The following is a 288,358-nucleotide window of genomic DNA, read 5'->3' as shown; positions in this document are numbered from 1 at the left end:
GGTGCAAGACTGCCATCCTTCTGTCAGCACTTTTGATTGAATTTTGGAGCTAGGTAATTGGTGTCAAGCTGTGAAGGCCAGGGTACATAGTCTTAGCGAAGTCTGAGGTAGGTTGTTTTTTTTTTTTTTTTTTGTGAAGTGACTGTCTTCCTGGACAAATCCTAATCTGCATTACACATCTCCATCTTGGACAGCCACAGAGGTCTAATTCTCTGTACTAAAGCTGTTCAGTACCCTTTCTTTTTTGATGAAGGGGAAGGAAAATGGGATGCTAAAATAAATAATCTGGAGAAAAGACTTCAGGGTTCACATAAATGTGGTACTGAAAGTGCCCTAGCGACTTAAAGTAGTTATATTTCACTAGGCAGCTCAGATTAGTCAGAATGATTGCAAGGAACTCATAAAGAGGGCAGTGCACTATTTTTTTTTTTATATTGCCATAGCTAGTATGGAGAAGTTCTGAAGTTTGCTCTCTGTGTAGTACTACAGTGTTTATTAGAAACAGTCTGGTAACATATATTGGGACATCCACCATGACAGTGTGTAGCTCATCTCGAAGAAAAAGTAGTAAGGGAATATTAATATGTTTTTCTAATTTAACAGAGAGATGGTTTAACAAAGTGAACTGCCTTACTGTCCACGTGAACCTTTCTATGTTCACTGATCAAGAATCTTAAAATTGTCTTTCTGTTGGTGGCTTCATGAAAAGTTAGTGCTCTCTTAAGCAGATAACTGGTTTGAAGTAGCCACTTCATTTACCTTTATTAAAAGATATGTTATTGCATAAACATTGAGGAATGATGCTGAACTTGGTAAAGAAAAAGAAATAGTAACCATCTGTTGTGTGCTAGAAGACTAAGACTTATCTCTAGATTATCTGTAAACATCAAAGAACTGATTTGCTGATTTGTAACAAACATAATGACAGCCTTTCAAAGACAGGGTCAATATTGTCATACTGAGTTATAAGTGATGGGTTAGCCACACTTTGATTCCATCCATTAGTGTCTGATTGCTTGCTGTTCTGTAACTCAGAAGAGGAAACCATGGTGTTTAAGGCAGGCATGCTTGAGTGAAGGAAGAAAATGAGCATTCTGTGTTAGGCAAAAAATTTCTTAAGCTTAAGTATTTGCAAGACGTGCATGATCAGTGAGAATTCACCTGTAAGTAATCCAAGTTCAGTTGTTTTTTAATAACATCCTTTGTTGTCTTATATCTCATAATGTGAAAGTATTAATAATGTAGATTCTGGAATTTGGATTCATATTATAAAGTTTAACGAAATGTAAATTTGGAGGAGGTTGTAGTTTTTGAAATTGGGATGAGGGGGGCCTGCATGTTTGATTTGTGAGTGAAATGTGCTTTCACAAATGAGTGTTGAAATACAACTTACATTTTATGACGTAATCACAGGGTGGTTGAGGTTGGAAGGAATCTCTGGAGGTCATCTGGTCCGACCCCCTGCACAAGCACAGTCATTTAGAGCTGGTTGCCCACAACCAGTCCAGAAGCTTTTTGAATATCTCCAAGGAGAGAGACTCCACAACATTCGTGGCCAGCCTGTGCCAGTGCTCAGTTACCCTCACAGTAAACGTGTTTCCTCCTCTGGTCCTGTCACTGGGCACTACTGAGAAGAGCCTGGTTCCCTCTTCTTTGCATGCTCCCTTTAGGCATTTATGTACATTGATGAGATCTCCCTAAGGCTTCCCTCTTGCAGGTGGAACAGTCCCAGCTTTCTCAGCCTTTCCTCATATGTTCCAGTCCCTGAATCATATTTGTGGCTTTTGTTGGACTCTCTCCAGTATGTTCATGTCTCTCATGTATGTGGGAGATCAGAACAGGACAAAAAATGAAAAATGAAACTGGTATTGGAGATAACATCCTTTGAAAAGTTTTAAGCCCACATGTAGTGCGTAAAAGCAAAAACTATTAGTGAGTACCTGTAAGAGGCGTATTTAACAAGGACAAATTTACATAAATGTTCCTAGTGAAAATTAATACTGTAAAAACTGTGTTTTGTAAGTAACAGCTAGATGTAGTTGATGAGGCCTGTAACTTAATAAAACACAACATAAACAGAGATTTCTAACAAAGACGTATCCAGATTTTATGACTTCAAGTGTTTTGAAGTCCCAACTTTGACACAGATTTGCCTTCATAAGATGCTGTACAATCTGTAGTTGAGTCAGAATGCTTTGCTTTCAGGCAGTTGTTTTGATAATCTCAGTTTGGCTGCATTATCTTTACTCTTTGGAGAGGTAGCAAGTGAAGAACAGTTTCTTCCTGCATTTTTCACTCCCCTTCCTTTTCCTTTTTCTGCTACTTTCCCGCTCCCTCCCTCGCAGCTGAAGAAAAAAAAGAACAGAGACATTGAATAGCTTTAGATTGGCTGATGGGGGACTAGGAATTTCTGACATTTTTCTTTGTTTACACTTTTTATTACACTATATTTCTTTAGGATAACAGATACTGGAAAAGATAAATCAAAGAGCAACAATAATTGTGTCGAAAGAAAGTGGAGTCATGAAAAGTTCATTATTATATGGTTTTGTCTCAAGTTAATATTTCAAGTTAATATTGAACAAAATGAGGCCTTATAACTATTTTGAATTTAGACTTTTACCCCAAAAACCAGTCACAGTATATGTATTTTAAGAAATACAGTTTAATAATATGCTGTTGGACTGTTTAATTTTTATGCCTCAGGGTAGCACAGAGCACTGTTTCTACTTTTAGAAGCTTCCTCTTATTAGGGTAGTCTCTTATATAGCACCTGTTTTTAAACTCCAGATCTGAATCTACAAATGTAAAACCTGACTTTTGAAATATTTGCTTTTTTGAACACTCTTCTTTAAAGGACCTATCAGGATCTCTCCCCAAAATGCTAGAAGCTTGAAGGATAAGGGAGGAACAATGTTGCATGGCCCAAACACATGTCCTTTCGTCATTAGCAAGGTACAGCATGACCTCATGTTGACCTCAAAGGTAAATCACTAACAGGGAACAATTATACATGCCTGTGAAAGCAGCTTAGTTTTGAACATAATCAAGAAAATAATTCAGTGCATAGAATAAAATTAAATTTACAACTCTGTCTGCCTTTCTCTTTCTCTCTCTTGTCTCTCTCCCAATCTCTTCTTGAGAGAATGTTGTGTTTTATATATGTGTGTGTTGTGAAAAAAATGACTTTTCTAGAGGTCATAAAGAATTCCTAAATATGGGGAACCCACAGGATCTTGTATCCAGTTTAGTCAAATTGTACATCTTAAAATGAAATTCTCTTTTTAATGGAAAGCTTTCATTTGTTATCTAGAGTATTGATATTGCAGCCTTCAGAATCTGTATGTATATCACTTTGGGGAATTTTATGTAGTTCTGAAATGTATAAATGATTTAGACTTATGGGAAAGTTTTTTTAATATCAATACATTAATTTTTATGTACTTAGACTTCAACACAAACCTATGACATTTTATTTTTTTGTAGAAGACTAAGTATTCTGTAGCATTATGTGATACATCTCTACATATGATGGAATATTATTTAGCTAGCAGTTCTGAGCTATTTGGAGAAGAATTGCTGCCAGCATCTTGGAACTGTTAGCCGTATCTGTCCCATATGATTTGTATAATAATTGTTTGTAAATTTGGGGTTTTTTCTTTCTTTTTTTTTTTTTTTTTTGCTAGAATGAGAGAGCATATTCCTTCTGTGGAACAATAGAATACATGGCTCCGGATATTGTAAGAGGAGGAGACACAGGACATGATAAGGTATGTTCTAATTTTATTACTGAAAATAAACTAATTCTTTAGGCAACATTGTTGTTCAGCTTGAGGATTTCTTGTAAAATGTGACAGTGTCTTATTTAAGCATGCATTTTCAGGTTCTCCTAAAGTAGATTATTGCCTGTATCTTTAACTGTCTGTTGGTGTATTTTCTTCTTTTAATCTTAAGTAAAAGACATATTTATAAAGGTATTGAGGCTTATTTGCGTTCTGTTCAAAATTTGTTCTAAATGTGCAGTGGAACAATAAACTTAGCTGACACTTCCATTTACATAAATACTAGTTCAGAGTGGAAAAATGACTGGTTTGTGGTTAATTCTGATATATGTTTTAAGTTGGACATCAGAGAAATCTGTTATCTTTATTGAAGTATGGAATGGATTATTAATGTTATAAATGTTCTCATATTGTAAAAATTAATTGTTTGGCTTGTGGCTCAGGTTTTATTATTTTATGAAAGTGTCAATAATTGATAGGAAAGATCAAGACAACAATAATTCACAGATGGTATTTGAAACAAACAAAAAACCCTACCCCCCAAAATAATTCTACAATATTCATAGATAAATTATTTGGATTACTCACTATACTGGGAAGTTTTGAAGATTATTTAATCTCTGTGGTTCTTTTGCTGTAGACTGAGTTGACTTGTCTTTCTGTTGGGGACCATGTAGTTGATCACAATTCCTCTTATCGCAGCCTGTTTAAGAACTGGAAAAGTCTTACTTTTGCCGAGAAGGTTCTTTCTTTTCCTTCTCTGTGAATTCTACAATTCTTTTGGTCTGAGTTTGCATTCAGGTAGGGAGCACTGTAGTGGGCACAGTGTTTGAGCTGGGAGTTGGCAATTTGAAGTACAGCAGGATGATTACCTCCCTGATTCTTCTACTAAACATAAAATAGAATGTGCTTTGTCTTTTCATGTAGTCATTGTCTCACACCTACTTTGGATTCCACTATAACCTCTGCATCTTTTTCTACTGTTCTGCTTGCCCAGTTGTTATTAAAAATGTAATTTTAAAACCATATGAATTGAAGCTCTTTCTTGTACTCTCTTTCCTAGTTTATTCTTGCCACTTTCAGAGCATCTCTCCAATGTGTCAGTCACCTTGAATTATGATTCCAGCTTTTTCAAGTGCTTATAAATTCAATCTTGTTACTGATTGAAAGTAGAATCTCTGTTCTGTTATCTTTGTTTCTATCTGATACTTTCATTAGATGTAGTGCAGAATCATACAGTATTCTATAAGGAATAGCTTCACAGTTTAATACTGAATGTTAGCTGATATGTAAGGGTGATTTTGCAGTTAGATATGTGATGTTAGTTCTTTGCACCACACACTCATTACTTTACCATTGGCAATGTCATGTGTTGTAGTGTTAGAAGGTTTTTAGTGTATTTTATACTTACTGCATATCTAGCAACTCAAAAACCTTACCAAAAGAGAAAATTAAATTGATTAATGAGAGCATAGCATACTAAAGCAATGTTTATGATTTGTAATCTTTTCTAGATTATTGCATTGTTTGTCTAAAAGACTTGTCTAACATTTCAGTATTTTTTTAAAATTTGATTTCTGATTCCACAGATCCTCCTTTTCTTTTGGAAAAACACATACCAAGAAAAATTGTTGGGATTTTCTCTGAGAATCATGTATTTGCAAAGATAATTAGTAACAGTACAGAGACTTCTTCAGCTAGTTCTTTTAGATACTCTTGGCTGAATATATGAAGCATCAGATCTTGTGTGTATCGAGGCAAAAAAACTAAAATAAGAGGCCTAATTGTCATCATTTCTCTATTGTTTTGCTGTATTGTATTAATGTTGTCAACATAAGTAGAGCAGAACTTCAGTTTCATTGATTTGCAAATTTCATGGCCATAAAACTGAAAAGTTCAAACACCTGTAGTTAAATTAATTTTGTTGAAAGGACTAAACTGCTTCCTGTATTATTCATAGTAGTATCTTTTCTTTTGAAAGAGAGAAATACTTTGTAAGTTACGAGGTATCAGGATATGAATAATATGATTAATATATGGGAAGCCAAATATCCCATGTGTTCTCAAGGTCCATCTCTCTAAGGCCCGTGAGGTGCAGCGCTGGCACTGGATGACCATAACTAATCAGTGTCTGTACCTGTGAGGAGCTGCCCATGCAGAATGGATAGTAGGGAAAGTAACAGGAACCAAAATGAAGAAAACTGCCAAAGTTTTGTGCTGGATCCTTACTTACTGGCCTGAGTGAAGGAGCAAACAGGTGAAATGTGAACTGGTGCAAGGTTCTGCACCTGGGTTGGGGCAACCCCTGGTATCAATCCAGCCTGGGGCTGAACAGATCAAGAGCAGCCCTGCTGAGAAGGACTTGGGGGTGCTGGTGGATGAGAGGCTGGACATGAGCTGGCATTGTGTGCTCACAGCCCAGAAAGCCAAACGTGTCCTGGGCTGCATCAAAAGCAGTGTGGCCAGCAGGTCAAGGGAGAGGATTCTTCCATCTGTCTGGTCCCCACCTGGAGTTCCCTCAGACCCCACTTACAGTGCTGCATCCAGGTCTGGGGTCTCCAGCACAGGAAGGACATGGACATGTTGGAGCAAGTCCAGAGGAGGGACACCAAGGTGCTAGAGGGATGGAGCACCTCTCCTGTGAGGAAAGGCTGAGAGAGTTGGGATTGTTTAGCCTGGAGAAGGCTCCAGGGTTACCTAATTGTGAATCTGCAATACCTGAAGGGAGCCTACAGGAAAGATGGAGAGAGACTTTTTATAAAAGCATGTAGTGATGACACAAGGGGGAATGGCTTTAAACTAAAAGAGGAGAGATTTAAATTAGATATTAGGAAGAAATCCTTTATTGTGAGGGTGATCAGGCACTGGAATAGGTTGCCCAGAGAAGTTATGGATGCCTCATCTCTGGAAGTGTTCAAAGACCAGACTGGATGGGGCTCTGAGCAACCTGGTCTAGTGACAGATGTTCCTGTCCATGGCAGATGGGTTGAAACGAAATGATCTTTAAGATCCTTTCCAACCCAAACCATTCTATGATTTTATGAATGAGATAAAACTGAATAGCATTTTCAGGTGCCTGGATTAACTGTGGCCTGCAATCTTTAATTGTGCTTTTTGGACATTCCTTAATTTCATTCTGAAACTTGTAAAAGCTCAGGTTCAACTACTTCTTAGCAAGGCTTAGCTTCCTCTGAATGTTTTAGAATTCTTATCACTTCATAATGGCAAAAATAAAAATTAAATTTGGGAGGTGGAGCAAAAGGAACTTTAGTAGTCAGTGGAGAGAGTTCAGCTTGAGAAACTAGTTGAAGAAGCTAAGTGGAGAGATTTTAACATAAAATTAATTTATTGTAGAAAATACCTCTAATCGGTACTGCAGTTATTTATGCTTTACTGTATCCAGGTTTGCCTTTGATAGGTAGGTTCTTCCTATGGTAGTTCTTTTCCAAGTGTATTGTTTTGTTCCTTCTATTGTTAAAAATGTTACTTCAGTGTATCATAACATACATAATTACTGTTGTTCTATAGGCTGTTGATTGGTGGAGTGTTGGTGTTCTTATGTATGAATTATTAACTGGAGCATCACCATTTACAGTCGATGGAGAGAAGAATTCCCAAGCAGAGATTTCTAGGTAAGATTCAAAGTAGTAAAGTATATATGCTTGCTCACAGATGATCCTTGTGCCATAATACGTGGTTTTTGAGGGTTTAAATCTACAATTTAGAAAGCAAGTGCTGCCAAGGTAACATTTTTTGTGCTCCAGTTCTGTTTAACAGAATGACATTGGAAGTAGATAGTTTTTATTAACTAATAGAACTGACCTTTACAAAAGACCTGTTTTGTTTAAACTACGAGGTAACCACAGCTTTGTAGATACTTAATCTTGCCGTGTGTTTACCGTTGAAAAGGAAGTCATATGAAATATCAAATTATATGTAACTAGAATTATCACATTCAAAATCTTAGTACATGAAGTATATCTTTAGCTAGAGATATTTTTCATCAGCTCTTACTAGATCACTCTGGCAGACTGCTGGTTTAAAGTGTCAGAATGTGCCCTACTCCCACCTTTTTGTTACAGGTAATGTTTATTTTATTAGTTTATAACATGAAACAAACAACGTGATCTTTTCTAGCCCTACTCGTATATCTGAGAAGAAATGAATATGATACAGAAATGAAATAACCTATACTATTCTTATCTGTTACATGGAAAACTTTTTGTTATGATCATTAATCTCTACACTTCAAAGGTTTGTGTTCATGTAAAAGCACTGGAGCATTTTCAAAAGACAAAGCAATAACCTTCCCCAAAAAACATTACTGAAATCTCTCCCAAAGCAAGCATTTCCTCTTACTGGATTTCTTTTGGAGCAGGGAGTTGAAGGCTTAGATTGTTCAAATTAGTAACTGCTGTCAAGGTGAGCTTGTAAGTCCTGTCCCCAAACTAAGAACAGTTTTGCTTCTATTGGAAGATATTACCATGGTTCTTATCCTCACCTAAAGTCACTTGATGTTTAAGCTTGTAATAGATGACAGAACAAACCTCAATTATGTAGATAATTTATTTTATTTATATTAAAAATTCAGGCAATTTCTTGAAAGTTTGAGACCTGTTTCTTGGTTTTTAGTTCTCTACCAGAGCAGGAAACTTAGAGGGTCACTAGAAAAAACTGAGGGAAGAGGGGAGTCCATTAATAAAACAAAATTCAGTACTTCACCCTCTTGGTCATTATATTACAGTTATAACTTAAATTATGTCTTTCTGGCCTATTTAAGGTTAGAAATTTTGTTGATTGCTTACTTACTGTGTTTGAATTTGATAATTTTGATTCCCAAGATTTATTAAATGGAACTCTGAAGGTGTTACAATTTCTTTTTAGAGAGAACCTTGACCTGAATTTTATAGATATAGTTTCCCAAAAACTGGGCAAATTTTTAGTTATGTATTCTAGAGGATTTGACTTTCTTTTGGTAGGCCCTTATGTGCTCTTTAAGATATTAACATTTCTGATAATTTCAGATTAAATTCAATGGTGAGAAACCACAAGGTTGCTAACATCTGTCCTCTGATGGTTAATAACCTAATTTCTGATATTAATTGTGGCAAGTTTACTGTATTGTTGCTCAGTCTGTTTTTGTTCTGGTGGGTGTTTATGCTACAGATTTATAGATAGCAGTCCTGTAGTGTTTCAACTTTTATTCTGATAAATTTAGAAGTTAAATTCTTACCATTTCCTTTAATAAAGATGTTCCCCAGTCTTCCTGTTTCTTGAAAAAGCCTTTTCTTAACTCAGCTTATGTTGGTCTTTCTTACATATGGACAATTTATTCCTGTTGATGTTTCAAGAGGATCTTGTTTAAGGGAAAGAATAATGCACCATCTGAACAAAAAAATATTCCTTCCTTTGTTCTTTGGCTCCTCCTGTTGATGCCAACTGTGGTCTGATAGATCTAATTCCTTCTCCTTTTCTATCACTTTCAACTGATAAACTACTATTTTATAGCTGAAATCTTATTAGTCCCAGCTATGTGTCTGCATTTCAGACTTGATTTCATCTGTCTTGTGTTACTTAAGTACTCATAAGACTCATTGCTTTCTGAATCCTCTCCACAGATAGCAATTTCTGCGTCAGATGACATCAGTTTTGTGTGTTTGCAGTTTATTATGTCATGAATGTTATGTTCCTTTTAAGAACATATGAGAATGTTGCTGCTGTCCTGGCTGCTGCACCGGGTCGTGTGGAAACTTCTGGGGAATAGCGGCTGCCATTCAGACACAGCGGGAGTGTGGCAGGGGCTTTCCTCAAGGGTACGGTAGAGCAGGCAGAACAGAAATCAAGTACTTACAGTTGCCAGTGGTAAGGAAATTACTGGCACAGAGATACGAGTTGGTACAAACTTCTTTCTTGGTAGCAAAGTTGTTCTAACCAGAATTTATATTGTTTAACTTAAATATGCTTAAACTTGCCAATTGCAGCAGACTTGAGAATTCAGTTTTTTACTTGGTCACAAACTCTGAAAGCATAGTTTCCATGGGCTTTGATTTTTCTGAGTTTAAGGAAAAAAGTCTTCTAAATGAATCCAGATCCTTCTTTTATTTTACCTAGGTGGTATCATGGTTTAACCCCAGCCAACAGCCAAGCCCCACACAGCCGCTCGCTCGCTCCCACACCAGCAGAATTGGGGAGAGAATCGGAAGGGTAAAAGCCAGAAAACTCATGGATTGAGATAACGACAGTTTAACAGGGAAAGCAAGAGCCATTCATACAAGCAAAGAAAAACAAGGAATTAATTTAACACTTCCCATGGGCAGGCAGGTATTCAGGCATCTCCAGGAGAGCAGGGCCCATCACATGTAACAGTTATTTGGGAAGACAAATGTCATCACTCCAAATGTCCTCCCTTCTTCCCTCTTCTCCCCATTTTATATACTGAGCATGATGTCATATGGTCTGGAATAACCTCTTGGTCAGTTTGGGTCACCTCCCAACTGGTTGTCTCCTCCCAACCTGCCATGTGCCCCCAACTTCTTGCCAGCGTGGCAGTACGAAAAGCATAAAAGGCCTTGGCTCTCTTTAAGCTGTGCTCAGCAAGAACAAAAACAGCTCTATGTTACCAACCCTGTGTCCAGCACAAACCCAAAACACAATCCTGTACTAGCCACTGTGAAGAAAATTAACTCTACCCCAGCTGAAATCAGCACAGGTGGGAAGTTATCTCAGATATTTTTAGATAATTTTATTTTCTTGTGTGGCACAATGGCTGGCTGGTGCTAAATTTGACCAAATTTTGTTCCAAAATCTCTCTCTAATGGACTTGCAGTTCTTGTGTCAGAAATAGTTATTATTGGGTTTCTAATTTTATTTTTACTCTTTCTGATGAGAGATTATGTTGTTCTTTTGTCATAATCTTTTTGGCAACACTGTGGACTTGGCTTCTGTGGAAAATGCAACTTAAGAAAGTGCCTACTATCCCTTATGTCTCTGTCTCTGAAGACTTTTTGTTCATATGCTTGGTGTTATGGATTATTAAACTTCATTAAAAAAATAAATCACAGAACTATTCAAGTATCTCTCCTTTTCTAGTATGCCGTCTCCCCTTTCTTTTCCCTTCTTCCTAAATCTTCCTTTAATTTTTGAGAATTCTGATTGTCCATTGCTGCAGAGCCAGGGATAGGACCCATCCTGCAAAATCACAAGCAAGTGCTGGGTTTGATAACACACCCAGTATTTTCCATTTTACTGTGAGTGATTCATAGTGCTGAATTCAAAGACAGACAAATACATGAATACTGTATGAGCCATTGTTAGAGCCTTGAGTGACTTACCTTCAGTACAGCACTTCAGTAATGTTGTACTAGTGAAACCAGACTCTCTTCCCTTGATTAAGCTACTTCACCAGTTTCTGCTCTTTCACATGTTGATCCAATCTGGTCTTTCTCTTCTGGCAGCTTGCTTTCTATCCTTCAATCCCATGGTAATTGTAAATAGTTCTTGGAACTTTTAAAGAATGTAGCTTCAGTCTTCACTACATCTCTAATGTCATTCCATGAACCGGTCCAGAGCATCATCAGTATTTTCTAGTATCAGTCAACCTCAAAAGTATTTCTGAATGAAAGCTACTGCCATCTATTAATGCAGCTTACATGGAATCTGCTTGTACAGCATAGCAAAATGCTGCTTTCTCTGCAGTGGGCTCTAAGAGAATCAACAGATGGACAAATAACCCTCAATATAAAACTTACCACATCTCTGCTGGAAATACAATACAGCAAAGAGGAAACAGTTCAGGAGGTTCCTGGAATGTGTGGAATATAACTTCCTGACACAGCTGGTGAGCAAACCAGCTAGGGAAGGTACCCCACTGAGCCTGTTGATTGTGAAGAGAGAAGCACTGGGGGTGATGTGATGGCTGTAGGTTCTCTTGGGCAAAGTGATCACAAAATCTTTTTTATTCTTGGAGAAGTAAAGGGGGGGATCAGAAAAATCTCTAAATTGTAATTCTAGAGGGCAGGCTTTTGCCGATTTAGGACACTGTTTGAGAGAGTCCCTTGGAAGGCAGTCCTGAAGAGCAGAGGAGTCCAGGAAGGCTGGACTTTCTTTCTTCAAGAAAGAAATCTTAAAGGTGCAGGAATAGGTCATCCCCATGGGCCAACAGACCAGTTGGTGGGAAAGAAGTTTGGCCTGGTTGAACTGAGCTTTGGCTGGAACTCAGGAAAAAAAGGGGAGTTTATGACCTGTGGAAGAAGGGGCAAGGCAACTCAGGAAGGCTACAGGGATGTTGTGAGGTTATGCAGGGAGAACATTAGAAGGACCAAAGCCCAACTAGAATTTAAGCTGGCTAGTGCTATAAAAGATAATAAAAAAATGTTTCTATAAATACATTAGCAACAAAAGGCTAAGGAGATGAGGAAAAGGTGAGGTATTTCATGACTTCTTTGTCTCTGTCTTTAACAGTAAGACCTGTTGTTCTCCAGAGGTGCCCAGCCTCCTGAGCTGGAAAACAGGGACAGGTAGCCTAATCAAACCCCCATAATCCAAGGGGAAATGATCAGTGACCTGATACACTGCTGAGGTGTTCAAAGTCTATGGTCCTAGATGTAATCCATCCAAGGGTACTGAGTGCTCACTGAGCCACTTTCCATCATTTATCAGCAGTCCTGGCTAACAGGGAGGTGCCAGTTGACCAGAGGTTGGCAAAATGTTCAAATTACAGGAAGTGGCAGAAGAAGGATCTGGGGAACTACAGGCTTGTCAACCTGACCTTGGTGCCAGAGAAGGTCACGGAGCAGATCATTTAGGGTACCATCACATGGCATGTGCAGGACAACCAGGGCATTAGGCCCAGCCAGCATGGATTTATGAAAGGCAGATCTTGCTTGACTGACCTGATTTCCTTCTATGATAAGGTGACCCACATAGTGGATGACAGAAAGGCTGTGGGTGTTTTCAACCTGGACTTTAGCAAAGCCTTTGACACTGTCTCCCACAGCATTCTTCTGGAGAAACTGGCTGCTCCTGGCTTGGATGGGTGCTCTCATCTCTGGGTAAAAATGGCTGCGTGGTGGAGCCCAGAGTGTGGTGGTGAATGGACTTACATTGAGTTGGCAGCTGGTCACAGTATTGGGACCAGTTCTGTTAATATATTTATTGATGACCCAAACAAGGCGATTGAGTGCACCCTCAGTCACTTTGCAGATGACACCGAATTGGGTGGGAGTGTTGATCTGCTGGAGAGTAAGAAGGCTCTGCGGTGGGATCTGGACAGGTTGGATTGATGGACCAAGGCCAATGGTACGAGGCTCAACAAGGCCAAGTCCAGGTCTCACACTTGAGTCACAACAACCCCATGCAGTGCTACGGGCTTGGAGCAGAGTGGCTGGAAAGCAGCCTAATGGAGAAAGGATCTGGGGGTGCTGATCGACAACAGCTGAACATGAACCAGCAGTGTGCCCACGTGACCAGAAGGCCAGTGGCATCCTGGCCTGGATCAGAAATAGTGTGGCCACAGAATCAGGGCAGTGATTGTCTCCTTGTACTTGGCACTTTGTAAGGGCACATCTTGAATCCTGTGCTCAGATTTGGGCCCCTCACTACAAGACAGACATTGAGGTGCTGGAGTGTGTCCAGAGAAGAGGAACGGAGCTGGTGAAGGGTCTGGCACACAAGTCTTGTGTGGAGCAGCTGAGGGAGCTGGAGGTGTTTTGTCAGGAGAAAAGGAGGCTCTTGGGGGGACCTTATCGCTCTCTACAACTACCTGAAAGGAGGTTGTAGTGAGGTGCATGTTGGTCTCTTCTCCCAGATAACAGGTGACAGGATGAGAGGGAATGACCTCAGATTTCACCCAGGGATGTTTAGATTGGCTGTTAGGGAAACTTTCTTCACTGGAAGGGTGGTCAGACATTGGAACAGGCTGCCCAGGGAAGAGGTAGAGGCACCATCCCTGGAGGTATTTAAAAGAGGTGCAGATGTGGTACTTAAGGACATGGTTTAGTGGTGGGTTTGGCAGTGCTGGGTAAATGGCTGCACTCGATGGTCTTTTCCAACCTAAACAGTTCTGTGATTCTATAATCACAGCTTGCTTTTCACATAGCTAAATACCACTTCATTGTTAATTCTGCCTATAAAAAGAAATTATTTAAAACAATAATCTTGGTAAAAGGCAGGAGTTACTGATTCTGTTGCCAGAGAATTTTCCATGAGGTAAAATGAGGCATGTCTGGGTCTGGAGCATCTCTTATGAGGAGAGACTGTGGGAGCTGGGCCTGTTTAGTCTAAAGAGAAGACTGAGAGGGGATCTCATTCATGCATATAAATATCTCGAAGGTGGGTGCCAGGAGGGTGGTGCCAGACTCTTTCCAGTGGTGCCCAGTGACAGGTCGAGGAGTAATGTCCGTAAACTGAAACACAAGAAGTTTCACCTCAACATGAGGAAGAACTTCTGTATGTTGAGGATGGCAGAGCACTGGAACAGGCTACCGAGGAGGTTGTGGAGTTTCCGTCTCTGGAGACATTCAAAACCCACCTGGACATGTTTCTATGTCACCTGCTCTAGGTAACCCTGCCGTGGTTGGACTAGATGATTTCCAGAGATCCCTTCCAACCCTAACAATTCTGTTAAAACACAGTGTTATACAAAACTATTATTGGCAAAATATGTGTGCTAAATTGTTCTAATAGATATAATCTTTATAGGGGATTCCTTCCCCCATGAATTTAAGGAGTGGTTTCTACACAAAGAGCAGAATGTCAAATAATATGAAAAGTTATTTTATAAATTTGTCTCAGCTTCAGCTGAGACTTTCTGTGCAATTACCACCTCCATGATATGACCAATTACATATTTGCATTAGCAGCCTGGGACACTGGCAAAAATCTTACTGCTTACACTTTTCAGCATCACTACTGTAGAGACTGATCTCCTAAGGCTGCACAGAGAAATCGTACTCATTTATTCTCTTTGTTACTGATTTTACCAATCATCCCAATTCAGCATCTTTTTTCAGTGAAATTTAAATTTTTTTATCTGACTTGTCCATCTTTAATCTCTGACATGTTTTAGATGGAAAATGCTCTAGAATGTCTCTTTTGATTTCTGAGGACATCACAGAGCCTCAATCTTATTGCTTTAGAAATCAGTTTTAAAAAATATTGACTGAAGTAATTTTTCCTCCTTCTGAGAGCTCAAAGGGAACTTGCCTCTTTCCAAGATCTTTGTTGCATACCTTTCTGATTCTTTCATCAGACAGATTGATAAATAGATTTCCTCAGACTTCTCTAACTGAAGTGATTTTCAAGCTACAAAGACACTGTAGATTTAATTGGCCCTCCTGTAAATGAAGTAACTTTTTATTATCAAGGTGTCCTGTCTTCTGTCTCACAACAGGAAGGTTTTCTTACTTCCTTACCTCCTCCCCCTTTCTGAAACTGGGTGATTTCTGAAGAGACTGAATCTTTACTTCTCCACCACTCCTGCAGTGTAAGAATCCTCTTGTTTAGTGATGTTTAAATTTGGTATTAATATCCCTAATTAAGAAATCATTTGACAATGTTGTGTTTTCTTCTCCTTTTCTGTAAAGTGAAATGTGTCCAGAAGTTGAAGAGAAGGCTTATGGTTGCAGCTACTTCTGCTAGCAGAATGGCTGAGATTTAGATTCTTAGTGGCAGATAATCCATACATCATTCAAAGAAACAATCCTGGACCTCTGCACCACCTTAAAATTCACACTGTATTTTCCTAACTCATTTCAGTGTTACTTAAACCAAGAGATTAGCTTGCTTTGTCTTTGTGTTTGCTTGAAATTGGATACTAAGTCAGTAGAGGCTACCCCTGGGATATGTGCATTTTGAACACTGCCAGGACAGGATTATTTAGGAAACAATCTGCTTGCATCTATTTTTGGACTAATCCAAGAAGCTACATGTTTCAAGACAAAAATTTTCCCATGGGATAACTGACTCTAAGGATATGTCATGTAGTAACTTTAAACAAAAGTTAGAAGTGTCCTGCAGTGATCAACTTAAGCTCTGTAAGAAGCTATGTCTCTCATTGCTTCAAAAATCTTTCAGTCTGTGTTTAGTGGAGGTGCTCCAAGTCCTTCTCTGTATTGTGCTTCCTGAAGTCACCACAGTGAAAGTATGCATAGAGCTATGTAGACACCAAGCTGAACATGAGCCAGCAATGTGCCCTTGTGGCAAAAGCAGCAAATGGTATCCTGGGATGCATTAGACAGAGTATCATAAGGTTGAGGGACATGATCCTTCCTCTCAGCACTGGTGAGGCCACACCTGGGTTTCTGGTCTCCCCAGTACACAAGAGTGATGGACATATTGAAAGGAGTCCAGCAAAGGGCCACTGAGAAGATTGAAGGTACTGAAGCATAGGAGGGAATGCTGAGAAAGCTGGGACTCTTCCACCTGGAGAGGGCTAGGGAGATCTCATCAATGTACATAAATACCTGAAGGGAGCATGTAGAGAAGAAGGACCCAGGCTGCTTTCAGTGGTGCTCAGTGACAGGACCTGAGATAGAGGTCCTGTTGAAACAAATTAAAACACAGGAGGTTCCCTTTGAGCATCAGGAAACACTTTTTTACTGTGAGCGTGACTGAGCACTGACATAGGCTGCCCAAGCAAGGTGGTGAAGTCTCTCTCCTTGGAGATACTCAAAAGGTTTCTGGACATGGCTGTGAACTACTGGCTCTAGATGACTCTGGAGCATGGGGGGTTTGACCAGATGACCTCCAGAGGTCCCTTCTAACCACTCCTCTGTGGTTCTGTATGATAAATGGGATTTGTGTGTGTTTGTTTTAACCCTTTTGATGTATCTTTGGATGTGTTATCTGTGTGTGCGTTCTCAATTTTCCTTCAGAGTCCTTAGCTTCAGTATTTCCACTTGGAGTAACTGAAAGAAAACTTGCCTTCCTCTTTATATAAAACTGTGGGAACTACCCATATAAAAGAGGTGCTGAAATGTGATTCTGCTTAGGCTTGCAAGATTTTGAACTTTTGAACTAGCATTATTTGATGGCTTCTAGTTCTTATATTGAAAAAGACAGTGAGGTCCTTGTCCCAGGCCCCTTGAGTCATCTTTTCACTAAGCTGGGTAGTCCTAGCCTTTTATAAAACTTCCTATAAAACACATTCTGTATTTCTGACTAGTCTTATTACTATTCTCTAAAACTTTTCCAGTTATAGTGCCTCCTTTTGAGACTAGGATATGAGCACTGTGTGCAAGATAGAGGGTGCAGGCAAGCTTCCAATGCCCCAAATGTGAGGGGTTTTTTCTTTTTTTTCTAATAATTTTTAATATTGGAATTATTTTTGTTTTGACTGCTGTTAGGCATCAGGTTGAATTCTTTATTAAACTATCTGTTGTAGTTATGAGATTTCTTTTAAATAGTAATAGTAAGCCCAGTATGTGAAATAGGAAGGTTTTTCTTTTGCGGATTGAGTTACACAATTTATCTTTTACAGATGTTGTGTTTCATGTCCACAATTCCTTGAACCTTTCTTTATTTAAAAAATGGTTTGTTTCACATTTGCGATCCTCCTGCCTTTGGATAAAATAGAAGTTTAAGTGAACTTTTAAACGCTACCATTAGTATGGCAACTCTTTCATTTAACACTCAACATATTAAGTAATTACCAAATTGTTATTTTGTTTGTTTTACAGGAGAATATTAAAAAGTGAGCCTCCTTATCCACAAGAAATGAGCGCTCTATCTAAGGATATAATTCAGCGGCTTCTGATGAAAGACCCCAAGAAGAGGCTAGGTTGTGGTCCCACTGATGCTAATGAAATCAAGCAGCATCCCTTTTTCCAGGTAAAGCAAACAACAGAACTCACCAGATACCACTTACTCTATATTAGTGACTGTGAAATCCAACTCTAAGGAAATTCTGCTGTTTTGTTAACAGAATAGCTTAGAGACATGTTAATTGCATGAATAATTATATCGAAGTTAGAAAGAATATCCATGTGTTTATGTATATGGATTTTGTGTGTATTAGAAGGGCATGATAGACATTTAATATGTTCTCTCTGTATCTAAGTTACTTGCAACAACCAAAAGTCACACTACTTAAACTAGAAGGTTTAATGCAAAGCACTGAAATTATGTGTTGTGTTGTCTCATGGTTTTTGGTTTTGTTTTGTTTTTGTTTTTTTTTTTTTAAGGAAGTTTGCCACTAGCATTATTTGTAAAATCTGAATATTGATAAAATTCACTAAACTCCTCTATTTTCCTTGGCCTAATTAAATCTTTAGTCTTGTTTAGTAAATTTTAATTCTGTTCAGCTTTCAGAGTATTAACATTTGCTTTCAGACAATGACAAAGATTGGATTTGCATACAGCATCTGGTACTGTTCCATCCATTGTGGTTAAAATTGTGTGCTTTCTTTGAAAAAACTAAGTATATATTTATGGTGCTTCTGAAGTTAAGGAAAGTTACACAGAGTAAAACTTCCCTTATTCACTGTTTGCTTTGGAAGATACATTTTGTCCTCATACAACACTTTTTAATCTTGACTTAATTTCAGTTCCACTCCTTTACAGTATCAGGGCAATTTTCTCATAACTGCTATACCAAAGCTTCCTCTTTCTAGCCATGCATTTAAGGAAGAATTCAGAGGCTTATGCTCTCAGGGCTCTGGAAGCTGACATTAGTAATTAAGCACAGAAATTGGCAGTGAAAAGTTGAAGATACTGAATGTGTGCACTGTGGCTTACAAAAATATAAATGTTGTTTATTCTGAAATAGAGGAAGAAATTCAAGGGCCATCACAATAATTGTTTGGCTCATCTCCACTGTTAAATTTAATTATATTGATTTTTTTTAATTGAATTCTGTCTACATACAAATAACTATGATACTTCTTGGCTCTACCTAAGCAAATTAGTAGGGCATAATTTGAATGCTTTTCATCTGCCTGTGGAAAATAGCAAATGGAGTTAGGATTGTGTTTCTGGACAAATCTGTCTCTCCAATATCTCTTTCTGTTTAATTTTAATTTGATTCAAACTTATTTTCCTGGTTTTTGTTTAGAATATGAATTGGGATGATTTAGCTGCCAAAAAAATACCAGCTCCATTTAAACCAGTAATCAGAGATGAATTGGATGTCAGTAATTTTGCAGAAGAGTTTACAGAAATGGATCCAACATATTCTCCTGCAGCAACCCCTCAGACTTCAGAAAGAATATTTCAGGTATTTTAAGAACTCACATTAATTTAAAAAAAAATTATTGAACAATTCCATATAGCTAGCTTTTTTTTCCTCCTACCTTTTAAGTTCTTGGAATTAACTGTGTAATTTCCAGTCTCAGTTCCCAGAGCTTTTTGTTCAACAAATGCAAAATGAGAAAGGTGGGAACAGTCCTACTGCAAATATAAAATTCCTTGTTTCTCCATTCCCAGCTGAATGTCCTGCATGCTGGACTAAAGTCTGTCTGTTCTTTATTGATTCTTCATACCTTATGAGTCTTGTCATCTTGACTCCATCAGCCTGGGCTACGAGCTTCAACAACAGTCATGTAGTTCACCCATTTCCACATAATGCACTAGTTGAAGTATTCCTTTGGAAAGTGGGAGCTACCTGCAGAGTTGAAAGTAGGTCTTCCACGTTTTGTAGGAGTGCTCTAATTACTAGACTGCTATATACAGATGAGTAACAAAGCTTTCCTTATCATCTCCTCCGTGCTGCTAAAGAATGATCCCTTCTTAGACTGTACAGTCTAGATGTCAAATGGGTGGGTAGAAACAGCTCATATCAGTCAACTTGTTGCCAGAGCTGCAGAGGTGAAGAACAGTTTGGATTGCTTTCTCTTCTCCCCCTCCTTGTGCTTTGTTGTTTTTTATTGTCTGTGTTTGAACAGCTTAATTCTTAGTGTACAGGAATGTAGCATCATATTTTGGAAGTTGTTAGATTTGTAGTGACTGTAGTAAGCAATTTATGCATGTCACCACTCTATGGTGGTAGTCACAGCTGTTCTTGTTATACTCAAACTAGGCACATCATTAATATGAAGCTTATATCGTTTAGCCATTTAAAATGGTTTGATGCTTACATCACAACATAAAAACTATTTCATGCCTTAACTTTAGGGTGTCCTGGGAAGCTGGCTAATTTGAAGTATGAGCCTTTATCACTATTGCAAAACAATTGAAACTGAACCAGATTAGCATTAATTATGAGAGTTCTTGTAGTATTATTGTTTTATCTTCAACTATGTAAAAACATGTAACTGATTCCAGGAACATACCTGTTCAGGTTGAACAGAGTAGTATCTAACCATAATGAGCCAGTTATAGTTTCTGTACTATGGTATGAAAATTCTGATTTCTTTGAAAAATTCTTCTGAAACTTCTAATGTTTTATATGTATTATGATAGTTAACGTGCAGCAATATCAAGCCATGCCCTTTTCTGATGTTTTAATTTCATAGGGATATTCTTTCGTTGCACCTTCTATTTTGTTTAAACGCAATGCAGCTACAGTAGATCCTCTTCAGTTTTATATGGGGGATGAACGACCTGGAACTACAACTATTGCCAGAAGTGCTATGATGAAGGTAATAATAATATCAAGAACTAAATTAATTAGGTGTACCTTGGAACTATGTATAACTTCCCAAGCAGCAATCACGAGCTAGGCTACAGATTACAAAATAGTCATTGTTTATTTATCAGTTCTCTGTAATGGCTCCTCCGATGATCCAAGCATCTAACTTGCATGTGATACTATTAAGTGGTTGACGTTTAATCTGAAAAATGAGATGATTATCTAGTTTCCCAGAAGAATGAAGTATAGAATAATTGTATGATTCCTGATAGCTCTTATTCAGCCAATCATTGTAGATATTTTTGAAACTGTTAATTATATCAGAATTCCTTGTATGATATGTTTACCCAAAAGAGTGTATAGTTGTGTGAAGCCTTTTAAGAACACATGCTATCATGATGTCTTCAAACAAGTGCATAGTTTTGTGGATAAATGTATGTATGGCCATCTTTGATCCTGTTTGTCTGAATATTTTGTATCTTCAGCTATTGTAGTAGTAATGATTTATTTAGTGATTTTGTTTGTTTAATGTAACATGAGCCTTACTCTTTGATTGTTAGAATAATGTTTATGCATTTTATTAAATAGAAGTTAAGATTATATATTTTATTAAAAAGAGAGCTCTTTTACAATTTTAAATATAGATGAAAAATTCTCACGAAATTTTACTCTTTGTCTTTGACTGTGTATACTACAAGTATTCTGCAAAACTAAATACAGACAGTTTCCTAACAGGACTCTCCATTTTATCATCATTATGAACTGGATCTGAAAGAGAAACCATTGGGAGAAGGAAGTTTTTCCATTTGTCGAAAGTGCTTACACAAGAAAACTAGCCAAGAGTATGCAGTAAAAATAATTAGCAAAAGGTATAAATATTCTATAAGACAATAAAAATATTTTCTTTGCTTACTGTCACCCATGGATTAGAATAATGTTCACTACATTTTTGGAAGTAGAAAAATAACTTTAAAATTATTTTCTGTTCTATGAATCTACAGAAACTTACTGTATCCTTATGACCTTTAAAAAAAATCCGAGAGTCTTTTGAAACAAAATGTTATTCTTGTTGGGGAGGACACAGGAAGAAACCTAAAAAGTACCTTTCTGATTCCTAGTTGTATTCTACCCTTCCCCTAATTGTGCTCCTAACAAAGTAAGGTATAAGGCTTTTCTATCTTTAGACTTAAGTGAACTGAACGTAGGCTTACGCTAGCTCCCTCTCCTCAACAGCCCATTTGATTGCCTAGGATACTGCTTTTAAGAAGGATCTGTAGTGTGGGTTGCCTCAGATCTATCTAACTGTGTGTGTGTATAAAATGGAATTAGACTTTGGAGTTGTAAGTTGCATTTTGTTTCCTGGGTGTTCTGAAGAGAACATCCAAATGAAGACAGCTGACTTGCTTTGTACATGGGTATCAACTGGTCTTCTTCCAGACCGGATACCTCAGTTTCTGCCTAGAGAAAAATAAAGATGAAGGATTCTTTGAGAAGCAGATGGAATTTTTAGTGTTCATTAGTAAATATGTCCCTAGTGTGTTGTAGAATGCTGGCAGGAAGGGGAAAGTATAAATGTTCCACTATTGGAATGATAGTTCACAGTGATCTCTTCTCCAAGACATTTGGCTGTACCTCTGTTTTTCCAGACCCTAGAAGAAGCTGTCCACCAGACTTAAGTGTTTCATCACATGCTGTTTGAATAGGATAAGTTCAAGAATAAGAAACCTAAGTGTAGGTGTCTGAGTCACTTTTCTGAAGTCTGCTAATTTAATAGAGGCCTGCCTAAAACTGTTAGTGGAGTCTACAGAGAGACTTGAATAACCTGGCACTAGAAGTGGGATTCAGTAACTTAAACATAGACATCTACGTAGTGCCATTTTAGCATCTGTTGGTGTCTTCTCTGTTCTCCAGTTCCCATCAGTCTTGTGACTACTACCTTTTTGTAGATGTCTTCATGGCTGATGTCATCTCCCAGGCTCTCCTATGCTTAGGCCACTGAATCCTACTCTAGGTATGTATGTTATGGTGAATTAGTTCACCCTGTAAGATTGGTTAACTAGAATTTCAGTCATTATAATGAGACCTTGAACAGTAGTATGTAGTAGACACCTACACTGGACATTTTAATGTGAAAATCTCTGCCTTGTGTCTACACTCAAAATTTTTTTCTGTGGTACATGCGGAGCTGTAGGTTAGTAACTCGCATCTCGTCTTAATGTAATGGATATTTTGTCTTGGGATAACAGTGGGCATAGTGGTATTGACTTTTCCCCTAGAACTAAACTTTAAGGAATTATGTCCCTAGATGATATTACTCATGGATTCCTTTGCTCTTTCTCCTTCATCTTGGTAGATCAGGCTAAATGAAGGTAAGAAGTGTTCTGTATACAGAGATTTTTTTTTTTTTTAGGAATGTAGGCTGTGAGCAGAGTCAGAGCATGTTTGTGCAGTGTTTAGGGGTAGCAGTAAACCCACACTCTCAATAGTTGGACAAAACCCAGCTTGAATAAGAAACTGTAAATAATATTGCTCTGAGGATCACACTGGTAAATCTTGCTAAAAGGAAAAGTGTGATGGGTTTCTAGCGTCTTCTTTGCCTCAAAGTCAGTCTTTCACTCCTAGCGACCAAATGTGCCCGAAAAGGGAATCTTACACCCAAGGAAACCCTTTCATGATACTTGAGGTGAAAGCTCAGATGAAGAGTTCCTCTGTGGTGTTGCTTTGTTTTGTTAGTAGTGCTGGACCTGCTTCCAGCCAACAATTTGAGGTTTATCTGTGTGTCTGAAGACCACTGAAACAGTGGGCCCCTGTAAACTTGCTTGAGTTATTGTTTTAGAACTTCCTGTTTGTTTTTCATGAGATGGTAACTATTTATGGAGGGGAAATACTCAGAAAAGTCCATGTACAAATTTCGAAGGTTTATGTTCATGATACTGAACCTTTTTCATCTGTTTTCAAGGTTCACTTCCTTCTGATAGTAGTTTAGGGGGAAAGACTGTGTGAGTCAGGTTTTTTAATTTCTTAAGGACCTGAAGCCACTTTCAATTTAAACAACTTCAGCAGCAGGTGAAACAGCTTAGTTTATTCGTTGATTATATGAAGCCTGCAGAAAAACAGAATTCTCTCGCACAGAATTCTCATTGTAGTTCTCATCCTAATTAGCGGGGGAAAAAGGCAACCAAAAGTTAAGAACGTGTAGTAAGAGAGATTCTGTGTTATCCATAAGGCCATTCTCTTAAGTCAGCACAGGGTTAGACTTTCTTGGAGAGAGTTTTGGCAAAAATTTTCAGGGATTATTTACCAAAAATAAATCAACATATCTAAATAGTGGGAAAAAGTGTTCTGGTCTGTCACCATTCACATAGTTTTTATAATGATCACCATGTTCATTTTTTTTGGCTATAGATTTCAGTACTTGAAAGAGAATTTATGCCATGAGTTTTGCTCTGGAGACAGTCTCTTCTTATCTCTTCCTTTTCAGATTTTTGCAATGGCCTGTTTAGGGGTTCATTTGTATAACACAATTCATATATAGACAATGTTACTCTTTTTTCCTAGTAGAGCTTATAGTTTCCATACCACTTTGGAAATACTTGTCTCCTTTAAGACTGGAAAATGATTTGGCCAAGATAAAGGTGAACTAACTAACTTTGTAGCAACATAAGTGATGTCAGATTTCCCTGGACAAAGGGAAAGGTTAGTTTTAGATAGAAAATATTCTATAACATCACATCAGCTTTTGCTGTAGCAAGTTGCAATTGCATTAAAAACTTTGTTTGATTTCGCTGTGGTTTTTTAATAATCTAAATTGCAGAGTTATGTGGCAAGTTTTCTCAGCTTTGAATATACTTTTAATTGTACTAAAGCAATTAAAAAATAGGTCTAACACTTTGAATGTGCAATTTGCTTAATAAAATGGGTACAAAATGATTGCTCAATTTTTCTAGAATGGAAGCCAACACCCAGAGAGAAATAACAGCCCTGAAACTCTGCGAAGGACATCCGAATGTAGTGAAGTTACATGAAGTTTTTCATGACCAGGTATTTTGAAGAAACTGTAATCAGCACCTACCAAACACATTGCCATGTGTTTTTCCAAGAACTTTTAGGAGTTAAGCATACTATAACTGTGAAGGCAACATTTTTCCTAGGGCTTTTGTCTAGTCAGTATAGAAGATGAAGCAGAAGTTCTACATTCAAGCAATCTTGCAGTTACTCTAGCAAATCAAAAGTATGTATAAAAATTAGTCTTGGATTCTGTTTGTGGTTCTAGCCTTGGTTGTCTTTGTGAATCATCATACAGTATATTCATTGCACAGTTTCACATCTATGATACTGAGGTGTCTAGTCACTTTTCCCCTCGGGTTGTCATAAATTTTAAACAGTATTGGTGATTTGATTTGGAAATCATGCATATGAAGATTATATAGCTAGCATTTTTTTTTACATATTAGTAACTCAATGGAGATAACTAAATAGCTTGCCAAATTACCAAATGTGAAAGTAGAGCCTCTATTTGAAAATATATTAAGATCAGTTTATTTATGTACCATAATTATCTTTTTCCTTAATGTGATGCAGAGTCCACAGCATGTAATAAACCATAATTTGATCTGAATTGGAAGTTGGCCCTGGTCTGAGCTGGGGTTTTGGACCAGATGTCCTGTAGAGCTCCCTTCTAACATAAACTACTTTGTGATTCTAGTCTATGATTCTGTAATGGAATGTGAGGTCTCTTGCCTGTCCACCTGTCCCAGTCTGTCCTCCTCATGCGGTTTATACAAGGACCAGCAGAGAGGTCATGTGGAGCACTTCGAAAATGAGCTGAGAGGATTTCCTAGTGAAGTTTCAGGGTACTTTTAAAGGATTTAATTAACATTAAGTGGTTAGCTCCTTATGCATATTAATAGATATGTATCCCTGCATCAGAACAGGCTTAAGGGCAAAAGTCTAGCTTTTTCCAGCTTTATTTGTTAGCCTAAGTAAAGACATTTCGTCTCTCTACAAATGTAGCTGATGGTATTGTGTTTTTTTAAATAAATATGGGTGGACATGGCAAAGACATTATCATTCTTCAATCTCAATGAGATTGATGGGGAAAGTGCATCTGAGATGCAAGTCAGTGCTTGATTTTGGCCTTCCAAATACCTACAAGTAGTAGTGTTATTTCTTCAAATGTGGAGAACCTGTCAGATTAGCACCTACATCTTGAATGAACATTGGTTTGTAATGTTAAATTTCTAACATGCTGTATTTTTCTTTATTGTTTCAGCTTCACACATTTCTAGTAATGGAATTGCTGAAGGGTGGAGAATTGCTTGAGCGTATTCAGAAAAAGAAACATTTCAGTGAGACTGAAGCCAGTCACATTATGCGCAGACTTGTTTCAGCAGTGAGCCACATGCACGATGTAGGAGTAGTCCACAGAGATCTGAAACCTGAGGTATAGTGACTTGCATATATATGTTAAGACAATAAGTTATTAAATATCTGGAATGTGATGTGTCTCTGTTTCTTCAGCTTTTATTACAGAGTTTTCTACTTCTGTATTTTTAATACAATGTTACTGCTTTTACTTGGTAAATTCTGTAGATGTTTTTCTGTTCACAGGTAAAAGTAACTGTTAGGAAACATGTTTAGTTCTGTAAGCAATCTGTACTCTTAACTTGTTCAAAAACATTCTTCACCTATTTGGGGACAATTTTTACTAGTGTGTATTTATTGTATGAAACAGTTCATAAGCAGAGAGCTAGGTTGCTTGGATACTTTCCCTGTACGTTTTCACCCTTGGTTTGACCTTAATTCCCTCAGCAGGGCTTCTTTTGGATGTAATTGTGACACCCTTGTACTGTCTTCTGTTCCAGTTAAGCACAAAATGAACCACAAACTAATGCAGTCAGCTAATAAAGATGTGTGATTTGAGTTCAGTGAGTTCAGTAGTTTCCCAAAAGAAACATTTTTTAATATCTGTTTTTCAGTAATTACTTGTTCTGATATTTTTATTGTGCAGCAATATCTTGCCTTCTGGACAATTCTGTTTACTATGGTGATGTTGACCACTGGCTTTGTTCTGCTTCCTGGACCCAGTTTTTTCTTGGGTTTTTTTGCCAGCAATGGCCTTGGATATGTGTTAGTTTTCTCAAGCCTGAGAGTAGTGAAAATTGATGTTAGTTCATCCAGTAAGGATGTTATATTGTAAAGGTAATTACAATCATCATACCTCAGGAAATAGCTACTCCTTTTGTAGCTGAAGTTAAAAAATAATCCACCATACCTACTGATGTTATCATTTTGTAATGTACCTTCTGCTATATGACTTAGTATTTTGTAGTAATTCCAATTCAACAGATAAAGAAGTCTGCTAGGTGTTGGTATTTAAACTATTTTTGAAAATCAATCCAAAATATATGAGTTTGAAAGAAGCTCCTGTTTTAAGTAAACAGTTAAACAAAGAGGAGCTATTGTGAAATTCTAATGTGTGCATTGAAAAAGTCATCAGATAAACGTTTTTTGAGAGTCATATCATCAGGGAAAGAAACTAGCTTTTGAAACGAGTAATTATTAAAAAGTCAAAACCCAAAAACCCTTTCTCTCTTCTATTCTCATCATTTTAGTCTTACTACCATCTTGAATATAAAGACAGAATAAAGCAGAGCTTCAGTTGCATGGTAAATTAGGCAGTCTTCAGTTCTACATTATGTTCAAGAACAGAAGTCTAGGAAGTCCAAGTAATGAAGAGTTAGCAAACAGCTTGCAGAATCCATGGCCTCCACAAAGCTGGACTTAACCTGCTGCCTCCTTCCTGCTTGTTGTTTTGAAAGTTACTATTTTAGGTTCCAACATGAACTTAGTAGGAGATAGGCAGACTTCTCAATATAGATGTGGTTAGTGCACCTTTCTGTAAAAAGCTATACAGGAATTTCTGTTGCTTTTCTAAGAATTCCAGTCAGATTTGTTTGATGTTCAACTTTGACATCTAATGTGCTACTGATAAATCTATTTTTAAAAATATGACTGGTTAAATGCCTAAGGATGAGACTTTTTTAATTGCGTGAACTGGGAAAGTCTTCTGTTTAGCAGTAGTAATTTGATCATATATTGGGAAAAGTAGTACTGGATATATATATATATGGCCAGTCTTCACGAATGAAGATCTGGGGAAAGGTCTTTTTACCTTTCCAGCCTGCGCAATGGATTTTTTAGGTGAGACACAGCCTGCGCTGAACTGAGCCCACCCTTTAATCCTAAGGTTCATCTGCCGGGGCCAAGCAAGCTTGGACAATGGCAGTGAGGTCCTCAGGACGTAGGTTTGTTTAGAGTGACCTTCTCATAGATGGATGGCCTCACAGGGCTAACAGGTTCCATCTACCCGGGAGACCGAGGAATTGAACCCGGGTTGCAGCAGTGAGAGTCCTGCATGCTAACCACTAGGCCACCAGGGGTCTCAGTACTGGATAGAAAGTAGAGAATTCATAGGAATAAAGAATTTGTGTAGCATATATGACCATTTTAAGCCTCTCAGTAGAGGATTTGAGAACTGTTTCTGTGAAGTGACCATTAATATGTAAAGTGAGTTCTAGAGGTATTAGAACAAAACCTACCAAGACAGAGATAGTGTTGTTTACATATCCTTAAACTATATGTGGAATATAGCTGTAAATACGGAAGCAGGGGGGTTGTGAAAAATAGTTTATTTACCCAATCAACAGGGAAATCTGAACCCAACTTAAGACACTTGGACTGTACCTTTCTCTCTGTGCATAGCCAATTTCATTTTTGTCTTAAGAAGGTCTTTTTAACCTGATGTTACTCGTTCTTCATTTACGTGTTGACTATATAACAGCACCATAGAAAAAAGACAATTATATTAATCACTCATCCTTGTTGTATTAATACTTTTGCTGAAACTAGGCTTCCTTCAGATCCATCTTACACATTTTAAAATTAAAAACTGATTTTTCTGAATGTGCATTAAGCTATAACAGCAGTACAGAATGGAAAAATACTAAAATGTTTTATAGAAGCTATTTTCTTTTATCCATAATGAATGCTCTCTGGTTCTCCTTATTGATCTGCTGGCAGTCTAGCAATCATTTTTTAACCCTTGTTAATGAATTTGAAATTAAATTACTTTGTATAAGTCATTCACCTCTTGTATTACAAAATTAGATAGGGCTATAGGATTTATAATACTGAGACTTTTTCTAGCATTCATAGATCAAACAGTAAAGGCAATAGCAAAATTATGCTCTTCTCTCAGAAGTTGATGGGAGGAGTAGAATTAGTTTTTAATTTGTCTTGGCCTCAGACAGTTCTTCTAAGACTTAGCTTCATTCTTGTATCTTTCTTGACAAATATAAATACTCAGGGGGAAAAAAAGAAGCTGATTCCAAACGGATAACAACCTGTCTGTCTTCAAGTCCAAGGTGCCACATTCCAGTCTGTAAAGCTGGAGTTCTCAGGGACTACTATACCAGTGTCTCTTTATCTTGGTGTAAGGAGGAGGTTTGAGGTTGGACTGTTGTGTGACTTTCAGTGCTCGAATGCTGTTGGTCCCACGTCACTTCCACAACACGTATTGACTTTGCCATCCATGCCAAAGGCACCTCTCGGTACAATTGCTGAGCTGTTGGGGCCCTTTATACCACCACTTTATCCCAAGGGGCACCTTGTTACCACCATTCTTCACTTTCAGTTTGCTCTTTTGCATTATTGTGCTCATTGCAATATGGCTTCAGTGTGTAACCACTTGAGGACCAAAGACTATTCAGTCACAAAACAAGACATGCAACAGGAGTCCCCCACACAAGAAAGCTATCATTCATAACATGCCAGAATAATGGGGAAGCATAAGAAAATTTGCTTTTGTTTGAGGAAGAAGGCAATTCTCCATCTCCAGACATTTTAATGTCTTCGCTTTTTATTCAGTGTTCCCTGAATTCTTTTCCCCACTGTTCTCTGCTACATATTGATTTTCATTAATAATCTCTGACAGAACTGCCCTGACTTGCAGGTATGCAGGATGCAGATAAACACATCACATTTTCTTACAACCCAGAGTACCATTATTTCTACTTTTCCATTTTTTTCCCCCGGTGTCTCCCACTTCCCCTTTCCTATAGGTAATGTCAAGTTTTCTGTAGTAATAAATGTAGGAAAATAATTTTAATCAGTTTTCTACCCAGTGCTGGCATTGATTTTGTCTTTGCTTTTCAGAATTTACTATTTACAGATGAAAGTGATAATTCAGAAATAAAAATAATTGATTTTGGCTTTGCTCGTTTAAAACCACCTGATAATCAGCCTCTGAAGACTCCGTGTTTTACTCTTCATTATGCTGCCCCGGAGCTCTTGAATCACAATGGTTATGACGAGTCTTGTGATCTGTGGAGTTTGGGAGTCATTTTGGTAAGTGATTGAGGTTTTTAACTATAACTTTATTGCTTGTATCTACTTTTTATTAAAATGCAAAGGATTTGACATGATTTCAGACATAAATTGGGTACATGCCAAATTCAAGTGTGGTGAAAATATTACTGCAAAAATAATAGGTTCCAAAGACAGATGTTTTCCAGGCTGGAGATTTTTTTTTCCTAAGTAGCAAATTAAATTTAACACTTCTAGGAATGGAAAAGTTACTTGATGCAGTCAGGTTCTCAAAAAGAGGTATTCTTGTTAGGAGATTTTACAGGCATCCATATAATCTTTTTACAGTTTCAGTTCAGAGAAGGAATCAACCTGCATCCTGATTTACAGAAAATTAATTACAGTAGATATGAGCAGGGTAGAAATATGTGTTGTTCATAGCTTCTTGAAACATACAAGTGTTTTTTCTAACAACGACTCCAGAGAAAGTCTTGCAAACTTAAAGTTTTCTACAGCCTTGAAGTTATGCCAGTCCAGGTTTTATTGCATGGGTCTGGAGATGCAAACAACAGCCCTCCATATTTAGTAATAGAGTTGTCCATAAATATACTGTGTTTGTTAATGCTGCTTTTGTTGTCATGACAGTACACAATGCTATCAGGACAGGTACCATTTCAGTCTCAAGACAGAAGTTTAACATGTACCAGTGCATTGGAAATTATGAAGAAAATTAAAAAGGGAGAATTTTCCTTTGAAGGAGAAGCTTGGAAAAATGTTTCTGAAGAGGCTAAAGAGCTAATTCGAGGTACGTATTCACAAGTATTTCGTGTACCTTATATTTCTGCCTCAAAATGTAAAATTAGAGAACCATACAATATTTGGATGCTGGAATCAGCAGCAGACTGTCAACCTGTCAGAGCAGTATCCGCAGCTTGAGCTGTGTACTGACCCCTAATACAAACTATGGGCTGAGGTGAACACATCAGAATGTATTACAAATTGCTTGTACACCTAGCAGAGCTTTCTAATGTGGCGAGATGCTGATAGGAAGGTTAGTGGGGTTAGAAGGAACTGGAGAGCTTCAGAAAAAGTGAACTCACTGTTTTAAAACATTTTAAAACAAAAGCAGAGTTTTTCTTTTATGTTATTTTTGCTTTTCTAAAAAACCAAAACAGCTTATGAGATAATTGTCTTAAAAGCTAAGCTTTTGCAGAAAATTATTTTATTACTATATTTTTCCCTTTGCCTATTTTTTAATCCATGTGCCAAGAGTACTTACTGAGTATTTCTGAGCTGCTTCATTCACATTTGCCATGCTTTTGGTTTCCCTTAAGCTTTTGAGCATCTAATTATGTTTTCAGCATGAGCTAGACACCAATCCTAAATCTACTTAGATGGAGTTCTGAATTTCTGTAGAAGGAATTTTTCTTGTAAGGAATTTTTCTGCCAAAAATGTGGGGATTTCCAGATTCAGACTTAAGTGGAGTGTTCAGGGAATCTGAGGCTTACTCCCTTGAACTTCATCCCAGACAGGTTTTAAGTGAAGAAATCATTTGGTAGTTCTGAGTTGATATGAAAAGAGATGCGACTTATCAAACAGTTAAATATCAATTTCTTGTGTTTAATGATTCTTCTGGAGCGGATGATAGTCTAACATTGTGTGAGCCTTATCTAGGATAAATATTGGCATACCTAGGACAAATATTGACGTTAGTTACTTATCAACACAATGTATGAGATTTTTGTAATAAATATTTGCATTTTCTATTAAATGAAGATAAATAGATCACAGTTCAAAAGAATATAATATGTTTCTATTAGGACTTCTAACAGTGGATCCAAACAAAAGAATTAAAATGTCCAGCCTGAGATACAATGAATGGCTTCAGGACGGCAGCCAGCTGTCATCCAACCCTCTGATGACACCTGATAACTTGGGCTCTTCAGGAGCTGCTGTGCACACATATGTCAAAGCCACTTTTCATGTAAGTTCTAAGAAATTTTATGTCATATGCTATATGTTGTAATGTGTAATCTGGATTCATGTATGTTTTCTTTTAATAACAAGACATATCTGTCCTTAAAATTCAGTGTTTGCTTATAGCTGGATTTTTTTTCCTTGATACATAACATCTCTGGAGTACATGAAAATATAAATGATGAAGCAAAAATAAATTTCTTGAAGATATTTATATTCATGAGCACTTGAGGATTGAGGGACAGCTGTTCATGAAAGAGCTATTAAAAATATTTTGTTTCTTAGAGGAATCTATTAAAAGGTCTTCAAACTTTTATGAAAAAAGAGAAAAAACTTTATATTTAACTTAAGAAACTGTTTAACTTTTTGTTCTTAACGTTAAAAATTTGAAGTAAAATTTCTGGAACCTGTGTAGTTGATGTTTTTTATATCATAATAATGGCCAGTCTTCGCGAACGAAGATCTGGGGAAAGGTCTTTTTACCTTTCCAGCCTGCGCAATGGATTTTTTTAGGTGAGACACAGCCTGCGCTGAACTGAGCCCACCCTTTAATCCTAAGGTTCATCTGCCGGGGCCAAGCAAGCTTGGACAATGGCAGTGAGGTCCTCAGGACGTAGGTTTGTTTAGAGTGACCTTCTCATAGATGGATGGCCTCACAGGGCTAACGGGCTCCATCTGCCCGGGAGACCGAGGAATTGAACCCGGGTTGCAGCAGTGAGAGTCCTGCATGCTAACCACTAGGCCACCAGGGGTCTCTTTTTATATCATAGATGCTTTTTAATGGACTTGCTTATCTACTATTTTATATTTACTAAAACCATTTGAACTGCTGCTGTATTATACAAACATATTGTTGATTCTCATGATCCCTTCTACAGACAATAAGCCAAAATTGAGCAGATTTATGCAGAAATGCTTGCAGACACTTAGAAGGAAGGAGACAAAAAGAAAACAATTGTTACTTGGAGAGGTCCTGATAATGCAACATAATTTGGGCTGAAAGAAAAACTGTAATTTAACAGTATTGTTTCTGAAAATGTAGTCTTAAATAGGTTAAGGCTTAATAAAAAATACTTCTAAATTAAAAAGAACAAGGAGGAGAAGATGCCAATTAATAATGTGATGTATTGGCTCTTTCATACCTGTAAAAGCTACTAAAGTTATTATTACAGCTACAATAGGAACTAGTAGTGCTCTGTCAAGAAACTGTGGTTTATCTTGTGACTTGCCATAGAACATTCATAATAAGTGACAAGGCATAAAATGTCTTAAACCTCTTGAAAAGCTTAGAGTTACCTTTTATTTTTAAACAGGCCTTTAACAAGTACAAAAGGGAAGGATTTTGTCTCCAGAATGTTGACAAGGCACCTCTTGCAAAAAGAAGGAAAATGAAAAAAACAAGTACAAGCACAGAGACACGTAGCAGCTCCAGTGAAAGTTCACATTCTTCTTCCTCTCATTCTCATGGTAAAACTACACCTACAAAGACATTGCAGCCCACAAACCCTGCAGACAGCAATAACCCGGAAACCATCTTCCAGTTCTCTGACTGAAAAGTGGAGAATATTCTCTCTTGAAGATTTAAGTGGTTATAAACTTGGTAGTACCTACTTTTTCTTCTCCCACAATTCCTCCCTGTGGCTTACAGGCTGCTACAGGAATGTCTGTTGCTTTAGAAATGTATTTCAGTCATACCTTTTTAGCTTTGTATTTCAACACATTTCTTTTTAGCATTAAGTTTGGTATCACTGGATATGGTATAATACTATTATACAAACAACATTCTATTCTCTTAGGGCTAAATTACTAGTGTGCAGTCAGGCTCAAGGTAAGGAGCTATGCTGCTTGTGGTACAGCTTGGAAGAAGACTGTTTCTCAGTGTCAGAATCTTCCTCCCAGTTTTTTCCCCACTGTTCAAAGAAAGGAAAGCTCTGTAACATATATAGAACTTTTGGATCTTCTGCTTTTACCCAGCTCTGTGAAGAATGTTATAGAATTTGATTCTTTGTGCATGTAAAGAATCATTGGTACAATGCACCAAAGGAGTATTGTACTTTAAGACCTTTTAAATTTGTGGTTACATTCTGTCCCATTTCTTTGAATTTTAAGATCAAAATGGAGTGTTATGGAACTCTTATTTTGTTTTAAAAAGTAACTCACATATCTTATTCTAAACAACTGAGAATACAAGTCTTAGATTTTTTTTTTAATTAATTTATTTTTTTAAATAAATCTAGGGTAAAGATGTCTAATATGAGATGTCTAGTACTGTGATACAAATTTTTTTGAAGTTATTAACTTCTGAAAGATTTTACAGATTCTAAAATATAATGCTATAAAAGAAAATTAAATTTCATATTCAATGCTTTGGAAAATGGTCACATGTTAAAATACCTATTTCAAGAATTAATTATAATTTATATTTTCTTTTTATATTTACACAATAACTTTAAAATACTAAGATTTTTTTAAAGATGCAAAAGCACCAGTTTCAACATCTGTTATTTTAGGGTCCATACAAAACGTATACCAAGTTATTTGAATTTTGCATTGTGCAAATACGGCAGTTTAATAGTAACTGTAAAATATTAGAATATATGTTTTATTTTTTGCACTTTATAACATCTAAAGGAGATGTTTTAGGATAAAGTGCACTCAGATCTCTCTTCCTACAAGGGTGCTGAGCACTGTTTTACTGGGTTGAATGACCTGAAATCCACCATACTTGGTGGTTATGGTCATTGTGAAGGAGAATTCTGTACTTTGCAGGAGTGAATCCCTGTATATTACCTACTGTTTTCATTCCTTACTTTAAAATGCAAAGCTATTTCTATCTTGCTTTTACATTGTATATAACAAATACTAGACCTGGGCACCTTGTGTAGTGTAGATGTTAACAACTTATGCACTGGGAATACTAAAGGGAAATTATATTGAACACTGTGCTTCACAACTTGTTCACTGTGGTGTACTACAGTGAAGTATTTCCTACTGTGATAGTATAGTATGTACATAACTGTTTGGAATCATAAATGTCACTTACAGAAACATCAGCATAAACTTTTAAATCAGTATATTTTATAAATTTATGGAGAGCTCTTTTATAGCTTGTATTCTCAATGACTAGAGGTAACTTAAGTGCTAAAGAGGACTTCAGTTTTGCAAATGCTTACATGTGTAAGTCTCCACTGAAGTCAGAGGGGCTCCTTGTCATATGCCTAAATTTCTGTGATGGAAGACTAATTGAGTAGAGGATTTTGTTAACAGCTGGCTCTATCTTAAAGTAACCTTAATCCAAACCCTATGCAAAAAAATAAGGTTATAGGAATTGTTTATATCAGTGGTTTTATTTATAGAATTGTATCAGATATCAGTATTGACAAATACAATACATCCATGTTTACAGGGATTGTGTGTATCAAAACAAGGCTTTGAAGCCCAACATGTTTGTTCTGTGTTTCTTTAATATTAATAATGGCATTCTGAGGTTTTGGAATTGCTCATGTGAAATAGTTTACTACTTTCTTGATGTGAATGTCAACAGTAATTGCAGCATTAATTTCAGGTTGATGTGAATATTGAGATTTGCACTGTTTATGTAGAAGTAGTATATTTAAAGATCAGTATATGTGCTAATAACACAACCAGTTTTAAATGGCCGATGTTAAAGTATTGAAAAATAATTGTCAATGTAATATATTCAGGTTTGCTTTCTGAATGCTCTCTTTGGAAGTAATCTCAATAGTGAACATGGCTCATTTGTAAAAGAATACTTCCCCTCTCCCCAATAAACTTGCTGTAAATACAACAAACAACCCACCATTAATGCTTGTTATGCAAACAGCACAGGTGAATCGAGAGATTGGCAAACAGGTTGCTTGTAAAGTTTGCACTTGGAGGAGTTCTTGGAATTTGTTTTCTTCAGAGTGATGATGACAAAAAGCTATCTTGGTTTTATTTCATTTAAATATAGGAAACTTTTGGATACCAAGTGGATTTGTAATATTGTGACACAGAAGTCCAGTATTGCATCAGAATGGATCGAGCCTTCAGAGTGGCTCAGCCCTTTTCCATGGCTACTTTTCTGAACCAGATAATGATCCCTGCACAGCTGTGATTCTCTGTCATCTGAGAACAGAATAATTCCTGGCAGAAAATATTCATAGAATGATGATACATGTTTATTGGTTGTAATGAAGTGTTGCACAAGCTACTTATATTTTTAATATAAACATGTAATATATGCATGCATGTACACACATGCTGTATTGCATGTCTGAGTCTCAATTTAAAGTAATATGCTTTGTTTGAGAGAACTTGTATTTAAAAATGAGTTCTGGACTCACACAGAGTTGGAAGGCCAGACAGCGAGGCTACCACAGAAGAGGAAGAATGTTATGGAAAATCAGAGGTGAGAAGCTTCTGGAAAGATTTTTCAGGAGTAAATTTCTGCCCTGGCTATCTCCATGTGCGTGTAATAATCACTGACACTGAATTGCAAGTTTTATTGCCAGTTGTCCAGCATAAACACATTTCCTAAGTCTGCAGTCACTGAGTATGTGTGCGTCCACACAAGTGTATACGTTTATAACATTAGGTCATCGTACTGAATTCTTTTGTTATTTCTCAAGTATCAGTCCAGGTATTTTTACTAAGTTGGTGGTCTTCATTCTTTGCCCCATAAATGACAGTCTTTCTTTCTCAGCATCCAGTTTTTTACATTGGAAAACATGACATTGCCTTCCTTCAGTTGAGATAGTTGATGGAATATTCTGGATTGAAAGAACAAAACATATCTGTTTCTGCTGTAAAGAGATTCTGCTTTGGTCTTTGTCTGCACTTCTCAGTTTGCTCTTTGACCCACAGGGCACTGGATTCTATAAAAATATAAGGAATGCAGAGCTGTTGACTAGCTCTCACCTGCCATCCTGCATTTTTATATATCACTCATTCAATAGATTCTGAATGTTCAGAACACCTATGTAGAAAAGAAAACTTAGACTGATTCCTGTGGTCTGCACTAGTAAATGAAGCAATGCTTTCACTTCCAGGGGCCAGCTGGAGCAGTCTTGTTTGTGGTGCCCAGAAGCTGCAAAACAGGGAAATGCAGGAGACCTGCAATAATGTAAATTTGAAGAAAACCCATATATTTTGACAGCCTTCATGTTCTCTGTGATAGAAATGGAATCTGCAACTGCCTGGGAAACAATTATAAGTATTTAGGTAGAGGAGATGTTATGGGCTGGTCTGTCTAATACTTTATTCAGTGGTAGAAAGCAATTCATACTATGCACACATAAAATTGCTTTTAAATATTGGCAACCAGTCTCTGTGTATTCACAAAATTTATGCAGAAGTCTGGAAAGAAAAACAGAACTATTTTTTAATTGCTCAGGAACTGCTAAAAAACCCAATCAGATGAAACTGCTAACCGATAGCAAATTTGTTGCCATTTTCTTAATAATACAAAGATAATTGTTGACAAATCCAGCATCAAGTCTTAAAATTGGGATCTCATTTATGTTCATCTGATTTTCCTTGGGGCTTTTTTTGGAAATATCTTGTTGCCTTAGCATGAATGTGACCAAAGGTTTATTTTCATAAGTAGGAGAAAATCTAAGGATTTAGGATTGGGCCTTGTGAATAACCAAAAGAAGTCTACTTGGAAAGGTAACCAGTTCAAAATATAAATACATATTACTGATATTTGGTGTTACATCTACATCTAATCAAGTACATTTTACGTAAGTAATGGGTATGATTTTGTGTGACACATTCAGCTATGCTAAAAAAGATTCCAGTATAGAGTCTTTGGAGTTTAGTAAAGTGAGAAGAGAGGAGGGAAGTCGTATTTAAAGGCAAAGGTGCAAAGAAGGAACACTGCCTAAGATTTGTCTCTAACTCATGCTGCCAGAGGTGACTAGGTAATAGTGTCATTGTATTGTATGTAGTAGCTGACTTGTTAGTAACAGTACACTTGCTTTTTTTCCTTTAAAATCAATATACAGTAGAGAAGAGAAACTAAATTATTTTACAAAAGCAGCAAATACCTCAAAGCTTTTCTCAGGTGTCTCCTTAATGAGTTTTCATCTTTTAAATAAATAACTCAGAGTAACATAATAGTTACTTTGTGGAAGCTATGCCTGCTTGAGGGAACAGGATCCCACTGTCTGGTGATGTGTTCATTGTAGAGGAATTGCAGAAATTAGAGCTCAAGGTGCTATATCCCTGCTGCTTCTAAGTTCAAGTGTTAATACTGTTCTACTTAATATATATTGCTATGTCAGTTCCATTGGTGTGCAGCCATGGCAGGTCGCTTAGTTCAGTGTTAAAGCTGTCAGATTAAAAGGAAAACTTGAGATCTGCTTCAATACCAAAGTGAGAACAGGCCTTTAATTTTAATCTATATCTGGATGGCAGAAATTAGTAAAAACTTGGCATTGCCTTTCAACCTTGACAGTCTTATTAAGATGCTCCTGCAGCAAATTTTGATACTTACAGATATCTTTACTGACCTCTCACCAATAGAGGAAGAAACCTGCAAAATTATTTCTTGTCAGATAAAAATTTTTGCTAAAGTCCCAGTAATATAGATCATCTCTAATTTCTACCTTTACCTTTGCAGCTGTGAAGGCAAAAATGAATTGGTGACAGATTGTGACAGCTGGTTATAAAGGAGCAGGCTGTGTTAATTTGCAGTAAGTGGAACAGGGCGTGCTATTACTTGTGTCAGTGTGGGCAGGGATTGAAGAGAGGAAAAGAAATGCAAAGAAGGGAATGCTGAGTGCTTTGCCTCGCTGTAATTTACAGGACATTCTGGTTGCACACCATTGCTTTTAAAGAAGCAATGGCCTCCACATTTAATTTAAAGTCTTTTAGAATAAAACCCCCAGAGATTACCCTGACAACTTTTTTTCTTGGAAACTGTGTCATTTTTACGTGTGAGGGTGGCAACGTGGACATTGATTTCCTTAACTCAGTGTATTCCAGTTATCAACAAATCACAGTGAAATTTGGTTTCTGACAAATACGCACATCTCTGAAATTCTTTGTCACATCAACACAGTGCAAAACCTTGTGACAGAAGTTTACGAAAAACCAAGATAAGTAATTGCAATGCTTTATTTTGCCTAATGTTCAGAAAATGAATGAGGACAGGGTTCTTTTGGAGCAAGTCTAGAGGAGAGCCATGAATTTGATAAGAGCCCTGGACCACCTCCCCTATGAAGACAGGCTGAGACAGTTGGGGCTGTTCAACATGGAAAAGAGAAGGTTATGTAGATACTCATAGCAACCTTCCAGTATCTGAAGGGTGCCTGTGGGAAGCCAGAGAGGGACTCTTTGTCAGGAACTGTATTGATAGGACAGGGAGTAAGGGGTTCAAACTGAAAGAGATGAAATTTAAGTTAGGTATTAGGAAGAAATTCTTTACTCTGAAGGTGGTGAGGCACTGGAACAGGTTGCCCAGGGAGGTTATGAATGCCCCAAGCCTGGCAGTGTTCAAGGCCAGGTTGGATAAGGCCTTGAGCAACATGGTCTAGTGAGAGGTGTCCCAGCCTATGGCAAGGGAGGTTGGGACTAGATGATCATTAAGGTCCCTTCCAACCGTTAACATTCTGTGATTCTGAATTGGACTGGAAAAGCACTAGAAGAGAGGATCCTTTTGTGAATGCAGTGGTGGAAGAAATACAAGAAAGCTTCTAAAGCTGAAAGTTCGAGAAGACTGCTCAGGACTTGTGTAAGATTTGTGGAACCAGATGTCAGCTGAATGCTCCTGTCTCTAGAGCTATTAAGGATGATAAGCCCAGCCTGTTGTTGGCCAGTCCTATCAGAACCAAGGTTTATGAAAATCTTTGCCTGGGCTTCTGTCTTGGAGGTAGTTTCCCCTCACTTGCAAGTCTTGCTAACCACCGGGGTGTGATCAGCGTTCAGCGAATCAGATGCTTTAGCTGTGTTGGAATGATAACTCTAACGAAGGTTTTGATCTTCAGCAGCCTGATTTCTTCTCCAGGCCATGGTGTTCAGAAATAGAGATTTTTTTTTGTTGTTGTTGCCCTAAATTGTGTGGTTAACCACTGCGGTGACTTCGAAGTTAATGCAAAACAATCTGGAGAAGTATATCATGTCATTATTAACAAGTCAGCCTTGGATTCCCTTAGGAGAGGTTCTTGCCAGAGCTGTGCACAGTGCAGAGCAGTAGTGTGAATATTCCACATGGTAGCTAATGGTCTGCATGTTCATTGTTCTTCTGACCCTTGAAGCTGTGCTGGGAACTTCTCTCACAGAAGAATGTAAAAAAATTAACTGAATATCTGAATGCTAGGCAGATGATACTTGGGTGAAGGCAGTTTTATAGGTAATAACCAGAGATTTTATTGGCTGTTGCATTATGTACAATTTAGCAGGTAACAGCAGGGAGAAGTGTCTGAAAAAGTCTCTCATACAGACTGATAGTATTTGAGCAATTACTGGTCTCCAGCACTGTCAGGAGCTTGGTTTTGGAGAAAAACGTGAATATGCCTATATGTTAAAGTCCTGTGGTGTAATGGGATCAGTATGCCTAAAGAATCCTACATTCTTCTAGCATACATTTGGATTAAGTAGGTTATGCAGGTTTTGTTTGGGCTTTTCAGGGTGGTGGTGGTGTGTGTTTGTTTTGAATTACTATTATTTAATTTTACTCCCCTTGTTGTATACTTAGTACAGTTCTTTTCCTGAGCATTCTGTTTATGTTTACCCTCCTGTCTCTTTGATTTCTGTAGTCTTTCTGCTTGTCCTGAAATGCAATGCATGAATATTTCTGCCCAAAAAGAAATGTAGAGTCAAATGACTAATATAGAGAGAAAATAAAAATATGAAGGAAAGCTATGCAATAAACCTTTCCTTTTATCAGAAGTGTGGAAATAACCTGGCTTAAGGTACATGGTCATGAGGGATAAGGTTAAGGTTACACTGGTCAATGAATAGGTATCTTACTCTACAGATGACATATTTGATAAACAGAATGAATAGTGTTAGAAGTATAAAAGAGCAGTTTTAAAAATTAAAAAAAAAAATATTTGGGGGAGGGATGGGGGGAGCAGAGGATATGAGTGCAACCCAAAAGGTACAAACTCAAATACCACCTTCAGACTTGGGTCTAAATATATTCTGAACAAGATGCCAGATCTGGCTGGCTGATTTGTCTTTTAGGATTTGAAGTAGGGTCAGGTCATTTCTCCAGCAGCATGCAGGAGAAATCGGCTTTGTCCTGCAGATGTGGAACTTCAGATTTTCAAGAGCCTGTACTTGGATGTGGCAGGAGCATTAAGCGGCTGAAAGCTGGGCAGTTATTCCCCAGAAGCTTTGTGAATCATGTTTGTGAACTGAGGATAGATAAAGTCCATAGAAGGATAGTTCACATCCATCCCCAACCATCTGTAGTCACAGTAACATTATTGTTTTCTACTTTAGTTTTTATCAAGCAGCTGAAAAAAGCACATGTTCTATTTTTGCCTTGTCTGTGCTGATAGGTAGAATGATCTCCAGGGCAGTGAAGTGGACTGGAAATGATCTGTTCTGTGGTTTCAGACAAATGCTAGACCTTTTGGAGGCTTCTTTGATCATGTTATTGTATTTTAAATGAACTGTATTTCTATCTTAATCTTCCCTCAAATACCAAGGTGAACTTTTCGTAGGAAAGAGTTATGACATAGCAGAGTATATGAAAAGGAAAAAAATTGATTTTTAGAGAATCTCGGAAGACACAAGCACAACAAGAGCAAGTGTTAGGCGATGGAGTTCTGAAAGGTTGAGTAGAGCCAGATAAAGTTGTAGTGTGTAAAGCCATCTGAATATTGCAAGACCATAAGAAATGTCATCCTGAGTCAAACCAATGAGACCAGAATTGCATGCAGCCCTCCACGTGCAGATGTGCCATGGTTTACAGTGTGGCAGAATGATGTTGGCTGCTTTGTCCTCAGTAGTGTTCTTGATGATGCCTGTTGTTTTGTAGGCTGCCACTGCACAATGCAGCAAGGATTTCAGGGAATTGTCTGTGATTTCCTATCTGACATCCTGTATCAAATGTAAATCAGTGAGCCATCTGAGGAGCAAATAACTTGTGTTTGACTAATTCATGTTACCTGAAAGACATCCAGTCTTGTTTTGGATACATCAAGACTTCAAGAATGCACTGCCTCTTTGGTATTTAACCAAATACTTAATTATTGTGGTAGCTGTTAAAAAGTATGATTTTTTAATATAAATTTATCTGGCACAGGTCTCAATTTTGTTTTTTTTTCTAATTTTCTCTGTTACTATATTTGTAAATGCTGTTTTCTTTTAATGATGTTTAATTTCCAAAACATAAGGCAAATATTTTGTTCATTCTGCCAGTTATTATGGCAGAGAGAAACTGGTGACTGGGCAGGTCTCTGAACTCATATTTGCTGTGCAGAAATAGCGGCTTGCACTCCTCTTACTGGGTCTACTTCTTAGTGCTTCTGACTGGGGGAGTACAGGTGTCTTGTAATTTTCCTCAGCTGATCCTTTGAAGTCTCCTTCTCCCCTCTCTGCTAAGGACCTTGCTTTTGGAACATCATAATGTAGCCTTGCATGCGAATTTCCTGGTTTTTCTATTAGGGTTACATCAGGCTGGGCACACTGTATTTTACCACTGTCCTCCACCTTCCTTCAGCACACGGGCATGAGTCCGGTGTCCTCAGGAAGCCCCTGGTATTCCATGACCTGTTCCAAGGCATGTGATGAGACTGAAGGGGGCCACCCTTTGTTTAGGACATTTTTTGTGCTAATTCTGGATCTGTTGATTTTTTTAAAGACTTCTCTCCAGTTATTAACTTCATCGAAAAATCTTTTTTAAATGTATGATTTTCATTCTTTTCAAGTTGCCGAACACTCCTTTGTCTCTCTCACCAACGTTTTTCTTGCCTCTGGACATTAATGAACTGATGATGTTGCTGGAATTTTTTCATTACCCTCAGCAACTTTCTTACCCATTTGTCGTAGTACTCACAACATAACAGTATTTTCCGTTGATGTTTTAAGCTACCTACAGTTTTAGAAACTTTCAGAAGTTATATGTAGTTTTCAACTCCCTCTGGTGGTCTGGCAGTGGAGCTGGTGAGTAGTTTAACTGCTCACATTGACAGCAACAACCAACATTGTTTGAATGCAGTATGACACTGTACGTGCTTCAGATTTAACTAATTTGTTTGTTCCAGATGCATTTAAATAGCAATGGGGAAAATACTGGTGTTTATTAATAAATACAAATATTTTTATTACTAATGAGCAGCAAGGAACATTGAGGAAAAAAAGAAGAAAAAGTGAAAATTCAAAATTTTCATTCTGTGTAACAATTGAATTTATTTAAAGAGGTTGAACTTCGGAACTGAGGAAGAGATGTAACTCTGCTGCACTCAGTAAATTTAATGTGGGAAACACTTCATCTTCTTTTAAGTGGTCACAGAAATGCAGTTTGAAACAGCAATTATGTGATTTCTGTGTACACAGAAACTGCTCTAAGTATGATTTTAGCCAATAATTTAATGAAATCAAACAATTGTTCTACAGAGAGTAGAGCTGCCACTATTGCTTTGCTAGATAAAGAGCCTATTCAGATTTACAAAGGTACATATTTACTATGATCTAGTTTTCTAATTTCCTAACATGTAATAGGTATCTTATTTTTACCCTTAAGAAATATTTAAAAATGGTACCTGGCTTACTTTCTGTGTTGAGAAGTAGAGGCCTTATTAAATTCCCTGAACTTAAAAGTAGCCAAAACATTTATCTGAAATCCTTAAATCTTTGAACAAGATTGAAAAGTTTTATGCTGGCACAGTAAACATGAGAAACAGAAAAGTATATAATTTTTCTTCCCATTTTGCTTCCTGTTCATTACACTTAATATAGGGTAGCAAATTTACTGGTATCTCACCTTTGTAAAAGTACAGTTGTGGAACATGTAGCAATTAAGATAGAAATATGTTTATTCAGCCTCTAAAACTGTCATTTGAGTGATACTCTGTTGCCCTTTCACTGGCAATGCTGGTTCCCATTTCACGTGAACGGGCTTGGAAAGGAACTCTTTTGGAGTCTGACTTTTTATCTTTTGCAATTAGTAATTAAACTTCAGATTCCACCAATCAATGACTGTTAGCCCCTGTCATTTATTAAAGACTAAGAATTAACATAAAGGGATTTCATACAGTAGTGAAAAAATAAGTATTTGCCTGATGGTGTGGCATACATTCCATTTTAAATATCAATTGCCCATTATCTCACAAGCGCAGTATAAAAACAATCACTTTAAAGGCAACAAACTACAAAATCAAAAGTCCACTGTGAAGAAAGCTTCCCAGGTTTCTAGGTTTCCTTGAACTGTTTTGTGTATGATTTTAACTTTCAAACAGCCGTAAGGGCGTAATGGTTTACACAATAATGTACATTTGCAGATGTAACAATTTTATCTCTAAGAAAATACACTCCTCTAAGTACAAAACCTTGAAATGTTGAAATATTTTGATAAAGCTTATTTCTCTTTTTATACTCACTGTATTCCTTGCTATGAGGCAGGGGTAGCAGGTTTTATAACGTGCATGTCATCAAACTGTTGATTTCGTGGATGCTGTTCAGTCTCACTTTACTTCCCTTTAAATTGCAGTTTGATACTCTCAAAAAGGAGACAAGTGCCACTGTGAAATTATTTTCTCTAACAATTTTTATATGGTTTGTTGTAAATTTCACAGAGATTACTGACTTCAGTAGGAATGGAGAACTCTACAGTTACCTCCTGTCACTAACAATGTTGTAATAACTGGGGAAAAAAAAACAACAAAGACTTAGATTCCAGTAAAATGTTTGCTTCTATAATTGCTTATGAGTTGTGCTCTTCACTGTAGAGAAATTAATTCTCACATTAATATGTTTTGACCTGAAAATTTTTGCACTTCACATTTGAGAAAATGGCAGGCAGTAGTAGGAATTGATTACGATTGCTTTAAAATACACATAGTATTTGAACTGCATCCTTCATCACTTGCAATAGAATACATTTAGATCTTAATAGACATTAAAATGTTGATTTGTATTGAAAGACAAAAAAGTTGGTAAAATACGGATTTATGCTGAGGAAAAGCTTTTAAATATTTACTTTTTTATTCTATTTTACACTGTGAATATAAAATAAGGACTTCTGTGCTGTCTTCTGTAACATTATATTTCCCTCAGAATTGTTGTCTTTCTCACAGAAATGTATGCTATAAGAAGGAAAACAGACAAACTACTTGGAAAAAAACAACAAACCACTGGTCAGGGCACCAAACTAAAACCAAAGTAGTAGTCTAAACTTGCATATTAAATTCTTTTTATGTAAATAGTGAAACAACACTGACCTTTAAGGATTGCTAGCCTTTGACACAAGTTGGATGTTAAGCTTTGCCTGGCCCATTTACCTCAAGGGCCTCCATACTAGAGAGTTGACTTCAGCAAGGCTGTCATGAAAATACTGCATTAAACTTTTTTAATAATTGTTTTAAACTTTTTTCTTTTTTTTTAGAATGAAGGAAAGCTAGAATAAAGGTGGTCTTGGCTTCCTTCCCTGCCACTTCAGCAGTGAATAGTATTTGTCTAAGAAGCCAAAGTCAGTCTAGAATAAAACCCAGTTACCTTGTAAATTTGCTTGCAGGTTTGTTTTTTTCTCTCGTCTGGGTTTTGAGCGTCGTATATTTGAATATGTTACCTTTAAAAATGCAAGTACTCTTTGAGTTGATTTTTCTGATTTCCTGTTATAGAATATTTAATATCTTAGTAGAGATTAAAATGCTACTTTATTTAAGTCAGTTTATATTTTCTATAACATTTTCATCAGTATAAACCCCCGTCATGTCTGTTCCTCATAGTTCTGTGTGGAGTTACTAGTGCAGAAAGCTGCTTTATCAGGTTTATTTTCAGGTTACGAGAAGTATGAGAGTATGAATATCATATCAGGCTATGTATTGGGTTTGTGTGGCCAGGTTTTGGTAGTGTGCGTGTGGGTGCTACAGGGGTGGCTGCTGTGAGAAGCTACCAGAAGCTTTCTCCATGTCCAACAGTGCCAATGCCAGTCATCTCCAGGATGGACCTGCTGCTGGCCAAGGCTGAGCCCTTCAGAGATGGTAGTAATAGCTTAGTAATGTTTAAGAAAGAAAAAAAAAAGTTACTGCACAGATGTAGTTGTGCTCAGGGAAGAGAGGAGTGAGAATATGTGAGAGGAACAGCTCTGCAGACACCAAGGTCAGTGAAGGAGGGGGAGGAGGTGCCACAGGTGCTGGAGCAGAGATTTCCCTGCAGCCCCAGGTGAAGACTGTGGTGAGGCAGCTGTGCCCCTGCAGCCCATGGAGGTCAATGGGGTTGCAGAGATCCACCTGCAGCCTGCAGAGGGGCCACATGCTGGAGCAGGTGGATTCCCGAAAGAAGGCTGTGAACCTGTGGGAACAGGCTCCTGGCAGGGACCTGTGGACGAATGGAGAGATGAACCCACGTTAGAGCATACTTGTTGGCAGGATTTGTGACCCTGTGGGGGACGCATGCTGGAGCAGGCTGTGCCTTAAGGACTGCATCCTGTGAAAAGGACCCACTCTGGAGCAGTTGGTGAAGAACTGCAGCCCATGGGAAGGACTTGTGCTGGAGAAGTTCATGGAGAACTGTCCCCAGTGGGAGGGACCCCATGCTGGAGCAGGGGAAGAACTCTCTCTGAGCAGTGGCAGAAACAACCTGTGATGAACTGACTGCAATTCCCATTCCCTGTCTCCTTGCATCTCTGGTGGGAAGGAAGTAGAACCTGGGAAGGAGGAAGAGGTGGAAGAAAGGTGAAGTTTTTTTAAAGATTTGTTTTATTTCTCATTATTGTGCTCTGATTTTGATTGGTTGGTAATAAATTCAGTATCCCCAAGTCAAGTCTATTTTGCCCATGACACTAAGAGTGAGTGACCTCTCCCTGTACTCATGAACCTCTCATTTTATTTTCTCTCTCCTGTCCACTTGCAGAGGGGAGTGATAGAGTGGCTTTGGTGAGTATCTGGCATCTGGCCAAGGTCAAACCACCACAGTGTGGAGCCATGTACTTTAAGTTCCTGTTTCCTCATAGCAAGTTCATGAAATTGCACTGAACAATCCATTATTTCTCTTACTGCCCTGTTTTTGGGGGAATTGGAGTGGGAGTGATGGCATAAGGCAAAATAGTTGACCAATACATGTTAGTTACTTTTCCTGCATTTTAATTTTCCATCCTTTTCAGAAACCAGGTATCTCTCTATATTTGTCAGCCTGCTGCCTCACCTTACAAGCAGACTATTTCTAGCGAAGTACATGTATGCCTCAGTCTGCCCCAACAATTTGATTAACAGGCCACTTCCAGAAAACAACACTTTGTTTAAAGTTGAAAAAATAAGGGACAATTGACAAAATATGTGGGATCCTACTTCTTTTCTCTATGACTTTTATGCTATTCGTTCAAGATCCATTATTGTATTCCAGTATGGGTCATCTATAATGGAATCCTCTCAGAGCAGTCTTAAGTATATGGAAGTTTCATTAATGTTAAAGCAGATTTTCTAAGTGTTCCAATGAATTTCAAAATGTACTAATTCCTTTTGCATAGACGTTTCACTTCATAAATAGTAGCTGTTGAGATAATAAGCCTGATGAACTGTTATGTAAATATTTTAATACTATTCTTTTGCTGGTAGCTCTTACTGAAATGATGTGATCAGTGCTAACAAAATGTGTTAAAATTGTTGTGAATAAACATGAATAATCTTCATAAGCAAATGAGCTCTTTTCAAAAGTTGAAATTTTCATTTTCATAGTCTTATGTGTAAAAGAACTAGTAGTTACAATATCAAACATTTTGAATTACCATTGTTTTCCTGCGTCATTTTTAACTTAATTGTCTTATCTCTCCAGTATAGTAATCCATGTTGTAATCAGTTTAATGTTCTGTAGATCGTCTGAAACTTCAGGTAAGCAAAAAATGCTTTTACCTTTCTCCTTTTGCTTTTGTTATATTACTAAATCCTCTTTCCAATCCTGCATTATTCCATTGTATTTTTAAACACTGTAATGTTCTGCTACCATTTCTATTTCACTTTTAAAATCTGAAGAATGTTTTGTTTGAAATGGGACTATAACCTGAAAGTGCTATAATAGCAACTTGACAAAAGGCAAATTACAATATCTGAATTTTGTGCTATTATGCTTTCAATAGAACTGGGAATGAAAAGTTAATTAGTTGAAACACTGAAAAAGACACCTGATAACTGTCATAGAGTTGCAATAGCTGTGATGGTCTAAGGGCAATAGAAGCAGAACAAGATTTGTAGGAAGTGGATATTTATTACATTGAGAATACAAGCTTTCAGTTGTATAAGCCTGGGTCCATTCCTGATCAATTAGTGATTCAATGGAAATTGTTGATCTTTGAAAAGATGCATCCCATTCCTGATGTTTCAGTGGATGATCAAAACCAAAGCAAAACTTCAGAAAGTACCTAGTGCATGTGACACACAGACATACCCAAACTAGAAAATTGTTTAGAAATTCTGTTATGTGCACAACAACTCTACCAATGCCCATAGGCAATGTCATGTTTACATTTAACTGATCTATTTATAGAACAGCACATAAAAGTGACTCATGATAGCATTGATCCACAGGAGTTTGAAGATTCACAGGGTTTGGGGAATAAGAATATGTTGCTCTTAACAGTTATGAAACAATGATTGACCTGCCTCAGGCTCGTAATGTTGCATTTGCCCAAATTTGACTTCTGAGTTTGTGAACTTCACGTCTGAAGACTAACGTGTTAGATCCAGAGGAGTGCAATGCATGTAAGAGCAAAAATAGCATCTAGCCTGTTTTTTGAATCTTCAAAACTCCAAACTATCATCATCATCTGTGACAGATAGTTATTGTCACAAATTCAACCAAATTCCTGTTGGCTTCACTGTTTTCTCATTTCTGCAGATGAAAAGAATTAATAGTACAAGTCTGCGCTGTGACCCAAGGGTGTGGAGCAAGACCTTTGAATTATTTGAATTTATGTTTTGTTTAATTACACCGTATCTCTGCAAAACCTGTTCTTTCTGTCAATGGGCTGTATCCTTATTTTGTGAAAAATAAATAATATGTGACTTTTTTTTTTAATGCAGTCTCGGTCTTTTTGGTACTTTTTCAGTGAAAATCAGTCTTGGCAGCAGTTTTCCAAGGTGTATATGAGTTTGTGGAACTGGTGTGTCATGTATGTGTGATATAACACTTGATACACGGTACCACTGGAATTGTTTCAGGTAGCATTTTTATTTCTCCCAAATGCTGGAAATGCGTTTATTTTCTCAAAACGTAGGGCACGATCTCTGCGCAGTGCGGACCTTTGTTTCACAGGCCCCGCTCTCCCCTTGACTGAGGCGCAGGTGAGCTTTGCGCCTGTGGCCCCGCTGGGCTGTGCCGTGGTGTGGGACACGGTGTGCGAGGGTCTGTCGGCTACTGGGAGTGCAGAGAGTGTGCTGTGAGGTACGAACGTGGAGGGGGCAAGGGGAGAAAGCCGTGAAATGGATTAAAAGCACCAAGCGAAGGGCGGTGAGCGGTGCCAAGGCAGGTGAAGAGGCGACCAGTGACGGGCAGGAACCAGTTTTCCGCTACATTTTGTAGAAGGGGTAAGTAAATCAGATGGGGGGGGAAGGCGGCCTGTGGTCGTCGTTCGCCGGTGGAAGGATGAAATCAGCTGAACGTGCCATTCCCACCTGTGTGTAAGTGGGTTCTGAAGGAGCAGCTCCCGCCGGTGCCCGCGGCAGCCTGGCGGTACCGGCCCCGCTACGAGCGGCGGTGGCGTTGGGCAGACTCGTCCCCTCCCTCCCTCCCTCTGTGTCTGTCCCTCCCGCAGCCCCGGGAGCAGTGGCGGGACCTTCGTCCCGCCAGGCCCGGCCCGGCCACCTCCGCCGCTGGCCCCGCCCCGCCCGGGTGGCCGCCAGGGGGCGCCGCTGGGGCGGTCGCGGTGCCGCCAGCGCGGCGCGGCCGCAGCGCTCGAGTTCCGCCGCTCCGGGGCCGCCGCCGCCCGTCCCCGCTTCCCCCCGCCCGCCACGGCCCCTGCCCCGGCGGGGCCCCGCGGCCTGGCCATGGCCACCAGGAAGGCGGGCTCGCGCCTGGAGACGGAGATCGAGCGGTGCCGCTCGGAGTGCCAGTGGGAGCGGATTCCCGAGCTCGTCAAGCAGCTCTCGGCCAAGCTCATCGCGAACGGTGCGGCGCGGGCGGGGGGCGGCGGGGGCCCGGCAGGTGCAGCCGGGCTGGCGGCCACAGGGGCCCGCGGTGCCCGGGGGAGCCGGCCCGGCCGGGCGGGAGCGGCGCGGGGGGCGGCGGGAGGCGGGAGTCGCCCAGGGCCGGCCCGGCCCGGCCCGAGAGCACAGCGCTCAGCGCCGTGGGCGCGGGGCCGGGGTCCCGCACCGCCGGGGTGCGGGGGGGCCAGCTCTCCGTGTCGGCGGCAGCGCGGCCCTGCGGAGTGACAGAGGCCCGAAGTGCTGAGCAGCCCGATACTGGTCACGAGCGCTGCAGTTCTGCAGGCACACATGCTGACAGTGTGCATAAAGCCCTAAATGTCCTTCTGTGCGCTGCCGGGGGATCTGTGCACAGCCTGTCGTAGGAAGACTTCCGTCCTTTCTCTTAAAAGCATACCTCAGCAATGTAGTGCAGCTCCATTTATTTTGTTATAAATAATATGAATAGCTTGTTTGGTCTCTTATTTATTGTATCACAAAATTCAAAATGTTTATCTAAAGGATAGTGTCTAATGAACAAGGGAAGTTTTCTTTGCCATGGATGCCTTCATTCTGTGTTTGAGGATAGTGTCAGGCTCTGTGGGCTCACTCATGGGCTTGAGGTGGACCTAGAGGTATTTTCGGAGAGCAGTCCAGTCTGCGAAGACAGAACTTGGGGTGAATTCAGAGGTGCTAAGTTAGCAGAGAGAGGACGAGGCATAGGGTTGACATCAGTGGGAGTTTGTTGTGAAGGCTGTGATAGCTTTGCATGTTTAGGCAGGAAAGAAAACTGCATCATTCAGGTGTATAGAAATACAAATAAAAGAGGAAAAACCTGACTCAAAGGAGAGAGAGAGAATTTAAGAATGAATGGATGGATAGTAGATAACCTTTCATGCACTGGCCTTAAGAACAACTGGGTGGTGATCCTGACACTGGTGTTACTAAAAATAAACATGAGTGAAAAGGTGGAAGGTTTTATATTTAGTTTCAGGACATGCATCATTGAGTGATAGACTATGAACTAGTTAGAGATCGCTTCAAGCAAAGGCAAATGTGATTTGGCTGTCCAGTTGGGAAGTATGATCTTCATAGTTTTAAGATGTACTAAGGTATTTCAGACAGGTAGGGAGAGCTAGACAGGAGATGTTATTGACAATTTGACTTAAATTTCTCCAACCTGCATACTTTTTACCGAAGTGAAGCATATCAGAAAGGATTATGCAATCTGCATAACTTTACACTTCAGTGATTTTCCTATTAAGGCATCTTCTAGATTCTATACCAGTCAAAATACAAATTATTTAAAACATGGGAAAGTATCATATGTAGATTTTATCTCTTTAACAGCACATGAATGATTAAATCAATGTCATGGCTTCCAAGTCTAGGTAACTGAGAACATCAGCAGTCAGTAAGTGATTTGCACTGGACTATTCTTTCGTAGTGGAGTAACATAGGAAGAGAGTAATTTATTTAATGAAATATCTTCACCTGCTGTTGATTGTCTAAAAATGGAAGTTTGTGTTCTAAATCCTGGTGTACCTAACAGGTTGCAGGTCAAGGTTATCAGCAAGTAAGATTACAAAGGAGAGACAATGCCTCTGTTCCATCCATGAAGAGAGATACGAACTGAAAGGCGCTCTCATGCGTATCCCTGTTGTTAGTACATCTGAAGCAATCAGCTGAAAAAAAAGTACTCCAAACATTACTCCATCCTTCTCTAGTAATGTTCAGTTTTGCAAATTGACTTGGGAATGGATGATGAAAGATCTGTGTTTTGGCTGAATGTGTAACAATATGTCATAGGAATTATTTAAAAGCTTGGGGGTTGCAGAAAGGGAAGAGGATCTTCATTCTATCCATATATTGGTGTGTAGGGAATTGGCTCCAACTCTTGAATGCTGGAGCATTTTAACTGAGGATATCAACCTTCCTAGGAACTGCATTTGTTGCTCTTTGAACACACATGGGAAGGAATCCTTTGGGGAAGCCCTCTTGTAATTTCTTCAATCTTGCACTATTGCAAAAGAATAGATTGTTACTTTACCAGTGCTTAATTACACCTGCTGTTTGTAATTGGGGATTAGAGAACTTGACAGAAATTTTAATGATATGGATTATTATTTGGACTGTCTTGCATTGATACAGAATCTCCTATTAGCAAGTTCCCATTCCTTGAAGCTCACAACCCAAATTAGATGAAGGATGAAGTAGCAGTGAAGCTCCCAGGATGAAGGTCTGTGTGGATGCATAAGGCAATAGTATATACTTCTGAAGAAATGCAGCACTTGAGAGGTGCAGTATTTTGAGTGGACTTGATTTTTGTATAATTTGTTCTGATTAGTTCTGCTGATGGATCCTATGTACTCCTTCATAGAAGTAGGAGCTCTAAGATCAAGAGAGAAGAGAAATATTAATGGATTGCTCACTGCCTTTGCTATTCTGTAGCAGTAACAATTTGGATCATAGGAAATGTGTGTCCTCTGTCAAGCCTGTGAGTGCATTGCTTTTCACAAAGGATAGATAGATGGATGGATGGGTGAAAAAAGGGTCTTTAACCCAACTCAGATTGGTTAGGCACTTAGCCAATTTGGATTATATTTCTCTACTTGAGAACCAGGACTCAGCAGCAGTAATGAGATTCATGCCATGTAACACAAATCTCGGTTTGAGCTCTTGCTTCATCAGCATTCCTGTTAAAGATTGGGTCAAAACTGTTATGTGCTGGGTGGTGAGTTGGCCTTGGCTAACAGCACATGCCCACCCAGCTGCTCAGTCTCTCCCCTTCCTTAGTGGGGCAGGGATGGAAAATAGGGTAAGATTTGTAGCTTCAAATAAAAACAGGGAGACCACTTACTAATTACTGTTCTGGGCAAAACAGGCTTGATTTGGGGTAAATGACTTTAATTTGCTGCCATTTAAAATAGAGACAGATGCTAAGAAAGAGGAAGACAGACATGAAAGTAACGTTTTTCCTCCCCACTTTCCCAGGCTGAACTTCACTCCTGTGCTCCAGACTCCTGTGCCTCGTGATGCAGGGGACAAAGGGGTTACAGTTGGTGTGAGGTGGCTTCTTTCTCCTGCTCCTGCCTTCTCACGTTTTTCCTCTGCTCTGGCATGGGCTCCCCACTGACAGCAGTTCTTCAGCAAGAAAAATCTGCTCTGGCACAGGCTGTCCATGTGCCACAGTTCCTTCAGGGTATATCCACCTGCTCTGGCTTCGGTGCTCCCTGGCACCTCCCTTGGGTTCCTCCTCTGGCACCATAGAGCACCTCCTCCTCCTCCTCTGACCTTGGTGGTGTTCCCTTTGTTGTTTCTCACTTCTTTTGTTCTCTTTTGTGGCGTTTTCTGCCTTTTCTTAAACACAGTTTCCCCGAGGTGCTGTCAGCTTTGCTGAGGAGCTCAGCTGTGTCTCAGCTTCTGTTGGAGCCAGCTGGGCCTGGGACAGAACAACCCCTTGCCTTTTCCTGCAGGAGCCATTCCTGCAGCTCCTCTACTGCCAGCACCTTGCCGTTTATACCCAGCACAACAGGATTTTCAAAAACTGGCAGCTGGCAGAGAAATAAATCATCATGCTGCCCTGAGAGTCCCAAAGATGCCAAGGTCCTTGGCTGGGCTGTAGGCTGTTTGGTTGCAAGAAAGGTGCCATCCTCAAGTGTTCACATCCTGAATATCAATTCCCAAATGGAATTGAGACAAACCCCAAGTTCCTAGGAATGAAATCTTAGATCAGTTTACACTAATGAAACTTGGTGAGTGTTCCCAGCTGGTTTAACTAACTAACCTTCTTAGGTTCTGTCCTGGTTTCAGCTAGGGTAGAGTTAATTTCTTCTCAGTAGCTGTTGCAGTGCTGTGTTTTGAATTCAAAATGAGAATAGTGTTGGTAACACACCGATATTTTGGTTTTTTGCTAAGTTGTGTTTATCCTAAGTCAAGGACTCTTTTTCTTATCTCATGCTCTGCCAGTGAGGAGGAATGCAAAAGAAACTGGGAGGAGCAAGGCTGGGACAGGTGACCCAACCTGACCAAAGGGATATTCCACACCATAGAATGTCATGCACAGTGTATGAACTGGGGGGAGTTGCCTGGAAGGCAACATCTGGGTTTGAGAAGGGGGATCTGGCATCGGTCAACAGGTGGTGAGCAGTTGCATTGTGCATCGCTTGTTTTTCCCTTTTCATTATCATTATTATTGCCATTTACCATTATTACTGTATTTTACTGTATTTGCAATTATTAAACTGTTCTTAACATACAAGTTTTTGATTCTCCTCCCCATTCCACCGGGGTGGGGGGCAGAAAGGGGGCATTGAGTGAGCGGCTGTGTGATGTTTAATTCCAGCTGGGCTTAAACCACAACAGTCCTCTTCTAAGCAAATGATCTGAAGAAATTTTGCTTGTTTGTTGAAGTGTCTCACATTGCAAATGAACACCAGGGGGATGAAGCATGGTTATGAGAGTTAGTGAAAGCTTTGAGTACAAAATTACTTGTTCACGGAATATTGGAAGAGGCAAAGTAGTAAATGTTGAATATCTGAAATTAATGAGAATGTATTTTAAAATGTGCCCACAATTGAGAAACATTCGTTATAGGATTCTTTTATATTTTAAGCCAGTCTGAATGGGCTGCTTTTATAAAGGCCTTAATCTGTAGGAGAACCATGTACAGCTTTGTCTTGGAAAACTTGGTTGGCATCAAAACCAGTTATGTATGAAACACAACATTTCGTAAGAGAGAGATTTTCTCAAAGATCACAGTTTAGTGTAGCAGTCCCCAAAATAGCTAGTGATGACTGCAGCACTTTGATTCTAATGATCACATATAATTGAAATCCCCTTTTTATTTTCATTTAAAAATTTTATTTTTTAAGAGTTCTGTAAAGTTGCTCTTCTCAAATATTGAAAATAAGACTTATGGGTTTTTTTTGTTGAGTTTACCATGACGTTGGTCATACAGATGATTCATGTATTATATTGAAGTGTTTGGGATTTTGAGGATTGTGTTTTGAAGCCTCTCTGCAACAGCTTTAATGTAAGTTTTGTGTCACTCATAGCTTTAGGAGTTGGGATTCTCGTGGTGTCTGGAATTTTATGGTACTTGAATGATAATTTTGGAAGCTAGCGATCACTTTGCAAAGCTGATTGCAAGTCATATATTTTTGATGAAACAGTAGCGTCTCAAAGGAAGCAGCTACAATGGACCTCAGTGTGAACGTTGTGTCTGTGCAGGGCATTTACAGGACATCAGTGCTCTCATGTTTTCTTTCCTTCCTTTGGGAACACAATGAGGAAATCAGAGGTTGGTTCAGTAGCAAGCTGAATGGATAAAATAAAGGATCCATGAATTTCCATGGGTGTTTCCGGCCATTCATTGTTGCTGCAGTCAGAGTGTGACCTTGTTCAAGTTCAGTGAGATATATGGCTCTGTTTGGAAAAGCACTGAGGAGGCGAATTTTTATAGTTCAAATGAGGTAGAATGATGTAGTTCTGTAGAAACCTTATCCAGTGTGAAATATTGCATTACTGTGGGGAGAGAATGTATACCCAGGAAGTTCATGGATCTGTATGCTACCAAGAGCATTGTGACATTGCCATGAAAATAGAATATTACCTACAGGTATCAAGTTTACTGATGGAAATACAATAACATTATAACACACTGCTTTCTTACCAAGTGAATTTTTGCCATCCTATTTTTGTTTGGTTTGTTTTGTGCGTGATCTCTTCTCTGACTGCCTTTCCTCTCAACACCTTGTTTCTATAATTTCCTATTATACTGTTCCTCACAATTAGCCTGGCAGAATAAGGGAACAGAGAGAAGTAGCAAAAGGATTATGAATTATTTTACATATCTAATTTTGTCACCTTCTATGCTGCTTCCTTATCTTGATATAAGTAGAACATAAAAATAGAAACATCAGTTTTCATCCGTTTCACTGCCTTGTGAAATACAAGACCTCAGATGTATGGTTAAAGCTTATCCTCAGAGTAAACAAGGGATTTCTAAACCTCTTAGGACTCATGCCCTACTTAGAAGGTGCTTACCAAATTTATTTTGGTTTTTTTTAATACATCAGTTTGTAGTGCAATTTATATATGCAAAGCTTTCCTAAGAGATCTTTGCAGACCATGTGACATGCCTTTTTGCATGTCCACTAAAGTGGAAATGAAGCACCCTCTTAATTTGTTATCTTTTTTGTTTGTCTCCTATTGCATTCACTATCATATTTACAGAACAGGTTTACTAAGGACAGACATTTTTCTGGATGAAGACCAAAGATTGCGACAGTACTAAGATGTGTTGTTTTATTTTTGACTGACAGCTTTGTTTCTTCAGATAGCCAGGGGTGTTATAACAGTATAAGTGATGATGTAGATCTGCTGCTTGTATTCCAACTGACTTGTCATCTGGAATAGAAAATGGAAGCGTAGTCAGTATGATTTCACAAGTAACCAAGCTGGTCTAACACCTTGCCCTTGTTACGTGGAGGAGATTCTTTCTGCCTGTCTTTGCTCAAGCTGCTGCTTCTCTATGCAGTTTCTCCTGCTTATGTGTTCCTGGCCTCTCCCTTATGTTGATGAACACCAGAGGTGGGAATTACTGTGCTGGGCCAACCATCAGAAAACTCTATGCTTCTTGTTCTGGGGTTAGTGTCTGCTGGCTTGCTGAGCTGATTTGCCTTCTACAGGGGTCTGAATAGTTTAACAGCTGGTGGAAAATGAGCAGTGGCAGCAGCCAGCGAAGGGCAAAGGCAAGGGGAACTTTATTCTACCACTGTGAGGAAGCATATAGTTTGTCTGAGTAGAGTGAACTAACTACTTTTCATATTTGGAGCTTATAACTGCTTATATTTATAAGAATACTTCCGTATATTATGAATGGAATTATATTAGAAATTGGACATCTTATATATTAATGTTGTCTTGGTTGAACTTTTGCTGTGTTTAAAGTTACAATAAGAAATGGTAGCCAGATTTATCAGTGAATAGATACTGGTATATGTCTGTATTGTAGCTCTTCTAGGTTCCTTTAACCTGTCTTAAAGGGTTAAAGGTTAGTTAGTATTATCTTTTTTATAGGGAAATAATTTCATTGGCATAAACTTAGGATCACTGATACCACTTTTGTTTGAGTTTGATTTGCATGGCAGTAAAGAAGGGGGAAGAAGGTCCTTAACCATACCAAATGTAAGCCATTCCTCCTCCCCTCAAGTCTGTCTTGTAAATAATAAAATTTTAGAATTTGAGGTTAAATTCTCCTTGGTTTTCCTTGCACTGAACACTGTTTAATTTGTGATCTGATAAAGAGTAATTGAAGACAATAGCTTTGTAAAAAGTGATGAGATGCTGAGATAAATTGGAGGGAGTGAAGATATCTGGCTAATAGTGTGATGTTGTGGGTAGCTAGACCTTTAATAGTTGGAGAGCATTTGATCTCTGCTCCAGGCTGTGGAGAGAGAGAGTGCTGAATTTGGATATTTCTCTGGTGTCAGCAAATGTGTGGCAGAATGCATAGTGGCAGTTTTTAGTAGCTGCTCTGATCAGTGATGTTATCAGTTGCTCTGTTGCTTCAGGAGTGTTGCATGAGTTTCTGCAAGTTCCCACTGGTGATACAGGGTTTATCACCTTTATCACCCCACTGGTGATAAAGGGTTTCTGTTCATGCTTACACATTTTGATTCCACTCAAATGTGTATGCATGAACAGAAATCCTTTACTGTAATATCATATTATCTGGGGTTGTAAACTGTGCTTCTTTAACAAAAAGTGGGTGGGAAATCCCTTTTGTCTCTAGATGAATCTTGAATGCAGCTCACCTGAGCCCAATAGCTTGGTTTATCTCCATAAAACCTTTGCAAAGGCAACCAAGATATGAAAACACCAGCAGCTTCCAGGCCCTCCCATATTTTTCTGCATTTAATTATGTGAACAAGTTATTCCTTATCTTTTAAGTGTGCCTTATCTCAAATTCAAATTTTACTGGGCTCAGCTTCCAGCCACACTCCTGTTTTCCTTTTTACTGTTTAATTACAGTTGCTTTTCCTTAATGGAAAGAAAATGCTGTGTATTAGTCAAGGCTTTAATGGGATTGCTTTAGAGCTGGGTTTAAGGCAAGGCAGAAGTTGGGGACTTTTTGCTTTTAGAACACCTGGTAGAAGTGAAAAAAAAAAAAAAACAAAACCAACCCATCCCCCCTAAAAAACCAACCAAAACCTCCCCAAAACACCAACCAACCAAGTTGCCAAAAGATGCTTTCTGTCTAACACTGGTGGTTATGTACCTGAGACAATCATCTCTGAGACTAAGAGATACAGGATACTGCCTTTCAAGAATTTACTTGAGTTTTCTCAGGTGAACCTGGAGACAGAAAAGGAGGAGGTTGGAAATGGTAGAGAACTGCAGGATCTCGTCCTCTGGGGAACAGAGGCTCATTTGTGGGTTTTCATCTGAGCTTTGGGTCATCCCATAGATGAAAAATGTCCCTCTTCCGACCTGGCAATTAATCAGTGATTTTCTTTTTTGTCAATAATTTTCTTTACCTTTTCAGGAGAACCAAAGTTAGATTCCATTGTCATCATCTTTTAAATGGCTCCCCAGGGAAGTGGTCACAGCACCAGTCCTGATAGTTCAAGAATCATTTGGATGATACTCTCAGGCACATGGTGTGACTCTTGGGGATGGTCTTGTGCAGGACTAACAGCTGGACTCTGATCCTTGTGGGTCCCTTCCAACTAAGCATATTCTGTGGTTCTGTGATTCTGTGAAATTTGCATTGTGCTGTAATGTAGCTGTTTGGTACAGAATGGAAAAGAGCCACTGTCCCCGTGGCATGGCTTGGTTTTTGCCTTCCATCTAAATAGTCTCTAGTATTTTGTTGTTGTTAGAAGCAACAAGAAAACTGGTTTGTCCTTTGAGAAATAAATCATAGCAACAAGCAAGATTGGAAAGAATTTCTAGCTATCACAGCACGTGTTTTTCCTGTTCTCCAAGGCACTCTTTGATCTTTATATCCTAAACAAACATAAATGGGAGGAACATAAATTTTGATCATTCTTCCTTAGTGTGGTTACTAGAATCCTTTCCAGTTAAACACCCGAAGATGATGATGATCCTTTTTCCCACACTTTATGCTTCCAGTGCTTCCAGGTATGACATGCATTCTTATTTCTTGGTTTTGCATTGCATTTGACTGAATGGGCCAGGTTTGATTCAATATTCTAGATGATACATTGTGACTGTCCTGGCCTGGTTATTTACTCTTCTGATGGCCTTAACATTTCACAAAATTTGGGAGCTTGAATATTAAAAAAACACCAACGTTAAAATAGCATAATTCAAAAGTTGCTGCAGTTTTCTGTTCTTCTTAATATGTGCTGTCATAAAATACGTTTCAGTAGTAGAGGTACTTTGAAAGTAAATTTGCCTATGCTTGAACAGTTTGGAAAACCTATAATATTTTTCTTTAAAGCAGGTTTTGGCTGTCAAGCAGGAAAATTGTGTAGGTGGTGTATAACTGCACAGTAAAAAGGCGCCATGCCCTCTGTGTACTTAAGAGGCAAAGGAGCAAATGGTTGTGTATAATTAAAGGTGTTGGGAAGTAGAGTTCAATTTCTTTGAACAGCTTACTCTGTATTTTGTGCTTCTGGTTCTACCTGTGTATCCTCTGCATCAGTCTGCAGCCTTTCTGCCAGTAGTGCCTGTTGGTCTGCACATGTTGTTTAGATACTCTTCTACTGTCCCCAGAGACCTGGTGGACGAGATCCTGGTCAACCTGCTCTAGTTGATCTTGCTTGGAGCAGGGACATTGGACTAGATGATCTCCGGAGGTCCCTTCCCACTTCAGTAATCCTGTGAATTCTTGCTACTTAGTAGTTAGTGATAGAATCATAAGTGACACCTGTCTATCCATATATTGTTTTTCTTGTCTTTAATGTAAACCTTGTAGAAATCTAAGATTAGTTTTAGCATTCATTTTAGTTTAAGTAACTTCTGATCAGTTACTGAGTGCTGAGCACAGAGTTGAATGAGTACTTGGAGATTTCTGCTAATATTCCTCTTTAAGCCAATGGTCTTACTCACTGTTACATGCATTGTGATCAAAGCAAATGTGTTTGCTTTAAGTGTATGGTCAATTTGTTCATGAGTTAAAAATATGTGTTTCATGCTTCTACTGGCAGTTGAATATGAAATCAGTTCTGGATCCAAGATTTCCAGATCCTCCTCTGGAAGAAAGTTCTATTTCAAAATGGCTTTCTTAATAAATGTTCTGTGTGGTGCTATAAGGTTTTTCTTGTTTTCAGCTGTTTTTACAAAAAATTCACTTTGAAATTTTTGTCTGGATACTATATGTAGCAGTTGACCCCTTTGGGATCCTTTTTACTGCATCCCATTCCTGGATAAAATTCCTTAGTTTGGCTTTTTATATTTAGGCATAATGATATTCCATTATGTTATAGGAAATCTGAGAAAAAAATCATCTCCAGTTACTGGAACATGCAGCCCTTCAGTACTCTGAGCGTTCAGTTTTACCTTTAGAGAGAGTAAGAGTTTTACGGATTGAGAAGAAATAGTTTCCTTTCTCACTTCCAAGCTAGTTTCCCTCTGGGAAGTTTTGAAGCATCAGAAGATGGATTACAAGGCAAGTCTCAACTTGCTGGAATTCTGGACATCAATATATGGTCCCATTGGGATACTGGAAATCTCATACTTGTCCTTTTTACCCCTTGGCTCTTTCCTACCCTTATTCTTTGATTTTTTTTTTTTTAATTATTTTTAGTCTTGAGTTTCTTATTCCTTTTTCTTTCTGGAATCCAGTACAGAGCAGGTGAAGCAGCAGTGTCTTCTGTTCTTACAACTCCATGCTTCATCTAATCCATCTCATCTCGTGCAGTTTCTTCATTTGAAACTAATGATAACTGTCATCTTTAGACTTCAATGCATTTGGACAATTGTGCTTTTTAAGAGTCTGAAATATGTTACCTGAGATACCGAAGATTTTGGTGGAGAGTGGGTGAAGCAATAGAACATGTGATATAACATGCTTCTAGATTAATCTGCTTGTTTACAAGGAAAGAGTAAAGTTTGTTTGTTTACAGATTCTGTAGCTAGCTTTTTCTGTATTTCCTATTCCTAAATACGTCCTATTCAAATTCAGATCCTCAGGGCTTGATTGTGAGGTTTTGAGCCTCTTTGCTTAAATCATTGTAATCGGAGATTTTATCCTAATTCTGTACTTTTTTCTTGCAGCTGTGTAATTCAGAAGAAAGTGAAATGAAATACTAAAAGTATTTCTTTTACTCAATGCCATTTGGCATATAAGGAAGAAACAGTGGTTTTCTATACACGCTTTCTTGCTCTAGATGTTGAGCTGTGGAGGAAGGCTCCATTGTAACTGTTGTTGTTAGCACAGAATCAGGTGTATTCTTGCCAGTGCACCACAGCAGCATGTCATGGATATTTCATTGCAGAGAAACCTCTGGTGCATAGAAACTTGATACCAGAGCAGGGTTGTTGATAGTTGTTGCCGTAGCAGCGGTAGCAACTATGTTGTCCAAGAGGTGTGTTTGCGTTGTACCTTTCAAGTATTTCCTTGTGATGGAAAAATACACTGAAAATAATAATTATCAGACCCTTAAAAAAGTTACTTTTTCTGCATTAATATTAGGAACACTTGAGAAACCACATAGATGGCAGTCATGATCTAGACAAACTTCAGTATTTTGCCTTGTTTTTATCTGAGACCATTGAGCCACCACAGGAAAAGTAATACTTCAGCAGAGCAGTTATTTGGTGCCCTGCAGAAGAACAGGTAGCAAGCAGGTTCATTGGTTCTATTGAGACCACATCATCATTCACTATGAATGTATTTTGGTGTACACTGGAATTGAATAACATTTTAAAGCCACCTCTTGGGGAGAGACTCTGAAGGCAAGAGGCAGAGTTTCTAACCTGTATTGAGCTATGCTTTTTTTTTTTCTTACTTTTAGAAAGGAATTTAGAGCTAGATATTCCTCTCATCTAGCCTGCTAACAACCCCTGGGTTCTTCAACAAGTGCCTGGAGGTTGTGGTACCATTCATCAGAAAGCTGACTATTTTGCATTTTAGTACGTGATTCAGTCGCGCTTGCAAGAAACGTGGGTAGAGCCCTTCCCAAATCTTCGTTCACGAAGCCTAGCCATGACGTGATTCAGTGGATGTTTCAAGATGGACTATGGTTTTAAGCTAATAGTGATAAGTATTCTTTGTCATTCTTGACCAAGGATAAATGAAGATTAATCCTCTATTTCAGTTTTGTTTTTCTGCGAGCAGCTGCTTCAGATTCTGATGATATGGTAAAGAATTTGCTTCAAAAAGCAGATGTTACAAATAATGTAGCAAAGCAGCTTTCATTATATTTTTAAAGTCTATTTTACAAAGACATGTCATCGTGTGTGGGGTTTTTTTCTACCCTGTGTTTATGCCAGCCTGTATTCTCATTTTGAAGATGTTTAGTATTGATTGATATTGCAAAGAGGGATAGTCATATCTGCACAAGGTTCTTCTCAACACATTTTGTATGAGTGTGTCTAAGCTTTCTCTAAGCTGAAAGAAAGCAGTTTGCATGTGTAGAAATGTCTGGGGTTTTTGCTTTTTCCTTCATTGCTAAGAGAGATGGGCGTTTCACCTAAAGCATCCTTCAGTTTGTCTCGCAGTTCCAAGCTGCTCAGAGTTACCTTTGATTATAGGCAGAGGGCATCCTGTTAAGTGAGGTGGATTATTTCAGTGATACTGTGATGTTGCAGAAACAGGTGGGCAAGCGAGGCTGTTCTTCTCCAGTTAGGAAATGGTTCTGCAATGCAATTGTGATAAAAGTCATCAGCCCCCTAATTCTACCAAGTAATTGCTGTTGATGAACTCTTCAGCAGAGAAATATATGAATAAGAAGGAGTCTTGCCTTTAATCAAGAGTTTTATAGTGATCCATAACTGTCTCCATTTTCTGTAAGTGGGCTACTGGTTTTCATGGTACCGAAACTGTTTTCAAACAGGTTTGCTGTTCTTCTGAAGCATCTGTTTAGACTGGCTGAAAGAACACTAGACTTCAAGATATCAACTTTACACAGTTTAATTCTGTCTGTATAAAATGTCTCATAGAAGAATGTAATCTAGTTCACTCATACTGTACTGGAAGAAAAACAGTTTCTTCTCAAACAATACTTACATTATTTCAGGATGATGAAAACCTCTGCCAGAGCTATAGTTTCATAAATGGTTTCCTTCAGAAATGTTCATGTAATTGGCATTTTGTTATAAGCACAATTGAGTCTCGTTCCTACTGCCACAGAATGGTTGACACACCTCAAGCCAATGCTTTGTTTATAAAGTACTTGCTCAGTAATAATTTGATTTAAAAGTTTGTTGCCAATACCTGGCCCTGACTGACTGACTTAGCAGATGAGTGACTCAGTAAATAAGAAAATTCTGTTTTGCAGTGGCTTTTATGGTTTGCAGTCTGTGACTTGTTGTCTTCAAGTGTTAGTCACCAGCAACTGTGTGAGTGCAGCACTTCTGTGATGAAAGCCAGTCTGAGAGTAACTCTTTCTCTTGTAGTGCTGTGTATCATGTGCAGCAGTGGTACAGGGAAAGTATGAGTTGTACTGTGGATGGATGACCTAGAAGAACAGCTTTTGTTTTGATGCTTAATTGGATCTGTAAGTTGCAGCTACTTTTTTTTTCTCCCACCTTTCCTCTGAAGGAAAGTATGTGCACTACATGTTGCTGCACTGTGACTATCTCTGGCTAGTATATGGATCCTTAGCTTCTCTAACTTGCATCAGTGATGGGAACAAAATATCTGGGTGTATAGACTACTTTGATTCTCATCTTAAGGTGTCTGGGTAGTTCCAGAGTATGTGCCAGCTTGGCCTTAACACTTTGTTCTTGCTTGTGTCCTGTCTTCAGAGACAACATCATAATTTTTCAAGTAGTTGTCAGAGGGAAAAAACTTATCTTAAGGTGAAGGGGGAGGGTGAGAGAGGGAAGAGGGAGAGAGGATAAATTAAATTTTCAAGAGGTGGCTTCATGCTTCTCTCCTCTTACTTTCCCCAGTGTGAAAAAATCTGTGTACAAGAGAGGAATAATCTTACCAACTTTATGCAGAGTGCTATATCTGTGTCTATACCTACCTTGTTCTTCTGCACAAATGGGTGAGAATTGGTCTTATAAAGCTGGTCTTCCTCTTTCTGTGGTGCAACTGAAATGGCTGCACTTTGCTCTTGCATGTGCCAGTGCTGTTGTTTGGTTATAGGGAAAGTGATTATTTCCCCTTTAGTAATAGGAATGATTTCAGCACTTTGTTTTACGAATCCTCATGCTTCAGGGCATGCATTTTCACACCTAGCAGTGCAAGGTTTGTTTTCTTTAGTGTCTGACCTGTTCTTCAGCTAATCTGGTGTAAGAATCCTGAACTAGTTGTTTCACAGGCTTCCTTGACAATTTTGCAGTTTGTGTAAACAAAACATATCTGGCAGCTGGTCTACAGTATAACTGTTCTTACCTGTCTTTCTGTAAAGAAAGATCTACTATATTTAACTTAACTAAAGAAGTGCTTGTTACAGGAGTGTGGACCAGAAGAATTTTTGAGACCTACTTGAAGGAATGCATATGTGAGGGAAAGGCACATGTGACACTTTCTTCTTTGGCACTTCCGAAGTTCTGCTATATGAAGTGTTGAAGAATGTAATTGATAGACCTCACTCTTTTAATTGTAAACAGCCTTGATGATATTGCAGCTCTCGAACCAAAGCACTTGTCTTAGAGTGTCATTTGGCTTCCTTGCTATTTTTTGACTTTTGATGTTCATGTTTCCTCAACCTTCTTTGGAAATGGAGCTTGCTCAGCAAAGCATTAAACTTAATAAAAGGAAAGAGGAATGTTACTTGTTAAATGAAATACTTTGGTTTTGATGAGTACACATCAGAGAGGATGTATCAACTTGCACATCCCTTAAAACTTGGAGTAACCAGTTTGACATATTTTCACCCTATTTTAAATTGCCACTTAGCTTTAAAAGCACAATTAGCAAAATTAATCTTCATTGTTCTCCTGTATGGGACATTACTATGCTGGCCTCAAGTATTATTTTCAAGAGGTTCATAAAAAAAAATTATGTACTCAGATCACACACACTGGAGTCTTTTGAATATTTTGAGTAAAATACCTGTCCTGAAGGGACCTGTCAGTGACTTATTCTTTGCAAGGCAAATAATTGCATACAGTGAACTGAAGTACAGTTTTGTAAATTTGGAACAGGCCTCTGATCTCTGAGAGCCTTTCACACAGCACATGTTAAACTGTGCACCAAACTAACCAGCCTTGCATTGGTGTACAAAACATCTCCCTTTTCTGTGCATGCAGCTTATACTCTTTGATTTCCAGAGAGATGGAATAGTTGCAGAAAGTGCAGTCCTATGGAGTGTTGTGCTAAAGCCATCTTTGAGAAGAGTAATTTTGGTCATAATATTTCACTTTACTATGAGTTTATAATGATACCGTGGCTATGGTAATGAAATGTGGGATTTGAAGTAAGTCTGTAACAAAGGAGGTTTGGACTGAAATATCATGTTTATATTTGGTCAGTTTAATTTCTTGTTTAGTTTGTAGCTTGAAACTGAAGCTGCACAAGCTGTTGATTTTTATCAATTATACTAAGATTTCCGTTTGAAGGAGAAGAGACAATATGCAGGAAATAGACTGCTGGGAAATAGATGCTGAATATCTTTAAAAATGAAAGAAAATCATTTTAACATATTACTTTTCTTGGAAGATTTACTTTATTGGAGCAAGTGGCACTTTTCTGTACCATTTGGGATTTTTAGTATATGTATCAATACTTGCATAAAATATGTTGATATGATGGAAAATAACTCCATTTGATTGAAAAGTGTCATGAAGTGAAGCGTTATGCCCTGACAGAGGCCTGCTGTGTCGTGCAAAGGGACATAGGCAAGTCTCTCACAACCGGGTGGGTTGTGTCAGAGTCTGAAAGAGCTGGCCCGTGTCATTGCATGGACAGTCATTTGTTTAAAGGTCCTGGTGACTGGGGTGATTCTTGGTGACTGGTAAAAGGCACAGATGACCATTTGCAAGAAGGTCGAGAAGGAGGATCCGGAGACTACAGGTCAATCAACCTAACCTTAGGCAGTGAGAGTATTAGGAAGTATGTCCTGGAAACTGGTTGGAAGGATAAGAAGGTGATTGGGATCAGTCGACATGGATTTATCAAGGACAAGCCAACCAGATAGCTTTTGATGAGAAGTGATTGACTGTAGGGATGAAGTGAAGATGGTGGGTATTATTGGCTTTGACTGTTTAGACTTTGGACACAGTTCCCCACAGTATATTTTGTAGCTCAACTGAAAAGACTGGTGGGTTAGAAGGTAGGTTGGAAGCTGGCTGGGCTCAGAGGTTTGATCACAGGTTTAAAAAAAACAATCTCATCTATGATGTATTAGAAGTGGAACTTCTCAGGCGTTGATGCAGGAAAGGATCTGAAGGTATAGTTGGATAAGGAGTGTGAGTTGTCAGCAAACCTTTGCAGAAATGAAGACCAACCTCATGCTGTGCTCAGCATTTTGAGAGAAATTATTATTCCTGTACTGTTTGTCACTTATGAGACCTCATCTGGAATGTTGTATCTAGGTTTGGGTCTAAGCTGAATATTGATATAGCAGAGTTAGCCCTATGGAGGGGCACCAAGTTGCTAAGGGGGCAAATGTGAGTGACATAAGAGAAGCAGTTAAGAAAGCTGCATTTGTTTAATCTTAGAAAGGGAAACCTAAGAGGGGATCCTACTGCAGCCAAATACAGAGGTGGCCTCTTCTCAGAAATGTGCACTGAAGGTGTTGGAAGCTATGGACAAAAACTGCAGCAAGGGAAATGTTGAGTGGATAACAAGGAAAAGATTTCCACAGTGAGAACAGTCAAGTGTTGAACAAGGCTGTCTGGAGGGGTTTTGTAATCTGTGGAAATGCTCGAAACTATGTATGATCCTGTTCCTTCCCTAATGTTGAAGTATGTTTTTTATTTCTTTTTCTTCACTTAGTACACTGAAATATCTTTTGTTTTTCATTTTTGCTGAACAGACTTCAATGAAAGAGTAACAAAACTAGTTAGTGTAAATTGCTTCAAAAATTCATGGAATTATACTGATAACATTGTGTGCATGGGAACAAACTGGGTCATTCTCTACTTTTGTTTCATCAGAGGATTTAAAATTTCAGGTGTAATATATTAAAATAGACTTCAAATGAGAGGGGCTTTGAGAGCCTATGAAATTAAAAATGGCAATTGTGCTGTTTACAGATGAATGGTGTGGTCCAGGATGATGAGCTGGATCCAATGAAAGGGAATGTTTCTAACTGGCTCTCCTACTGTTCTCCAGGGGTCAAAGTGTACTTGTTTGCCTTTGGCCAGCCTCAGCCCAGCCTTCAGACAGGTTCTGAGCCTTCCAGAATCCAGACCTGTGGCTGGGGTGGGAGGCAGTCTGGGATTTCTGGTTTGGGCCCTTTCCTAGGGGGATGCAGCTGACCATGACTGTTGAACCTGGTGGCTGTTCTTGCTACAAGGTGTTTGAGCAATGGAGGCTGTGGACAAGGAATTTCAAAGCCTGATGTTGGTCCCTCACGATGCTTATGCTGAGAGCATGTACTGCCCCTTTCCCTGCTTTTTGCTGTACTCTGATATAATGTGTGTGTGAAATTCACACTGTAGCAAGGAACTTATCCTTGCTTTCAAAACATGGGAAAGACTCTGCAAGCCATATTAAGTCATAAATGTGCTCAGCCCTGGTAGACTCACTTGTTTCCTGCTGCAGATAACAATGGGGTTTCTTGTGCATGACCAAAATATTTCTTATGTACTGTAAAATCTTCTCATTCTAGTTCTGTTCAGAAATGTTACATTCCAGAGTGCCAGATTAGCCAGCCTTCCATGCAGAATACCCTAGGCTGTACCAAAAATACTATAGTGTACAGACTTTGAGCCTTTATATTTTTGAAACTTAAGTTCTCTTATTTGTTTTTTTAAACTGTACGTCAGATGTTTAAGATGAAAACATTTCAGTCAAACTTTATAAACTGATCAACTTCATTTTTAAGGGATGTGCAAACTGTATGATGGACTTTCTGATGCGTGTCAAACTGCCATTTGCCATGTGGGCATTGAATAGCTAAATAAAAGTATTTTTTTGGTTGGCAAATAGTGAGTAATAAGGTTTCATTATTAAACTCTAGCTGTATTATTGAGTGGTAGTAGTATTTTTTTTTAACTGGGAATTGTATGCCTTTAATATGTATTTGGAAGATGTGATTGTTGTCGTTTTTTCAAATGTCTCTAAAGCAATGGTGCATCAGGGAGATAAAAAACCAAACCAGGGGTTTGTTTTCCCCTTCCTTATGTTTCAAAGAACCAGCATATTTGGCTAGCATGTATCAAAGCTATATCTAGAGTTGTGAGGATAAATTGAGCAGAAGATGCACAGTTTAGGCAAAACCAAAGGCGTATGAAGAGGCATAAAGGTGCTCTTAAGAGAAGATGCATGCAGAAAGTGACACTTCAAATTGTTTGTTGTCTGATCTGGAGATGAGTGTACCTGAAGTATCAGGAGAAGCTTTAGTGGTCTCGTTTCGGTGGACTTTGGGAATGGAACTGACACTACAAATTTAGGATTGATGAATTTGACAACTATGATCAGATGAAAATTAAGCAGACTGGTAACCAGGTGGTGTCTCTGGTGTGATTTGTCTTCATCAGGATGCTGAGAACTTTTCCAGCAGTGCTTAAACACTAAAACGTAAGTGAATGGTAGTTGAGAACAAATAAATGTCGAGCTTACCATGGATATCTCTCCCAGCACACCATATAAAAAACATAAATGGAAAAATAAGTGCTCCCTTGATGCTTCTGTTATTTTGTCTGGTCTCTGAACTTTCTCTTGAAGAAATTGTGGTTTAAGAATCAGCAGTTAACTGGAAGTTTTAAGGAAAAAAAAAGTTCTAAGTTTTTGTCTTTCTACTCGGTAGGACACGTTACAGGACAGTATTGGTCCTTATAGCTTACTGTAGAATGGCATTGTACTGAAATTTGCTATAATTAAAAGATAATGCTGATGCATTTATACTTCCTGAAATATATATATTTCCTGAGGGAAAGCTTTTCCTCTACAGTAACACTGACTTCTGCATGCCCTGGTCTTTCTGTCCCTTTTCATAACCTCTAGGGACAATGCTAAAGGTGGTGAGCGCTTTTCTGACTGTTAAATTTTGCCTTTCTCCTTTCTAAAAGTCTATTTTATTTATTGATATTACATATTTGGATTATTCAGACATTGTTTGCAAGGCATGACCAGGTCTTTTCAAGTCCAAGATTTTTACATCACTCTTCTCACTAGAGGAAGAACTAACACATTTCAGTAAAATAAGTTTAGTGGCCCTGAGTAGAGTAGAGGATGACCAGTTTCTTAGGTAAACCCTAAGAAACTGGGAGAGTGATGAAAATGGACTTTAATACTTGGGATACTTTCAGACTTGGGATGGCTGGAGCCTTAACAAGGTCTGAGTGAAATCTACAGACAAAATATAGATGGCGATCAAAGACATCATGAAGGACATGTAACTTCAAACAAACTAATCCAATATCAGTATTCATATTTGAAACCAGTTTTTTGGTAAAGTGAGTATCAGAAGTATATCTTGTCATGTTCAGAAAGCTACATAAAGCTTTGGAATCAAGTGCTGCTTTTTAAGGAGGAAGGTGAGAATACTGACTTCAGGTTAGTGTTCTAATTCTTTATATCTTAAAACACGAGACTTGATTCTACAATGAACCAGGCTGGGAAAAGATAAATTGAAAAGTAAAATGAAGTACTACATGACTTGTGATAAACCTGAGTACTGGATGCTGTGTTTGCTTTGATTAGTTTCTATTTAAAATTCAGGCAATGGCTGTCTCCACTGAAATGGTAGTGAAATAAAATGATTTCTAATATTTCCTGGTTTTGGTTTTATTTACAGATGACATGGCAGAGCTTCTCCTTGGGGAGTCCAAACTAGAACAATTTTTGAAAGAAAATACTCTTAAACAGAGTAGTAGTCCACGGGGCCCCCAGCCAAAGCTGACTGAGGTCAGGAAACATCTCACGGCAGCTCTTGATAGGGGAAATCTAAAGGTATGTAAATCGGCCTAAGCAAGAATTAGAAAAGTTGAAATTGTAGTATTGAGGAAAGGTTCCTTAAATTGTATTTGGAGGTGCAGAAATTGAGGTTAATATCTGAGAGCATTTTCTGTCAGAACCTTTTGATGCTCTTAACCATTCTGACCCTTCTTTACTTAACTGTTGTTGTAGCTGCTACATCAACTTATCTCTTCTGTACTCAACATCCATCTTTTGAGAGATTAAAAGAAGCTCGTTTTACAGTCATCTATAACATTTTGTTTCCTGTGGTTTCTGGGAGTATTAATTTCTCTTCCTTTTCTTTCTTTATTCATCCATTAATCCTCTTTTTCAAGACATTTATTCTGCCCTGATACTTTGAAATTGTGTGAATTAAATATGTAGACTGTGGAACATGTATCATTAAGTTTTGATGCCATGTTAATTTTTAACTGTGCTTGTGGTGTTAGAGAAAACATTGGAGGGGTTGTAATGATAGGCTACCTTTAAATAGTTTTTTGTGGATTCGCCCCTACCTCAAGCGTCTCAAATATTACAGGGGACAGAATTTTGTTGGTTTGTTGCTCTGTTAGAAGAAATATTGTACATGGATATATACAGAAAACACATCTAATAATTATTGGAAGGAATTAGATGTGTTTTCCGAGGAAAAACCCTTTCTTATTTCTCTTCTTTCTAGCCAGAATTCCTACAAGAAGCTAACCTAATTATGGCTAAATTAAACTATGTGGAAGGTGATTACAAAGAAGCTCTAAATACATATGCCAGAGTTGGCATTGATGACTTGCAGCTCACTGCAGTCCCACCGTACAGGCTGCGGATGATTGCTGAAGCATATTCTACAAAAGGTAAGATTGCTCTTTCCAGTGTCATAATGTGTTTTAAAACTTAATTTATATCTTGTCTGAAGTTGATTTTTTTTAGTGTGAATATCATCAACACAGTAGTGGAGTACCATATTCATAGATGAAAAAAGAAGATGGCTTGGGTCCTTTAAATTATTCAGAGTTTGTGCTAGGTTGACAGGACATGTACCTCAATTAATATTCTAACTGTGCTGTCACCTGATCAAGTTTTTTGAGTGTGTGTATTTAAAAGTCCTTCCATATATAAATGTCACAGTAACTGTTGCTAAATACTAAAAGCATTATAATTGTTGCTGAAAGTTAAGAGTTACAAAAAGCAGTGCAGTTTTGTGGTTGCTGTGGGCAGAGTGGAGAACCTTAATTCACTGTCATGCCTTTTACTGAATGTTAAAATGCTCAGCCTAAGCTATGTTGCATAACTAAATTGCCACTTAATTGAGAAAAGTAGTAATGCATGACTTGGAAGTTTTATTTTTGAAATTTTCTTACATGAATATAGTTTTTTAAAAACAGAAGTGACGTTAAAATGTATTTTGTTTTTTACTGGTCTAGTATAATTGTAATGCTGGCCTTGTGTCTTAAGGTGGCAGTGCCACTTCAATTTAGAAAACTGTAATAGACTTCAAGCTGGGTCAGTGTGTTGAGGAAAGTGTCAGTTTGTATGCCAGAGGTTTATTAAAATTTACTGAGCTAAATGTTTGCTTTGGTCTGCTGTGTTTAAGCTTGGGTTGGGTTGCACATGTGCTTTTTGTTATGGCAAGAAGAGTGTCAAAGGCAGCAAACAATTTGTGAGAGACTTCAATAGTGTTAACTGACAACTGATCAAGGATTGTTTCTAATGTTAGTCTTGGAAGAGAGCGACTGATTTTCTCCAACACAGTCCTCTAGTAAATGTTAGACAAGCATAAATCATGCTCTATAGAGGTGTCAAGGAAATAAGGGAAGTAACTGGTAGCAGAGACAAAAGGATGCTTCGTAAGTCTGGTCACTATTTGGATCAAAGTGGGAAGGGAGTATATGGGGAGTTCTTCTATATGATGTGAGTCTGCCCAGTTTTCTCACACAACATCTGTGTGGGCTTCTGAGCAATGTCTAGTTTGGGTACACTTCCACTCAGCCTTGTGGATTTTGTTTGTTTGTTAGTTTTTTTTTTTGTTTGTTTTGTTTTGTTTTGTTTTGTATTGTTTTTTAAGTGTGTGAGGATGTCTGTTGAATTTGTCACGTTCTTTCCAGGAAAATGCAGTCTTGGACTTGATCAACTTTAAGTACCTAAATTTGCTTATATCTCCAAGGAATCCCAGTAATTCAACTGAATCTTTTCCCAGAGCTCAGCTCTTCATTTTATTTGACCTCATAAGGATATAAAATGGTTGAAACATAGTGGCATAAATTTTGCAGAAAATATTAATATTAATAATTTCACTTAATTTAAATATAATGTATGCAAAAATAGAAAAATATGTATCTTTTCTACTCTGAAATGTTTTGTAGGTTCAGATTTAGAGATTAAAAAAAGAGAGAAGAAAACCAGCATATGAAGCCTTATTGATCTTGATTGGATTTTGCAGGTTTGGTCACTTCTACTGGGTGACTCGCTTCCAGTTTACCTGAGCAAACCAAGCAAACTGTTGGGGTTTTGTTGTTGTTTTGTTTGGGTTCAGAAACATCTTTTTTTGTTTCCAGTTTAAATGGAATTGAAGGGAATCTTAAAGATCATCTAGTTGCAAACCCCCTACTGTGGGTAGGGGCACCTTTCACTAGACCAAGTTGTTCAGAGCCCCATCCAACCTGGCCTTGAACACTTCAGGGATGGGACATCCACAGCTTCTCTGGGCAACCTAACCTGTTCCAGTGTCTCACCACCTCCCACAGAGAATTTCTTCCTGATATGTAACATAAACCTGCCTCCTTTCAGTTTAAAGCCATTCCCCCCTGTCCTATCCCTACCTGCCCTTATAAGAAGCCCCTCTCCAGCTTTCCTGTAGGCCAGTTTAGGTACTGGAAGGTACTCTAAGGCTCCCTTGAGCCTTCTCTTTTCCAGGCCGAGCAACACCAAATCTCTCAGAGGATTCATAAATTTTAATTTCCCTTATTCCCATGGTAGAAGATTGCAAGAATATAGTCCTTTGTATGTTCTAGAATGAGGTGGTAATCACAGAGCAGTCTTAAATTTAGTATTAAAAGTCTAGACAGGTTTAGAGTATTTAACAACTAAACATATGCTTGTACCCAGTAGTGTACATTTATTTCTCACTCTCTTTCCCCTTCTGGCTGGATTTTCTTCTTTCTCCTTGTAAGAGTGGACTATAAACTTTACAGTCTGAATTCGGAGTCTCTTCAGAGGTGATTGAGGTTTGTAGCTATTACGAGTTATTCTTACAGGGATTTTGTGCTTCACTAGGATTTGTATTTCTTCTTGTAAGTTCAAGGATAACTGGATTATATAAACATAAAACTCTTCAGGGTATGTAGATTTATTTCTTTGGCAGTCATAGCACCATGTTATTGAGCAGTGAGGGACTATCTGCAGCTGTTTGCAGTGTCCCAGCTGCACTATGGAGTGCTGTAGCCTGCAGAGACAATGAAAGATACCTGCTAGATTTGCCCCATTTCAATCCAGTTCCAGTGGATTTGGAGTCTTGTATGCTATTGTGTAGTGGTCTGATACTGCTGTTCTTACCACTGATAAAAGCATAGGGCATATAACTAATGGTAGTTTTTAATTGCCTTAAGGTTTTTTTCCTTGTTTAAGGTGGGACCACTTCCAGGTGCTTACCTTCTCACTCAGGTTTCATTCTGTAACCTCAGAGATTGAGTGGGATGCTTGAGTCGACATGTTTCCTCTTCTGCAGTTGTTACAGGGTACTTAAATGAGCACGTTGCACTGTAACAGTTGACAGTTCCATAGCTCACAACAAGCCCTTGGAAATTACCTGCTTTCCTCATCTTGCTCTTGCATGAGGAACATACAAACTATGTCTTTCTGTTGTTCACAGCACAGGAAGATTCAGCATTTGTGTATGGATGCAGTGAAGGGCAAAATTGGTTCAGGGGCAGGTTCAAGCTAAATTTTGCTGGAGTTTTATCTAGTGATGGCTAGAAAGAAGGGGAAGAGGAACAGCACTAGTGACAATGATAGGGAGAAAGAATGGAATTGGAACGTGAATGGGAAAGACAGATCCCTAAAGATATGCTCAACTCTCAGGGAGATGTGTGTGTTTATGTATGTGTATATATATGTGCACATATAAATATATGTTTGTATGTATTTATGTTGTTAGAAAGTAAGTAGTGAGAAAAATCCAAAGAAGGAAATTCTTCTTCTTCGGACTCTCCAGAGTTGAGTGTGTGTGAATGCATTACCCATCAGGGTTGTTTATATACTTTACTGCAAAATCTTCATTAAATTACAATAGTCTGCTTTACAAAAGTCTTTGTTACGATAGTCCAGGAAATTTAGTGTCATTGCACCCCTGAAGTCTTCAAATTGGAATAACTGTGAAACCAAAGAACTAAAGCTATCTGCTACCTGCAGCACGCTCACAAAGGAAGTCCTCAGATTTTTTTATTGCAAAAATGAGTTAAATGCATATATGTCTTTAAAAGAATGCTTTTAATTCGCTAATCTGCCTATAGCTTTAGTTGTGGACAGCCTAGTTATAAGACCATATGTGAGAAGAGGCATAATATGGAGTGATAATAAATTAAGCTAAGGATTCAAAGACTCTCAAACCCAGCAAGGAAGATAGTTATTATTTTCTTGGAAATGTGTAGGTAGAGAAATGCTGCTTCAAATCTTCCAAAGAAGGTTTCTCAATAGATTTGTCAAAATGCAACATTGTAGAATTTCAACAAAATTTCAAGAAAAAACTATCAAATTACCTTTGAAATATTTTCTGTTTCCTTTACATGTGACTGTTTGCCAGCCTGTGATGTGCGGGGAATCACAGTGCCTGAGCAATGCTGGAAAGTGGTTCCTGTCTGTTGCTCTTCCTAGAGAAAGTGTTCAAAATTGTTAGTGCGGTGATAAAGGCGTGGCTGCATTTTATCAGGCTGAAGAGCTTATAGATAGGTAGTTTGGTTTTAGTTTTTTCCTGGCTTCTGGCAACAAAAAATGTTGCTAGTGATGATGCGTTGTGCTTGATCCTGAATTAGAAGAAGATGTAAGATGGTCTGATGAAAAGTTATTTGCTGCTGTGTCCGTTAAAACAGCAGGGAGTAGACTTGTCATGTGAATGCATGATGAAAAGCCTCAGAAACTTGGTTAGAATAGACCAGGACAGCACTGTTTAGATATCCCTCATGTAAAAATTGTGAGGATATAGCTACCTCACGGTACACTGAATGTGATATTTTCGTGCCTTTCTTCACCATTTCGTGAAACTCACAGGTTAAAAACAGAGTTGTAGGAGAGGATAATTTTCTTTTATGTAGTTAACTTTATGGACTAACATACTTTTTTGACCTCACACTGACTTTTTATGTATATCTGTTTGTGCCCATAAAATACAGTTCTGATTAGACCTGGTGATTCCTTTACTTTAAGAAAAGAGCTAATTTTGATACTGTGCTTCTGAGTAATGGCTCTGTATGGGTATGTAGAAGGTGTTGTGTGGGATAGAATATTAATAAAATCATAGGTTTTATATTAAATACATAATTTTCAAAGATTCAAAGCCTTACTTGGAGACATTCAGGGGGACATTTAAAAAATATAATACAAAACATAAATTGAAAAGATGGAGCTTTTCAAATCAGTGGTCCACTTAGTATTTGCAAAAACATGAGAATGCTTATTTGGATCTGTTGGTGAGCTTTTCCCCCATCTGCTTGTAAATTCATTTGACACAAAAGCAAAGGAGAAGCATCTGATAAAACAATTTGCTGTAGCAAAATGCCTGTGGTTGGAGGTGCCAGCTTATTTCAAGAGTGTGTGATGAGGGAGAGAAAAATAGGCATAGAAGGATGACAGTGCTGAGGAAATGGGCAGGTTTGCATGACTTTGTTATTCCAAAGTGTTAGCCTGAGGGCAGGTGTATGAACATTGCTGGAGTTGGCTCCCTGAAGCTGTTGCCTGTTAGTCACAGGAGCACATCATGCCTTTTAGTATGAAGTTTTAAGGAGCAGTACAATAAAAAACCCAGATTTTTTTCCTTCTGCCACAAAAATAACTTGAACATCGGTACTGGTTATTAGAGCTGTGTTATGCAGTTCGAGCTAAGTTAAGAAATGAGGCTGGGCAGGGGGAGGAGAAAGGCAGGACAGTCTTGAGATTGTGGTGGCAAGTCTTGGCTCAAAGTAAAATGTGGATTTTGCACATTTCTGGCTGTATTATATACTTGATATTTGAATATCTACGTAGGAAGGACTACCTTCTGATAGATGGAGAAGGTTCCTTTGCTCAAGAGGTTAATTTTGTCTCTTTAGGGTCTATTTGTTTACTTTCTTCACTAGATCAGCTTAATTGGCAGTGCTGAATTCTGAGACTGAGGAAAATCATGAAGAATTGAAATAAGAGAAGTTATAAATCCATTAAGAAGTAATGAAAGAGTGCATTTATCTTACTTTTTTTTTTCATGTTAAGCATGTGTAAGTAGCTCCAACTTTTCCTACTTACTTTTCTTACAAGACCAATCAGAAAGAAATTCTCTATATGCTGTTACCATATGGAAGTATATATTTAGAAGCCATTTTAATGATGGCTGAAGTTAATATTCCCGTAGGGATGTGGCCTCTGGGAACAGGACAATTAAGTTTCTGCAAGTTTTCAGCAGTATATGAATGAGGTAATATACTGGAAAGCACACATAGGCATTATTCAAATACTGTACATGGCAGTGTCTCCCATGTTTCTAAGCAGTTTTGTTTGCTTGTGGAAGCAGGGATGAGATGCATACACAGTGGGATATTGAGGTGTTAATTTGGGGAGGTGCAACTTGTCAGGATCTCTTAAATAGCAAGTTTATATTTAAATAGGAAATAAGCTTATTGAAATTTTAGGTAACATAACTCTGATGCTGTTTAAGTCAAAAGACATAACATTTCTTAAAGTCTGCAACTTTGTAAACTTGATTTTGGTAAAGAGAATGTGTTTAATACAGTGTATAGATTAGTAGACTACTCCAGATATTCAAGATGGCTGTGTTGTATTACGGTAAAGAATTAAGTATATGAGGGATGTTGTCTGTAAGTTAGACTGTGTTATTACAGAATTGTAGCTTTATTGCTGCAGACTGTTTTACGTCTCATATTGCCTGTTTGAATAACTGTGTTTACATTTAGATGGTGTGTGTTGAGAAAGGTGAGACTATCTTTACTGCTGCTGACCCATATTCAAATTTAATGTTGCATTTAACAAGTTAAATGATTGGCTATTAATTAGTTCTGTTTACAGAAACATGGAAATACTCGTTAGGTTCAGTGGAAGTGTCAGGTGCATGTGAATTGCTACTCTGCAGTTAGGAAAAGATGCTGCACTTAACTTTAATCATATACAATTGTAATAGGATCTTGTGCATTGCTAGCCTGTGTCAGCAGACACCAAGCAGCTCTTCATGGAAGAATGCTAAATGAAAGCTGGTTTAGTAATTGTGCTGGGGATCTCTAGCCTCATTAGGCAATGGGTCAAGAACTCAGCTTGGGTTCCCTCCTCCTGTCTTGCTGTGCAAATGTTGCAGGCAGTTTCCAGCCCATGGCTGGGAACCCTGTGCCATGGATTCTTCAGACTTTCTCCATTAAAGCTTGTCTTTCCCCAGCCTGTGTTTATGACTTCTGCTCTGCTGGAGCAGGGACTGGGGGGAACCCAGACATTTATCTCACTTTCCTCAGTGCTGCTTTTAGCTGTGGTATTTGAAATATAAACACTGAATTAAAATAATATGCTTCTTATTAAAATAGAATTCTTTAGGACTTGAGCAGTTTGGTGGTATCTTTTTCTTATTCTTAGTTTCTTCCAAATCTTTAGAATTTCTTCAGAATCCTTCCTTTGGCAGAGTGAGGGGAGGAAAAAAAATGTTGTGCACAAATGAAAAATTAGTGATTTTTCATTTTTTTTCTCATGGCACAGGAAGAATGGGTATCACAGTGGAGCCAGAGAAGCTTGTAGGAGCAATCCTGAACATTTACAGCAAAACTGTAAATTCCGTAGTTAAATCATCTCTTTTCTCCTGAGCGAACAGCTTCCTTGATGTCCACTCTATGTACTGGTGTGCAGCAATTCTGCTTTTTTTGGGGGGGGGGGTGTCAGCAGAAAGATATTCACTCACTCCAGGATCTGCAGCAATTATCAGTCCTTATATCAGCTTTTATCTTTTGTTTGAACTTTTTCAGCCCCTCTACAAGATGCTGGTCTGTCAAAGGGCTGTACTGCAGCAAGAACTGTCTGGCACATGGTTATGAAGAAACAAATGTGTGTGTGAAAAATACTGATCTCTTTTGTTTAAAAGATATTGTAAAAGTCTGTTTTGTACTCTTAAGAAAATACAAAGATTTGAATTCATTACATTTAGAGGAAAAGAGTAACCAATTGTTTCAAAACAGTTATTTTGGATGATATTAAAAGAAATCCCAAAATATTGTTATGGTCTTATTGACTGCTTGGAGTAGTCAGTAGGTATTCAGTTCAGAAAAGGAGATGAGTATTTCTGCGCTTTTTTCTTTTCTCTTTTTTTGAGAAACTTCAAGGCACTTAGAAGCCCTAGCATAACTATGGCATTAGAAAAGCTGTGCTAATGTAATGACATTGCAGTATGAGCATGTGTGACCAAAAGCTGTGTTCAGCTCTGGAAAGTTTTGCCTATGTTGTTCTGCCTATCATCTAGAATGGAATTTAATTCTCTGTTAGTAGTCTGTGTTTAAAAGAGTGGCTAGCCAGAGGAGCTTCCCTTAAATTCAAATATGCTGGAGAAGAGGATATTGATCATTTTCCTGATGCCTTTTCTGGAAAACGTATATGGAACTAGCCATAGAGATCCTGCATTCTGACAGTTTTTGGAGACCTTCCCACCCTAGTCTTGGCATAAGGAGATGGGCAATTGAAGGTACTTGAAAAATCAGAGAAATTAATTGTTTGTATTTCCTTGGATGGTCTGTAGCAATAGGCAATTCCTACTAAGACAGTGCATCTGCAGTAATTATGAAAGTAAGAGGTAGTATATTTGCCTATTATCTATTCTTTTTCTCTTTTCCTTTATAATAATTACTTTGCAAATATCACTAGGGAATTGAAGAGGGAAAAAAACATGCTTTGCTTTCTAAAAAAATTCTCTGCAAGCAAGTCACAATCTTTGATTGAAGACTTCTAGAAATAAGTCTTTCCCTGCATTGAAATTAGCGGTGTTTGTTCTAAGTTCAGAAATAAACTGTGGGAGTTCCTTGTCAGCAATAACTCAGATTGTTCCAGTTTCTCTTTTAAAATTACTAATAAGTGTTTACCATAGTCTGTATAATTGTTTGTTCTAAATACATAGGCTAAACATGAAGTTTCTTTAAAAGGAGATGAAAGAGGTTTTTGTGTTACAGCATTTGGAACACTTACCAGTGTTGCTTTGCATATCATATGGGGAAGACTAAGTGCTGTGTACTCCAATACACTTGGATTTAACATGTCCGAGTAAGGAAACCAGGAAGCAAACCCAGAAATCTGTATCTATTGAAGCAACTCTCTCTCTTGAAAAAACATGTTTATTGACTCAAGTATAAAACAGTAGTTCACTGTTTTTCATCTGTCCTTGGACTTGCCTACTGGAAACAGTAGATAAACCATGGAGTCCATTATTACTTGTGGGCTCTAAAATTTATACAGGCAAGGTACTGGCTGGCATCATGGATAATCCTCAGATATACAATGCTATCAGTGTGATAGGCCTTAGCCTTGTGGTTTTGTTGTGTTTTTTAAATTATCTCAGTAATGGTCTGTGTGGTAAGAATCAAGATCTGAACTTTTGACCTTAGAGTAATTTTTGGTTTACTCTGTATGGTGAAATGGGAGTGTTAATTGGTTTTCCTGCAGAACTTTCTACAGAAGACTGGTTCTCTGTTTGTTTGGTTTCTAACATAAAAATGGTTGATTAACTACTTGTGTAGGACTTCTTAAGTATAGTTAGTTACCTGTTGTTACTGAGGCATCCTTTTTTTGGGCAGTGGTCAGTTTGTGCATATGTGGTGGTAGGGCCACCCTGGTCTTGTATTTGTGAAAAATGAAATAGTTTACTTGGCATAACCTTGGCCACTGATTTGAGACTATAGACACAAGAATGCCACTTGGAATAAGTGATAAAACTGTCTAGTGTTTACTTTCTCAATATTTTAAAAAATATGGGTAATTTATAAAGTTTTTGAAAATTTGAAGAAAACCTTTGCAAGTTATCATGTAATTTAAATATCAGGAATATTCTTTTCATGTCTAAATGCTGTGTGTTGCTCTTCTGCTCTTTTGACAAGCAATTTTAGAGTTACCTTGCAAAACATGTAAACTTAACTAGTATGGACTTGTATTCATTTCACTGCTTCTCACTTTCTTTTCTCTCAGGAGTCATCTTGCTTGATATCAGGACTAGATATGTATGAGATAAGTGTCCTCCCAAATTAAAACTGACCTAGTTTGTTGGAAGCTTTTATTTGAAGGTGGTTTTAACTGAAAGGGCGTAAACTTAAGTCATGAATATCCAAGTCATCTTGTGATACCAATTGTCATTATATTCTTGAATGCAGAATAAAACAAAATAATGAATAAAAACTAAATAAATCAGTAGCTATGACCTTTACAACAAATGCAATAATATTTTGTAGCAGTAATGTGTACCTATTTTCTGAATATCTCAAGGCAGTTTGTAAACAGTTAAAGAAATGCCTGCCTTTTGGGGGGAGAGTAGCAGAGATTCCTGCCTGGCAGGTGGGGGAAGAAACACAAAGGTGAGAACTGACTTGTCTGATTCTATGAGAAGTCTTCAGCAAGTAATTTAGGGCAATATGTGGAGTTTTTTTAAGTTCACGTGTTTCTCAATTCTATTATATTACCATGTGCTTTTTCTTTTTTTGGGGGGGGCCTAATGTAATGTTCCCTATTTTAATTAACTTCCATCATCTCTCAGTATTCTTATGAAGAAGTGGGCATTATTATGTGGTTGTTATTCCTGTGTTGCTGTGTATATCTGTTTAAAATAAATGGTGCTTTTATGTACTTTAATACATTATTTGTTAAATTTCATCTGTATTTAGGAAAAAAATTAAACGAGTAGTCTGGAGTGACTCAAGTTTTAACCTGTTACAGAATCAGAATTTATTCAGGATTTTTCATCTAGTTAATATGTTTTCATTTTTAATACAGTATTGAATTGCAATTATTCCTTGAGTCATCAAAAGATATACAGTGTGCAAACCATTCTGTTAAGTGGTCATTTCAGGATAGTTCGCCAAATAAAATTCCTGCTCCAAAGCATTGCATGCTTAAAATATACATACTTTCCTGGGTTGTAATAAACATACCAGAAAAATATAGTGAATAGTAATTATATGATAGAGTTTCTCTGAGAAAGAGTATTCTGTACTTCATCAAAGAACATTTAGAATTTAGTACTTCCCTGCTGCATTACTTAAAATTTCTGGCGGAGCACTGAAGTATTTTCATATCTTAAAGAAAATTCTCAGCTAAAATGAGAGAATGTCCTTCTAGTGAGTCTTTCAGATTTAAAAGATTATGGTTGTGGCCATAAAATATAAAAATAGAAAGAATAAATCTGAATCAAATCAACAAACAGTCAGTTGAATTATATGCTTCATGTAGGGGATGATACCTCTGGGGCATTGGCTCTCAGTGTCATGGGAAAGAAGGAGTGAGGAGGAGTGATCTGTGTACCAGCTATCTGGTGCTTTCGGTCATTTGATGTTTTTACTGCAGCTCATTTATTGTATTCTGTGGTCAGCTCTGAGATTGAAGGTGTTTGTGTAGACACTGCAAACTTTCTATCCAGTATCAACCTTACATTTAGATCTTTTTATCAGAGGGTCTGTTCAAGACTACTGTAGTAGCAGGATAACCGACTTTTTTCTATAGTGTAATCTTGCTGTTTTGGGAGCTCTGACTTACTGTTAGTAAAATAACCTCTCAGATATTTGTGATTTGATTGAAAAATTGAAAAAAAAAGCAGATTAGTGTTAGCTACTCTAGACTATTTGCAAATATATTAAATTTTTAGAAGTATGTTAGGTGAAAACTATGACATGTGAGAAAAATCCGGTGTCTGTTGTAAAACTCAGGTTTTGCAGGTTTTTAAGAGACAGGCTACTTGAGTATTTGCCATGCTTTAGGGATGTGTAGGTTTTTGAAAAGTATACTGGATGTTGTTTTTTCTTTAGCAGAGGGGTTAGTGCTGGAGTCAGAATTTCGTCTTAATTGGATGTATAGCTAGCAAATAGAGCTGTAGGTTATATGTTGTTTGTACTGGTAAAAGGGTGAACTGGAGAGTAAAGGTGGCCAACAAACTCTGATACAGACTTAAGGCATCCTCTCAAGCCAGAAATCTGTTTTTTTATACAAATGAGATATACTTTTACAGACCAGTATTGAAACTTAATAGATGTTCTAAAATAATCTGGAGGCAACAGATGTTGCATAGTTTTGAGTTTATCAATAAAACCCCTCCAAATTACATATCTTCTGAAGTTAGGTTTTTCTTTTGTAATTGCAATGAAACATACTGTCCCCACCTTGTATCGATTGACAGAAATCCTGTGATAAACTATTCTCTAAATTGGATTTGTGCTACCTGGCATTCTACAGACTTCTGCCCAATATATAACCATGTGTATTGTTGTTGGTTTTAGTTTCTTCAGCAATGGATTCTCAAAACTTTCAACGATGAATTGAGAATACACTCATTTAAATTGTGGATTATATTAATGTGGGAGCAGTTGAAGGCACTTTATGATCAGCATTTACTGCTGACAAGCTAAAAGAATGACCTGAAATACATCTCTTAACATGTGAAAGTGCTAGTTCAAATACAATTCATTATTCAAATAAATATAAAATGAGATAGTTGACTTGCAGATTGTGAGCGGGTGATCTGTTGCAGATCATAAACAGAAGAGAATTTTTGTTTACATGTAAGGGAAAACACCAAATTTTTTTTTTTAAAGTATCTTATATGAAAACCGGTAAATTTTTAATCTTCCCTGCTGAGTACTATTGAGGCCTCAAGTGGAGCCGTGTATCCTGTTTTGCACAGTGAGTCAAGATAGAGGTAACCAGTTGGAGAGTGTCAAGAGGAGATAAAAATTATTAACTGTCAAGGAAGCATGAAAAAAGAAATGAGTGAGAATTGACATTCTTTGTTACAAGCATGTCTCTCTCTCTAGATAAATACTGAAAAATGTTTTGTAAAGAACAGAATAATCTCTCTTTGAGGATGAATCGAAATAATAGTCTAGAGAGGGAGATCTAGACATTAGGAAAAAACACTAATTGTGAGAATAGTTGAGCTCTATAATAATTTGCATGTGAAGGTCATGGCATCCCTATTGTCAGAAGGTTTTAAGAACAGGTTAGGCAAGTATCGGAGGTTGGTTGATTCTTTGATCAGATGAATGGATTAATATTCTTGAGGTTCTTTCCAGCTCTTTAATTATCTTGAAAGTAACTGTAATAGAAGTGACTTGTGTAGGATATATGACTAATTAGTAAGAGTTGTAGGGTTTTTATTTGAGACAAGCAAAGATTATTTTTTTCCTTCAAAGCACATAATGTGTTCTTTGGATAAGGCCTGAGCAGAGAAGACATACATGGCCTTGGTGAGAGTGAGCTACCTCTTCTAAATTTAAGTACAAAAATTACACTTCCTAACACCTTGATTTCTTAAAATGTATTTGTTTTTATAGATGCTTTTGCCTTGCACAGTAACTAAGTTAATATTACCTTGAGTGCCTTTATTCACTGTGCGTTGGTTTCTATGATCATTCTGGAAAAATGAAGACAAATCCAGTGATGTAAAACTGGAATAGAAAGACAATAGGTACTTTAGTGGTCGATTGTCATAATGTCTTTTAAATAAAAATTGCTTAAAAAAATTGCTGCTTCTTGATTTATAACTATTAATTGTTATTAAATGTTATTTATATAGTTATTAGTGTCTGTATCAGGGGACCATACCTTCATTTCCTTTGTTTCTTCTCCTGGCTAAAGAGGCTTAACTTGGACTATATTTTGTGTATAATATTATATGACATTAGCTTTTAATGCTTCATTTGAATTTTTTTTTTACCTCCCAGGTCTCTGTCTTGAGAAGTTGCCAATTTCTTCCTCAGCTAGCAATCTCCATGTGGACCGTGAACAAGAAATTGTTACATGCTATGAGAAGGCTGGAGATATTGCTCTCCTGTACCTTCAGGAGATAGAAAGGGTAAGCTGGGGTGGTTTTCTTAATTGAAGAATTGTGTGGCTCATCTTTCATTGATGTGGTGTTACCAACAACTTGGTAACTCAACAAAAACATGTCTGATGTTTCTTTTCGTAGGACTTCAATGCACACCTACCATTGGGCAATAAATCAGTGTACCTTAATGGCTGTCTGGTAGCTATCCTTTGAATGTTATCTCATTCTGACCTCTTGGAAGACAGTGCCAGTAGGCTAAACAGGCACAGAGCTCCGAGTTACTGTGTATATTCAAGATGCTGATCTGAGGCCTCTTGTTACCCTGTGGTAGTTCATTCATGCACATGGGACTATGGTGTCTTTCAAACACACGTGTTGGAATATGTATATTGCATTTATATACTTACTAGATTTTCAGGTAATTCATAAAAGGAATTTAATTCAAAATGAAGCTGTGAAGATTGAAAATTAGTTTTGTTGATGCTTATTTGAAGCCAATAACATAATTGCACCTAAATTCTCTTTTATAAATTACTTGAAGGTAAAACTCAGACCTAACATTGTACCTGTCAGCAGGTACGATGACGTATGAATGTGGTGTCCAGAACAGTAACTGAAAGTGTTTGCTTCACCTAATAGGCACAATCCCAGGGCAATGGAAAAATTGTGATCTGATAGCCAGATAAACATAGGGTTTTAAAATGTAGATGAACTTCAGATAAATCTTAATAGTTCTATAAATTGAGTCAGGACAGTGTTCTTGGATTTGATAGCATATTTGTCAGTTTATCTCAGTAATATATTTCTTACTGTATGTATGTATGGCACTACAGTTACTGTCAAAATCCGAGGTACTAGATATGTAGGAGACTTGGATTTCTTTGATGAAAGCTGTTATATCTGAGCTTCTTAATGTTGTAGACAAGATATAACTTCTGGACAGTTCTGCAGAATATTAGGCAAGTTACTGCACCTCCCTTCCCTTTTATAAGTTATGGATTATGAATTATAGAAAGTTAAGCTTCATTTGGTGTTATTTTAAGTGGTTTTTTAGAGGAAAGAGAATTTGTGGTACCCTTTATTTCTAGTAGTTACACACTACTGCTTTTTATTTAGGCTTAAAGATACCTTTGAAAAAAAGCAATACACTTGGGACTCTGTTCTTTGCGTTGTGAATGCTGTTAGAATGAAGTGAGCTGGCAATATCTATCTGACCCTGTTTTTCAGACCTATTGCTTATGAGCCTCGGGCCTGTCACTTGACAGCTGTCTTTGAAGGGGTTATAGGATACAGTTAGGGTCATGCAAACAAAAGAAACGGGAAAGAAAACTTTGATGTGATGGGGAGAACAGTAATTCGCACTGTTTTTAAAATAGATACAGGTTTTTATTTTCTAAGGGGTTTTGTTTTGTTATTAGCTTTTAGTAGCTGGTAGACTGTACAGTGAATATGAAGGCAAATGAAAGCTGATAGCTCTCCATTTGGCCTAGTGGTTAGCATGCAGGACTCTCACTGCTGCGACCACGGGTTCGAATCCCAAGTCCCCCGGGCAGATGGTAGCTCGTTAGCCCTGTGAGGCCATCCATCTATGAGAAGGTCACTCTAAACAAACCTACGTCCTGAGGACCTCACTGCCATTGTCCAAGCTTGCTTGGCCCCGGCAGATGAACCTTAGGATTAAAGGGTGGGCTCAGTTCAGCGCAGGCTGTGTCTCACCTAAAAAATCCATTGCGCAGGCTGGAAAGGTAAAAGACCTTTCCCCAAAATCTTCGTTCGCGAAGACTGGCCATTATTATTTAATGCTGATGTAATACAGTTAAGTTATTGCTAAATTGTTTTTTGGAAGTCACTCTGGAGATAGCTTTTAATCTTACTGCTCTCTGCAGCAGTTTTTTTTAACCTAACAGGAGTTTTAGATTTTTGAATATCATCACCTCCTGCTAACTGAATAAGGTTGCAAATATGCTTTTCTATATTCTTCTCTTTTGTATACCATTCTTCACAAAAATTTTTGAAAAACTGTAATAAAATCTTGCTTAGCAGTATTTCTGCTTGGTGAATAAATTGGCTTTAAGGGTATATCCAGGAATGAAAAGGGTGGCAATGGAGGTAAGGATAGAAATAGTCCACTAGTCACTACCTACAGATGGCAAACATTTCTCCAACGTTAAGTATTAGCTTCTGTGTAAAAGTACACAAAGCTCGATTTTTATTTTTTTTTTCTAAATACATTTTTTCCCTTTTTCTTTTGTTTTATTAGGTAATTAATGCCAATATACAAAACAGAAGCCCTAAGCCAGGGCCCACTGCACATGAACAAGAACTTGGTTTTTTCATGGAAACAGGACTGCAAAGAGCACATGTTTTATATTTCAAGAATGGGTAAGATTTGATTCTTCTTTTATTGTGTTTGCTTTTTTTTTTAGGTTTTGTATTTGTGATTTAACTGGACATCATTGTTTGTAGCAATTATGGATTCTGTAATCATGAGGTCTCTTATTAATATAAGTAGTAACATTTTGATTGAAACAGTAAGACTGCCCATATTGTATTTATTTACATATTGTAAAATTATTTAATCAAAATGTATTCAACAGAAAACATTTTATAGTTTCACTTACTAAATATAAGAACTTAAAATACCTTAACTATTTGAAATTTATTATTGAACACTGTTAGAAAGTGATTAACAACATATTGAAACTCTTGATTTTTATAATTTTGATTTTGTAATTTTTTTCCAAATCTCTTCAGTTATGACTTATTTTAACATTATGCTGCAGGATAAATGTACATGAAGATCAACAGTATGTATATGAGTATACAATCTCCATTGTATCTGCTTTATAGATCCCTTTAGAGTCTGCATGGGAATTCCTTTATAATTTATTTTAAATAAGGCTTTCCTTAAAAGCCTAAAAATAAATGCAGTTACCGCACAAAATGAGAAACGGAATACAACTCTCCATTTTTAATAACTTCAAAACTGGGCACAAATGGTTTTTAAGTACATTTCTGACATTTGTTGAAATTACATAGTTAAAAAATTTGTTTGTGGGGCTTCTTATTCCACTAGGAAAACGTGGTTTGGTTGAAATATTGGAACTCTTGGTAGTACTGTTTTGCACCAAAAATGTTTTTTATTCTTTGAAATACATAAACCAGAGATGAAGGAAATCAAACAGTGTCTGTAAAGAGTTCGAGATTTTAATGTACTGATGGTAGGGTGAAAAAAGACTATCCAAGTTTTCAAAGTGTTCTGGGGGGCTTTCAGCATGGAAATGAAGTAGTGCTGCAATAACACATGATATGAGAGTTACACTTTAGTTCTGTTTTCATAATTTAATTGCAGGAGGAATGGAATGTTCTGAAAGCTAATTTTTTTCATTTACCAGAGCTAAAAATAAGATCTCTCTTTTCATGCCTGCACAAAAAATAAATAAAATACATGTATTGAAAAAATCCCTCTGGCAGTCACGGTTAAGAATAAGCTAAAACTTCCACAGTTTGAAGAATTTTGATGGAAGGCCAGGAATGGAAATGGTGCATTTAATCTGACATGTTGTGCGTAAAAGCAATCAGCAACAGACATAGCAGATTGCTATTAATGAGGAAAACAAAAATTAACTGCGCAAAAAAAGTCATGCAGTGGGTTGCTAAGGAACATCCAGCCCATAGGAGTGTTTTTCCTAGACCATAATCAGTTGGTCTGGTGTGAACTTTGAAAGGTGATTGTAAAGGGTGATGTGCATTTTAATCTTTCACAGTGAAGCTGCTGGTGATCTTGTTAGCTCCTACATAAGCATATAGTCTTTTTTGAAGTCTTTACTACAGTGATTCCTTGCAGTTTATAAGCTAATTACACATTATATATAAAATTTTTAATTCTTCTTCCAGATTCATTGGCCAGTGGTACTTTTTTTGTGGTACGAGACGGAGCAATGTGTTAGGAAAAATACCTCTGTGACAATCATTATTTTACATATTCCTGCCATTATATCCTTTAGTTTCCTTTTTTAATTCAGAGGCAGTCACAATTCTTTCAATATTTCCTAGTATGGTCATTACTCCAGGCTGCTTATTATGTTGCTTTTAGGGATCCCTTTTTTATTTTTTTAGTTTTAGACTTGGGTTTACCAAAACTGAAGAGAACTTTAAATATATTTTTGCTGATAAGGACAAATTTAGTTTATAGCCTACTTTTTAACACATCTATTTTAAGGACGTTTTGTTTTGTTTTTAAATGTGTCATCCCTCCTGATGTTAGATTTGTAGAAAGGAGATTCGAGATTTTCGCATTAAGCTTTGCAATGTACTTCAATTTTGATCTAAAATTGTAAAGATTATATAAACATTTTCAAGGAGAGGAAAGGTAGACATCTTTAATATAGGTGGTTTAGAAATGGAAGTGTTTCTTTTAAGTAAGCTGATTTTTGCAATTGAAGCTGGAGATGTTAAAAGGGCAGGAGGAGACAGGGAACCACTAGAATTTTGACTGCTTATGAATGATAAGGGGGAAGAAGAAAACTGTGCCAGTCTGTTTCTACAGACAGACTAAGCTTTTATTCATATTGCAATGCAGTGGAATCTCTGATTTGTGTATGTTTGTGAAGGGAACCTGACAGAGGATCTGAGTCTGAAGTAAGAACTCCTGTCACCAAACTATAACCTGGCATTGGTGTGAGTCAGTTCAGATGTTACCCTGTTACCAGCACAGTGGCTGTAGTACTTCATTCACTGGAGCATGATGAAGGATCTGAGCAGATGTTTACGGATCTTTCGCTGTTTTTTTGGACTTCGGTTCCACTCCAGTGAGCGCTAATAAATCTCTCAAAATCTGCTGGAGGATTTAATTTGTCTGAAATCCTTTTGTTATGGAGTGGGTTTTTGTTTTTGTTGCGTGTCTAGCAGTCAGTTGGCTAATCAACTCTTTTAATTACATTTCTTCCACTAGACATGGAACCATCATTTTTGTGTGGGTATGTCAGTTACACACAAGAAAAGAAAACAAGATAACTTTTTTTCCTATCTGGAAGACCATAATTTCAGCAGTAACATAGGGAGTATTGCTGCCTGCCGAGAAAGCTGGTTGAACCACTTCAAATTTCCCCTTTGTTTGCTAACTGTACAGAGATTTTATTTTAAGTCAAGTAATCAAGCTTTTTAGATGATTAAATGATTATCTTTCAGGTATGCATTATCTTGTATGAAAAACTAGGAAGTATTTGAAACTTAACTTAGCCTTACTGCTAAGTGGTGGTATTTTGAAAGTACATGGAAATGCAATTAGTTTAAAAAAAAAAGTGGAATTATTCTGAAGCATAGAGTGTTATTTTAGTGCTCTGTTAGAACACAAAACTGAAATTAATGATTTCTTCTGAAGTGTACAGAATTTTATTAAAGAATCAAACTACACACTCATTTTTCACTTGAGAGATGAGGAACATTTCTACTTGGAAATGAGAAACAAAGAAGTTCTGGAAGCTATTCTAGAACTTAAAGTAGGGTTTATGTGTTTTTAAAAAAAATTGAAATATATAAATTTACATGTCTTTCAGGCTGATTACATGACTTGTTTAGTAATTGCTTTGTAATTTCATATTGAAGGAGGTCAAAGTCGTGATGTTTTTCCCAGAAAACCTATGAGCACAGGAACTTTGACATTAGCATTTAACATAGCTATTTTCAAGTACAATGCCCCTGAGGAAGAAAGGACAGTCGTTTATGTACCCATTGATTCTTCTATCCTAGTATTTGTTTTGTATTCATGTTATGAGATTTTAAGTTTGTCTTGTTTATGGTTTTTATTTTTGAGGTAGTAATATTCACAAATGCACTGGAAGTGTATGCTCCTAAAGCAAAATTGCATTCTGTTTGAATTCTAAAATCAGGTGTCTGTTATGTGAAAACCAGACTTTCCTGGCTTTCAGAGATATTTTTCGTGGCTTCTCCTTTATTTCACACCCCCTCCAAGGATATTGCTCTGTCAGAGTCCAGGATCCAGACTGCAATTTGGTCTAGTCTCCATATATTTCACATGATGAATCAAAGGCTGGGGAACCCGGAGCAGATCTGTACTCCTCATGGTGCCGTTAACCTGTGCTGGCACAGCTGCAGTGAAGGAAGACCTTCCCAGCCTTCTCCAGGAAGTTGTTTGTCATAGATGGGCTTTTTCTCAATAGAAAATTAACCCAGGGGAAAAAAAAATCAAAAAATCAACCAATTTTTCTTCATATAATTGCTGTAATTGATTTGTATTGACTTACAAAATGTTTGACAAGCACAACAAAAAGCCCTCCTTAGAGTTTAAGACTTGTCTATGTAGAATTTTTTTATCTATTTTTCTTTTTTCACTTTAGCATATAATAGGAATAGCATAGGAATATAGCTCTCATGCTAGTAAGTGAGGAACACTGGATGGAAGGCAATCTAAAAATCCATATCATCCTATACAGTGCTCACAGCCAGGGATTTTACAGTGAAGAAATCCATGAGAAAAGGATTTATGTAAATGCTTGACATAAATGCACATCTAGACACTGGTTGATCAGCTCTCTACTGTATTAGAATACAGTGCTAGCTACCCATCACTCTCTGAATCTCTTGAGATGTTGTTGCATATCCTACATCAGTCTCAAAACAAGTTGGTGATTCAGTAAAGAATAGAAAGTAAGATGAAATTCAAAAACATTGAAATTCCATGAAGTATCACATTCCTTATATATGAGATATCGCTGCTGTATTGGAAAGCAAACAAAATTACTTCTGTTGCAGTTTATTCTGGATGTACCTGCTTTCATGTTTGTGTGGTGGTGTCAAGAGAAACAGTAAACAAAATGGTTAGTGTCCAGACATTGTAAAGTGGAGTTACCTGCTCTCATCTTCTCCATACCTACACTCCTAACATGCATTTTTCTTGTTTGACTTTTGCTGGTTCAGGTACTTGTTTGGTTCTTCTGTGGAGTCTTTTCATTCTCCAAACCAGCAGAAACCAAAGAGCAAAGAGATCATAGCCTTCGGTCATATTAGTGAGAACAATTGATTCACTGCAAGGTGTGATAATGGCTGGTGTGGCTGTCAGAAAACAGATAGGACCATGCAAGTGAGAGTAGGAAGATATCAAGAAGGAAGAATGGTGGAAAAAGGGAACACTAAGAGATGAGAATGGGGAGGATGAGATCTTTCTCTTTAGGCAGTGAACCATTAAGTCGACTAAGTACAAGTGAAACTGCAGTCTAGGCAGTGTGTGTTTTCATTTTGAATGCATGAATGCAAGACTTGCTGCTTGATTGGACTGTTTCAAGTACTTAGGCTTGTGTGGCTCTAATGGCACACTGAAGATGTTTCATTTATAAGCCTAAACGTCAACTGAGAACTTTTAAGCATCAAGCAAACATGATCTTCTGTAGTGAATTTGAGATAACTGGGATTTTTCTTTCTGCATGAGTTAACAATAAAATGAGAAGTGTGTCACAATGATTTTTTTTTTGAAGTAGGCTTTTTTTTTAAAAAAAAAGAAGAGTAGTTTAGATTCTGGCAGATAATTAGGGGTTTTCTACATTTTATTCGAAAAGTAATGTCCAGTGATAATTAATGTTTAGTTGAAATTACATGGTATTGTGGGAATATTGAAACTGTAAGTATAAAACAAAGAGAGGGAAAACAGAACTGTCTGAAATTGCAACTGTGTTGCCTCTGGGAGATGATATCTAAATGTTTACCAGGATGTTTTTCTAATTGTGGAGTAAATTATGCTTCCCCTCCACCCTCTTAAAGCTGAGGGAAACCAGACACAGACATTAGTCACAACCATCTGAAGCATCTCTATTGTGCATAGTACTTAGTCTTGTCCGTTTTGTCAGCCTTTAATAAAGTTATTGCAGAGAGCCATAGAATGTCAGTCCTTTTAGTTTTTCTTGTAGCTCATCTTTTGAGGCTGTATAAAGCAGAGGGTAAGTGACAGGCCTTGGTATTAGGATGTTCTGTTGCTACAGAGTTCATCTCTTGATTTGTCACATTTCTTGCTTTTTGAAATAACTTGTTTCAATGTGAAGTCATTTCTCCTCTTAATACTGTGTAAATTACTCTTAATTGGCTTAAAATAATTAGCTAGAGTGTATGGATTTAAATAATTTTTTTTTTTTGGTAAACATATCAGTCCTACTGAAGTTACTGAAATGCCACTGTTCTGATTGGCATGTGTACTAAGAGTTTTGTCTGGTCTTACTCCTTACCTTTAAGATAATTCCTTTCTTTTATTTCCTGTTTGAATCCTTGGAAGAAATACCCCAAATTTAAATCTTACAGTATCAATGAGTTTACAACCATTGCATTTCTTTTTCTTTATATAAATATAGAGAGGAAGGCAGAACAAAAGAGAAGGTACATTTGGAATGTGAGCTCAATTCCAAAAGGCCGTTTCCATTTTACCACTTTGATCAAGCCCTGTAGATCTCATTGTTCTTGGTTTTTCTTTTTTAAAGGATGAATATTTTAAAAATGTGATACAGTAAGCCTCAGCAATGAGGTAATAATATAATTAGCTTAGCCTATTCACTAGTGTGGCTGCATGGCTCTGGATATACTTTTCTCTCTTAAATGGGAGAAGTACTTACAATTTAGCCACCAAATTGCAGAGCAGGTGAGGGTTGGTCTAAGATCACTTACCAAAATTTATTCTAATTGCGTGTTTAATCTTTAAAAGGCAATGGTAGACTAAATATTTGGGCTTTTTGATTGATAAGCATAAGGAAAATGCCTCACAAACAAAGCCCTTCTCACAGTAATGGAGGAGATACTACCAAAATACACTGTAAGTACAGAGTAAAGTATCAACCTTTCTGAGGTTAAATTTAAAACATTTCTTTTGTAGCCTGTTTTGAGTATGTTGTGATTAGATCTCACTACCTTTGTTATAAGGAATAGTGTTTGTTTTTTTTATTCTAACATCACTCAAATGTAGATTGCTTCTTGTTAGCAGTTTCTTTCATTCTTTTCTACTTTTTGGGTGTGTGTTTAAAACTACAAAAATAAGAAGTCATTTCTGGGGGGTGAAGTTTTTCTGGACCTCTTATGCCAAACCCCTGTGTTGTCTGATGCCAGACATGCTTTTTTAAACCAATAGACTTCTTGGTGGTGATGGTGACAAGTACGTTTGTGCCTAAAGTTTTCTACTGCTGGCCTTCATGGCTATATACAAGTCTTCTGATTCTGTGTTGGAAGTTTATCCTTGGTGCCCCTTAATTTTCTTCCTGCACTTGCCTTGTGTCATATCTACAGTTACTAATTTCTGTCCCTTTTTAGGAGTGAGCACCTTTGCATGGGTGCAGTTAAAATATTTTCTTTATTCTAAACAGAAACAGTGTTTGAAATTTTCAAAGGAGCATAAAAGTTGATCTTGTATCACAGTAATTAATTAGGTTCTAACATGAATTGTTGGGTTTAGGGTGCAAATATGTAGACACAAGGATGCAAATATACCCTAAGGGCATCGATCTGCCTAGACTTTCAATAGATCTTGGTTCTCAGCCTAGCTGGCAAATTGCTACTGAAAGAGTCAAAGAAGATTTAAAGCAGCAAACATTCTAATTGTCTTTAAAACCGAGGAAGGTGCAATTCTGACTGGAGGCAGTGATATAAACCATGCGTGTAACTTGCAGTGTCCATCTGTGGATTGTCTTTGTCTTGACTGAAAACGTGTCAGCTCTGAGTGTGTGTTAATGTTAAAATTCCTTGTCTCGAGAAAGGAAAGGATCTCAAAGTCGTTTACAGACACTGTGGAACTATGTTTTCTAAGTTAATGTGCCCTTTTGCTCTGGCATTCAGTCAGCACGGCGGAACTGCTAACATGAAGGCACATCGTAGTGAAAAGCAGGTAAAAGCTGTGTGTGTCCTGGGCTAGGCAGGAAAAGTATGTGCCGGAATAGCTGCCACTCTTCTCCCCAGTGTTACAGACTGTTAACAAATACAGGAAATGTACTTTGCTAAAAGCAGCGTGGTGTGGAGACCTACCATATTTTTCATGGTATATTTTGCTTCATTTCTTGTCTCTCAAAGCATTTAACTCAATTTTGGGCTGATTTTAGATTGTAGTTTTGAAGTCTGTTTTTTAGTATATTTCACGTAGAAGATGCTTGACAAATCTGTATTGTGTTTGTGTTGACTTGTGCAGTGGATCAATGTTAAATGCTTTATGAAGCAAAAACTAATTCTGTATTTTAACTGCTTTTTTTCTTATCATTCTTACTGCTTCTTCCATGATACAGTAGAACTTCAGTCACAAATTTTAGTCCCTTGTAGATGCTTATGAAAATGTAATAGGCAACTAATAACAACCTGTCATGAAGTTTTTAAGGGCTTGTGAAAGTTGCATATTTTTTCATGAAGTATTTTTTTATTGTTCTTGTAACACATCAAAAGACATAAACTTCATATGGAAAAAAATGCCAGTTCCTAGAATTTCATAAAGGCATTGTGGTTTGAAGTTCTACTACATAGTATATGTTTCATCTGCACTGGGAAGATAAAGTTTCAAGCTGACAAGTTCTTGCTCATAACTCTTTTTTGACAATTTTACAGGGATCATTTCAGTTTTTTGGCAAGTCTATTTTTTTGTTGGTTTTTTTTTTGTTGTTGTTGTTGTTTTTTTAAATCTTGTTTTGAGGACACGTCTGTCACTTTGAAAGACGGTCTTTGAGAGAGACCTCCATTCATGGGAAATATGCACTTAAGGCAGAGGACTTAAAGCCGGGATTCCAGTGATCTGCTGTTGGCTCTCCAAAATATTTGACATGTGGTATTAGTGAATGATATGTATTTTGGCTTTCCAAAGGTGCCAAATGTATCAGGCTTTCAATGAGTTTGGAGGATTTCTTAAAATTTGGGCTACTGACTTTCTGTACTTCATTAGTATATGAAGTTGGTGTATTATACATTAGCTGTTGTGGCCTGCCCGTGTGAAATATATAAATCAACGTTATCTTTCAAACAGTCATTTCCATGCGAGGCATTTACACAAGATGAATTTTCTTTAGTATATACTGACTGGTCACTCTGTGATCAAGCTCTGCTTTAGCATGTGGGCTTTTTACAAACAGTTACTATTTCTTGTGTGACTGGTGATTATTTCTTTTTAGTCAACTGGTGGCATACTTTGACATAACTTTCAACCTGTACATTCAGTTTTTTGTTATTTGAAAATGTTACTTCTTTTTAAACGAGCTTTTATATAAAAGTATTTTAGAAGGTGAAGTTGTGCTAACGAAAGATGACATCTGTGCTAGTGAAAGATGTGGTGGAGACTAAAGTTTCTGAAATACACTGATAATTATGTAAAACAGAACAGAGATGAGTGCTGTCATGTAATATGAAAAGTAAAATAAATGAGTAGATCTCTAGGTAAAGAGATAGGAGTTCTGCAGGAGTTCGGCGATTCTATAGCAAAATCTCTTGCATCAGCACTGGTTTCATGTATTCTGCAACTAAATTTAAAGAAAGTATTTATATAAAAATGCTGTCTTTTTTGAATTTGTACAGAGTTGCAATTCAGAAGATCAGTATTTTATATATATTTATAAATAAAGACAGCAGAGTAAGGAAGGCAATTTCAACATCAAATTTATAGTGCAGTGCTGTAGAGCTTTTACTTACAGAAAGCTTACATAATATGTAATATTTCTTTTCTCATTTGAGCCTGTCTTAGGTAAATGTTATGTAGCTTGCGCGTAACATCACACCTTAAGATAATACAACTATATGACGTAACAGCAATGATTTAACACAAAATATGCTTTTGATAAAATGATTTTGTTCTGTAACTAAACTTCAAATACTGAAATTGCTGTCCTGTATTTTGTATTGAGGTGGCAGAATTCAGTTTTGGAGCTCAGCAAAAAGCCAACCCAGTTCTTCACCAGTTCAAAGACAAATGGTATTAATATAAAATAAAATATTCTCAACTGCTTTTATGTGCAATAAAAAACCCACAACTGATCTAGAGACGAGAAAAAGATAACGCTGGAAGACCATTCAAAATAATCCATTTTTTAATAAGAAAGTTCAGGTCTGCTAAAATTATTAGTATGAATGATGCCTCTGAGGGTCTTGAATCTCTGCAAAAGGTGTTTAGGCAGAAGAAGTGGAAGAAGCATAGACAAAGAAACTTGAGTTGCAGAAGCCATACCAAAAGACAGCTAGAGTCAAGAACAGAACACTGATCCCCCAGTCCTCGTCTGGCCACACAGGGCGCCTTAATGTATTTGTGCTGTTTCCCTTCTGAAAAGGCACTCAAAATCTTACATTACTTTCACTGAGAGTTGCAAGGTCTACTTGTTTTTTATCTCCCTATTTTAAGGTGTCAAGAGGTAGCTAAAATGGATTTTTTTCCCCAAAAAAGTTTATACTTTGAAACCCAATGTCATTGAAAATTAAACTATTGTAGTAGTGAGACCAACTTCAGTTTTGTTTTTTTCTCTTTTTGAGGTGGTTGCTTCTTACTTTTTTCCTTGCTTTCCCTTGAACTATCTACTGATCATGAAAATGTTTGTTTTTTCAATAAACTGGCAGGGAATGTTGTTGTAGTAATCAGTAGTGGGGTTCCCAGATGAATATGGCTATCTGTCTATCTCACAGAAAGGCAATGAGGCTATGCAGGGGAAAAAAAAAGAGAGCATGTATTTTAACAGTTTTATCAAATAATATATTATGGTGTTACTACATCCAAGTTGGAATACTGTCAAATTCTATGTTTATATACAGGAACTTGACAAGAGGAGTTGGTAGATTTAGAGAGTTACTAAGAGCTGTTGAAACAAGAACTACACAAAACCTGCGAATGGTAAGTTATAGTAAACCACATTCCTATTGCAGCATCTGAATTTTGGTAGGCAGGTAAAGCATAAGTAAATATAGTGGATGAGTTAGAGATGAATAGACAGATACATACCATATTGATAAGGACCTGTTATCCACCAGTTTGTAAGGTTACATTTCCTGGCTTAAGTGAATGCAGCCTCAGTCAGCACACAAACTATAACTGTACTGAGTTGACCTTCTCTGGCTGCCAGACCCACCCAGCTGCCCTTGGACTCCCCTTCCTTAACATGACGGGAAGAAATAAGCTAGAAAAGCTTGTAGGCCGAGGCAGAGCCAGGCCGTTTGCTTACTAGTTACTGTCACAGGCATAACAGACTGTTCTTGGGGGACATTAACTTCATTTAATTGTCAATTAAGAGAGAATGGGATGGTGAGAAACAAAGACAAAAACTAAAACGCCTTCCTCCCACCCCGTTTTCCCAGGTTCAACTTCAGTCCTTGACTCCTGACTCTTCTACCTCCTCTCCCTACCCTCCCGTTCCCTGAGTGGTGCATGGGGGGTGGAGGGTTGTGGTGAGTTCCTCTCTACTGCTCCTTAGTCCTCACACTTTTCCCATGCTCTCCAGCATGGAGTCCCTCCACTGGGCTGCAGTTCCTTCAAGGAATATCACCCTGCCCCACCATGGTCCTCTTAGCAGGCTGCAGTGTGGACTATCTGCTCCACTGTGGTCTCTCCCACGCAGACAACTGCTCCAGGCCTGGCGAGGCAGTAGAGGTTATTGAGAACAAAATGTCTGAAAATATACCTGCATGTGCTCTGCTCATAGGAGCAGCAGTTGGTGTTGTTGATACTTCAGAAGTATCTGGATTTAACTGATATTATTGAGAAGTTGTTTGTTTTTGCCATTATTTTCTTTGTGTTTAGAGAATTGAACTGGGAACTTTCACTTCTTAAATAGCAGTGTACCTGTTTTTTTGGATGTTGTAAAATAACAGAAAATATATTCTACATAACTAGTCTTCATTAGAAAAAAATCTGAGCATTTTTTAAGAGTTTGTATTCAGCATTTCTAAAGAAAATATTTATCCTTCGCTTTTACAGACGATAGCAAGACAACTTGCAGAAATTTTGTTACGAGGTATGTGTGAACAGAGTTATTGGAATCCACTGGAAGATCCTCCTCACCAATCGCCCCTAGATGATCCACTTCGAAAAGGTTCAAATACTAAGAATTATGCACTCAGTAGAAGACCACGTGTATACACTGGAGAAAAGTATGGCTGAGTTTATATCTCTTTTGTTTCTATAATTGCAGTTGTAACCCAGTGCACTGATTAATTTATTTTATCTTTTTCAAAACGTAGAAGGAATTTAGCAATATGAATGGGAATGTTTCCCATGCTGTCTGTGTGTATATATATATATATATATACATATATATTCCCTGAATAGAACTAGGGAAGGAACACGTTTCTCTAAGCAGAAGTTTGTGCTGTATACATGAGACAGTTTGTTCTCAGTTGTAAAAATTTTTAGTTCTTCTATCATGATGTATCTGGTAAAGTCATTATCTTTATTATACCTGGGCTATAAAAGAAAACATTAATTGGATGGCAAATCAGAGACTGCACAATTTAAAAGTTGTGTGCTGCTTGTAGACTCCTATTCTACTTTATCATAGAAAGGAAAGATTTAGAAATGCAAAGAGTCAAGTTGGTCCGTGAAGCATTTTGAAAAAAACAAAACATATCTAGAAATTTATCTAGCAGTTTCAAAGGTAGTTTATTTCCCAAGGCAGCTACCTTTTAATCATCTTAGATTAGTTTTGGCACTTCTTTGTGATGCCACCTTTTTGTTGAGTTTTAATCTTTCAGTGATTCAGATAAGTGATGCGTTATTTATGGATCATTTTTGTGTGGTATATCTGATGTTGTATTCTAGAGTAGCTTTGTGTATTTCTTCCTTCTTGAAAATGTAACCTTTTTTTCAAAACCTATCACCACTAGGGTTAGTATTAAATGTAGATAGCCATTTCCTTGAGTTTTAAATTTTTCTTAAAAGTTAGTGGCTCTGATCCCCAGACACACCTTCCAACCTCAACTCCTCTATGATTTTGTGAAATCATTGTGATCTAGGGATGTCTTTTGAGGACACTATTCTCTGTTCCATAGGACATTTTTGACTGTTTTTCTTCAAAGAATTTATTATTGTTACTGGTTTTATTTATATTGTTGTCCAGCTGGATTAAAAGCCAGGCATTGTGGATTTTATAATTTCAGTTTTGTCTGTCTACATCTAGGATGTGAAGTCATTAAAAGCAGTCTATTGAACTTTAGGAAAAGATGCAGGCATCGAGTTGAACAATCAATCTGCTGAAACAACTACTGTGTTTCCCTGCGAGTACATATTTAACAAACTGCACGTACAGGCAATCTTTTTGGTAAAAAGGAAATACCTATTTTTGTGAATACACCTTGATCACTGCACACAGAAAGCATGCATTTATTGCCCAAATAGGAGGAAATCTCTTTTATGCAGGATCATGTATTCTCTTTTTCAAATGGCTTGATATCACGCAGCAAAATACTAAAGAACAGTCTGTTCCTCTCTTACAATATGTATGTCTTGTTAGTTAACATGGAAGTTTTTTTCCATAAAATGATCTTGTTATGTGCAAAAGAGTTTGCTTCGGTGGCAGATTGATTAGAGAAGTCATCATCATGGCTAGGCTTTGCGAATGAAGATTTGGGAAGGGCTCTACCCACGTTTGTTGCAGGCGCGTTGGTGGCTAAAAAGACCAGTACTAATGTTTGCAGGATCTTTATATCGTAACAGAATTGCCTGCAGTATTACACTATTTTGGGTTGGTTAGCTGTATTTATTGCAGATTTCCATTAATGAATACTTAACACAGCAACAAGCTCACATAATTATGTTGCTTTTATTACTATCAGTAGAATGGCCTTTATCTTCAAAGACTTCAGGCAATTCCCCTTTCTTGATCCAGAATACTTACAGCAGGTTTCTGAGGTTCAGTCTTTCAAACTTATGATCTCCATTCTCAACTCATCCTTTGTAGCATCATGCCTCCTGGCAAAAGTGGGGCTTTGTTCAGTTTAATTTTCTCGTTCGTGGGACATGCAGGCGAGGAGTTCTGCAATTTCAACAGAGCATGTAATTAAGTCCTTTTCTTTTGTCACATCACACTGGCTAACCACCATATCATATAAAACACGTCTAGCCAAATATCTCATCTCCAGTAGTGATTGAAAGTAAGTACTAAAGACAATGAATAGTAAGACAGATATCTAGGAAGCTTCTTCCTAGGTGTTCTTCTGACCATCAGCTCTGAGTCCACGATGCGCTTTTTTTCCTAAATATGTTGCCTGATACATTAAATAACTGCCTTGTGTTCTTTTGAGGATGGCGAATGTGATTTGACTAATAGCATTTGTGGTTTTGTAGATCTCTGTGTTACTGCCTCTTCATTTTTGTTTAACCAGTTCTTCAACTGAGGATAAATTTCATGCTTTGCCTTTGGTTGATAGGCATTTCATGCTTCTGATTCCTCTTTTGTTTTGCCCCATTACATTGAAATTACTTTACTCATATACCTGCATCTGTCAAGAGACACAAAAAGTGTCCAAGTTCAGTCAACTAAACTTAGATAGGTCAAAGAAATTTCTCAGTAATTTCTTCATGGAGAGGATCTTCACTGTTTGAGACAAACAACAACTTATTTTCAAAAATATGTTTTAAAATTGTAGGTGAAAATAATGTTTGCTTTTATTTTGATAAGTCACTTTTTAGAAGTTCTCTTGGGGGCAACTTCCCTTTTTTTCTGATAAAGTAATTTCTCCAGCAGCTCTTTCCAATCATTATTCTGCTTTCTGGGAAGCACTGTCAGTCAGTTAGGTAAAATCTTCTTCCAGGTCGTTAAATTCTGCAGAGAAGACTGGATAGTTAAATGAGGAGCTCTCTGATGCCACCTCATCACTCCTCATTTCCTATCCTAGGTGGTTCTTATTCATGAGTAACTGTGTCTTTGTTATGTAAAAATAAAAATATCTTCTAAGATTTAGAATACTCTTCAAAATCTGGCAAGCAGTTGAATTGATTAAAAAATAAAAATACAACAAAAAAACTGCCCTGGGGTCTTAGCTGTTGTATACTACCACAATACGTTCACAATGTTGCTTTCAAACTGTCTGGAGTTCAGATGTCTTTTAGTTTCCATTTCCTTTCAGGCATTTAATTACTGCTTATATTTCTAGTGCTTAAAAAAAAAATAAATTAAAAGATGTTTAATGTCGGACAAGTTTTGTTTCCCTTTCATAATGTATTGTAGTTTAAACACCCTTGGGACTATAGGAATTGCTTATTAACAACAACAAATTATTTTCTACATTTAAACAGTTAATTGTGGAACTAATAGTCTGGATTAACAGGAAATAGTACTTGTGCTAATTCAGAAATAGTTTAGAGGAAGAAGTCTGAAGAGATGAACCACAATCCCTGATTTGGGTGGGTTTTTTTCTATATAAGTGAGAAAGGATGGATGAATTCCTACCAGTCATGTATCCAGTGCAGATTACTGTTGTCTGTCCACCAGCTTAGAAGAGCATTCAGAAAGCATCCAGTGTTGAGAGAAAGCAGTGAAGTTTGCAAACTAGTCCTATGCAAACCTTCAGTATTAAGTCATAAGGAAGCATACTTAATTAAAAACAAATAATTGAACTTCTTGGAAGTAACAGTGGTTATGCCAAGTGGGTGGAGATTGTCATGGCTCTATTGAAAAATATTCATAGCTGTTGAATGCATCAGGAAGAAAAATCTCAAGCATATCTGATGAAAGACCAATAGAAGTATTTCTCCACATATTGTCTAAAATACAAAAGTTATCCTGTTCTTGTATGAGAATTTTCTCTTGCTAACCTCTAAATCAGTGATGTAGATTCAGATCAGATAAATTAGGTACCAGAGGCTAATTAAAGTATGGGTTTATTTTTTACAGTTGTCAAATTATGTTCGATTTTAGGATATTTGAATGTGTTCAACTCTGACAGCTGTGGTAGTTTTATTCTTTTACTGTGTTTGGCTAACTTTTCCGAAATGCAAATTTAGAACATTGCAAAGAAATGCATTTTAACCAATTGTTTTTTCTACGCAAGTTATTTTCTCTTTGCTTTTCTGGAAGTTTTCCAGTTTTTACATTGCTTTTAATATATGTGTATGACCTACTTGTAAAAGTAATGTGTTCTGATTAAATAATTAAATTCTTGTTTTGAACAGCATCTTCTGTCCTCAAGAAAATACAGAGGAAGCCTTACTGTTGCTGCTGATTAGTGAATCTATGGTACGTAAAATAGAGAGACTGTGTGTGTTTTCCTTGGGATTTTTTTAAATGAAAATAGAACTCTTTTTTTTTTTGCCATGTCTTACTTTGCCTTGTCTTTCATTTTCTGTTAGGAAAGCAGGCAGTTACTTCTGAAACTCAGGCTTCTGTTCCTCTGAGCCAGCAAGATGAGGTCTGCAAGTGTTATGGAGCTTTTCTCCTTTGGAGTGGCTGTACTTAGCCTCCTTCTAAGCATGGGCAAGTGAACAAGCCAGGTCTTTCATTTGGCACCACTGTTACACTGGCTGGTTGCTATTCAGACAGAATCAAAATCTAAGTTATTTTTGTTGTTAAAAACAAATCAAAGACTATTAGATGAGCATAATAAACATTGTCAAAAAGTACTTTCTATTGTGCATAAAACTTCAGTCACTCAAATTTGTAAATGATTTTTAATGATAATGACATTCAGTCTTTGCTACTGGATTTTTTTTTAAGAAGTCCTCATTTCCTCAGTAAGTGATTCCTTTCAATGGCCTGCTTGTGACCTTAATCAATCTTCCATACTTTAGTGTGATTTTGCTAGTCATCAATCAACTACCACGTACTGGCATTCTCATACCATGTCAGTTTTATGTTCTCAGATAAAATTAAATGAGAAGCTGAAGCTGAAACTTTTGCTGGTTTTTTAATGGAGGTGTGAAACCTCAACAGTCTCAGGCATCATACAGTCTGTCTCACTGCACATCAATGAGATGTAGTCTTTTAAGTTCTATAGGCGATTCAAATGCCTACATGCTTTGGCATAATTTCTGATTTGCTACAGTTAAATAGGATCAGAGCATTTTGGTGAACATTGTCCTAGTTGAACTATTTTGAAGTGGCATACATTTACATTGTAGTGTTAACTACTTTCCTCATTCCTAGTGATCTGCCTTGCAATATTCATGACAGAATCTAGAAATTCTGTCTAGATTTTGATTCTCAGAGTACAGAGAAATAGACTGAGCAAACATTTCCACATATCATATGTTGGTTTTACTGCAGTATATACTTAGCACTGAGAGGTGCCTCTGTAATGTGCCTGAGCAGCGTGTGGAGATGTACAGAATTCTGATGTGAACTACGGTCATGGTGTGAAGTCGAAGCAGTCCCGGTTCTGTAAGATCTGACTGCTTATTGCTCTGTTTGAATGTGTAGTTCCTTACATATCATCATTAAGAAGCCAAAAACCAAATTAAAAGTACTGCCTTGTTAAGTTTCATTTCAGATTACTTAACAGCTTTTCCTTCGTAAATCAGATCTGCCTGATTATATCAAGTGCTGTCACTGTAGAGCATAACCCTTAGCAAGCTTTCAGGTTTGTTTTTTTTTTAAATTATTGCAGGTTATCTCAGGTAAAAGAGTTTGTTTCAGGGGAGTATAAAATCTTTGACATCACTGACTTACTTTGGCTAAGTCTTTTGTTCAAATTAGTTTTGGAGGGGGGAAAGGGGAAGATTGAGCATAAAAATATTCATCATTACAAACTTACCTTTCTGAGAGTTGAGACCTGTTACTTCAGCTTCTATGCATGCTAACTTTCTAGCTGTAGTAGTTGTGAAGTAGTATGTGATTTATGATTTTGAAACCACTACTTGGGAAAGAAATAAGAACACTTACAGAAGATTGAGTAATCGCTGGTGTTTTGAGATGCTCTTGTGTTATTAAACTAGTATGATCTCTTCCTTGCATTGTCTGTGAATTAGTGAAGAAAAAGCCCCATTCAAGGCCAGGTTGGATGGGGCTCTGAGCAACCTGGTCTGGTGGAAAGTATCCCTGGCCATGGCAGGATGATCTTTTAGGTCCCTTCCAACCCAAACCATTCTGTGATTGTGATCTGAAGGACTGATACCTTCATGTTACAGTGCATGTATGTGTTGCATGTCACCTGAGTTGTGGTAACAGAATCACAGAATGATTAAGGTTGGAAGGGACTTCTGGAGGTCATTTTATTTGAACCCCTTGCTCAAGCCAGCCCACCTGGAGCAGGCTGCATCTCTATCCAGACATCTTTTGAATATCTCCAAGGAGAGAGACTCTACAACCTCCCTGGGCAACCTGTGCCAGCGCTCATTCACCCTCACAGTAAAAAACCTGGTTCCTGATGTTCAAAGAGAACCTCCAGTGTTTCAGCTTGTGTCCACTGCCTCTGGTCCTGTCACTGGGCACCACTGGTCTTCTTTCCAGCTGGGGCACGTTGCTGGCTCCGACTCAACTTGGTGTCCACCAAGGACCCCCAGATGGTTTCCTGTCATGCTGCTTTTGAGCTGGAGAGCCCCCAGCATATACTGGTGCCTGGGGTTGTTCCTTCCCAGGTGCAGGACTTTGCACTTCCAAGTCTTTGTTGAAGCCTTTGATGAGGTTCCTATCACGTTCCTTCCTCCAGCCTGTTGAGGTCCCTCTGGATGGCAGCACAGCCCTTTGACGTATCAGTTCCTCCTCCTAGTTCTGTATTATCTGCAAACGTGCTTGAGGCTACATCCAGGTCAGGAAGAGGATCAGGCCCAGCATCAGTCTCTGGGATACATCACTAGTTACTGGCCTCCAACTAGACTTTGTGTCACTGATCGCTACGATGTGTAATTCTTAACCACTGGTAAAATGGCTGAGCATATCCTTTCTTCTGCTGTCATTGAATTGCTCAGATGTGTTACAGGCTTAAAGTGTGTGTGGTAACTGTGGCCAAGTGACTCATTGCAGTTTAACTAATTGTACCTTTATTGTGTCTGAGACCGTGGCAGTTCTGAAATACTGATCACTGAAGTTTGTATGTACATTCTGTTTTATAATTATGAAGAAAATGATTGTTCAAATATATATCTTTAATAATTACAAGACATCCTCTCCTATAATACTGCTTTGGGATTGGCAGCCATTTTTTCACAAGAAGTGCTAGTTCATAGCTTGTTCTGTGCTTGCAAGGAATTGAGTCAAATAGTAATTAAATGTGGAGTTAAAAAGAATTTCTTGAAGCTCATTAAACATTATGCAGCGTAGAAAGGAAAAGCAAAAGACTTCTTGATCAAAAGAAAGCAAAATGTCTGGTTTGGGGTGTGTGTGCAGGGGTGTGTGTTTTCAGACCAAACTCTGGATTGATTATTCAGTTGATAATTCCTGAATTGTCTGTGCATTTTACGCTCCATGTATCTCTTTAAAATTTTTTTCAGTATTTAATTATTCTGATTTTAAAGATATATTGAGGATGTTCAGAGCTTAAAATGTTATCCTCTTAAAGCAGAAAAGAATTTATTATCCCTTATTGTGTGTCATTCCGTGCATTTGGAAAAGGGGGAAATAAGACGCGTAATGTATTTAAGTAAATGTATTAAGGGGGCCATGCCCTGTGTAATTAAAAATAAAGAAAAGGTGTGATGAGGAGAGAGAAGGATCTTTAACTTCTGACTTCAAATTACCAGATATAATAACATTTGTACCAATAGGAATATTAAACACCAAGAAAACTAGAAAAAGGTAAAATAACAAGATAAGGTATTTTCAGAGGCTTGATGGTATAGTGGGAGAAGTACTGGATAGTTCAATATAGGCACTAGCTATTGGGAGACCTGAATTTTACTCTTTGCTCTTTAGCAAGATTTCTCTGTGAACATTGTCAATTCGTTTAATCCATTTCTATCTCAGCTGTCTTCCTTCACAAAAGGCACAGTTTAATTAAGGAATTAGATTTACAATGTGCCTTTCACAAAACAAGATTGAAAGTACAAAGCCTTACTGCAAACATGGCCTGATTCCAAACCTGTTTTCAGAACCAGGGTCAGTTTTCACTTCTCAGTAGTAAGCCCTGAAGGTGATTTTGGGTTATCCTGGACAGGTTATCCTTCACAAGTGAGAGGCTAGTGTCATAATGTTGTGAAGAGAAATTTATTGCCTTATTTTACAAAAGCTGGAGTACAGGATTTGAAGATCCTTCTAATATGTTTTACTAGCATACAAAAATAAAAATAAATTTTAGAAGATGGATATACATTATATTAAAACCCCCACCTTATTTTGTTTCTGAGAACTCTTCAATAATTTTAAATACATTACTTAATTTATGTAATTAGAATGAAGTAATTAAAAATGGATTCAGGTAAAAGCATCAGTCTTTCCACTAATGTATAGAATTGGTGATTCTTTCTATCTATAAATTAGTAGCAGATACTGTCTCTCTGTATCATTTATATCAACTGGTGGCTGTCAGTTTGAATAGAGTGGTAGTTACTTGAGTGAAAATATAACTTGAATTAGAGTGGCTGACTTGGTTTCTTTATTTGTGGTATGTTTAAGGCTAACCGTGATGCTGTACTAAGCAGAATACCTGAACACAAAAACGATCGTATCATCAGTTTGCAAAGTGCATCTGTCGTCTACGATTTACTTACTATAGCCTTGGGAAGAAGAGGCCAGTATGAAATGCTCTCAGAGGTTTGTCAGTAATATTCAACTTTGTCGTTGCTGTTTTCTGTTAATCATGTTAATTGTGGTAGTAATGAAGGGATAAACAAATACGGACACTGTAATTCTAACTACTCTATTAATACAGGAGGTAGTTTCAACCCCAGAATGCTTACTGTCTAAATTTACACAAGTCACTTGAGGTGGTCAAGCACAGAAGTTGTGTGGAAGGTGTGGTAAATGTTTAATGCCGCAGAAATTCGCATGATTTTTAGGTGGGGATGCATGGATCTGCTTAAAAGGGTACACATTAAATGGAGACAGCAAGAATGAACAGCAAAAAATAAAAGCTGTTGTGGATATAAAAATGATAGATATAATTACCTAGAAAAAAGATTTGTGATGTTTTATTTTGGAAAAAACCTTTCTTTTACAACTCTTTGGGGTGATCCATAGTCTTCATAGTTTATAAAATGGTTTTGAAGTTAATCAAAAGAAAATGTATTCTTTTTCAGGTATGTGGGAAATGTGTTCTCTATCTCAGATGTCTTATGTTTGATTATGTAACTCGCATGTGTTTTGTTAGATTGTGGCAACTTACTTCATCAGGGAATGGTCAAGTACTGTTAACAGTTTTATACCTGAGAAACAACTACAGCTTTTTGGGCAGAATAGATCTTTCTGCTGCTCAAACAGTGCTCACCTAGCAGCAGGGTACTGTTGCTGACCACAGTTAATTATTGGTATACAGAAAGAATACTTCAGCGTATGTGCTAGGAAGGCATATCCAGGGATTAATTTGCTGGGACATGGTTTCTCTCTACCATAATAGAGGACTTCTATTGAGATAAAAATGAAAAGAAAGTGCTCCAGTTCTTTTCTGATCTGTGTTGATAGTCACCCATTAATCTGCGTCTCCTGTGATGTTAAGCTCTCAATTTGAGTGTTCTTATTCTTGAAAGCCCATAGCTGCAAGTTGCAATACAAGTCAGTTTTAATTAGTACGATGGAAGTTTGTTTCACAAGACAAAGGAGTACTAAATCTCATACAGGACTGCAACCCTACAACATAATCTAATTAGGAATATTTCCATTTACTTGCCACAACAGACACTGTCACCTTCCGGTGATTTTAGGTGGTAGCACCAAAGCTGCAAGAGGTGACACTTCATATATTTCAGTCTAGAACTTCTGAAAGGATAGACATCAAAAAATATTATAATAAAACCCAAACTTGATAACTCTGATTTCTTTTTTCTTCAAGCAACTAGCAGCCATTCCATTTTATACAGTAGCTTAGCAACTGGGCAAGGGTAGTGCAGCCCTGGGTTCCAATTCTGATTCTTTTATTTTGTCTGGTGTCATGATGGCTTTATGTAGGGTTTTTTTGCTATGGATTTTTTGTGTTTAATTTTAGAATGTAAAACAACCATTGTATTTATGGGAACATCACAGGTTCCTGGAAGTCCTCCACTGTCTCCTTTGGGAACATTTTGGGTAGTATTTATGTCACAATAGATGCTGCTTCTTGCTGACAGTTCTTTGTACCTTTCTTAAGAGAGAGGTTTTTGGCTTCATCAGGAGAACTAGTGGTATCTCTGTTCTTAGCCATGTGTCTTGAAGTCCAGGACAATATCCTGAAGGGTAAGAAGAAAGTCTCATAGTCCCCTCACATGGAGAAAAGCACAGAGCTTGCTTCCCTCACTGCTTGTGTGATTGGTTTAGCCCCTGTTAACAGATGAGTACTGCCTGTTCCTTTTCCTTCTGTATTTTGAGCACAATTGAATGTTCTAAATAGTGGATTTAGATCTTTGATTTCAGTGCCTTTTAGGGGTTGCTTCTGCTGGTGGTGATCTTGGTTACAGACAAAAGCAGATCCACAAGTACATGGAAAATAAAAGACTCCATGTTTCACCAGCTGCTTAGTTGAGGGTTTTTAGCCATGGCTTAGGCTTTGACACCAGAAGTCTAGCAAAGGCTTGTTTTAAGGTCTTTTCTTGTTCTTTTTTTTAAATCTTTGTCTAGCATCTTTGTAGTAATATTCAATCAAAATTGTACGTATGTCCTTTTAACATGTTCTCTTTAAAAAAGAAAAAATAATTCCATTATGTTGGAAAAATACTTTCAGTTCAGTATAATTAAAACATATGTTATATGTCCATTAAGTATCTTTTCTGAACATGAAAAAAATCATCTTATGAAGATCTGGTATAATAGACAATACTTATTTTAGCATACAGATATTCTAGATATACAGCTGCAGCAGAGTCTTACCAGGAAATGGTTAGAACATCTCATTTGTTGCTTTTCTTGTCATCCAAAGAAAACATAGACTTCAAGAAGCTCTTACATTTTAGTGAGTAGAGGATATCTGCCCTCAAATCCTGCAGCCTGTAGTCTGTAACCTTTATAATCTAAAGTATTGCAATAAACACAAATTCAGAAATGTAGAACATTCTGTTCAGTTATGTAAGAGGCATTTAATTTTTTAGTGCTTGATTCTCTGTGAGCTGATTATGGTTGCTCTAGAGGAGCTGTTGTAGCTTCGAATTAGAAAGCAGGAAGTTATTCTAACTGTAGAAATGGGATTCACCCACCAGTTCCAATATCTTATTGTCATCTTCTGGTTTAGCTATAGCTGATTACTTATGGAAGTAGACAGCTGTTATATAAAAACATTAAATGATAAAAAATCTGTCCTATCCTTGTTAAACTGTTCTGATGCTGAGTTATGTTCTTAATTGAAAAGGTCTCATTTTTTTGTCGAGTTTACATACAATGGGCTTTCACTTTCTTAGGGTGGCTTCAACTAGATGAAAGAACTTTATACGGTCATAATTCTTTCCTAAACCAAAGTTCTCTGGTTGTCATCAAGTTGGTTTTTAAGCTTTGAGGGATACAGCATATTGAGCTTATAAATATCCTATTAGAAGAGATGCTTTCCAGACCAGAAATTTTCCTAGATTTTCATCCTTTCATCGTTCAACTCTCTAACTTCAAGCATATTCTTTTCAGGAGACCATAGTGCGAGGCAACAAAATTCTGTAGTGTGTTCAACGTTATCTGTTCATGGAGTGATTTGTGGTTATTTACAAGGCAATATCGACAGTTGTGTTTTCCTCAGAAGAGGGATTGTGCTGAATATATTTTCAATTAAAGTCAGTTGCTATTATCCTGAATGTTATCTTACAGTCTGCCTAGGTACTATTGCTTGATGTGGATTTCTTGATAGAGCCTTTAGCTCTTTGAAATTACTTGTTGTTTCTTTGTTCAGAAGAATCCAGTTTATGAGGTGTTCATGTTGTTGCATAGGTCACAAACATGTACATGTACATGTATCCCTTACCCCCGCACACATAACTGCCAATTCTGTCATCTTACAAAGAAAAGAAAAATCCTGTAACTTGTCACATTTCTTATTGAACAAAGCCAGGTAAATAGAACTTGAAGTTGAGCAAAAAGAATGGTAGCTAGATCATTAGTACATGAAAATCAAGCATTTTAGAATAATCTAGAGTTGTGTCCTGTGTCCTTATAAGTGCAAAATTATAAACCCCTAAACTATCAATTTCTTCAACCTTGTTGTCTTCTAGTTAGAATTGGTAATTAGTTTTTAATTAGGCAAGGCCAAGAACACAAAATTTTTATTTTTCTAATTGTGAACAAAGACTTCTGTATAATTAGTGCACAGACATGCATATAACAATGGGAGAAGAAAGTATGATTAGACAGTCTAAAAACTTTTAAGTATTAAGTTTCCATATGCCACTGTTTCGTGTGAATCTCTGGGATTATATGGCTGCTGTAGGTCAGAATTCTGGAAGCAGTACTGAAATTACTTAAGTCATATGTAGAACACTGGTATCAAAACAGGTAGAGTTGTGTTTAAAAGTGTATTTGAAAAGAAAGCCTGAATTAGTTCTCCTTGATTTAGAGACACTTGGTTTAGTACCACAGCTATTGGAGGGTGAGAGAGAGGGGTTTAGCAACTTTTTTCTTTTGCCAAGTCTGTGAAAGGGAATGTCTCAAATAACAGGAGAAGATATCACACGTAACTTATGTATTTGTTTCTTTATGTGATCCTTTTGCTTTGCATCGGATTCTGTTATAGTGTGGTACACACTGCACACCTGGTTGTGCTTTCTGTAATGTTAAGGCTGAGTTTGAATGTGAAGAATAATTCATGGTTTTATAATTTATGTACATTGTAGCTGTCAGAGCAGAAATTGGACTCTGCAGTCTAGAAAATTAATTCCTAAATCAGTTTAATCCAGAAAAGTGTTTTACCTTTCTACTCTCTGGAACTGCCCTGATTAGTAAAAATGGGGATAGCAAAATGGAATAATTCTTATTGACAACAGCAGATATAAACCATCCAAAATTAGCATATAATGCTAATTTAATGTATTTAGTCTCAGTATAGTAATAATGAATTTCCTTTTGGCATTCAGTTATTTAGTTTAAAATCTCAGCAGAATATGGAGTGTGAAGTTAAACTTTTTAAAAACAGAAATAATACTGCAAGGTCAACCTTTATACACCAGCCCTCCTTTTAAATGGTACTTATAAGTACTCATGGTGCCATTGCTTGTTAAGTATTCACAGTTTAGGAAGAGGCTGTGTACTCTTTTCCTTTTCACTTAAGGCTTATCTCCTGCCTTTTACAGATGGTATCTTTAGTAAACTATTATTTATCATTCCTTGTTTCAGACTACATAATACAGTACCAGCAGGAGTATTTAAACAAACATAATAAACAGGAAAACAGTTTTCTGTTCTTTTTTTTTACATATAGAATCTGGGAGCTGTTTTCATGTATTTGGATGATTTAAATTTTTAATTACATGTATGTTAGATATGAGTCTATAAGAAAATCTTTATACTATATCTTATTAATAATTGAAGAATGTGCCCTTAAATAACAATTTTCCCCCCATAATTAGTGTTTAGAAAGAGCCATGAAGTTTGCATTTGAGGAGTTCCATCTCTGGTATCAATTTGCATTGTCCTTGATGGCAGCAGGAAAAGTAAGTCTAAATTTTTCTATGTAATTCTTGTATTGGTGATGTTTGATAACAACATTTGACATTTCCATAATTTTCATCCATAGTGTTTTTGAAAATAATTTTAATCCTTAAATCACCTAAGTGCCCTCTACTACTGAATTTATACCTAGTGCTGTACAAAGAATGTTGTTATTTCAATAGTTTCTAACTAAAGAAGACTGAAAAGCGGTGATAACAGCTGTCTTGCCAACAATCTTAAGATTGGCTGATTGAATGGAAGCAGTGATTTATACGCGATCCTATTATACATTAAAACTTGTTTAAATATGGTTTTGATGAAAGAATTTTATACCGAGGTACAAATTAATGCTGACTGTTGATGCTCTTGCCTTTTTTTTGTCCTTTGGAAATTTCTGTCTGTCTTTTAATGTTGCTGTCTTTGAGACTGTGTATTCTGGGCAACTGATGGATATTTTTAAAATTTTATATAACCTAAGAACTTATGCTATCAGATGCAATCCTCTATTTACAGTTATTTTGCTTTTCCCTGTCATGTTAAAGAAAATAAATCACATTCATTATGTAATGTAAACAACTAATTTTCTAAAAGATCATTCTCAATGGGAATAATTTGTTTATTTTCAGTATGGGGGAATGTATTTTCCTTAGAAAATATTTTAGCAGGACATTGGTTCTGAAGAGGCTTGGTTCTTCCTCCTATTCTCTATATACTTTGAGTTATCTTCTAAATTGTGATTGGATAGAGGCAAATAAATTAAAAAAAAAAGGAGGAACAGTGCCAGTCTGTCTTATATCAGAGCTATTCCTAATTGCTGTCGTAACTCCCAAAGAACACCAAAATACTGCTTGTTCTCAGGGCTCTGTCTTGTTCCTTCTCTTTCATTTGTCTGGCTCAAAGGCTGTGAGGTTACAGGCCTAGCAAAGTTTTAAATGCATCTCAAACTGTTTCCTGAGTCGTGTACCATTGGAATTACATTCTCTGTGAATGTTTCTATGGGGATGCTTAATGATAGTTCATAGGGGTTAAATAACAAAAGCAAGTCTTGTGTTGCACTGGCATGAGGAGTTGTGACAAATTCTCAACAAAATGTGTAGTAATGTCTCCTTCAAGTGGGAAAAATAAAGTAAATTATGTTTCACAGATAGAAGATTCCTATTTATGCTTTTAGTAATTTCAATGGAAAATGTTTTTAACAGTCTGCTCGAGCTGTTAAAGTCTTGAAGGAATGTATACGTTTGAAACCAGATGATGCAACTATTCCACTCCTTGCTGCAAAACTCTGTATGGGATCTCTCCACTGGGTAAGCTTTGCCACTCTGTCTTTTCATCAAGAGCTGTACTAAAATCTTGGTTTAGCGACGTAGCAAATAGTTTCTCACAGTGACTGCATACACTTGGGCATCTCTAAAAGTACAGCACTTGTATGTATATGCACATGTACATCCCTGTTTGAATGGCTAATTTGAAATATTTGACAGCAGTGGTTATGTTTATCAAGGTAGCATATTTTGATATTGATCTATGACCTAGCTTAAAATGTATAAAAATTGAAGTGTTCTTGGAAGACAGGTTATAAATGCAACTTAGACTTCTCTTTCCTCTGTGCAAAAGGAAAATAACTTTTTGGAAGATAATGAGACAAATCTCATAATCAAGAGACTCTTCTGTTGGTACCATGTTTGCAGGTAGCTGGTGTTTATGAATTCATAGTAGGGACAGTGTCTTTAAAAAAAAAGTTACTTGAGTTGTATTTTAGATAACTTTGAAATTAGTGTATCTGTATAAAAACATTAAGGCGATTGAACATCATCATGTGGTTTTCGAGATATATATGTAATTTTTAGAAGAATATGTTTAAAATATTTAAAAAAGGAGGGAAAGGTCACAATCAGAAACTGAGAAAATAGAGTAGTAGCAGAAACATGACTTGTTGAGGCTGACAAAAATACAGTCTTAATTAAAGTGGATCCTAGTTCTGTAAATTGTTCCCTATGGATTGAGTCCATATGGAGTAGCTTACTGTACTTAGCATTTACATTTATTAGAATGGCTTCAGATGTTATTTTTTTCTTTCTAGATTGTTAAATAGTGTGCCAGGGTGGATGTGCTATTAAACCTTAATTTTTTTATGTTTCTCTGTTTATGAGTTTGCATGCATTCAGCAATACAGTATTCAAAACAGAGTTCTGCATGGATATGTTGTTTTTTACAGGAGACATAGTTCTTGTGATTGATTTTCCTAAAGAAATTGTTCATGGGCCAAGAACTCTTATTTATAAAAAATGCAAAAATGGTAGATGGCATATATGGACCAGAAATACTTTTTTTTAATTAAAAAGAAAAAAAGAAAAAAGGTAAAAACACAGTGTGTTACGTGACAGAGTTTCTCTCTACCATAAGAATGAGTGTTTCAGCTTAAAATCTGTTTTCTTTACTCACTATTGAGTAGGACAGCTAAGTCTAATGAGAAATGAAATGGTTCTTGAAAGCAATCACAGCTGAGATTTTAACAGTCTCGGTGTGCATAAAATACATTTTGTGCACTCTTCACATTCTAATGTAATATTTAGCTAGTTTTAGACTTACATGGATGTTTTATAATGTTTTCAGTTGGAAGAAGCTGAAAGATTTGCCAAGGCAGTTGTTGATCTTGGGGACAAAACATCAGAGTTCAAAGCAAAAGGCTACTTGGCACTGGGATTGACTTACAGTCTGCAGGCCACTGATGGTAAGATAAGAATAAACATTCAAAATTGGAAATTCCCATGTTCTCTAAAAAAGGTTACCTAGCAGAATGCTAGACATAAAATTGAAGCTTCTATGTGCAACCATTTTTTCAGTCAATGTATTAAAGCTTCTTCAATTAGCGTGTGGAATGAATTATCTTCATCATTCATCACTGATTCAATATATCCTTTTTAGCATCTTTGCGAGGGATGCAAGAGGTCTTGCAGAGAAAGGCTCTTCTTGCATTTCAGAGGTGAGTGGGTGTTGATCTTTTCATTTTGTTCTGCTATATGTAGTGAAAAGCTTTTGTTGTATGTTAAAAAGAGAGACTTGTAGAAGATCGTGTAATGACAACTTTACCTCTGGGAGTCTCCCTTCCTCAGTACAGAATGTATTTCTTTAGCGTTTATTTCCATCATCTTCTGTCAGAATTACCTAAATTGATTTCTAAGGATTTCCTTTTATTTAATTTTAAAGACACTTGTGTTGCTCTCTAGTATAAAATATTCACTCAAATATTCTGTTCTGATCTAGAAGGAAAAATCATGTGATGTATGGTTTCAAGTCATGGTTCAATGTTATAGTGTTTCTAAGAGCCAGCCGCTGATCAGGTTGTATAGTAGGCTTTTGCACTTACCTCCATAGTGACAGAGCAATAATTGAGGCCCTGCTGCTGTGGGTGAGGGGCAAATTGCAGGTAGTAAGGTAGTAAACTAGGGATAAACTAAAAATTCTGTCTGGACATGTAACAGTGTAGGCAGTGACAGCGCAAATGCCCTGTCTTCCAAGTGTCTTACATGGAAGTTGTGCCCTTGGGGATGACAGTAGTTCATTCTCAAGGGTTTGACTCTGCAAACGAAATGAGAATAAACAGGTGAATGAGAACTCTCTACCCTAATTATAGAAGAAACAAATCTTGATGGAAAAGCTGACAAAAGTGCTGCAGTATCTAAATATGTCTCTTTTATGTTTATATACCCTTGAAAAGCCTCCTTTGGTGTGATAAGCCTAAATGGAGGGACACAGATTTGTGCATTAATGTGAAATGAAGTCCTAGTTTTTTAGTGGTGATTTTTATCTGAAGGAATAGTTGAAAAAGTATTTTGCAGGTGACTTTAGAGCGAGGCTGGTATATATTGGTCCTTCTTTCTTCTGTCTTGTCTTAGCTATTCTTCTGTATGTAAATATGTTTTAACATGTCTTTGCTCTTCTTGTTCCTTAGTGGTTCTAATTAGTTTTTTTAGTACTTCAGCATTCTTTCTCCACGTTGAAACTGAACTTTCTACCTCCTGGTTTATACCACAGTTCCTCACCCATCCCTCTTACCAGTACTGGCTTAATCATCACTGTTTCAAAACTATCAGAATATAAATTTATACACAGAAGATCTTAGAAACATGAGGATTAGTGGCATCTGCTTTCAGTTGATACAGTATCCTAGAAACAATGTTTTGTATTTTTAATTGCATATTCCAGGGTATTGATGTTAAGTTATGCTTAGTCATCCTTTCAGTTATGTAGTCATCCTTTCAGCTGTCCTTTCTCAGAATGAACTTGTACATAGACTTCTAATTAAGTTATCTTTCAGAGGTTTTACCCATGTGCAGGATGTATGTTTTGAAATTTCTAGTGAATTGCTAATATTGCTGTTAGTGATATTGCTCATATGAATGGCTTGGACTCCATACAGAATCTTGAGTAGAATGGTTTGGTCCTCCAAAATAACAGACTTTTGGCATCTCAAAAACCCCAAAGCTACCTTCTAAGAAAATGGGAAAAAGTATGTTTTTAAAGGAGTTTGTTCTCCATATTAACATATTTCCCCACTTGTGTTTATAGAGAGACTTATATCTGATAGATCAGCTGTACTGGAAATACACTCCAATATAATTGATAATATTTCTGGTTCCTTGCTTTGATAACATAAGTATAGGATGGTACTGAAAATTTGCTACCACAGAGAGTATGTTATGTTCAACATACCAGAGTCATGCCCACTTTCTCTTCCCACATCTGAAAAATAAATGTCTTCTAGGAGATGGAAGTTCAAATTCTCCATTCATCTCCTACATAAAGTGAGCAGCCTATACTGGACTGAGTATTTTGATGTGCCGTTTGTTTTAATTTTTTTTTGTGGATTTTTTAATCACTTACCTTGAGGACCAATTCCTGAAGAAATATTTGCCCTGAAGAAATATGGTTATGTTTTGGACCCTTGTCTGAGCCAAATTTCAAGGCTTACCAGTTTGTGATAGTGGTCAGTCAAGAAGGTGCTTTTTACTATCTTTGCACAGTACTGAGTGGGTGTTTGACTGACTTTTTTTTAAATTTGGAAGTCTTTCAGTGCTTTTTCTGTGGTTGGTGTGAATTGAAGTTTCACAGAACTCACCAAATGGTAGATAGATAGTAACAGCTTTATTCCTTCACTATCTGGAGCTTGGGTGACTGAACAAGTACCCTCTAAGTTAAAATCTCTTGTTCTCTCTCAGTATTGCTTAATTTGTGAACTTAAATTTTAAAAAGGGCTGGTCCTGGACAGGCTTTACCTGTGCCTCTAATCTCCAGTTTAGTGGTGAACACAATGATGGTGCTGGCTGATGGTTGGACTTGATGATCTTAGAGGTGTTTTCCAACTTTAATGATTCTGTGATGACAAGATGTTCTACTAATTTAGTCTTAAAGCAACTTAAAGCCAAGAAGTAACTGGTGTCCTAGTAGGCTTACTGTGCTGGACTGAAAATATGTTTGAACTTTATGAGTCTGGGAATGAACAAAACTCTGACCTACTGTGCTACTACTCTTCCTCTTTGAGTTCTGTGTTTCAGAACCATCCGGCCACATTCAGTGTGATTGCTTGGGTACTTCTTGTGCAGATGATGTAATTCTTCTCTTTGAAGGCATGTTGTTTTGGGGGATTTTTGTTTGGATTTTTTGTTCCTTTTTCTGTTAGAAAACTTCATTTAATTAATTTTTGTTATAACTATATATTATTCTTAAGTAATTACATCTAGTATTTGCTTCGGAGTATAATGTATTTGAAGAATCATTTTGTATTGTTCATTTTATAGATTTGTACTGAAATTACACAATTAATTTCTATTAAAAATTACTTTTAATATCCCAAAGTGCTTCCTTTAAATCACGGATGATTAAGAAGTATGTGAAAAGTTGCTGAATGAACACTGCTTTTATCAAAATATGAGCATATGGGTAGTTAAGAGATCTGAATATGAATAAATGAATACATATGCATTTGTAGGTATGTCTAACCTGTCTGAACAGGGGCAAAACTCACTGTTGTTTGTTTTGTTTCTTTATTTGTAAGGGCTCACAGTTTGTCTCCAACAGATCATCTGGCAGCATTTTACTTGGCACTGCAGCTTGCCATATCCAGACAGGTTAGTTTTCTTTTAAAAGTGCAGCATCATACTGTCACATGAGGATTAGAATTTCTATCTGTTGATGGATACAGGTGAAAATTTCTTCAATAAAAACATGGTTTTCCTTGTGCCTATATGCACATATGAGAGAAAAACCCTGAAATACTCTCTCCAAACATCTTCAGTCTTATCTATAGATTTCTCTGGAGTTCTGCCTGTATTTCCAGCTCTAGGATCAGAAATAAGACATAAGTAAATCCACTTACTTCAGCGTTTACGTTGCTAGATGGAGAGAAAAAAATAGGTCAGTTTTTACCATGTTTTTACCTATTATGTGTAATCTCTGCTCAGATCCTGGAGAGTGGGACTCCTGAATCTAGTCTTCAATGATGTTGATAGTGCTTAAATCTTGAGTATCTGCTAAGATCTGTGCCCTTTCTGAGTACCTTTAGGAGATTTGATTATTGTGAACAAAATTACAAAAAAAGTGTTTAAGAAAACTGGAAAATATTTTAACTCTATAAAAGAGATCAGAGTTTAGTCCAATTTGTGCAGCTGTTATGTTTAAGGCATTCTACCATATATCACATGGATTTGTATATTGTATCTATAATGATAAGCCTTTTTCTATGTTGTGTTTTATTTTAGTTTTGAGCACAGTTGTTTATTTTTGAACACAATCTAGGTCAGTACTTGTCATTGCTATTGACAGAGAAGCGCAGACCTTGGTCTATGTCACATTAGTGTGGAATAGACTGTCAATTAATTAGCACAAAACATTTTTAAGTAGCAGGCTATGACTGTAATTCTGAATTCCAAAATTTTCATGCTGCTTAACTAAATTTTCTGTTTTTAACACCTAATGTACTTATTTTGAACAAAAGCACATGCTGCTGAGGAGATAATGAAATTCTATGTAAGAAAAGTTACTGTTCCTGTCTAACTATACATTTCAGTTAATGCATTACAATTAAAGTATTTTCAAAATCATTTAGAAGTACAACCAATACTTGAAAGCGAATAGTAAGTGAATATTTTAAAGGGCTGAAGGGAACTGTTTTATGTATCTTACTTAATTTTTACTGTTAACTGTAGAGCATCAGGTCCATTTTAAACTTCTCAGTAGTGTCTTACAGGAGTGTATAGAATTCTACATGTTATGTGTATTTTGAAAATTTTATGGATGTGCAGTCAAGTAATAAGCAACACTTCTAATAGTGGTGCTTTCTTTTTTTTTTTTTTTTTTCAAATCAGATACCAGAAGCTTTGGGTTATGTTCGTCAGGCTCTGCAACTACAAGGAGATGATGCCAACTCTCTTCATCTCCTTGCACTCTTACTATCAGCCCAGAAACATTATCATGATGCTTTGAATATCATTGATATGGCCTTGAGTGAATATCCAGAAAATTTTATGTGAGTGAATGTCATGTTTGCTTTCTATGCTTTCTCTCATACTTATTTTTCGTAGATTCTCATCTCATTCAAGAGGGGATGGATTTGAAGTTTAGTCTATTTTTTGTTTACAGTAGTCTTCCCTCCTCCCCATTTAATGCAACTCTCTTTATTAAAGGTTTGTTAAATAGTGATTAAGGATTTGGTTTGGAAGGGAGGATAGACCTGTATAGTTGATCTTATTATAGTTTTTTTCTACACTCTGCGTAGATAATTTCTCCCTGTTGCATGGTTTATAGTATGTTTGTGTCTTCTGTTTTTATGCAATATTCCAAGAAGGATAAACAGGATTTTACTATTAGCTTGCATAGATTTATTCCATCCTACAGATAACTCTATGCATATTGTATGGAATCTGTTCTGTAAAATACATCATAACAGAGAATCTCCTGTTTTGCCTGGATAATAACCAGTCATCTGAAGCTGGCCGATGGATAATTGAACAAGTGAACAGGGAAGAAGCATGTTTGGTAAATGTTCTCTTGTTTAAGGAAGAAATTATTCTTTCTGTTTATTTTTCATGTTGAGAACATCTTAAAATACACTTGAGTTCTGTACTTTTTTAGTTTTTTGGGGTTTTTAAATTTATTTTCTTATGAAAGTCTCATTAAATGCTTTACAGTGAAATATCTCAGGGACATCTTCCATTAACTTCCGGTCTTCCAACTTTCCAGTCTTTACCAACTGTCAGTAAGGTTGTAATCCATACTATTACAAATATCCTACATGCTTATTTAGGCAGTTTTTTTGAAGTATCTCATTATTAACTTATAAATGACTGGCCTGTATCATAAATTCTTATCATGTCAACATACAAAAAAAATAGGATTTTTTAAAGAATTATTAGTTTGAAAATAGAGATTGCAGTGGTTTTCCTTCCTGTTCCTTGACATTTCAGTTCTCCTTTTGACTGTCTGTGTAAGGTACTGTTGCCTTTTTCCTCATAAATCTGACCAGGACCTCTGTTGATATCACCTCTCCTCAGAACTTCTGTGGCTTGCAGCCAGTTCTGTGTAAATGCTTTTGTGACCTTTTGCTATTTCTCACTTCCTAGTTTATCCACACACCTATGACTTGTCTTGGTTCTTGTCAGGGGCTTCTACACATGCTTCATGATTTCAGAACTGTCTAGAAGTTCCTCTCTCAAACCTGTCTGTGCTTTCCTCAGGACCAAGGGACATGTCAGCAAGTCATGGTTTGAGATGCAATTGAAGTATCAGCAACCTAACTCTGTACCCCATTATTCTTAAAGAGATATGCTCAAAGAACTATGACTGTCATCTTCTGTCCTTGTTTCATTTTCTGTGGCTTAGTGGCAGTGTAAATAACAGACAAAGCTGCTGTATCTCTCAGAGTAATAATTGTGTAGAAGTATGTCTGAAACTGTAGTTTCAGAATTCCCAGTTGTTGTAAGAGAGCTCCCTATTACGTTAATCTCTGTTGTAATACAAAAACAAAGGTTCATTCAGTAAAATATTTTAAATTACTCTTGAGCATTCAAAAGGTATTTATGGGTTTTTCAAATGTGGTTCATGGCCTTTCCAGACTTGTTTATACTGCAGCTCTGGTTAAGCATGTTGCCCAAGTTGCTCATGACAGTACTGATCTTTGTATTAATGCATGTATGTATTATTAATCATACGAGTTATAATAGTGATTCTAAATCATTAGTCCTGTTGTATAATGCAAAACTGTGTCCGTACAGTGTACTGTGTTACTGTCTACTGGTGCAGATCAGGGAATTTGAGAGGAATATCTTGGCATTAGGAATCACCATCAGATGTGGCAGCAATTGCTGAAGAATCCAAGGTGCAACACAGCTATATATATATCTCTAGAAAGTCTTTCAGAGTCTGGTTTTTAGTGCCGTCAAGTTCCCAGAGAAGTCAAAAATATGATTGAGATTTCTTGGATGCTCTCTGCAATTGATACTGACAACTAGACAGACATATCTGGTCAATAATATAAATTTAGATTGATTGCTTCACATAACTGGGTAATTTTTGCAAGGATTTGTCAGCAAAACCTCAGGTTTACAGTCTGTTCTTGAACACTGTATTTGGTGCTCTGTGTATGTGCATATATATAAAATACAAAACACAAGTGCTTAGTGTATCACTGAGTCCATTTTCTTATTTTGCAACTTCTATTAACAATATAATCTCATGGTATTCCCTAGCAGACTGGGAAGAGATCCTCTTGTGTTCCCCTACAGCTTGCTAGTTTTTAAATACACTGAAACATTTGATTATTCACCTGTGGTGCTTTATTGGCTTTTGTAAACACTTCACTTATCTTTATGCTTTATCTTTCAGTTATGTCTGCAATCCTAATAAGTAAATACTACAAGAGTTTTCTTGGTATTCTCTGTATTTCCTGTTAGACTGCTGTGGTGGTTTAAAAGTAAACTGGTGGGAGAAACGAACCCACCTCAAGAGAGATTACAAGTCAGAGTTACAATTTATTAAAAGGATTACAATAAATACAGTGATACAGTACAGAGAAAAAACTGGTTTTAACCCCCAAAGACAAATGTATAACCCCGTACCCTCTGACAAGAACAAAATGGTGTTCATCAACCCCTGTGCTGAGCACCACATGGCCCGCTGGTAAAAGGAAAGGAAACCTGTTGGTCCAGATGATGGTCACAGTTCCGTCAAAGTAATGATCACAGTCTTGTTGAGAGTGGCAGTCGCAATCCTGTTAAAGTTCTGGTCTTCCTCAGGATCTTATGAGTGGTACCAGAAGTCCCAATATATGCTTAGGTTCAGGTGGGAATGCCCAGTACCTCCCTACAGGACAGGGAGTTTCACAGTGGGTGATTTAGCTCTGTGAGTCATGAGATAGTTTTGGAATCTTTGATGGTCTAGGTCATTGTAGCTGCGTATTACGCCAGTCCAGTATGGCCCATTAGCAGAGACGATCCCCCAGGCTGGGTGTGAACATGCTCATGCCTCCCCAGAGGGGAGTTACCACAGCTGAGTCATTAGTCTGAAGATAAGAAACACTCCCGTGCCTCAAAGGGTTTCTTTAACACCCAGCTTGTAGCCTGTTAGGTGTGCCCTGGTCAGCTGCTGCAAATGATCCATTTATTAACAGTCCATCAGAAATGACATAGAGGGTGTAGAATACACAATTTTGGTTATACTCACATAGTGATAAACTGATCCCGGCCCCTGTAACTAGGATGTCTCCATTACCTCAGCCTTATGCAAATTGATACTTTGGTGGCTTTGCAGCATAATAAACCTCTATATTTGGAAGTATTAAAGTAAAACATAGAACTTTTGATTTATGTTATTTCTTCCATTGTTATTCCTATCTGCATATCTCTATATGCTGTAATTGCATTGCTGCACTGAGTGCTGTCCTGCCCTCTTTGCAGCTTTTCGTTTTGCTTTTCTTTAAAAAGTATCTACATTTTCAGAAATTTATAATACAGCATTTCATAAAATTCCAGATGTTGAAAGGAAGTTACAGGATATGCAGTGAGTCATGCTGGGAAGTGGATGCTTTCCAGCACTCTTTTGTAATCACTTAGTAAATATTTTTATTTACTAAGTTTACTATTAGTTTTTTACATCTGAAAGCCTGATGTATTCCTAGAATTCGTGTTCAATAGTTGAGGCGTACAGCAAGCATACCTTTGTATCTTAAATTAGCCCTAACCTTCCTGCGTTATAAAGCTGATAGTTGGCCAGTCAGATAATGGTTTTGCCATAGATGCCTCAAGGTCAATAAGTAGAAAGAAACTCCTCAGAGCCAAAGAATTATGTCTTATCATTATCTAAAGGAGTGCAAGGAATGAGCAGACGCATTGGGCTGTTAGCAGGAAGGTGTAGCTTTTTCTTTGAATAGTGTTGATTGTTCTTCCTTTATTCATTAATTTGGGAACATAAATACACAGTCTACTCTGAGACCTGAAGAGGTATTGGGAAAAATATTGGTGAAAATCTAAGAAACCACTAAAAGTGAAATAGATATGTAGTAATGTTTTTCAGAGATAATAAAAATTCAAGATATTTGCTGAATATCTACAACACTATTGGTTCAAACTTTTTGTCAGCTTAAATTGCTAGGTTGTAGCTACTCTACTTACAAACAAGTTAGCTGTATTTTTCAGAGTAATACTATCAATCTCCTTTTAAATGCTACCTCTGAAGCCTCTGGAAATCTGAGCATGCTTTGATCCAGGGACAAAAAAATCTCTAAATAAAAGACTGCTGAACAGATTAAGGTACTGAAAAGATTACAAATACTGTACTTTGCTGAGATGGGTGGGAGTAAGGTGCCAGCACCAAAAATCCTGAATAGTTAGTCCTAGTCAGGTGCTACTGCGTTTGTTCACTTAAAGTTACACATTTTCCCCCGTCATTAGACAACTTGTCCCAGTAGTAGAAACGTGAAGTTCAGTTCTTCTCCAGCTTGACAAAGTTTGAACCCACAAATGGTGCTGCTCCGAGTCCTAGCCGTTAAAATATGTGGGAAGCTGGGTGAGATGATCCATTTCTCCTCCTGAAACAGAAGCAGGGACCTGCTACCCTGAATGAGAGGAGAGTAGGGAGGAAGGAGCCACGGTATATCCTAAATTACTAAAGTACTTAACTGCGAGGGGTGCTTGAGATCTTGGTTGCTTGGGATTTCCTTGAGTTTTATCTATATTATTCTACTGATTTCCTCCTCTGAATGTATAAGCATTCCCAGGGGTGTGCATTACAGTCTGAGGATGTGTTCAGGGATATGTAAGGTAATGGTGGTTGTGTTGCACTGGTTCATATTCGGCTTGTAAACCTTGTGCAATATATATAGTATATATGTGATTACCTGAGGAGCATTATTTACAAACTCCTTTGTATGATTCTTTCCTGTTTTTATCTGCTTGTTACAAGGAATTTATATCTTAGTGGTCTTTTGAATGATGTGAAATCTTGAAACAACACTTCTATCTGTTTCTAATTCGTGGTTAGTCAAAATTAGATTCTCAATCAAGGGAGAGAGAGTTAGGTTTCTGAATTAAATACTAGGGATATTGTTTTCTTCATCTTGACTGGGGTTCCCTCATTATTTCAAGTGTTGGGGCACTTAAAGATGAATATATTGCCTGAAATTAGTGTAATTAGGCAAAATAAATAGTAAATTGCTAATTTTATGCTGAAAATTGGAACTGTAATGGAGAACATCTGACAAGCTTTTAAAGTAGCAGAAGTAGGGAACAACAGATGGGTTATTTGAGAAGTGCAAGCATGTTATTTTAATGTTAAGTACACTCAAAAAGGAAAGACATATGGTAACAGGTTTGAAGACAACTGAAGACTAAGTTCACAGTTTAAACATTTACATTTCTTGAAGTGTGATGGCAGTTTTTTTTCTCTGAGAATATTTCACAGAATCATCAGGCCAATATGTCATTCCTCTGAAAACTATTAAATCCTTTCTTTCCTGACCCTCAAGGGCTCTATTGAGCTACATTAGATTTCCCAGAATCAAAGGGCCTTTTAACATCTCTCTCAGTTCATTGAGTAACAAATCTCTTTCCCTCTGGGAGCTGTTCAGGTGGGCATAAAAGAAGAGCTGATTGGTAGAGGCAATATGGGATGATACATACACTGATGTTTTGTGGGACACGAGGATATTTATTGGCTGAAGGGAATAGTGTGGTATTCTGCTTTCCCAAGGTGGGTTATAGTTGCACTGCAGTGTGTGGTGCTGGTAAAACTTAAGCTTTTGTGTTTTGGGTTTTTTTCTTGATAAATAGAGCACTGGGAATTATTTGAGGAAAGGGTGGTAATATAAGATTGGATAAGAAGTAGTGATGTGCTATGCTTGCCAAAATCGTGTCTTTCAGGTTGTGTATACAGTCTTGTCAACATTTGACAACATGCTTTTTCAAATCCATTCCATTTTGATCCTGTTTATCTTGGGAGTTATATGAATTAGATCTCAGGAATTATTTTTCTGTAAGTCATGAAAGACAGTATGGTTTGCTTATGTTTTTCCTTTTTATTCTGGGCTCTTCTAACTCCCCTTCCCCTATAGTTATTGTTATGTGCTTTTACTGAATGGTCCATTAAAAAGACATTGTTTGTTGGTAGATACTACTTTATATAACAAATTGGTCATTGGCCTCAGGGCCTTATCCCTGAATTATAGTTGCTAGGCTGTAGATTCTTCTTTGAAACTTGATTGAAAGAGTCCCAGTTTGGGTCATGAGCTGGCTGCTGCAGGGTATTCAAGGCAGGAAAACAAAAAGTTTTCAAGTATAACTAGTTTGTTCTGGCTTTAGTCAGAAACTATCTTTATTATAGTTTACAGATTTACATTTTCTTAAGGACATTGAGTTCATAATATGGAATACAGTTTACATACACTACACCAAAAGTCACAAGATTGAACTGCTTTATGAACAAATATATGGGGAATAATATTTCAAAGGGTAGAGGGAAGGCCATCAAATGCACACCAAGTATACCTATTCATGATTTTCACAAAATTGTCTTATTTTGGGGCTTGAGGGCTGGTTTCTTTTGCTTCTTTTGCTTGTTTGAGAGTCATACTTCAATTAGCAATCCGAACAGTCCATTTTTACTTCATCCATTTTCCTGTATTGTATGGGCTTCGCAGTACTTGGGATCTGTGCAGCCAAATTTGGAGAAGGTTTGGTGATTGATTGAGAAACAGTTTAGGAGGTTGTTTTTTTTTTTTAAGTTGAATGATTTTCTGGAGCTTTTACAAAAACTAGATTTGTTTGCATGACCTCTTGTTACCTGTGTTGGGCATACAGTGATTTCAAGGTACTTACAAATGATGATTTTTGATGTTTTATAATGAACTACTTGTATCTTTCCTGATAATAAAACTTTTCTTGAATGCTCAAAGTGGAGTAGTCTGTGCAGCAGTTCAGCGTTCAATTGCAGCAGACACCTCCATAAGTTTCTTTCTGTACTTTGATTAACATGGTGATAGAAGTGATGCATCTAAGATCACTGACCATGTAAATAAATCCTTTATAAAACTGTATTCTTTCATATTCTATTTGGTTTCATGTTGTTGTTTTCCCTGTAAGTTAGATTTTTGCAATTGTGTCATTTTGTGTTTTGGTGGTCAGGCAGGTGTTTGGGAGTTGAGTAATGTGAAGCTGTAAGTTTTCTACAGCAGGTGTTAAAGGGGCAGCTGTCAAAACTGAATGTTTGAATTCATAGTTTGAAGCCAGGAAGATCAATTTTTAAAACACCTGACTGTCTATGTATTGGAAGTCCCTAAATTTACTTAACTTTACTTTTTCTATTAATAAAGGTTGAGCTAAAGCGTACCTTCCAGAGGACATTCGATCTTGATAAGAAGCAAAACCTGGAGAAGCCATTGCAGCCTGTGGTAGCTTGTCTCAGTTGCACTCTTCATTAAGACTGCAATTTTGTTTTTAATTTGAATTGATCCCATATTGGTTTCCAGCCATTGATTTTTATATCTTTCTTTGCCAAGCTCTTTGTAATACTGCTAACTTCATACTCTTGATGCTGGCTTCTGTAATAAGACCACCTCCAAACGTCCTTTCTGGTAGGAACGTCACCATGCTTGCTGACTGTAAAGGCATGTGCCCTGGCCTTTCAGTTGCACTGTAGTCAGTTTTCATCACATGTGAACAAGTGCAAAAAATATTTCAATATCATTTATTGCTGCATTATACAGAGAATCGCCTGCATCGTGTCTTTTGGAAAGGATTGTGTTAATTATTTTGAGCATAATGGCTTCATTGGGGACTTATATTCAACTACCTGTTTTCTGACAGTCTTCTTTGCTTCTTGGTTAGTTATTTCTAGGATGTTTCCACATATAGATTGCAAAGGCTGTATTTGTTCCAATAGCTATATATTGTGATTTTAAAAAGAAATGTGACTTGACAGCTATTAAGCCATGCTGCTGAACAGTTTGTTTGGAAAGTTTCCTACTGTGTTTTATAAGGATCTTTTCATTAGGAGGATATATTACATGTAAATTAAGAGTCCTTTTGCATTCAATTGAAATTCCCAAGTGAAGGATCTTAAAGCAGTCAGCCCTAGCTCCTCCTTCTAAAAGAAGCTACTAACTTGCAGACAGTAAACTGTTAAAATCAGAACTGTGGATGAAATAAACACTGGGAACTTTAGGATTTTCTTCTAATTTTAACTTTTTTTTCTTCTGAGCCATTTATTTATGAGTAATTATAAGATTTTTAAAAGAGCAGTTGCTAATAGAATGTACTGACATAACGAAACTGAACTTGCCAAGGTTCGGCCTCTTCCGACTTCCTCACTTGTTTTCTCTTTCCTGTAACGGTCATCAGAGGTTTTTCCTATATATGTAATTGTTGAGTGCAAGAAATGACTTGCTAACACTTTATTTAGGAAAGGTGAATAGATTTAGATTCTTACAGATAATCACTATTGAGTAATATTTGTTCCAGCTTAATTCATTTTGTGCATTCTGTGTACTGCTTTCCCACTTCAGTTACTCTGTGGGGTCCCAGCGTTAACCTGATTTAATTTGCACAAGCAATTGACTCTATGACAATTTGTTACAGAAATGAGATTAAGCTGTATGAAATATGCATGTAAGTTTTACATCACCATAATTATTTTTTCCCTTAAATTCAGATCTTATGAAAGGAAGCCTACGTTGTCTGTTAAAAAAGGTTTATTTTCAAAGATCAATACCTTTAGTGTTATATTCTGCATCACCCTTTTTGGTTTTCTTTTTTTTTTAAGTACAGAATTATTGTCAAACTAGTTAGTCTAAGATATGACAAGTCATATGATTAGACTTGGTGAGGGTTTTTTTGGTGTGGTTTATTTTTTTTGGGGGGGGGAGTTGTTTTTGTTTGGTTTTCGTTTCCTTTTTTTTTCCCCATGAACTTATCAGCTGTATTTTAAGAAGTTAGGTTATTTGTTCCACCTCTTCTGCAGTCTATCCAAAACAAACTGTGAGGAAGCAGTCTTTTCTACAATTTTATTTGTAATCTTGAGACCTAAGGTCTGAATGGCCTTTATATACACTCATTTTTGTGGAAACATTATCCTCTATATAAATTATTCTTTTCCCTTCATGGTGCTTGTCTCATCTGTAATTATAGATAGAATTTGTACCTCTTCTTGGCTTTTTTTTTTTTGCTAGACTAACTAAATGAAATATTTTTCCTACTCTGCAGTTTCCAGTCCATAGATCACCCTTGCAGCCTTTCTCTGCAGCCGCTCTAATTTGAAATTTCTCATGTGTGTGGTTTTAACTCTTACAATAAGAATTACATGTAACATTCCAGATGTGGTCTCACTGGGGTATTCTCCAGTGACACTGTGTCTTTCTCTTTCTGATCCAATGAGTGCATTCCTGAATTGCATCTGGCCTCTTCACAGCTGTCTTACCTTGATGAACCCAACTGTTAGGCAGCTCTGGTTTGGAATAACTGTTACACAGGTTGTTGGTACAATCTCTTTATTAAACTTGAACAATAACCCTTTTTTTCATTAATGATGTTATCTAATACTCCTTTCCTCTTGAAAAAAGCATTGGCAATATAGTTGCTGTTCCCCAGTCATTACAGAAGTGGTATTTTCTTTAGAGTTTTTGCTTTAGAAAGGACAATCTTATCTGTCGTTGTTTCCATAATTCTGAGAAATGGATTATTTTTGACTGCTTTAACTTTAATCATCAATCAGTCTTTAACTTTAATAATTCTTATTCTCCATTTGTTATAGAGTTCATATCTGAGACAACATAGGTAAGGATTGTGGTGGAGGTTGGGGATTAATTCCTGAATATTCTTAATTTTCATCCCCTTGTCCCTGTTTAGTATGCACATTTTCTTTTTTTTCTTACTTAAATACAAAAAAGCCTTAAAAGACTATAACTTTTGTGTATAATAATATCAACCTGTTCAGATGTAGTTTAGCTTTGCTTTTTACTAGGTACCTAAGATGTGGCTTTCTGTGCTGATTTTTTTTCTCCCCTGCCTGCCCCCTGCTATTCTTGATAGGATCTCTGCATGTTTCTGTGTCTTACTTGCACAGTGTTAATCAGTGACTGGCTTGTCACACAGGGAGTTTTACCTCTTCAACTTGAGATACAGATCCCTAAACATTTTACCATCTTCGTGTTAAACACCAGGCTTCTGCTGTATTCTGGATATCTTTGCTAAACTTTGCTATCAAATAATTTGGGTGTATGACAGTGAAATTCAAAGACCTAGTTATAAACCCCTTTGGGATTTTTCATTCTTTATTTAAATAAATATCCAGTAATATATGGATTAGATTATCAGCAGCTGTTTTATAATGTCCTCATTAGTTAGTGAGAACAGTCTTGAAGTAATGGAGTCATTTGCTGCTTCAGTAGCTATTTCATAAATTTACCAGCTATTAGCTCCAAGAATAACTAAGCCTTTCCACTTAAGAGTTTGATTTGTTCTCCATTTTGTGTCTGGGTAATTAGTCTCCTAAAATGATACAATTCACTTTATTTTTAGCTGGTGATAAAAGTCTGCGTCCATATCAGATACTGATGCTGGCACAAATGCCCAATTAGTCTGTCTTTAAAAGAACCTGTTTTACCTAATTCCTAACCCAGAGGATTTGACTCAAACAGATTTCTGTTCTTATTTGTTATATTTATTCCAGTTTGACATGTCTCTGACACACATTGTCCTACTCTTCATTTCTTTTTTTCAGTATTGTCTTTTGCTCAATACTTGCATTCTTAGTCAACTGCTGTTCCACTATGTCAAGGTTACTCTGTCGCCATGTGCCAGTAGCTTAAACTCTGACTCTCACAAACTGACACAAACAGATAATTCATGATACTCATTAAATGTACAGCTTAATTTTCATCATCCTATCACTTTGTACATTTTATCCATTCTTCATATTTTTTAACAGTGTATCAAAACCCAGTGTGAAGAGCTCCTTGTAAAGTTTAAAATTCTTCGTGTTACTAATGCGGGCTGTATTCCAGAAGAGCTGTTTCCACAGATGCTTGAAGCTGATCTTTCAGAAAAGCTTTTTTCAAATGTTCTACCTCTTGGTTTCTAAAACCTTCCTGGTAATACTTGTCCCTGAGGTGCTCATACCTCCAGCCATGTTTCAGGGGAACTTGAAAAAATTAAGTTAATTTGGGAGACCAGTTTGTCAGATGGTATTCCTCCTTTCCATTGCTTCTTTCCCCTTCCCTTCCTTCCCCCATTTGTTAAGTTGGCAGGTTTTCATTTTGTTATTAACATCCCATTTCAGTTTTCTGAACTGGCTTAGTTCTTTTAAGATTTATAGTCCAAATATTTCTTGGATCCAGGAAAGTTTTCTGTGTGGCTTTATAAATGCAACCTTTTCTATTCAAAAGATTAATTTTGGTTTAATCCCACACCAGTGTACTTCATTTTTTCCTTACTAGATACAATTCCCTAGCATTTCTTTATTAGAATTGTGAATATTTTTTCATCATACTTTGTTTATTGCTTGCATTTTGGGAAATGTGTAACGGTCCAGTCTGTTTACTGTCATAATGCACAAGAAACAGGGATGATGTTGCATGTGTACTAAGTGGATCCGGAAGCACCAAACTCCTGTGTTGCTTTAATTCTTATAAGTATATTTGTCTTCTGCTACCTTGACATTGAATCCTGCACTAGTAGCCCAGCTTCCAACATTTTTGTTGCACAGACTCCTGCTATTTTTTACATGTGTTTTTAAGTCATTTCTCAATAATAAAATCCCCTCCCTTTCTCTCTCCTGCTCCATTTTTGCTTTTATATCTTGTGTGCTAAATCTTAGTGTATTACTGATCCTGTGCCTTCTCTCTGCTACAAGATTCCTGAACGTCTTAAATGCTTGAATACTGTTAATGTAAATTCAGTCTATCTGGAAACTATACATAATAAGGTATATATTATCATTATTGACTCTAGAATGACTTGCAGATTCAGTGCTTCTGAATTGATTGTGTTCCATAACTTTTGTAAAGTGCTTTATGATCACAGATTTTAAAAAATTAAACTTCTATAGGCTCTTCAAAATGTAACAAGTACTGTCTTTTACATACAGAGAAACGGGAGAGGGATTGTATAAGGTAGATTCCTGTGATTTTGGGTTTGGATTTTGAGGCAAAAGTCTTCTTTGGTGAGGGAGCTGTGTGCATGTGTTAAGTGTAAAATAGATGGAGGGGAGCATGAGGGAAGGAGGATGTTATTTGTCATTTTTCTTGTCTCTTCAGTAAAGTGAAGAGAGACCTTGACCTTTTTTTCTTGCAGTGATATAGTCACAGTTAAACTAATATCTAGAGAGTACATCTCTGCCAAATGAAATATGACTTTAAATTATCTATATAGCTCCCTGTATGCTCAAATCCAATTTACTGATAGGAAAAAAGCTAAACTATTCTGATTACTTTGTTCTGCATTCTTTCAAGACATCAAGTGAGACTCCATATGACTGTATTTACCTGGCTTATCTACAGCTGCTCATTTTCTTAAACTAACTCAGTGACCTGCCTTTCGTTTCCTCCCCAGTCCCACAACACACATATTGTACACTTAAGGTAATGTGATTCATTTTTAGGTTTACATGCTGGGTAGTTTCTGCAGAGGATGTTCAGTGCAAAGCTAAAGCTTTAGCTACTGTAACTTGCTGAGGCACTTGATGTAATTTCTTATACTTGAGAAAACTCTCTGGCAGTTTGCAATTACTATTAGCTGCCTCAGAGTTGGTATTTGGGATAAGAAACTTCTGAGCTTTCACACATGCCCACCCTCTACACCCTTCTCAGTCTTCCCACGCAAACCATATGAGCAATCATATAAATTTTTCACTTGGTATGATTAAGGTTGCACTGGAACAAAATGCCAAAGTACACCTGGGTTTAAAAAGGGAAAGTAGGCTAAGTTATATATCCATACTCTCCTCCGGCTTTGTGCTATTTAATCCTGCAATTTACTAAAAATTGCTTTTAAATTAGTATTTTTCTAGTGTATTCTCTGTTCCCAGATGCTGGGACTCCTATAAATGTGCATACCTATCCATGAGCTCCTTTATTATCGCATTGCATTTATATTCTTTAAATATCCAGGAAGGTGTCTAAGCCTCTGTGGAGAACCTTCAGCTGGATACATGGGACATAAGAGGAATATGCAGTTGTCATCTTATGAGGCTGTGCACTTTGTTTGTCTTGCCGCCATTAGAAACATCAACTTTGAAATCAGAATTAATTTATAGTTACTTCTGGCAAGCATGTTTGCGTCCATTATGAATGGTTTGCTGCATATTTGATGGACGCTGTGCTGTCTTCAGACTCTCACTTTTAAATGTTCAAAATTGAAATCAAATATCAGTTTTTGTGTCTGCTGATGTCAACATAATGTAGAGTGGAGCTACGTTTTCTGGTTGACTTTACCAATGCTGACTACCTCTCTTAAATCTTATCTGGTCTAGTGGTATCTTCTTCAGTATAACCTCTTCCATTTTCCTGTAAGAGAACTTGATAACATAGGGAATAACTTGCATCAGTACCAAGTTATTTTCTTATGTGGGTTATATGTTAGATTACTATCATTTGAGGCCGGTTAATGCAAAATACTGTCCTTTCTCATGAAAGTAGTAAAGATTTTTATTTTTTTTTGTAGTGAAGACATAGAATCATAGAATGGCTTGGGTTGGAAGGACTTTGAAGATCATCTAGTTCCAATCTCTCCTTCCCCACCTTCTCCTTCTCCATCCCTGGGCAGGGATGGATGTCACTGTTCAACATGTGATGTACTGTTCTTAGTGGTCTTGCTAATTTCACTAAGCTACATTGTCTTCTCAACTATTCTTTTTATCCAGTTGAAAAGGCCATCATGTAAAAAGCACTGTTACTTTGGTGACATTACATATTTGACTTTATGTAATTACTTTGTTAAACTATTACTTAAGTTATGACTATATTTGAAATTATGTTTCCTCCAGTTCAGTGTGATGTTGACTATCTTTAAAAATGTTTTGCTTGGATGGGAATCTCTTTTCTTTCTTTTTTAATTTCCTTTTCTTTTTCACTAGATTACTGTTTACAAAAGTCAAATTGGAGTCTCTGTGCAGAGGCCCAGATGAAGCACTCCTTACGTGTAAACACATGCTCCAGATTTGGAAATCCTGCTACAATCTCACTAACCCAAGGTAAGATGCTGTAGAATTCTAGGCTGCTCGCTACCCTGCTCAGCAGGGCAATATTAGGTTAGCAGTCCTGCGTTTGCTTGGTCTGGCATTTCATATGAACAAACTAATCCTCTGGGAATCTGGGGGATGAAGTGCAAAGACACCAGTTAATGGTCATGTAGAAGTACCCAGGGTTCTATGAAGTAAGGTATGCCAAAGCTGATAAATTCTGCGGAGGTGAGCACTGCTTAGAGAGATTGGGTAACTCATCCATTCTCAATGTACTTGTATGGTCTTGGTTTTTTTCCTGATTTGGGGTTTTAGACTCTTTTATATTGGTAAGTGGAGAGATTGCTGTAGTGGAAATATAGTTCAAGAATTTTCATTAAATAATATGGAAGAGGACTAGACATTAATTAAAACTAAAGCATCAGAGGTCATATAGATATGCTTGCAAAGTTAGCATGGCTTTTTTTTTTAAAGAGGTCTTGCTTATGAACCTATTTAGGTCTTCAAAGGCATTACCAATAGATAAGTTGTTATAGTCCTGTTTGGGTTTCCAAAATGCTTTTGTGAAGGTCCTTTGCCATATATATATAACAAGCTGTGAAATAAATGGAAAGGCCGCTTAGCAGAAATCTGTGCTGGTACTATTCAACATGTTTATTGAGTATCTGAAGAAGAGGACAAGCAGAATTTCATGCTATTTGGTTGTTTGAAGGGTTGACAGTTTCTGAAGAAGAGATGCTACAGCAGAAGAACTTTGTACCACGTGGCATCAGATACCTGTGTAGCAGTATGATGAACGTTAGCTGTTCAGTTTTTCCTCTAAAAAGATCTCGGTTATGTAAATACAAGCAACTCTTTAAGAAGATTGAGAAAGCTGACCTAATGGCTGAAGAGGGAAAATTGCTACTCTCCTTAGTGAGCTAGTGAGCAGTTCAGAGCAGGAAAGTTTGGAGGGTGGGGCAGGAAAAGCCTGGGAAGGGATCTGAGTCACTCGGAGCACATTAAGAGGGACTGATACTGCCTTGTGGAACAGGGAGCATCCCTCAGGGTGCAGAAAGCAAGTATGTCAGCAACCAGGAAGGTTTGAGCTGAATCGTTTTCAAGTCAAAGTCACTGAACGAGCAGCAGGGACCTGGGAGAAAGTTTTTCTTTTACCTTGGTGGGTGGTGGTTTATTTTAGTTAGCTGGTTGTGTGTGTGGGCAGTGGGGGTTAAGAGTTTAGTATCAGAGTGCTGTGCTTTGCAGAATAGTTAAAATTTCTGTATAAACTTAATTTCAGAGAGGCTTTGCATGTACTCTGGCACAACTTTTCACCTTCCTTCTCTGCTGTGACATCTACAGAGATCAGGGCTCTAATCATGGCTTGTCATTACTTTGTAGTTGTTGTCTGTGTGCTAAGAACTACTGTGCCATGTTAAAACACTTTAATGCCTCCTTCAGACATCAGCAGTGACTGTGAAAATTTACTCTTGGCTGTGTCAGCTACAAACAGCAATGGCTGCTAATTCTCATCACCATTCTTCTTCAAGAACATCTAAGTGGAAAACTTAATAAGGACTACTTTGCATCTGATAGTTTTTCTGCTTTTTTTATCTTAACATTTAAATCTTTTCTTGAAGCTCTGGTGATGCATTAAAATTAAGTTAGGAATGGAATGGACAGGAACTGTGCATAAGTGTCATGATGGAAGGAGACAGGTTTTCTAAATGACACGTTCAGAGTTATATCAAAAAGTGAATAAAGATACCAAGTTGTAATCTTTCTTTGGCTCGTCTGTGTGAAATTTACGGGCTGAATATGGTATTCATGTGGTATTACGTGATCCAGATCGGTCGGACTGGGATAACAATTCTCACTGAGACCTGAAATGTGACTGGGAAGTTCCGTTCACTCCTGATGTACTGAAGAACGATGATGCAGGATTGTTGTGAAAAGTTAAATTTTCCAAATTCTGCAATTTTAACATACACTTCATTTTGCTGCAAAGCACCATTTGAAAATGTCTCCCACTGGAAATAATTGAATTTTTTTTTTAATAGTTCTTTAAGCCAATAATAAAAGGTCTTTTAATAATTTTAAACCTTTTTGGAATGTTGTCTGTCAAAGATTTAAATATCCTTTATGCTTATTTAAAGTATCTTTTTCTATTCTGATTTGGACTGAAAACTAATTTTGATGTCTCATTTTCCCAATGAGATAAGAAGTCACTTTTTTGATAAGCTGTGGTTTATATTAAATATTTCTTCTTCAATTCATCTGATTTTGTGCAATAAACTTGAGTTCAATGCCCTCAATAATATTTCAATAATAAAAATAAATTACAAATAACTTGATGTACCACACAAAGTAAGGGCCAAATACCACATTGTGCCTAAGATTTAGAACATTTTTATTTTGTCTTCAGTTGACATACAGACTTTTTTCTCATGAGATGCTTAATATGAATTCAAAACTTATTTTGTGCTGCAGGGCTTGGAAGGTTTAAATGTGTACCTCCAGCCTGCTGCTTGAAGTGCATTAGAAAATAGTTTTCCACTTCTTAGTTTGCATTAGGAAAACACAGCAAACCACAATGACAGAGCTGGTCTTGGAAGATACTTAGGCTAAGTGTGGCTTTCCTCATCAGCAACAATGTGGCATGTTGCTGCTTGTGGATTGAAAAAATAATTTAAACAGCGATTACCAGAAAATTTATACCAACTGATGTAACAACTACAGCTGATCGTGTGTGTCCCAGAAAGTTCCCTTTTGTTTCATGTGGATTGCTATAATAATGTAATTTTGTAAGGAAATATTGCAGTACTGTTAGGTAATACAAAATTGTATTTAAACAATTTTAGTAACAGCGGTAGAAGGAGGGGATGTTGTTTCACTGACTTTTGAAGTGTGCAACTCTAAGGAATTATTGAGAGTCTTCTTGACCTTCTCTCAGTTCAAATTTGTTAAATTAAGGCAGATGAAGAGATGTGCTGAATTCCAGTCTTGCAGTTTAGATTAAAGTTTCTCAGGCTTTACTTTAAACTAGAAGTTTTGTACAGGTTTTTCTTTTCAGTGAGAATCAGACAAAAGTTTGCACTCTGCTAAGCTGGGCTGCTTTAAAACTTAATTAGTTTGTGGGGTGCTTTGTTCTCTTTTTTTTTTAAATGAGACTTTTAAAAAGATATTCATTGATAGTGAGTAGTACCAGACTTACAGTCCTAAAAATGAAATTACTTTATTAAGCATAGAATATTAAAGAAGGAATGCCCATATGTGCTTCCTCACACTTTGCTGACCATGTGTCTCAATACTCGCCTCATCTTAAGGAGAAAGAGCACTTAGTTCTTCAGTCCCTGTTCTTCTGCTGAATCTTTAATAGTAGTTCTAGGAGCTATTAGTTTTCAAGCAAGCATATCAACAAAAAACCTGAGGGGCAGATACTAAGTTACAGCTAATATAGAAATTAAGTGCATTTGTCCACAGGTGCAATGAGTGAAAATCACTGCTACTGCATAGACTGTTAGATGTTAGAAGTGTTCAAAATGTTCCTACTATGCTATTAGAATCAAATTCAACATTAGGCAGTTAATATGCAAATGTGCATATATTAAAAAAAAAATAAATTAAAAACAGGCAGCCCGCCCCACAACTCTGGAGATAATTATGATGCTTTTTTATGTGAAGTGAAGTTATGGCATCTTTATAATATCTTTACCAAAAATTAGATGTCCTGAGTTTAGTGTTTCTCTTCAGTCTGAGAGAGGTATGGATTTTCAAACTTACATCTGCCTTCTTGGCTTTCTGTGACAGCTGTACTTCATATTATGTAAATATTTAGGGCACAGTAGATCCTTTCTGTAGAGGTTTTAGTTGTGAACCAAATTAAAAGCCGTTATTTCCTTTGTGGTTGTATTAATTATGAAAACAGAATTGCTGAAGTAAATACGGATTTAGTTTTGCTCAGCTTAATTCTATTTCAGTGGAACTGGCTTAATGCACTGTGAGTGGTTAGTGGTGCTTGGTACTAAATTTGGTCATAGCCAGAACTTTTATAGCAAGAACCTTTGTGGGAGTAGGGCAGCATGCAACTTGTATATCGGTATAAAATTTTATATTTTAATAGCTCACAATTTCTGTACTTCACTACAGTGACTCTGGCCGTGGGAGCAGCCTGTTAGACAGAGCTATTGCTGACAGACGACAGCTTAATACAATTACATTACCAGATTTCAGCGATCCTGAAACAGGTAAGAACTACATTTGAACAATGAAATAGGTAAAATGGTATGACCATAGCTAGATTTTGCATTAGTTTTTTTAGTTTATTTTGCAAAATGAAGTTATATCTTCACTGTTGTCATGTAAGTAGAAATAGACATTGTGTGATATATGATTTTTTCTTTTTTTATTTATGAAGCATTTGCTGACCACGTTCTCTGTAAATATCTGTAGTATGGATCTTGCTGAGCTTAGTGGTATTTTGTTACACAAGGGCTAAAAACCAGTATTCTGAACTAGCCTATTTGATAAAGTCCTGTGCTTTTCAGCCTGTTTGGTACTTGCACATTTTTGTTTAAAAGATAAATCGAAAAATTTCAGAACTTTTAATCTCAAAAAAATTGAAGACATTGTTGCTAATTAAATTGATTAAAATCTCAAATATATGTTAAAATATAATTACATGGGTGGGTAGACTTACTGTAGACATAGTTGACATTATAAGCAAAATTTATTTATTATAAATTGTATATACTGTGTTATTTTTATATACATATAAAAATTGTAGTACACAGGTGCACTACATAAAAATTAAGATTGTTACACGTCTGTAAATACTGACAAAATGTCATTTCCTATATTAATATATTCAGTTATCATAATGCAAACCAATATACCTTAAAAGTTATACAATCGGAAAGCACGTGAGACATGCATTCTGTGAAGATTGCAGAAGGAATTGTGTAACTTTTACAGTATCTTGCTTGTGTTCTAAATTTTGAGAGTTTTCTCTTTTCTGGGTTTTATATGAAAACCATAGCATGTTTTTCCTGACACCTTTCAGGGGTGTATTTCTGTTTAATCACACTGACACAAACAGCTTATAGAAAAGTTTGCCAACCTATGAATATGAGTACATTTGACCCACAAGTTAAGATACCTTGAAATGTGTAATGTGTATCTTTGTTTAGTATCAGAATTGTGGGTTACATAAAAATCTAATTTAGATATTTAACTTCTGAAAGTTAAAATTGGATTGAATGATCACTCGGTTTTGAATTTAAAATAAAGTAAAAGTGTTCTGTGCTTGCTATAGTGTAAACAGTTATGATTACAAAGATCAGGTCACCTGATTTCAAAGAATTGCAATATGTTATGGCATAATGTAGCTTGGTGCCCCTAATGTGGAATCTTATGTCTCCTTGTATTTGTATAATTAAAATGGGGAAGATGACATTATATCATTCTGTGGTGATCATTCTATATTCTAGTCTAGCTCATTGTTTCGTTTTTAAGAACATATCTAGATTTTATACGTTTCATTTACATATATAGATAGACATAGCTATAGATAAAATTTTATGCCTTCAAAAAAGTGCTTTTTGGGGAGAAATGTTGTAAAAGGGCTTTTTGTGGTTTGTGATTTTTTGTTTGTTATTTTTCCAATGGGGACATACAGCTTTTGATCTGCACCCCCAGGGTGTCCTATTTTACATCTGCCACACTTGAGAGCATAGTGAATTGGTGCATTTTAAAGAGTGCAGATTCCACAATGCTTTTAAGTAAAGATGAACCCTCACCCAGAATGGGGAGCTTTTCAAGAAGCTTGCCCCAGATTCAAGTCCTGCAGACAATATCTTGATTGGAAAACAGAATCTCTGCATACATTCTGATTTTTCTGGCAGGTCCAAATTGTCTTTTTTCTGAATCTCAGCTGTGTTGCTAGAACTTCACTGTCAAGGAGAACAAAATGGGAAATTAAAATTATGGGGTCCCTTTTTGATTATTTATCTTATAAAAGGTAATTGTGAAGGATGGGGGGGGTCCTTTTTTTTTTTTTCTAAATTGGCAGTTGCAGTTGGTTTTGTTTGTTAGTGGGTTTTTTCAGTTGTTTGTTTTAGCAGAAGAAGCCTTGTTGCAATACCAATACTCTGGTATATTGCAATACCAGTTTCTGGCAAGGACTAGTGCTCTGTTATCTACTCTCTCTCTATAATAATATATATAAAAAAACTCCACATCCAAGATTTGTCCAGAATTCTTCATCCAGAATATTATATAAAAATTTTGCAGGAATTAAAAGGTTATATATAAGAATGAAAGAAGTGAAGCTTGTCATAATGTTTGAGAAAGCTTAAGCAGAATGTCAGTAACATATTGTTCACAATAGGTAGATGATAAAAACAATAGGTGATCAGGATGTTAGACCTTTATAGGGTTGAAAGAGCTTATCTGCAAATTCTGTGGATCCAAAGTGTTTAGAAATGCAGAAGGAATTTGACAAATAAATAAACGAATGTTAAAACGCAGAAAGTTACTGCTGAAAATCCTCTTAGAATGAAAATGTTTGCTCCCCTCCTTGTTACACAGTGTAATGCTACCTTGTGTATATGTGTGTATACACGCAAACATTTAGAAGTTTTCCCCTTCCTAACTTTGGTTGTATCTATGATGATGATGCCATTTGCCTGTCTAGCCCTGAATTCAGTCAATCTAAATACCAAGAAATGAGAGCTAAAATTCAAATCTGAACTCTTATGTACTTGAAATTTAATTTTTAAAATCCTTCAAAAAATCTAGCTTTGATGGGTGTAAATTCTTTTTCTTAGATGTATCAATTAAGCTGAAGTTGACATCCAAAAATAAAGTTATTAAAAAACTGCTTTATATAGAGGTTTTACCAATACCATAATGATTAAGTGATTCAAGTTTAAATTTGTGTAACCCTTGAATATCAAAAGAGTGTATTGTGAGTTTCTTACAAGACAAGACTCTTGATTCTAGTGCCCTGGTCAATAACTGTGCCAAATTTTCTTTAAGTTTGCCCTCTATTTCAACTGACTTGCTATGAGTGGCAGGCACCCGTGTTTGTATATGTTGATGAAGAAAATAAATATAGAGGGGGAAATAAATATAGGGGGGAAAGAGTTTTGATGAATCAATCACTGAAGTAAAATGTCATAGGGAGACAGACGCATTTCATATCCAAAAGTAGATATGCGTATGGAAATCACTAGAGACTCATTGGCTATTTGCTTAAGAGAAGTTGCATTCAATCTTTTAAAAAACAGATTATTCAATTTGGTTGGAGTCCACTGAGTTTATCATAGGAAGAAACAATATTACTTTATACTTTGGTCTTTATTTCCCCTTTAATTTATTTTTAAAATCTATGCATTAGAACATAGTGAAAAAAATCTTTACTTTTGTACTCTAGTTTAGTATGGAAGGAGAGTACATATAAGTAAAGGGGTATTTTTTGTTGTTGTTGCTCTCAGAAGCGATATTTTATGTAGAAGCCATTTCCATCTTACTGAATAGTGACACAAATGCTTTGCATTTTTGGCATCCATTAGTCCATTAAACCCTGATGAATCTTTTTTCTTTCCTGCCCTCCCCACACCCCTTTATCATTCTCTTTGTTTCGCTTTTTAGCCTCTGATACTTCCTCATCTTCTCTCTCAAGAACAGAGTCTCCTCTCCAACTGTTTGTATCTTCTCATCTTCCTCATCCTCATCCTAAACCAGATATCTTTGTCTGGCCCCATGCAGCCTCTCCATACTGTGACCAAGTTCCTGAGCCCCGTACACCTACTCGCTGTAAATTGGCTTTCTATTCCTGATGGGCATGTTTGTGCTGTATTTTTCTGATAATCTTCACAACTGATAAACTGTGTTTAAGTAGTTTATGTTTCAACAGAATGTCAATGAAATCCAGCCTTTCAACTGCTTTTCCTACAAACTTTACAGCAATGCTGCTAGAGTAGTTCAGGTGGCAGGTTAAAATCAACATAGGTTTTCAGGAATTTCTTTTTAACTCCTTTTAACTTCTGTTAAATTGTCCTTCACTGATACCCTTATAAATAGCACTTTTTTGTCACTGAATTTACTGTAATCCAATCTTAAGAATTCATTTTGACACCTAGTCTTTAAACTGATATCGTATCAAAGATATTAATTCCTAACAAAACATAGAAAATAAATCTTTGCATATTAGCAAAATTTACTTCTTAAAATAGCTGACATAAGACCAGAGTTTTGAAAACACTAGCTCACTCATATGTAAGCCTGTAACTGGAAGTTAAGGAAAGCACTTCCTTCAGACTCGAGGAAATCTGTGTCCTACAGAAGTGAAGTCTGACTTTCTTGAAGTATTTGAATAGCTGATTGACTGCTATTGCAGGTTTGGGCATCGTTGAGTTGAACTTGCTCAGAGCTACTCTATACATAAACAGTACATCCCAGTTAGCATTAATTGGCTCGTTCTTATTCTTTTGAAGCTACAAGTTAGCAAGAACCTACTCAAGAATGAAGGCAAACTGAAAGAACACTGAAGCCAAAGCACAGATTCCATTATGTGAAGCCCAAATTTTCCATTTCCAAGCTACTGTATCCTCAGGGAAAGGAGCTTCCACCATATGCATGAGAAGTAGCAGAACTATGAAAAAAAAAAAAGATATTGGAGTCCTTTGTATAGTGTCAATAATTATTGAAAGTTAAAGCTGTCTGAGTGAGGAGCGGTTTCCCTAGATGCTTATAGTATATTAGTATAGTTTCCAGGGCTGAATAATCTCATGTTCTTTATCTTGCTCAATTCTTTTTTTTTTCCTAGTGAAAGGAGCCTAAGGCATTTTCTGTCATCAACTTGACTTCCAATTTCTGTTGAACAGGAACATGATTTTAGAGGTGTAGCATCTTACCTAATTTTTTATTTCTTGAAATTCTGTAAACCTGATTTACAGTTTGAAGATTATCAGAAATCTTCTGGCTTTCTTGGAGTTTTTGGCTTATATATACATATAACATATTTTTCTTCTTACTTTGTATTTTAATTTATGGTTTGATCTGTCCAAAGGCAATCCATCAGATGCTTACTTTCATGGTTTTTACTCCCTTTTTTCAGTTTGTAAGTAGTATTCACTGTGCATTTCTATTAATTTCTCAAGGACTAAAATCACCTTTTCCTTTACCACAAAACGTACCTGGTTTGTCCATCAGTAGTGGAAGCTTGATAGTGTGTGAAACAAGGCTGATGCTCCTTGCCCATTCAGTACCCTGAGGGCTGTAATCTTATGAGATCTGAATGCACTCAACTAACACTTGCACTTAATAATTAAAGAGGCAGTATTCATTTCTAGAGGACTGCAAATAAAGATGTATTAGGAAGGTCTTGTGTACCATAATGGCCAGCTGCCAGTATGTTGTATTAGAGAAGATTTTATGCCACTGCTGTTCCTAAAGGAGTACGTTGATCCAGAATTCAACATTGCAACTACTGTCATGACTTATAATAAACTGTTACTTTATTTTGTGGTACAAATTTTACTTGTAGAATAAAGGAAGAGTACACTTTGAAATAATGAAATTATGAAAGCAAGCTCAATAAGAGAGAATGAAGAATATGGATCAATAAAAATAACTGCTGCTTTAATCAGGACATTAAATGATATTCTTTTTCTTCAACCAGTTACCTTATAAAGCTGTGTGCTTAGCCTTGAATAGTAGATTATTTTTTTTTCATTGATTGCTTTACCTTTTCATAAATTTTTATGGCATAGTACAGGACCAATTTGGTGAAGGAGAGAAAAGAAGATACATAAACCAACATGTTTGACAGTGACTAAGCACAGAAAATCTTTTTCAAAGATTGCTGAGAGGATGCTTTTTCAATGATGCTGTCTGTACCTGACTACTGTCATCTGCACGCATAACTTTGCAGCAAAACATAAGCTAGCTTTGGAATTTGTGATTGTGAAAGGTGTCTCAGACTCTTAATGAATTTAAAGGAAAAAATTTTTAATTTTGGCTAAACCTGCCAATCTGTCTTATTAAATTCATCACTTGGGTGATGTATTAGTCCTGCAGAAGGTACTGCCTCTTTGTATCAAGCAATTGCTTTTCTTAGCATAGAGTTCTCTGTGTGTCACGTCACTAATGTTCTTACTGCCAACTGTGTGCATGTAAAGTTGAAAGTCGTGGGGTTTTTCCTCTTTTATCCTGCATGAGCATTGCAGTTAAAGTATTTTTTTCTGAATGTAAATGTTGAAATGTTGAAAACATGATGAATGTAAAACTGTTGAGTAATATTCTCTTTTATGGCATAAAAAGAAAACCTGTCATAGTGCTTTTATCAGTTGGTATGAACATGTTCTGTGAAGGATGACAGTCCAGTCTTTTACTCATTTTCAGAAGGAAAATTGGATGTACATAGCAAAGTGATTTTGTTTTTGTCCAAGCTTGCATTCCAGATAGGTGCTGTTAGAGTCCATGTATTAGTTTATGTCCATCAGGCTACATTGTGAAGAATTTATGAGGAAATGACCAAGAAAAGAACTTAAGAAGTCATAACACGTTCACTTACATAGGGTGACTTATAAATGGTATTTAATAGATGGGTTCATGTAGACTCTCCTGTAATATTTAAGAAAAGCCTGAAGAGAGTAAATTGAATGCTTTATTCACAAAAGTTGTACTGTAGGTGTGACTTGGAAGAGAAAGGTTTCTGTGAGATGACTTAATTTCTTGGTTAAATTGTGTTTGTTCAAGGCTGTTGGTAGGTTTTCTATTTGAGATTTAGTTGAAACACAGAATCTGCAATGTGGTTGCTGCAGACCCTATGTTATTATGGTGAGTAGAAACTGTAAATTCTAGACCAGTGCCATTATAGGAAACCTGAGTGGGAGATTATTGGATTTTTATTTAGGAACATTTTGACATGGTTAAGACCTTCTGTCACACTTTGCAGTGTGCAATGTGATTGTGATTCTAGATGTTAACCAATAAGTTAGCTCGGTTGGTTACAGCATAGTGCTAATAACACCAAGATCATGGGATTGATCCCTGTATGGGCCATTCACTTAAGAGTTGGGCTCAATGATCCATGTGGGTCCCTTCCAACTCAGAATATTCTGTGATTTAAAGTAATTTCAGTAGTGAATTCTAGATCTTGCAAAGACAGTTGCTGTTTCACACTTGGCCTTTTGTAGTATAAACAAGCTTCAGAACAAAACGAACTAAATAAAAGTGAGTAGCCAGAATCTATTTTGGTGATATAATACTTTTCCAGGCCTCATGCTTTTCTATCACAAAATAAACACTTTTTGCTGCTTGTGGTATTTTGAGGGAATTTTTTCTTGATTCTTAAGTGTCATGCTATAACAGCAGGTATAGAAGTTGTCTAGAAGAGGAAGGATATTTGTGTGCATGAAAGATGTGGTAAAATTTTAAATCAGAAATTCCTGCTACTCTATCTGAGCATTTGAAGGAAGCTACAACAGTGTAACACTGAAAGTGAGGATATGTTTGTGTTTGGCTGTTGGGTGCTGAACTCAGACCAGTGAAAGCAAAGTGCAGATAAGACTGGGAAGAGAGAGCAGAGCTTACAATGAAACTATTAGGGAGCCACCAAATAAGTAACTGGCTGTGAAGGATCTGTGAGGCCTCAAGCAGACTTTAAGATGACTTTAGGACCTACACTGTACCCTCAGTTTCTCACAAATCACTTTGTATCTTCAGTAGTTGTAGTTGAAATTACTGTATGTTTTAGAATTGTAATGGAAATATAAAAATCTGAACCTAGGCATCCTGGGCTAGAACAAGGAACAAAGAATTCAGATAAGTTAGTTCTAGTAAGAAAAGGCAGGAATAAAATTTGAAGGAAGGCAGGAAAAAGTTTTTTAGTACAGACGATCTTTAAATGATTTTTAGTTGTCTGCAAAATGAAAGTTTACTAAATATGTTTTAACAAGAGGCAGAAATGAGTCAGATGACAGCTAATTGTGGCTATACTGAAGAAGTATTTAGGGGGTTATGAGTTAGAGCTATCAGCATGAGTGCAGTTTACTTGAAAGATGCCTGACTGGATAGTGTCAAGAAAAAAAAAAGGAAAAAAATAAAGAAAAAGGGTTGAAGCAAAGATGTAAATGTATAATAAAGTATACAATGGCTGTCCTGATTAGATATCCAAGGCTGTACTAGAGGTCATCCTTCCTTCTTTTGGAAACTGTAGCCCTGTCCTTGATATCTCTCTTAACCAATGCAAGGAGGGTTATTAAAGAAACAAAACCAAATAAAAAAAGCACAATTATCAATGGTCTTCACTGTTTTGTGACATCCTTAAGTTCACTACATTTTAAATAACACTGCAGTGTGAAGGAGTTCAAGGGCTGGAATTCCCAAACAGCCTTGCAAAAGTTTGCACCAAGTTTCTTTGTATGCTGCTTAACATTGATCTTCAAACCCGAAACCCAAGAATCCACTTGTTTACGATATTGTTTAAATTTAGTTGATTATACTGAGTAATCTACAGCCTGAGTTTCTAAAAGTGTAGAAGACTTGCTGTGTATATGTGTATCTTATCTTCAGAGAACTAATTGCTGCAATATGTTAAGGGTAACCTCTTTCCTAAGCGGGAAATATAAACAATTTGAATAATACCACTTAAAAAAAAAATTTTCTAAGAAGATATTTTACGTTTTTTTCCTTTTTTTTTGTGCCACTTAGTATAAAATCCAGGGTAGAAAGCGCTCAGTATCCACTCTGTTTTTATTTTAATATAGGTGGCACTGAAACTCATAAGAATTTTACCACAGTATAGGAGTTTTTTAGGAATAAATTGATGTACAAAAAGTTTTAATAATATATTACCATATGTGCTTTATGGTTAAGTACTAGAGGCTTAAAATCTAACAGCACATTTTCAAAATGAAATTACTTGTGGCCTGGCCAGCAGCCAGAGTCCTTGCTTTAAACAATAGAAAGTATAGGCACTTTTTAATAATAAATTGCATACTTGCTTTTCAGAAGGAAGGGACTAGATACTGAGTCAATGAATCACACCTTTTCTTTACAAATTGTTCTAGAGAGACGAGAAGCCTCTTTCACTGTTAGTCCCCTGAAGGGTAAGAAGTGACAGTCTTCAGTGAGGTGCATTTAGAGAAACGGCTGTCAGACAAGAAAAGGGTTGCTGATGACTAGTACTTATTTATGGTACCCTTGCTAGTATTTTTCTTGGAATACACTCCACGTGCTTCTTACTTAGACATTTTTATTTCTTCAGAAGTCAAGCCTTAAAATAAGATACACAAAAACTTTAGTGAATGTTCAGCTGTGAAGGCTGGAGTTTGAGTTGTTTCATCAACCAGTAAAGGAGAGCAAGCTCCACTGCCACATACTGTTAGCAAGCTCCACTGCCACATACTGTTTCAGATCTCCCAGGCAATTCCTTTTCATAATGATATGAAATGATAATTATCTCTTGTGCTATTTTTCCCTTGTTTCTGTCACTTAAAGGAAATATGATGCACACTTTCAGGCAAACTTTCTCCTAGTCTATATATTAGGAGTTTCTCATCCTTTCTGGTTGTCTGATTTATCTTGTCACACCTAAGAGTGTATGTTTTATGTGGCAGATCTCTTCTTTAAAATTCCCATGATATTGAGCGTAAAGGTTTTGTTTATTTCATAACTTCTAGTGATGAGGACAAACTTTTGGGGTGCAGTTCAACTTTTACAGGAATCGGTTCTTTCTTTTATAGTATCTGCAGAACATTTTACTGTCATTTTTTATTAATCAGGTCTAGTGAGTCTGAGATTTTGTAATTTGTAATTATAAAACAATTAGAAATATGTTGAGACTCAGATGACAAGAAAGGGTGTCACTTAAAATATTCATGTTCTTGATTTAAAAAAAAATCACTACTGGATATGCTGGCAGTAACTAGCAATCAAAAGTACAATTGCCATTAGGTATTCTCTAGTCATGGCAGCTTTTATTCTTAGTGTGCCTTGGGAATGTTCTTTAAGCAAGGGACTATTTTGCCACAAGGCATTTTAACTCAGACTTCTTGATTGGTCGAGTTTTACATTCAGTGCAGTTTAGTTGTGCATTTGTGATGGGGTATGTTGTGATTGTCTTGTGTATTTTAGTTCTCTTTTTTTTTTATTCTGTTATTAGTCTTAAAATAATCCTCTAATTGCACTCTATGGAAAGACATAGCAAATACTAACATCAAAGTGCATGCAGCAACCTGAAGACTATAGTGTACAATACCATCACAAACCTTGTTTGGATTGTACATTGCTAGAAAAGAAGTTTAATAGAGAGTATTCATAGTAGCAACCCAAAAAAGCATCAGGTATAGTTACCAATGTCCAGTGTGTTTTTTATATAGTCTTTCAGACCAGAGTAAAAGCTTTCGTAAGAAGGAAGATTAACCTGACATTTAAAAAAACTTCTCTAAAATGGTAAATGCAAATTAAATATGAGGAATTTGGGATAAAGCCTGTTATGAAAAGGGTTACTGTTAAATGCTTTATGCAATGTACATGGCCTTTGTTCTTTCTATGATGGTAAATTTTTTTTTATTGCTTCTGCAGGTTCAGTCCATGCCACATCAATAGCAGCTTCCAGAGTGGAGCAAGCATTGTCCGAGGTTGCTTCATCTCTGCAAAGCAGTGCCCCTAAACAAGGTCCCCTGCACCCTTGGATGACTCTGGCTCAAATATGGCTTCATGCAGGTATTATGAAAGTAAAATTTATTTTTCTTTGCCCTCCCCTTTCTTGCTAGCCTAAGGACTTGCAAAAATCTGTTTGTTTCATTCAGAATCTGTTATCACTAATCAGATCAAATTTTTTCCTCGTGTGTGGCACTGAAGCAAGACAAGAAATAAAAAGCACACTAGAGTTGTTCTGTATGTAAGTCAGTTTATAAAAGATAAGACAGTACTTTTAGAATGTAGTTGTTATCAATGGAGTCATATCTTCTGTAGAACAAAAGCAACATTCTCTCCCTTATCCCTGAAGAATTTAGTTTCTGAAGTACCTAGAGTATCTTAGTATTTGGAAATTTAGGTGTCCTGATTCCATTGAATGCGAAAAGATGTTTGTAAGATTATTGAATAGAGTTCCTGTAACTACAGATCTTTATAATTGGAATAAATAACTCTGCATTTGTGGGGAAAAAAACAGTAGTAGTTGAGCAACCTGTCCCTTGAAGCTGTGATAATGAGCTCTCGTTCAGTTCTCTTCCTTCTGACTTCATTAATGTAAGATACCCAGGATTGTTTGTCTAAATGTGGAGTCATCTTGAGAGGATTTAGTATTGTTATGCTGCTCCAAGCCTCAAGCTAAATGCAATATCACAAGTGACAGTTACATAAAATTTTAACCAGAAAATGATAATGCAGTGTATTTTTACACAGTTAAAAATGTATAATTTGCAATTGTTTTTAATGATATTTGCATCAGAAAGGCGTAATTTGGAAATCAACCAGCAATTGTTCTGCTTTGGTCTGCTCTCAGAGCATTTTTCAGTGATACTTTTTTTTTCCCTTCATGTTTATATTTAACAAAACCATCCTTTATTTCTTAGCATTTTAATTTACCTATTTGCGTTAACAGTTTTATTGTGTGAAAGTCATTGCAGGGCAATGGCTCCCAGTTATTAGCGGTTTAGAGGAAAAGCCCAGAAGATTGGAAAGAAAGAGCAATTACAGTGATTAATAATAGTGATCTCATTTGGGGGTGGAAAGGCTCCTTGAAAACAACACAGATTAGAACAACGTAGGGTCCAACAGGGCATAGTGTAGTCTCCTGCCCTGCATCATGGCATCATGGATTTTAAATATTTATAAACTGTCACAGGCAGCCATCCACTGTAACTCTTAGCATCTGTAATGCTGATAATTTCTCAGCCTTCCTTGGCAGCTTGTTGAACTGCTAATTTTCTGTTTGGCTTTTTTTAGTTTTTGTTGGTCGTGTCCTGTTGCTGATTTTTCGATTCATGCAAGTGACTGCTGCTGTTTTGCCCACAAAGGAGGGGTCTGGACACACTTTTCTAATTCCTTTTTAGTTCACAACTTAATCAGATTTGCATACACGGTGGTGGTTGGCTGCTGCAATCCACTACACAGGCCACTTTTCACTCTTAAAAATATCTGTCTTGGCACACGTGGTCTGTTGGCCATATTCTTGACTCCCAGCAGAAGGAAGCATGGGTGGGAAGTAGGAGAGAGCTGAGTTGGACAATGAGCTGAAGTGTTAAAAGATCCAGTAGAAGGACCCAACAGAGCATGAAGAGTGCTCCGCCTGTTTGTGTATGGGAAGCAATGAAAACAAAAAAACCCGAGAGATTAAAGAGAGCTGCTGTCTACCTTCAGAGAAGGTTCTGCAACCTGAAGTCTGCTTCCTTTCTTTTTGAAATGATCCTGTTCTTGGTACTTCTGTTGGTGATTTGTGCTGTGTTTCAGAGTCTTTAGGTATCCTGCTGTTTAGCTGCTTGTCCTGCTACAGTAAATGTGCTGAGCCTCGAGAAAGGCTCTTTACTGTAGGAACACTGAGAATAAAGTTTTTTCCCAGAAGCACAGTACAAAACAGATATTCTGGAAGCTGTCTTCATCAGTGTATATATAGGCTACTTGCATAGAAAACAGCGATAAAATTACTTAACAAATTACTTAATGCCTTACAGCACATATTCTTTAAATAAAAGTGAAGATTTACCATTGGGAAATTGCTTCCTTTTTGAGACTCAGGCCACATTTAACTGTTTGACTCTCTGTGTGGTTGTGCAGGGTTTTACTTCTTGGTGGGGGAGAGAAAAATCTTTAATAAGCTTTAAATCTTAAAATACAAAAATTAAGAATTATTCTTCATGTAAGATTATAGAGACATGGAAAAGCTATGTAAATAAGTTCTAATACATGCAAAACTTAGTGGAAGATATTTACCCAAACTAATACAGGTGGTGTAAAAAAATAAAAAAATGCATGTTCTTATGGATGGATACACAGTGTCATTTCAGCTGTCATTAGTGTAAATGAGCATGGCATTCAGTCCATAGAAGTTGATTTTGTACACGGTAACTGGCTTTTAATTTTTCATCTTGTTTTTATTAATGGACTGTTTCAGCTTTTCATTTTTGGGCATAACATGTAAAGGTGGAAAATCAGGCTTATTTTAAATGTGAAACTAAGTGACTTTTGCAATTAGTCCATTCTTCAGTAGCTCACTGTTAAAAACCTGACCTGTCCCTAAGTGATCAATGACTGTGATAGTCCTTTGAGAAATGCATCAAGACTGAACTCATTATTGCTATGCTGCTTGATTGGAAAATAGATTGATTCTTCAATAAAATGCACATGTAAGTGTTGGAAGTGTTAGAGCCAGAAGGCATTCTTGGTGTTCCCCAGGTGGAGATACTGGAAAGAGCACATCAGATTGGCACCTGGTTTCTTTTTAAACGGCTGCTCCCCTCTTGAGATGTTCCTACAAAGTCTGCTGGCACTTGCCAGTTTTCCACAACTGATTTGTTTGAATTTGTCACGTTAGTTTTTAACATTTTTATTCAGTTTGAAGTCATTATCTCAGAATGAACAGCTCTCCTTTGAATTCAGAAATTTCCTGAATGAACTTTCATGCTTAACACTTAGCTACAACTTCCATTTTCTAGTCATTCATTCATGCACAGTTTTTCAAAAAGCCTGCTGTATATTCTGTTGGGGTGGCATAACTTCTGGTAGAGGAAAGGAGAAGATTGTTTAAAGTTATTACAGAGTTACTTTAAAAACAAAAGGAATTATTTTGTTTAAATTTAATGCTTTTAGGAAGGTGTGTTAATAACTCAAATTTCTCTGCTGCAGCTCATGAGCAGGACAGCAAGATTTATTATCTCTTACATTAACAGAAGATGAATTTGTAAGCAGTATTGCAGCCTAGTGTTAAAAGCTATTACTACCATAATTGTTTCTTCTCAAGGAATACAGAATTTCAACTATATTCTGTTAAAATAGACAATCTCTGCTTATATTTCAGTCTAGAATTATTGTGATAGCAGATAATCACCAATGGAAGTAATTTTTAGTTACTGAGTATTAGTATCTAATAATTATCTTATTAATTGCTTAATTAATAATTAGCTTTACATAGTACCTTTTACAGTCTGTGTAAATTATATTTTTCTGAACTTGTCTTTTCCCCAAGCAACTTGGGAGTGTGTATTTCAAATTATGTTTCAAATCTGGTGATGCTGGAGAAGAGACAGCAAGACCTGTAGAGCTCAAATGGTTAGCATTTAAATAACGTAGAGTATTTTGTACTCACTAAAATGTTGTTTCTCACATAGTACCTTTTCAAAAAGCACTCAAGAGTAAAAGTACCCAAAGCTTTTCAAAAATATTGTAGAGTTTTTTTAAAAAAACACCTCAATAAAACACCTCAATAAAATTCACATTTTCTGCTCTATACAGCTCACAAATTAGGCTACCACTTGCTCTTTGGAGTCTACTAACAGTAAAAGTAAAATCCTAGAAAAATTATATCCTCCTAAATTTTGATTTTGATTGCAAAATTTTATCTGTTCATTGTCTTCCAGAAGAAAGAACTTTGCTGTTCTTTAGTTGTACACTACCATCTCTGACTGCATGAGATGGTTCTTTTAGGGTTAGGGGGAAAAAAGTGTGACTGGATATGCAATTTCATGTGTTAGTTCTTCATGTGGATGAGACTTTTTCCATCAAATAACATTTCGGTAGTTTCTAAAAATATACTACATTAATTAGTACATCCATATGGACACACTGTGTTTGGTAAAATGTGTTCTGTGAAATCACCGAGTCAACTTAGAAGCAAAATAATGCTCCTCTGGTAGAAAAAGATCTGTTGTCTCACCAATAGGATCAGGTCTTAGAGGAAGAAAATAATTTATTCTTATAATCCTACAAAAATTGGTTAAAAAAAATAGAAAATGAGAAAGAACTTTAAACTGTGTTTGCCTGTCTACTTCTACTGAAAGTCCATGTTTTGTTAGTCATTGTTATAAATTCATTTGGATGAAAATAATAGTTATGAATATTCATAGCAGGTATCACCTGTAAGTTACAGTTTATACACGCTACTGTACTGAAGTTGACTAGTTAGAGCTACTGTAAAGACTGTTTGATGCAATTATCTCAGAGAAAAGCTCCTTTAAAGGCACTCAAACATCAGTCTCATTCAGAGTTTTAGGCATAATCCCAAATCCACTGTTGTAGTGCGAGTTCCTGATCTGAGAGACTTTAAACCAAGATAGGCGGCCTGTACAGTACAGTGAGAGGCATATTTTGAGCAGTGATAGATCACTTTGCTGTTTCGATGTAGCACCTTGATTTAAACCTTAATCTATAAAACTCTTGTACAGTATGATAAATGGAATGCAGTTATACAATTACTTTGAGGCTTCATTTTTATTGGGTCTGTACCAACATAAAGGGAAAGATGACCCAACTCAGAATTTTTAATAGTTTTTTCTTGCATTTGGGATCTCTTTATTCCTCTCTTCTCCCACTCTTTCAGCAAGAGATTAGGATAATCCAGCAGGGTAGAGAAATAGCAGTGTTGAAGAGTGTCATAAGAGCTACTGAAGGCAAATACTTGTTCTGTTGTTAGTTGTTAATTGCTTACTGAATGAACCCTTTTTTTTTCCCCTATAGTCAATCTGATTTACAGAAGTGTATGTCTGGCTACTCAATTGTTTTAAATAGTACTGGAATACTGGCATGCTCACATCTCAAAAATAAAACTAAAATTAAAAAATCACAGACTTAAGTTATAAATAACAAACTATGAAGAGAATTCTGGAGTTTAAAAAAGCCGTTTAGAGGCTGTAACTCCTTTTATATCTAGAAAAGCAACTTTTCTCAAAGAATAATTCATTTAAAATAATTCAGGTAATAATTTCTCTGAAAATGCAAAATTTTGGGGGGAATATAGCCTTTGTTCAGAATGAAACTATTTACAAATAGAGCACATGTGACAACGTCTAGTCATGGTATGATGAAGCAGGAATCATTAATTGGTCCTCCCATTCCTTCCACAGCTGAAGTCTACATAGGGATTGGGAAGCCTGCTGAGGCCACAGCGTGTACCCAGGAAGCAGCTAATCTCTTTCCAATGTCCCATTATGTTCTCTACATGAGAGGTCAGGTGTCTGAACTTCGTGGGAATATTGATGAAGCCAAACGCTGGTATGAAGAGGCCTTATCTATTAGTCCTACCCATGTGAAAAGCATGCAGAGGCTGGTAAGTCTTGAGTCTACCTTCATAAATACTGTCATCTCAGCTGATGATATTGTATTGTGAAATCGTGACCCATAGCTTATGAGTTTTGGATCTATATTCTTATTAAGAAAATGGTTTGGAAGCAGTCTTTTCTGGAATTTATTCTGTTGGGACGTAAAAAGGATCTGCAGGCAATAAGACTATTTCAGTCCTAATAGAGACTACAGAAAAAGAAATCATTTACATCTGCCTAATTTCAGCACCATTAGGAAATAAAGATGGCTTGTGGTAAGATACTGTAGTCTACAGGAAAGACCAGTGATTCTGCTATTCCAAGCTAAAAGTTGAATTCATAAAATCATAGAATATCCTGAGTTGGAAAGGACCTACAAGGATCATCAAATCCAACTTCTGGTCCTGCACAGGACCAGCCCCAAGAATCACATCATGTGACTGAGAATGTTGACAAAATGCTTCTTGAACTCTGTCAGGCTTGGTGCTGTGACCACTTCCCTGGGGAGCCTGTTCCAGTGCCCCGCTACCGTCTGGGTGAAGAACCTTTTTCTAATATCCAGCCTAAACCTCCCCTGACACAACTTCAGGCCATTCCCTCGGGTCTTGTCACTGGTCACCACAGAGAAGAGATCAGTACCTGCTCCTCCTCTTCCCCTCACAAGGAAGTTGTAACTGCCATGAGGTCTCCCCTCAGTCTCGTCTTCTCCAGGCTGAACAAAACAAGTGCTCTCAGCCACTACTCATATGGCTTCCCCTCACCATCTTTATTGCTCTCCTTCAGACACTTTCTAATAGCTTAATATCTTTCCTATATTGTAGCACTCAAAACTGCACACAGGACTTGAGGTGAGGCCACACCAGCACAGAGTACGGCTGATCTCTACATTCTGCATGTTTATTCATTACCTTCATGCTACGTGGTTTCTTGAATTTTTGAAAGGTACAGAATCAGCCTTGCCTTCAAATGAACGTAGCTTTAAGTACAAAGGTGCCTTCCCCAGTATAAATGTATGGTTTTTTATATCCTTCATAGATACATACATGTATATATTCTGTGCTTACTATGTTAGGAAGATTACTTTCTCTCTTTTAATCCAGTTTTCTTCCAGATAGAGCAGAATATAACAGCTGAAATCAGCTTGTTACCAAATCTTTTTGTTCAGAAGTGGAAGCTGGTTTCTGCCTAGGTACTTATGAATTATTCAGAGAAATTTCTTGTGCATCCCTGAGGCAAACACATGAGACAAAAGATCAGATAGAAAGGCAGCACAAGGAAAATTTTTTGTTTCATCTTTTCAGCATTTCAGGATATTTGAGCCTGCTGACAAATGCCAAAAGGTTCCTTTTTCTGAAGGAGCAGACAGTCAACCTAAAGCAGTGCAACTCAGTGAAAATAAAACCTTATGTTTTTCTAGGTATCTTTTTGTCCCTCCTGAATCCACCTTTGAATAAATAGTGTGTAAACACACAGTGTTCTTCAGAATGACTGAGAAATTAACTGTCTTAAGAGATATGTGTGATGAAAATTACTGGGCTTCCAATCAAAGTTTCCTTTTTATGAGCTTTTCTGAGTCCAAGCTGGAAGGTAACTGTTCATTTCATCGGATTGGCCAGTCCTTTGCAAGAATTCTTATAATTTTAAATTTTGTTTCTAAAAGCTTTCTCTACTATTCTAGATGTTTTCTGTACTAAGATATTGTATTGAGTAGATTCTGAGAAATTTATGCTGTTTAAATACAAATATAAAAGATGTATGCTATAAAAATACTTGTCTATGTAATTTCATGTAGGGAAAAAGTACAAGATTCTGTTTACTTCTTGATCTTTTGACTATTGCAAGAAGTATTTTAAGGAGGAAGTTTGCAATGTTTAGTCTTTCCTGTGCATATAGATTAATATCTGCACATCCCAACACTTAGTGTGTATTTACCTATTTATTATAAAGGAATATGATCTCAGTGGCAGAGGAGCTATAGCCACAGCACTGTGGAGGTACCATCCTCTATAAAAACAGCTGAAACATTGACTTCTAATATTTGTGATCTCAATTCTAAGGTGACAGTTGGTTTATGAACAAAAGTTCTGTGTAAAAAAACCTTATTTTCTGTGATGAATTTAATATTTTAAAATTATTTGATATGGCTTTCTAGCAACGCTTGGAAGGTAATATAAAATGCTACTGTTTCCATGTAAAAATTACCTTAGAGTTTAGATTTATTTAATAAGCTCTGGTGAATTTCTTTTTAGAGGAGAAAATACCAAGTATAGATCATAATAACTTTATGTATAAAATGCAGCAAAAAGGCAATAAGATGTAAGGATGGCACAAGTTCTAGCATGTAGCATATGTACACAGCCCTGCCTCTCCAAGTAAATTTACTGGAAACAATTGAATGTGCAGTCGGTTTTAAGGATTTTTTTTCTTTTGATTAAAATTTTAGAGTGAGTGACATCTGACACTCAATAACATTTCCTGGTAATAATCTTTGATTTGAGATAGTCTTTGTAGTTGTCCAGAGAAAAACAAAAGCTAAATAAAATATTTGTTTAAATTTGTATGAACGACAGTGGCATATTGGGAATACGTAAGTTTTCTCCTTTTATAATCCATCCTTTTAATGATGTTACAAAACTCTGATAAGAAGAATGAAAAATTAAATTTTGAAGCTTTACTATTTTTCATTTTGGCCATAAGTCTTTTTAAGTACTTGTTCCTGAATATGATCTACTCTTTCTACACAGAAACAACCTTATTAATCTAAATTACTGAAGAAATGTGTGAATAAAGACCAGAAAGGTTGGTTTTATGGCTTCAGAACTGTTGTACTTCCTCCTATGACTTGCAGCATGTGCTGTGCTTTGGAGTTCCTCCATAAAGACTCTTGCATTTGTCTCTCGTGCAGACTCCACATTCTGTTAATGTGACCATGAAGACATGTTCTCTGCAGAAGTCTAATGTATTATCTGAATGAAGTCACTTCTTATTTGCTGATATCAACTGTTAAAAGATTATATTTTCCCAAAATTACAGTTTTCTAAAGAAACAAGTTCTTACTCATTTTACTGCTTTCTCTAGGGTCTTCACTGATTTACTCCTGTTCCAAGAAATTTACTAAAATGAAAAACAGGACGTCTTGGTGATGGTGTCAAAGTTGGAGCAGTTAAGAGTGATGAAAGAGATCTGTTTGCCAGCAAAATGATAATCATACATGTGAGGGCTTGGGGGGAGGTTTTTGCCTTATTAATGGAAACCTTAGGACAGTGTAACACCAAATGTTGGTGACTTGATCCACGAGTAAATGAAAAATTGTTTAGCTGCGTTCTGCTTACCTGAACTTGAGAAATTGAACTAATTGGGTCATACTTCTGCATTACCTAAGATGTGAACTATTTTAACAGAGAGCTGGCTGCAGGGGGCAGCATGTTTGTGTTCATGCTCACTGCTATCTTTGCCCCTTATAAAATGTTGGGGGGGTTATTAATTAAATCAGCTGAACAACAAAACTAGTTCTTTTAAAGAGAAATGCTGTTAAAATTCTCTTTGGTTACTTGTGCAACTGAATTATTCCTCATACAGTTAATGTTTAAATCCATACAGTTATTCACTCTGTTCTGTTGAGCAATGCTCATTTTAAGATCTGCCTTGTTCTCAGGTGCTATTTTTTACTGTTTGTCACTAAGTGAAATTTTCTCCAAGCCAGAGGTTATCCTAGCTTGCTATTTAGCTAGCTCTGACTGTTCACAAGATGTCAAGAGGGAAGCAATAACATGTCAGTATTAATTAGGTGTACTTCAGAGAGTGCAGCAGCAAGGCTTTGAACAAATGCAGTGTCCTTTCTTCTTTTTAGGAGTTATGTAGTGCACTCAGGAAGAACAACGTGAAATTGTGTTCTAAAGGTTTGAAATACATCAGTTTGTGTTCTGTATTTCAAATAATTTTTTTCCTCACACCTAATGAAATTTAAATTTTTCTTTAATTACTTAATTTTGAAATTAAGATTCACACTTCAATTCAATGTCATATACATGTGGTTGTCACCTGTCTGATTTTAACCAGAGTGGATTTATTTGAACAACTTTCTCCATTCTCCCTCCCCTTTATCAGCGCCTCCAGATTTCTGCATTACTGCTGCCTTCCTGCTTTTGTCATTGTTTTCCTCCCCTGTGAAAAAAGAATAAACACACTTTTATCTCCTGCAGTCAGAGTGCTGTTGTGGAAAGTAGCCCTTAGTGCTGACGTCCAAAAAGTCCTGAAACAGGCCATCATTCAGTAATGCCTGAAATGGCACTGAATATTTCAATCCATTGTCCAGGAAACAAATCTGTGTATTCTCTCTCAGGCTGAAAACTTCTTAGCTAAATGTAGCTTTGACATGAAATGGTTATCCAGCATTTGTATGTTGTTACAATCCCAGAAGACTGTAGCATTTTTTGAATATTAAGTAATTCATCATAGCACTTGCCAGTTAATCCTATTAGTAGCTTAGTTTCTAAGAGTAGAAAACTAAAACAGAAAGGGAGAAATTACTTAACCAAATTACTCATGTAGAAATTAGTTTTCAAAAAGCATTATCTTAGAGAGTTACATTCCCCACACCACACTTAGATATCTGTTAAAGTTTCTGTAATCATGCAGAACTAAGGCAGATCTCTTAAGGCTTAGATTAACTATGTGTGCTTTATCTCTCTGTCATAAATATGTTATTATTTATTTCTAACTGTACTGACAGAGTAGTCTTTAGAAATGTGAATTCAGACCCCGTTTGAAGGGATTGTGGGAGTTAAAGAAGAGTAAGTCTAAACACAGTCACCCCAACTAACTTTTTTTCTTTTAGTGAGGCAGTGTTCTCATCTGGAGGATATTTGTTAACTCATTTGATTTTCATTGTCAGGCCCCTGCAAGGTAAAATTGTTGGTTTAGGCCACATAGGTTTGTCCTAAGCACATTATTCTGGTTCTTGTGGATGGTTTGGGTTGTAACTGATTACCACAGAGCTAAATGCTAATGCCAAATCTCAGTCCTCATTTGACTTGCTCTCTAAGTGCATCCATGTGCACGTGGTGACTGAAGAAGAATGGAGAAATAACAGTCGTTGGGTTTGTTAGATTTGTTAGAAAAATGTTGAGGGTTTGCCCTTCAGAAACTTCAAGGTTATTTCACAGAATAGAGAAAACAAAACATGTATTCAGCCAAAAACTCACTGCACCTTACAGCAGGTGTTTTACTGTGATTTGACCACTGTCACATCTAAATGTTTCAAGTGGTTGCATTCTGTACTCTGAGGAAACAATAGCCATTCTGCTTGTATTTTAACCTGGAACCCATTGATTTCAAGTGACTCAAGGACCGTTTCAATACACTTTAAATACATCATCTGCCATGTGACACTCACAGACCATATTCTTTTCTGTCTTGAAAATATTATTTCCAGTTTTAGCCTTACAACAGAAAACCATCAGTGCTTAGTGCAATAAAAAGTACATAAAATCAACTTGCATAGTCATTAGCTTTTGAAATATAATAAAGTGAAAATCAAGGTGAAAAATCAAGAAAGTTTTTTCCCATTTGTTTCAAAGCTGTCTCCTTTTATTTTTAAAGCTGTTGATCTCAAGTACAGCAGTTAACCACTAAACACTGATTCATATCTTACAAATTACCATTAGAGGAAGATCAGTAGAATTTCTTGATTCCTGAAAGCTTTATCTGAATTTTACAGTTCTCTTTTAAAATAGATCTATTTTTGTTCAGTTTTTGACAACAATAACTGCTACAAATTTGGGTTTAAACTGTAACTTAGTTGCTCTTTTAGAAAGAAAAAGTGACTATAGGAATTTACAGCACTAATTTTGTTTATAACTTGAAGCGGTGAACTCCCATTTATTCAGGCAATTGTAGATTCCCTGAGAACTGTTGTTCTGAAAGTGGTATTTGGGGGCTGATGAAACATAGGTCCTGCTTCATAACAGACCTTCTTTTCACACTGCTCTGTATTTACACCAGATGGCTTAAAGCAGCTGTGACAGGAGCAGATCTTTCAACAAGAAAATACCCCCACTCTTAGATGCAACTTGTCTGTGCTGTCCTCAGCTGTCATCTGTTATAAGAGCTATACTGCAACTGGGTTTAAATTAGTTGCTTGGTATAGACAATCTCTGAAAATGCAAAGGTAGTCTGATGCACAGTTGCTGCATTGAATGGAACTGAACTAAGATGGAGAATCTAATTGGGAGTCTAGTAACAATGGTTAAGGCAGCTTTCGAAATACAGAGAAAAACTCTTTCAATTAGAAATCCTAGGAAAGTTAATTCAAAAGTAGATAAAAAGCCCAAAACACGTAAAAGAAAATTTCAGAAAGCTGCAGTGGTTTTTTGTTTGGGGTTTTTTTTGGGAGGTGGGGGGCTGGTATTTGGGTTTTTTGTGGGTTTCTTTGGGGTCTCTAGGGTTTTTTCTTTGTTTTGTTTTTTTTTTTTACATAAGGATTTTTGCCTGGTATGCTCAGCTTTAACTTTCTGTTTTCATCTGTTTTCATGTTATCTGTGTGGTAGATTTTTCCACAGTTTATCAATTTAGGCTCAACTTGCCAGAAACCATTTTATCACTTGTATTTGTTCCCATGTAAAAAAATGGAAAATTAATTAGTGGTAGATGCTGGCAGAAGGAAGGGATGCTTTGGCTAGAATTCTCCTCTTTATTTTGCACGTCACAAATCATTCCATGTTTTTATTGTATTGTGTGGAACTGATAAAATTCCACCCATCAGATAATTCATCACAATTTGCTGTTGCAATAGGTCATTCTGCAATGTGCAGTATTACTCCAAAGCTGCTTCTCTTTGCTTGGAAGATTTTAAGAATCTTTGTTTTAAGTTTTTGTAATACAAGTAGTGTTCATCTCAAGCTTTTCACGTTTTATAGCATAAAGTCTTTGAATTGGGTTCTGTTATCAAAACTGAGATATTATCAATTAATTCAATATACAGCAACTATGGATCAAATATCATCTCATTTGTTAAGTAGCAACCAGGTATAATTTCAAGTTCAAGGAGGAAACACCCGAAGATCACAGTGGCCCAGTCTGGAACAGGGCTTTGTTTTTGCTGGACATCGTAGCAAAGCATCTGAGGAGGGATTCCCTGCTCTGCAGTGTTTCAATTAATTTGACAGGCAAAGAACTGGGGAACAAGAGGATGATCACATACCATTTCTGCAATGGTAACAGTTTTTCAGATACACACATAAGATATATCCACTTGCCAAAGAGTTTGTGGGAGTCTCACATCATTGGAAATATTCAAAATCTGACAGGTCACAGCCCTTGGCAACTCACTGTAGGTGACTACTTCAAGTTTGGATGTAGACAATATCCAGAGTTCCCTTCCTACTTCAGTCATCCTGTGATTCTAGGAATGCAAGCAAGACAAGCTTTGTAGATAGAGGTAATGATTTCTGTTAAAAAACACAATGAAAACACTTATCTATGGGCAAAATCTTGCTACAGTTTTCCTGTTATGCAAGACTTTCTTATTTTTATGAGCGATAAAAATCCATAAAGCACAGATTTTATTCTTTCTTCTCTCATTTCCATGATACATTACCCATAGCAATCATGGAAGGAAGGTGCAAGAGATTAGTATTTTTCTCAACTGTATTGACTTGTCTTACGTATGTGCGTGTATGATATACACGTATATGTATGTATATATGTATACATATATTCTCTGCTATGAATCTGCCTTAATATTTTGAATACATGTATGTCTTTGCATACAGAAATGTCAGTGGCAAAACAGTGCAACTGAAAAGCCTCAGTTGGGATCTTCACAAATAAAGTTTTTGGGCTTCTGTCTCTCTCGATGGTTTTCTCATGGGAGGTTCAACTATACCTTGGTGATCTGCACTGAGGCTTCTATAGACAGAGATGTCTAATATTTAAAGAAAACAAAATATTTATGACTCTTTACCATTGTTTATGTGGAATCTCCTTGTTTCATAGTACTAAGTAGAGATGATGAACAAACCAACAAGCGAGTAAAAGCATCTGACCACAACATAATGAAAAATGTACTTTTTCAAGCTTTTTTTTTTGTAGGTTTAGGAATGGGCAATTCCTATTAAAAGTCCTTCCATCTTCTTATGCATTTTACCCTCTACAGGTAACATTACAGGTGACATTAAAGTCATTGACAGGTGGGTTTTGTTGATATCCCTTTTCCTCCATGCCTTTTGCCAGATAGCTGGCCACCTAAAATAGGATGGAGAGGGAAAAACATGCAGATTTATACTAATGGAAAAATACTAAAAAGGAAAACTAATTTAACAAAATCAAAATGTCAGTAGTCTTTGTCCCAGTAATTCAGGATATGACCAGGAGACCTCATGTCAGTAAAGTGCTAATAGTTGCTCTTGATATTTAAGTTCTCCTTGTTAAAAAAAACCAAAAAAACCAAAAAAAAAACCAAAAAAAGAGAACAGGCATGGAAAAAAATTGAAAATGTGTGCTCTCCCTACTATCCTCTGTAATCTCTTACATCCTTTTTCATGGATACTTGCTGGTGCTTTTTTGCATGGATCTCAAAAATGCAGTTTTTATTTTGCTCTGTGTAATTGCCTTTCAATATGAGAATTGCTTTGCAAAACACTTTTCAAATTAGGTCATTCAGCTGAAGTATGCACTGAGCTAATTATGATTATTTTGCTTCCCTGGGCATTTCTGTGCTTATTGAATTTATTGAAGTATTACTTTATAGCTGGAGCTGAAAACTTACACGGCAATAAAAACTATGTAGCACCTGGTATGCTTTTGCTTGTAGGTAACATCTGACATATAATAATTTATAATTGAATTTCATATAGTTAATGAAGAGACATTTTTAAGGATTTATTTGGGGGTAAATATAAAGAATGTGAAAAAGGCTTTGAGACAGCAGCCATCCTCAACTTTAAATGAGCAAGAGGAATTTTATTTTCCTTTTCCTGAGAAAGGTTCTGTTGTAGAATTCTGTAGGTGAGAACTCTCTATCTACAGAAAAACATTTGAAGTGTGAAGTCATCTACACATATTGTGTCCTAATTTTTCTTTTCTTATGCTGCATAGCTTTTCATACTATTGAAATGTTACTAGGTGCTATAGAATTAGGCACAAGCCATTCTATATGGCTTAGGTGAGGTGTTTAGTAAATGTATGAGCAACTTGCAGCTCTGTTGCCAAGTGTCTGAGCCCTGGCTCTTTATCGACCTGTTTTAGAATAACGTATTGTTACGAAATTGCACAGAAGTTATCAGTGCATGTATTTTGCTATAAATCTCATGCAGTTCTGAGGTACTTTTCTGGTGCTGTGGTGAAATTACCTTTTGCTTTTTGCTTTACATCTAGCACAGGGGAGCTTTACTTGCTTTGGCAAGAAGCTGTTTACCAAGACAACAGACTGCTCTTGAGAGGACTAGAAGTTACCTAATCAACTATGGTTCTTTTTTTTCTGACTAGGAACTATAAACAACTTGCTTTTTAAAATTGTGCTTCATCTTACCCTTATCAAGCAGAAAGTGGCCTACCTTAATGCAAAACTAGAGATCTGGAAGCAACTGTCCCTCAGGGAATTATTTAAATACTCGCTTTTGCCAGGGTTATGTCAAGCAGCTGCATTCCCCAGATAAGTTGTCTGCTCTGGTTCAGTGTTTTTTCTGCAAATCCCCAGTCTGGAACAGTCTTTTCATGTCTCTCTCTCACTCTTCAACTGATCTCATTTTAAATTTTATTGGAAGACCTCTTTTGCATATACTGAAGTTTAGCTTCTCTGCTAGCTGGTTTTGTACTTAGCAGTCCTTCCCCTGCTCGTGCGTCTACAGTTTAAAGATGAGTTGCACCTTGCATTTTGGAAGAATTCAACGAACTTACTGCGTGTGAATAGCATAATATATTTTCTTCAAGATTAGTTTTCTTCTAACATAGACTGTTTTCTGGTAGCTAACTTATGTTAGATGGAGTTAAAGAATTGACCTTTAAGGCTAGTGACAGGCTATTTTTGATGTCAAGTTATTTTTTTAATCTAGATGAACAAATTAATTACAGAGAAAGCAATTATTTCAGTGAGCTTTAATTCATGGGAAAATCTAAAGTGTGTTTTGTCCAACTCTGAATACTGTGTTCCTTTCTAAGGTGTGATGGTTATTTTTCCATTATTATGCCTATTAGTATATATTCTTTTCAACAAGTGGCTACAAATGGTATGAAGAAAATTATGTGGTGGTACTATTCTGCAGAAAGTTGCCATCTCATGATTTCTTAGCAGGGGAGAGGAGACATGGTGCTTGGCCACCTCGTGTACTGAATCTCACTGAAAAAGGCCAATGTTTTTCTGGAATAAAACTGACTGCTGCCTTCTGCAACTAGAGTTAGGGAATAGGAGATGAGAATGATTTTTCAAGTGAAACTATTGTGGCCCAAGCTGTGGACTGGCGGAGCTCTTTACTAAAAGCCTTTGGATGACCTGCTTCTCTACTATAACTTCATTGCAATCAAATTTCATCAGCACCCTTGATACCTATGTACTAAGGCAATAAATGAAACTAAGATATGGCCTGAGGTCAAACCTTGAATTCTGCTCACCATCATCCATCCCTATAGATGAATGGACTAGCAGAAACTAGTTCTTAACTCATTTTTGTATTCTTGTGCTGCTCTATGCCATCTCTCATTTGTTTTCCTATATCCAGCTGTATTGAAACTTTACTAAAATTCAGACAAATTAGTTGTCCAACTTTTTTGGTTTTTATTTTTTTTCCCTGAAATTAATCTCAAATACTGTAAAAACCAGCTTAATGTCTCACCAGTGATAAACACATACTGTGTTTTATTTTATTTTTCCATCTTACCATACTACTAACTATTCCTTTCTTCAACATTTGTTCCAACGCTTTGCATGTAATTTAAGAAAACTGAAATAATAAATTTCTTTCTGACATGCAAACATTATACTACTTTTAGGTAGTAAAAATGCTTCAACTATTAACTTGCGAGGTAGTCTTTGAGTTTCTTTTATCTTTCTTTTCTGTCCTTTTCTAGGATGGAGATACCCAGTTATCACAACTTGATTATCTGGATCTCTCTGGTTTAAATTTTCCATTGGCTTGGAAAATTCTTTTACTTTTACTTTGAAAGTCTGGATGCCTTTTCAATCTGATTTTCTGCTGAGCACAAAGGATCTTTTCATGCTGTTGCTATGATGTGGTGTAGTATTAACATCAACACTAAAGTTATGAGCCAGCATGTTGGTAAACTGGTATTGATGCTGTGCATTTGGCATTGAGAAACAATGGTCACAGTTTCAATTTGTGTTGCCTTACTTGGGTAATGATTGAAAAATGTGGTCAACCCTGTAGGGTTACTGCAGCCATAGTAAGCTTACCATGTTTAACCTGGGTACTAGTTACCACTGTTAGAAGCTATGTTGTACAGTTTCTTTGCTTGAGCGAAGAAACTTTCATGTGTGAAAGCACATAAAAGGTTTTCTAAAACTAGACTCTTAGCAAAACACTGTGTGTTTAATCCGAGTTCACTCTGCATGAAACATTGTGAATGCAAATTTAGAGTTGTTACTGCTTTTAATGCTACTTCTGTCATGGTAAACTACCTGGTTAAGCTGATATGGGTGGAAAAATGTATCATGAGTGAAACTAAGTAATGCTAAACTTGAAAACAGAAAGCTGTTTTGAGCTTTTGTCACTTTTTGAACCAGCAGTCTGGTGTTGATCTGTACCTTTTAAATTCTACATGGACTTTATAGAGAGCAAAAAGGTAATAGCCTTTTAGTTTCAACAGTTATTCATGACTCTAGTCTGTACATTTTGTTAAAACACTGATTTTGCAAACAACTCTTGGCGTTTGGAAAAAAAATGGCATTAGTTATAGTTATATTTTTAGGCATGAATACTTAAACATCTGAGGAAGTTCAGAAGAAGAAAAAGTAAGTTGAGTGGCTGCAGATGTTATGGAAACCAAGGGAGTTGGGATGGCAGAGAGTAAGACAATAACTCAAATATTTTTTACTCTTTTTCTAAAAATCTAGATATTTTAAAAAGGTTAAAGTATTTGTTTCCATAACAGTTTTGAGTGGTCAACATGTGAAGTTTCAAATATATTTGGCCCTGAAGTACGTATTCCCAGTCAAGAAATGGGGAAACTGAGGCATAGGTGCTGTGACATACCTAGCTTTAAATACAGTACAAGCCTCCTGATTTCTCTTTCTGAGCATCACATTCATGGGACTCACATTTCATTTGTATGCTTATTCTTTCCAGTGCCTTTGAACTCTGAAGAAATAGTTTTCCCCACAGGCATCTCCAATGTCAATGTTGTTAGGGCAGTGTCGTGGTTTATCCCCAGCCAGCAACACACGGGCCCCACACGGCCACTCGCTCACTGCCCTACCAGCAGGATCAGGGAGAGAATTGTAAGGATAAAAGCCAGAAAACTCATGGGTTGAGGCAAAGACAGGTTAATAGCGGAAGCAAAAGCTGCACACGCAAGCAAAGAAAAACAAGGGATTCATTTACAGCTTCCCACGGGCAGGCAGGTGTTCAGCCATCTCCAGGAGAGTTGGGCCCCATCACGTGTAACGGTTACTTGGGAAGACAAACACCATCACTCCAAACCCTCCCTTCCTCCTTCTTCCTCCTTCTTCCTCCCAGCTTTATATACTGAGTGTGATGTCATATGGTCTGGAATATCCCTTTGGTCATTTTGGTTCACCTGTCCTGACTGTGTGTCCTCCCTACCTCCCATGCACCCCCAGCCTCCTTGCCAGCATGGCAGTATGAAAAGCAGAAAAGGCCTTGGCTCTGTGTAAGCCCTGCTCAGCAATAACAAAAACATCTCTGTATTATGAACCCTGTGTTCAGCACAAATCCAAAGCACAGTCCCATACTAGCCACTGTGAAGAAAATTAACTCTACCCCAGCCAAAACCAGCACAGGCAGCAGTAGCATTCCCACTGCCTGCTGAAAGGAGCCTGTGGAGTGTCTTTGGGTTTTGACTTGCAAATGATTGGCAGACTCTAGAAGGGCTTTGCCTTACGATATTTAAATTAGTATGGTCACTGATGGACCTCCTATTTAAATGTAGATGATTAAATCAGTTCTATCATTTATCAGTGAAAATTACATCTTTGAGAGTTACTGCCTTTGCATGCTGTTTAAGTGAAGGGATATGTGGCATCTCCTTAATAGCCATTTCAGCTCAGCCATTGAAAATGAGACCCTTATCTCAAACTCACTGCAGAATTTTCAATACTTTTAAATAATAAATCACTTCATTTACCTACATCTCTCTTTCCCCCAGCTCTCTTCCTTTCTGAAAGATTTTGTCAATATTGCCTTGGATTTGCTCAATGAATATATTATTTCATTGCAGCTAGGCAAAGGAGATGGCTGTTTGGACAGCAGACTGGTTCAGAAGTATCTATGGCATCAGTACTTTAATTCTGTGATTACTTTTGAGAGGTCAGTTAAACTTAGGACTGTTGTATAGTAATGTACTTTTATAGGTGATAAACTGCTTCTGTAAGTCTTTGTTTCTTGTCTTATATTTGACCTTGATAATAAGTTCAAAATTCAAAAAAAGTTAACTTCAAACCAGCACTAAATATGAAGTCTATGGATATAGAGATCTGAAGGAAAAAGGATTGCTGCTTTTATATAATGGGTGGTTAGTTTTTCTCAGATCTGCTCAGGTCTATGGTTTGGTGCATCGTTCTGTCCTACAAATCAGACTGCTACCTGGGTTTGAACAAAAAAGAAATAAGTCTTGTTCTATGTCCTAGGGGGAAGTTGAAGACTATTACAGACCCTAACATGGATTGCTGAGCACATATGTAACTCTTGCATGTTTATTTGTGTGTAACCAGAGTCAGGTGTGGAGAACTAATGTCATAAATCTCCTTTTGCTTTTATGTTGTGTGCTTATGCAATTACCATTATCTGCAATAAATATAGTTTCGAATAAGACTTCTCAAACCAGATTGTTCCTGAAGAGAGTAGTATCCTCTGGGGAAGATCAGTTTGGTAAGATGTGGCAAAACAGAACTCTATGCTCCCACTGTGATTAGCGGGAGGTAAACAAAAGAGGGCAGTTTAATACCCAGAAATGTGTCAGAATTAGTATAAATATTTATTATTGTCCAGATGCTGATGTTGAATGTAGTTTTGTGCTTAGATGCACTTATCAGAGTCTTGGGAAACTAAAAAAGCTTTCTACATAACTCTGCATTACAACTTCTTTCTGCTGATCTCTGATGTGTAGTTAATACATGCGTGGCTTTTTCTCACAGATCTGAGAAATCCTGCATTATGATAGATGCTGTTGTGATGCTTCAAGAAAGCTGGCTTTCAAGAAACAGCCCTTGCATTGGATTTGAAGTTGCTTTTAGAAACAGCTTTTCTTTCTTAAGACCTGGCATAGAATTGAAGGAAAAAGAAGTATTAGCAAAACACTGAGATGTTAAAATGGAGTGCTCATACTCCAGAGCCACATATCTATACATAAAGCAGCTGACCTGGAAAAAAATCTTCAGTCTTTTAGAACTGTGCAGATGAACCAAGTGAAGCAATTCATTAGCAAAGCACTTACTTGGCAGAAATATCAAAACATGAACATTGTTCATAGTGTTAAAAGCTAAGCACTGCAAGGAAAGACACTATCCAAAACCACTTGAGCAATATAGCATGCTTTTGTAGGCCCATTAAGATGCAGACATGTGATTCTTTCAATTTTTTTTCCTAAATATTTTGATGAAAAATGCTGAAGTTTTTAAATGCTTTTGTCTTATTGCAGGAACTAAACTTTGTAAGTGAAAGTTACAAATGTTTCTTTTATGGATGTATCTGAAATTAACATGTGAGTTCCATTTTTTTTCTGGGTTCTAATTCATTAATTAGTCTTTAATCAGTGATGTTGGTGAAATGATTTGTTGCAACTCAGTGTGTTCAATCTTCCTCAGTCACTACCAATACACTGTTTATATCTCACACATCGAACTTACTCTTTAAGCTGAATATCCTTAGGAAATCAGACATACTAAATCATTATTTAATTCTTTAGCCAGTTTCATCTGGACAGAAGAGAGAATGATTCAAAAAAAGAAGAAGGCTTGTGCAAGTATTATGAAAATAGAGGCAGGGGAAAGACTAAGGCTTTTTCATTATTTCAGATTTATAATTAGGTAACATCACGTGCACATGAGAGTGAGCGTTTGTAAATTCTTGCTGCAGCAATATAAGGCACAGTCATTAGAAACCAAACCAGCCTTCACTGTGATTAGTGCTCATGGAGATAGCTCTTAAAAGTTTAACTTTTTAAAATTATTCCAGAACATAACATTGTGCTACATTAGCTTAGCTTTATTAATTGATAGCATAACATGTTTAGATGAAATAATGAATTGTGAGTGATATAAAGACCTTAGCAGTAAAGGGCTATAAAAATAATAAAAAATACATGCAGATTCAAAATTTCTTCTGTACAATACACAGTGTGAAAAATGTTTCAGAGCTCTAAATCTGCATGGGCAAAGGTCGTGTTAGGTAGCACTTAGGAAAAATACTTGCCATCTATCAAAGGTGATCTGACCTACTAAAAGAAAGGACTGCTTTTGCCTTGGTTTCTGAATTAAAATGTCTCTGCTGGTAAGTGGGTTTTGCTTAAAATAAGTAATTTAAAATAAATACATAGTTTTAAAAGTACAGTCTCTCTTTTACAAACAACACCCCTTGTTTTCTAAATGGGTGCAAGTAATAAATTAAGTCATATATTGTCCTGTGGTTACAAATTTTCAAAAGACAAGCAAGTGAACGTCTATCAGCTGCAGAGCTGTTTCAATTTCCATTTTTTTCATGGTCCTTTTTACAGTTTGTCCTGACAGCTGACAATAGCTTCTTTGGGATTCTGTCTGGTTTTTAATTTATGGCCATTTGAAGAAGTGATAGCCACAATAGCATCAGAACAGATGGTATTATGAGGGTCATAGACCCAAAGACTTACCAGAGGGCTATGAAATGCTGTGACACAAATGCAGTCAGTGATGATGCTTTGTCATATTAATTCAATGCCTAGCCACAAGTTGGTAGGTTACAGCTGCCAGAAATAACTGTTCTTGATATAAAGTCTAAAACAGTATGAAATGCTGTCAGATCTATTAAAGTAATTGATGCATCAAACTTAATTTCCTTTAAAATTGTGATATGATAGTATAAGCAGCTGGTGATCTCTTGAAAATAAATGAGGTAGCTTCAGCCTAGGCATCCAAACTCATCTCATTTGCTGCAGAATCAAACCCTAAGTTTCCTAAAATTTAAGGATGTTTTATTAGTAGGTGAAATCTTTCTGCCATGTACATTACATTCAAGTTAATGTAACATTTATGTCTGAATATTTTTGTGAAGATAAAATCCATGGATGTTTAACACAATAGCTAGTAGGAAATGTTTGTATCTCACCTCAGACTCAGCAGCTCACTTAAGTTCCAGAATCCCACCTTCCCCACCAAACCCATGCTGCTGCTGTAGTTCTTATTCCTTGAAAATTCCTTCCTTGAAAAGTGGAAGCTGCCACTCTGCATTTCAGCTCTTCGCTCAGCATTAACTTCCCAGTTTGCTTACTCTGATTAAATCCTAGCTTTGTGTGGGAGTGCCTTTTCTGCCATTCTTGTGTTCTTGCTGCCAACTGTGCTCCAGTGAACTAGAAAAGTGACTCAAATGGACAAGGTTCTGACACTTTGGGAAGCAGGGCTCAAATTTATTCCAGCTGCCTGTCAGCTGAGAATAGTAAACCAAAGGAAAGGACTGAGGGAGAAACAGCATTTGGAATTACACTTCTCTGCAGATTCCAACCTTGTGCACTAATTTATTATACAGTTTGGAAAATGGATTTCAAGAGCCATAAACCAACCACAGCATATGATTTAAAATGTCAATCAGTGTCAATCAGTGCAGTGATGGATATCCACTTATAAAAAGTCCATAACTACAGTTCATATTTTACCTCAATCTTTAACAGGAATGTTGATATTTATCATGGATGGCAAAGATAAAATTAGTAGAGGAAATGAAAGTATAGAAATTGTGGCAAGTACTTGCTGGTGGAAGAGTATGGAGGAGTTGACCAGAATTCTGGAAGAACTAGTTAGTGAAATAACCTAGGCTTCACTAAATATTATTGGATTAATCATTTGTTAACAGAAGATTTTATAATAGTTAATGTAGTACCTCTACTTGGGAAGAACAGTTGCAGGGCAAAGACGTAAGTTTGATTAAAAGTGAGACTTGGAGACCCTTTAGTTTAAGAAATATGATAACTTTCCCAAACATGCAAGAGCAAGACTGAGTATGGAAATGACTGGGGAAAACAAAGAGCTGGGTAGTAGTTGGTCAGAGCTACATCTCCATTGTTCTACAAGAGCTGCATCTTCATTGTTCATGAGTTGAACAATGAACCCAACATGAGACATCATGTTGTCCCAGTTATCGGTGTCATCATCTTGTCAACAGTGTAGTCTCACCATTAATTTTGTAAGTTTACAGATTTCTCCTTCCCTTGTAGAAGGGGGTGGTGTTCATGCTCCACTGGTTTCTTCATATTCCCAAAACAGGGAGACTGCCATGCCCAGTAAAAACAGTTGAGGCTGGTCAATAGGGCAAGTTGAACCCTCAGAGTGAACTAAAGCATAGGTTTCACATGAGTTTTCCTCACAGGTCTGTGATACTCTTGTAATCCCAAGTAACGTGGCTGGATGGCAAAACCGACCTGTAGCTTTGCGTCAGTGTTGTCCTTGTACACAGTGGGCACTGAGGTGACTGCACTGTAGCACTGGTAAGTCTCTGAAACATTTCCTGGGAAACTTTAATAATACTATATGGTCCTTGTAAACATGAGAGGAATATGCATAATCCAAGTAAGGCTAAGTGGCATTGGCACTGGAACAAATGAAAACAAACCAGCTAGTGAAAAATTTGGGAAGATGATTTGGCGAGGACTCCTTGCTGTCGAATTCCACACTGTGGAACAAGAAATCCTGTATTAAGGTTGTGTGTAACAACAGGGGATACAAATGTTTGACCTATGAGGGCTCTTCTGATCTGATGGTAACTAAGTGGAAAATACCTTATTTCAGTAAAAAATTGACAAAGATCCTCAAAAAGATTTGAGAAAATGTGATAGGCTTATGTAGACTTGAACTATAAAACACAGGTGATACTTCAGTTATATTCATCTGTTTGCTTCCAGATCAGTATTAGCAAAGGCTTATATGTTGAGGTACATTGGTGTTATTCTTAGCTTCCTCCCCCAAAAAAATACTGCTGTTTGGGTTTCTCTCTTTAGTTGTCTGAAGCTTTTTCTTTAGTTTTCAGTATGTTCAACTTATTCAGGTTTTGTGAAAGGTAAGTCAGTATATAGAGAATTGTTTGTTTTATTTTTCTGAAAGTGTTAAAAGCCCTTTCTTAGCCAATGGTTAGGCTTTGGCTCTTCTGATCTCTGCCTGATGGTGCACAGATGGGAGGGTGTACGCCTTCCCTTCGCACTGAAAATAGCCATCCCTTAAAGATGGGTCTACTGGCAGCTGTCCTGTAACACAGGCAGGTTAGCAGGCTACCTACAGCTTCTGCCTTTCCTGTCAGAATCTGAGGGGGAGAAAGGGGTGCATTCCCTGTCATGATGGGAGGTTTTTGCAAACTGCATGAAGATGGCTCTTCCAGTGTAGTGTGTTGAGCCTGACGAGCAGATGGCAGTTCACATCTGCTTGGTGGGGAAGGAAATGGTCTGTTTCCTGGGAATGCTATTAAAAAATATATTTAATAATGCTGTATTAAAAATAACCTCTTCTTCTTAGAGGTTACTGCAATGCCAGTATAGTATGTGCTGATGTGGTGTCATACACTTTTGAAATAGTGACATTGGTCATAGTTATAACATATGTATGTACATATTTTTATATGCAAAAGTCTCTGGCTGAAGGCAAAAGGAATGAAAATGTGAATAATGTGCTTTAATCTTTGAATTCCTGTTTTATTTTAGTAATGGAAGGACTGGTCATCTTTTATCTAATACTGCAGTTCTGACTTTGAATATTTAATACAGCATTTTTCAGAATATTTGAGAGAAATGCACATGCATAAATGCAAAAAGGTTCTTCAGAAGAATATCATTCACTTGTGATTCCTTTTCCATAGTCTCAAAAGTTCAGACAAGTGAGTGCTAGTTTCTGTAGTATTGAGTGTGTACAAGCATGGACTGCCAGTGCTGGCTTTCAATATAGTGGCAATCTAGCTAAAGATCTCCAAAGTGCTCGTTTTGAACTCTGACAGTTCTATTAATTATAAGTTTTACCCACAGAGCCTAGTACTGCATCTGCAGCACTGATTTTTCTTAGATACATAAACTATTTCCCTGACTTCAGATTGATTTTTCCATTAAAGTATTTCATCAGTTTTTCTAATTACTATTTCCAGAAGCCACATGTAACCAGTATGTTTAATGTGATTTTATAGAAAAACTGTCATTAATGAAAAACAGCTTCTTAAAAAGTCATTGTTTGCTCTTTCTAATTACTTATTCTTTAATTCTATCAGTGGTTGACTGATGGACAGAAAAACATGAATTTCTTGACATTATGATAGATTTGCATGGAGCACAAGCTTTCAACACCAGGAACCTTCAGATGTACTAAATTAGAGTCCAGTATTAGGCAATGGAGGTAGGACACTGAATTCCTAGTATCCTCAGTTCTAGTGAAAAATCCAGCTTTTGTTCAAATACTTGAATATTGGGCCGACTTTGAGGCTCCTAATTTGAAAAATCTTATTCTGAGGTTTTCTGTTTCTCTAGCCTGTTCTGCACTGAATAATTTTTGGAGGAGTTGCTTTTTTTTTTCCTGTTTTGCATATTGAAAGCACTTTTATGTTAGTTCTAAGTTTTGAATAACAGAAATATAGTTTTATGTGCTTCCAATCCTTTGGCTCAAAACTGAGCAAATAATGGCATCAATAACAGACAGTACTTAGGAGTCTCTGTATGAACCACAATGATCCAGTGGTAAACTTGGCCTTACTTTGAACCCAAGTAGTGTTGAAATACAGCTACAGATTAGACTGATAAAATGGTAGGATTTCTGTTGTGAATATACAGTGATGCACGCACATCTATAAATTGTCTACATATGGGAAAGGGGTGAATGTATCCATGACAATATACAAGGACATACTGAATTAAGGAAAGCACTATAGGCCCATTCATAAACAGCACTGTCTGTAGCTGTGGTCTCCAGCACCAGTTTTCATCACAGGTGTATGTACTTGAAGGATTTTATACATCTGGGAAATCCTCTTTTCTTGTTTGTGGGCACTGACGTGGCTTCAGTGCTTGGAGGGAGGGAAGGGAAGATAGAGTGCTGCCAATCTTCCACATTGAGGGAAGTGATCAGGAGACCTACATACACTTCATTGTCATCTCATGGTGTCACACCTGGGACAAAATGTAAAACTTTTGTACCAAATGACAAGTAACCAAATTTAGGACTGGCCATAATCTGAGGACTAAGGTTGTACTTAATTATTCCCTGATGCGAGTGGTGATGCAGTACCTGCCAGAGCCATAGTCATCTGACTTCTGAAGGGAGAATCCTGAGGGTTTACTGTGTTGGTAAACAGAGCATATGAAATAAGACCCTCTGTGTAATATTCAGATGGAGTTAAAAAAAAGTTAAATAATCTCTGGAGTCCTTAGCTGTTTCACTCTGTCTCTAAGATGTTTTATTTGTTTCAAGTGTGCTTGCTATAGTCAAATTAGTTCTTGCAGTGTAGCCTGGTAGTCATGCTATGTTTTTATAAACTGATAGGGCATTCACATAGAGTGTAAATCAAAAATACAGCAGCCTACTGCAAGATCATGTTGTCTTAACAGGAAAAGATGTCCCCCAAGAGCTTCCATGTCAGTGGAGGGCTGTAATCAGCAACTTTAAAAAGCAAACTTCAGTTGTAAGCTTTTCTGCATTCTGGGCTGTGAGCAGTAAGGAACTAAAAGGCAAGCACCTCCCTGCTGGAAGGGGTCAGTGATTTTCGAGGCGGTTATAAGTACACAGATGCACGACCGACCACGCACGTTCGTTATTTCATGCTGGCGATGGGAAGTTCAGTGTAACAAAGCCAAAGTTGTTGTTTTAAAAATCTGTTGCCAAGCAGTAGGTTTTCTCCTAGCAACAAGTGTTTTGCAGCAGAGGAAGCAATTGGATACCCTAGGGGGTATGTTAGCACTGGGGGAAGGGCAGAGAAATAACAAACTGGGCCTTCAGCGATGACACGGAGCACACAGAGCAGCTTCTAGGTGTGCTGGGCATGGAGGAGGGCAAGGGAGGGGGACAAGGCAGAAAAGGACACGTAGGCAATACTCTGGGATAGGCTGTGAACAAAATTTTGCCTGCAGCCACATATTTGATGAACATATTTGTTCATCAGTTGCTTTGTTTGGTTTAATGAGTGATCGACTGTAGTATTATTAGCTGGTTGTTCTCATTTAAAAAAGAAAATCAGTATTGAGCTGCTAGGAAGTTTTATTTTGAGCATATTTGAAGAAATACACTTATTTTCTTTACCTGTAAGTATTGATGGTCAATCCAGTTGGTGTTAAACCTTATGATATGGCCTCCCTTCAAAATCCCTGCATTAAAATGCATCTGTGTCTGCAGACATACAACTATGTTTATTCATTGTTTTTCTGATGGAATGGCTTATTTCAAACTGATGCAATATGTCACAATTTTTTTGCACTTGCAGAAAATAGTTACTTACAGTGACTAGACATGTATGTGCCTTCAAAAGGAGTGTATACGTGATTTCTTATGCAAAGTCATACTTCCATTAGGTGGACATGTTTCAACACAAATTCATCAGCTAGAAGGAAAATAAGAGAGGATAGTGTATAAATAATGTGCTATTTCACTCTACGTAAGTGTAAAATATTGATTATAGAATACATTTAAAATGTGTATTTTTATCACAGAGGTTGGAAAATACCAGCTGCAGAATTTTACTTATTTTTCCATGTATCATGACAAATTCTTCTCATTTTGCCTCACTAACACTTCTGTTTCATTATTTTAGCATAACACTGTCAAGTCTCTGGTAAACCTTGAAGTTTGATAGATTTGTTTAAAAAAAGCAGCCACCTTAACACTTGCAAAATAAGCTGAAAAAGCAGCATGTAACAAGGGGCAGTTTTGTGATGCTAAAATTACAGTGCATATGGATTTCCACACATTGCACAGTGCATTTTGTAACTGTTTATGGGCATAATTCCTGACTTTTAAGGTTTTTAGATAAAATGGGGATGTTACTAGCATGTCCTTCTGAAAACCACAGTGGAAAGTTGATTCTCTCTTAGACTGGGACTTGTTTAAAAACAATAAGATAGTGGACTGGGAAAATTACTGGAAAGTTAGATGTAGTGAGTTCTCTAAGTCTTTTGTAGCTTTTAAAAATCATTTTCCATGTCTGAATAGCTCTATATCTGCTTACACATTTGCAGCTGCTAGTTTACTCAGCTTCAGCAGGTCATCAGCGTAACAGGCAAGTAGTATTCCCACTGTTCTTCTGTCTCCCTGCTCTCATCATTAAAAGCAAAATCAGTCTATTTTTTTATTTTCATATGCTTGTAATGTTTTCTTATAGCTGTTGTTTTAACAAGGGAAACTTTTAGCTCGGAGGGCTATTTTTTACCTAAATAAGGTTTGTATCATACAAATTTAGAAACCTTTTAGCAAACAACTCATGTAACAGATCCACTAGAGATGAGTTAATATAAATGTCATATCTGATAGAACTCAAATCTCCATAATTGAGGCTTCCGTAGGTCAGCAGGGTGTGGTTCTTAAACATAGTGGGAATCTCTGGCACTCTTTTTCATGTTAGGTCAGCCACGTTTCTTGTTCTCGTACTGTCCATTTCTCTCAGTTACCAGTTTCTTTCTCTGCAGAGAGAGTTTAGTGCTGATACTTCAGCATCCTTCCTAAAAAAGACAAAAGTGCAGATGGACTCATGGTCAAAGCTTTTTAGTTTGTTTTTTTTTCCACTTCGAAATAAATTTCATTGCTTTTGAGAACATCTCCCACCTGTAGTCTATATTTTTCTCAGAGAAAATGAAATTGTTCTTCTTGACAGCAAATGAATAAAGGTGAAAATTTCAAGTGGTGCTTCTGTCAAGACTGAGAACTGTTTATTTTCAGACAGGGTGGAGAAATAGTCAGACATTAAACGTTAAGGAAACCTCCAGCTCTCTTGAGATGAAAATTTTAGTTACATTGAAGAAACGACAGTGATCTTTGTAGTGTTACCTTTTTATTTTTTTTTTTTTTTTCAGTTATTGCAAATATAGTTTAACATGTTATGATCGAGCTCTGGTTTGATGAGGCATATGATGAGTGATAATTATGACTAATTTTTTTTAAGTTAGTTCCATGGAAAAAATTTGAATGTTATTAGACTAGACTAGTTACTAGACTGTTCTAAATGGCTAGTTTTAATCATGTTTCCAAAATCATAAATTAGTTATTTAATTATTTTTCCATTTCTGTCCTGTGTTTATTTTTCTAGGTGTGTTTTCCATTGACTGTTTGGTTAATCATTATGACAGTTTAATTTGCAAGAGAGAAAGCCTGTTTGCAGAAAAAAATGTAGTCTTTGCAGTGAAGACTACACTACATGCTTATTTAAGTAATTATGACTTTATACATTTGCTTATTATATCGTGTTGTCAGATTCTGAGGGATGATATTTTATTAATAAGTAATAGTAATGCATTTTCTAACTGAAGACTTGGAGACTGTAACACTCCGTTTGGAAAATCAGATTCATTTGAATGTCTTCCTTTTAAAAATCCTTATATTTAGCTAATGAAAAATAACCTTAATATGTTGAACTGCAAGGAGAAAAATAACTATGCCAAAATATAACTTTGACATGTCCAGTATATATCGAAGTATAATTCTGGCTTATTGAAGAATTGTAATTATTTGTTTTATAGTGCCATCACCAGAGACCAGTTTTTAAAAGTATCTTGTTTATCTAGGATATAGATAGATATCTAATGACAAACAGAAAGTTATCTAGGTGGAGTAAGGATTTAGGTCCTGTTAAAGTGAATGCTCATTAAACATGCATTTGTAATTCCCATTATGCATCTTTTTGTGCCCAAAAGATTGTGTTGTGGTGTAGGATCCATGATTGCTTTAAAAAAAAAAAGCCTCATGGATTTGAAGATTTGAGAGTCAAATAATTTTGTCATACTAGGTTTCTTCTTTTTTTAACTTTAGCATTCATTAGTTGGACATTTCTCTGCACCTACTTCTTCAGTGTTACCCAAAGAATGAAGAGAAAGTTGTTCTTGCAACAGAAGCATCATGTACTAATATTATATAGGCATGACAATGTTATCACTCTCCTTCCTGACAGTGCAGGAGAGGGAGAACCTGATAGCAGAACAGGAGTAGTGGAAGCTCCCTAGGCCCTCTAGACAAGTCTCCTCTCATAACCTTCAGAGCATGCAAGCTTTTTCTGTGGGACTGTAGGACTTAAAACTGGTTTGCACCCTACGACTGCAAGTAGAATGCTGTTCCAAAACCTCTCTGCTCCAATTGCCAGTAATGTTTTGGTAAACTTACAGCAATTTTATACACATGTATTCTTGTGCCAACTTTATTCTCTAACTAAAAAGGTTTTTCTCTATTCTGTTCTTTCTACTGTTTTTATAACAAGTTCCTTCATTTCCTCTCAGGTTTTGATTTTCTAGGTTAGTCAAACCAAGTCTGTTAGTCTCCTCTTGTAAATTCAGATTTTTATTGATCATTTCAATAGTCATTTTTCTGTGTCTGTTCCAGTTTGAATGACCTTTGTTGAATAAAAGAGACTGCACAAGGTGCCAGAGGAGGCCCTAGTGTAGCTGTGTGTTGCACAGCTGCTGAAGTCTTATTCTCTTTCTAGTGGAAACCTTTCCTGATGTCACTTGAGTTTTTTTTCCTTTTGAACCAGCACATTTTCACACTGTCATCCTGTGGTTGCCTGATAAAACCAGGTCCATCTCCCAAGCTGTTTGATTGACAGGCTTCCACCATGTTGCAGAACTTGTGTTACTGTTGTGTTATTTTTGCTGCTTTGTTTTACTGACTCTTGCCGTATTCCTGTTATCCTAGTTCTCATGATCAGCCTGTTCCTTTCTATATTGTATCCTCTTAGCTTTTGCTTATCTAATTATATCATGATTCCTGTGATGTGTCATTAATTAAAACACAAAACATTAGTCCCAAGAGAGTATCCAGAATACAGAAGATATAATCCCCGTTCCTTAATGCAAGTAAGATAAGTATAAATGAAGGTTATTCAGCCAAATGTTTTGGATGATACATTAAGATATTTCTGTCTATTCAGATTCAATAGCTGTTTTTCTGGGCTGTATCTGTGTAGGTGTCTAGGAGATATTGAGTGATAAATAACAAATTACTCCTGTTTTGCCAACAGTGTCAAGGGCCTTCAGTCAGGGGTTGGGCCTTGTTTGACTGAGCATTGTAAAAACAGTCCTTGAACAGATGCTTGGGTGAAAGAAGCAAAGAGTGGCAGTTTTGTATGTGGGGCAATGTAAAATGAAGCGCAAAGGGGATGACTGGGGGAGGAAAGACACGTAAAATCATTGACCAACAAGAGGGAGACTTTGTGACTCCAAACTTGGTGAGGAAACAATTGGTAAGATTTTGAAAATAACCTGTGGCAGAAATTGGAAGCACTTTCCCCCCATTTTGATTAATTCCTGAGGGATTTTGTTCTGTTGGGATGTGAAATTTGTGTAGAACCTTGTTAATAGTGACTGCAGTACCTCCCTGTCGCAGGCAGCACACAGTGATACTCTTTTAGAAAGCCCCTTCCTGGAGCCCCTGGAGGCTCTTGGAGTTGCAAAGTCCCTGTTACTTCCAGCTCTAATCCCCAGTGGTGGCCTGGGCATTGTAAAGGGCTGTTGACCTTTCCTTGAGCAGAGAGCATCTGAACTCCACAAATCTTTGAGTACTGCTGATTATTCAAAGTGACTGGTATAAATATCAGCAGACTGGAGACATGAAGCACTTCTTTCACTTCTTGTGATGATGGCACAAAAAAGTCTCTTCGTCTCTTCAGAGATTCCCTTCACTTTCTGCCTGTGCCATTTCTGATTAGACTTTTCTCTTGGAGTTTTTTTTGAGTTATGAAATCAACCTCTACAATGTAGAACTGGCTTAGAGAGTTTACAACATAAAGACAGAGAGAAAGTGGAGGCCTTAACACACTAAAAGATCAGTGATTTGACAAAACAAAACAAAGAACCCCAAAATTCTCAGCAAACCAAACATGGAGTAAAGTAATAAGCAACATTTGTACTGAGCTGCAAAATGAAGAAACTCACACACATTAGAGGCTTTTATAACTGTGTTAGAAGCAAATGTCATAAATTTCTTTTCTTCCACCTGAAAGAGATGCAATAGTAGGAAAGATCCTGCTTTCTCTTAGCAGGATGCCAACAGATGTCTTAAACACATCTGTCAAATACTGCAGCATTCTAAAATGTAGAAAGAACTAGATTACCTTAGATTTCTGTAATACCTTAGGAAATTATTGGGCTTAGCATATTTTGTAGAATGGATGTTTCTTACTATTTATGTCTTATTATTTACACAAATTATTGTATAGCACTTTTTCTAATTGATTCAAGTTCCAAAATCTCTATCATATTATTTTTTCAAAGATTATGTCTCTGTTTTTAAAGAGGATGTAGGGAGATGGCATTCTGCTTAGGTTTTAAACTAACCTGCCAAGGCTGAAGGTGTGAGCCATATGTCACTTAGGTATCCCTCTGTGTTTCTGCAGACCTGATGTGTTGCTTAAGCCCATCTCCAGCCATAAAGCAAGAGACCTAACATTAGTCTGCAGATAAATGTTGTCTGTACATCTGCTGCTAAATAGGTAAAGGCCAGAACTGGTAACTTGGAGATTTTGTTTCCAGTTGGAAAGCAGAGGAAAATACACAGTGAAGGACTAGGATAATTTGTATTGATTGTTGGGAAGTCTCCTCTAAGAGAGGAGTTTGGTTTTGGGGGGAAGGAGAGGGAGGGTTAGTTGGGTGGTGGTGTTATTTTTAGTGGTTTGTTTTTTTCCTGAAGGGTTTGTTACCAAAAGCAAGGATATGCTGACAGCTGGTAAACTGGAAGTCTGTTTTCTTGCATGGGTGATGGTGTGGGGTCACTAAAGGATATTGCTGTGTGATAGACATACCTCTCCTTCTCCCTGTGATCTGTACTGTAATGCTTATTACAGCAAAGTCAGGCAAGGACTGCAAACAATTTGAAATGTTCTGTGCCCTCAGTATTTTTAATGAAGTCATCCAGGAGGGGGGGATTTACAAGCTGGACACTTTAACAATATATGACATCTGACCATCATTCTGAGAGAGAGTTAATGAATCAGAGAGTATTTTGCATTCTTTCTCTAGATCGCTTCTTTGAGCTTAGCCACAGCTACAGTGACCAAATGTCACTGTCCCTTTGCTGCTCTGCATGGAACAAGTCTAAATTTCTCTCTACTGATTCTTTGGAAGCAAAGCTCATTGTCCCAGGGCTGCTACCTGAGGCAGGAATCTTCATACCATCCCACCCTGAGACACCAGTGAAAGACTGACTTTCGGGAGTTGCTCCCTTGAGAAAGCTGTGCCCTCAAAACATGAGGGTATAGGATGCAACCCGATTGCCCATGCAAGAGTGGTTCCTTCATTAATGCTAATTTGCTAATTTCAACACTAATGCTTATATTCTTAGAAAAGTGTAACAGCAGGCAAACAGCTAGTATTTGCCCTAGTTCTGTCACCTGGAAAAGCTCAGCTATACTTTTTGCTGTACAGAATAGGGCAGATGTGATGTAACGTGTCTCTTCCTATGAACAGGCTTATATCTGTAAAATTTGCTTGCTTTCTTTGGTCTTGAAAAGAGCAACTTGTATCCTTAGCAAGGAGGGAAACTAGTCTGGCATATTTAAGAAAAAAAGTATTACCAATATTCAAAGATCTCACATGTTTAATTAGTATAAAATATACATATCTGCACACAAAAAATCAAGATTTTTGAAAACAGAGAATCTTGAAGAACACTTAAATTTTATTCAGGTTAGGTGTATTGCAGCCAAAGCAGCTTTATATATTCTATCTCTTTGCTTCACTTTTTGTACTTCACATCTGATACCTGACAGCCACTGAGAGTCACTTCACTGACCCTGAGAGTTATCTGATTTTTGAATTGGAAGTACTGTTTACTTCCTCTGTAAATGCTGACTCAATTGACAGCTCAAAAAATTCCAAAACCAGAAAATCCCTCTAGCTCCTTCATGTGAGAACATCTGCCAGGCTGATAGAAATTAGCCTGCATTGCATTTATTTGTTTAGTTACCGATACTATACAGCACTCTTTGTATTGTTCTTCAGAGCACAGCCTGCTCGGATGTTCTCTAGGATGGAGTTAGCAGTCTTAAAGTCAGCCTAGTGGGCACAATTCCAAAAATGTATGGTGGATAATTCAGAGGCTGCATAGAATGTCAGTACTTTCTAATCATCAGTGCTTGGGTTAATAAGGATTTGAGGGACAGATGTATAGAGAGAGATAAAAGAAATTGTGGTCCAGGGAGTAGGGGCTTGGAGGGGAGAAGTCACAAGGACTCTGTAAGCACGTAATCAGGATGCCTCTCTGGAAAACAAAGATTTGTGTTCCATATGCATTTTGCAATACAGAATCACAATGTAAAAATGCGTAATATCTTTAGGATTATTATAATCCCAGAACAAAGCTCTCTTACTGGGTCATTCCATGACTTTCTGGCACAGTAACATAGCTGAATGTGATGGATGGAGATTTCCACTGCCTCACTCAGCACATATCCTAGTGGGTTTGGACATGCTCTGGGATCATGTGCTGGTGAGTTCGATTCCATCTCACAGAGAAAGATGAAGAATCTGTGACAGGGAAGCTCCTGAGGAAGTTATATGCCTGCTGGTCCTTTGTACATTACTGGCGCAATATTCGTCCAAGAACACTTCCCGTTTCACAGGTACCAAGTGCATTCCAAGTACCGTGGCTGTTGCTCGTTGGGCTAAACTGAGTCCTGTTACTGCCATCCCTGAGGGCCGATGGTGCTGTGTGTGTGGTCAGAGATGTTATCAGACATGAGTTGGTTGCTGAGATGCACAGGTAGTATAGGAACATTTCAGGGCACACACCTTAGTAGGACTTTAGATAACAGGAGCTTGCTGCAAAAGCTCTGGTTCTTACTGATTTTTTGCAGTTGGTGGAGTTTTTTTTATTCAGTTTTGTTTCCTGTCTAAAGCCACTTGACTCCTTGTTGGTGTGGAGTAGCTTGCTCCAGTCCTGCATCAAGTAATTTCTTTTCTTTAATATAAATAAATAAATAAATAAATAAATAAATAATGTAGTCTCTAACACTTTGAGCCAGAGAGCTCCTTACTCTTGTTTCACTGTTGTGATAAATCATTTGAGCTTCATGAAAGCCCTACTGGCCAATCTCAACTCTTTTCCCTCTGTTTTCTTACAGGCTCTGATACTTCACCAGCTCGGGCGCTATAGCTTGGCGGAGAAGATTCTCAGAGATGCCGTCCAGGTCAACTCTACAGCCCACGAGGTCTGGAACAGCCTGGGAGAGGTGCTACAGGCTCAAGGCAATGATGATGCTGCAACCGAATGCTTCCTGACGGCACTGGAGCTTGAAGCGAGCAGTCCTGTGGTTCCTTTTACCATCATTCCCAGAGTCCTTTGACAGGGCATCCTGATCAACCGATTTTTGGTCTGACTTCTGGATGAGGAGCCCCAGTGTATCAGACTGCCTGGTAACTGGTGTAGTTTGAGAAACTTTGAGCTACAGGTCTTTGGTGGGCAAGCGGCCAAAACAGTGAGGTGACACAACACGTTAATGTTGGACTGAGAGGACGGAATGGTGAAGCCAGAGCCAAATCACTCATATCACCTGCGGTTTTGCCCTGGTAGTTTTAAAACATCATTATATTGTTCATGGATGATGTGCCATATTTTGTTAGTGATACTTGAGTGTTACATAAAATTATAATGGAATCAACTACCAATTGTAGAATAAGTTAAAATTCAGTGGCAGAGCAGACTATTTTTAAAAAGGCTGTTAATAAAACTGTTCTCTTCCTGCCTCTCAACCTCTTTTGGCCCAAAGTCAAAATGTGAATTTTCTGTTTCCATCTCTATTTTAGTCCAGGCCAGAAAATCAGTTGAGTTCTTGGTTTTAGTTGTTAATAACTGTGATGTGTGGCTAACTGTTATCTAGAGCAAAGGCTGAGTACAAGAATATTTATATTTTACCGATGTATGCCTGTTACAAAAAAATATATTAGTTATTTAAGTTTAACTTTTTTATGTGAATTCAGAGTTTATTTATCAATGGAAATATGTAAAAAGAAGCCTCAAATGGAATATTTACCGACATTCCTTATACATGACCCACACTTGGCTAAATGGGAAGATTATGTTAATAATAAAATGATTTTTAAATGGAACCTTCCTCATGTCCTGGTTAAGACTCAGGGGGAAAAGATGGCTTGTGAACATATTATTATGATGTGGCTGGCTGGTCTTGAAGATGAACAACACCAAAATTAAATGTATGAGGCTGGTCTAGAGAAGAGAAGCTGCTATACTCTTTGCCAATGGTATTGTTGTCTTAGATTTCAGGTTTCCTTAAATCCTCACTACTCCATTTTTATTCCTTCCCCTCCAGCTCTCAATGAAGGCAGATTACCCTGCCTCTACATAATACAAGGACATTTACATATACCTTGGTAGTGCTTGAGAAGAGCATGTTAAATATTTACACAATATTGTTTGGTTTTCCTTATTGTCTTCATAGTTCTTTCTCAACATCTCCTGTACTTTGTTTCCCTTGAAGGGAAAGTTGGCTGGTTTAGTAGACAAATACTTGCCAGAGATTCTCTGGGATGTGTGTGGAGAAGAATCACTGTTGCAATGAATTTTCAGAGTGTGTGAGCTGTGGTTTTCTAGTGTCTGCCCATTTACAGCATTGGGCACACTTGGACTGGGAAGAGTTCCAGGTTCCCCATTAGACTGGGTGTTCCTTGATACTTGCCTGATTTGTCACAAGAAGTGGTTTTAAAGTGCTTAGTACAAGATAGCAGATGATTCAGAGGATAACAGCAAATGTTTTTCTTTGTCACTGACCTGAGAGCTTACTCACATCAAATGCATGGAGGATCCTCACTGCGACACGGACTCCATGTGCTCCAGTGAGCATCTTCAAATGGCAGAAGACTTAAACCTGGGGGAGCTCTTCCGTTTTTCCCCTTGGCATTTCATGTGCCTGTTAGGCTGAGGCTACTTTCAAATTGTATCTACATAGTGCTTGGACCGTGTGTTCTCTGTAAAATGGATCAAACCCTGTAATAGGTAGTGTTTTCAAATCTATTTAAAAGCCAGTAGAAATTGTGTCATCTTGCTCACTGCGAAAAACATCAGTTTTGTTTCCCGTTTTCGAGTCCCTGTTTGGCATGTTTTATACCTACTGTCTTTGGCTTTCTTTTTCACTTTTCTATTTGCCCAGTGTTCTTGCTTTTCTAATCCCAGCTTGTAATTTGTGCTCTGGCCCTGCTGTCTTTTAGCACTCACTACACGATACCAGAAGATAGTGCAAACCTCTATTTGTTTAATTCAGTTCCTCCTGAACCTTTTTCCTGTCCCACTTCAGTTAGTTACATTTGTGATACCTTTCACAGGTGTGCTCCTTCACATTATTCACTCACCTTTTATTATAATAACAAAGCTTTTCTAACAAGGCAACTTGCACCTAGGTCTGAGGTGGGTGGTCTTTCTCAAGAGAGCTTCAGACAAAAGTAGAGATAGGAGAATTCTGTAATAGAATTTAGCTCTGATTCCTCTCATTTAATTTCAAGTCCTGGCCTCTTGATAAACTCCCAAAATGGAAAGGTTAGCAATCTAATTGCGTCATGTCTTTTATTAGTGGAGAAATTGTCACTGCTGTTGTGCATATCAGGTGAACCTGAATATCTGTTTCCTTTTTCTTGCACTGGAATCAGTTTCACTGTAAATCCACAAGCTTCTGCCTCTGGGGAATAGCCTCAGCTACCTATTTTTAAAAATGGATTATCACTGTAAGACTGTACATTTAGGAATTTTCAGGCAGAAGTGGAAATCCTTGCAGCATATGAATTAAACAGCAATGCTTGTTTAAACACGGGTTTCAAGTTAAAAAAACAAGTTGCTAGGTTTTACAGCTGCATTTTTCCTTTTTTTTTTAAATCAAGTAAGAAGGCCAAGAATATTTTTGTATCTGTTTTAGTTGCTATACAGAAAGATTTGTCTTTTGCAATCTGTTCTCAGACCACCACGGTTTCTCAGTCACAAGAGTGAAGGAAGAAATGCTGAGGTGCACAGCCAGTCCCAGGAAGTGTTCCCTTGGTGCCAGTGGGTCATCCACATGAGGGTTGTTCCTGGACTTTGTGGCTGACAAAACCTCTATGTGGATACACAATCTATGTGTGCTTTTGCTCCCCCAGCCTGTGTCAGGAATAAGAGCTGTTCAGATGAACGGTGAGAGAAATCAGGGGCTGATCCTGCTGAAAACTACACCAACCCCTTGCTCCCTTGCCCCAGGGTTTTACTAAGCTTTGGGTAGGAGCCTTGTAAAGGCTTCAGGCAGTTCTTTGGTCTGATTTGCTGCACCAGTAGTAACACACACAGAAGAGGACTTCCCCTCCACAGGGCAGCCCCTACTTAGACCAGTTTAAAACAGGTATTAAGTTGCATTGTCAAGCACTCTAACTGTATCTCTATAGTGACAAGCTGTACAAGCCTGAGATCTCCAACCTTTCAACAGGGATTAAAAGCACTTTTCTCTCATCCATAAGACTGGAATAGCAGGTTGCAGAGGAGAATTCCCTTACTCTGCAGTGTGCTTGTGCTACTCAAAATGATTAACATTTGGTATACCAAGCATGTGTGTAAGTGCAATGTCTGTTGCACTTGATAAAAGGTCTGACTCCACAGTGCCTGCAATAAGAAAACTGATCATTCAAGTAATTGGTAAAAGTTCATCTCTAATTTTGGTGCAGATAACCATTTTTACTCTATGAAATATTTAATTTCTTCTTTTGCTTTCATGATTGATGGAGAATCACAGGAATAAGAGAACCAATCCAAGCAGAACTAATCCAACTGTATCTTTGAAAACTTTTGTCATTAATTATATGCATTTTAAACATCAAAGGCTATTTTAAAAATTGTTTTAATTTTCCTTGAAAACCTGTTTTTTTTCTGAGTAACCTGTTCTATTCTGGAATGATAGCATAAGCCTGGGTATATCAGAGTTCCAGATTTACCTTGCTAATTTTTTGTTTGTTCAGTTGTCAGTTATAATGATATTTTTCTTAACTGTCAATCTGGCAATCATCCTTTCTCTAGCATCGAGTTAAAAAACTTATATGCTAAAATATGCTTTCAGTAAGTACACTTCTCTAGCATTTCATCTATTTAACCTCATAATTTCCAAACTACCTTTTCCAGTCCCACTGGAGGGCTACACTGGAATGTGTGGTGCTCCCACATGGGTCTCTATTATCACAAAAACTAGCTGGTAAGGATCCTACTCATGGACAACAGGAAAGAAAGAGTATTCAGCTTTTGTCATGTGTGGCTGTCATAACTGATTGTGTGAAATTTGCTGGGAATCTTTCAGACTTGCAAATCCATCAAGTGGGCTAAAAGAAATGGGACAGTGAAATTAAACCTAAAGAAAATGGGAAAGAAATGCATCCCCAAGCTTTTTTTTGGAAAGAGGAATGTGTGTGGGGTGGATGTTGGTCAGACTTTGTTCTTTGCCATTGCGGGGACGCATGGTCCTGATTGCCACCACCTTGGTCACCTGGCCTTTCTAGTTCCCAGTTTAAAGCACCTTTGTAGCCCAGGTGTCTGGGCTCCCCAGTTTTTATTTCAAAGAGAGAAAACTCTACCTATTAATTTCTGAATCCTTTGAAAAGATGTGACCACTTCTGTCCAGCTCCTGTTCCATACCAGGTCATGGGGCAGACAAGCACTAGATGCCACTGCACTGTCATTTCTGCTCGGACATTTCTGGAGTACAGCAGCTGACCGATGTGATCTTTTGGATGCAGTCCATAAAGCATGGCAGGAGCACACAGCAAAGCTTCTGAAGGGAGGAGAGAGGGTGCTTTAGCCTTTCTAAATCTGCCTTCACTTAGAAAACTTACTTGGAGGAACTCAGTGAAAAAACCTATTTTGGACACTAAAGGGTCAATGAAATGTGTCATTGCTGTACTGAGTTCTTTTCCTTTGTGTCCTTACATGAGGCAGACATCTCTATGGGAGAGATTACCCTTGTCTGCTTCATCCAGGGATAAATCTCTACAGCCTGCTCCCCTTGCCCAAATTGGGAGTAGCATGACTAGCTCTTGGCTCCCTCTCTGCCTCTAGAACTCCTCCCCAAGGAAGTGACGCTCTTCAATATGAAATTACTGAAGGTACCCTGTCTGACTTGAAAAAATATTCAGTAGACAATTAAATAAGGTAATTATAGTATTTGTTGGTTATTACCACAGTGACATGGCTTTAAAAACATGCAGGTTTAGTGCTTTTCTGTTTGTTTCTATAGCTGAGCCCACTCCTCCACGAGGACTGTCTCTCTGATGGGTACAACTAAAGAACAAACATCTGATCAGCATGTGTGCCCCTGGGTTTTCTACCAAAGAGAAAAAAGGACTTGCTTACCAATTCTTAAGTATAATTTTTTTCTACACACATGCATGTTACAGGTTACAGGTGCATTTTATACTTAAAGCAGAAAGTTCTGAAAGAAAGTTCCTGTGCGAGTTCACTCTAGCTCCTGTAAAGCAAACTCCTCTTATAAACAGGCTTTGCTTTTTTGATAGAAAGTTGGTTGTACCAGAAAAGGAAATTCTGGCCCCAATTTTCACTTCCAATGCATGTCAGATGTATATCAAATGATGACACTGAGATATTGTTATTATTAAAGTGCAGGTTTTCCTAGGATTGTTGTTTTCCAAACAGCACCAACTACTAATGTAGGACTGGAGGGGGCAACAGAGGCCATAAAACATGACAAGTTGCTTTCCTTTTGACCGCCTTGCAAAAATAGCTCTTTATCTGAAGTGAAACAGCAGTCTTCTGACTGAAAAATTATCGTTTTAGGTGTCCCTTCAGGAAGGGTTTTTCCTTTTCTTTCTTCTTAATCTTGCAAGCATTTAGGGTAACTAACTCCTGGGTGCTGAAATGAGAACCTGCAAACTTCAGGGCAGGTCCTGTGGCCACAGCACGAAGCAACTGCCTTCACTGACACAGGATCTACACGCTCTTAGGCTAAAATCACTTCTTCCCACACGTGTGCTTCAGGAATAAGTGGGGATGATCCCATTGCTCTGCTTCTGCGGAAGTTGCCCATGCTGGTGGTCAGCCTGTAGGAAGCCAGGTTTCTAGGACAGGTGCTCCTGCCCACCAACCCTGCCTTGCCACACAGGAGCTGCATGGGGTGGCAGCACTACATGAAGCAGTAAATCACCACAGAGTTGTTTGGGAGCAATTGCTTCGCAGTGTGTGCTGAGTCAGCCAGCTTTGGCATCTGAGAGATTAAAAATAAAAAAGCAGGAGCAGGCACGAGTTCCTCTGGTTATGAAAAGCACCCAAGAGGGCCCACCAGCAGATGCAAACAAACCTTTGTACTGTGTCCATCTTGTACTGTCAGAGAACTCTGGCGTGTTCTTCATCGTCTGTTTTGGTTTAGAGGCTTCACCCAAAGGATCACGTACCATAAGGCTGAGCTTCAGCAAGAGAAAGGGTTAACCAAAACATGTATCAGATGCCAGGTTACAGTGCAACTTCATTTTATGCCTCACCCAAACCAACAGGTAGCTGCTGTTGAACTGGAGACTTTGTCCCTGCCTTTGCTTTGCTCCTGTTATATCTAGTGAGTGTGAGGCTACAGGATGAGTCAGAGCAGCTCACTGTGCTCAAGGCCTTTACTTTTGGGATTGTTTTTTCACTGCAGAGGAGGCAGTGGAAGTGAGGAGGCTTTCAGAAATAAACAGCAGTTAGGTAGGTTGGATTATGCCTATTGAGAACCTGCACTGTTTTTTCCCTCACTGTTTTCATCACAGCAAAGGCTGAGGTAGGGTGGCAGAGCACAAGTTTGTTGGTCTGGCATTTCCCAGCTGGGTCTCACCCACATGTAAGGTAGTTTTCCCATCCTGGCCACAGAGCACCACACTTGCCCTAAGAAACACAATAGAAAAGAGCATGGTAGGTTTCTGTTCCTAGCTGAGATGCCTTTGCTGTGAGTAGAAGCCTGAGGTATTATGCTAATGATGTCTCTTGTTACATTGCATTTTGAAAAATAGAGACTGGGTGATAATAGAGATGCTCAGGAAAGTTAAATTGCATTCATTACAACTGTGATGTTGATAATCTGTAAGATAAAAATATACTACATGCTAATGTGGATGATTCTAGTTCAGAAATAATGTGGACTTTGCTCACTGTAGCTTACAAATGTACCACGAGAATTCATAAATAGGTGTCTAACAGTAGCCTGGACCAATAGCTCCCAGCCTTCCCATAAGGGTCGGAGGAAAGGAGGCACATATCCTATAGGTCACAACTGAGAAGACTCAAAACAACTCTCATGGCCAGCATACCTCAGAGTGTATATCAGCCTCACCCTGTGATTCTTATCTTGGACCTTGATTCCATCTCTGTAGAGAATTTGAATAGGAAGTGATGCTATTGCACAACTATTTCCTTTCCTGGACTCAAAATGGACCTAATTTGTAATTCTTGGCCATTATCACAACCAAACATTCAGTGCTGCATGTAGTGGGTTGCAGTTTTTGAATCATTCTCTTGCCATAGGCCCAAATTAGGCCAATATTAACAAAGAGCTCTGGCACATGATGGAGGGACTGTCCCAGCAGTCTGGCCGTGCTTGTGAGATAGCACTGTCAGCATCCAGCCTTCACAGACATTTCTAACATTTTCACTGGGTGTAATGCACTGTGATATTGGGGATGCAGCCTTAGCTACATTTAGAGCGCAAGGCCACCCATGGTTCTTACTCTTCCTTAAAAGAGCCTTGCCTACACCAGAGGTGTTCTGCAGGTGATAATCCTGGTGCACAAGCCTGCACTGTAGTAACATCCATACATCCAACAGCATTGAGATGGCCTTGCGGCACAGCTATAGGAACACATGGCAAACAAAGCTTTGCCCGAACAGCCTCACACTATCTGGAAAATGAGGCACCAAATATACTTACCCACCCAGCAGCTGAATGCCTAAAAGGCTCTAGCCAAAGGTGAGAAGATAATATATTTTCATAAGTATTCAGTGTCAACTCAGATCTGTTTCCACTAATTCAGCAGGGACAATCAAAAGACAGCTAATGGGTGCTCCTGAAGGCTGGCATGTGCTCCAGGAAAGCTGGATGTTCGACCATCTTGGAGGAAGTGTGTATTTTTTGTCGTCGTTTCACAAGCAGGCATAGATTCTGCTTCCGTTTGATTTTACTCCCCACTATGCTGATATTGGTGATCTTCTCATGTTCTGATGCTTCAGCCTCCTTTCTGTGCAAGGGGCACCATGGATCAGTGACAAGCGCTGCCTCCGTCCTGCTTACTGTACCCAATTCCCATTTCACTGGGAGATGCTGAACAATACGCTCCAATGGCTTTTGTGTCCTGATTCCTAGAAGAAAGCATCCTCCTGAGAGCAGCTCACTCAGCCTGAGATGCTCAGGCACAGCAGCAGCTGCAGCCTACATGAAGCAGGTGTGGTATAAATAGCTTGCAAGAAGAGAGGCAGGAAAAATTACATGGTATGGGACTATGGCCAGAGCTGCAGCATTCAGGTTCAGCCTAGTTCTGCAATAAGTTTTGTTTGAGCCAGCATCAGAGTTATACTTGGGGGGTCCTAAAATTTCCAGTTTTCCTCATTTGGTAAAATGTATGTTTTCTGAATATTTTGCAGAAATTTTACTGTAGTATCACTGACCACGAGTTTTTTTGAGGTTTATCTCAGTCACTGACTAACAAAAAAGAAAGAAAGCCTATGTAATCTGCAAGTCGGGGACTCTGCTTGCCCAGCTTCAACCACTAGGCTGCTGGCAAGGGCCTTACTCCGTATGCCATGCAGTCTTTAGGAACCTTGTCCTCCTTGCAGGACAGGTAGCTTAAAAAGGAGGGTGTTTTCTCCTTAATTCCCTTCCTTACCCTGCTGATTGACTGCCTGCCTTTGTGCTGTGGGAGCTGTGGGTCCAAATGCTCCCAGCCCAGATGAGACAAGACAAGACCTGAACTATTGACTGGGTGAAGGCTGTAATTTCTGGGCTGTAGCTTGGCTGGCATGGTCTGGGCACATTTGCACACCAAGCCCAAGGGGACTGCAGCAAAACAGTGCTGAAGTTTTCAGGGTAGGAGTCAGATGTCTAATGGAAAAAACCTGAGCATCCCTAGCTGTATGTGGTGCTTGGTTTATATGACACACAAACTTCCCTACTGACCAGAAGATACTTGGTGATTTTTAGTGCTTCAAGCCTGGTGGCCCGTGAAAGTACAGGTTCCTCTTCTGAATGGTCACCTATATTTGCCGAGTGTTCCTGATGGGTTCAGCTGGGTGGCACCACTGATGCCTGCATTAATGCCAGATTACCATCCAGGGGAGATGAGGATTTTGTTAACTAAACCCTAAATCTTGTGTGGGGAGTGGAAGTTGCGCTGAAGGTCACAGTCCGCCCGTAGCAAAACCGCAGGCTGACGGACTTCAGAGGTTTTATAAGTTAATGCTGAATATGAACACTAGTAACCTTCCTCCATCAGCCCAGCGTGAAAATGGCAGCAAACACTTGGCTGAGGCCTCGCTTGTGCCTCCAAAGGGAGGTACCTGCTAAGCTGAGCCACATCACTCACCACCACCACTAGCTTGCTCTCCAGGACGAGCTTCTGGGGAGTTGCAACCCACTGGTAGTCACAGCTGGTGATGACTTGTGCCTGTCACTGCTCTGTACAGATCACTGTGTCAGAGAGACACAGCTTTCACAGTGAAAGTTTATGCTGAGGCCATCCCTTAGCAACAAAGCTTTACAGTGCTTTTACTGGTGCAATGGCTGGAGATTGGGTACCTTCTCTACCACTAGAGCTGCAAAGTGGCATGTAGCCAAAGCTGTCCCACAGAGGCAACCTGTAGCAAGGCACTGCACCAGGAATACTGTTTAATGTGAGCTGACCCTGCTGTTGTGAAAGACTTTTCTAGGTGTTGCTCTATACATACACTTACCCTCAAACAATGTTCTACAAGACATATCTGTGGCCTTCTTGGTTGGCACGTTCTAGCTGCTGGCTGACCCCTGCCTTGGAAAAGCAAGCTTGGTAATCTTGAGAAGCACCGTAACTAGTCAGCATCCTACGGAAACCATTGTGCCACAGTGAAGCCCTTCAACATCCTAGACTTAAGGAATTAAATACCCATAAATTTATATAATCTCAAGCAGGAATAAACAGCTCAGCTTTTGCCCAGGTCTTAGCTGAAAGCCCCAGTAAAACTGGCAAACTGGGTGAAGAACTTGTTACGATGGTTCCAGTAACTGTCTTCTGATAGTTTCTGATATGCTCAAGTCTGGAGCAGCCTGAGAGAATACCACCACAGTGATTCCAGTTATTCTCCTCCAGCAGACTGAGAAAGTCTTCACCCATAAGATGCCACAAGCATCTAGATTTATATAGGTCACTTAGTGCGGTTTACTCCAACATCACAGGCCTTCACCACTTGGTGAAATACAAGGAAGCCTGAGAAATTAAAAAAATGACAAATATGGTTCTGCAGGCACAGGCACTTTCTGCAATGGCTGTCCTTGCAGGAGGCTCTGAATATGCATGTTGCCCTCTCTGCTGACAGCTGAGTATCCCATGTAGCAAAACGCAGAACATCTGCCAGAGGAGCAAGCCCTCCTGAATAAATTAGCATCCACCAGGGATATGAGCTTTGACCACTTGACAGGCTGAGACCAGATAAGGGACCAGCAAAGGGCCACAGGGCATCAACGCCTCACTTCGAGTCTACAAAAGGCTGGTGAAAGTCAAAACCCTGCTGCACACAGGAAGTGCAGGGGAGTCCCAGGGCCTCGGGAGTTCAGGTCTTTTGTGGCAGCCTAGGACTTGTTTATGGCAATTCTCAGGTGACCACAGGAAGGAAGAGACATGCCCAGGAAAGGAAGGAAAGAAGGAGGAAAGAAGGGAAGGAAGCAGGGAAGGAGGGAGGGATGGAGGGAGGGAAGGAAGGAAAAAAAGCCTGGATAGTCATTTCCTAGGCTGGAAAACACAATTTCTGCTGCTAATCACGGAAAGCCAACAGGTATTAGCAGGCACACTCCTCTGCATCATTGGAGAAGGGGAATAACTGAGAAACAAGCACCCCCTATCCATGGTTTTTACTGAAGAGCTGAGCAAATCCTCCTGGCCCCACAGGTGATCAGCAGAAGCCTTTATGCACACAATGAAGGTGTTTCAAGAGAGTGCAGTCAGGATCAGCAGAGTCATAGCTGCCTCTTTTCCAGCCTGTCCTCTCTTGAAGTTGAGAATCTGCTGCTGGAAGAGACCTCGGGATCCCTTTTGTCCATTGTGGGGCAGCACTGCCTTTTCCTTGCTGAAGTAATGCAGTGGGGTCCTCTGAGCAACAGGCTCCGCAGACCTTCCAAGGAAACCAGCCCTTCCCACAGGTTTGCATCTTCCTTTGCAGAATTCATTGCCTAGGCTATGGCTTGGGTCGCAGCTGTGGCCACTGGCTGCCTCTGCTGGCTCAGTGGGAGTGCTCACTGCCAGGGAGAGGAGGGAACTGAATTTTAATCACATTTTGGCTGCCAGTGCCGTGGTCAGGAAAATACTTGTTTACGTGATTAGAAACAAGATGTATTACATACACATGGTCTTATCAGCAATTAGTGCCTGAGGCAATAACCTTCTGGCTGAACACAATGCAAATCCCTTGGTTATGACCTCCTGGAGTGACTTTGCCTCTAGGATCCTGATATTCCCAGAGCTTGCAGGAGGGAATGGCACCTCAGCCAGGTTCCTGATGTACTGGGGAGCTAACAAGCGCTTAGCAATAAATGCAGCTGGCAGGAAGAGGGAGCCTATGTGCACCGGGAATAGCTGTGTTTGGGTTCAAGGGACAGTTTTGGGTCTCCATCAGGAGCAACTCAGTGGGAATTAGACAGCCATGGAGGTTCAGAGGAAAGCAAAAGTGATTTCTTCATGTCTGTGCAGTAAGTCAGAGAAAAGAGACTCGGGGCACTCACAATCTGGGGTTAAATCACCGTTCCTCTTCTCAGGGGGCTGGACCTCAAATGAAGGTGGGGGCTTAGTGAAAGCTTCAGGATTGCTCTCTGAGGAGCTCAGGCTGCAGCTCACTGATGGGTCAGGCCAGAGAAAGGAACAGTGCTTAACAGGGTCAGGAAAGGAGCTGGTCTTGGGCAATATGTTTAGCTGACTGCCTGTAACACAGGCAAACGCTCAGTGGCCAGACTCCTGCTGCCAAATCATCACCAGAACTGTGGAGATCTTTGCAAAGGATTGAGTACAACCTCCCTCTTATGGGAGGGTTTGGAAGTGCAAAACACCTAAACAGCTGTGGCCCAATTCATTAATTTCTGAGCAGTTACACAACCTGTGACCCCATCCACGTAATGACACGTGTTGGGTCTCTGTCCCACTCTCTGTGTGTCTCTCTTTAACATCAGGGAGACAAGTGCTTCACCTTTTACTTGAGAAATCTTTAATGCAGCCATCTAAAAACAGCCTCTCTTAACGATGCTGCCTATTTAGGTATCTTTTGCAGCTCATCATCTGTCAAAAGAAGTGCAGTACATTTGGGGTTTTATACAGCAAGAACTGGCAACACCCTCTGCTTCCTAAATCTTCCAAAATAAGTTGCATGCATCTCCGGATAACTTGCAGAAAAGCTAAAAATAGGAAAAGCTAACCTCTGTAGTTAATTTTTTGCTTTTCATTTTTTTTTCTTGGATGTGTTCCCTATTTTGAGCAGTTATACTTCCCGTTAGGTCAGGCATAAGACAAGAGTTTTCCAAGAGCCTGGAAATGAGAGAAACCCATAAAACAATTCCACATCCAGCAGCACAGAACTGCTGGCACTCACAGAAAGGTCTGCCCTGGAAATGGCCTGGGTTGTCTCTCTCCTGTCTGCCTTCTTTATACTGATATTTCTCTTCCAAAAAAATCTTCCAAGCTGTCTGCTTTTATCTGCTCCTGCTACTTACTAAGCCTCCTTTTTTTTCAGGCTGCGCATCCCTCAGTGTCTTGCTCCCACTCACTGCTGAGATTAATGCTGCGTAATATTCCAGAGCTATCACATTCTGCTACTTGGAGCTCATCTCGTTCTTTCCCAAAATCAAATTTAACTCAAAATTAAAAAGCCCCACACAATTGAAAGCCTGTATATCTAAGTGGATATGCAGATCTAGGAGCAAGTAGTGGTTGGGGGTGATGAAGGGGAGGCCATGTTAGACAAAATGTGTGGTCTTTTTGATGTGAAGAAGGTTCTTCCCTTTATTTAGGTGTAAGTATGCAATCTGTGTGAGCCAACACTCTCTAGCATGCAGTGAAAAGCCTGTCAAATTTGGAGCACACAGGAGGTTTGGATAGTCCTCTGCAGGTTTTCTGACCAGATCAGCAGCAGGGCAGGCACTGTACCAGCCCAAAGTCTGAGGGATTTTAGGAGGCAGAGCAGAGGAGCCATCCTGCTTCATAGACTCGCTGTTGGCAATGAGTGATCGGCTGAGGGCAAGCCTGGCTGCAGGACAGTGGTACTGTGATTCACCCCCTTGGGCTGGAAGCCAGCTAGGAAACAGTCAGGAAATCAGGTTTTCACATGTTTCAGGACATAGGCAGGAGGTGGGTGAGAAACCAGGCAAATCTCAGCAGTGAGGAGTTAACTGCAGAATCCCTTGGCCCATCTGTCTCCAGCACTGGCAGAGCCATGTCAGAAAATGGGCACCCTGCTCTTGTCTGATCTACATGTCCTGTGCCCCAAAAACGAACTAGAGGATTCGCCTCCCTCTGCCCAAATCAGGAGCCAGATTCAGAGCACAGCAGCTGACTTCAGCACACATGGACAGAGGAGGGAGAGAGGAGGCACTTTCTACCCACACTTGCACTTCCCTTTGAAACAGATGTTGCTCCTTTACCTTTCAATGGAATAAATGCCATGAAGCACTACAATGGTAGTTAAAAATGTACTTGCATGCTACGTCATGGAAGAGTGGGCTAATAAGGTAATGATGACTAACTCCAATGTTTCAAATGGGAGGAACTGAGTTGGTGGCCTGTTGCTACTGAAAGTTCCTACAGCAGCCTGTTTGGGTCCATGGCAGACAGGTCTCCTGACCCACACAGCAAAATGTCAATTTACATGGTGCAGTATGATGTTTTTCCTCCTAGGAAGGGCAGCCTCTGTGGGCTGGAGTTGGTGAAATCTGCTCTGCTTCGTACCTTTTGTGGGCTGTGCTTGGCTGGACAAAGCCTCTCTTCTGTGCCTTTCTGGAGAAAGAATAAACCACCTTATTCCTGCTTGTATCGAACTTAGCTGCCAGCCATTTTCAGTTTGTTGCAATAAACCGAGAGTTCTAAACTCTGGCTGGCGTTGAAGTCCAACAGCAATGAGGTCAAAAAGGAGAGAAGCATTCTGCGCCTTGAAGAGAGCTGGGATGTTTGCCAAGACCAAGCACAGTTTTTTCTCTAGCCAATCAAGGGACACAGAAGCTTTTCCAGACACTGTTGTCCAATTCAGAGAAGTCTGGCCAAAAGCAATATTCTGGAGGAATCCACTCTCAGCTGAATTTGGACATTATTTTTAGACAAAGGGTCTGTCCTTCATTGCAAGGAGGAAAACACCATACAATCTATATTCAATCCACAAAACCACTGCTTTGAGACATACTGCAGTACGAGCAACCCCACCACTGATTCTCCTTCATGCTGGAGTATAGTCATGGTGCCTTTCATCAACTTGATGGTGTGCAAGCCAACCCAGGGTACAGAAACTTCAATGTCCTGTCAGTGGGCTCACTCCCCAGCACTCTTTCCTCAACCCTGGCTCCTGCAGAAGATCTTTTCTGTCACCAGGGCTTCAGGCCAGGGGGAAGCAGCAGGAAGCAGCAGCTCTTTGCTGTCATGGTCCAGATGTCCAGCCTGGACCACTGGCTCAAGACTTCTCTGCAGAAACACCTCCTACTCATTATAGCGAGCAGTTCTGCAGAAGGCCCCACCACCCATAACACACTGCAGTCATTTCTGCTGGGTGCCTGTGATTAACTTCTCCACAGTAGTGAAAATAATGAATGGGCTCAGAGAAACAGTAAGGGGAAAACAGAAACACTTCTCAGCTTTCTATGTGAAGTCTTCTGGAACATGGCACATCATCCCAATAAAGTCTACAAACCCAGGACTCCTTGATGGCCAAGGATTTATGCCAATACAACATCACATCTTGACGTGGATCCTGTTCTATTTCCACCTGCATTCACGAATTTGGTCTTTCTCCTTCCTCCCCGCTGCCCTCAGTGCCCTGTTCAAGGGTTACTAGACCCTGAGCTTATGCCTCTCAAGAAACTATTAAGAAAATCATCTGCTGGCTGACAGGGGTGCCTGGCTGCCCAAGGCTGCCCTGAAAGACTGGTGCGTTAGGCCAGCTCAGTGTCATTTGGCAACATAATGAGGTCTCCTCAGAAATGCAGTTTCAAAAGATTACCTGGGCTTGCAGATGAGCTGCCCTCTGGTCACAAACTAATCCTGCTTAGAGGACATCTGGGCACAACAGCAGTGCACAGGGATATTTTTGCTTAAAACTGCAGTAAAGTCTGGTCTGAAAATGTTGTCTTTGACACCTTTTCTAGATATTAGCTTGCTAATTGCTTTCTGATTATAGAAGATCCTATCATCTGTAGACAGCATAGAGAATGAAAAACTTTTAGTAATTCCCTTGCAGAGGCATCCATCTGACAGATGCAGAGTAGCCATTGCCCACGCTTGGTAAAGCTCAGTGACAGCTCTCTGTGCCCATTGCTCTGAGACACCATGTCTCACTTGGCAGAGCAGACCACATACAAATGAATAAAAGGTGAAGTTTCAGAAGAAGTACTGCAAGTGTCCCCTGGATTTTTTGCCCAAAACCCAGGTTACACCCAATCCTTCAAAATGCAAAAGAGATTGATAATGATTTTAATTTTCCTTCAAAATAAGAATTTGGAGCCTTCTCTTTCATTCCTAATAATACACTAACTGCAGGAATGCACATTTGCAGACAATAATAGTCCTTCTACTTTTCTTTTGAGTTTGACTTCACGTAAGAGTTGTCACAGTGAAAATAAAAATGAATTCAGCAAATGGCACAGCTGAGCAAACTCACACTGCCTCAGTTGCAGAGGTGAGTTGCTTCACTGTGATGGCACTTGGGCACCAGTGCTGCTGTGCGGGCAAGCTGCCAGGAGCAGCCACAATGAGCCCAGATGATGTGCCACTGCCATGTGGACAGTAAGGAGCTGGCAGCATTTGCCAGAGCCACCCCATTTTCCTCAGCTGTCTGTTGTCCATGCTGTGCCTGAGAGGCTGGAGCACCAGGGCAGTCAGCTCACCACATGTGAGGCTCAGCAGGATGGGAGGCACAAGGCCACCCATGACAAAGTAAGAACAAACATCTGCAGCTGATGCTATCAAAGCTCTCCACTAGCCTTGGATCAATGTGTCCTGCAAACAAAAGATGCAAAATCCAGTTTTGTTCCCTTCCCACATCAGTTTAGAGAACCAGTGATGTTTCAGTGTTGTCCTGGTTTTAGCTAGGGTAGAGTTAAATATGTCTAATATTTATATTTATTATTATTTTAAAAATATTTTTATATAATATTTATTATCATATTTGTAATATGGTGTAAAAATTAACATGGTTTTAATTTCTTTTTTTTTAAAGAGATATATAATCATATGAAACCCATTCCTTATTATTATCTGCATACTTCTGGAAGGCATCAGTTTAGTCAAGGACTGCAGACAGCTTTGGGAACCTTGTATGCAGGGTAACATACAAGGAATTGGGTTTGGCAACCAAAAAACTCAGCGAGGGGTACTGACATTCAAGGCAATGCAGACATGCGTTTCCAAAGTAGGGATCTCTCAGATGTGCAGGTCTCCTCTAAATCAGCCAGAAAGCTCCCCTTCCTCTTTCCACCCTGCCTCTACTAGGTAGTGCAGGCCCAGCAGTGGTTTTGTTATTACTGCAGCAGCTAAGCCCTTTGTCCTTGTTCAGGGTCTCTCCTCAGCCAGACATGGCATCCAAGCTGGGAGGCCCTCTCTCAGCTGGTACAGTGGTGATTGCCACTGGAAACTTCTCTGGCCTGCTCCAGTGACACATGTGGAGTCACATCCTCCCTGTGACTGGTGAACCAGCACTACCTTCTACCCTCTGTTAACACTGCAGGGTTTCCTTCCTCTGTGCGCTGAAGGGAGGAAGCGCTGCTGTTTATGAGGCACGCACACATCCAGCTGTGCTAAGATGAAAGTATCCTCAGCCATTTTCTTCTTGGTTACCTAGAATTAGCTCACTTCTTCGTGCAGCTCTTTGCCACATCCCTTTGTGGTGTCACAGGAGCAGGCCTACACTTTCCTCGTTTGCAAATTGGATTTAAATCATACTTGCTTAACTAGCAGCAGGCCTAGTAGTAATTAAAGCTGAAAAAGTGCTTTGGTCAAGTGGCCATTGCTCAGGCATGGTGACCAAGTAGGAAGAGGTGCTAACGGCAGGGCAGGGCTGTGGAGAGCTCTGCACCACCCTCTGGGCTCTCAGCCCAGCCTCCCACAGCTGGAGCCACTTGATTTCTCACCTCTCCAGGAGCCATGACACACACAGTAAGGGATGGGCATACAGCTGAGAGTAGCCAAGAGTTCACAAAAAATCTTACTGGTACCCTGCAGCTTCAACAAATGATGCAGTCAGTAGGGTTTGGGAGAGGCCATTTTCAAGAGCATTTCACAGGTTCCTGAGGGAGCTGGGGAAGGTTTCTTTCCCCAGGCAGCTCAGTAACAGAAAGGCGGGAGGATTACCAAGATCTTCTGGAAAGAGGCAGGAAGGAAGTGGGAGTTCAACTTCCTACTCAGGACAGTGAGACTTGACCCCTGCTCAATTTTCCTATGACTCAAATGGTATTTCTTAAAGCAGCCCTCCTTCCAATGACTAAAAAATAGCAACTGCTGAAGCAGAGAAGACTGCTGACTGATCCTGTACTAGAGGATACATCTTTCTCTGGAGAATAAGTTGGTACAAGCACCAGTTTTTGGATGATCTAGGCAGAACTGCCAGGGTTACACTGTGACAGCTGACCTACAGTTGCCATGCAGACTGTCTTCTAAAATATAGGAAAGATAAATAAACAGGGCAACTTCAATAAAACAACTTCAATAACAAGTGCATTACATTCCATATAAATGACATTGCTAAGGGATCTACGTATTCTGTGGCAAAAAATTATGGAGTTCTCAGATGAAAAGGGCATGAAAACTACCACCAGAGGCAAGAGGCCCTCCTTGAATAAATTGCAACTGAACATCAGTACATCATTTGGAAAAATGCCCTGTACTGATTTTGTGTGCCCAGTGATCATGACCTTTGGCAAGTTGTGGCAAGGAGAGGTTCCCCTGACTGTGAAAAACCTGGACTTTATTTCCAGGCTGAATTTGTGGAGATGGGCCTTTCCCACTTTTGCTGTTCCTGTGCCCTCACTTGCCAGACTGAGGAGCCCTGCAACGGTGTGTTCGTGACGGGAGTACCTGCAGAGAGAAAGCTTGATTTAACCAGAGGCAAGGCTCCCAGCAGCTCCCACAGTGGGGCACAGATTTCCATGCATTTGCCAAGCAGACATTTCCTGTTGTGCCCATCCTGCTAAGCAGTCTCAGATGTACTGTATCAGTAAGCAGATCTCCTCCTCCTTCACCAAACTCCCAACTTCTATATTGCACAAAAATGCGATCACCACAGGGTTCATGTTGTTGCCCTTCAGACTATTGATAAAAGCCATTAAAGATGTGGGATCAAGGAACTGCCCCTGTAGACAGGTGCAAACCCACCAGAAAAAGAGATACATGCACACATACATGCATACACACAGAAGCACACACATGCAGATCACATGCCACAGTTAATGCACGAGAAGAAGCAAGATTCCTCTTCCTGCAGAGGACTCAACTGAAACAGGCCTGCTGAAACAATTCCCCAGTTATGATTACACAGGAGCTCTGGCAATGAGTCACTTTCCAACCCACTGAACATGCTCCACTTTGAATTATGCATCATTTTGGGTTTTTTAATCAAAACATTGTGTTTTCTCAAAGAAAATGCCTGGCTAAAAACTAAATTTAAACACATAAGTATTTTCTCAGCAAAGAAAGGGACTCCAGTTAGTTTGACAATGATTGGCATTTATTAGCCCCCTCTCCCTTCATTTTTAATAAATAATTCCATTCAGCTTTTCCATTCTTTTGCCTGGACTCAAGGGTCATGAAAGGACATCTCATTTATATTTCTTAAATATTAGTAAAAACATCACCCTTCTTCCACTTTTCTGTCATATCCCTTGTGCTCCCAGCAACACTGCAAATCAACATCTTCAGTAGTTTCTGCTCAAAAGGCTTTTGAGTGACTTTTAGACAAAAACTCCACATTTCCTTGTGCAACATTTCCTTTCATGCAACATTTGGATCTTCATCTAGTTTTCTCCATAGTCCTTGCCCTGACCAGGTATTCTGTTGAGCATTGGGCCAGTACCAGTGATATAACTAGTTTTGTCTTGAAATATATTTTTTAAAAAAATATCTTATTTTTTTCTACTTGGGTCTTACAGAATCACAGAATAATTTAGGTTGGAAAAGACTCTTAAGAGCATTAAGTCCAACAGCTAACCTAACACCACCAAGTCCACCGCTAAACCATGTCCCTAAGTGCCACATCTATGCCTCTTTTAAAGGCCTCCAGGGATGGTGACACTACCACTTTCCTGGGCAGCCTGTTCCAGTGCTTGACAACTCTTTCTGTGAAGAAATCTTTCCCACTATCCACTCTAAACCTCCTCTGAAGTAACTTGGGGCCATTTTCTCTTGTCTTATCACTTATTACCTGGGAGAGGAGGCCAACCCCCACCTCACCACAACCAAAACCTCCTTTCAGGTAGTTGTACAGAGTCCTTTTCTCCAGACTAACAGAATAATAGAATTAGGGCTCAGACTGGTTTCTCTCTTTTGAATTTCCTTATTTGCCGTCACACTGTTGTTATAGGATGCATCTACTTGCCACATTTCAGCTGTTGCAGGAGACTCCAAGTGCCACCTGTGCATTGGTCTCTTCCCCAGTCCCCTATGCAGCCCTTCAGAGATCAACAGGCAAGGGAGATGTCTGTGCTGGGGTCATGCCAGGAAAGGGAGAAGCCCAAGGTAAGAAAAAGTCAGGCTGAGTCAGCATCCCTCTGTGGAAAAACACTCTTCTGGTTAAAAAGAAGCAGATCTCCCTAGGGAGAGCAAATTAGCAACCCGTACCTGACACTGTTTGTCTTTCTCCTGATGGATGAGCCATTTTTTCCTCTCTTTCAGAGTAATACTTGGCTGTACTTTCCTTTTAATGAGCTTTTGGAGCAAAGCCTGAAACGGATCAAAGCTATCAGAGGGAGAGGCGGCAAACACATGACCCAAACCTTTGCCTTTTCTCTCTTTTTCTTTACAAACAGAAGTTGCACCTTTCATTATTGAAGTTAATGTAAGCAAAGGGGCTTGGTGCTTTGGTTCTGGAGCAGCGGGTGACCCGTCTGCCAGTTTACCAGTGATGGACATCAAGCAGAAGGCTGTTGCAGCCTCCCCACGGGAAAAGCCCTCTGGAGAGGGGCAGAGAAAGGGTGTCCACTGCCAATGGGCAGCACTCTCATTTCTAAGCAAATGCATCTCTATCTGGGCAGGGCCCCCTTAGGGCAAACACAGCAGCTCCCAGGACGAAAAATAGAAGGAGGATTAATGTATGATTTTCTACTTCTTGTGTGACACAAGGGCTCTAGTCTCAAGGTGGCAAGAAATTGCAGCTGTCGGGAGAGACAGGAGCAAGGCAAGGCAGCCAGGAGATCATGTCACGTCTCTGTTCTTCCTTCCCTGTGTCCCTGAAGCGTGATTAGTGAGAGCCTACTGCTTCCAGCGGACGACTTTGAGATCGCTGGGGGGAAATCACCCCTACGGCCAGGAGCTGCTACTGCTACAACAGCCCAGTACAGAGCCTAAAAATGGGAGACAAATTGTCCTGCATGCTTACAGCCATCAGGGGTTGGCTGCACTTTTTGAGCCATTTTTCCCCTTTCCCAATAGAAAGCTTTTCCAGAAGTCAGGAATTTTGCACATGCCTTCACATGCCTGCCATAAAAGAGAGCTGAGCACAATTAGGATGCTGATGAAGCTATGAAAAGACAGGAAAGACAAACCCCATATCATACAGCAGACACAGAAACAGCCATAGCTGTAAAGAGCCTGCACAGGCCCCCTACCACCCACCAAAACACTTGTGGCTGCTGAAGAGTGGGAAGCAATGATGCTTGGATGTGGGGTATGGGCAGAAGTGGGGGAAATGCCATGGGGCTCTCCAGATGAGCTGCTGGGGCTCTACTAGCTGCCCTGCACCAGCACACAGGGTGATGGGGATGCCATGATGCTGCTGTTTGGGATGAGCAGTTGACAGAGACTGTGTGTGATGTGGAGCAATGTGTACTGTGGGTGACTGCAGGGCAGGGAACAGGACAACCTCCAGCCCCTGGCTGCCACACAGCCTTTGCCTGGCCTTCAGATAGGAGAAAGGCCATTCCTAGTACAGTGAGGACCAAGCATCCTCTCATGACATCTCATCACTTTTTGCTTGCTGTCAATATTTCTCCAGCCCTCTGAAATGCTCCAAGACACAGGACACCAGTGGTGCTCCAAGCAGTGTGCTGAGGGCCACCCTGCTCCCAAACTGCATGAAGGAGATACTGCTGATACGACACAGGATTTTATTTCCAGGAGACCTCTCACAAGAGGCAGTTGCCCTTCACTGAGTACATTTTGTGTATTAGGCTACAAGTGTGACTGAGCAAGAACAGCCCGTGGCTGCTGGCAGGCCCTCAGTGCACTGCCTGCCTTGTCACAGACTTGCAACACCTCTGTTACACAGACCTGCTCGTGGCATACTCCAGATGACAACTCAGGACGAGGGGATTAGCTATATGCAGCACACTCCTACAGACTATGAAGACGCTGCCAGGTTTATTTGTTGGTGATTATGTGCAGAACTCTGGAACATACACGCTTTGTTCTCCCTGTTTCCTACCTCTGAAATGGCCCTTCCCAGCAGAAGGCAGCCATCGTGCCTTGCTTGGTTTCAGTGCTCCTGTAGGAGGGGGCAGGGAGTCTCACATAGTCATATACATAATTGTCTTCCTCTTCATTTAGTTTTGTTTTTCTTAGGGCAAAATAAGAGCCATTTGAGCTGGAAGCATAGAACTGATTCTTATTTGCAAGTCTCCTCCCTCTACCCAAAAATACAGCAATTTAAGGGATTTTTAAAAAATGTTAAAACTTTATATCTGTCCTCCTCAAATACTAGCTATGTTGAGCATCTAAATACAAAAGAAATGAGGTTCCATAAGATTCAGAGTGTGAAACGCACCCAAGAGAAACCCAGTGCACAGTAATGGGCATTCCCCAGAGTTTCTGACTCATGAATGTGTTTGGTACTATTTCTGCAGGGAAAGTAGCAAGAGGAGGAAGACAGCCACTAGCAGGGGTGTCTGCAAGCTGACTGCAGAAGTCAGTAATGCCAGAAGACTGGAGAGTGGCTAATGAAGCATCTCATTTCAGAAACGACAAGGGGAGACTTCAGGGAAGTGCAGTAGTGACCTACATAGAGCAGAAGGATACAACAGAAAAGCCTGGAGAGGTGAGGCAGAGGAATTGTCAGGGTAACACAGGAAGACTCTAGATAAAATAAGATGTAATGAAGCAAAGGAAAGTATCTTTTCTGCTGTGAGATAAACAGGTAAGATGCACTCTGAGATGTGCTAATAACTGATGTTTTGATTTTTTCGTGTAAAAAAAAATAATAAAATTGAATCTGTGCTGGGAATTCAGGTCAACCACAATAAAAAAACATAGAGATTTTGTGCAACCCAAAATGCGGGGGAATTTTTTATCAATCAAGAGAAACAGAAAAATGACCCAGAAAGTTTTGTCTGAGCCTTCAAAACAGTAAGGAAAATTTCTAAATAAAGTATTGCTGCGAAGTAAAAGAATATTCAAAAGCATCTCAACAAAATACTTTAATGATTTGAAAGACTTTTCCAGGATTCTTTCTCACAGAAGAAATTTAGTAAAATTGAGATTCATTTACAAAATGTGCTACTTTACCTTACTTTACATAGTCCAGAGGAGGGGAGAATGAAAAAAAAATTAATTCAGCTGCAGCCAGCAGCTGTTTCTAGAGTTGACGTTGCCTATTGCAACTCCCACAGCAAAACAAATGTATCTTGTCTCTGTTGAGTTAATTATTGTGAAAAACAAAGCAAAACAAAAAGTCACTTATTTCTCACCAAAGACCACATCTGTATATGTGATACTGTTTCCTGATGAACACAGAAAACTGGAGAGAGATCTCATGGCAGACTTAGCACTTGATCTGTGGCAGAGACAGAAGGAGTGGCTGTGTCAGTGTGACCACTGCCTCAATTTTCAGAGTTGGCTTAAGCTGATGAGGGGAATGAGAAGCGAGTTAAGGTGGGAGCAAGTACTTCTTCTCTTCCACTGTGAAATACCAAGTCCTAAAAAAGAGGGAGCTGCAGATGGCAAAGTCTTAAAATGCCATGGTGAACTTTGCTGGAGCATGTCTCTAGTCCCCTTAGATGGAGCCTGTCTGCAGCTGATTCACAGAAGGTCACATTGGCTAGTCCTGCCCGATTCCCGAGTCTACTCATGTAGTCAGCATGGCTGACAGGGGTGAGAGAGTGAAGCTGGTTGAAAACATTTGATATGGCTCTAGACAGGCAGACTGATTTGCAAATTCAAAACACAGGAGAGACTGAAAACTATTGCAATGGATTACAAATGAACTTGGAAGCACAGGTGTGAGGCATGAGGAGGGAATGTGGCTGGAGCTAAGTGGGTGAATACCCTGACAAGTTTTCCAGCCCTCTCTGTCCCTTTGTCAGGCAGGTCTCTCCTTTCTGAAAAGCATATTTATTTGGCATGGAGCTGGGGAAGCCAGGGGACTGGGAGGGGTGCTGAATGAGGGGTCCCAACTGTTACAAAAACCAGTGAAGTGTGGGAAAGCAGGCCAGAAGCAATAGGGAATGCAAGAAAACTATCTTTTCACCAGTTCAAAATCCCTGCAATATGGTTACAAAACACATCAGAGTAGAGAGAAATCACAGTGAAATGTGAACTATGTGGTTCAGCTGTGACACTGTGCAGAAAACACAGCATGACCTTTGCTGCAGTGGCACAAGGCAAATCATGGGCATATTTTGCTTAAGACTTCATGCTGTTGTTGCCATGACTTTCTGTCCAGGCTATCAGGACTGTAACATCTACAGACACGCTCAACACTGTGGGTGGTAAGCTGAACACTAACTATAGATAGGGTCTGACTACAGGTCTGTCTACAGTCTATCCCTTACAGACTCCAGCAGCTGTCAGGAGAGGATGTTCAGGAAAGTGAGGTGTGGACAGGGTGATCCCTTTGCTGCAGCAGCCTCCCAGCTTCAGTGGTGAGCAGTCTGGGAACTTTTTGAGCTTCAGGCTGTTGCCTGGCTTTGATATCTGATAGGCCCTGACAGACCTATCCTTCCTGAAGTTGTCTTATCACCTTCTGAACTTTTGCCCTCCACAACTGTTTGTAGCAATGAGTCTCATGGTTTTAATATCGGAACTATTGTGGGGGAGGGAAGCAGACTTCATGTCGTTTGTTACCTCGTGTTGTTTGTTTTATATCTGTCAATGGATGACATCACTAGCTAATTTGTATGGCTAGTTAGTGAATAATCACTTCCCATTTACTTTTTCCACAACACTTGTGATAATATTAAATCTAACAACTCCACTCCAGTCATCTCTGTTTTAAAACAGTAAACCAGAGGCTGTTTGATTCTCCATGCAGAGAGCTGTTCCTCATGTAACCCCAGTTACCCATGTTAGTGTGCCTCTGAATCCCATGATTCCCCTTGCCAGGTTGAAGGACCACAGCTGCAAGAAGACGCTACTCCAGACGCCGGCAACCTATGGATTTATGTGATGGCTATTGAGAGGCAGTTTTAGGAGAAATAACCAGTGTGACCCAAAGATCTCTTTTCTGGTTGCACTTCTTAATATAAAGGTCATCACTCTGCATGTAAGGCTAAGATTATTGTTACAGATACAGTCCTTTTAAACTATCTGATGTTAATCTCCTTTACCATGAAAGGTAAATGTTCCTATTGGAAAGCTGATGTGAGAATTGATTCTTAAAGATAATAGCTGGAAAATTTCATATGAAATCTCTCTTTGGCATTAGAATGGCATTCTTAAGCAGAACATGGTAAATCTTCGAAGAAAACGTTTTCTTTAACCTTTTCTTTTATGGGAATTTCTAATACATCCAAGTCCTTCCTCTTCTATCAGCCCCATATCAAAACGCAGCTTAAGCTGATGGCTGAAAGTCATCACTGTTGGTTGTGAAATTAGTTGCTATTTTCAGTCCACTTCAAAACTTCCATTAGTCCAGCTGAGACATGTGCCAAATTCCTCAAAAATACAAGAATTGAACTGGCAGAGATAAGAAATTGTTTCTGCTATAGTACGGTTAAATCTCTGCATAAAGGAGACTGGACACATGCTGCATCCGCTCTCTTTGTGGCTAAGGGGAGATTACCCTCTAATTCCTAAACCTTTTCATAGGTAATTTATCTACCAAAACCCATGAAGGGTAGAGTTGAGGTCCCTGAGTACCTTACAGATGCTCCTAAACCCCAACAACCCACTTTTTTCAAAGCTATGGGCAGCCTGAGAAATTATGTTTTTTCTTTGAAAAATCAAGCCATCATCTTCCTAGGTATTAATACTAAGCTCACATTTTCCTCTCAGCTTCTGTCCCAGCAGGAATAACATAATCTTCATTGGTTTGCAAATTGCAGACAGCTCCCCTGCACCTACTAGAGCTTCTCAGCTTTGTTTTTCATACCGAAACTCTTCTGGGGAAGGGATGGGGGGGCTTGTTTCCCCAGAAGAAAAATAAGAAAATGTTTGCATGATAAAACTGATGTCTGTTGCATGGTAGTTTAACAAAAGAACCCTACTGTGGACATTTTCTTCTGTAGTGCAGAGCAGTTTGGAAAGCTGCATAATGTGTCTTGACAGCGGTACAAATCACTAAAGGTCAAGGGCTTGGGGATTAACCACATCCCCATACAATAGGCTGATATAGAAAGGGCAGGACCATGAGGGTTCAGATTTAGAATGAAAGGTTTTGAATAGGGCTGATGAAAGTGGATTTGGGGAAAGGGGGGGACTACTCACACCCTTCCAGCACACAGGCAGGCTAATAAGATCACAGTGCAGAAGGGAATATGGTGCTCTCCCCATTCTTTTTTAATGCAATCAACATCTGGCTGTGGACACCTTACTCATGAGATATCTTTTGCCTTTCTACTCAAATTTTCTCTAGCTGCAGGTGCTTATCAAGTCCAACCACTCTGCTCAAGATGGATCAGCTACTGTAGGTTGTTCAGGACTGTGTCCTGTTGAGTTTGGAATATCTCCACAGATGGAGGATCCACAACTTTTCTGAGCAACCTGTGCTAGTGTTTGACCACCCTCACAGTAAAATAACTGTGTTTTTGCATTCAGAACATCTCATGCATTTCCATTTGTGCCCATTGCGTCTTGAACTGTCAGTGGGCAACACTGAAAAGAATCTGGCTCCCTCGCCTTCATTCCCTTCCATCAGGTATCTATATATGCTGGTAAGATTCCCACAAGTCTTCTTCAGACTAAATATGAGTTTAAGGAAATCTCTGTATTTTAAAATCTGATTAAAAATCATTAAGTTATTCATCTAAGATAAGCTGTTGGACTGGAAACTCATCGCTTCAAGTACTTGATCTGAGCAGTATACAAAGTAGTGCTTCCATAGTCACATTAACATTTAGGAGGATTTCAAAAGAGAGGTTTTTAGGTTCTTTTACTTCAACTTTGTGATTGTGACATGTGTCAACTGCATCATCTGAGTTTTCTGGGGCGTGTGTGCAGTGGTCACAATACACCTCAGTTCAAGCCTTTCCTCTTCTACACCAAGAGAAAACATCACAGATTTTTTCCTGTATTGCAGATCAAATGAAAGGAGTTTGCACCAGAAAAGCCTATTGAAATTACTGTTACCCCTCCCACTGATAGAAGTATTTTTCCCTGGGATCAGCAGTGATGACATTATTGAGCATCATCGGAGCGTGGAAAGGACAATGGAGCTTTCAGAGGACACTTTTTTAGCTGTACCCACTGGACAATGAATGACTTAGCGTTCTTTGTCAAAGGGCAGAGCATTTTTTGCAGCTCTCATTTCCGTAATTCTGCTACGATACTTGTGTTCCCTTTTCAAAAAAAACCCCCAAAACCTAAGACAAGTAAAAATACTATAAGCTACATAAGCCTGATAAGTGCATTGACAGGAAAGATGTCACTGAATGCCACTATTTATTAGCAGCATGGCTCCCTGAAATAATTATTATGTAGTATTTTTGTTCACTAATTATGTGCTAAATTACATTAAATTATCACAGTAGTGCCTCATAATTACAGTTATTATGACAAACACCAAACAAATGAGAAAAGGAGTGACCTCTTTCCTTTGAAAACAGGAAACAAAAGTCTCTCACCAATGCCAGCTTTCTGAATATGCAGAATTAGTGTCAATTTTCATTTGTGATTTGCAATTGGAAAGGCTTCTTTAATTAGCTTTTTTAAAACCCACTTCTCAACGAAAATATCTCCTATTTAGCTTAGACAGGAATGGATAAAACTGTTCCCACTGGCTGTCAGTCCTTCTCCCTCTGTCTTCCAGGTGGCCTCCCCTTGCCTACAAAGTCCATGGTGCAGCATTCCACAAGCCTCCTGGAGTCATCTCTCAGAATCTGAAATTTAAAAGCCATATTAAAGTTAATATTAAAAATACTATATATATATTTAAATTTGATGTTAAATATAAACAAAATACTAAATTGTGTCAAAAACGTAAAGCTATGACTATTATGGATTTTTTAAAAATTAAATTCCTGCTTTAACTATGATGCCAATAACTTACTACTGCAAAATCAGATTAGAATTAAACTCCTATTTGCCTACAGTGCCTTTCTCACACCTTCACCTTTATCCAAAACGCCTGATACATGAGTTTGTCAAAAACAGGATCCTAGCTTAGAAGGACTGAAAATACAATCTATTTTGGTAATTTTCATGTTCCTCTGTTCCTTCAAAACATGTCAACAAGGTTCGCTCATTCCATATCTCATTCACAGAAGAGTTGACAAGTCACATTTACAAAAAATCAAGGAGGAACCAGCCATCATTTCTATGCAACTTCTATCGTGGGGTGCTGGATGCACACACAAATCACTTTACATTTGCATTCCATTGCATGACTGTTAGTAACACAATGAGCAGTTTACCGCCAGATTTGTTTCAGGGAGCTGTGAAATTCCAGTGAATGTGTATTCTTTATTTCAAACACCCAAACACATACACTGAAATGGCAGTTCTTATATATTAATTTAGTGCAGAATTGCTGTTGTCTGATTGACCATCATTAATTTAACAAACACTTTCAACTTCAGCTACCCAGATAGTAATTACTGGTTGACTAAGAAGCTAACCTGGAAGAAACAGATTCAGCACAAACTAAAAAAGAGATGACCTAAACTCAGTAGATGACATTTCTTAGGAAAAAAATTGCAGAAAGAATCAACTAGATAAAAATCTAAGCCAGATTGAGTGATATGTTTGGAAATAATATATACCTTACATAGCAGGTCTGTTTTTTATATCAGCTAGGGGTTTTTTTGAGAATCAAAAATGGGATGTCATACAATGGCTACTTTGGGATTTTGAAATCCATTAAGCAAGTCTTTTTGGCAAATATAACAGCCACAGAATGGCTGGGGTAGAAGGACCTCTGGAGATCATCTAGTCCAATCTCCCCAACAAGCAGGTTCACCTAGAACAGGTTGCCTGGGATCACCTACAGGAGGGTTTTGAATGTCTCCAGAGAAGGAGACTCCACGACCTCTTTGGGCAGCCTGTTCCAGTGCTTTGTCACCCTCAAAGTAAACAATTTTTTCCTCATATTCATCTCATCTAATTCCAGAGAGCATAACTATCTTTAATAAAGATTTAAGGCAATAGTAGCTTCCAGCTACAGGACAGCTTTTATAATCAATATGCCCATAGGTGTGATTTCATCCATTCTTAAATGATGGCTCCCTTTTAGCTGAATATGTTGGCTACTCAGACAGCACAAATGTTGAGGCTGTGCAACAGGTCTAGCATGTATCGGTATTTGATGACAATTCAGTGGCTAAGGATACAGTATAGATGGCTTAAGAAGAATGCCAGCTACCTGTACTCTCAGAGAGGAATCATAGTGCTTGCACTTTATTTTTTATGTAATTCGGTATTTGTCATAAAGACAGCAATTCCTGAATGACACTGCCCCTTAAAAGCACATTGAACTGAATCAAAGAATAGAAGATCCAATACTGTTTCCCTTGGTACCTGATTTACCCATTCATGACTCATTTAGCTACAGATCTGACTAATTTTGCTTAATCTGTCAAGAACAGAGTCCTATTCCAATGGCTCCAATCTATTTTGATCTATTATTAACAGAAAAGAGAAGACTACTTTCCTGTCCCGTTACCCTATACAATATTAAAGGTAATTTGTAGTCATATTCTTCAAGTCATAAGTATCTGTGATATTCTGTTTGTTTTCAGAAAGATATGTCTAAATCCGAATAAATATAGAGTGATCAAGAGCTGAGCAAAAGACTATAGGTAGGGAATTTAAGGGTAGGTGATACTGTTTCTATCACAAAAGTTTTACTTTCTACTGTTTATCAGTCTTTCTGAGCTATTTATTTTAGCTGTATATTTTACCATCCTCACACGATCCCAACTGCTACATGTTAAAAATACATTCCTATGGCAATAAGGTATTTTGCTCTCTTAAGGGCAAGGGCAAAGGCAAGGGAATTAGACTTATAAATAATAGCTCAATCCAATGACGTGCTTCACAGGTATAATGTAAGGTAGTATACAATACTTCTTAGGTAGCTGCACATAGTTTTTCTGCTTGCTTATCTTACGGGTAGTGCCTCGCTGCGCTGAACCTGGCACACTGAACCACTTCTTCTTCCAGAGATAGTCACTGTAATTTCCTACTCAGAGTAATACATTTAGAGATGTTATTCTTGTAATGAAAGATGCTACTGAAAACACACCTAATATTTCATTATCATAATCATGTCATGACCGAGTCATAACCCCCCTAAACCCCACCTGACTCATCACTTTCTTAATTGGTTTCATCTATTCCAGTGCTATTATCAACAACTTTTTATGAAGCATGGGTCAGAGTTACCATGTCTTTCAACACCGTATTGCTACTGTATCCTGATGTAAACATGAAAAGGTTCATCCTTCATAGCCTCATCATTCTACCTGCTTATTTTCAAGTCATAATCAAATTACTCTGCAATGTTGTATTGCATAACTTCTTCCAGACTGGAGTCCCTATTCTGCTAATAGTCACCTGGAACAGCTTTATAAAGGGCTTGTTCTCAAGCATTTATAATTTGCACTTCCTGGTTAGTAGAATATTATGAGTTAGAAAAATCCCCCCCAACCTATCTTTTTTCAGCTTGCTGCTGACTACATCAATTTATCTGCTCAATTTTAGGTAATAAGAAGCTCCAAAAACTTCAAGAGGAGTTCTTTTTCTACTTCCTCTGGGTTTTTTTTCTGGTAGTCAACCTTAGTCCATTCTGTTTACTATCAGATTTTTTCTAAATGTTTCCTTTCAGCCCCCTACTTCAGTCACAGGTCATAGAATGTGCTGCATTTGTCCACATGTGGTAACTTATTGTCAAATATTTATTTGCTCTGAATGACCCATTACTAATCTCATAAAGAAAGCAGTTTACTGTTTGAAATATGGCCAGGAATGTATTTTTGATAATCCATTTTGCAAAGCCCCAAAAGACACTACAGCACCCAAGAGGCAGATCCATTGGTACTTAGTGGCTGCAGAGACTTGACAAGGGGAGACCAGCTCTCTCATGCAGCACTACCAACCCCATTAAGTGACCCAACAGGCTGTGCAACACCCACCGACAGGGTAACCTGGAAGTACCACAAGGCAGGTTTGCTGACAAAGGTCACAGCCCCTTCCTGTCATTTACTACCCTTCAGAAGAGTTGCCTGCTCTTGTTCCTTAGCCATTAGCCCCATTGAGAGATATCTTAGGATAAAAAAACCTCATTTCAGCTTACTAGAGAAAGACATGCTTCTGTGCACCAGAAAGCCTCAAAAGCAAATGATGCAGAACAGGGATAGCCCATTTCCAGTTATTTTGAGAAACATATACGTAGTACTATATACATTTAAGTAGTATGTATAAACTGTGCAGTCAGGGCCAACTGAAAGCTTAGGAAGCAAAAAGTGAGGACATTGTCTGAAAGCAGTGCACTGACAGGTTGTCAGCTGAAGCATGCTAATGTGTCTGTACTTGTGGACTGACTGATGTTTTCATGGCAGAAATGACTGACAGAATTGACCACAGGATCAGTTCCAATGGCTTTAAAAACACCTTTCTCTGTTGAAACACCTTTCTCTGTTCCATTGGGGAAGACACTGATCTGCATTTATCTAGCAGGTTTTGGGCTACTGTTATACTGTATTCAGGGTTGTTTGGGCTTAATCAATAGTTCAAAATTTGCTGGCTTGGAAATTTTCTTGTCATTCTTATAAATAACATCAATGCATGAAGTAAGAAAACACAATTTTCAAAAAAGGAAGAAAAAACCCCTTGAAAACTAGACTCTTGGATAGACTTAATTTCCATTTCCCTGCTAAATGCCCAAAGCAGGTTGAAGGCAACCTCCCTACCCACAGACAAATGGTAGGTGAATTACACAGTAATAGACGTGTTTAAAGTTTGAAGACCATTTGTTCTGGAACATCCCTATCTACAGTGAAACACACAGAAAATTACTATCATGGTTTAGGGTAGGTAATTAAAATAAAGAAAAAAGCTTCCTTCCAATTAAAACTGGTAGGGAGGGGAGTCATGAAAACAGAATAAAACCACTCTTCAAATTATCTGGGACACAAGGCCTATTGATTTTGCAGCTGTGAACACGCAAAGTCAAACCTTAGCATGTACAAGCAGTCAGCCCTCTGTGCATGTGTGCATGTGTGTGAGTGCTCACCATTTTAAATATCACATCCCAAAGACAGCAGACTCCTACAGCACTAGGCCCTACAAACACCATATGCTACAGTCATGTAGGGCAAGTTCAAAGCATGACTGCTAAGGATTTAAACATTGTCCTCCTTTCTTCCAGCACTGTTCTCACATTCCCCTCCACCTTTCCTCTTGGATTTTCATTTGTAATTCTGCCAAATGGAGGTTAAAAGCTCTCATACACTGCAGGAGAGGTTTATATTCCTTAGTGCCATAAGTGGCAGCAGGGGTAACGAGCAAAGGAACTAGAAGCTCAGGTGGCCATGAACAGGACAGCTGATGAATTAGGAGAAGGAGGCTGCATCGCTGAGGGCTTGGGGAGGGAGAGGTTTGCTTTAGCAGGAGGAGATTTGGACTCCTTTTGTGCAGCCCCCACCTATTTCATTTCTTCTTAAGAAGATCAGCTCACCCTTGGTCTTGCATGAAACGCCAGGGCAACCACAGAGCAATGGCAAAGGACGAAGAGGGATTCTCAGGCCTTGCACATCCTGACTGGCCTGTGGAAGAAGCATGGGCTTTGACACTAGGGAGAGGGGCCTACTCCACATGCATAAATAGTATTTCTCACTAGTTCTTGTCTCTTCATTCTGCAAGTCTTTTTCCTCCCGTGTTCTTGTAGCTTACTCTCTCTCTGTTGGACTGATTCCCAAGGAGTGGCCTTTCTGCAAGTACAGTGTTGTAACAGCTCTGAAATGTTAGTCACCATTTTATCGGTGTTAAAGCATTCTTAAGACAATCTTTTTAAGAAAACTGTCACTCAATGCATTCTCCAGTAATTCTCTCTGTTGCAGCAAGTCACAAGATTAAATCAAACCTTCCATTCATTTTGCTTATCTCACCTTGTTCTGCACCCAGGACTGGGGTGAGTCTGAGGGACCGTGCCCCAGCTGTAAGGTATTTGTGTTTACATTGCAACAGTTCAGTACATCTGTTCAACTTCCAGTAAGAAACACCTTTGTTTGTAGCTGTTTTACAACACTCTGAATAACACTCAAAGAACTCTGCAGAGACATTTTTGAAAGATTCACTTCTGATTTAACTGGCGCCATTGTAAATCAAGAATAGCTCTACTAAGTTGATTTTATGTAAGATCTACATCACATTTGCATGCAGTAGTGATGGGAGCCTTATGAGTACTTCGGTAGAGGAGTTAAGATACATGACAAGTCCTATACAAATATGATAATTCATTTATTGGAGATGCTGACACTCAAGTCATCTTGACTAAACTGAGTAGTCCAGATTAGGTTCTAGGTCCCTTGAAATCTCTACAGATATTGTCACCAACTCAACCAACTCAGGATTTCACAGAATACATATTTACTAGGGACTGCTTGCTAAGAGAATTCACATGTGTTTTAAATCATTCTGCAGTGATGAATAATTAATATCCAGAAAAGGTTCGGTATATCTTTCTACAAGGAGGCTGTCAGAAACCTACTGGATCTGAAGATGCTGCTCAAATAGGAGTAATCTCCTGTCACAGCAGCACTCCTTGTGCCTGCAGCAGCAGAGTCCACACTCCCTCTCCCTTCCTTGCCTCTGTGGTTTTCTTACTGGGGAAAAGAGTTTATACTTAATAATGTCATTAAAAACAGGAGCTGCAGATACCATATCTGTCTGTACCAGAGGCTGCTGCTGTCAGAGTGGAAGGGGAAGATGGAAAGAGGTGACAAGATCCTGCACTGCCCTGCAGAATATGGATGCCAAGAGGGAATTTTTATCTGGGGCAGTTCTTCAAAGAGAGAGGCGTGGGAAATGAGAAAGGCAAAGAATAGGAACACTTGAGAGGGACAAGACAATACATTAATTCAAGCCAAATCTCCAGTAAATACTTCGCATTTATAACTGTTGTTTATGCATATCCACTTTCTCTGTCATGGAGATGATGTGTGAGTGAGAGGAGAGATAAACTGCATGACTGTGAGCAGAGGCAAGCCATAATAGTGCCAGTTCAGATGAGCTTTGTCTTCTGAAACTGAGCAGGGAACCCTTCCTTCAGTGAGGAATCTTTTTTAATTAGCCCCTCTCATTTAGTCCATTGACAGCTAGCTTTGATCCTTCAAGTTCAGCAGTAATGTATAAAGATTCATGTTGCTCTGTTAAGTTAAACACACACTGAAAACATGGTAAAAAACCCAGTAAAAAAGCTATTAACTTTTCATAGGACTGGAGAGTCCTTTGTAGAGAATCCATGGGTGATCCAAGGAGATCGTCATGCTGCCCTGTAACTGAGGGATACTTCACCAGTCTTATCCTGTTATGAGGCAGTTTTTAATTGACATCTGTGTCTTGTTCAAGGTGGTGCCTTTCTGATATGCTGTATTATATACAGCAACGTGATGGCCCTTTTGTAACAGTTCACCGATTTGAAATATATGTTTTCAAGATATCCAGTTGTTTTGCTTCCACTTGTGGCTCAAACAAACTACCAACTTCAATATTTCTAGAAAGCAAACACTATATGTTTGTGTTAATGGCATGGGAGACGAATTACATGTAAGAAGACAGAAAGGACAACCTGTCATGGAAATCTCTTTACCGCTATTGAAAATGACAGTGCAGCACAAAATATTAGTCAACTTTCAGTGTGACAGTTCAGTAGTGGATAAATGGTCATGAATGTGCCAGAGCTGGCTCACCCTGACAAACAAGACTGTTTGGGCACTGAGTTGGGTGAGTGACTGAGGTATGTGTTTATGGGAGGGAGGTTTTCCAGTTGCAGCAAGAAAATAAATCAGTTTGAATGGCAACAAGAAAAATAGCAAGCAAGGTTGTCTATTAGTCTAACAGGATATTGCGAATATAAGATTAGCAAAATATTTTTGCCTCTCAAATCATAAGATATCAGACTATTAAAATGAACTATACATATTTCTTCACACAGAAGTGTCATATAAGTTGTTGTCCCTTAAGTACTCCAGATCATGATCACCATATTTAAACATCCAATTTACTTTGAGTGCTTTTAGATCATTAATTTCCACAGGACACAGGTTTGCATATGTTCTATAGGTACCTTAACAAACTTAGCTGTATATATTGCTTGCCTGCTTAATTTGTTCTGTTTTTCTATTACGTCTAAACCACAAAGCTAGACTGTTTACTTCCTCTTCCTTGTTCTCATTTGTTACCGTACAGTCATCGTTCAAGCTGACAATACTTCAGACATTAAAAAGCCACAAAACCAGATTTGATCATTGCCCATCTGGAGTGAAACTGGGGACAACGTGAAGTGTTTGATGGCATCCAGGCCCCTCCTGTCTTGTATGCCTTACGTTACCTTTGCAGGTCCAGGACAGTTTGCTGAGGCAACAAGGCTTTGGGACACAGTGAGATGCTCTCTTAGTGCTACAAACAGTCTGAGGGGCAATGAACAAGTTTCCAAGTAAGGAAATGTTCATTTGGTTTGCAACTTAAAGATTCTTAATAAAATCTGAACGATTAAGACATTTCCAGTTTCTGCATGGTAAATATTGTACAATAAAAAAACTGTATCAAAGCAAAACTGGAAACCCAGAAAAGAGAGTAAAATGAAGCTATAAAGGAGTGTAGTTTATATGTTCCACAGTATTAAACTAAAGTTAAGACTCTGCAGGGAACAGTAACTGACAGAACTACATTTTTTTAATTATTAGATGCACTGATGTACTGACTACATGAGCCTCAAGTGTATTCAGCTTGCCCTGGCTGTTTGGGGTTCACTGCTACTTAACTTGCAGATTCAGTGAGAAAAAGGAGGTGTTTCTTTCTGAAGCAGGTGATAAAGCTCCAGTAAATTTAGATCTTTCTGTACATAAGGTGAGAGCAAACTCCAAGAAAAAAGGAGCAAAGTATAATGTTAAATTTGGCCGAACTCTGCAATGGAAAATCAGCACAATGATAGAGAAGCATATTTTGCCCCAGGTAAATAACAGTCACTATCTAAAAAATTTAAAAGTTATGATTCAGACCCACATAGTCATTCCCTCCAAAACCACTGGAGTCACGCTAGTTCTATGTGACTGTACTTTGGGCAGGATCTGTCCTCTAAATGCTTTGCCTAGACTCCTCATGCCCTTAACTATCTGTCAGTCAAGTAATTTAACAGGTATCAACTTTCAGCTCTGAGATCCCTCATCCCCCCAAACTCATCCTTGCCCAGACATCAGCTCTCGTTCTGTCCCCATCTCTGCTTTTCCAGTAAGAACCCCTGAGAGCTTTCTCACTGTGTTGCCCAGGCAAGTAAGGGCTCACTCTTCTCACACATCCATGACATCCTTGACTAGAAAAGTGAATATATGGTACAGGGAACCTGAAATCACAGAATACCTGTCAAACAATTCATGCATTTGGGGTGATGCATTGTTAAAAAGGCAGTGCTATGTATGCTGAAGTTGACTGCTCAAGTTTATCAGCCAAACGCCACTTTGGGGGCAGCACTACTCTCATCAGGAAAAGTGGGAAGGGAATAAAAAAGGACACACAGTGTCCTATTCCTTGGCAGTTCTTCTATAGAAGCCAAATCCTCACCTGATCCTACACAGGAAACAGGTCAGCCAGTGAAGTGACAAGTGCTCCTCAGATAGTTGGAAGAAATAACTGATGACTAGTGCAAATGATCACAAGGGCATGCAAAATGAATTTTATTAGTAATCTAAATATGAACTGACATATTTGCATGGTATCTCACACATTCCCACAGAAATTACTCTGACAATTATAATGCTAAGAAAGCATCCATGATAGAGTGAGACCAAGGATGTTCAATTATAAGGCCAGAACAGTAGGGTCTGACTGCCCCAAATTCACTTTGTTTTAAAGGGGATTGCATGAACACATTAGCTCCTACAGTTCAGATACATCAGCAACATCTGAGAAGCATAATGCAGTGAGTTAGGCCAAAGGAAATTCTTTTTTCTTAAATCTCCTTTTTGTCTTAATTTGCTAAATTCTTCACTTATTTTGCCACCTGACTTTGGTGAAATTGTGGGCAAATTTCAGTTTAAGAATTCCCTTCTGTATCTCTGATTTCTTCCTCTAGCAACTGAAACAGCTGCTGCTTTCTACCAGACAGAAACCTACAGTACTGAAAACGTATACTAGAGATGTGTCGTAAGAAAATTATGTTGGTAAAGAAGACAAACATCAGGGGAAAAAATAATTCACAATGTATATTATTTCATTTTTACTAAGCTTAAATGCATCTTGTTTATGTGGTCTTGATTACTGTTATCATAAGACCAATTGCCTTCTTTTTTAATTTATGATATTATTTTAGTGGCTTTCAAACCTACAAGTAGTCCATAATCCTACATTAGGTTACTTGGAACTGGTCTACTAAGGCAAACTGAACAATAAAATGTGATGACCTACCTCAATAGCCTTGTTTAAGGTGAATGTTATCAAACAGAAATTGGTATTGATTTGGGGGCCAGAAAGTCTGGAGAACTTTATTTCAGTAAAACTCTGGCATGTTTAACAAGATACTTTTGATTTAGGCTGGAATAAATGGAAAATTAATCACATCTCCAATTAATCACCTGAACAAAAGACAAATAAACTATCTTGGAATTCACAATTCACTGTATTATGAATCAGAAAAGTCGTTGGAGTAATCCAGCCTACAGCAAAGCTGAACCTTAGCATGGCATTACAAAAGGGAAAACATCCCTACACTGCAGGCCATATGTTATTCCGGGGTCTCCTTCCTGTTGAAGCACAACTTGCTTTGTTATTGCAGGATCACTTGTATATGTGGCTGCTGATATACAGAGATCTTTCAGAAAAAGAGTTAACAAGAAAAACTATAAGATCTCACTATATTAATTCTGCAAAAGCAAGTAAAAAGGATGCATAGGTCACAAACGTGAGTAGTTTACATGCAGTTGCCTGTAGCCAATGTGTTGGAGCGGGTCACTGTTAGTGCTTTGACCCCACTCTGGTGAGATGTGTCTCCTTTCGACAGATGGAAGCTCCCTGGTCATATGAACATTGCAAGGCCAAGCACAAGGGGTGTGGGATCACTGGCATGCCAAGATGTCCTGAAGAGTCCCTCCTCTTTCAGAGGGAAAGAGCTTCTCTTGCAGAAGGTGCTTTCCTGCACGTGGCTAAGAAGCTGCTGGGAGCTCCATGCTGGGAATCCCATTAGCCTGGGGCTGCCTCTCCACCCAGCACTGCTGTGCTGGACATCCAGTTTCTCCCATGCATGTTGCACAGCTGGCAGCAGTGGAAAGAACTAAATGCTGCCTTGTACTGAATGGTGAACGCTGGAGTGGTGGTTTTCTTCCTAAATTGGGATCTCCCCTGCATAAGCTGCCTTCTTGATTTTCTGGTTCATATCAATCGTTTAGCTTACTTCCTTAAACAGGTTCTGCAAGGCTTTTTAGCAGAAAAAAAGTGTGTATATATGGATTTATATGTATAAATACACACAATTATAGTGAGAGTGTGGAGCAGGGCTGACATGCACCCACGCATTGGCCGCTCCCTTCAGACACTGCTGCCAAGAAAAGAGCCTGAAATGTGGCCTGTTTCCACATCACCATGGCAACGTCGAGTGGGAAGAATTTCCTACAAGGCATCACACTGAGTCTCTGTGAGATGCTGCCAGGCTGCAGGTGACCCTGGACCAGGAGCTGTGCCCACTCTGTGCTGCCAACACCCCTCACCCTCCTACAGCTTCCCTGCTTGCCAGACACTGCCGTGACTTCTCCTGGAGGGCTGTGGGCTCTGGCACTTGCAGGTGCCCAAGGCCTGCCCCAGTGTGGGGCTAGAGGAAAGCATGGCAGCTGCCTGTGAGGCAAAGTCCTGCTGGAGACCTGTGGCCCATGGAGAGGGAAGCCCACATTGGAGCAGTTTTTTCCGAGTAGGACTTGTGGCCCCCGTGGGAGACCCGCGTCGGTACAGCTCAACCCATGAAGGACTGCACCCCCATGGGGAAGTCGTCCATGGGGCAACAGACTGAAAAGAACTGTTGCCCGAGGGGTGGATAGACTCATGCTGGAGAGGTTTATCAAGGACTGTCTCTCGTGGGAAGGACCCCATGGGACAGGGGAAGGACTCAGGTCTTTAGCCCCCCCCATAGTCTGTGGTGAAGACCATGGTGGAGCAGGCTGCTCCCTGCAGCCCACGGAAGGGTGACCCATAGGTGCAGCAGACTTGGAAGACCTGTTGCCCTATGGGTAGACCTCTCTTCCTGCACTGATGCAGGGGGATGGATGGAGAGATGGAAGGAAGGAGGGGTGGTTGGAAAATGTGTTTAAGACTGTTTTATTTCTCACTCTTTAGCTCTTATTCTGTTAGTAATAAATTTAAGTTTTATCCTCACTCTGAGTTCGTTTTGCCTGTTACACTGCCTTCTCTCAATCCTTATCTCTACTCATGAAATTCCTTTGCTGGTTTTTTTTTCTTCCTCTCTCCTCTGCACTGATGCAGAGGGGAGGAGGGAGGGTAGTGGAGTGGTTTTAATAGGCCCCTGGCATCTGGCCAGGGTCAAACCACAATACCCTCTGCTCTGCTTTTGTGAGACCCCACTGGAGCAAGTTCAGAGGAGGACCACCAAGATGATCAGAGTTCTTGCTCAACCTTGAGAAGAGAAGGCTCTGGAGGGACTTTAGAGCACCTTCCAGTAGCTAAAGGGGATCTACAAGAGAGCTGGAGAAGGACTTTTTACACAGGGCATGTAGTGATAGGACAAGGGGGAATGGTTTTAAACTAAAAGAGGGGGAATTTAGATTAGATGTTAGCAGGAAATTCTTTGCTTTGTGAGGGTGGTAAGGTAGTGGAACAGGTTGCTCAGAGAAGTTGTGGATGCCCTGTCCCTTGAAGTGTTCAAGGCTAGGCTGGATGGGTCCCTGGGCAACCTGGCCTAGTGGAAGGTATTTCTGCCCATGGCAGGGGAATTGGAAGTAGATGATCTTTGAGGTCCCTTCCAATCCAAACCATTCTATGATTGTATGCTATGATAATGCATTTTAAGCAGTATGTAGGTTCACTGAAGTTATTTTTTACTTCCTCCTCTTACTTCTGAGTAACATCTAACCGCAGTAATGGAAATTTAAAATCTTTTATTTGCTTTGAGGCATGTGCACAAGTCTAAAATCTGGATAAACAATTAATAAAAGCTTATCCACTCTATTATACCAAGCCATGTCTGTGGCCTTGACAATCTTATGATTACTGTAACAGTCTGAGATTGAAACCCACTGTGACCCGGGTATAAATACCTTTTTTAAAATTTGGATATTTCTTCCTTGTGTGAACATGCCTTCTGTGTATGATCTGGTATTAGCGAACAAAATGAGTGGTGAAGTGAGAAAATGCATAAATGCATTCTCACAGCTACCTTAGGCACCATTGTAGAGAAAGCCTGCATAATGTAAATTCTGATCCACAGAAAAATGTCCAAGCCATCCAGTGACTAAATATAAAATACCTCCTCCAAGCAAACCAGCACCAATTCACTACCCATTCCTATCAATCCCCTCTTAAAACTTTTTAGTTCTCCCACAGAGGAGTGCTGAAAGTGAAACTCAGCCCTCATTCAGACACAGTGAATCCACTCAGGGAAGACATGCTGTGCATTCCCAGCTGCTGGAAAAAGCTGCACTGGAAAATTTGGTACCAGGGAATTCAACAGCAGAACACAGATCAAAAGTATTTCGTTAACTCTGTCACTTTGCAGAATATTTTGTTTCTTTACTGAGGCCTCTATTCCTTATTTTATTAAAGTCATTACCTCAATTTCTTGCCTCTCCTTCTCCATGTTCTTCCATCTCTTTTTGGCAAAGTCCTTCAGCATGGTCCTGACACCCATGCAGCCCAGGCTCTCGTCTCTCCTGGGGTTCTTGACAACATCCTGCTCTGTTTACACCAGCAAGCACTCTGTTCTCAAAGAAAAGTTTTCAAACATTTGCAAACAGCTCCTTAGTTAGAGGAGGAGAACACAACTGAGATTTTTGCTTTACTGCTCAAAACTAACAGAGTAGTTCTATAACACTAAAACTAAGGAAACACAACTTGCTACGAATTTGTGCCTAATGGTTGATGTAATATGGTTGATGTAACTCTTGCCTTACAAGCCCAAATTCTGCGGAAAGCTGGCTCCAACTGCAGGAAATTCACAGTTGGTTTTTCCCGTGTGAATTCTCTGATGTATAAAATTGGGGGCTTCACAATGCAATCCTCCTTCTCAGTGGAGGCATTACCAGCGTCTTTCTTCTCTACTTGTATGACAAATCATGTAAAGAATTTGTGATATTTAAATTCAATGTTAACCATGTTGCACTGACTGCAGTTGTATGTGGATTAAATCCAGATAAGGTGAATCAAAAGACAGACACTTACCTGTCTTAACCTTCTTTTACTTTGGAAATCCAGCTGACATCTAAGTTTGTCATCTTGCCTAATGCATTCTACAAAAGCAAAAGCAAAACTTACCGGAGTTTGATGAAGGGGCTGGAGTAATGGCATTCTTGTGCTGAACTTCACTGGGTTTTGCACCTTCTGTTTTAGATATAAAAGTCAATGAAACCTAAACAAGGACCACTGACTACCATATTTCACCAAGGTACCTGTGCTGTAAATACCAAATCTGTACACAGAGATTTTTTTTCTTAACCTGAGGATTGCTTGCATCTTTTTCTTTTTAAACTGGTAAAACTTTGAAATGCTAGATTCCAACTCTTGGCACTAGACAAAAGCTCAATACAATAAACAGTCCATCACATCTTAACAGCAGCCAAACCACAGCTTCTTCAGGGAAGAGTGGCCATTTCCTGATTTCTACCCTAGTCCATCATCTTTCAATTATTTTCAGGAGTGAACAAAAGAGCAAAAATAAAATATTTAAAGGCAGAGTACTGTCTGGTAATAGCTGCTGGCTGCTTCTCAGGCAGAGGAACAATTCTGGCATGCAGTTAGGCACATGATTTGCCTATCATGACTTACACAAGGCTCATCACAAAAATCACACTTGTAAGGAATCACAAAATTTGTAAAGGCCAATGAGATTATTAGAGCTATTTAAACTTGTCTCTTGACCAGCACAGCTGATGCAATTATATCCAGGTTGCATTCAGGTTAGCAGCCCGCAGCTGCATGATGTTAAAAACACATCAGGTTATCACTAGGAATCTCTCCATCAAGTACATTTACCATGCCTAGTTATTTCCTGATTCTTCCTAAAAATCACAGATCCCAAACTGGGTTCTTGCTTGGTGCCATATTCAGAACAAATTGCCCTGCTGTTCAAATTCCTCTTTTTGTGTACTGAGGTTAGGCTTTTTGCCTTATGCTCTTTGTAGGAAACTACATTTAGTTGGATATCAATGTTGACTCCCAAGGGCCTTTTAATAATCAGAGCTCAGGGTTCGGTCCTTCTTTTTCTAATCATGGCCTTGCACATAAAAGCAAAGGCAAAAGATAGTAGGGCAGTTGCCAATTATATCCTGTCTGCTCACACCTTTGGATGCTTAGTGATTAAGGGTAATCCTTTGCACCCCAATAAAAGTCCACATTTGTCTAAGCTACAAAAATAATCAGTTGAACATGTTAGAAGTCTTTTCTTGTATGAAAAGGCTTCCTATCTTGCTCAGTGCAATATTGAGAAGCATTGATAACATACAGTGGGTAGAATAATAGACCAACAAAAAGAGTATCAGAAATCTACTTAATTTTGTTAGTGTGAGTGATTGCAAGAGCACAGACCCTTAAAGATCTTTCACTGCAAGGCATCAAGCTGTCACCCCACTTTCAAGCAACTGTATCTTTGCAGGTGTCACAGTGAACAAATCCATGTTTGAAGGGGGAAATTGTTGTAACAGGGATTTGCTGTAAAGGGAATTGTGCAAGTAGCTCAGTCCAGCAGGTCTGACAAGGGAAACAACACAATTGTTTTTCTGTCAGATAAGGTTCCACTTGTGGAATTGACTGAAGATGACCACTGGTGACAGGAAAGCCATCACCGTGGCATTACAGTATTCCAACATCCACGACTCTTGTGGCAACCCCTAGTGACAGCTGGACTACTAGCCTGCTGCAATGGCTTCAGGCTTTCCTACATACTGGGCACAAGCAAGCAAAGCTGGTAATATTGCAATTTCACTCCCTTTCCCTTCTCCTTCCTCTGCTCTGCTGCAGAGCCCTGATAACCAGGACTCAGGCCAAAGGAAAGACAGCTGTATTCAGCAGTAACAAGGACAAACCTTGTCTCCTTTTGCTGACACAGAGTGTGACCAAGAACAGCAGTGAGCTTAAGAAAAATCCCCATGAAAGCTGCGTAGATTCAAGCAGAAAAATGAAGAGCATTTTTCATCTAGCACACATTCAGCTCCTTCAGGAGCATAACACCACACTGATGTATTGTCAAGAGTGTGGCAGCTCCTCTGCAGAGATATTTGAGTGAGCTGAATCAGTAAATTTTATTTAACTGTCAGCCCTTCCCACAGCACTGTATCAAAGTCAGGAAACGAGGCTTCATCCTCATCTGACTCTCAACAAATACTTGCTGATGGGGTACTTCAGGCATGGAGAACCTGAGCCAGGGTTTGGAGGAGTGCTAACAAAATTAGTAGCGTATCAGCAATGTCTGGTTTTCCGAAATAGCTGAGAACATCCTAAGAAAGTGAAGCCCCTACATGGAGCTGGGCAGGAACAATCAATGGCAGCAACTTTTGGAATTTTTCTGTCTGGAGGTTTGCATACTGTCAACTGAATTCAGTCAATGTTTAAATTTGGTCTTTGAGGCCAAAATATGAACTCACTTAATTTACGCAGTCTAAACTTGCTTTCTGAGCAATCCGTTGAGACTCTCTGCTTCAAGACAAAATACAGGACAGTGATAGTCCTTGATATAGCCAGGTTATCCTGCTGAGAGGTAGAAAAATAGACTGCACAGTGGCATCAGCACTTGAATCTATTTCTAGTGATTTATTTATAGGCAAAAAGGCAGGAAAACTGTACTCCTAGCTCCATTCAAAAATACCATTTGGCTATAAACGTTCCCAGCTTTCCATCAAGGGATTTTTTCCCCCTCTTTCCAACCTCTCTGCAGGTAGTGATATCTTGTACTGTCTCTCTAGATGTACCCCTTACAAGCATATGTTGTCAACAATGAAGAAAGCAAATCCTCTGACAGGCTGCTCTCCACCACTTTTCTCTATTAGGAGAGCAATGCTGGTTATGGATGGGTTAATTATTACATTTAGTGTTATCCTTTCGGGAAGCAATGACAGGCTGCTTTCAAGACTGTTATTGCAGATAAACTCCTAGGGCTCTTCCTCCTACCCAGAGCTAGAAGTCTTGAGTGGTTCCCTCCTGGGCAGCCTTTCTGAATAACTTTTCAAACATAAATTCCTTCATTTTGGCGAAATCATTTTCTTGCTGGACTGGAAAGTTTTGAGTTTGCTTTAGTTTGTTTTCTGTGTTTACTTGTTTTATGCCTCTGAACTGATGGCCTGCAACACTCAGTGCCATTTTGGAGACTAGATTCACATGACACCTTGCAAAACACAAACTGTCTTCTTCTGAAAATTGTTCCTGCTCATGTGTTACTTCTCTTCAGCCAAAAAATAAAGTAATTCATCCCACAAATCTGCAATTTTTTTATATACATGAGACACAGAGCTAATCTTGGCATGTTTCAGCATCTGGATATGAATAACTTGCCTACCTCAAAGGATTTTTGAGGCAGAGTATAATCATATGCATTACCAACATTAAAATCCATTTTAACTTAAACTGTCTCCAACCCATCCAAGTAGGCTATTATCATAACTAAATCACTAGGACATGGTCATTTCTTGCCTTCTGCTCCATTTGTAAGTGATCTCTAGGAGACAGTTTTGGAGAAAGAGAGAAACTAACAATTTAAAAGAATTTTAAGTGTCTGTCTATTGATCTGGCACAAGTTCAGTAGCATTTTCCTTAAGACTGACCCAGAACTAAGTGATTATATATAGAATAATTTATTACTAATAATCAAATGTTTTTCTTACTTTTACCTCAAGCAGGTACTGGGCATACGTGCCTGCTTTGTTTACCTTGCAAGGGGCAGGAAGATGGAAAAATATGTTCTGCACCTTAAATGACTCCATTTCCAGTACCATTGAACCCAGAGGGGTTACAAATTGCACAGATCCTGCCAATGAGCTGCTGCACAAGACCCTGCATCCCTGCGGCTAGACACGTCCCAGTGCTGGTCCCTCGGGATAGCTGGGGAAGTACCGGCTGTTGCAGCTTCTGGTGCCTTGCATCATGCCAGTGTGCCACAGCGTGCTGTAGGCAGGTTCAGACCCGCCAAACTGCCCAAACCTGATGCTGCCCAGCTGCACGAGCTGGCAGTGGTGTTTCCATTGGTGCTCCCTCTTGCAATCAGCCCTGCTGCAAAGGAGCGCAGCCCCAGTCCCGCTACTCAGGCTGGGCGTGAGCACCTCCTGCGCCTGTTCCAGCAGCTCAGGGGAGGCTGGACCCCCCACAACGCCGAAGTGGCCCCATCGCAAACCTCGCTCAGGTCACAGCTGAAAATCACCACTTCTCCCAGGGAAAGCAGCCGTCCTCGTAGTCCGTGTCCCCACGCCCTCCCCAGGGTGCCACAGTGTGCCTGTGGCCAGCTCCTCCACAGCCTAGGAGAGCAGAGGGACAATGTGGGACCACCTGGCAGTGGCTCCCCAAAGGTAGCTCTTTGCCTCCAATGGCAGAGGGAGGCAGGAGCCAGGCAGCCTGGCAGGGTGGTCCAGCCGGGTGTGGTGCTGGGCATGGGGGACGAGGTGGATCCCCCTTGCGGCTGCTGCCGCTGCCTGCTCTGAGTCACTGCGTCCCACCCCTACCCCAACATATCTCTTAAGGAGATGACTGGGAGTGTATGATTTCCATACCGATGAGCCTCCATTTGCTTTTTCAGCCCAGCTTCTCCGGCAGTAGCTCAGCCTACAGGGCAGACAGCCCCTCCAGAGAGATTCCATAACCATGGCCACTGACCTCCATCCCCAGCCCTACTGACTCCTCTGTCTTGGCATAACTCCCCTGTCATCTTTTTTCTTTTTCTTTCTTTCTTTTTTTTTTTTTTTTTCCTTGGTTTTTTTATTTTACACATTCCTGTTTGGTTACAAAGGATGTCCACAAAATCCACAGTCACAATACTTTTTAATAAAAAGTCAGTTTCCTCCGTCTTCTTGCACAAAAAGCTTCAGCATGTTCTTGGTTTTCTGCCATAGGTAACCATTAATTTCCACTGCTTACAGGACATATTCTTGCTCACAGAAATCAAATTCTTGGTTGTTTTCCCTTTAGCCATTGCTTTGGGCAATTGCTTCAGCTACTTAAATCATTTTGCTCAAAAAAGGGACTTTGATGTCAAATGTCAGATAAATAAGAAGACAGAGGACAATATTGTAAAAAATAATCAAGTTCTTGTGGATATAAAACAGTATCAAGCAGAATTTCAAAGAGAAAATGGTTAGAGGAGGAGCCTTTTTGCTCCACGTAGAAAGCTCAAGCACTTTGGTGGGACACAGAGGTCAGGTGGAGGTCTTCGCATCCTTCCAGAGTAGGCAAAATTATTCAAGAGAGATTTCTGGTGTGGTTTTGACAGTTATAAGTAGGAAATTCACTTCTGTGAATATTCTGTATCACTTAATTAAAGCAAGCTATTTTTGTGAACACTTTTGACCATGAACCTTTTTCTTGAATATTCATTGATGATGGGAGGAAAGGCATGAACAGAATTTATGGAAATTCATTTAAAATCTGAATGACTGTGCTTGAGAATTTTTTATTATATTCATTGCCTATTTGTTATATATTTTTTATTTCTAATGATGGTTTGATTGCCTAAAGATAGAAACAGATGCACAGCCACTCACACAGCATAACAATTGTTCAGTTATGGCTATAACTAGTTATTAATATTACAGAAAATCCCTCTAGATTTTTTCTTTAGTGAGTTTGCATTGATTGATTTGAAAATAATTGGAAATCCAGCTGAACAGTGGCAGATTCTGCCCTAGATGCGGTCATGGTGTACATTTCGGAAGACACACGTGGACCAGAGCTGAGTATCTAAGAGACAAGAACAATCCCTGCTGTGCCTCCAATATTGATGCTTTCTGAGGCCTAGAAAAGATGGCAGGGATGAAAGAAAAAGCACTAAGAGCAGAGAATATTATGTAGCATATACTACTCTAGAGGCTGTGGGCTGATTTAGGCAGTGGAAACTGCTCTGATGTACGCCAGTGGCTTTTCTGGTCCCTGATATAGCTTGAAATCCTCAGGCACAATGATGCCTTAAACTTTCCCCAAATCCCTAGGCAATGAAATGATTACCCTAAAGCTTCTTTGCCTCTGGAGATGAAGCATGGTCCCAGTTCAAGAGTCTTCTCTAACAGCACTGGAATAATGCTCAAGAGAACTAAGCAGAAATCCCAGGGCATTTGAGCAGATCCTAGAGGACTCAAACATCAAGTTAGGACAAAGACATAGCTTTCTGATCTTCTCACTCTATTAAACCGCACTCTTTTAGAGCCTGAAATAGCAGAGCAATGCCTAAGGGTACAATGGTGCGGCCTCTACTGGGATTAAAATGCATCAGTTATTTCAATATTTCTAAAAATATTTAAAAGAAGACCAATCTCAACCCAGCTTTGTATAAAAGGAGGAGAGGGGGAGAATGAAAAGGGGGTTATATTTGTGCTTTTCTCTTATATTTCTATATTGAATGTACCATTATACATATTGTCTATATATCACTTGTTTCATTATCCAGAGACAATACTATTTAGGCCTGGTTACATGAGCATCAGACCTGGGTTTGTATGAAGCATAATCCAAGGATGCTGCTGTGGGAAGGGCCACAGAGTGTTAGTGTTGCATTAGCAATAATAGCAGTAGTCAAAGGAAGCTCATCTTGGCCTTTGTTCATTTACTTCATTTTCAGAAAGGACTTTTCCTACAGAACAAGAATTCAATACAAAACTAATAGACCACAGTAAAACACAGGACCAGATGGGGACTTAATCTGAGAGCATCTGTCTCATTTGACTTCTGTCTGTTGGTTTCTTTACCTCATAAAGGAGTAGTAGAATCTGCTCCCCCAGTGCCTGATGAGGTGGCCAAAACCATTAGAGGTTGACATGCGTCTGAGAGAGATGCACTGGCAGGGCAAGGCATGCTGCAGTGTTCCTGCCCTGGTAACTCAGTGCCAGAGCCTACATGTGGGATGGGAATGGACCAGGAGTCTGTGCCTGTGGTGTAAGTGCTGTTTCAGTTCTCTTCCAGACTTTGGCCCCTCCTGGTCCCATTCCCATGCCACAGGTAATTGTACCCCCCTGCAGCAAGCAATCACGCAGTCAGGCACTCAGGCTCTGGGCTTTAGCTTCTCAAGGTGGAAAGAAAGGAACATGGCACAGCAAGAATGAGCAATTGAATGCAGTGTGATGCCCCACATTTTCTGAAGGACAGGCATTTAACTGTAATGCCACAGGTAGAATTTTCATCCTGAAAGGATGAATTACATTCTGATATGAAGGACAAAAATATCCACAATTCTACTAGACAAGATTAAAAACATTTTAAAGGGCAATTCTTTACCATGTTTTTAGTCCAGGCTAAATGAAACACCTCCTCCCCTATTGGCAGATTATTCTATAGCCATTCAGTGCATTTTCCTATGGCTTCCCCTGAGGGAACTGATCTTTGAATGGGGAAAGTCCCAGAAGCTGGATAACACCAGCGCTGCTGGGGAGTGAAAATCTTTATTCCTAAAACCAAAGGGGGTCTCATTATTTATCTACTATTTATGTCTGTTTTGTTCTGTTCAAAAGTCAAATAACCTAGTTCATCAGGCTGGTGGACATGTGGTCACGCGGGCATGTTGATCGCTACTTAAAGACCTCTAGTACCCAGAGATGAACTGAACACATCTACCAAGGTTAATTGGTCTGACTGCTATTGGTCTGTCTCCAACTTTGTAGGATTGTAAAAAATACAGAATGAATATTTTTATGTATTCTAGCACCCCAGCTATATATACATGCATTCCCAGGCTCACTGGAGGTTCTCACAGATGGAAGCATACAAGAAGCAACACATAGAAATGTGAAGCATCTTGAATTCAGTTCCTGCCTTGCACATCTGCAGCTCTAGGGAGAAAAGAGACTGAACTGTGAGCCTGTTTTTGGGTCTGCGTCTCCTGCTCTCCTGTCCCTGTAGCCTGTGACAGGAGCATCTGGGCACTGAGGGGGCACCTCAGAACTCTCTAGAAATTGAAGCATCCAAGATTTGTAGTCACTTTTGAAAATCCTGGCAGCAAAGGTACCAGGAATATAGCAAGACATAAAAGCAGAAAAGGAATAGACACTGGCAGACCCAGCTGCCATACAGAAAGCTTCTGGTTCGGAACTACAAGGTACTTTTCTGTCAAGATACTCTCCAAAACAAGCATGGTTATGACAACTTGCTGTATTCTCAATAAATTTATGCAGAACACTTTTAATCAGTGCCCTGATTATTTCAGTGTTTGTCTGATTAGGCAAACCTAACAAAGTCACCCAAGACCCATGCTTTATCAATAAAAAAATGTCTATCTTAAATGTATATTGTCCACTGTACCACATTGAGTAGTTTACAATCATATTCAATTCATATTCTTATTCTAACAAAACCTTGTAAGGGAAAAATGTCTTTTAGTAATGTATGGTGCTTAAGTAGCATATCCAAGGTCACCCAGCTCCAGAAGCTGGCCAGGAGCATTTTGAGTACCCAAGTTAATGCTCTAATCAACAAGTAGTTTTTTCACAAAAGCATATAGCCTCCTAAGCTGTGCAAAACCAGATTTTTATGATGTAATAATCTGCAAATGCCTCCAGTTGCTGTTCTCTTTCACCAGTAACAAAAGCAGGTAAAACAGATGTCAATTCCCTACAGCTAACTTTCCAAAAAATCTGTTTTAGGAAAAAGAAGAGCTGTACAAAGGAAAATGAGACCTATGCAACCTCTAGGAGCTTCTGGAAGCTATGGTTGTATGCTTACATTATGTGTTGCTATAGTAATGTCCATTTCCCATTTAAAATTCACCCTGTGCTGAGATCAACAGCACAATAATGGGTTTTGTGAAGCTAGCCCTTTGTCTTTCCATCCTAGAAATAATCAGGTCATTCTATGCCACATGTACTTCACATGTCATCATACTAAGAACATACTGAAGATAAAGGGAAGCTACTTCCCTCACAAACGTGGTATTTGAAGGCTACGGATTTTTAGGAAGAGGAGGCAACACCCAAGGATCACTGGCCGCTTACTGGCTCACTCTGCCAAGCCAGTCCTTTGGGGTGGTTTCCATTTCTGGACAACTCAACCTGTGTCCCATGACAGGGATGCAATCATGGACACTCCAACTCTCCATAGCTGCCTGGCACTGCCTGCATGTTCTTACTCATCCTGCTTGCATAATGTATTGCTCTAGTGTTGTCAGTGAGCACTGTAATAACTGGCAGGAACAGCCTCTGCTTTGCTGAGCTGCTCTGAGCTGACAGGGAAGAAGTTGTCTCCCCAGGCCAGCATGGAATCATACGTAGCCAGATCCTCTGACTGCAGGATTTCCACTGTGAGTTTGATCCTGTTGCAAGCACTTCTATAATATCTTTTTTATTATTTAGGTCCTGCCTGGGGATTATATTTGGCTCTAAGGTGTTTTGACTGATGGACATCCCTGCCAAAGGGGTATTGTGCACTTCCCCCCTCATGGTGTACATTTCTCAGTCTGGTGAGATGTGGTGCTGGGCTCAGTGCCAACATGTGAGGAGGTGGGAATATGGCACAAAAGGATCCTATGAAGTTTTGTATCACTCCGGTGAGGATGAACCCCACCATTCCCCAAGTAAGCTGTACCTGTTGGGTAAAAATGCAGGTTAAAATACAGAGACTGGCTTAAAACAGAAAATGGTACCTCCAAGAAGTACAGGATAATTAGTGAGTGGGAGTTTATAGGCCTCACATATTTTCCATCTAAAAAATCCTAACCTTTTGGGTTCCTTCTGTCTGCTGAAAGGTTTAGCCTGGATCTCTTGTGAACAGCTTGTATCAACAGGGAGCCTGGCACAGAGTGCTAAGAGAAGTATTTATATCGCTTAGTGGCACTGTGAGTACACTGCCCGTGCACTTTGAAGTTGCTATGTTAGCTGCAGGATGTATCATGTCCCTTCTACTGCTTCTGAAAGACTGGCCAGCACTTGAATTCATGAGGATTACATTATTAATGTTATTCTTAGGTTTTCCTCAGTGGGATACCCACTGTTCCCACTAATCGTGCCATTGGCAAAAAGCTGCAAATATAGGGCTTATTTTGTCATGGAGGCACCAGGAAGAAATGGCTACTGCTGGTGCAGACCATGAACAGACTTTTCAGTCCTTGGTGCTGGAGGATCGCAGAACTTCCAGTCCATGAGGGCTCATGGATGGGGTCAACCCCCAGAAAATCGCACCTGCTTCAGAGAAAAGGTTTTATTTACATGTTTCTGTTCACCACAAATATTTCCTTGTCGCATTGACTTCAGCACACTGGTATTTCTGTCCACTGAGAGACTGTAATTTCTCTGACAAAGAGCAGGAGCTTTTTTGTCGGTGAAGAGCACACCATGCTGTGGCTTGGGACAGAATAGAATAATGAAGGTCGGTAAAACTGCCAGAGGTAGATTCTTTTTGAAATGTGACCACTTTGAAATGTGGCCTGTACACAAAAAACAATTGCTAGACTCAGAAAACTGCACAGGATGTTTAATATCCTTGGCTGGTTACGACCTCTGTTGTGCATTTCATAGGTTATAAGGCTTCAATGTTGCCCAAACGTTCCTTACAACTTCAGATATTTGATGGTAATTGCAAGCTCGAACTCAACTGATTACCTACAACTCAGTCTTTCAAAGCACTGTTCACTATGAATCCCATGCAGTGAAGCACATCTCCAAGAAGATGCATAAGAATTAGAGGATCTAATATTGCAATGTTTTACTTAAAGTCAATGGAATTGACTTGCACGCCATGCAAGAACCAGTTCATCGGGTCTCTACTCCATCATGGATGCCTTATTAGTCTTGCCTCTTTCTTGGAGCTTCTTCCTACAAGCCATTTGCATTGTCATTCTGCCTGTTGTTGAGAATAATAGCACAATCTAATATTTCGGGATCTTTTTGTGTTTAAAAATCCTAGTTTACAGCAAGGCTACTTCACCAAATTAAAATAAAAGAAAAAAATACTGTCAACCCCCCTTAATAATGGTACATGCCTTTCAACATATTTCTTTCTACTTGTCAGCTGGAAAGGATAAAATATGGCAGGTTTTTTTTTATTTTGACACACAATAGTCTCTGAGTGACTTGTGTAAATTACATTTCATTTAAGTTCAGCTTTGGAGTAAAGAAAGACTAAGTAACTATTTAAATGAAGAAGGGCGTTTACAGGCTTGTGGGAAATACTATCCAATGGATAAGACCCCACTAGCAGAGACAGCATAGTATGGTGCAGGAGCTTATTAAAAATCAGACCAGAAAGTCAATCTGTGTCATGTATTTTTAATTAAGAAACATCAAAATTGGAGTGTAACAGAAAAAAAAATCTCCTTTTAAAAAATAAAGCCTCAGATACCACAGTCCAACCATAATATAAGCTAACAGCTTTAGAAATATCTCTGAGTCTTTCATAAGTTAGTGTTACTAATATGCTGTTGAGACAGGCTTGTTCTGAAAAATCTTTCATGAACCTACTGCACAAGCCCTTTTCAAAATAAGAAAGTCTACTTCGCTGAGGACACAGGCATTAAGACAGCACTGCAAAACTGCACAGTTTGCTCAGCATTATCCACAACCCACTGACACATTCTCCCCCCCTCCATGTTTGCTGCCTTGTGTCTGCTTATCACCCTCCGCCGGATGTCTATGCCGATGGCAGAGGATGAGGGGAGACAGGCAGAGACAGGGCGCAGTGCATGCCCCACATTTGCCATTGTTTCCACCAGAGGTTCATTCGATGTTTACTGTCAGGTAGTGCTGTGTATGTGAGGCTCTGTCGTGTAGAGTAGACAAGGCTACTGGTAAGAGCAACTGGCAGAGATTTAGTTCAATTAATCATAACACAATATAAATGATAAGACTCTTTCTGACCTCAGTGGAGCCAAAATTTCAATCCAGACAGTCTAAGCCTGATCAAAGCAAGTCTACATGAGACAATGCTTGAGTCATCAGCAGAATCCTTCTTGAACCGATGAAAGAAATAGTGAAAATATTTGGATCAATGCCTGCACTCTGCAGATTGGGAATTAATGAATTTCCACTCAATCCTGCAAAAAGAACCATTGAGTGGCATTAGGTAGAGTATTTAACCTGCATCCAGGTTTATTGGTTTTCCACCTATAAAGTGGGAATTGTTACAACTGAGCAATAATTTACAGCTCCGAGGACTAACAATAGAGATTGAACCAGGTCTGGTGTACGTGAAGGGCTACACAGGATTTCTTCAAGCCATGTCTTTAGTCAGTACCATGCTGCTGAGATGCAAATTCTGCAGAAGGTATATAAATACATGTGGATTTCAATTTGCAGAGAAGGCAGCTCTGCATATACCCAATATTGGAATAGAATTCAGGCACCATTATGTTAGCATCACTAGCTAATCCGATCTTCACTTAGCAGTTAATAACAAGTCATGCTGGAAAGCTCCACTTTCAATACCATTTACTTTCAGATTCTTTTTGTTTCATTTTGCCAGCATAGTCTAAATGTTTGAGACTGTGTATACAGGAAAGAATTGCAGCTGAGAAAAATATTAAAAACACCTTGACAAGCCCTGACTCATTATTAATTTTTTTTTTTGGTACAGAATTGTCAAAAATGAAAAAAAAGACTAGAAGCTAAATTATGGCTTTAAACCTCAATTTCTGTCTTTATTAATGCACCAGATATAGATTTTTGCACAACAATGGTCCACGGTCCACTGAAATGAAAGCTTTAATGGGGTTCAGTTGAAGGCCTAAACTATGTATTTTCCATGCTTTACAATGGTTATTTACTGCTCAAAAGCAAACAGCACTGTTGTCTTCCCATCTGGTTTTGTTTGTCAATAACGCCCTCCTCTTTGGTAGTTTAAGAATGACTGTGAGTTCCACATTTTCCTTGTCATTTGTTTTTTGGTCTGAAAGAGGTATTTAATCTGGCATAAAATAGACAGACTTAGTTGCTCTCAGTTACTTAGTAGAATAAATTCTCCATATCTCACTGAAGTCCAGGATCTGTTTTTTCCTGCACTTACAAAAGTGTGATTTTACTGATATAAGTGGAGAACTGCAGCAGGATCACCAGGAGCCCTGCAGGCACAGGTACCACGTGTGAAGGGTTTCTCTCTGATCTAAATCAAATGCAGAGCCAGATTAACACCACTGACAGCAGCTAGATTATACATGCACAATGACACCCCAGTCAGTCACTCCAATCTAAACCCTACACATAACAATTCATCTCTGTCAATTATATTTCAGTAATGTATTATTAAAATACTTTCTATAGTATACAAAGCAGGAATGAAAACAGTATGATGTGCAAGGGAAGAAAACTGTGAAATATTTTAATTAGCTGAATATTATCATGAATAATCTTCATCTTAGAAAATGATGGAAAGATCCCTCTTTTCCCTCAGAGCTTTAAGCCTTCCATCTTACTCCTCCTTTGTCAATAGCACTAGAAGAGTGAGTGAATACCCAGAAGTAGGTCAGGATTGCTAATATCCAAGGATACCATGTTTCTGTGGTTACCTTAGCGCTCCCTCCCTTTCTCCCCCTCCCTCCCTCTCTCAAACCAAAGCACAGCCCCCATACCGCTGCTCCACACCAATGCTGCATCACCCACTTCAGAACTGCTGCTCTCTATTTACACCCACGTTACCACACAGGGTCTGCACCACAGCTCTGGGCTCAGATCCAAACCCGTGATGCCTGTGGAAAGAGGAGCTATGAGCTGCAGAGTGTGGGGCTAGGTGCCACACTGTGTTGGTCAGGCTGTCTGTCCCCTGCCATGCTGCATCAGCACCTTCCTTGGATCATGGACAGGAGGCAGCAGAAGACCTGCCAGAGACTGGTACCCTGAGCCCCATGGCCCAGCCACACCTGATGTGGTGCTGCATGGGAACAGGCAGGCTGGCAAGTGCGAGGACACCCCATCACCCCACAACACCACCCAGAGTCAATAAGAGAAATTCAGTGCAATTCTTCGGTGTCACTGCAGCCCTGATGCCCTCATATGTGACTAGAGGGGATGTTTCTCTCGCACGCGTTCCAGATAGGATGACATAAAATAGGCTGAGGCTGCGGACATGGAAACAGAGAGGCAAAGCTTGAGGCATAAACACAAAGCGAATCACACCGTGGCAGCTGTGTACAAAACGGGCCGGCTGTTCATTTGAAAGCATGAGAAAGGAGCAAGGAGGCTGTGCTCGAAAAGACAGGCTTGAGAGATGTGACAATTTTAGCATTGATTCATCGTGGGGTAAATTTGCCACAGGTGGGGCTAGGCCATGGTGATTTAAGGGCTCTGAATCACGTGGTGATTCACGTTTGGGCAGGCTTTGTACCAAGCTTTTGTTTGACTGGGATGTTCTTTCTCTGTTTTTTGACTGGACCCTTGCGGTGGTAGAAGTTGTGAGACAAACAGCCCAGCAGCTGTGGTTCATTTTCAGCAGTCCAATGAAGTACTGTGTCTGTTAAACTTGCTGCCTCTAAATTTGGGACATATTTGCCCTTATTTGTTGTTGACACCAAGGTTCATGCCAACCAGCTCCCTTGTTAGACTATGCAGGGAGCATCCTCAGCAATGGGAGACAGGCTGGGCCAAACAAACATGTTTGCGGGTTTGGTGCATACCAGCACAGCCCAGCGGAGGATGTTTTAGCACCATATGACTTGAAGCAACTGAATTATTGAATCTAGTCATGATTGCAGACTTCGTCTAATACTTGTTTAATCCAGAAAAGTCCAGACAGGATCTACTCTATACCAAACAGCTCCCAGCACCCTATCAGCCACCCTCTGACAGTACTTGCCAAGAACTGTATGTCAGTTTTAACCATTTTAGATACCTGCTGAGTGCCAGATTTAAGGAACTTTCTACTTTGACAAATTAACACTTCTCTTCTGTCCAATTTTCCCTCAACTCATATAACCTTCATATCTTCCTTTCTGTTGCTGTCAGCCCAAAAGAATACCCTTGGAAGTCAGTCTTGATTGAAACTGAGGCTGTAAGCATTTTAAATTTTAATTACAGTTATTTAGCATGTGAATGGAATGACTGCTAACTGCTATGCAAAGGTGTACAGATCATCAGGTTTCTACCTATAAACTGGTAGCAAAGGAAGTGATCAGATAAACTGTGTGGAATAAAAAAGCTTCTAGCTCTTGTCTATCTTGTGGATACCCAGGCTTTTCATGGAATTCTAGGCAAAAAACACCACCAAATTAGAACACAAACCATCAACTTTCACCCAGTATCATCTGCAGTGAATCACAAAAATAGTGTGTTTGACTGAACCTTTGTGAAAGGAGTTTAGTCCTCATCTGACACATACAGAGGTGAATTAAAATTTGTTCATTCAGAAATCATTTCTACTGCTAAAAAGCAAATTATTCCTAATTCCTCTTTTAAATTTGTCTGGTCAGCTTCAGTTTGCAATTATTGTTTCTCATTATGCTTTTCTCCACTAAATTAATGAGGTCTTTAATACTTGCTGTTTTCTCATCATGAAGTTATTCACACTGTAATCAAAACATTTCTCTATCTTTTTTTTTTAATAAATATAACAGGTTAAGCACGATGAGTTTTTTACTAGAAAGTATCATCTCAAATTATAAGTCTGTTTTTCTAAGCATTTTTGGAACTCTTTTCTGCAACTTCATTATTTTTTCAGTAATCTGCTGAAAATGTGGACGCTAGACATGTTACCAATGCCATTTGCAATGGAAAAAATCTACAAGTTATTATTCCTCTCTTTACTCATCCAAGAATCACATTCATGCCTCTTTTTATATTAACACCTGTTATCTAATGAGTTGCCAAACCAATTCTTTATGAAGTTTTATCTGTAAATTGTCCAGATATACTGATAAATTGTTAGCTAAGTCACATATACCATTTGGCAGGTCCAGCTCCTGGAAATCCAGTAGTCACTTCAAGGACTCATTTTTCCATCCATATGCCTATAACATACAGGAATGCAATTGTACATGCCTGTCTGTCTGTCCTTTCTCAGGTCATGCAGTCCATTTCCCCCACCATGCTCCAGCACATTCCAGATCTCTCTTTTCCAAACCTGAACATACAATCTTTAGTGTTAATGCAGCTTTTCAGTTTGCATGGTTCTGGCATTATACTCAGTATCTGCAACTCAGCCAAGATCTCCAGAGAGAAGGCTATAGGCTGCCTATACATATAGCATGGGGTAATCCTCTGAGCCGAGGAGAACACAGCAAGCAGAGAAGGAGGCACTTTTCAGATAGAGAAACAGTGTGGGGGAATTGGACAGAGGGCCAAAACATGCAGCAGCAGCAGCAGCCGCCAAAATGGGCAGGAGACATTCAGATGCTGTGCTGGGCTGCCTTTTTGAGTAAACTTGTCTTTTTTCCCCACCATCAACCTCTGTTCTTCAGCTTGTCACTTACTGTATTACCTTTTTCTCCACCCTACTTATCTCTACAGTGTCCTTTCTCCTACTGCCTTTTATTTCCAGTTGGTTCATTTTGGCTTAGATTCACCCTTCCCTACCAAAGCTCTTCATGGAAACAGCATTTCTCCTGCTGCTTTCACATCCCTCTTTTGGGCCCTGTGTGTCACCCCCTTGTCTCTTGTCCTCCTCCTCCAAGAGATTAGAATGTTTCTGGGGCAGGGACCACCTGGAGCCGTGTTCACCCAGTCCCTTGTGCAACTGGGCCCCTGTGCTTGCTAATTTTATTTTAGCTGCTATCCTAATAAATGTGACTAATCACAATAGCACTGTGATGTCTAGTAGGAGAGACTGATGAAATAATTGTGTAGCGGGGATGAAACAGCCGGGCTGATGGTGAAGCAGAGCAGGCATTAGCTGTACCAGCCTTATATAACATTGCAGGCTGAGTGAGAAGCACCCAGAAGGAACTCACTTCTCATCTCACCCCTTCCTCCCCCTTTATTATAAAAAAGAAAAAAAGAAAAAAAGAAAAAAAAAAAGGTTATTTTTCCTTTTCTGCTGCCGCATGCCTGGGTGCAGGTCCCTGGGCTCCCAGTGGGGAGGGAGGGACAGCTGCCGCTCTGCGCCGGCTCAGGACTCACTCCAGCTCTGATCCCACACGGTTTGCTGGGCACAGAGTCAGGTGTCACTGTTAAAAAATGGTTCTCTGCCTTCTGATTCATGATGGCTTTTTTCCTGTCTTGCAGTGGATGTGAAATATAATTTGAGTTTCAATATGTAGCTGGGGGGGGCCTTTCTTCTCTTGTTAATTTGTTATAACCCTTGCCTGGTACTGACGCTTATGTCACTTTAGATGGCTGATATCTGCTAACCACCTTTCTGAAAGATTACAAAAGACCCATGAAAATGAGAACAGGGAGATGGACGGATGGATAGATGGATGAGGGATGCCTCTATTACAAGGAATGAGCACAGAAAGCTTGGATTAGGGTGAACAGCTGGTGCGGATTCAATAATCAACTGCTCTGAAAGAAAAGCCTATTTTTTCTCATCCCATGGCATTAGAGAACAGGATACCAGAGCTGCCAACCTTACAATTGAAATCTGCCCACACAGAATAGCAAATTCCCCTTGGCTTGCATTTAAATGCTCCTGGCTCAATTATAACTCCATACAGTCTTTAATACATACATGTGGTCTGCATATTATCCTGCAAACAGAGCATTGCACTGCTTCTCTCAGCGTGTCTCTGCCTTCATTCAACAGCAAAGGGAGGGATAGGGCGGGGGGAGAGAAAGGAGGACAGGGAGCTTATCAAGTTTACAGCTGCTGCTGAGAATATTGGTTTGATTCTCACTGCTGGTCAGGATTCATTTCTACAACAGGCAGCAGGCTGGGGAGGCGAGCGTTGGTTTAGCAGACTTAGGAGGTCATTCTTCAGGACAGCCTTTCGGGAGCAACACACTCGGCCAAAGAGCCAGCTCGCAGCTGGGAGCCATCCTGGTGAGACGTGGCATAAGGAAGGGATGCAGCACTTTTGGATGTCAGAGGAGAATGGCAGAGCCGGCACAGAAATTTCTGTATGAAAAATGGCGAGGCTTGTTGGCTGTTGATTATCCCAGATATTTTAGTGATGCTAAACATGGCAGGGTTACCAAGACTTTCTCTGACCCTATTGGCAGCAGCAGCTGTAGCTACAATTCACTCTTCTTTCCTTTCATCTCAGCCTGGCAGCCAGTCCTAGGAGAACAACATAAAGCCCCTTGTTTTGTTCACCTGAGCCCTCTTCTCAGCTGCACACCTGCCCAGCTGCCAGGGGTTTCAGCTGTGATCTAGAGAGCAGACGTCCACCTGAACATGATGGTGACAAATGGGACAGCAAACAGCTGCCAAGCAGGGCCATTTTTCTCTTCATTCTGCCAGATGTAAGTAAGAGGTTAACAGCTCAATACATCACACTTTATCCCATCAGATAGCATCTTGTCTTTTCAGAAAAGTAGAAGAAATATTTCAGTTTTAATATTCTCTTTATTTTGAAAGATCAGGAGAACAACAGTGATCAGAACTGTTGTTACCACACAATTTTGATCCATAATAGGATACTGAATATTTGAAGGGAGAGAGCCCAAAAGCTTGGGCTGCAGGTTTGCAGCAGACCCTATTAATAGCCACATCATATTCCTGTTTATTCGGTGGCCTTTCTTTTAAGGGAAAACACAGCTCATCCCTGCTGCCCCAAATGCAAAGAAAAGAATGGAAGGGGCTGCATGAAAATGTGTCAGCCTGGGTCCCTCCTGTGCTTCTTGCAGAAAGGAAAGGAAGATATTAATGCAGATGATTTTGTTACATAAATACATGTTGTATCAGGGCCATTTTTAGCATTTGTGGGGGTGTGAAGAACTTCTCCAAGCTGCGTATCTATTTCATAGGATTCAGCTGAACTGAGGAAAAGGACAGAGAGTTTTAAGGTAAACTATCAAGATACATTTTATTTAAGCCCACACAATTCTGTACAGAGCTCCACACAACAGAAACAATATTTCACTAACACCTCTCTGGCCTTAGTAGCACTTTTTAATGCTTTGTAATAGAAAGACCTCTTAATATAATTGGATAAAATTAAGGACAGATTTATCATCAAATTTCAAATAATGTGTCTGCCATTTGTCTTCAGAGAGTTTCAGTTGCTTTAAATTCCAAAGGACTTTACCACTTAATTAAAATGAAATTTTAAAATCCAGAAATCTAATTTTTAATTTAATCTCAAAGTCATTTAAATTTCAAATAGATAATTTTCTAGCCAGGAAGGAGCCTATTTTTGAATGAAAAATAAAATCTGGGGGTAATTTCACAAATAGGTTCATAACATACATAACTTCTCTTGATTTCTGAGCAGTTTTCTGTTGTCTCTTTTACTTTAGTGCCATGACCCATGGTTAGAGCAGGGTGCTAATAACACCACGGCTGTGGGTTTGATCCCTGTGTGAATCCCTTCCAACTCAGAATATTCTATGATCTCTGTGATCTCAAATCCCCGGGGGGTGCATGTGGCTCATTTCACCCTTCTTGATGTGTCCATCTGTACAGAAGGCAGAGAGTGAACTACAGCCCTCAGCACAGCCAGGCCAGCTGGGGACTTTTTACATCCATCCTAAAAATGGGCCCAGGTTTAGCTGTGGGCCTAGCCCAGGGTGGCTGGGGCTGGCATGGACAAAAACAGATTTTGCCCTCCTTCCACACTGGAAATGTCCAGGTACCAAAGCAGCAAGGAGATCCTCTGAGTGGTTTTGATTGCAAATGTTTCCAAAAAGCATTTTTTCATCTTATCTCTGTGGCCATCTGAGAACATTATCCTTCTAGACAGCTTTTAGGGGACTATTTTACTTACAGGAAGGCATTGCCAAAGGGAAGTTTTCATGGGATTAACTAGTGCTGCATTGTTTTTCTCATGCTCCAAAAGGATCTGCTTGTTTTGAAAGGATTTTTTTTTCCCAGAAAGGACATAAAAAGCTAACTTTTTTTAAATTGTATGAGCTTGGTAATTTGGTTAATTTCCCAACAGTGTCTACACTTGGTGTTTCTCAGAGCTCACTATGCAATCCACATGGCAGATCCCAACTCGGTCTCTGGTAGCTACAAGGTGCTTAAAACTAGAGGAAAGAGAAGAAGGTTAAGGAAAAGAAGAGTTACCTAAGTCAGTCTAATTCAATAGTCTGAGCATCCATGGCAGCCTTAATGCAGAGTGTTTTAAAAACATGGTAAAGAATGTTAGTCTTATTTAATAAAATCAGGCAGAGATAGGAGTCCCTATTTTGGGCACTTCACGGTTTTGGAAATTAACTTTTTTGCCGCAGGGGTCAAGTTTCTCAAACCAGTGTTTTAAATTCACCATGAATCTGCTACCACCTGTGAATTACTGCTCTAAGAGATTAATTTAAAGACACCCTCTGAACTGGTGGTTTAAGTGGAAAAGAAGTCAAGAATTGATTTCACTGGTTACAAGGGTTCTTTCACTGGTTACAAGGAAAACTCATACCCTCACTGTGGCCCCATATTTGCTCCTCAATGCTCCATTCGCTCATTCTGTTGCTGACTTTATCTTGGTTTTATTTTGAAGTCACTTAACACCAGAAGAAAATCTATCCTGCTGGGAAAGGAAGAAAGGTTTAACATTATTGCTAAGCATTCATCAAAGGAAACAAGATAAATGCAATATATCATAATAATAAGGATTCCTGAGTGACCCCTTAGACTCTAGAGCCCAACTTTGGTCACAGTTTAGGAGGAAATTCAGGAGTTCAGAGAGACTTCAGAGAGGTCATAATCTTCAGGGAACAATAAAACTGCTAAAACTGTGCTTTACACAGCCTTACTGCCCAAAGCCATGTTTTTTCTTCTTGGAGCGGGAAATAAAAATATTTGGGGTATGCATCTTGAGCAAAGAGTAACATTCATTTGCAGTTATAATGCATTCAACATGAAAGAAAATAAAACAAGGAGAGTCTCATCATTAGGAACATTTTAACCTGGTTCAGAATAAGATATACACTGGAAAGAGGTATCTAGTATTAATTACAAGGACAGCTGGATGGAGAGAATAATGCAGAGACAGGTGTTTTCTACCTTTTGTTTCCATTAGAACATAGAGTATCTCTGAAACATTTGTTTACTCTTACTGCTTGCCACACAGTAACACCACAAAAGCCCTTTCAGTGTGTGACAGCGGAGACTTAGAAGTTGCAAAACGCAAACCTCACCAAACAAGTCTCTGTGGCAATCTGGTTAAAAATTAACAAGACCTGTAAAAAATAAAACCAATGAAATCATTCTCTTAGACTGATGCTCTGCATCACAGAAGAGGAAGTAAGGAAAACATAAAAAGTATAGAACGAAAGGAAAATGCAATGTCTTCAGCATGTGGCTGGGAAGCAGAAAGAGATCAACATGGGATTTTGTGAAGATTTCACTGAATCCAGTATCTGTGGCAGCAGTCCCAGCCCAGATACAATGGCCCTGGGACAGCTGGGAGCCACCACTGGGGTATCACCAGTGGTAGCCACTGGCATCAGTCACCTCACCAAAGTATCCTTCTCCGTCACAGCAGTAATGGACATTTCTGAAGGGTCAGTCAACACAGCTAAAATCTGTATATAACTGTGCATGTCCCTATTCTCTTCCAGTTAATTAAGGTGCTTAAGTTAGGGCCGTTGAGAGGGTTGTCTCCCTCTCTACATAAGAAAGAGAAATAGGGTACTTCAGGAGGTGGTTCTGGCTTTGTTCCTAGGGCCATTTTTGCTGGTAGCAAAAGCAATGCAACCAGACATCTTCACCTCCTCCTCTCCCCACCCACATCGTCACAGGTAGGTAGTTGACAGTGGAGCACTATGGTGAACTGAGTAAAAAGAAACCTCCAAAAAAACCCAACCAGCAAACCAACACACCAAACAAATTAAATCCACAGAAATTAGATAAACCTAAACAGAGGAAACAAGCAGTGACCTGATAGTGAGAACATTTGTTCTCCAGAGACATAAATCCTCCTCGTGGGTTTAAGAAAATAGAATTAAATTCAGAATATAAATGGGCATGGCAGATACTGAACCCTTTCCACAGAGCCTTTTCTCAGAGACCACGAGAGTTTGAAGGATTGCATGAACAGACACAAAAGGGAAAAACTAAAACCAGATAAATCACAAATTCATAGTAAATCTATGAGAACTGGAATGACCTTTACTCTTCTTCCCTCGTCTCTCATCCTTACAAGGAGAGAGAAAAAAAGTTGATTTTACTATGTTATATTAGCTCTTTTTCAACAGACACAATGGACTGTATTTTGTTCCTGTTAAGTTATTGCCAACAAAGGATATATTTGTCCTGACGTGCTGCTTTGTTCACAGTGCTGTACAAAAAATTACATTATAAGGACATAGACACAGTATTTATTTAATCACTGTAATACATTACATTCCTACTCAAGGATGTTTCCATATACTCACATGGGAGTTTAGAACTGAAAGTTTCCTTAGATAAATGTCTTCCTCTTTTTTCTGTCATGTAACTATACTAGACCATTACCCCAGATGTTTATATATATATATGTATATGTATATATAAACATGTGTTATGTTATTTTGCTAATGTTGTACATAGTTTCATGCACACATCTTTGCCTGCTCAAGAAGGACCTGCAACCCAGTTGTATTTACTAAATCTTGCCTAACTCTATTTGATAAGTGCTCCCTTTAAAATCTTTCCTCTATAACATGAAAAGTCAATGCCCTAATTTTAAGTTGCCTTTTGAAAGTGAGCCAGTATTCAGATAGATATTGACTCTAGGCCTGCTGGTTGTTCTACAGTGGTGTTTGGAAGGCTGCTGTTCTAATGAATGTGCTAACATTTGATACACACACTAAGAAAATCAATAGCACTATTTTTAAAAAAGCATGTGGCTTTACTAAGTACACTGTCACTACCCTGTTGTGCAGAATTTTACTAGAAACCTCCCTATATGACTAAATTGCTGCATCTGGCTCATTTCTCTACTTGCCTATCAGAATGCATAATACCAGACTTCAAGGACATCCAAAGTCAGCCTCTGAAGCAGAAAAAAATATGCTTATTTAAGTCTGAAGTGTATGTGGCAGTCAGTACCTGAAACTCTCATGCAAGTGTCAGTTTTTCCTCATTTCTGCCCTGCTGTTGGCACATAAGACACCTAGGGGACCTAACACAGTGTTCACATCAGAAATGCCTGCTTTTGTGGTTTCTGAATGAATGGGTGACTATGGGCAGAGAATAAAATGTTTTTATAGTCACTGTTGAATAAATTAATCCTGCTCTCTAGCTCCTTGTCTTTAGTAGGCAAGTGCACTAAGAGGTTCTTGAATCTCAGCCTTAGATCTGCTCAAGCCCATCTAAGTCACCCTGTTTTCCAAGCAGCTACTGTAAATATCCAGTCCATGTGAGTGAACAGGCTAAAAACCTGTAAGTGGAAGGAATATGTGTAAGAAGCAAACCCAGATGAAATCCAAATGGAGTGTATATTTAAGTACTTCTAGTCACACTGACTTAATTCCAACTCTGAAAGTGTATTTTCTCCTTAAGGAACTGATTCAATGCTATAATATGTGGGCATATACTTGAACCAGAGACTAAATGTACCACTAAAGCAGTCAACAATTAAGGCAAGATAGATGATCAAACAGGTAATACTCTAATATTATGTTCAAGTATGTCTTCAATCTCTGAAAAGTTTCAAAATTTAGGAATATAGATCTATGTAAATAAATCAAAACTAGCTATTTCCATCATTTAACTCTTCAGTGCTAGTTAATTGCCAAAACATAGCACCAAGCTCATCAGAAGGAATAGAAATTTCTTCATATGCATTTGTATATGCCTATAGCAGGCATAGGTTAGCTGAAAAAGAAGCCAAGCAGCTACATGAGAGGAACAACTTAGATTTTACCAAAAGATGAGCTGGTGGCCTGGCTGAAGAGAGCTTTGTCTGAAACTCCGGAATAAAGGAGAGTTTATGACCTGTAGAAGAAAGGGCAGGCAACTCAGGAGAACTACAAGGATATTGTAAAGTTATGCAGGGAGAAATATAGAAGGGCCAAAGCTCAACTAGAATTTAATCTGGCTACTACTATAAAAGACAATAAAAAATGTTTCTATAAGTACTGTAGGAACAAAAGGAGGGCTAAGGAGAATCTCCATCCTTTATTGGACAAACAATGAGGAAAAGGCTGAGGTACTTAATGCCTTCTTTGCTTCAGTCTTGAATAGTAAGATCAGTTGTTCTCCAGAGGTGCACAGCCTCCTGAGCTGGAAAACAGGGACAGGGAGCATAATGAAAACCCCATTTCCCCAAGGGAAAGTGGTCAGTGACCTGCTACACCACTGAGATGCTCACAAGTCTATGGTGCCAGACGAGATCCATCGAAAGGTACTGAGCAAGCTGACAAGTGCTCACTGAGCCACTTCCCATAATTTATCAGCAGTCCTGGCTAACAGGGAGGTCCTAGTTGACTGGAGGTTGGCAAATGTGACACCCATCTACAGGGTTGGAAGGGTTAGAAGGAGGATCTGGAGAACTACAGGCCTGTCAGCCTGACCTCGGTGCCAGGGAAGGTCATGGAGCAGATCATTTACCATGCCATCATGAGGCATGTGCAGGACAACCAGGGGATCAGGCCCACCCAGCATGGATTTATGAAAGGCAGCTCCTGCCTTTCCTTATGAAAGGAGATCCTCCTGATCTCCTTCTATGAAAAGGTGACCCACTTAGTGGATAAGGGAAAGGCTGTCAATGTTTTCTACCTGGATTTTAGTAAAGCCTTTGACACCATTTCCCACAGTATTCTCCTGGAGAAACTGGCTGCTCCTGGCTTGGATGGGTGCTCTCATCTCTGGGTAGAAAATTGGCTGGATTGCTGGGCCCAGAGTGTGGTGGTGAATGGATTAATATCAAGTTGGTGGCAGGTTACAAGTGGTGTTCCCCAGGGTTCAGTATTCAGGTCCTGTTTAATGTCTTTATCAATTATCTGGATGAGGCAAGCAAGTTGACCCTTAGCAAATTTACAGACAATGCCAATTTGGGTGGGAGTGTTGATCTGCTGGAGGGTAGGAAGGCTCTGCCGTGGGATCTGGACAGGCTGGATTGATGGGCCAAGGCCAATGTTACGAGGTTCAGAAAGGCCAAGTGCCGTGTCTTGCATTTGGGTCACAACAACCCCCTGCAGCTCTACAGGCTTGGGGCAGAGTGGCTGGAAAGCTGCCTGAAAAAGGACGTGGAGTTGCTGGTCAACAACATTGCTGAACATGAGTCAGCAGTGGCCCAGGTGGCCAAGAAGGCCAATGTCATCCTGGTCTGTGTCAGAAATAGTGTGGCCAGCAGGACCAGGGGAGTGATCATCCCCCTGTACTTGGCACTGATGAGGCTGCACCTCTAGTACTATGTCCAGTTCTGGGCCCCTCCACCACAAGAAAGACATTGACATGCTGGAGCGTGTCCAGAGAAGGACTATGGAACTGGTGAAGGGTCTGGTGCTCAAGTCTTATGAGGAGCAGCTGAGGGAGCTGGGGGTCTTTAGCCTGGAGAAAAGGAGGACCTGTGGGGGACCTTATCACTCTCTACAACTACCAGAAAGGAGGTTGCAGCTCTTCACCCAGGTAACAAGTGATGAGACAAGAGAAAATGGCCTCGAGTTGCACCAGGTGAGGTTCTGATTGGATATTAGGAAAAACTCCTCATCAAAAGGGTTGTCAAGCATTGGAACAGACTGCCCAGGCAAATGGTGGAGTCTGTCCCTGGAGGTATTTAAAAGAGGGGTAGATATGGCACTTAGGGACATGGTTTAGTGGTGAACATGGCAGTGCTGGATTAACTATGATTTTAAGTGAAAGAAGTTTCTTTTTTCTTTGAGTTTGAGCAAGCAATGACCATGATAGGAAAAACATTACTTGGTTTTTAAAAAACTTATCATATTTCATTTCAACACTAGGGCTCCAAAAGAAAACATAATACTGGAAAGTTCATATAGCATATGGTATCTTTATGAAGTCCTGCAGAACTGAAACAAAAAAGACAGAATATTGTTATGAGAGATTCAGATGATATTCACTAAATGGAACATTTGGTAATTCAAATACTATTTTTCCCCACAATAAATAATTAGAAGGGAAACTCATTGTCACAGGCTGTTATCCATGTGGAGAATAGAATCAAAATGCAGATTCAAAGGGAGTCTAGGCACTTGAATGGGTTAAAGGTGCATCACAAGCACAAACTCAAATATAAATCATGTTCCATGTAGTATCTCACCATGGGGCATTAGGAATGGATTTTCTTGGTGGCAGATTGCTACTGTTGGCCTCTTGTGCTGCTTCTTGCCTTGTCCTACTAGATGCCTGGAAGGTGTGTCTGCCAGACAAAATATCAGGCTAGCTGAGTCACAGTCACCAAGTCACTGCAGCAACTCTTACCTCTTCATAATATTCCTTTCTCTTTTGAGAAAGGGATAAAAGACAACATGGGCAGTTTTAACAATTGGTTCTTGCTTCTCTTACAATGAGCACCAAGAGGGTTATTCTCCAGGCCACCCGCAGCACCACAGACAGGGCACTGTGAGCAAGCCTGGGCCATAGCTGCACCACTGCCTGTGGCACAGAGAGCCACCTGCACACAACCTGCCAGCAGCCAGCACAGCCAGCAGGCACAGGCTCCAGCACAAATTATACCAGTCTGGTGGACATCTTTAACAGCACCTGTGTAAAAGCCTGGGCTGAAATTTACTGCCTTGCTACGGGTGGTAGTGAGCTTAAAGCTGGGCAATGCCCACTCATGCAGCAGTCAGCTCTGGCCTGCTGGGATCCTATGTATCTAAATGTCATTATCCCCATTTTAAAAAGACACTTAAGATAAAGAAGGAAATGAACTGAATTACCCAATTTATCTGTATATTAAGTGAGGAATTGATTCCAGTGTTCTTAGGCCCCAATGAACTGCTTTAACTCTACCTTCCCTCCTACAGAGAGACTATAAAATTAGACCAAAGGGCCTCTGTGCATATATAAACATCTTATACTGGGAATGCAGAGACGAAAAAGACTATTCTGCCCTGCATGTCTGCAAACAGGAAAGAGTGGGAAGGCAATCTCCGCTGCAGACCTTTCTAATGAAGCTGTACTTGTGAAACTACAATCCAGTAAGGAACAGGCAGGACAGCACATCTATAGATCCATGGCTCATTCTCATTCCACATTATTCAAACTGAAACAGTAACCTAAAGCAAGAAGTCCAGAGTCTGGTGGCTGAAAAGGCACTACACGCTGATGCCATGTGAGCGACGGCCAACTAAGTGAGGGGAAGCCTGTTGAGGCAGAAATCTGTGAATGTGAAGGCAGGATGGAGCAGCAATGAGGTCTACAAACAAATATATCTGTATTTTCACTTGGTTCTCTGAGCTACCACAAACATTTGCTAAATTCTTCCCCACATTTTTCTGTCTCATATTATTTAATCTGCCTCAGTAGATACAGTCCTTCACCAAAAAATCAAATTGTTCTGTGATCTGGGCATCACATCAGGGTATCTGGCACACAGATATTAGGTTAGCTTCTGGGCAGGTATTCATCAGGCCTAACCTAATAGAGTACCAGCTATTTTTTCCCTTCAGCTGACATGCCGTCCTACATATAAGTAATATAAATGCCCACATTTCTGCACAGATCCGTAGGCAGTATCACTTAGCACCCAGAACATGGGCTCTGCTGACTTTTTGAGCTCCTTCCACTCCTGAGGCAGTTTGTTCAATCATGATTCATTTTAAGCAGATGATTTCCACCATGCTGAACAATTTCTTCCTTTCTTTTTTTTTTTTTAATTTTTTTAATTGCATGATCCTTCCAACTGTAGACGATACTTTGGCACCATGCAAAATTTTGTTATGTGCATGGATACATCCTACGGGTTGTAACAATCCCTCTGGATTATGATAATCAAGGATGTTCCAGAAAGGGAAGAACTTCATTATTTATAGGCTCAAATTTTTCTGAGAAGTTGCTACTGATAAGTGTTTCTCTAAGATCTGACACTTTACCCATTGCTGCAAGAGAACTAATAATACCAGAAGTTATTAATCTGTCTTACTCAAAATCATAGTACTGATTAAAGCACAAGGAAAATTTCCTTTAGGCTCAGTTAAGACCCTTCATAGAGTGAAACACCTGATAAACTGTACCTAAAGGGGGCCTACGAGAAAGATGGAGAGAGACTTTTTACAAATGCATGTCATGATAAGACAAAGGGGAATGGTTTTAAAATAAAAAAGGAGAGGTTTAAATTAGATGTCAGGTGGAAATTCTTTACTGTAAGGGTGCAGAGGTACTGGAACAGGTTACCCAGAGAAGTTGTGGATGCCCCATTCCTGGAAGTGTTCAGGGCCAGGTTGGACAGGGCTTCGAGCAACCTGGTCTAATGGAAGGTATCCCTTCCCATGGCAGGGATGTTGTTAGTAGATGATCTTTAAGGTCCCTTCCAACCCAACCCATTCTGTGAATCTATGATATGAGATAAAAGCAAGAGCCATCAATGGGCCAACCTCTGGGCCAAATGATGGGTTGAGCAGAAGGATTCTCTGGCCAAAACTAATGCAAGTTCAATGTATGTGTGTGAGTTAAAAAAAAGCAAAACCTGCCCAGACAGACAGCAATGGGTTATGTTGCAAGAACATCCTCAAGAAGGAGTCATCAGGAAGGTCTGTGCACAGAGAATACAGGCAGAGTTGGGTCATGAAAATGGCCTGGTTGTTTTTTATTTCTATCACAATCAGACAAATAAGGTCCTATGGTCATTGGCTGTAAATAAAATGCTTTTGTTTAAGATTAAACCCCAGCAGAAACTTCCAAAGGAAAAAAAAACCAACAAAAAAAGTAAAGTCTCTGAATATTGACTAGCCACTCAGAGGGACCATGATGCTCAAAGGACACCTGGTCACTTCCTCCTGCCTTTTGTTAGAGGTACTTCTAGCTGGCAGCCATTTCCCTTGGCACCTGCTGGTGAAACAGCTACCAGTGTAGGATACCAACCTATTGTTAGGTTGTGTGGGACTGATGGAGCATGGGCTGCACTACAGTGGGCAGGATGACAGCACACATCTTGTGCCACAGAGCTGATAGTGGAATCTAAAATCAAGAGACAAAAAAGGGAAGGCCCAGGGTTTCCTGTATATGAGATATTTTAATTTGCATAAACACAAGTGACAGACACTTCGGAAGTTTCCACTTTGTATTCTGCTTTCATCTTAATTAGTATTAACTTATTCTTTCAACAAGGGAAACCCCACAGAACACTGATCAAGAGAAGGAAACTGCAGTAGTTCTAATATTCCCCTTCACTCAGTTGTTAATACCGTACTTAGATGGGTATGTATGTAGTTGCATATCATCTCTAACGATGAGGTTTCACAGAAAGAAGCTAAATTCATTGCTGTGGCAATTAAAGAAAGCTCCAGCAAGATGAATTAAGCCACTGGATGCCTTAAATCCGTTCCCCACAAACTGTGAGTGAGACCTGGATGTTGTTGTTCTTCATCAGTCTGAACCCATCTAACTGCAGGATCATCAGGCTTGGCTGCTCTCTGGCCAGCTCCTGTGACTTTGGACATGCCCCTTTGGCCTGCTAAGAAAGAAGCAGAGGCTTTCTGCCAGTTAGACATGCTGAAATGCCAGGGCACTGGAGCTGGTTAATGCCAGAGCTGTTTGAGGGAGGAGGCAAGGTTTCATGGCCTAGATGAGAGGAAGAGCATGACCACAGCAACCTAGTTGATATATGGCTGAGGTACTTGTGGAATTACAGCCTGAACAGCAAAAAGCAACAGTTTTCTCTCTGAGAAGTGAAGGTGCTAATGCCAAGTAATAGAGCTGTGGCAACTTTTCAGGTGGATGCTCATGACCAAAACACCTGCTGCAATAGCGTGACAGAAGGAAAAAGTGGCTTGGTCTGTCTAACATCTAAATTACTTCTGTATTAACTGACCAACCTTCTTGCAAGACATGCTCACTTTTTATAGGAAGGCATATAGTGAAAATCAAGCAATTCTTTTGCAAGCTGCAAAATACAGTCACTGTAAGTGGGCACCAGTGCAAATGAAGCAGCCAGTGCCAGGGAGCATTATACCCCCTGCCAAAGAGCCCCTCTTTGTATTAATTATGTGTTAAAACAAGTTTCTCTATTCAAGCTTAGTTTCAGAGCCTAGAGGTGCAGGAATGAGTCACATGTTCTGACAGTGCCAGGGTACAGCAGAGGAAGCCTGACACCATGTTGCTCAGCCTCAGACCAGCCCAGCCAAGCATGGGACAACTGGATTCCAAAAGTGATGGGTAATCGCTTTTGCCAATGGCAGAGCAAGGTGCAGCTGTCCTGTGGCCTTTGGAACTGGGTTCTGAGGGCACTGCCTGCTTCCCCCCAATAAGTGCTACCTAGTCAGCCTCTCCGTTTCCAATTAAGCAGAACATTATGTTTATAGTGATGTTCATTACAGCTGTACGTGTATTTTCGACTTCTCTGCTCCACAGAAACATGGCAGTCATGCTCCAAATGAATCTAAACCCTCAACAGCCTTCTCGGGTAGATACTATGCCATCAGCTTTCCTCAGCAGAAATCAAGTGCTTTTCAACTGAATGCCCTGCCAAGGCACCAGCATGTCCATGGCACAGAGCAAGGGGAACCAGCCATGCACCAGGAGTGCAAGGACTCTGTTTTGTCACCAGGGTACCATGGCCTCCCACAGCCCCTGCTTCTGTGCCCCAAGGGTCAGCCCCATGCTGGCTCTGTCTGCAGACTTCAATAAGCCTACGGAGATGTACCAGAACAGGATTTGCCTTTGCCTTGTTCTGCCAAATGGATGTAACAGCAACAGAGAAAATGCACAGAGAGGATTTTCCGGCTTGTCATCAGAGTAGAAAAGGAACAGGAAAAAAAGAGAAGAAGAAAGGAGAGTAACAGAGAGAGTTAGAATGAAAACAAGCAGGGGAGATAGGGTGGAAATATACCTTCTGGGTCTTTGGTCCAGGTTCCTCTCTACTGCAGCAACTGTATCATGTAAATCTCCTTAAGCTCAGTCTCTTGTTTGAGTACTTCTACTCTCACTGGAAAGCTCCTACTTCTCTCACGGCTAGAACTCCTTTAATTTCCAGCCTAATATAATTCATAGCTGTATGTCCACATCTTCTTGTGGAACTTTAAGCTATAGTCTTAACTACAGCTTAAGTAGCTCTCCCTGGATGTTAATCTCTCAGTTCTGGTTTTATCCTTAGCTTAAGCTGCCCCTGTGTGTGACACGTTTTCAAACAGCCGTTTCCTCATCTCCCTCCAGTTGGTGGCACAGGCACATCCTGCATCTCTGCTCTTGACCATGTGGTCACACTTTTTCCTCCACACCACACTGTGCTCACTCTGCTGCTGATCTCATGGTCAGTCAGTCTTAGAAAACTCATCTAGCTGAAAATTAACTCAGAAAATATCCCTGATTCCACAGTTATGAGGCATAAGCACTGGGACAAGTGAACTGTCAGAACTATGCAGCACAGGCAAGGAGAGGTATGAAAGTGGAGCCTAGAAGTCTCTGCCAGTCGTGGGGCTCCATGTGCTTGCCCTAACATGCTCTTAGCACTTTCGCCTTCCCCGCAGAAAATTCCCTATATAATTAAAGACCCTTCCTTGGGTAGTGGTATGATCATTCCAGTGCCAGGGAGGTAAGAGGACGAATGCTGAGAAACCAGGCGATGGCAGTGCCTTAGCTAGCGGTTTCCTCACATCAGATGCTTCTGTCTTTAAGCAGAAGAACAATCTAACCATGTCACTCGTAGTCAGCTGTATGCTTATGCGTGTTGCTGACATAGACCCTTCACATCCCTTCAGATGATATTTTGTAAAATGCAAGAGGTAAACAAATTAAACAGATCTTAGAAGAGTAATACAGTGAAATAGAGAGAGGAACAAAATATTTTTTTTCTCCAGAGAAAAGAACCAAGGAAAATAGTCTAAATGCTTTTTATATGATTTTGTGTTTTAAATTCTGACAGGCTATCCTTGGTGTCTGGTCCATCATCACCCTCTCCCAAGCCCACAGTAGTGCAGCTCTCCCTGGGCCCTTTGTTTTATGGAAGAATGTAGAATTGTCAGAGTACCTTTGAGAATTCAACACCGAATCACTTTACACTTAATAAAAAATATGTGGGCAGATGTGATGTTCCCTGGTCAAAAAGGCATCCCTCTGCTGAGCAGCTGAATCACACAAACCTGGTTGAAGCTTTGATGCAGGACCCCGATCTCAGGAGCTAGAAGATAGGGCCTCCATCTGCAGAAGCTTCCTCTGGATCACATTCATCACACCTTAACACCACTTCCTTCCTTCCCACTCACAACCCTGCCTGGAGCAGGATGTTGAGCTGGGGGTCCCTGTCAGAGAGAATTGTGTAAGTGTTGGGCAGGACTGTTTTATGAGACACTAACTCTCTGGTACATGCTGTGATGACTGGGCTGGAGAGAGATATATAGAAAGTTTACTGCCCATCCAAAGACCACCTGGGCTCCATGTGTGTGATGAGTCTCATATGACGGACACTTCAACCACCTACACATATGCAGCAAAGCTGCTCTGAGTCTGTCTGCAAACCCCAGAGAGTTTTCAGAGGTTTCTGGACATCTTACTCTGGGTGGAAAAGGAGGGCTTGTCCCACTGAGGTTTTGCTCTTTGGAATATCAGGAATCTTCCCCTTAGACTGTAACCTGTAACCTTTGCTTGGTTACAGAAATAGGTATTTCATAAAAAAAAATCAGGAAACAAGTAGGAAGAAAATAAGAGTTACCTTTAATACGTTTTAGAAAACCCTACACATGTGAAAATTACCTAATCCTTAGATTAAAGCCATATTAGGGAACCAGAGAGATATATAATTGCTCTGCTGTCTGGATTATCTGATAGAATAACACTCAGAAGTACCACTTGCCAACTGCATACATAAACCTGGTTGATCGCATCCCCAGCAAAGTAGATTATGTTTTTGTGGTGCCCTTATCCACATGTTCAACCAACGGGACCGCATTACCTTCCTCAGTGACCTTCATATTGCTCTTCCAAATTAAGCAGCCATGCATTAGTCGCCAGCTCCAGCTAAGGTACTGGATGCAGAGCAAGTGGTGTGACCTGGTGAAGAGCTTCGTGGTGGCATCAAGGTCAGTTATTTCAGAAAAGAAAGGAAAAGCCCAGCAGAGGAGACCTTCACCTCTCACTAACCGTGCGTGACCAGGAAGGCTCAGCCTCTCCAAGCGCTTTGTGCTGAACATGGTCCTGCAACGAGTGGCATCAGGCACCAGAGAGAAAAGGAAAGCAAAGAGCAGAGTTTCCTCAGTGCTGCTCTAATTAAGCAGTTAAGAAGGTGTGAGCCGAGATGGATGTGTTGCTGCAATCTGTGGGTTTGAGGTCCTAGTCCTAGTCAGAACAAAGGCAAAGGTACAAATTTAGGCTCAGTTGGAGTGAAGCTGGAAATTTGTGATTTAATCTGGCAAGATTTTCTCCAGCGCTGGAGGACTTTAGCAGTTTTACAGGTGATATGAACCTGTGTTATAGCAACCTGTCTCCTTGATCTTATTTGACATTTCAAGCACTGTCAAGTCTGAGGGACTCTTGCCTTCTGTGTTTTAATCCACGTCTTTGGCAGCCTTTGGCTTTCCCAAGGCAGACTTCTATTCCAGAACAGACCCTCTCAGAAAGCCTTCCTTCTTACCTGGGTCCTGCAAAAATGGCAAAGAGAAACTATTCTCTATTTTACAATATTTTATCACACATTAAATAAAGAGGTATGTATTTTAACTTAGCAAAAAATATTTAATGTTTAAGTTTGCAATTATTGATAACTATTTCAAGACAGAAATCCCTAGATATTTTAAAACTCTAATCATATTGTCCCAGCTGTGTTATCCATAGAGAATACGATATAGCTATGTAAAGCTGCTATGACTGCTAAGTGTATTCAATTATCTCTGCTAGTTTTGTCCCCCCTCCCACACTCTCCATTCATTTCAATGTTCACTAAATATTTTAAGCTTGTTAAGTGAGTTCATGCATGCATTACAAATAAGCACTTTGGGAAAAAATATGGCTATTTTATCCATCTTAATGTATGGGCATGAACGTACCACTAATCTGTGCAGAGCTGTGAAACATTGTCCCTTTTCCTCTTACCCTCCCCCCTCAAAAAAAACCCCACAAACTTTGGAAACGGGTCATGCGAACGCAGGGATTTCTATAGGGAGCCCATGGAACAATGCGCGCATTCGCCACGCGTAGTGGGCTCCCATTGTCTCATCTTTGAGCACATAATAGAGGCTTTGCCAGTGGCGAGGCTAAATGGAAACAAATGGATGGACAGTAAAGATGATGTCGGCAGAAAGTGCAAGAACCTCCTTCTGCTTCTGTTTCTTTCAAAGCTTGAAAGTGATAATGCGCATAGCAATTCCTCTCCATTATGGTATATGCAGCGATTATATTCATGCTATGCTTGCTAAAGAAATGCTAGCTGTGGTCAGCAGAGAGGCTTGTATACATGCTTTTATTTCACCAGTCCCTTGGAGTTCAAACAGTATGGCATCCATGAGTGAGGAGCAAAATACCAACTCTTATGTTAATGAAGATTACAGTGAAGAATGAAGGGGATGAAAGCCTGGCTGCTCACCCACTGACAGCGATTCAGGGGATTTTCCCTTACAGCATCGGAGTACTCAACTACAGCTAAGTTTCATCAGAACTTTCTTTACCATCCGTTTCAGAGGTTTCACAACCAGGCTGGAAAAATTTACATGGAGATAAACCTTTCATGTCAGGCCTCAAACAAATGTAAAAAAGGCTCTTATCTTTGTGTGAAAGTCCCAGAGGTGGAACTACTAAAGTAGTGCAAGTGCAAATACACATGGGAAAAGCTGTGTAGTGCAAATAAATATATGAAAAGCTGTGTAGTTAGAGATTGAACTGGTACACAGAATTGCAACAGAAGTCAGATTAATTTACCCCATCTGATTGATAATTTAGATTGTGAAAATTAAGACTTTTTTCTAGCACTTTGTCACATTATATCAATTTGAAGCAAAAGAATTATTTTCTGTTAAATTCTCTGAGATGACTCAAGAAGTCTGTAGAGAGGTGATCAGTTCCCATTCACTTCCAGAAGACTATCCCCAAGGATTTGAAGTGACAATCAGCAGCAATGGCAGTTCTTCCATCCCTTCTTCCTCCACAAACTGCAAGCTGTGAGGTTTTAAACACTGCTCTTGCTACAAGTGGAGAAATAAAAGACATTGCTGAAGTATCACTTTTCAGACCATTCATTAGTCCTCACTATATTTTTGGTCTGGGGAAAAAACCCACCTACATTAATTTTTTTTCTCTTGATCTTTTGTTTTCATAATGCTTGATAACAAGTCCCATTCCAAGAATCCATATCAAGAATCCCTTGAAACCTATAAAAATGCTCTTCCCATTTTTAAAGTTGGGCACTAGTAGCAAGATGTAGTGTTTTTAACTTGTGTATCCTCAACGGCTCCACCCCGAGCCAATAATGATCTTTACTGCCGAAGGACACTGGTGGCCCTGCTTAGAGCAGGCTCACAGCCTTCACCTATGAAGGCATGGATTTGAAAACTGGTTTCATCACGGAGAAAACAAAAATTACAGAGGGCTGGAATATCTCTTTCGTCACTCAAGTTGGCCCCTCCAAGGAAGAAGGTAGACCATGAAGAAACTGAGAGCTCTGCCAACATGCTACCTAATGTGAGTATTACACCTGTCTTAAACAGAGGAAATTAATACCAAACACCTCATTTAAATGGCATCTCATTTGGGAGAAAAGCCAGGAAATATAAAGGTTGGTTTGCTCTGCTCATCACTCACATGACTGTGCCTTTTGTTTTTCAGCCTGATGAGTTGCAAGGATAGAAAATCAGACCCAGCTCTGAATTTCCTGGCTTTTGTCAGTTGATGTCACACCCATAACATTATTCAAACGGGGGGGTTTGTGTGTAACAGATAAATGTCGACAAAGCCCTGTCTAATGCCTTTTAGGTTGCTAGGAAACCCGGCTCTGTAGCCACCACTGAGATATCTCCGGCTAGGGGCTTAGATAAGCTCTGACTTGTTTTGATTAGGTGAGCTTTATTGCAGAAAACATAGCAGCATGCTGGACATTGTGAAAATATAACCCGCTTACAAACCTGGGGGCACAAAGATCATTTACTGCTCACGGTCGCATTCATGGGAGGACACTTACAATACCTTTCTAGCCCACCAAATAACTTCCCCCCTGAAAAAGCTACACCTTCTGATTGAGGTTTTCCCTGGTCCCCTAGGACTCGGGGCTGCTGCTGCTAACACCTCTGTTTAAAACCATACTGAGGTGAAAAGTCATCATCACCCTGGCTTAATTTCATGTGTCAGGAGAATGGCAGTATTTGTGGTATAGTTGGCAGCACAGATAACTAAGAATTAGATTACCTGCACTCTGGTCTCAGCTCTGCAATTTAATAATGGTGCTTTGAAAATAAATTTGAATGAGTTACACCTGTGGCAGATATTTATGCAGCTCCATTAATGGACGGTCTAGCAGGAGTGAGCCTTTCTACTGTTGCTCATGGTGACCTGGGATCTGCTCAGGAGGTGCTGAGGCTCTCCTCCCTTCTGATCCAGCCTGTCTTTGCCTGCTTATGCTACATTGGTGCCCTGCCCCTGCTGATGACATGCCCAATAGGCATTTGGTGAAATGGTGGAAGTGCCATGCCCTCCTGATAATTGGTTTCCACCTTTCACCTCCTTACTGATAAGTTTTTGTCCTGATGTGCCTTACTGCAATCCAAGAACCTTGCTTCTTGTCTTGTCTGTAGCATATATAACGACCAGGTTATCCCTTCCTCTCTGCAGCGCCTTTTATATATTTGAAAAGTTATCCTTTCTTCCTCAGTCAACTCTTCTCTAAACAAAACAACCTAAACATTTTCCATCTTTTCTCATAAAGTATATTTTCCCAAAACTCTTTAACTCCATGGTGTATTGCCTGTGAAGGCAGAGCAGATATTCTGCAAGCTGTAGACAAAACCAACAATACTGAGGTGAAAGAACCAGTCAGACTACAGGCTCAGTCATGCTGTACCCATGAGCAGGTACAGTTTCTGTCCAGGTTGCTGGCAATAGCTTGGGATCACATTATCTGCTCTTTAATTAGGAAGGCATGAGGCGGGTATGTCTGCTGATGTATAGGATTGCCAGGACATAGTTGTGTCCAGCTGGAGCAGTCAAAACTACGTGATGGAGACCCTGGGTTCATGCTGAAGTGTAAGCAGACTTAGAACTTCCAGTTTGGTCTAAGTTCACGTTTACATTTAATAAAGTGCATGGCTCAATGAAATACCCTCATGTGACAGATGCAAGTTGTACCAATCAGAAGAGACAACCAGCTGAATTAGTAATGAGTAATCATAGCATTGTTAAATGCTCATCAATCTATCTCAGGTAAAGCTATTACAGGAGTTAAAATGTGATCCAAAGGGTGAAAACAATCAGGCTCTTTCCAGCTAATTGGGAAAGCAAGTTTCAGAATAATGAATTCTGTGCTGAGAACTGCAGTTGAAGTGTTTCAGTTGGGAGAGCTCAGTACAAACAGGTACATTCCAAAACATTCAGTATATAGGTTAATATTAACATTAGGCATTGGACATTTAACTCAACAGTCTAGGAAGCAATGATCTGGTATGCTTCCCTGCACACATGATTGAGCCTTGGGTTTGTGTGCTGTGCTCAAACACACCATTATGTACTGGGACCCTGTTATGGAGGAGACAAAAAAGCGTGTTTACAGGCTGTCTTTGCAGTTCACACCTGGAGCAAGCACTGGTTCCCTGGCTGCCTGTAGGATATGGCCTGTGTCCCTCAGGAACACATAAACTGTGACGACACTGCTGTGCTCTGGGAACAAATCTGGCATCCTACCAGACTCCACTGCTCTCTGCAATTAGGAGTGAGTGTCACCTTGCTTCCCCAACATTGGTGTCAGAATACACTTGCCCCAAGCATGGCAGAGGACCACACCAACATCCTCCTCAGAAGGTGACCAAGCCCAATAAACGATTTCAGAGGCTGTTACAAAAACACACTTCTTGCTTCTGCTATGACTGCATGTGCTGCCACTGCTTCCTCAACACATGATGTCAGTCCCACCACAGCAAACCTCATGCATTGGGGTGCTGGCAAGGCCAGCTCAAACTAGGGCTATGGATGGGTACACACAGATGCCTGTTAGAGCTGGTCTCAGCCAGATGGTGTTTGTTGCCCCAATTATATTCCTGGCTCTTAACTGCCAACCAAGCTGTGACATAGCAAGTTGTTACATGAAGTGCTCATAGGGCCTGGATGTCATTGTTGGCAAACAAGGGCAGAAGGCTGCTGTTGGAAAAGGCTGCTTGTATGTGCATGTGTTCGTGTGCATACACGTTAGTGGTATCCAAGGTACGGGGTGAGGTGAGTCTCTTTTGTCCTGGTCCCTGAGCTGCCCTTCTCTGCTGCAGAATGCCTCAATCACACAGTGTATTTTTCCTAAGCACAGTTGTACCTAAACATATCTTTTTACTCTCATCACTCCAGTAAATATAACTCAGGCAAGACACCTACCAGAGCAAGGGGCAGTGCCAGAGGTATGGGCTCATGCTTGGAGCTCATGCTTGGAACTCCTCCTTCACTTGTCCCGAGCATGGCAATGAAGATGGAAGGGCCGAATGAATGGCCCCAGAGAGCGTCACCTGTCTCAAGGCTTATCAAGGTCCTAGACCTCTCAGACCCAGTGTGATGCTCAAGTCCCAGGTGACAGTGCAGCATGGAGCATGCTATTATGGCACATCAATTCCAAACTGGTATAGCTTTTCACAGAGCCTCTGTGTCAAGCTGCTCCAGCATACTGATTGGCATCACAGCTCTTTGAATGCACAGCCTTTGTTTTGATGAATCTGAAGTCAAATTACTTACTACTGCAGGCCAAACCCACATCACGAACTGGCCTCAGTTATGTGGTATGTGGAGATCCTGAAAGTGCTGGATACGGAAGTCCTGAACTACTTTTTGCACCTGAAAAACTTGGATTTTTTATTCACAAGGTTCAGTAAAAATCCCAAGTGGTCAAATAATGAGAGGATTGATGTAGAATTCCCCAGGTTTTTATGCCAGCTAGTAGGTTGGTGAGCGTGGTTGAGTGAGATTTGTGTGCATAAGACTATGGGAACCGGGGAACATTCTTGGGAGGAGGGGGTGAATGTGCCCAGGTCTGTGCAGGTATTGTCCATGGTGTGCAGATCCTTGAGCCCCACGCTCTCAAATGCATCCAAATGTCTTAAGAGAGGTAGCTATTTAGCTTGCTAAACCCAGATAGGAGGTGGGTTGATACAGTTTCATGTAGGTGACTGGAAGACCAGGGCCAAGTACCAAATCTGACTACAGATGGGCAGCATGGATGCACTCAGTGTCATGGATTGTGTTCACAAGGTATGAGAAGAAAATGTACAATTTTCCAAGCTGTACTGTGCACAGGAGCAGTTTTGGCAACTGTGTGCATGCTCTTGCAACTCTAGAGGTAGGTAGAAGACAGCAAAAAGGATCAACATGAAAAATTGACTATACTGTTAGAGATACATCATCCTCCAAAACAGTGAAAACCCTTTGGATTCACAGACACACAGAAAATCAGATATGTTGCCCAGACTCTTTACTAATCCTCTCATTTAAAGAGCTGAGACAGCAGGGACGTTAGTTGTCAGAAAGATCACAGCATTAAGAGGAAATGTTCCATGCCCACTGATTCAGCTCTTCCTTCCCTGAATTGAGTATATGGACATGGCTCAATAACAGGCCAGGTACCTTCTGTACAGTTTCCACAGGTCTTAAAGATGGCATCTGACACAGAGTAAACGGCTGAAGTTCAACTAGAGTCAGTGAAAAGTTTGCCCAATTTAGTAATGGAGTTCTTCTCAGGGACATGAGCCAGACCCATTCAAATTTATGAAAGCATATCTAGCACACTTTTAGTGTGTCTGCTACTACTTTTGCCATGAGGCTGAAGTTTTTAATGAGATTAATCATCCATGGGTCACTGTGACCAGTGATTGATGAGGTTCTCAGCAAAATCAATTTATTGTTTCTTTCTACCAAGGATTGCTGCCACCTTTCTGCATCCCAAAATGGGTCACAGTTAAGACGATCTGGTTTGATCTGGTTTTCCCTGACGAGACGCTTCAATTCAGTACCTGCAGTTTGTTGAAGGCAGTTTTCCGATAAGCTCAAGGAAGTCTAATGGTAGCAGGGCATTAACCCACCAATGCCAGTTTGCAGGATTGGGTGTCAAGATATGCAAATGAATTAAATTAGATCTTGTTTTCAGAGGGTATCATAAGCTGTCCTTTGAGTTTTATATGCTTTTGGACATGATTTGATACATTAACATTTAATTCTTGCCAGATGGGGTTCACTTTCCTCTGAGGTAAAAGCTTACAGTGTGATACAGATCTTGTACCTCCCTCCTTCCTCTGCTAATAAGAAATACAAGATCCGGTTTCTCTCTCCTCTTCTTTCCCCCACTGCTTTCCTCCCACAATGTTTTAAAAATCGTGACAGTAATGTGAAAAATAGTGTTGTAGGGCTCTGGTTTTGCTCAGTGACTTCTGAATCATGTTTGCTACCTTGATGTGCCAGTGCTGTTGGGAGCTGAGGTGTGAGGCTGGTTTTTCTGCTCTTCTTCAAGTCTGTCCTGTCCTGGGACAGCTGCTTTACTTTGACCCAAATATAAGAACACTTAACAGGAGAATTTTGCTAAAGTCCTTGACTTCTGCTAATCTCATCACCTGCTGGGATGGGATTTGAGGATATTAGCAGCCAAATGTGAATATTTGCCACATGCAGGCCCTCAGGACAGTTCATAGCTTTGTGGCTCACCACGCTATATGATTTATGGAGTTCCAAGTGATGTGGGACATAGCCACTGCCAGTATTTAGGATCATAGATTTTAAAGATCAGTAGGAACCACTAGCCCTCATTATATCATAAACCAAATAATTTAATCCGGTAAATCCTGCCTCAAATTCCTGTCTCGTGGTTGAGCTGGGGCATGTATTTGCAGGAGCTGCTCCAAACTGAGTTTAGAGATTTTATTTTAATGAAGCATCCCACTGAGTTCTCTGTCCCTGTAACCCTCCTTGTGTGCAGCACCATGTGCCACATACTCGCATCTCCATTCTTACAGTCAAATTTTGCTTAAAACGTACCCAGTTTTGGTTAGAGTAGCATTATTTACTGAGGATTGCCAATGTGTTCTGCCTTGCTTAAGTCACAGTTTTATGATGTAAATTAGACAGATAATACTGTCTGTAAACCATACTGCATGATCAGATGGCAGACTAAGCTTAGTGAGATAAAGATTTCCTTTTTAATTAAAACTGCAGCACTTCTGTGTGGTGGATTAACACTGAAAGGGTCACTGGAGGAAGTGAATTAAAGTTGGATTTGAACAATAAGAAAGTGGCCATTTTTGAGCAATTTAACAGCATAAAAACAGTGTCACTTCTCAATGTCTTCCTTGCAGGACTACTAAGATTGTACTATGCTAACACTTACAACTCCTTAAAGGTAGTAAAATGTCATCCTCATTTTATTGGTATGAAAACTGGGATGTGGAAGGTTAAAATAATAATGAAATTATATCAGGCTTCTCTTTCACAATCTTCATCTTGACAATAAGACCTTGTTTTTGGAAGCCTCTGGTACCCAAGGCTCACACCAGTTTCTGTGGGAGTCAAGAGATTTTTTTCAACGACTCCAGAAATCAAGCCCCAGTAGTTCTCTTTAGGTAAATCATGTTTTTCCTTTAGAACATGTGCACTCAACAGTTAAGCTGCCATATGAACGTTTAATTCCCACAATACCCAATCCTTCTGGCCAGCTTGTCCCAGAAGACTGTCAGTAACCAGTGCTGCCACAGATGTCACACTTGCACTGAAACATCCCGGCTTTACAACGAAAAGAAAATTTCCTTTTTCCTAAATTCTCCCAGGCTACGAGTTCTTGAATCTGACTGATGCAATTTTACCTACATATAGGCCTGAAGATTAATTTCTCCCTATTAGACTGTCTCTGCTGTTCAGATGACATCTGCTAATAAAGCCAAGTATAATAGATGGTTAACTTCAAGTCTAAAACTTGCACATGGATTCTTTTGCTAAATAGTCTGCAATTAGACATAAGCTGAGTAAGGCAGAGGCTGCAGTACTGTATCACTAGGAAACATGCGAGGAGAAGAAATCTGAGCCATCCTTGTTTCACTAAAAAAAAAGCAGCTGAGACACATACCTAAGAAATACAAGGGGAAATAAGAAATCCTGAATCAGCTGCTCACAAAGAACAAAATGATTATAAATTAATATTCCATATGCATATTTACAGATTAGAAATATATAACAATTCTTAAGCAAATACCAACTTCCTTCCAGAAAAAAACCTGTCTGTTGAAAACAACAAATCCAAGGTGGTTACAGATATTACAAAACAGAGCAGCTATTTGGTATTAAACCTCAATAAATAATCAAATATTTCTGTGCTGGTACAAAGGAAAAAAATAAAAGAAAAAAAACATAACCCTGCAGATGAGATTGGTGGGAAAGAGGAAATGAACTGAATTAATCACCCACAAGTTCCTCCAAAAGTGACTTCATCCTGTTCAACCTTCTATATGAGAAAACCCATAGGAAAACCAGAAAGCCTCTAATACTCAGGCTGCCAGGTCCTTGAAAGGAGTCTGATTTTAATTTGAATATTTCAACAGCACAACAGCATCCTCAACCTAAGAGAGAGCCTCTAGGCAGAGGCAAGGTTAGTTTATAACAATAATAAATAAAATTATGCTTACCCCTTCAAGTACCTCAAAGGAAATTAATTTTTAGTTTTATGGAATAACTGTGAACAAAAATCACATTAAGCAGTATAGACCACATTTGAGACTAGTACAAGCAGTGCCAGCTCTCCAGGCATTAGGAACTAGAAAGAGAGCTCTAAAAAGCATATTTTGCTCCCAGCCCTCCTCGTATCCCCTACTACAGAAATCCAGGAGATTGCAGATGCAGGGAGGCTAAGGGAGGACCCAAGCCTCCACCTGCAATTACCTACCCCCATCATTTTATGCCAGTAAACTCTGCAATGCAGCAGTGAGTACTCTGCACTTGAGTAAGTGTTTGCTTGTCTCTCGATGTCTGTGCCAGTGAACGTGTGCAGGCAGCAGGGAGCTTTAATAAAGCAAACTCTGCAGTAGACTGCAGAGCAGGCTGATTAACAGTTTCAGTGGTACTGGGGAGCATGGCAGAGCACTCTACCTCCCCTCCTCCACCCAGCCTTAAACCTGATAGATCAAAGCTTTGACCAGCATCAGGTGGTTAAAACACGTTCATTAACTCGTGGTGCTTTCTGCCTCCTCACCATAGAAAAGCTGCAGGAGTTGCTTACGATGATCACATACAAAATGTGTTTATTGGACTTCAAAAGAGCTTGTCTCCTTCATGCCAAGACCGTCCTTTAAAATTACATTAATTAAGGAAGCAGCTTTAATACAACAGGCAAATGGCATATAATCAGTGATTATAGCAGCAGGAAAGGACATGATTTGAAAGAGATTCAGTGAGAAGGGGACAAATGCAAGATCTTGTCTTCCCCATGCAGGGGCTTTGACCCACCCTCCTCCCTCTCCCTGCTCTCCCAGTCCCACAGGTGGCATCCGCCTCGCATGGAGGTCTCTGAGGGAATCTGAGCCAGGGAGAGAAAAACAATTTCCCTCCTCCTCCTGTATCAAATCAGCTGAGGAAGGAGATGTGTTTCCCCAGCCCTGTTTTCAGACTGAGGGGAAACAGGGTGATGCAGTGACGAAAGGGTGCAAAGCCACAGTCACCCCAACTGTCCTCATGGAGCAAAGCTGGGGCAGCTGGCTGGGTTTGGTGCCTTGAGGTGGGAGCAAGTAGAGTAAGCCCTGGCAGGGTGGAGATGCTGAGGGCAGGCAGGGCAGTGAGGGGCAACCTCCAGCATGGAGTAGGGACTGGAGCACCAACGCGGGGAAACGCTCATCAGGCAGAGAATGATCAACAAGCAGATTCACCCAGCTATAAGTTGTTTATGAGAATAAGATGGAAACCAAATTAATAAATTATCCCAACTCCTGTCCCCACACTCCCACTCAATTTATTTGCTTTTTTCCCTTTTGTCTTTGCTCCTGCCCTCCCACATGAAAAAATATAGTTATTTGTTTATATTTCTTGCAGTCCATTATAATGCCTTATAAAACCACTACCCAGGCTTCTGGGCCAAAACCCCATTTTGCAGCTGTAGAAAATGCAGCTTGAAGAGGCAGAGTGACTCAGTTAGGATTTTATAGCCAACCCACATCAGAACCGGCTTTCAGTACTCATCTGTTTTGGCTCCTAAAATGAACCTTCTTCCACCAGCACCAGAACTTTCCACTGGAGCTGCAGTTACCCACTGCACTGAATTTGCTATCTTTAGCCCCTCAGTTGGGTATTTGTTCTTTATTCTTCAGAGTCCTAGATGTTGCAGGATGTAAAGCCGAGTGTGTACTATTGTTCACTTCAGCTTTGTGCTGATGAAAGAACAAGCACAAAAGAAGGAGAGAAGAGGAGAAAAGGGGGCACTTTCTAGTATAAAAGGCTCTGAAATCCCATATGGAAAAACTCTATAGAAGTGAATAAATGTGATTCTAAAACCCTATTGAATTTAAGAGAGAATGATCTCCTTCCCACATGGTTTTCAAACACCATCTAGACTGGTGCAGTGTTTAAGCATCTAGAGAAAGAGATCAGTCTCTTTTGAATGCTATGGATTTATTTATATAAAACTATTGCTTGAATTTCCACTAGGTACCTTATGGAAAAGGCCTAGGGAAAAGGATGAAAAGACAACTAGGAAAACAATTTTAGTTTGTTTGGTTTGGATTTTGAAGTGTTTGCGGTATAGCAAGCATCACTGTTGCTTTCTTTGCCTGATTCTCATTGGTATTGTATTTGTTTACTTTGTTTATAGGGTTTTTTTGTGGCAATTGCCCCCACAGTGTCAGGCAGGGATTTTTAAAATAGTGTGAATGCTTTCCTAGATGTTTTTTGAGATGAGTGGCTTGCCTGAGTCTTTATCTTCACTACACATGGAGGAGGCTGTGGTCAGGGGAAGGCAAAGTGGGTCTTCATATTAATTTATCTTGCTGGATGAAAAAGCAGGAGCAACTGGAACAGTGGTGTGTATTATATCATCTAAAGCCTCTTAGGGGAGAGGGCTGCAGAAGGCAGCATTGCAAACAGAAGGCCTTTTCCATGTAGCTGCTGTGGAGTCACAGGCTGTCAGTCTGCCAGATGTGTGGTGATATGAGCACAATGAAATTCAACATGACATTCAAGTAGATTAATTTCTCCACACAGAATTCAGTGAAACTGTTCCCAGATCCTCCTGCACATATGTGCATGTGTGTAGGTATGTTACATAAAAGCAGTGTTTATGCTGGATGCCCAGAGGAAACATTAAATGACTGCATGCACTGCTGACGATGGACACTAGAGAGCCCAAAGGCAACTTTTCTATCATAAATTTATGTCAGCTTTTATATGCTACAACATCTGGGCCCAAAATTGGAGCTAGAAATCTAATAAGACAGCTTGGTTAGGAGCAGTCACTCCAATGTCTTGACCCTGATGATCTCCCTTTTTTAGATGATAAAAAGCTTGGCCTGCTCACTTACAGACTGTTCATTTCAGCTATCCCCAAGTCATGCGATCTCGCTGGCAGGGGAGAAGCCAGCCCTGAGAGTCCTGGGTACGAATCCTCGGCCACAAAAAATTCCCTGCTGGTGTTGCGCAAATTATCTGACAGTTGACGTGTGCTGTTTTCTCTGTCCTAGTGAGTGGTCCCTTTGCTGCTGGCACATGTGTGATGAGACACACAGTTCCATCTCTCTTGGAAAGCCCTTGTGCCGCAGTGACAGGCAGATATCCCAGAACTGCTGGGCTCTTTCCTGGGGGGGCAGCTGGGCTAGGAAAGGCCATGTAAGAGGAAAGGAGAGGTTTTATGGTCCTGGCCTCTTCCCTTGCCCATTTGAACAAGGCTAGGAGCAATCAGCCTTTCATCTCCCCAGAACTTTGCTTATCCAGCCATGAAACATGGATAGCAATCACTCTTACCTCCCAGTGGGGTTGGGAAGCTTTGTTTGGCAATGCTTATAAAATGCCATCACCGAAATGCGGGGTAGACGGGCAATGTTTTATTAATTATTGTTGGTCCTTCAAATGTGCTGGAGGGAAAGGGCTACTGCAGGGACCACAGTGGCATCTTGATAGGTTACAGGACCATCCTGGGTTGCTTTCTCCCATGTACACCAGGAAGTCTTTGCTTTCCTTGTATGTTGGAAAGGCTGCTCCTATTCACCGTGTCACTGCATGGCAGCCTGCACTCAGCAGGAAACTGCTGAGTCAGATAACCTACTGAATAATTTGAAGCTTCTTGCCCTTTGGATGGCATTTTTCCATGTTTTTATGTTGTTTCCATTTTATTCTGGGCCTCTGGGTTGATACAGACCCAGGCTGCTGGACAGGGTTGAGTCCAGCCCCGAGATGCGGAGCCAGGCTGGCATCACAGGCATGTATGGCACCTAGAGCAATGGGTCCTGTCATGGGTTACCTCAACAGACACAGCCACGAAGCAGAGAAGTGATGGTAATAACACTGTAACACAGGAATTAGAACATATTTTGCTTTATGGTGCTCTTTCTACAGATATCACTGGATTTCAGTCAGCTCCCAAGTGCAGCTCCTTTTTTCGGGCTGCCCCAGTGGTTTTTAGCTCTCAGGCAGCAGTGGCAAGCACGCCACTGGGAGCCATTCCAATTCCTGGGCTCATTTCTGTGCTGCCACTGAGGCTGCCCAGATCCACAGCATGTTCAATTAGATGAGATTAGGGCTCTGTCTCAAGCATCATCATTCACACTATGAGTGCCAGTATGCCTGGACTTCAATGAATCAGTGCCATTTTTTAATTAATGATGAATTTTCAAGGTTATTAATTAACCCTGTTAATTTTGCTGTTCCATTTCTTAGAGACAAAATCTGAGTGAAAATCTCTGGACTCTGTCCTGCACCAGCTTTCCTGTCTGCAGCAATAAGCAGCTGCGCTCCCCTTGTGGGGTGGGTTCATGGGCTTGTGCTCTGGCTTTTATTGAGGCAGGCATGCTGGTATCCATTGCTTTGGTATTCACCCCTTTTCTTACCTCGACAGGTTTTATGAAAGGCATTGACAAAGCCAGCTCCTTTCATGCACTCTGTCAGAGCCACTGTGAGTCACAGTGTGAGCTTCTCTTCCCACCTCTTTGCCTCTCTGATGCTATCTACTTGCAAAGGCTGGGATTTTATCCTGAGCATGGATATTATTGTCTTATTCTTGGTAAACTCCAAAGGATGTCTGTGTATCTCATCATACAACCTGACACAATATCCTTCAAAGATACTGTTCTGTTTCATTAATATGTTTCTCACTACTGCCAGAGCCCAATAGAGTTGTAGGAACAGTGGCTAGAGAGTGCAAAAGGCAGTAATGAGATTTTTTTTTTATGTGCAACTTTATGGTATTGAAGAGCTCTGTGTATCATCTCTCTATGTATCGTTCCCTCTCAGGTTGCTGCTGGTGAACATGTCCTGTCTGACTCCTCCATCAGCCACACCACGTCTTGATTTCCACTTAAATCAGTCTCCTACCATTTTAACCCTGGCAGCCTTTGAAATCAGGAGGCCACTGGAACAATAGGCAGAATTTATACTGCAGTTTTCATCTGCACAGCGATTTTCGAACAAGAATGAATCAATCTTTAATGGTCCCTTATGTGGGACACAACAAAAGACTGTAAGGCTTATTTTACAGACTGGGCTCAGAAAACCTGAGGACTTGCCGAAAGCCACAGAAAAAATATGACCCAAACTGCAAAAAGAACAGATGAGCTTGCCCTGTGCTACTGATTTTTTACATCAACATCATGTTCCCAGATAATACCCAGAAGGCAGTTTGTTTTTTGGGTCCTACATTGCATCAGTAACAGCAGAACCAGGACATTCACTGCCACCTCACTGTGTCGGTGATATTCATTGATGTAACATAGTCTTTCTGTGGAAAGGGAAATTAATTATTGGAAGTTATAGGGTGCATGATGACCCAATGCCTGGCAATGTGGAATGCCTTGGTGGAGTGCAGGATGTACTCAAGGTTGTATACAGGGAAAGGTCTTTCCGTGGAAAATAATTTCTCAGGCATCAGAAACACACTCCCTTCCTCCCTCACCATTACAAAAAGGCTACCAAGTGGTTTCCTTGTGCAGCTGAACCTGCTGCTCCCAGCTCCTGTCTCTCTCTCCTTCTGTTAACATAGCTGAATAATTTGTGGTTTCATCACCACAACATTTGTGAGCCACAACATATCCTGATTTCAGTCTAATATTAGTGGATAACTTTCTCATTTTGCATATCATGGTACATCTGCACCTTAGAGATTATTCTGGAGTTTGGATTATCTTTTCCAAACCCTGTCCACAGAATGCTTCTTTGTGGGATAATCATCTACATTGCTCTTTAGAAATAAAGATAGGTTGGGAATAATTTCCTCACTGAAAGGGCTGTCAAGCATTGGAACAGGCTGTCCAGGGAAGTGAAGAAGTCACCATCACTAGAGGTATTTAAAAGACATGTAGATGTGGCACTTACGGACATGGTTTATTGGTGGACTTGGCAGAGCTGGGTTAATGGTTGGACTTGATGATCTTAGAGGTCTTTTCCAACCTAAATTATTCTCTGATTCTGGGATACTGTATATAATTGAAGTGGATCTGCTGTGCTAGGGCAGTGGGCAGTGAAAATTTGGTTATGCTGCCAATGTGGTAATACAAGAAATCAGACTGATTAAAAATGGTTAACAAATGTGAAGGACAGTTGGAAGTTCTGGAAGGTAAATATGATTTAAACTCTAGGAAAACATGGAGGGAACCTACTAACTGCAATCCCAGCTCTGACAACAATATGTTCCTTGAGCTTGCATAAAGCCGTTGTTTTGCTTTGCTGTAATAAGCTTCTGAAAAATTAGTTAATTTTGCTACGGTTCAAAGGTGGGTTATGAAAGGAAATGACTAACCCTGTAGAGTATTCTTACCATGTAAAATGAAGAGCAGATGATTAAAAAGAGAAGTTAGCTTTCAGGTCATTGAGAATACCTACAAAACCAAAAACATCCCCTCAAAGTAACCAGAGCAGACAGAGGTTTGTAACACAGCTTCTGCCTTTAGCTTGCACTTGGGAGCAAAAAGGCCTCATATAGGAGAATGCAATGGCCTCTCCCCAACCCCCTGAGTATTTCCTGAATGCTTCCAAACCATGGGGAGCTAGGAAGAGCCAACAATGTCCAGTAACAGCAGATGCATCATGCTCTGGCAAAAATGGAAATAGTCTGTGAAGGGCAATACAGTTTTCCCTCAACAGATATAACCCCATATTTTCATCTGGGTAAAGGAAATAATTCTAGAGAAAGGCATGGAATTTAACAAATACTCCAAGACCAAGCCACATAAATTGCTAGAAACTAATAAATCACATACAGTCTTGTTTCTCTTTCATTCTTTTTATTAGTGCCCACACCCATGGTCCACCTCATTTGAGTTTATTAAAGATCAGAGACTGGTTTTTAACTTCAAAGCCAGGGATATTAGAAAGACCCAAAGCTCTCAGCAAACCCTGACAGAATGGTACTACTTTTTTTCCGTTTAATTTTTTTTTATTTGCTTTTATTATTTTTCCTATTTCCCATCAAAGCCATGGGAGGCAGTGATGCCTTTGGACTATTGCCCTATATCTTTTCATTCTGCCTTTTACTTTCCTCTCTGGCCCATTCTGGAACAGGAAAACAATATGGGTGGCAGAAAGGCAGCTTCCACTACTTCATTAAAACAGCATTTATGTTTTTTAAATTGAAATGTCTTATGGAGTCTTTCATTATACCTATTAATATATGACCTCACACCATTCTTAACAGCATTTGGCTATTATTATTTTAGATTCAAATCCATGCACTTTTGATTTAATACATTAAACTCATCTATGCCCCCATATATGTGTACTGTTGCTAGCCAGTCGGTAGCTGAGTAATATATATCTACATCAATGATGTTTTAATGATGCATTGTTCTAATATATCACCAAAAACATAGTGCTCGTATGATAGATTAATACTATAAATCACTGCAGTGAGGTATTTTTTGTGATGTATTACCCAAACAATATCATTGGAAAGGAAGAAGAGACACATAAGAAATGGTGGGGTTTAATTTATTACATTTTTAAAAACACTTCTAATATTCTTAACACAATAATAGCTGACCTAGTCTGAAGTGGAAGAGACATGATATTAAAAAAGAGATTTGAAGCAGATATCTGAAGTGCAATCCAGTGGGTCAGAAGGCATCACACAGGCTCTTGAGATAAGTTGTGTATCTATTTATGCCAGCAGACAGAAGGAAAGTAAATAGAATGAAGGGGAATGATTTTTTGTTTTTAAAATGGATATACATGTTTAGAGAGGTGGAGCATCTTTGGCTCCAGGCCTTTGTGGTAAAAAATCCAGCTGATTCCAGATGTGTCAATCCATGAAATGCTTCCTCACTGGAGATGGGGGTGAAAGGAGGTATCATCTGTTTTTTTGGTTGGTTTCTTTTGTTTGTTTGTTTGTTTGTTTGTTTGTTTCCCCAGTCAAGTAATGTTAATCCACCAGAAAATAAAAAAGTTCAACAGTAATATGGCCATGTTGATGAGGCATAATTTCAGACCAAATGTTGGCTAATTAAGAAAGGGTAATATTTGGGGGTAAGGATCTGGGCAAAATACAGCTGGCTTGATCCAACCCTACTGCTGTTTGGCTCGGCATGACCAGCTGTGCCCTGATACACTGCTTGCTTTGTAGATATGGAGCTCCCAGCTATTCACTCTCTTTAGCTCACAGTTGTGATGCAACACTCAAACCTATGTGTTGGCAGCATGGACCATTGGTTTAAGCTTTGCTGGAGCAGAGGGACATTTGATTGCAGAACTGCACCCTTTATGTGCTTTTGCAGACACCGGACAGTTGTGGCATGCACAGTTCATTGGTTGGACCAGTATCTACCACCCGGACGGAGTGGGATCTCAGTGCCTACCAACAGCTTCCATGAAGACAGTATTTCAACATGAATGCTGAAGGCTCTGATAACTATTCACATATAGCAAGAGTGCATACTGGGACAGCAAAAAGATAAAGGTGAAAAAGGAAACAAAAATGAGTGATCTGAGCACTGAGCTGGCAAGCACAGCAGTGGAATGAGCCACCTAAGGCATACAGGCCAATGTGGTCAGCCATATGTTCAATTTATTATTTAATTAAGTCAACTTTTATACAGTTTAGTTTGTTTTGGGCACATGCTTACAACAAGGTGATTGGATAGCTCAGTCTGTACACGTGCCTCATGTCTCCAGTTCATTGGACCTGATGTTCTGTCCATGCGATCTGAAGTCATACTTGGAATGTAGAGGCCTTCCTAATTAGGAACTTTCTGAAATCTGCAGGTGCACTCCTATCTATACTTTCTCAAGGCTTTCTTGCTCTAAACATACTATGTTCTCAAACCTTATAATTAGACACACAGCTAACAAGTATAAACATTGCATATTTTCACACAGTCTATAAGCATAAACATTACAGCTTACAGCTTCTAGTCATGTCAAGCAAGGCCTACAGAAATGCAATGGAAATTGTTCACAATTTGAATCCTGCAACAGCCACCAGATTGGATGAGGTCCTGAGCAACCTGGTCTAGTGAAAGGTCTCCCTGCCCACAAGCAGAGAGTTGGATCTAGATGATCTTTAAGGTCTCTTCCAACCCAAGCCATTCTATGGTTCTATATGCCAAGCAGAACTTGTGAAAACTGCCCTTACCAAAGCATTTCTTTCATCCTATGGCTGCAAATACCCTAGTGCTCCAAATGAAGATGTTGTAAGACAAGAAATCCCTTAAACCACCTAAAAACTAAAGCTGGTGTGTAAAAAAGCACTAGTTTCTTCAAAAAAAAAATACTGCTGCATGTGAAATATGAAGTGTATTGAGTTGTTTCATGATGTTTTTCCTATGTGTGTTCTTCCATCAACATCAGCTAGAACAGTGAGTGAATAATAAGGAAAAAACCCAGAATTATTTGTATTAAAGAACAAAATCTCTCTTCACTGTTAATATTCAGTTATGTAGTTAACTTGTATCTAATGTAGAAAAAAGACTAAGCAGATACTGTACTCCATGCAAAAAATATTATAGCTTAATTAAATGAAATAAACATCTCATTAAATGTCTGTTTTATAGACACTAATGAACATTATTGCCAAAGGGGCAAAGGAAATAAGACAATGAATGCAGTAAAATGTATTCCTTAAAAAATTTGAGTAGTAAATCTTTCCTGTGATCTAACAAGGTATAATAAGAAATCCTACTATATTAAAATACCTCTAAGGATATAAGAAAACTGATCTCCAAGCAGATCAGCTAGAAATTGGACCACACATTTCCGTTTGGCTTTTTAAAAACTCCTACTCTGATTATAATGCACCATTGGAGAAGATAGTGTTATTTATTTTAGGATATTTCCCTCTAGGAGAGCAGAAGCTCTCAACTGCAAGGCAACCTTGAAAAAGATATAGAGACATCTGAGCAATAAAGACCATAGCTTTAGAAGTTTTCTTTAACTTGCACTGACTTTTTTTAGGCAGAGTATCCTACCTTTATTCCTATGTCTTCCCACAGGTTGCATGGTGAGATTTGTACTCATCGTGTTCCATTTTATCTGCAAAATTCAGGGCACACAGCATTTTTGCCCAGAGTCTGCTGGTACAGTGCTAGGCCTTGCAAAGTGCTGTGTTTTCCCCATCCACTCTGGTATGGGGCTTGTCCATCCTCATATCTGGTGCCTCCACCCCAACTTTGAGAAGGGCTGTGCTCCCCACCCAGGCTCTCTCCTGTCTCTTTCACCTTTCCTAGTTTCCCTTTCCCACCCTTCCCGCTGATTTCATGACATGCCATCAGGCAAGGAAGCTCCCTGAAGCTGCCCAGTGCGAAGCATAGGTCTGGACCAGAAGAGGGCTCTTTCATGGCTGTTGGAACCTTCTCCTCTGCCCTATCTGCTTTCACCTTTACTCTGCTCCTTGGCTGTAGGGAGCATGGCTTTTGCTCTCTGCATAGTTTTCCCACATCATATCCAGCACTGTTCTCTGTCCATGATTTTAGAGTTTCCAAGGAGTCGGTGAGCTGTCTGCAAGCCTGAAGAACCCTGGGAGATGCGTTTATTCCAGTGCCCTGCTGCAAGGTAGTGAGCTCTCCTCTCCCCAACAGGCTGCAGCACCACCAGCTTCAGCCCTAGATTTTGATCAGCCATAATAATTCTGCACAGGACAAGGCTCAGCTTTGTACACACACCCTGCATTGCTCACCCACCAGAGCTCACCTGTGCGGTCACTGGTTATGTGCAGGAGATCCCGTCTTTGTGTTGTGCCCAGTGTTGTTTTTCTCTGAAGTGCTGGATGAAAGGCGTTGCTGGAGGCAAGATGCCCGGTGTGGGTGATCTAACTCGCTTCGCTTCTCCCTTGGAAATCAAGATCAGTCATGGCTTATGGTCCTGTGAGCCAGATGGCTAGCAGGGCTGTTGAATTCATTTCTTGGTCTTTCTATACATAAATCCAACAAAATGCTTTCACTTTCCTACAACTGGCACATGCGCCTAATGATTTGATCTTTTGCATTTTAAATATTTATTCAGTATTTAATTTAACCCTCTGAGACTAATCCTGGTGCTTTAACTTAGCCCTCAAGTAGTTTCACTGAATCATCTCTATCACAATTCAGCGGTCTTCAACAAATTGGCTTTGTATATTAGCAGGGCCCAATCCTTTCTTTACTGGCATTTTGGGGGTATTTTGGAAAGAGCTACTGGTGATTTTTTTAAGTATTACAAGGCATTAAACTGTTGTTTCTGTCTTTTAAATTATAGATGGTCTCCATAGAGACACCGAAGTTCTACATTGCTCTCTTGAATTGCCTGAAGAAGTGGCACTTAGAATTACATTTGGAACAATGCTAATTAGCAAATGCTGAATTTTAAACAAGCTTCACAGCAAGGTTTTTGTCTGATAGGAGCAGCAAACCAGCAATTGACTGACCAAACTGACAAAGCTGAATTACAGACAACATGCTATTTAATTATTCATTAGACGTTTTACAGGGTTAACTACAATAGACACCATTCTCTTTTTGAGGAATTACCGAGCCGAGTGTAAGTGCCTTAGAAATCCAGTATAATAAACAGTTCAAAAAAATCAGCAAAATGAAATCTGCTTCTCGAATTGCAGATTTATTGAGGGGAGAGGCATGAACAAACATTTGCAGCCTTTTGATGAGAATGCCCCAGTGCATGGACAGAATAGAAATGACTTGACAGGAACCCAATCCTGCAGACAAAGCTGCTGTGAGAGACTTTGGGTGAAGGACAAAACAGACATCCCCAGTCTAGAATTAGGTTTGGACAATGCTAGGTGAAGGAAGATGGAGCAGAGCTCCCCACAGGTTCCTCAATCTCCCTTTCTGCCCAAAACCACAGGGTTTCTCTGATTCACACATGTCTGAGTAGGGGCATTGAGGGCTCTTCAAGGACTGCCTGGGAAGTAAAACCAGGCATATACTTTGGTCACAGCAGAGGTCAGAAACTGCCAGTAGCTGAACACAGAAGCCAGGTGTTGTTGCTAGAACTCATTAACCTGGCAGGGCGCATGTAGGGAAAAAAAGGAAGCTTTGGAGAAGGCTTTTATGTTAGCTAAAACCTTGTCACTTGCAGAATAAGCCATGGTCAAAGGAAATGATTGCAAAAAGTGGGAAGATTCGTAGATCCATGCAGAAGCCACAAAGTGTGGGGAAAGATCTTGGACAGACACTGACCTAAGCTCAGATACACTTAAAAATGGAGCCTGGAAATACATGTTTATTCCACTATTTGGTTTGATCTGTGTACTTCTTGTGCCAGCTAAAGCAAAGTCTGAGTCTGCTCCAGCAAAGACAGTGAATGAGGACAATGTTCTGCCTCTCCCAAGCCAAAGGAAACTGAAGAGGAAATGCTGCTCGCTGTGAGCAGCACTGCCAGGACTGCCCCAGGCAGTACTCGGGTGGCTGTAGTTAACTGCAGTTAGATGCATCACAGACCAGGTAAATAATTTTGGTCTACAGTTCGTGCCAAGATTTATACTTGGAGGAGGACAGGCGGACTGCTGGCATGCTGTGTTCTTGTATTCTTTCTCCGGAAGGCAGGGCAACAGCGATTGCCGGGATGACAGGCAGGAAGTTCAGCCAGCACGATTATAAGAGTATGAAAGTGTAACTCATGATTGCAGGGAGCACTGATTTTTTTTTTTATTTATTTATTTTAAATTTTTTATTTTTAAGGAGTACTAGAGCGATAGTTCAGTTTCAGTAGTAATGTAGTGCAATCTTTTACCATCCTGTTTCAGTCTATGTTGTGATTTTGTTACTTAAGTGGAAAACAATGAGAGAACCTGGGATTATCTCTGATGGCCTTGATTTGTGGGCTAAACCTTCTTCCCTTAAAGTGCTCAGTGCTTCTGTAACTCTCAAATGCTTCTCATGCATCAGACATGGCACTGCTGTTAATGATGGGTTCAGAAATGGAGAAATGAGCAAATCGGTAGACCAGACTTCACTTCATAAGCATGCGTCTGTCAGCCCTCCATGCTAATGCTGTTCAGCACTGCAACAGGCATTTACCTACCACCTGCCCTGTGTGGGGAGAAACATGAGTGAAAACAGGACAACTTCAAAACAGTGCATGGTCCCTAGGCTGGGATGATGCATTATATAAGGTATTTGTATAGGGGGATTATGTTTTTTAAGTTGAGACAAATGAGTGAGTAGGATGAAATCTCATATCTCAACAAATGGAATAAAATGTGACTGGTAATGCATGCCATTCTCAGCTATGGTGATACTTCATCATCCTTATTATAGTACAGCTACCTCATCATCATGGCCAGGCTTCTCGAACGAAGATTTGGGAAGGGCTCTACCCACATTTGTTACAAGCGTGCTGGTGGCTAAAAAGGCCAATGTGAGATAGACAAGTCCGGTTGCAAAAGGCACAGCAGAAAGACTCCTTGGATGGTATTGGCAAGTATAGCTACCTACATACAGGCTAAAACTCAGCATAATAAAATCTATCTATCTAAAGTGGTTCACAATCTGTAGTCAGTTATTTTCCTACTGCCACTTTTTCTTATCAGCAGTCACTGTACTTGCCACAAGCATTTGAATGATCTGTCATAGGAGAGAATTGCCCTGCAAACAGTCTCTGTACTCTGCAGTTCTGGTAAATAATGCCTCTCCTGAACCTGACTACAAGAATGATCTCATCCTGTGTATTGTTTTCTGTGTAATGTCCACCATTATTATGACTGCACGTCCTAAAACCCAGAGAGGGGCTCATGTAAGGAAACAATTATTTCCCTTTTCAGCATGCATATTTTATTCCTGCTAGTTTTGTCAGCTGCGTACAAAAGCTGGGTGCTGAAGCCTGCAGATTTCTTGTTCTCTCCTGACACCAAATCCCACACACATCTCAGTCAGAGAGCAATTGGTCTCCTTTCATGTGTCCACTGTAGGAGTATACATAAGGGAAAGCCTGAAATAGGACCTTTGATTTGACAAATAGGAAGTACAAAGATGCTGGGTTGCCACTGTTGCTAGTTAAGACAGCCACTCTCAGCTGCATCCAGGCTGAGCTCAGCACATTTATATAGGTTTGAGTGAGAATGCAGTTTCTCCTAGTTACCAAAGGGTTCAAAAATGATCATGCAAAGAGATGAAAAAAAGAACCCGGTGTTTAACTGTGCCTTTCTCTCTCCATTTGTTTGATGCCAGCTATATAAATACCAGATTCTCCATTATGTGACTGCTGTCTAACCTATCATATGGTCCTGTCTTGGGGATGGCATCCATGAGCGGATTTGCCCTACTTGCATGAAAAGATAGACACTTTGTAATCACCCCAAGACTCTGAACACTATTTTCAAGTCCAAGATTCTCATGGAGAAAAAGAAAAGGCCATGTGGAGGAAGAACTGGAATGCTGATCTGGGACTAATTGCTGAGCCTGCACTGTACTCACTTTAAAACAGCTTTGTTTCGGGTTTTGCAGCCTTAGGACAGATATCAGCAAAGCAGCCCTGGTCCACAGGAGGCCAGGGATGGGCAGGGAATGAAGGAAAGGGTCCCAGGAGGCTGAGAGAGCAAGCATAGGTGGGGTGTGCCACAGTGGGCTCTCACAAGCTCTGAGGATTTTAAGGGACTGAGACTCAGATCCCTCCTTTGGTACTTCCCAGATTAGGAAAGGAGAGTCATGGATTTGGACCACTTGGCTGAGTGAAATGAATAGAAATGAGAATGAAATGTTTGTTGAATCGTTGTATTCACTTTAAAGTGTTTTCCTGATACCTAGGAACAAATTAACAATTACTTCAGATCTGATACCCAAAGAACGCACCTTGGGAACTGACCTGACTGCATGGATTCTGGCTGCACCTTGGTCTGCATCTGGGTTTGAGAAGTTTGGTCTGCGCCCAAAAGTAATCTGAATCCAAACAGTGCTTGTTGTTTTATAAGGGGGGCTCTAATTGCTAAATTAAACAGAAATGAAAAAAAATAAAATGACAGCAAGCAAAGGAATTTTTAACTGTAATATAATGTATTCGATATTTCCATATTTAGTATTGTAGTGACCTTGAACTCATCAGTTTGATCTACTTTGGTCCAAGAACTATGAAGCAACAGTATTTTTTACCAAAAGCTGTAGTACAATACATAAGCAAAAGAGCTCACTCAGAGCTGAAGATGTCTCCTTGGACCAATGTTCAGCTTCTGTATTTTCTGGCTTTTGGTTGATTTATCCATGCAGCCATAATATCATTTTATGTTTCATTTCCTAGCTTTCTAAAGGAAACAAGAAAAATAAAAAGGCAATTTAATGCACTCCACAATGACTTTTTAAGCATTACATCATCAGAAACGCTGTCACTAGCTAGTAAGTGGTCCCAATGACGAGACAGCATCACCTAGCAACTGCAGAGAAGTCATTAACCCTTTTGTGAGGACTATATCCACCAATGAAGCTGGAAATATGTTGTAGCAAACAAATGCATATGCCCAAGTACCTGAAAAAAAAAAACAACTTCTTCCATCTTGTGATGATGGTGTGAACATTTTCCTCTGTAATTCTGAAAAGATGCCAATTTCAGTTCTGCAAAAGGCCATATGAGGACCAAATGGCTGTTCAGGTATCTTCTGAGAAAGAAGGGAAGAGTGATGAATCATACTAGTGCTATGTGTGCAGATACAGGGTGATACAGTTTTTTTCTCTAATCTGAAGAAGGATGACTGGTTAAAATATTACCAGGACTCTCAGGAGGTTTACAGTTATTATTTGTACAGCTCATGAGTTTTTGCAGCCCTCCAGATCATCACCCAATCTTTTAGGGAACATGTTATGTTCATCCTGTATTCTGCAAAGCAGAAAGAGGTAGAGTTAGCTATAAGCTTTAAATCTAAGTAAAATTTATGTGAAGAAAGTGAAATTAAATCTGAACTCTGCCATTATTTACATGGAATGGGCAGGTCCTGAGTGATGAAGCACCTGGGGGGCACCTCCCAGGTTCATGTCCTCTCCTGACAAACACTACCAGTCCCTGAGTTTGTGCAACTTCCAGAAAACTCCTGGGATTGCTTTTGCTATGGGACTGAAATCTGAAATCCACACTAAGAAACAGAGCAAGGACCTCCACTGCCACTGCAGTTCATACCACTGCATGCCAGGAAACTGGCAGCAAAAACAAGCGCTGCAGGCAGGAGGAATGTGGAAGAGTCACCAAGATCCAGGTCTGCACATCGAGGACTAGACTGGCTGCCAGCAGAACAGCATCTCCGAGGACTATTATCTTCTTAAGACCTGTCTTCAAATTCAAGACCATGCCATCTTTTCCTGTTATGGTCTTGCACACAATGTTCACGTCCAGAAAGAGATTGCAAGACACAGACAGAACTCGAACCCTGATGTTTGCTGTGTAAGTAAAGAGTGGAGAAAAAAGTGTGTGTCCTCCTGTTTCCCCCACCTCATTAGACAGGTTTCCGGGCCCTCAGAAACCTCCATGGTCATCAGACCCTGCCCATTTTCAAACACTGCCTTTTTCTTTTTTCTTTTTTTTTTTAATACAAATGCATAGTAACAAACACAACACCCCAATTTGTAGGCCTTTTCTTAAATTGCACGTTTTGCAGTAGCCATGAAAGTAAGCAAGCCAAGAGATTATAAAGTGTGAGGAGAGCAAGTAAAACCCAGAAAAGAACAGCAAGAAGAGCTCAGCAACTTCTTTACAAGTCCAACAAAGATGGTCTGGACAAACATCACTCTAATTGGAGCAATTCTTCAGTATTTTATTCCAAATAAATAAGCCATCCAACTCTATTATATATGACATTGCATATTTGTTCCAATGATCTTTAACTGGGTACTGTGACTGCACTGCTTTGTGTGTTTTCATTCCAAATGACTAAAACAAGCTTTGTAAAATCTCCCCAGAAAAATATGATGTCCTGTTAAATCACTACTCCAATATGATTACAAAAACCCCTGACTTTTATTACTCTGTTAGTTTGTCATAAGCTATAATAAAGCAGAGCAATAACCAGCCAGCATGAAAGAGCAACCATTTTCAGCAAAAGTGGGGAGAAGTAGATAGGATCTAGTTTGTGTTCTGCAAAGCCTCAAGCCAGCCAGAGGCTGACACTCTGCCTCTCGCTGGCTTCACTAGAAATATCTCAGCATCTCACAGGATTACTGAGCACCTGGTAATACCTACTTCATTGGTGAAGTTCCAAGTACTCAGTGTCCACATCACCTGTTAACAAATTATAGCCAAAGGTATACTGTGTTTGTAAGAGCCAGTCCAAACACTAGTGAACATCTTCACTATTTCCCTGGGTTAAAAAAGGTGCACCCACTCAAGTCATCAATGAAGGCATCATATCAGTGCCATGAGGATCAGACCATGTAAAATGATTTTGCAATATTTCCATATCATAAAATATGTACATACATTAAATCCACCAATCTTGTTGCCTACAAATACTGCTGATGCCTAGGAATCTACTAAGCCATCCACAGAGCTTTGTGAACTGTCTTTAGGACCTGAGCCAAACCTCAGACTCTGAGCCTTCTTCATTGTTATGAACACTTTTATAGTACCCAATTAAAGTTGTTTTTCTTATTTTAATTAACCAATTTCTTAATAGCAACAAAACACTTGCAGACACACACATGCATTTCACTGTGAGGAGATTATTGCACAGAAAATACGTTAAATTCATTTGGTCTGCGACCTGGCATCCTCTAACATCATTGGAGTAGGCACTGGATTTACAGAATAGCACTGTATTGCCTGCAGCACCCCTACACCTACGCCCCTGCACCTCACACAGAGAAACTCATTAGAAAACTGGCCTGAAGGAGCAGAAATAAAATTAAAACAAAACATGGAAACTGTTGATGCAAAGTAAATGTGGCCCAAAAGAGGGTAATTCCACTAGTACATTTGTTAACATAAGGCAAAATTGCAACTCTTATGGAAACTTTCAGCAGAAATTATAAATGAGCAATGAAGATATTGGTCTTTCCAAGTGCCACATAGTTCAGTAGAGAAATCACAACCACTTAATGAACAATTTGTTAAAGAAAAGAGTAGTGAGTTTTTTCCTCAATTAAATTCAATGGGATTGCATGTACAAGTCAACTGTAACTCAAAGTGACATTCTGGTAATATTAAATATTCATTGAAATTTTGTATTAATACATGTATTGTTCTAATGGATCATTTTATTCTTTGTGAGTGCACAATTCCTTTTTTCCAGCACAGCACTGTGTATTACCTAATCACACTGAGAAAATTTTGAAAACTCCATCTGCACAACCAATGCCATCTAAGCAGCCCTACTCAGAGGGGCAAACTGGTGGGAGAGTGATAAATCCTCTAATCATCAGGGGAAGACTTGAACACCTAAGAAAGAGGTCGGATTTTTTTTCCAAAATAGTTGTTGTTCTGTGGTTTCTGTTCTCTTTTCAACTGAGATATTGTTGACTTTGAAAACCCGGACCCTGGATACTCTGCAAGGTATGAGTTAAACTAGAGAAAATATTTTATTTAACTTTATATTAACCCTAGTGTTGGACAATGAGGCGATTAGAAACTTCCCTTTCACATATCCTGGCATTTGTCCACTTGAACACTTTCCATTTAATTTCTTTGTTTATTTTCTTTTTAAAGGAAAAAAAAAGCCACTTATGGGTGAAGGCATAAAGCTGATAGTTGAACTTCCCCTAAATATTAATCTTGGAGAGTGACCAAACCAAATATATTTGCTTCGAAGTTGCTGTTTCTATTTTTATTTTATTTTCTAAGTTAAAAAGGTGTAAGAAAAGGAGATAGTAATGGAAGCTGAGTTTCATTCTTGACCACAGCAAGTACTGGAAAGATCTCACAATGATTTATGTGCATACATCTTATATTTCATTTCCTTATCTTTTTAAATGAGTTGTGAATAATTCAGAGAATGACTGTCTGGATAACAGAGTTTGTGCACCCATGAAGATTGAAATCTTCTAATTACCCAGTAACAGATACAGCCTGGAAGTCGTAACACCAGCTTTCCTTATCCCACCTATCCATGGCCCAGGACTCATCCCTATGCATGAGCCCTTTGCTATCCAACTCCCAATTAGTTTTCAGCTTGTCCTTCAAGACATCCAACAAGGCTGACAGTGAAGATAACGTTCATAAGAGGCCACTTGCCCTGGGGGAAGTCAACTGTCACTATCAAACTTGTTCCAGCAAAAAATTAAATATTTGGCGTATGATAATAACATACCTGTCACTATTGCCTCAGATCAGCTTTCAACCTCACCAGAGTGAGACTCATAAATCCTTATTGAGCTCTTCTTATTATTTCCCAGTAAGTCCTCCTCTTTGTGCGTTAGCTCTTGAGCTCATTGACCTGAGTACACACTTAAGAAACTCTGTTAGTTATCTAAAACAAGATAAAATGAAGACAGGCAGAAGCTGAGTTAATCACTTGGACATATGGAAATAATGTGGCAATGCTGTTTATATGCAGGCAGGCAGTTCCCTAATAGTATCACTGCAAAACACTCAGGGGTTTTTAACAGGGGGAAAAAAAATACAGGGGAGATGCATAAGATAGCCAGAATTTGATGGATTTCATTGAAAGCTCCTCTTCTACTTTTTTTGCTGTGGGCCTAATGAGCAGGATCTATAATTACTAAACAGTATTTAAAAACTACAGCCAAATTCAAATCAAAGAATGAGGGAACTTTTCAGTTAGGAACAGGGAGACTGGTTGGACAATGGGAAAACACCAATTTTGTCATAAAACTCTTCTTGAAATATACTAAAATAGACAGTCCTGGCTATTTAGCCCCACTGCAAGCGCCATTATGAAGATAGGAGATAGGCTTGGGTTTAGTGTTTGGAAATTCAGGTCATCACATTCCCTTTGGTAAGGCTTGCACAAAAATTAGCCATTTTGTTCCTCCAGTTTCTAATTGCAGAGTGGTGGCTTCAGAGCTGTGCTCTTCTGATGCAAGGACACCTTCCCAAGGCAGGTTTACCCTGAGACTCCCCTACCCATTTGTGCTTCTAGAATTGTCCCCTGATTTAAATGACCTTTCTTTTGTGGCATTTGTTTTCCTGATAATATTTATAGAGACCAATCATAGAAGTATTAAAGATGTGCATATTGATTCAGAAAGGAAAAAAACCAGGAACAGCATGACTGATACAATATAAACAGCTGGGGGTGGAGAGGTTTAAAGGTGTGAAATTTCTCTCTGCGTTTGAATAACAAACATGCTGTGGTTGGGGGTGAGAGGGGAATGGGATTGTTTCATTTGATTAACGAGAGGCCACTAATAAAGTTTAAACCTGAATTTGCCAAATGGTTTGGGTGGTTCAGCTGCCAATATTTCATTCAGCTAGCTGCATACAACCAGCACCCATCTGTAAGATGTTTCCTTCCCTGTGTTTATTTCCCAGGCAGCAACAT

At 39.0% G+C, this 288,358-nt stretch overlaps 2 protein-coding genes and 1 long non-coding RNA gene across 13 annotated transcripts in view; 2 read left to right on the top strand and 1 right to left on the bottom strand.

The window, feature by feature from the left end:
- RPS6KA5 (ribosomal protein S6 kinase A5) overlaps positions 1-36,502 on the top strand; it is an 89,339-nt gene extending 52,837 nt beyond the window's left edge. For 3 of the 8 annotated variants that reach the window (XM_027673448.1, XM_027673455.1, XM_027673434.1), the window contains exons 2-14: positions 2,858-2,985; positions 3,687-3,770; positions 7,311-7,414; positions 17,459-17,609; positions 18,832-18,993; positions 20,231-20,356; positions 21,082-21,215; positions 24,294-24,387; positions 25,619-25,789; positions 29,563-29,754; positions 30,358-30,517; positions 31,534-31,697; positions 33,004-36,502. In XM_027673448.1, coding sequence (XP_027529249.1) covers positions 2,914-2,985; positions 3,687-3,770; positions 7,311-7,414; positions 17,459-17,609; positions 18,832-18,993; positions 20,231-20,356; positions 21,082-21,215; positions 24,294-24,387; positions 25,619-25,789; positions 29,563-29,754; positions 30,358-30,517; positions 31,534-31,697; positions 33,004-33,243 — 1,854 coding nt within the window. In that variant the 5' untranslated portion in view covers positions 2,858-2,913 and the 3' untranslated portion in view covers positions 33,244-36,502. The remainder of the gene's footprint in view (positions 1-2,857; positions 2,986-3,686; positions 3,771-7,310; positions 7,415-17,458; positions 17,610-18,831; positions 18,994-20,230; positions 20,357-21,081; positions 21,216-24,293; positions 24,388-25,618; positions 25,790-29,562; positions 29,755-30,357; positions 30,518-31,533; positions 31,698-33,003) is intronic. The other 5 variants (XM_027673426.1, XM_027673416.1, XM_027673469.1 and 2 more) reach the window with 2 other exon arrangements.
- Positions 36,503-49,748: 13,246 nt separating this feature from the next.
- Positions 49,749-184,641, top strand: TTC7B (tetratricopeptide repeat domain 7B). 3 transcript variants are annotated; one of them, XM_027673391.1, is made up of 21 exons: positions 49,786-49,966; positions 70,035-70,189; positions 70,875-71,043; positions 84,328-84,458; positions 86,692-86,813; positions 97,188-97,266; positions 98,347-98,519; positions 102,538-102,601; positions 106,910-107,047; positions 111,961-112,044; positions 113,242-113,346; positions 114,656-114,773; positions 114,968-115,025; positions 118,098-118,170; positions 119,407-119,567; positions 133,655-133,771; positions 137,888-137,985; positions 141,392-141,556; positions 148,334-148,474; positions 153,811-154,013; positions 183,657-184,641. In XM_027673391.1, exons 1-21 carry the CDS (start codon positions 49,846-49,848, stop codon positions 183,876-183,878), a joined length of 2,697 nt encoding a protein of 898 aa, XP_027529192.1. In that variant the 5' UTR covers positions 49,786-49,845; the 3' UTR covers positions 183,879-184,641. The 3 variants fall into 3 exon arrangements, with proteins under 3 accessions (XP_027529201.1, XP_027529192.1, XP_027529208.1); XM_027673400.1 differs by lacking the exon at positions 141,392-141,556 and having other exon boundaries at positions 49,749-49,966; XM_027673407.1 differs by lacking the exons at positions 148,334-148,474; positions 153,811-154,013; positions 183,657-184,641 and adding an exon at positions 142,812-142,885.
- Positions 184,642-244,070: 59,429 nt separating this feature from the next.
- Positions 244,071-268,302, bottom strand: LOC113963302. Of its 2 annotated transcripts, none has more exons than XR_003532728.1 (3): positions 268,217-268,302; positions 245,504-245,614; positions 244,071-245,117 (listed from the first exon to the last, which is right to left on the bottom strand). It is a non-coding gene; the product is annotated as an uncharacterized LOC113963302 (long non-coding RNA). The 2 variants fall into 2 exon arrangements; XR_003532729.1 differs by having other exon boundaries at positions 245,504-245,611; positions 268,217-268,296.
- Positions 268,303-288,358: the final 20,056 nt, after the last annotated feature.

The sequence above is a fragment of the Neopelma chrysocephalum genome, unplaced genomic scaffold (assembly GCF_003984885.1).
Source record: "Neopelma chrysocephalum unplaced genomic scaffold, ASM398488v2 Primary Assembly neopelma1_24, whole genome shotgun sequence".
Classification (NCBI taxonomy): domain Eukaryota; kingdom Metazoa; phylum Chordata; class Aves; order Passeriformes; family Pipridae; genus Neopelma; species Neopelma chrysocephalum.
The sequence above is the reverse complement of the archived record's forward strand: the minus strand, read 5'-3'. Positions and strand labels throughout refer to the sequence as shown.

Excerpts from the sequence above, each read along its gene's own strand:
- TTC7B (XM_027673391.1), top strand. The coding sequence starts at position 49,846 with ATGGCCACCAGGAAGGCGGGCTCGCGCCTGGAGACGGAGATCGAGCGG. Across the intron at positions 102,602-106,909 it reads TGCTGATTAGTGAATCTATG|GCTAACCGTGATGCTGTACT; the intron begins GTACGTAAAATA and ends GGTATGTTTAAG. Across the intron at positions 154,014-183,656 it reads TGAAAAGCATGCAGAGGCTG|GCTCTGATACTTCACCAGCT; the intron begins GTAAGTCTTGAG and ends GTTTTCTTACAG.